Consider the following 288,358-nt stretch of genomic DNA (forward strand, 5'->3'; position numbering starts at 1 on the left):
ACAATTGTAGCTTTGCTACTTAACAACTATGAGACCACAGGCAATTGGTATAACCTCACTTATCCTCTTTCTCCTATCTTGTAAAATAGTGTGGTTGTGATTATTAAATGAGATAATGTTTCCAAAGCATTTAATGATCCCTGGATTATAGTGAATATTCAGTGAAAGGTATATACTACATTTATGACAGTGACGACGATAATGCTGCTACTGCTGATGACGGTAGTGATTAGAAAATAACTGAAGGCTTTCAGCTTAGAATACTTTGTGACATAGGGGGACAAAAATGGTCTGGAATTTTGGAGAAATGATTACTTTAATGTCTGTAGGACATCTGGATTAATCCAGAGGGGAAATTAAGGCTGGAGGTAAAAATTTAGGATGACTATTGAATAGGTGACATCTGGAGTTATGACTCAAGGTTAGTGTGTTAAGTTAGGTTTTAAAAATGACCAAGAACAGAATCTTAAGAATAATTGCATTTAAAAAAGGGAAAGAATTCTGATAGAGTCAGAAGAAAAATAGAAGACTATGTTATCAAAGAAGCCAAGGAAAAATAATTTCTTGATTAATGGAAGATCAAAATGCCAAGTGGTGAATGTCTTCAAGACATTCACTGAAGGGAGTGAAGACTGAGAGGAAATCTTTGGATTGGGCAGTTAAGATATCCTGTTCATCATCATAGGAGCCAATTTGGTTGTGTTGAGTTGAAGAAAAATATGGTAATTTGCTTGAGAATTGATTAAAAGTTACCAAAAAGAAGACACCAAACATAGGTTCATCTTCAAAACACCCTTCTTGTTAGCCCATTTTATATGTGAGAAAAACAGAAGTGCAGAGAGATTAATATACTTACCCAGGATCATAGTTCATAAGTACTAGTGAGTTTTGTTTGCTTTGTTTAAATTGTTTAACGTTCTTATTTCTTTATTCAGATTTCTACTTCAGTCTATGACGGAGCTACAATCACTGAACTTAACCTGCCAATATAAACAGAAAGCTGGAAAACATATATAAAATAACTGTCTGATAACAGTTATCAGACAGTTATTTTTTTTTTTTTTTTTTTTTTTGTGAGGAGATCAGCCCTGTGCTAACATCCGCCAATCCTCCTCTTTTTTTTTTTTTGCTGAGGAAGACGGCCCTGGGCTAACATCTGTGCCCATCTTCCTCCACTTTATATGGGACGCCGCCACAGCATGGCTTGCCAAGCAGTGCGTTGGTGCGCGCCCGGGATCCGAACCAGCGAACCCCGGGCCGCCGCAGCGGAGCGCGCGCACCCAACCGCTTGCGCCACCGGGCCGGCCCCTCAGACAGTTATTTTATATATGTCAGACAGTTTGCCCAATGGCAAAGGGAGTTCGTGACTGTGATCCTTGAGAGAAGTGAAACAAATGAGGTTAGTTACATGATTGTCCCAGCTTTATGCCTGGATGCAATTTCTAGACCACAGAATCAGAGAAGTGGAAGCCAAACAGAGCCAATGGGTTCTCTGTGAAGCATTATAATAAGAACATTTTGAATCAAAATGAGAATTTTTTTCCTCAAAGGGTCTATGTTCCTTATGTAAGATTTAGAAATTCTGTCTGTTTCACCAGGTTTGCTGATCTAAATGTGAAGTCTTTCAGATATAAACCGAAGGACTTTTCAATGTTCAAATCCACTTTTACTGTAAAAATTCAATGAGACCTCATTCATTTTGATTCCAAGTTTCAATTATTCTTCAAATGGTATTCCATAGGGGTTTTCTTCCTCCTCCTCCACATACGGTGACCTAAGGTAGAAAGGTAGCTTTTAGTGATGGAAATGTGTGTGAACATCCCAGCCACCCCAGCCTCTGTTGCACAACTTGAGATGGAGGCTGGAAAAATCTCCCACCTCCTATGCTAACATCTAAGGCAGCCACCGAGCACGTACATGGGAGCAAACAGAGGAAAAAAAATTTTATTTTCCATTCAGAGTTAATTCCTAGTACCTCAGAATAGTGCATAAAAGCTATGAAATATCTATTTCTTTCCAAGGTAAAGGTGAGGCCATACTTCTTTATAGAAATAGTGCTGAAATCATCCACTTTAAAGATTTCAGATTTGTCCCACAGAATGCAGTCTAGTATTTTTTAAACTATTTTATTATGTATTACCAATACGCAGTGATATTGGTAATTAGAAAAGTAATCCTTATATTATATGTGAATCATATTTTAATTAAAAAAAAGAAAAACTCTAAAATCCTTTAACTCTTGGTGCTATATCTTTTTTTTATACTTGAGATGTCAATCACATGCGGAAAATCAACCTTTATTGAGTGAGTCACATGTTATTAATATATAGCTTATTTTTCCCATTCAAAGTAATGTTTTTTTAAACTATCTTACATGTTAAGTTTATAATAACTAGTATTTGTTGAGGACTGAATTGATGTCAAACACTGTTCTAAACACTTTACATGGATCAAACTATTTAATCCTCACACCAACCCCAATTTGCTGAAAAGGAAACTGAGGCACAAAGAGGTTACATGATTTGCTCACAAAGCCAGCATTTAACAGCTAGCAGTCTAGCTCCAAAGCCAAGTCCCATCTGGTTCAGAAAAATATTTTTTAATAGAAAGAATAAAGAAACATACGATGTAATCTTAACATTCCTCATGTTGGTTACTAATGCACTTTTTTGTATTTATCATTATTGCTGACATGGTTTAAAAGAAAGACTGAACGGCATACAAGTAGATCAGGGCTACAATCGTACCTTAGAATAAACCAGCCACATTAATAGCAGAGACCTCTTATACTGTCAGTTTATGACAATGAAAAAATGTGTGTCAATTTATGTGCAAGTTGAGTCCAAAATCCTAGATCCTCTCTGTAAGTGATGCTGTTGACACTCATTCCAGAAAAAAACACTGGAGAACAGACCAACAAACTCTTATTTACAGCTGCATTTATATAAATTTGATGCTTTTGGCAATATCATGATCTCTGTATCACACGATAATTTCCTCATTCGTTGTGTGGGGATTGTTAATTTTTCCCCAGGGGAAAACTGTTCATGCAATGCTCATATTACCAGGGAAAATGGGTTGAAAATGAAGCATTCAGTCTTTTGAGAGTGTCAAGTAGTGAGCCTTCCAAAAATGGTTTCAAACTCCTAGTCCATCAACCAATTTTGTTGTAAACATGATGCAGAATGGTCACTGTGAATGGTTTTTTCAACAAAGACTGGAAAAATGGGCAAAGCAGCTAGGAATTCAAATAAATTAATATAGTCTGACATTTTAATTTATTCCATCTTAATGATTTTTATCAAATATTGTTTCTTCCTTTTTCTATTTTTCAAAGATTTTTTTACCTACTTCATAGGAAAATATTTTTGGAGACCTACTTATTTTTCCTTTAAATTTCATAGACATAACTGCTTAGAATTCCCCTCGTATCCCTAAGTCTTAATTAAAATTTACTCTTAAGGGAAAAAAGTCCAGATGGTCAATATATGTTATTTGATTTCCTGAGTGCCTCTTTTATTCTTCACTTTTATAAAACCCTGGCTATATTATATCTCGTTTGCAGTCTGCAGTCTTATTATCATTCATCAGAATTACCTGGAGAAGTCAACAAGATAAATCATTCCTCATTTCTTGGCTTGCTTTGTAAAATTCCTGCTTCCACTCATAGTATTTTTAAAGAACATAAAGCTTTTAAAAAGATTATTTTTCTTTTGTGAAATCCCATTATATCTGAAGTACTGTGAACCTAAAATTTTTTCAAGAGTTTTTGGGTTTCAAAGTACATAAGAAATGCCTTTTGCTCACATATTTGATTATTGGCTGTCTCACGGCATATCGTTAGATCATCTGAATGACCTCAAAGCGAGAGGGGACATTTTGAACATCAAATACCAGATGAGGAAATAAAAAAGCGATTGCTGAAAAATGAAGAACAAATCAATAGCAGTTTTCTAAAAGAAAGTATTGATTTGATCCTCATTGTAGAACTGAAGATGTTCTCTTGATTCACTTGATAGTTTTTCTAATGAAGGTTTTGTTACATAACCTATTAAGGCTCTCAAAAAGTACTTGGAAGTGATATTCAGCATAACGCAATAAATTTTTCTTTTTCAAATGCTACATTAAGAGAGAAGCTATGATTAGAGACTAGATTGAGTTTAAAAGGAATAAAAATTTGAATTAAAATAGTGTCTTTGTGAAATCCAGTTAGCATACATGTCCCAAGACACAGAGCTCAACATTTGAGAGTGAAATTTAAAAACAAATTAAAATAAATGCAATCTGAGTGTATACAATATAAATTACAAGGAAACTATTGTTAGTAAGGAGGAAATGATCAAAAGGGTTATACGACGTAGCAGAAACTTATGAAAATAAAACTGAATTTTAGAATTAAAATTCTCAAAGCAGTGGCATAAACCATTACAGATATTATAATAGCAATTGAACATGATACATTATCTGATCATGATAGCTTCCTCAGTGGCCTTAATGAAAGAACCACCTTAAGTGGTACTCCATTGGCATTTCTTGATTCTCGTCTCTCAAGTGGCTGGAAGTGCTGCCCTTGCCTTTTACCCAATTGATTCCATAGCAAATGCAGAGAGACCATGCAACTGTAGAGCTCTGATCATGGCACGCTGGCAGAGAGCCAGGGAATCAAAACAGTGATTAGACAAAACTGTACTTGGTGGACAATTATGAACTTTACAAATTTGAAGTATTTTAATTGTTTTAATTTTTAAGCAAGATAAGATAGAGATAAGGGAAATATGAAGCCAAAATGAAGAAGTTAGAAAAATTCCAAAAAATTAAACTTATACAAATCAACTCTAAGCGATCACTGGTAATGCTCTGAAATGCTTATTTCTAAACTTTAGTTTTCTTCTGTTTCTTTTAAAAGGAATCTTAATCTCAGTCAAATATACATAATTATTTATTATTTACTGTGATGATGATGACACAGTTTTACTAGAGTTGGTCTGTAACACTTTGTTCCTGTCATAATTAGACAACAGGACCATTTTTAGATAGATTCCATCTTTAGTGTGTGATAAGGGAATTAAATCGTCTTACAGTAAGCTTTCTGTTTCCTGTGTTAGTGGAGATGTACATCCATCTCATCAAAGGCAGTATCCCCTTTTTCCCCCACTAGACAGTTTTATATAATCTGCCTGGAGATATTTCTTGCCTACACTGATCTGTGGTGCCATTATGAGTTTGTATGTGGTTCAAAACATGGGGAAAGAAACCAATTACTAGAATTGTGTATAATGTGAACTCACGTATTCAGGAACAAGGCAAGAGTTTCAACGCCAGAGAAATACTGGTAACAAATGTGCTTTACTGCTAAGCCCAGATCTGGTATATCACCAGCGTTTAAACAAAATCCGGAAAGCTCAGAATTGCTCTTCTGTTGTAGAAAGAGTCATACAAGCAAGTAAAATGAGGAAATTATATGAAAAGTGAAGGTTTTTCATTAGCTTTCAAACTTTATGATTCTGAAATCCAAATAGAAAGGTATTGCAGTCAGTTTTGCCTTAATTTCTGTTTTGAATACATAGATTTATTCAAAAGTGTCTGATACATTAAGGAAAAATTTGAGCATAATGTGACTTTCATGCTTGCTTATGCATGATTTTATCTGCAAGAAACACTAGATAATCTGCCACCACTTCACAAAAATTCACAAGCTGTAACCCTTCTCACACCCACTTCCAGTCTTTTTCCAGGTAAAGGGTCATATTTATTATAGTATTTATATATTTTTTAACAATTGAATATGTAAAACTTCACTGTTATTAACTCCCATCTATTTTTTACATATCACAAAGTTTTTGAACGTTGTGCTTCAACCCCATTTTTCCTTACACTTCAAGTTTTGTTCGTTTGTTTGTTTTGTTTTTTTAATTTTTTGTTTATTGCAGTAACATTGGTTTATAACATTGTAAAAATTTCAGGTGTACATCATTATACTTCTATTTCTGCATAGATTACACTTCAAGTTTTATTATTGATTTTGGATTGGGCAGAAATCTTTAGGAATGCATGTCATATTACAGCAGAATTGACTATATTTTAACCTGAATATATTAATTAATACGTAAAAATTTTTTTTAAATTTAAAAAGATATTAAAAATAAATTTTAAACAAAACAAAAATTGAGACTTACTATAAGAAATTAGTAATTAGAAAGGATTACCAATTGAGATCACTATATGAAAACTTTTCTTACTTGTTAAATTTAGAAAGATATTAAAATAAACTTTAGTCTAAAACAATCGGAAAAAGTATCACTAGATAATGCATCCTAATTTTATTTTTTGAATACTTAGGAAAAATGTAAAAAATTACTGCAATTACAGTAAACTATTATAAAAACACATTAATCCCTAGAGTAATCATGTCTATGTTACTGCCATGAACATTTACCATAAAACCGAAGTCCTGTAGAATTTATGTAATATAGATTTTTACTTTAAATTCAAAAAGAAAAAATAAATTAGTCTAAACAGGGACAAATGCCATGCCGTTTTATTCTTCTGGTAAAATATTTGTTGAGTCACAGAAAATGCTGAAGAAGAAAACAGAACAGAAGATAAATTGAACTTGAAAGCTCCCAGTAACTCCCCAAATTAGTTGATTTGAATTTAGTTATCACTGGTATCTCTAAAATATCTCTTGCAGAGTTTAAAAAATGGTAGTGTTTTTATTTTAAGCTAGGAAACTACTTAATGTTGATCAAGTTAAAATTTACTAAGTTCTCAAATGTATATTAGCAACTCAACATTTTCCTCATGCAAACTTTAGATTTGATAGATAACTTTTATTAGAAAACTCAGATGTCTTAATTCTTATTTATTTTAATTTGCGGTTTTCCCACTTTTAAATAAATTCTTCTCTCCACCTAGCTTACTGTTAAAGTGCTTAAAAATATATCACTGATAATACTGTCAAAAATATAGCCTTGAGGGCTGGCCTGGTGGCGCAAGCGATTAAGTGCATGCGCTGCGCTGTGGCGGCCTGGGGTACGCCAATTTGGATCCCCGGCGCGCACCATGCACTGCTTGTCAAGCCATGCTGTAGCGGCCTCCCATATAAAGTAGAGGAAGATGGGCATGGATGTTAGCCCAGGGCCAGTCTTCCTCAGCAAAAAAAGAGGAGGATTGGCAGATGTTAGCTCAGGGCCAATCTTCCTCACACACACACAATATATATATATATATCTATATATCCTTGATAATATTGTCAGTCTTAACTGTTAAATTTTGAAAATATTGTTGATACTCTTCATCTAAAACCAGTAGGGAAATGCCTATAGTCAAATAAGGATGGATTTATTAGCTCATTTCAATGACGGAGAAAACATAGAATGTGGAACAGTGCAGTGTCTGGTATTAAGGTTGTTAGGAGGGGCTTGTGTTAGGTAATGGGGAGAAGAGTTCAAGGACCCATGACTTTCCTCTGAATTGCATGATATTAAAAGCAGGGAACAGAATAGAGAGTGCAGAAATAAACTCACACATCTATGGACAACTAATCTTTGACAAAGGAGCCAAGAACACACAATGGAGAGAGGAAAGTCTCTTCAATAAGTGGTGTTGGGAAAACGGGACAACCACATGCAAAAGAATGAAAGTAGACCATTATCTTACACCATGTACAAAAATTAACTGAAAGTGGGTTAAAGACTTGAATGTAAGACCTGAAACCATAAAACTTCAAGAAGAAGAGATAGGCAGTACATTCTTCGACATCAATCTTAGCAGCATTTTTTTGACTACCGTGTCTCAGCAGGCAAGGGAAACAGACAAAAAAATAAACAAATGGGACTACATTAAACTAAAAAGCTTCTGCACGGCAAAGGAAGCCATCAACAAAACGGAAAGACAACATATCTGGGTTGAATTTGAGAAGATATTTGCAAACCATGTATCTGATAAGAGGTTAATATCAAAAATATATAAAGAACTCATAGATCTCAACAACAAACAAACAAGACAATTAAAAATGAGCAAAAGATCTGAACAGATTTTTTCCAAAGAGGATATACAGATGGCCAATAAGCAGATGAAAAGATGTTCAATATCACTAATTATTAGAGAAATGCAAATCAAAACTATGATGAGATATCACCTCACTCCCATCAGAATGCTATAATTAACAAGACAAGAAATAACAAATGTTGGAGAAGATGTGGAAAAAAGGGAACTCTCATACACTGCTGGTGGGAATGTAAACTGGTGCAGCCACTATGGAAAACAGTATGCAGATTCCTCAAAAAATTAAAAATAGAACTACGATATGATCCAGATATTCCACAGCTGGGTATTTATCCACAGAACTTGAAAACACAAATGTGTAAAGATACATGCACCCCTATGTTCACTGCAGTGTTATTCACAATAGCCAAGACTTGGAAACAACCTAAGTGCCCATCAAGTGATGAATGGATAAAGAAGATGTAGTATATATACACAATGGCATACTACCCAGCCATAAGAAACGATGAAATCCAGCCATTTGTGACAATATGGATGGGCCTTGAGAATATTATGCTAAGTGAAATAAGTCAAATAGAGAAAGTCAAATACCGTATGGTCTCACTCATAAGTAGAAGATAAAAACATCAACATCAAACAAACACACAGATGCAGAAATTAATTTGGTGGTTATGAGAGGGGAAGCAGGGAGGGAGGAGGACGAAAGGGGTGACAGGGCACATGTGTATGGTGATGCATGGTAATTAGTCTTAGGGTGGTGAACTAGACATAGTTACACAGAAATGTAAATATAGTGATGTACACTTGAAATTTATATAGTGTTATAAACCAATGTTACCTCAATAAAAAAAAAGAATGATTATTTAAAAAAAAAAGAATGATTATTTTAAAAAAAAGTGGAGGCAGTTCTATGATTGGGTATCTTAAAAATTTTATCTAGAAGGCAGGAAGAATGGATTGGAACTAAACACTAACTGGTAAAGAAACAAGTCACTCATACCAGCTAGGAGAGGGGCATGTTTGATCAGTTTTGTGGTTGGCGCATTGTTGTGTTTATCCTCAAATATGATTATAAAAGTGGTCTTTCTTGCTTTTTTCTCACTCCATTGTGATCACAGAGACGTCTTGTCTTGTATCAGTGTTCTATGAAATTGTTTATGTTCAACACGAGAGCACTGTGGTCTAGATGTGTCAGGCCAGTACCCACGTGATAGTTTTCAGGACCTGATTTCTTGCATTCTCAATATATTAAAATCTCCCACATGTTATATTGATTAATTATTGCTTATATATTTCCTACATGATGTTATTTGCTCCTTTATTTTAACTTTTTAGTGGATTGCTCCTTTTATTATTATGTAGGGCCCATTTGATATAAATGCATTTTACCTAACATAATATCTGATAGGAATATTATATAGTATTTTATTTTGTTTAGTATTTTCTGGATATAATTGTGGACATGAGTTTTTCTTTCCTTATTTTCAACACTTCTGGTTTTTTTCAGAATGTGTCTTCTGTAAGCCCCATACAGCAAGATTCTAACATTTGTAGTGTGATTCTGCCTCTCTCAGTCTCTCTCATTCTCTCGCTCTGTGTATATATATTTATTTATATAGGTAAATGGATAAATAAATAGAAATAAATATACTAATGTAAATTTATGTCTATATAAAATTATATATAATTTATGTGTATATAATTTATATATATAAAGAGAGATATATATATCTTTCTCTCAGTAAATTAGCTTAAGTAACAATTACTATAGTGATTAAGAATATATTTGGGTTTTTTTCTGCCATTTTATTTGTGTTTTTAATTACCATGCTGGTATTAGTTACCTATTGCTAACAAATTATCTCAAAATTTAGCAGCTTATATAATTAACAAGACAGGAAACAACATGTGTTGGAGAGGATGTGGAGAGAAGGGAACTCTCATACACTGTTGGTGGGAGTGCAAACTGGTGCAGCCACTATGGAAAACAGTATGGAGATTCCTCAAAAAATCAAGGATAGAACTACCATATGATCCAGCTATTCCACTGCTGGGTATTTATCCAAAGAACTTGAAAACACCAATTTGCAAAGGTACATGCACCCCTGTGTTCATTGCAGCATTATTCACAATAGCCAAGACTTGGAAGCAACCTAAGTGCCCATCAAGGGACGAATGGATAAAGAAGCTGTGGTATATATACACAATGGAATACTACTCAGCCATAAGAAACGATGAAATCCAGCCATTTGTGACAACGTGGATGGACATTGAGGGTATAATGCAAAGTGAAATAAGTCAGAAGGAGAAGGTCAAATATGGTATGATTTCCTTCATTAAGTAGTAGATAATAACAACAATAAACAAACACATAGGGACAGAGATTGGATTGGTGGTTACCAGAGGGGAAGGGGGGAAGGAGGAGGGTGAAAGGGATAATTCGGTACATGTGTGTGGTGATGGGTTGTAATTAGTATTTTGGTGGTGAACATGATGTAATCTATGCAGAAATAGAAGTGTAATGATGTACACCTGAAATTTTTACAATGTTATAAACCAATGTTACTGCAATAAACAAAAGAAAAAAAAAAGAAAAAAATTTAGCAGCTTAAAACAGCATGTATTTATTATCTCTCAGTCTGTGGGGCATAAATCCGTGTACAACTTAGTTGAATAAGTCGTCTGCTTCAATATTTCTCTCAAGACTGAACCAGAGTGGTGGCTGGAGCTGTGGTCTCATCTGAAGGTTTGGCTGGGGAAAGATTTACTTCCAAGCTCACTCACATGGTTTTTGGTAGGATTAAGTTCTTCAATTGCTGCTGGACTTAGGGCCTCAGGACCTCATTGGCTGTTGGCCAGCGACCCCCTTCAGTTCCCTGCTATGTGGTCTCTTCCATAAAGCAGCTTATAATTTGACAATCTGCTTCATCAGAGTAAGTATGAAAGAAGACCCAGAAGAAGGTGCAAGCAAAATGGAAGTCCAAATCTTTTATTGCTTTGGAATATAACATCCCATTACTTTTGCTGTTAGAAGCAAACCACTGAGTGTCAGACAACTGGCAAATCAGTAGTAAGATCTTTGAGCCAAATCTGCTTGGCAGCATTTAAAATTTTACAAGTGGTTGGTTTTAAACTATTCTTTTAAAAATTGGATTTTGGATTACAATTAAAACAATAAATATCCATTGAGAATGAAAAATAAACTTAAACATGGATTACTCATTTAAATATTAAGATTTCATTTTACTTAAAAGAGTGCTTGCTATTCCTAAAGATTATTTTAAAGTATCAAGTTTATTCTTCATGTTGACTTTGGCAACTCAAACTGTCCTAACCGTAGTAGTTGACATTGAAATCATATGATACAGAGCTTTTAAAAATGTTTTAGGCCACTTACTTTTACTTAAAAATTGAATTAAAATAAGCAAAACAAAATCAAAGCTGGCTATAAAGTATAAAACCTGGCTATAAAGCTAACATTGTCACACTCACAATTCACCTAGAAGATATGTCTCAATAATAAGTACTGTTGAAATGATTCCTTTTGTTGCCAGATATATCAATCACAAAATAGCTGGGGCAAAAGTGATTATCTCTTTCATTTCTCTTGGATGAACAACTCTTCCTTATTCATATTCAGTTATTGAAAGTCTTTCCAATTTTTAAGAAACAAAATCATTGCTAGACACATTATTTTTAGCTGATAAACAATATAGAATGAACTCATTTTCATTTTATCTGGACTTCCTTTAATTAAGCACCTTTAAAATGAATGAGACAAAGAACTGTTCAAATACTTATAAAAATTAATCTTACTTTGCGTTATACTTTCAGTTTATAAAGTCTTTTTCACTTTTCAAAAATATAATCAGATGTTATCTTAATTGATTCTTTCAGTAGCCTTTTGAAGTAGATGAGGTAGCTATTATATTTAAACCCCAGGTCATCCTGTGAAATTAAGTTAAAATGGATTCATGCTTTTTGAAGGAAAGTAGTTCGAATTCCACTGAGTAAAATTTTCTTTCTTTAATTTAAGGAAATTCATTTTTAACTAATAACCTTTTTTGTTCAATCAGCCTGGAGAGTTCTATATTAGCATACAATCATCCCTTTGCAAGGTTTCCTATTTGTATCTGGACTCCTTAGTGATGATGACCATCAATGCTTCTTTCACATTCTCTAATGACATATGTTTGAGTCTAAAATCCTCTTGGAGGGTGAAGTCATGAGTATTACAATACTTATCTTCTATACAAACTATTCGTACCTATATGGTATACTTTTTTTTTTTTTGTGTGAGGAAGATTAGCCCTGAGCTAACCTCTTTGCCAATCCTCCTCTTTTTGCTGAGGAAGTCTGGCCTGGGCTAACACCCGTGCCCATCTTCCTCCACTTTATATGGGATGCCTCCAAAGCATGGCTTGACACGCGGTGTCTCGGTGAGCGCCCGGTCTGAACCCCGGGCCGCCGGAGCAGGGCGTGCGCACTTAACCACTATGCCACCGGGCTGGCCCCCCATATGGTATTCTTGTTGAAGGTATAACTTGATAAAATTGTGTTGGTCAGTTCCATCGATGATGATTTAAGTTGATAATCTTAAAAATCAGATCAGGCCTCAATGATAATTATTAATTCAACATATTCTACTATTTAAAGAGACTGAAGTAAAAGGAAAGTAAATATATTTGTAATAACTCATCATGAAATCCAAACCTGGCAGCATTTTAAATTTTAAGTCAGGCTTTGAAAACATGTGGCCAGTATTCCTTGCTGCTCTGATCCCCAAATAAAGCTAAATGACTTGTAAATTCAATAAATAAATAAAATCCTCTTCATCTTATATCATGTATTAGTATCTCCTCCTTATCTGCAAAATTTAATAGAAGAAAGTAATATATGCCTATGCTTTCTACAGCTACAGAGTAGAAACCTTAGCAATAGAGTTTAATAAACTTTTAATTTGGATTCATATTTCACTTTGCATTTTCTTCTATATATTACTAAATGATATGATATACTAAAACAACATACAAATAAATAAAACATCTAGGTGAGATGAGTTTTGCTAAGACATTTTGTTAACTAGTGAAGAAAACTGGGTTCAGAGAAGTCTTCCAAAGGCATATAGCTAAAAATTGTGTAACTCGTATATGAATCTATATTTTCCCGACCCCAAAGCTCTTACCTAGATCCTTGTGATTATGAATAAGGCAGTTTGGAAAATATTCCTAGAGCTTGAGGCAAAATTTTTAACACTCAATGAATCAGAATACCCATCTGGAAGAATAATTGATCTTTAGGGATCTTGGTAAAGTTGTCTGAATCCTTCTTATAAGTAGCCTATATTACCAGAAGGCATGATTGAAATATAATTGATATATAGGAACTTATAAAGATTTAATGTTAACTTAGAGGAGCTAATTTATAAAAGGAAAGCGTATATTGAGAGTCTATCTTTGTTTATTTCATCATATTTAGTCTTATTCAGTAAAGAGAGTGCACTAATAAGGTAACATGCTCATTCTTGAAAACTTGTCAAGTATATCCCTATAGGAGTAAGAAATACTTCTAGTTACTAAAACTTGAAATTCTTAGGTTTACTCAAATACCTTTGGTCTAAATCAAACCTCACCAAATGACATTATAGTTGTAATTTATGACCCCATGTGGCAATAGTCGAAGATATCTTAATGTATTTGCTTAATATAGTATAAATTCAAAATAAAAATTTCAAAATTTTTGGTGTAGCATACAATTCAAGATTGTGTACAAATTTCTTTTTTCTGTAGTAAAATTTTTATGTAAGTCACTTCTTAGAAAATAATTTAAATATTTTATCAATTTATTAATATTGTATATGAATCCTTTAAAATCTAAAACTTTATTAAAACACATTTTCAGTTTTTACTGGTATTATTATGTAATTATAAATATTACATTGAAGTTATTCTTTGTGCGTCTGCAAATTATTGGCAATTGCTAAAGGGTTTCAGTCATAGTTTTAATATGACCAATACAAATACAATTTGCTTTTCTATGAGAGAAGAGCAAAGGAAATAATCAGTTAACTTGATTATCTCTGCTTTGCAGTTTTCATTTTCACTGTATATTCATTAAATATTACTCTGGTTTATAATTTTGAGTCATCCAATTTATCAAATATTTCCTGAGCACTTATCCTATGCAAGGCAAATGCCAAATAATAAGTCATGCCATACAAGATTAACAAGATATCAACGCATATATTTTAGTGGAAATAAAGAGAATGGATAAGTGTGTTCAGGGAAAGTTTATTAAAATGAGGACAAAGGAAAAATTTTACGGAATATTCATGTTTGAAATTTAGTTATTGCAACTGTAACTAAATCCAACTCCATTGAATTGTGAATTATTTGTGAACTAATATAAATTACCTAAATTAATATATAGGTTTACTGTTTTAAGAACCAGTAGAAATGCAATAAAAGTATTCATCTAACTACTATACCTTTGCAATGAGATTTTCATATTAAAACCATTTCTTATCCGTGAAAATATAATACACAGTAAAATGGATATGGTTAATTAGGAGACAAGGACTCCTTAGTCATGGTATTATCAATGGTTTTTGGAAATGTAAGGCTCAAATAAACAGCTGAAATATTAAAATTAAAGCTATAACAGTGTATTATCCTTCAGTTTTTATTTAAATGTTTTGCAAGGTCCATTAGACTTTTGGGACCTTTAAGGCTACCTTTTAATTATACTATATTCAATTTAATCTTTGTGAGCTGTTATACTATAGAATCCCCCATGTAACTAAACTAAATGATAAATGCCAAGGAAACATGAAATCAAATAATTTAAAATTTCACAAAAGTCGATTTACCTTGAATTAATCTTTCACCATATAAATATTTTGTTGCAATTCTCCCTTATAAACACAGACATTAAAATGTTTTTCAAGGAGGACTTCTGGTTTCTGATTCCACATTTTAGGAGCTTGGAAGTCACCACTCCATCCTAACAAGTCAAAAGCTGAACAAACTGAAAAATCAACAACTCTTCTTAGATACATAAGAAAAGTGAGGTCACATGGCAAATTGCTGAACCAAAAATTGGAGAGACAGGTCAGCAGATACAGAGAAGCACAATATACCAGACCAGAAATGTCTGCGAGAACTAGTGCTGATGTAGGAAAAACTGAACTGTAGTTGATGGATTGCTGGACTTTAAGTATGGACAAGTCTGTGAGTTAAAAACTCCAGGGGGACCCAATTATAGGGAAGATCCCATACTTTTGGAAGTTTTGCCTATAGGAACTTGACCAGGATCTCACAGAAAATATCAGAGAGCAAATATCTTTCAGCACAGAGAGGGGAAAAGGAATCATTTTGAAACAGACCAGGACAATCTGTTCTTCTTAATAAGATCCACTCTCAAGAAACTAGTCAACTAATTGAGGGTATAATGCAAAGTGAAATAAGTCAGAGGGACAAGGTCAAATACCATATGATTTCCTTCATTAAGTAGTAGATAATAACAACAATAAACAAACACATAGAGACAGAGATTGGATTGGTGGTTACCAGAGGGGAAGGGGGGAGGAAGGAGGGTGAAAGGGATAATTTGGTACATGTGTGTGGTGATGGGTTGTAATTAGTATTTTGGTGGTGAACATGATGTAATCTATGCAGAAATAGAAGTATAATGATGTACACCTGAAATTTATACAATGTTATAAACCAATGTTACTGCAATAAACAAAAAATTAAAAAAAAAAAGAAACTAATCAACTAAAGCCTAAACTGCTAAAGTTTTATCAGAGCCTAATTGACCTGGGGAAAGGAAGTACCAAACTGCAGCCCACTCTAGCCATCCCATCCTACCTAAGGGTAGGATGCTTGTGAAAATGAAATGCTTGTGAAGTTCACAGTCTAGAAGCATAGGCTCACTTTTAAAAGACTAAGACATAAAAATAGGTTTATAGAATTCTTCCCCTTCCCCACATCTTACCACCACATTACAAGAGGCCTATTTGCTGCAGTTTCTTTTACCTAGTGCATCATGTTTAGCTATCAGGAAAAAATATTATGAGGCATACAAAAAACACAATTGGAAGATATAAAGTAAGCATCAGAACCAGGCAGAGCAGGGATGTTGGAATTATCACACAGGGAATTTGAAACAACTATGATTAACATGCTAAGAGCTCTAATGGAAAAAGTAGACAACATGCAAGAACATATGGCCAATGTAAGCAGAGACATGGAAAAACTAAGAAAGAACCAAAAGGAAATGCTAGAAATCAAAAACACTGTAACAGAAATGAAGACTGCCTTTGATGGGCTTATTGATAGACTGGACATGACAGAGGAAAGAATCTTTGGGCTTGAGAACATATCAACAGAAACTTCTAAAACTGAAAAACAAATACAACAAACACTGGAAAAAACATAATAGAATACCCAAGAACTATGACACAACTACAAAAGGTGTAACATATGCGTAATGGCAATAGCAGAAGTAGAAGAATGAGAGAAAGGAACAGAAGAAATATTCGAAATGACAATAAGCGAGAATTTCCCCCAAACTTTTGTCAGACAAGAAACCACCAGTCCAGGAAGCTCAGAGAACATCAAGGAGGATAAGTGCCAAAACAACTGTGTCTAGGCATAACAACATATTCAAACTACAGAAAATCAAAGATAAGGAAAAAATCCTGAAAGAAACCAGAGGAAAAAAATATCTTACCTAAGAAGGAACAAAGATAAGAATTACATCCAACTTCTCTCCAGAAATAATGCAAGTAAAAAGAGAATAGAATGAAATATTTAGTGCTGAGAGAAAAAGCCCACCAACCTAGAATTCTTTACCCTGCAAAATTATCCTTCAAAAGTGAAGAAGTAAAAACATTCTCAGACAAGCAAAAACTGAAATTTGTTGCCAGTAAACCTGCCTTGTAAGAAGTGCTAGTTAAAAAGATTTCTTGAGAGAGAAGGAAAATAATATAGGTCAGAAACTCATATCTACATAAAGTAAGAAAGAACATTGAAGAAGGAAAAAGTGAAGGTAAAATAAAAACTTTTATTTTAATTATTCTTAATTGATCTAATAGATATCAATTTGCTCACAGTAATAATAGCAACAATGTATTTTATTATGTATGCTTATGTACATATTGTAACAAAAATACATGCTTATGTATGCTTCTATATAGATGGAATAAATGACAGCAATGATACAAAGGGTGTGAAGGAGGAATTAGTATTATTTTGTTACTATCAGGTACTCACATTATCTGTGAAGTGATATAGTGTTATTTGAAAGTGGACTTGGGTTAACTGTAATGTATATTGAAAAGTCTAGGGTAATTGCTAAAAAAGATGTATATATATATACATATATATATAAAAGAAGTATAACTGATATGTCAAGAAAGGAGCAAAAATGGAATCATATAAAATGCTCAATTAAAGCCACAAAAGGCAGAAAAAGAGTGGAAGTCAAAAATAGGAACAAAGAACAAGGGCAACACATAGAAAACAGTAATAAATATGGCAGATATTAATCCAAATTTATCAATAATTAAAGCAATTAAAAGACAAAGATTATCACACTGAATCAGAAAACAAGACCCAACTATCTGTTTTCAATAAGAAACCGACACACATACATTAAAAGGAAATGAATGGAGAAAGATATACCATGCTAACACTAATTTATAAAATAACAAGAGTAGCTATATTAATTACAGACAGTGCAGACTTCAAAAGAAAAGTTATCAGGAATAAAGAGGGACATTACATAATGATAAAGGGGTCAATTCTCAAAGAAGACATAACAATCCTTAATGTGTATGTGCCTAACAACAGAACATAAAGATGCACAAGGTAAAAACCTATAGAACTACAAGGAGAAATAGAGGAATCCATAATTATAATTGGAGACTTCAACACCCCTCTATCAGAAATGGACAGATCCAGTAGACAGAAAATCAGTAAGGACATAGTTGAACTCAACAACACTATCAATCAACTAGATATAGAACTGACGTCTATAGATTATTTCATACAACAGCAGAGTACACATTCTTCTCAAGTTCACATGGAACATTCACCAATATAAAACACATTCTCGGCCACAAAACACCTTAACAAACGTAAAAGAATAAAAATCATATAATGTCTGCTCTCAGAGAATGGGATTAAACTACAAATCAATAACAGAAAAATAACTAGAAAATCTCAAAACACATGGAGACTAAACAACGAACTTCTAAATAACATATGGATCACAGAAGAAGTTTCAAGAGAGATTTATAATTTTATTTATTTTTTTTCCCCCAAAGCCCCAGTAGATAGTTGTATGTCATAGCTGCACATCCTTCTAGTTGCTGTATGTGGGACGAGGCCTCAGCATGGCCGGAGAAGCAGTGTGACGGTGTGCGCCTGGGATCCGAACCTGGGCCACCAGCAGCTGAGCGTGCGCACTTAACTGCTAAGCCATGGGGCCGGCCCATCAAGAGAGATTTAAAAATATTTGAACTCAGGGCGTCCCTGGTTGCATAGTCTTTAAGTTCGCATGCTCTGCTGCGGTGGCCCGCGGTTCGTGGATTTGGATCCTTGGCAAGGACCTACACACCACTCATCAAAACATGCTGTGGCAGTGTCTCATATGCAAAATAGAAGTCGATTGGTACAGACGTTAGGTTACAGACAATCTTCCTCAAGAAAAAAGAAGAGGATTGGTAACAGATGATGGCTCAGGGCCAATCTTCCTCACCAAAAATAAAATATATATATATATATTTGAACTGAATGAAAATAAAAACTCCATGTATCAAAATTGGCATAATGAAGTAAAAGCAGTATTTAGAGGGAAATTTATATCAGTGAAAGCATATATTAGAAAAGAAAAAAGATCTAAAATTAATAGTCTAAATTCCACTTCAGGAAGTTAGAAAAAGAAGAGCAAATTAAATCCAAAATAATCAACAGAAAAGAAAAAAATAATTAGAAGAAATCAATGAAATTGAAAATACAACATCAATAGAGAAGATAAATGAAACCAAAGACTGGTTCTCTGAAAAGATAAATAAAATCAATAAGATTCTAGTCAGCCTTATAAGAAAAAAAAAAGAGAGAGGACACAGTTACTAACACCAGAAATGAAAGAGGGGACATCATTAGATCTCATAGATCTCCTATCCTTTATTAAAAGGATAATAAAGGAACACTATGAACAACTCTATGCCCACAAATTTCATAACATAGACAAAATGGACCAATTCCTTGAAAGACACAATCTGCCAAAACTCACACAAGAAGAAATAGACAATCTGAATAGGCCTATTTCTAGTAAAGAAATTGAATCAATAATTAATAGCTGTCAAAACAGAAAGAATCATGTCCAGATAGGTTTACTAGTAATTGCTTCATTAAACGCTTAAGGAAAAAAAAATGTACTAATTCTCTACAATTGCTTTCAGAGGATAAAAATAGAAAGAATACTTACTAGCTCATTCTACGAGGCTGGCATTACTCTAATATCCAAACCAGATGAAGACATTACAAGAATAGAAAGCTACAAACGAATATCTCATCAACATAGATATAAAAATCCTCAACAAAATGTTAGCAAATGGAGTCCAACAATGTACAAAAAGAATTATACATCATGACCAAGTGGGATTTATTCCAGGCTTGCAAGGCTAGTTCAACATTCAAAAATCAATTAAGATTGTCCATCATATAGATAGGTTAAAGAAGAAAAATAACATGATCATATCAATGGATGAAGAAAGCATTAGACAAAATTTGACACCCATTCATAATAAAAATTCAGTAAACTAGGAATACAAGGGAACTTTCTCAACTTGATTAAGAACATCTACAAGAAACCTACAACTAGCATCACACTTAATTGTGAGAAACTCAAAGCTTTCCCACTAAGATCAGGAATAAGGCAAGGATGTTCCTATCACTACGCCTTTTCAATATCAATATGCCTTATAAATATTGTACTAGAAGTCTTAGCTAATGCAATAAGACAAGACAAGGAAATAAAAGGCATACAGATTGGAAGGAAGAAATGAAATTATCTTTGTTTGCAGATGACATGATTGTGTACGTAGAAAATTAGAAGAATCAACCAAAAAAAACGCCTGGAACTAATAAGCAATTATAGTAAGGTTGCATGATTTAAAGTTACTATACAAAAGTCAATTGCTTTACTATATACCAATAATGAACAAGTGGAATTTGAAATTTAAAACACAATACATTTACATTAGCACCCCACAAAATGAACTACTTAAGTATAAATATAACAAACTATGTATAAGATTTATATAAGAAAAACTAGAAAACTCTGAGGAAAGAAATAAAAAAGAACTAAATAAATGGAAAGATATTCCATGTTCATAGATATGAAGACTCAATATTGTCAAGATGTCAGTTCTTCCCAACTTAATCTATGTACATAGCGATTCCAATTAAAATTCCAAGAAGTTATCTTATAAATATCTACATTCTGATTTTGAAGTTTACATGGAGAGGTAAAAGATTCAGAATAGCCAATACAATATTGAAGGAGAAGAACAAAGTTGGAGGATTGACACTGCCTGACTTCAGGGCTTACTATAAAGTTATAGTAATCAAGATGGTGTGGTATTGGTAAAAGAAAAGATAAAAAGATCAATGGAACAGAATATAAAAACCAGAAATAGACCCATATAAATATAATCTACTGATCTTTAACAAAGGAGTAAAGGTAAGATAATGAAGCAAAGATAATCTTTTCAACAAATAGTCATGGAACAACTAGATATTCATGTGCAAAAAAAATGAATCTAGACATAGAACTTACACCCTTCAGGAGAATTAACTTAAAATGGATATCAGGCCTAAATTTAAACTTCAAAGCTATGAAACTCCTCAATAACATAAGAGAAAACATAGATGACATTTTTTGCTATGCAGATTACTTTTTAGATACAACTCCAAAGGCACAATCCATGAAAGAAATAATTGATATGCTGGACTTCATTAAATAAAAACTTCTGCTCTGTGAAAGTCAATGTAAGAGAATTTGAAGACAATCCACAGACTAGGAGAGGATTTTTAGGGCATTGAAACAACTCTTTATGATACTGTAGCTGTGGATACAGTCCTTATATATTTATCTAAACCCATAGCATATTCAACATGAGTAAGAGTAAACTCTACATGCTCAATAAGAGTAAATCCTAATGTGTACTATTGACTTTGCATGACTATAATATGTCAATGTAAGTTTATCAATTGTAATAAATGCACCACTCTGGTAGGAGATATTGAGGGAGCCTATGCATGTGTAGGGGAAGTGGATATACGGATATATCTGTACCTTCCTCTCAATTTTGCTGTGAACACAAAATTACTCTAAAGAAAAAAGTCTTAGAAATGTTTTAAATTGCTAAAGTATTAAGATTAAAGGTACTTGCACTGAGTATTAAAATTATTTTCAATTCAGTTATTTTTTAAGGATGGTCCTATGTGAGGAGTGACATCAGCAAGTTGGAATAGGAAACACAAGTCATTGTTCTCCCACAGAGATAACTACTTAGCAACAACATATGATGCAATCAGCCTTTATGAGAACTCCAGAAAACAGTTAAGAATTTGCAGTACTGCAAGCAAGCACAAAGACAAGAACATTCACACTGAAATGGATATATAAGCTGTTGCTATTTTGTATGTGATTAAATTTAAGTTATCAGCTTAAAATGGATTGTTAGAAGTATAAGGTGTTTTATCTAATCCCCATGGTAATCACAAAGAAAACAACTATAGAAGAAAAACAAAAGAAAATGAGAAAGGAATTAAAGCATATCTCTACAAAAACATAAATGGAACACAAAGGAAGGCATCAATAGAGGAAAAGAGGGGCAAAATAGCTACAAGATACACAGAAAACAATTAACGTAATGACAATAGTAATTGTCATTACTTTTCTATTAAACACTTACTGTAAATGCAAATGGATTAATCTCCCCAATCAAAAGACATGGAGTGGCTGAATGGATACAGAAAAAAGATCCAACTATATACTGTCTACAAAAGACTCCCTTTATATATAAGGACACATGTAAGCTAAAAGTGAAATGATGGAAAAAGATATTCCATGCAACTTATAACAAAAAAAGAGCATGGGTGACCATACTTATATCAGACAAAATAGACTTTAAGTCAAAAACTATGACAAGAGACAAAGAAGGACATTATATGACAAAAGAGTCAATTGACTAGGAAAACATAATAGTTATGAATAAATATACACCTAACATTGGAGCAGGCAAATATATGAATAAAATGTTGACAGAATTGAAAGGAGAAACACAATAATAGTAGGAGATTTCAATACCCCACTTTTAATAATAGAACATATATGCAGAAGATCAAAAAGGAAACAGATGACTTGAGCTATAGACCAATAGAGCACTACAGACCCATTGGACCTAAAAGACATATACAGAACACTCCACCCAACAACAGTAAGATACACATTTTTTTCTTAAGCATACACAGAGCATTCTTCAGGATAAATCAAATGTTAGGCCACAAAAAAAGTCTTAGCAAATTTAAGAAGATTTAAATGATACCAAGTATCATTTCTATCCAAAATGGAATAAAGCTAGAAATGAATAGCAGAAGGAAAACTGGAAAATCACAAATATGAGGGCATTAAACAACACATTCCTGAAAAACCAATGGATCAAAGAAGACATCACAAGGGAAATTGGAAAATATTTTCAGACAAATAAAACAAAAACACAACATACCAAAACTTACGAGGTGCAGCAAAAGCAGCATCAACAGCGATGTCTATATTAAAAAAGAAGAAAGGTCTCAAATAAACAAGCTTACTTTACATCTCAAGGAACAAGAAAAAATTAAACACAAAGTTAATAGAAGGAAGAAAATAATAAAGATTAGAGAAGCCCTAAACAAGACATTGGATAGAAAAACAATAGAAAAAATTTAATAAGATTAAGAGTTTTTATTTTTTAAAGATCAACAAAATTGACAAACTCTTAGCTAGAGTAAGAAAAAAAAAAGACTAATAACAACAAGAAGTGAAAGAGAAGATACTTATTTTAACTGAAGTGACAGAAATAATAGGGAGTATAAGAGATTACTATGAACAGTTATATGTCAACAAATTGGATAACCTAGAAGAAATGGAAAAATTCCTGGAAAAATAGAGCCCACAAACACTGATTCAAGAAGAAATAAAAAAATTGAACAGACTTACAACTAGTAAGGAGACTAAATCAGTAATAAAAATCCATCCAACAACAAAAAGCCCCAAACTAATTGGCTTCACTGGAGAAGTCTGCAAAAATTTAAAGAAGAATTAATGTTAATCCCCCTCAAAGTTTTCCACAAATTGAAGAGAAGAAAACATTTCAAAACTTATTTTATGAGGCCAGCATTACCCTGGTACCAAAGCCGGAAAAAGATATTAAAAGAAAACTACAGACCAATATCTCTGACATATATTACTTCAAAAATCATCAACAAAATACTAGCAAACCAAATTCAACAGCAGGTTAAAAGGATTATACAACTATGACCAAATGGAATTTATTCCTGGAATGCAAGGATGGTTGAACATATGAAAATCAATCAAGATAATATACCACATTAACAGAATAAAGGACAAAAACCAAATGGTCATCTCAATTGATGCAGAAAAAAGCATTTGACAAAATTTAACATCCTTTCATGGTAAAAATACTCGACAAACTAGGAATAGAAGGAAATTGCCTCAACATAATAAGGGCCAGATATGTAAAGCCAACAAATGGGGGCCAGAATAAAATCTCTGCTCCATAATGTAAATTGTGTACTCTAGTACTGGGATGAATCTACCTAAAGAGAGACTTTTCCAATTTGTACAAGGTAACTTTCACTTGCTAAGTGTGATTCCATAGTATTTTATCTACCTAAAGGAGATGCCTTTTCTAAATTTGCGCAGACATGCTGTATGCATTAGGAACAGTCTTATATCTAATTATTGAGAATTGGACTCCATTTGTATGCTTACATTCTGTGATCATAAAGCTATCCTAAATAGTTTTCGGTGCGAAAACAATAGATGTGTTTCACAGGAAACTTAAAAGTGCCCCCTGTATTTTATGTTGCCCAAATGAATAAATATAGACTCGACTATAACAGCTTCTTTCTTAGTGAAAAATATGGGTTTGCACATTTGCAAGAAAACATATGGGATATACATAGTTTTGGATTAAAACTTAATTCATTTTTAATGAAATTTTCTGTAGAATTAATGGAAACTGATTTTTTTCAACAAAACAAAATCACATAGTTGTTAAAAGTTAGGTTATTATCTTGCCTCAATTGATATAAAATTAATTGTATTGTGTTCTAAGCCCCAAGATTTTTATTTAGTTTAAGTAGTTCTATTCTTTCCATGATCTGGTTACATTGTGTGGGTCTTATGTTATGTTGGCAAAATGAAATGGAGATTTAATAATATGTCAAATTACTTCAAGCCAAGTGTATCAACTCATTGTTTATGAATTATAGGACTTAAGTGTTTCCTTACAGTATTTAAATGCCTCTTTAACTTATTTTCCTATGGTTTTATAATCACTATTCTAGTCACTCCTATAAACATATCCAAAGCTGAATAGTCATATTTTCATATCAACTCTGCTCATCCTTTTAATTACTTCTGTTAGAATGTTAACAGCATTGACCCAGTCACCAACACTGCCCATCATCTCCACCTCCCACACTCATGTGCTCATTATTCCTTTCAATTCTACTTTCTACATATTTCTGTAATCTTTCCCCAACTACTCAACTCTATTGTCATTTAATTTTCGTGAGAACTACTGGAATACTTTCTACTGTCTAACACTAATACAACAATAGTTCAGTGAGCAACAGCCAAGCAATGAATAAATAACGTGTGTGTGTGTGTAGTGTGTGTGTGTGTGTGTGTGTGTGTGTGTGTGTGTGTGTGTTGGTATATGTTTGTATCAGCAAAGGTAAGGATGTGGAATTACTTATGCCAATCTGTTAACATTCGATAACTCAGGGGGATGGGACTGGGAGAAAGGGTAAGATTTTATTTTATAACCCTTTGTAATATTTCACGGTTAAAAGAGAGCAAAAAACACACTTTTGAAAGATCTCCTGTTAACTAGCCTTCTGTGACACTTTTTTATCCTTTATCAAAACCACAGTATGGTGCCAACTTCTTAGACATGGTCTGTTCGGCAGTTAGTAGATAATTGCCACTTGAAAGCTGGACAAACTCAATTCGTGGTAGAGCTTTTTCTCTGGGCAAAAATACATCTTGAACTCTGCAGGCTGGATTAAAATTTAGAAGAGTAAGTGAAAAATCCAGGATGATTATGTAATTATTATATAAAATTATGTAAAAAATGTGTGCATACATATATATGTGTATGTGTATACACATTTGTATATATACAGGTATATAATATTTACATATTTGTGATAATCACGTAAATTGTTTTCTATACATTTTAAATAAAACGACACCTATAAACGCTTGTGTATACCTCTAAGGTCAAAAACCAATTCACAATTTTACTTCTCTTTGGCCTAAAAATTTCTAAAAGGAATTACCATTCAGTAATTATCAAACAGATACCTCAGTTAGCACTATTATCCTGTAGACACTGTCGGTGGAAGAATTGAGGATTGTACATATTGGAAGGAAAGGGCGAACACAACTTCCTCTGTCAAGGATAACTCTAGAATATACATTAAGTTAAATCTACTTCTGTGGGATAATTTTAGTATACTTATACATATTTAATTTGTTCAGAATAAAATTGCATTTCTTAGTCTAACCTGAAATGTTTAAGATAAAGTAATGAAATGCATATGTGTGCATTTGTGCATGAACACACATACATTTGTGACTAGTGTTAAAAAAAATTGTCCCAAATTCCCTTTTGTTTTCCTTTTGCTTTCCCCTGCAGAATATTTAGCAATGACTGATCAGTCTCACCGGCTTCCTTGAATCTTCTGTGGCCTCAATAACACTTTCCAACCAACTAGAATACAATTTTCTAAGAAATCAGTTAAGGAGAGTTGCAGTGAATCATGAAAATGTTGAGTTTTGCAAACTTAAAAAAGGTTTCCAGTTTATTAAAGTGAAAAAAAATCAATATCTGTGTGAAATGCTGCAGGGTGTCAAGTGTCTTTTAATTTCGAACCGCAAAGAATGCTTGGGTATTCAGAAGATAATCAGATTAGATGTCCATTATCCAGCTGAGCCAGTGCAAAGAATTGCTGAGGTCTTGAACCACTGACCAAATTGGACTCAAAATTAGCAGAACAGAATTTTGCCTATTGACTCTAGTTTTTCTTTTATGGCTCAGATTTATCTCTGGAAACAACCACTGAGTTCATTTGGAACAATCTTCTTGTTTTACAAATGAGGAAACTCAGCAAGCTTAATTGTCAAAAATGATAAAGTTATGTCATGGCACATCGCAGAATAGAACTCAGATCTCCAGATCTCCAAGTCAGAGCTCTCTTCATTTTGTCTTTGTCTTCTGCTCCTCCCTTTTGTTGAGTTGACCATAACATTTCAATCTCAGCGTTAAGAAGGTGAATGGGCAGAGGATGAGGATCGCTTGAATGGGAGGGACAGGAACGTTCTCTACATCCTGCCTAACAAAACACAGAGTGGCTGAAGCCCTGTCTTTGGAAACCCACCAACTGACAGAGACAAGCCAAGGACCTAGCGGAGATTTGCCTACAGTTCTTTCCTCCTGTGAAGCTTCAGCAATATAAAGTGACTCTAGACACTCACCAGGTAATTGCTTTCCCTTGCAAAGAAAGCTGATGAGATTTCCCAACTTCTGCTGATTAGAACATATTCTAAGACACAGGCTGACTGCTCATAAAATTTTATGGATTTATTGATTAAGAAGTTGTCAAACCGTTGTTAAGTATTTCCTCCAAATCTTAATTTTATAGTCTCTTGTTTTGCAGCCTCATTTTCAGTTTTTCAAAAAGAATATTTTTTAAAAAAATCAAGGATCTGACAAAAATTGCTAGCTGTCCAGCAAAAATTCATGCCCCTCCTTCCATAATGCATAGTTATTTCTGAGAAATAGCTACGTTCCAAGAACTTCACATGCCAGCCCCCTCAAGTTCAGTTTGAGTATGTGGCTTAGAGTCATGGAATGCAAGTAGGATGAAGTGCATCACATCAGGCCTGTTTCATACACACTTCCACGGAGAGTCTCCCACTGCTCTTTTCCCTTCTGGTTGCCTATCGTGGAGATGTACTCAGCGCAACCGTAGAACCCTCAAGTAGAAGATCGTACAGACTGAATCTGTGAAATATTGCATGAAGGAGCACCCCTAGCCCATCCCACCTCTGACTCCACGGATCTGTTTACCAGTTGGTATTACTTACTCCATGTTCGGGAAATAAACTTATACTGTGTTTGAGTCATTATACACTATAAAGTTCCTTTGTTACAACAGTTAGGCTACTTGAAAAAAGACAAAGTAAAAATCAAGGTGGATAGAGTTGCATTATATCCAGATCTTGTTTTTAACGATAAAATTTAATTATTCTTGTAACACTTCCCATTTATAATTACAAATACATGTAGGCACAAGCTAATTACTTTATAATCACTTTATAACTTCTTAGAATTGCTGTACATTTATTATACCCTCACAATTATAAAAATAGAGAATAAAAAAACACTAGAGATTATTTAATTTACTTCTTAATTTTATCAATCAAAAAATTAAATCCTCAAAATATGCAATAAATTATGGAAGTTCATGCTAATGAAATGATAGAATCATAAGTCTTTTCCCAACTTTTACTAAAGTGTTTATTGCAATAAACTGGGCTTTTCTGGAATAATAATTATACATTTTCCTCTCAACAATGCTTTGTGCAGTTCTCCTAACACAATGAGTGTTCAAAATATGTTGACTGGATGATTCAATGAGCTTAGGAAGTAAATAAAAATTAAAACTAAATTTGTATAGATTTATTATAGCAATGAATTGGGTTGGTGGAATAATATTCTCTAAGTAAACAAACTATTTCATCACAAAATGAAAATTAAATTGTTGTAACCACATAATACATTTTTAGGTAAAACATATTAAATGTTCGAAGCTATTCCTTGTAATTAAAGTCCAATGCAAACTGCATATCTTATTCATTCTTATGATAAATCAATATAAATATGATATATTTGCTAAGATGAAATGTATACTGTCTGGTCTGGACTTGACATATCTAAACAGTAATACATTTGAATGTAATTATAATGAGTACATTTTATCATTATCGAATTTTTCAATCATATTTCTGCACATGTGTTTAGAACTTATTTTCATGTTAATCAGGTCAATTATATAAATATAGACATAATATACTGAATTATATATTTCTGTGTAAATAAACACAGTTAGAGAAAGAGTAAACTTCCTTTTTAAGTCTGGTTTTCAGTTGTGCAACTCACGATTCCTGATCTGGTTGCAAAAGATAAAGTTATAGGGCCGGCCCCGTGGCTTAGCTGTTAAGTGCGCGCGCTCCGCTGCTGGCGGCCCGGGTTCGGATCCCCGGGTGCGCACTGACGGGTGCGCACTGACGCACAGCTTCTCCGGCCATGCTGAGGCCGCGTCCCACATACAGCAACTAGAAGGATGTGCAGCTATGGCATACAACTATCTACCGGGGCTTTGGGGGAAAAAAAATAAATAAATAAAATTAAAAAAAAAAAGATAAAATTATGGCAAATTTCCAGAAAATCTGGAAAATGTTGGTTAGGAAAAATGCCTACGTGATAACTACTTTTTTAAATAAAAACTTACATCTAACTATTTATTAATTTAAAGTGACATTTTTATTTTAGAATAATATTTTCATAGCTTTAGCATCTTGATAGATAAATAGAAAGATAGATAGACAGATGATAGATAATTTTTTTGATGGATATACACTTGTGAGTAAAAATTCTGTCTGCGTGCTAATTAAGAGTAGAGCAGACAGGCTTCAAAGAAGCAGCCACAAAAATCAAATTGCTTTTAGTAAACAATTAACATATGTGTTAAATATCTAAATATATGAAATCTTTATATATAAAACTTGTAGCTTCAGTATTAACTTTTAAATGTAAGCTACATTAATAATCTTATTCATATTTGTGGTAGAATGTGTATGTTTAATTTACCCATTGTGTTGTGATCTAATAGTACCACAATACTAGCAAAACATTTTTCCTGGTGGAGGTTTTGAGAAAGCTAAGTTGCACTTGACACTTCTATTTACCTTTTATAAGAAATATTACCCTACATAATAAGACTGAAAATCACAGTGACAGAATGTGAACACCTGCCCAAAACAAAATAACTAAAAACCCTGAAATTAAGGTTTATTTCCTTTTTTGTGTGTGTGAGGAAGATCAGCCCTGAGCTAAAATCCATGCAAATCCTCTTCTTTTTGCTGAGGAAGACCGGCCCTAAGCTAACATCTATTGCCAATCCTCCTCCTTTTTCTCCCCAAAGCCCCAGTAGATAGTTCTATGTCATAGTTGCACATCCTTCTAGTTGCTGTATGTGGGACGTGGCCTCAGCGTGGCTGGAGAAGCGGTGCGTCGGTGCGCGCCTGGGATCCGAACCCGGGCCGCCAGTAGTCGAGCATGTGCACTTAACTGCTAAGCCACGGGGCCGGCCCCTGAAATTAAGGTTTCTCCTTCTTGGTTGTGTTTCTCTGTCTTCAAGATACTAACAAGGGAAACCTCTTTAGGAGGCCTTTACAATCGCTATTATACTTGAACACATTTACGTGAAAGGTGAGCCCAGTCTTCCAGGTGTTGATTTTAAGGAAAGAGTTTACTTCCAGGGCCCAAGAGATGGACTAAAGAGCTAGTCTTCTTAGGTGACATGAGGATGTGATCATAATACTATTAAATTAGGTACAACTGAATTAGTCTTTGAAAGGAAACTGGACAACAATCTCATAAAAAATTCTTATGTTAACACACTATTTAGTAGTAAAATGAATGAACTACCACTTCAATAGGATTAACATTATAAATATAATGATGTGGGGTTGAGGGTGGGTTAAATGGGTGAATGTGGTCAAAAGGTAGAAACTTACAGTTGTAAGATAAATAAATTCTGAGGATGTAATGTTCAGCCTGGTGAATATAGTTAACAATATGTACTATGTATTTGAAAGTTACTAAGAGAGTAGAACATAAAAGTTCTCATCACAAGAAAAATAATTCGTAACTATGTGAGGTGATAGATGTTAATTGAAACTCATTGTAGTATTCATTAGTTGGTATATACCTATATCAAATCGTTATATTATACACCTAATACTAATACAATATTACATGTCAATTACATCTTAATAAAACAGGAAGAAAAAAACCTTAAAAATATATAACGTTGAGCAAAAGAAATGTCACTCAATTCAACTGAGAAAATAGTTGTTTTTAAGTGCAAAATCAAATGTGTAAAACTTTACACATTTAAATATAAGGCACACACACAGAGTAAAGCTAAATTTAAGTGAACGACGACACAACGTCATGATGGTGGCAATATCTGAGGGTAAGGAGGTTGGTGGCAGGAGCGATGAAATCACCAATTGTTCATCTGTGTCTTAATCTGTGATGAGCATGTTTTTGTATCCTGTTATTGATACTAGTTATATGAATAATCATATACATTATTTTATATGTATGAAAAGTTCAATTAACAGCAATAACACATTGGAAAATAAGTGGAAGAACTTACTCTTCAACAGAAAGTTAAAACAGCCACTAATGTACAAAGTATTAAAAATGCAGTTGTCCTTCTCCCTCTGACCTATTTCACTTTGCATAACAACCTCAATGTCCATCCATGTTGTCACCAATGGCTGGATTTCATCGTTTCTTATGGCTGGGTAGTATGCCATTGTGTATATATACCACATCTTCTCTATCCATTCATCCCTTGATGGGCACTTAGGTTGCTTCCAAGTCTTGGCTATTGTGAATAACGCTGCAATGAACACAGGGGTGCATGTATCTTTATGCAATGGTGTTTTCAAGTTCTTTGGATAAATACCCAGCAGTGGAATAGCTGGATCATATGTTAGTTCTATCCTTGATTTTCTGAGGAATCTCCATACTGTTTTCCATAGTGGGTGCACCAGTTTGCACTCCCACCAGCAGTGTATGAGAGTTCCCTTCTTTTCACAACCTCTCCAACACATGTTGTTTCCTGTCTTGTTAATTATAGCCTCCTTCATTAAGTGGTAGATAATAACAACAACAAACAAACACATAGAGACAGAGATTGGATTGGTGGTTACCAGAGGGGAAGGGGGGAGGGAGGAGGGCGAAAGGGATAATCAGGCACATGTGTGTGGTGAGGGGTTGTAATTAGTATTTGGGTGGTGAACATGATGCAATCTATGCAGAAATAGAAGTATAATGATGTACACCTGAAATTTATACAGTGTTATAAACCAATGTTACTGCAATAAACAAAAAATTAAAGTAAAAAAAATAAATAAAAATGCAGTTGTCCTAAAATGTCTTTTTTTCCTAAAGATAATCATTGGGGGAAAGATACAAACCTAGGTCTCTTTTTTACTCCTTTTATATCACAAGATTCCTGATGCACTAGAGAACTAAATGTAAAAATTAAAATCACAAAGCTACTAGAGAAAGTGATTAATTTTACAATTATGAGAGAGAAGGTCTTTCAAATCAAGACTGGGGTGAGCTGAAGGAGACAAATGCCTCACTCACCTCTTGTGCACAGTTAAAGAAGATAAAAAATTTGTAATCGAGATAATATTTAAAACATAATATTTAAATATTTTAATGCATTTAATTAAATGTTTTGAACATAAAAGCCAATGCAAAAATCCATGATGAATAAAATATCAAAATTTTAACAAAACATAGGATCATCATTGTTGATTTTTCAATTAAAACGTTGCTCTAAATCCAGAAGCCATGAAGAAACAATGAAAATGATAACATGAAAACTAAATAATGAACAGAGATGAACTACAGATGCCAAATTTCTATGAAAAAATTCAAAAGAGAAGAGAAAATTGGATATAAATTAATTATAACACATCTTACAAATGACCGATTCAATATAAGAAATTGACAAATAATACGAAAATCTCAAGAAAAAAGAATCCTAAATGTCCAGTTAGTATATATTTAGATTTACACACAATTAAGGACATCCATAGCAGATCATTCAATATAAATTATTATATAATAGAATAATAAATTATAACCTCTTATCACATATAACATTACATAACTAATGCATTCTGATAAGTAAAAGATATATATAAATAAAGTCAATATCTCAACATATGGACATTACCTATAAAATTATAGTGTAAAACTTGAACAAAATAGGCAAAAAGCGTGAATATGAAATTTGATTGGACAAAAAAGGAATAAAAAAGGATTTAAACTTTTTAGAAATCAAAGAATCCAAATTATCACAATAATGAGAAACTAATCTCATATTCTAGATTAGAAAAAAACAGAATTTAATGATGTATACTGTTGGTAATTCCTGATTCAAGGAAGGTTTGAGATACTTATGTTCAGTGTGTCATTTCAATTCTGGAACTTTCTCCAAAAACATTATTGGCTAAAAGGCATGATATAAAAGGAAGTTCATTGCAGTATAAACTATACTTGTGAAAATTGTGAAGCAACTAAAGGGGCATTGACCAAACAAAAATGATAAATACACAAATTTAGACACCATATTATACTGTATTCATATTTATCAATTTGGAAAGGTGTTTTCAGTATAATGTTATCTGAAAAATCAAATTACAAAATAGCACACACATTATGATCTGATTTTTATTTAAATATTATGTGTGTATTCATTTGTTCCTAGAAAATTTTGGGAAAATATTTATCAAAATGTTATTGCAAGTCGTCTATGTCTATTAAAGGTGATATTTGCTTCCTTAGTCACATCTTTTTATATTGTCTTTAAGATTAGTTTTGTAATTCCACAAAATTAAATAAATTAAAGTGTAATTTAGAAATGTAAAAGGGACTTTTTTGTTTGTTTGTGAGGAAGATCAGCCCTGAGCTAACATCTGTTGCCTATCCTCCTCTTTTTGCTGAGGAAGATTGGCCCTGGGCTGACATCCTGTGCTCATCCTCCTCTACTTTATATGGGATGCCGCCACAGCACGGCTTGACAAGTGGTGCGTCGGTGCGCGCCCGGGATCCGAACCTGCAAACCCAGGGCCCCCAAAGCAGAGCACGCACACTTAACCACTACACCACTGGGCTGGGCCCAAGAGGGACATTTTTTTTTTTTCTTTTTTTTTTTTTATTGATGTTTTAATGGTTTCTAACATTGTGAAATTTTGGGTTGTACATTTTTGTTTGTCCAGCACCACATATATGACTCCCTTCACCCCTTGTGCCCACCCCCCACCCCCACTGCCCTGGTAACCACAGTCCAGTTTTCTCTGTCCATGTGTTGGTTTATATTCCACATATGAGTGAGATCATACAGTGTTTATCTTTCTCTTTCTGGCTTATTTCACTTAACATAATACCATCCAGGCCCATCCATGTTGTTGCAAATGGGACGATTTTGTCTTTTTTTTATGGCTGAGTAGTATTCCATTGTATATATATACCACATTTTCTTAATCCAATCATCAGTTGAGGGACACTTAGGTTGCTTCCACTTCTTGGCTATGGTGAATAATGCTGCAATGAACATAGGGGTGCATAAGCCTCTTTGGATTGTTGATTTCAGGTGCGTTGGATAGATTCCCAGTAGTGGGATGGCTGGATCATAGGGCATCTCTATTTTTAATTCTTTGAGAAATCTCCATACCGTTTTCCATAGAGGCTGCACCAGTTTGCATTCCCACCAGCTGTGTATGAGGGTTCCTGTTTCTCCACATCCTCTCCAACATTTGTTGTTTTTTGTCTTGGTGATTATAGCCATTCTAACGGGCGTGAGGTGGTATCTTAGTGTTGTTTTGATTTGCATTTCCCTGATGATTAGTGATGTTGAGCATCTTTTCATGTGCCTATTGGCCATCTGTATATCTTCCTTGGAGAAGTGTCTGTTCATTTCCTCTGCCCATTTTTTGATCGGGTTGTTTGTTTTTTTGTTGTTCAATTGTGTGAGTTCTTTATATATTATGGAGATCAACCCCTTGTCAGATGTATGTTTTGCAAATATTCTCTCCCAGCTGGTTGGTTGGTTGTTCATCTTGATTCTGGTTTCATTTGTCTTATAAAAGCTCTTTAATCTGATAAAGTCCCACTTGTTTATTTTTTCTTTAGTTTCCCTAGTCTGGGTAGGCATGTCATCCGAAAAGATTCCTTTAAAACCAATGTCAAATAGTGTGTTACCTGTATTTTCTTCTATGAGTTTTATAGTTTCAGGTCTCACCTTCATGTCTTTGATCCATTTTGAGTTAATTTTTGTGAATGACGATAGCAGATGGTCCACTTTCATTCTTTTGCATGTGGCTGTCCAGTTTTCCCAACACCATTTATTGAAGAGACTTTCCTCTCTCCATTGTATGTTCTTAGCACCTTTGTCGAAAATTAGCTGTCCGTATATGTGTGGTTTTATTTCTGGGCTTTCAATTCTGTTCCATTGATCTGTGTGTCTGTTTTTGTACCAGTACCATGCTGTTTTGATTACTATTGCTTTGTAGTATGTTTTGAAGTCAGGGATTGTGATGCCTCCTGCTTTGTTCTTTTTCTTTAGGATTTCTTTAGCTATTCGGGGCCAAGAGGGACATTTTTATTAAGATACTTCTTAAAAGTAAAGCTGTCCGTGGAAAGTAATTAATTTGGTCAAAGTTTAGCGATACTTTATATGCCCTTGAAGCAGTAGCAACAGAAGTATACCCCTTCAGCGGGAAGTGGAATGATTTAGCCTGAATTCATTTGCCTCATGTATTTCTTTCCTGGGGTGAGAAGCTCTAGAGTGTGCTCTGCTTTGATTTCAGTAGGCTGAATGTATAGCATCACATATTGTCAGGAAGACGTAGTGCAAATTTATGGACCAAAGACAAATGCAAATATGACACTTTTTAAAAAATATGATAGCATGGACATATAAGCAACACATCTTAATATCCCAAGTGAAGATGCATACCAGTGAAATCCTGTGTCTAGATATTAAGGCCAAGCAAAGAAGCTCTATTTGCTTTCATGGGTAAAGTTTATAAAATTAAGTGTCGCAGAACTGTGAAAATACAATCAGATATGCTCCATAAAGGATCTTTCATGATAGCACCAAAAAACCCTTATTTTGAAGAATAAAGAAATGCAAGCACATTGGGAAGACAGCTCAGCCAACTTGAATTATTATGTTTTCAAATTATTATTATTGCTATTGTCATGATTGTTGTTATTTTAAATACGTAGTGCATCCATATGATGAACATTCAAAATTGCAAAAAGATTAAAAAACACCCTCTCACTATGTCCCCAGGGATTCTAGCTCCCTGGCTTGAAGGCCAGGACCCTTACAGAGACTCATGCTATGACTGAGGGAAGAGGGTGACTATCTCCATAATTTATTGCATAAGCTATATTTGATGTTTAAATATTTGAGTTTCATAATCTTATTTGGCACACTTTTATTATTTTCTTAAAATGTTGTGAGGAAAGAGAAGATATTTTTAAAGTGAATCATTAAATTCTAACTTTATTTATCATTTTATCCTTTAAATAAGGATGAGGACCTGGGCTATGTTGAAAAATACAGTTTATTATCATTAGTACTATTTTTTAAAATAATGCTTTCACTTAGTAAGTCCTTCTTTGGCTTCAGGTATGATAGCAAATGTTTACATACATTCAATCTTATTCAAGACCTTGCTGTGTAGCTTTATTATTTTTACCTTGTAGACAAGCAAGTTTAAACTAAAAGAGTTATAGAATTAGTCCCCATGATGTGACTAAGTGGCAGGTGCAGACTAGAGTAATCTCTGACAGTCCTACTCTCTGGCACCAAATTAAAAATAATCAAGTGCATATTCTTACTTAATTATCTGCTATGGACTGAATGCTTGGGTCCCCCCAAATTCGTGTGTGGACCTCACCCCAAAGATGATGGTATTAGGAAGTGGGGCCTTTGGAAAGTAATTAGTCAGGAGGGTGGAGCCCTCTTGAATGGAATTAGTGCCCTTATAACAGAGGCTCCAAAGCATACCTAGCCCCTTCCACCACCTGAGGTTACAGCTAATAAAGGGCCGTGTCCATGAACCAGGAAGCTTGTTCTTACCAGACACCAAATCTGCCCACACCTTGGTCTTGGATTTCCCAGCTTCCAGAACTGTGAGAAATAAATTTCTATTGTTTATAAGCTACCAAATTTATGGTATTTTGTTATAGCAGCCAAAATAGACTAAGACACTATCATTCTAAAATGGCAGACCATAAACAAAAAAATCAGTCAAAATTTGGAAATGAAATAGAAATAGTTAAACTCAAGAAATGGTCAGTTTAATTTTTTGATTGTGATAAGAATGCTTAATATGAGATCTATCCTCTTAACAAACTTTTAAGTGCATAATACAGTGTTGTTAACTATAAGCGTAATGAAATCTGTAAACTTAGTTACCATAGTCATGTAATTGGCCACATAAACTTCTCTATCGTGACATTTCAAATCATGAATTTTCATAGCTATGAACAAAGATTGTCTCCCAAGGAGAAAATATCACCTCTGCCTGCCACAGAGGGCCTTTTAATTTGCACACTGTCATTTTAGTCTCCTCTATCGCACTGTTTCTAATCATACTGTATGCTCATTTTGTCCTTAGTGTTGAGGTGTTTTATGAATAATTTAAACCCTCGTGTCTGATAAGTACAAAAAGCTCCGAGAGGGTTGAAGGTGCTAATAAGATCAGGCATACACTTAAAACGAAAATGGAAATAGAGATGATTTAAAAACTCAAAGGAGTGAGAAAAATCACACATGTTGACAGTTCTGATGGGAAACATCATTCCAGAGGAGGAATTATCCTGAAGAACATAGAGTAAATGATGCATTGTGTAAACAATGTAATCGACAATCATCAGTGAGGGTTAGGGAAAGTGATTCATTAAATACAACATTTCTGAGTGTGTGCCTAAAGGATCACCACCGTAGGCAGAAGCTTATTTGCAAAATGTCGATTCAGAGGAAGTTAAGGAAGTTAAACAATATTCATGTTGAAAATGCTACCAGTGGAAAATTCTGCTTAAGAGCATATGTCGTGTATGTTCAGGGTTCAATTCTGCAAATCAAAATGAGTAGCAAAGAAGGAAGTGTTAAGCAGTTTTCTGAAAGACCTACGGAATCGTCAGGAAAGATTCTTACTTGTCTCACTGGAACAGGTAGGGCAGAACACATTATTCTATCTTGGAAAAAGTTGTACCTTGCAACATATATCTATGAAGAAGGGAAGGATAAACTTAATTTGAAAGACTTGAAGGACAGATATATTTCTCTTTGGCCTTCAAACAAAGTTTGGGCTGCCTTTGGAACTCAACCTTTCTCAAATAATTAAAGACACAGGGACACGCCCGGTGGCGCAAGCGGTTAAGTGCGTGCACTCTGCTGTGGCGACCTGGGGTTCGCTGGTTCGGATCCTGGACACGCACCGACGCACCGCTTGGCGAGCCATACTGTGGCGGCGTCCCATATAAAGTAGAGGAAGATGGGCACGGATGTTAGCCCAGGGCCAGTCTTCCTCAGCAAAAAAGAGGAAGATTGGTATCGATGTTAGCTCAGGGCTGGTCTTCCTCACAAAAAAAAGATACAGACCTATCTATCTCAAGTATAGAGGCATTGCTATGCATAATTTATTTTTTTAAATAGTTATAATTTATAGATATATTTTTCAACTTTTGACAAAATAAATCAGGCAAACTTTCAGAATACGTCAGTTGAATGTAAAGCAAAACTGATACATGGAATTAAAAGCAATTAAAATGTAGTATATAGAGAGACAAGTAATTTATCAAGAGCAGCCCTGTCCAATAGAAATATAATGTGAGCTGAAAATGCAAACCACGTATGTAGTTTCTTTTTTTCTTTCTTCTTTTTTTAGATATTGTAGATTCACATGCAGTTACGAGAAATAATATTGAGAGAGATTTTGGATCCTTTACCCAGTTTCTCCCAATGTAACATCTTGCAAATGTTAGTACAATATCATAGCCAGGACATTGACAATGATACAGAACATTTCAATCACCACAAGCATCCTCATATTGCCCTTTTAGAGCCACATACACTTCTTCTTGCCTCCCCTGCTTTCTTAAGTTTAAACCCTGGCAACCACTAATCTGTTCTCCATTTCTGTAATTTTGTCATCTAAAAATTGTTGTATAAATGGAATCATGCCGTATGTAACCTTTGGTATTGGTTTTTTTTTTCCATTCACCATATTTCTCTAAAGATTCATCCTGATTGCTATGTATATCAATAGTTTGCCCTTTTCATTGCTGAATAGTATTCCATAGTATGAGTGTATCACAGTTCCTTTAACCACTCACCTGTGTCCTCTTCTGTGAATCTCCTATTCATAGATTTTACACATCTTTCTTTTCAATTATTTGTCTTTTTTCTTTGCATTTTGTGAGGTTTATATCTATTCAGGATATTGATTTTTATGAGTTATTTCTATTGCAAATGCTTATATTTATCTGCGGTTATTTCCATTTCATATACTTATTTATCTGTGGTTTATCTGTGGTTCACATACTTCATGACGTCTTTTCATTTACAAATTTTTTTTATTTTTGATATAATCAAATGATCAATATTGTTTGTGGCATGATTATTTTGTGGATTTGTTTCATAATCCTCCCTTTTTATAGGACATACTTTTACCTAACACCTTTAAAGAGCGTTTAAAAATATTTACTTCTTAATCTATAAATAATTTCTTGTTACATAAAGATAGAGATAGGGGTCATACTACATATATATTTTTTCCTACAGTTGACCAATTATTCCAATGGCATTTGTTGAAGAAAAATCATACTTCCTACACTAATATGCAATGCCAACTCTTGCACATATTAAACTTACAGTTAAACTTACAGTGGGATCATTTCTGGATTTTTTCATTCTGTTTCTATTTTAATTTCTCTGAAAATATCACAGTTTTCTTCATCACTATAGCCTTCTTTTCTTAATATACAATAAGAGAAAGTCCTTCCTCCATGTACTTCTTATTCAAAGTTATTTATGCTGTTTAATTATACATTTCTGAATCTATATATGTTCATGAGTTAGTCAGCAAACTTCACAAAGAAGTGTCTCCTCTTGGGATTTTAATTAGGCGTTTTATGTGGAACACTTTAGGGGAGATATATGTCATGTTAACAGAACTTTTAATTCAGGAGTCCAGTATATTTCATCATGTATCTAGGTATTCTTTAAACTAATTTAAAAAATTTATAACTTTGTTCCATACAGCTCGTGTATTTCTATTACTGAATTTCTTACTAGATGACATTTTATTACTATAAATACCCCTTCTGTAAATATTATATTCTCTCAGTATATGTTATGCAAAAACCCTATTTTTAAATATTGATGAATGATATACAGGGATATTGTTGAACTCTATTATTAAAGCTAATTAATTTCCATATATTCTATTTAGTCTCCTACATAGAAAATCATGTCTTTTTTGAATAATGATATTTCTATTCAAATTTATAAAGCTTGTACTTTTTCTCTTTTTACTGCTCTGGATAGTGCCTAAGTTTAATGTTTAATACACATAGTGGGGATGCATGTCTCATTTTAAGGAAAATTGTTCCAATAATTTAGTACTGAGTGCAATGTTTTTTATATGCTTTTTCAAATCAACTTCATTTAGATTTAATTTATATATAATAAAATTAATGTACCTGTTTTAGATGTCAGTGAGTTTTGGCAAATATAGTTAGCTGTGTAAAAAACATCCAAATCATAGTAAGAAAAATCCCCACTGTCCCCAAATTTCTCTAGTGCTCTTTCCTAGTTAAATCACCCAATCACTGACTCAGGTTAACACTGATCTAATATTATATTTTCTGTTCAAGAACTTCATATAAAGTGAATCATATGAGTGTGTATTTGTTTATGTCTGGCTCTTTCACTCAGCATAATGTTTGAGAGGTTCATTCATAATGCTATATGCGCCAATCCAATCTCTGTCTCTATGTGTTTGTTTATTGTTGTTATTATCTACTACTTAATGAAGGAAATCATATGGTATTTGACCTTCTCCCTCTGACTTATTTCACTTTGCATAATACCCTCAATGTCCATCCATGTTGTCACAAGTGGCTGGATTTCATCGTTTCTTATGGCTGAGTAGTATTCCATTGTGTATATAGACCACATCTTCTTTATCCATTCGTCCCTTGATGGGCACTTAGGTTGCTTCCAAGTCTTGGGTATTGTGAATAACGCTGCAATGAACACAGGGGTGCACGTATCTTTATGCATTGGTGTTTTCAAACAAAAAATTAGAAAAAAAAAAAGCCAACAGCAACAACAACATCATGTGTCGGAGAGGATGAGGAAACACTGGAATTCTTGTACATTGCTGGTAGTAAAATAAAATGGTAAAAATAAAAAATAAAAAATAAAAAAAACAAAATAAATCATGGCACATTTACAAAAAAAAAAATAATGCTATATGCACGATCATTGTTATTGCTGAATAGCTTCCCATTCTATGGATATACTACAATATATGCCTCATTCTACGTATATCCATTCACATGTGGTTGGATATTGGAATTTCAAGTTTGGGCTATTTTTAACAAAACAAAAACAAAAATAATTTTATGAAAAATCTGTACCAGTGATTTCACGAACATGTTTTTATTTCTCTTGGGTATGTAATTAGGAGTAAAATTGCTGGGACATGTAATTATTGCATGTCTGACTTTATAAGAAATTTCTAAACAAAGTGGTTGTGTTATTTTACATTCCAACCAGAAATGTTTGACAATTCAATTGTGCCACATTCTCAACAAACACTAGCTATTGTCAGTGTTTTTAATATTATTTTACAATTTAATTTTAGTCAGGTAGTGGTACCTCATTGAAATTTTTAAAAATGTTTTAATGCAATATTTAAAAATTAAAATTTATGCCAAGAACCCATAATAAAAAGATATAAAAACTTTAAATAACAAGATGAATCACAGTGCTGGGTAGAACTATAATAAAGTTTGAGGCAAAAGGAAAAATCAGTAATACTGATCACCTCTTCATTTAAAATTTAGATATGTTTTCCTCATTGGGATTTAATTTTCGTTTCTTTGATGACTAACCAAAACTTCTTAAAATTATGAATGGATATTGAATTTGATTGAATGATTATTCTACATCAATAAAAATGTTATATAATTTTCTCCTTCAATGTAGTGAATTAATGATAGCAATTTTCTAAAGTTGTTATCCTTTAATCCTTAATGTGACATTTGTTCATGATGTAAATTTGGAGAATTGCTGGATTTGATTGTTGATATTTTGTTTTCAGTTTTTACATCCAGGTGAATGAAAGCAATTTTTCTTTCTCAAACTCTGCTTTAATGGTTCAGGCTTTTTATCTTTTCAGTTTTCTGGAAGATGTTGTATAAGGCTATAATTATCTGTTCTTTAAATGTTTAGTAAAACTTGCTTATTATATGCACCTTGGTCTAGTGTTTTTTTTTTAATATCTGATTTTTGTTTATTTTAAAAGTACTCATTATATTTTTTGTTATTTTCTATTTAGATTTCCTGTATCTTTTTAAATTAATTTTAATAATTTGAAGTTTTAGAAAAAATGTCTTAGTTTACATCATAATTATATTTGAAGAAAGTAGTTCATAATATTTTACAATCATTACTTTTCATCTCTTTCTTATCTATACGTATGTTTCTTTTTAATTACTTATATCATATATTTGATATTTCTCCCTTTTTTCTTTAACATTGCCAGAAATTTACCTCATTCATTAGTCTGTTCAAAGAAACAAATTTTGGCTTTCGTGACCCTTTATATTGTATATTTATTTTCTCCTTCATTACTCCCATCCTTTCTCTGTGTAATGTCATTCCTTCTACTTTCTTGGATATATTTTACCTACTAAAGTCAGATTCTAATCTCATTAAATTTCTCTTTCTTACTAGTGCATTTAAGTTTCCAAATATGTAAAGATCGCTTTAGCTGCTTCCCACAAGTTTTGATATATGATATATTCACTTTTATCCCATTCTAATTATTTCCAAAATTTAATGATTGTTTCTTCATTGAGCAATTGCTTATTTAGAAGTAGGTTATGGTACCTTTCTAGTTTTTGTTTTTAAATATTTTCTAACTTAGTTACATTTAAAAAAGAGAATATTCTCAGGCTGAGGCTAACTCTTTGAAATTTGAGATTGGCTTTACAATGTTGCATATTATCAAATTTCATATATATTCCATGTCTGCTTGGGAAAAACGTATTTTGTAAATCATGAATTATAATCCCCTGGATAAGACTTTTAAATAAACTTTGTTAGTGTGTTGTTCAAATATTCCATAACCTTACTAATTATCTGACTAACCAGTTTAACAATTACTGAAAGAGGAAACACAAAATAACTTTCTACGTGCATTTGTCACTTGTTTCTTATAATTTTGTCAGTTCTTGCTTCTAGTACTTTGACACTTTTGTTAAGTGAATGCAAATTTAAAATTATGACACATTTCCTAATGTATTGAATTTTTCTATCTTTATATTATTGCTCTTTTATCTCTAATAACACTTTTTGGCTTATAGAGAGAAATTCTGCTTTCCAGATATGCTTCCTTTTGTTTAAATACACTGGGAATATAATTTTCCAACCTTTAAATTCAGGCTTTCTACATCTTCATATTATAGATGTGTACGTTTTGAATAGTAATATGGTAATTACAACAGGCATAGATATCTATTACATTAATTAGCAAGTTGAATCCATTTGCATTTATTGAGATTACACGTAACTGTAGATTTTTTCCTATCATTTTATATTGTGCATTTTATTTATCCTCCTTTGCCAAAGCATCTTGCTTTTCTCCTACTTACTTTTCTTGTTTTCTTGTTTTTTTTTTTTTTTTTGTCATTTGTTTACCTCTGATAATCTAAAGTTATATGCAGTTACTAGCTTTGGTCATTATGTTTTAGAAGTTAATAGGCATATTTAACCGCAATCTAATTTTTTTTTTTTGGTGAGGAAGATTGGCCCCTGAGCTCACGTCTGTTGCCAATCCTCCTCTTTTTGCTTGGGGAAGATTGTCACTGTGCTAACATCTGTGCCAATCTTCCTCTACTTTATATATGGGACACTGCCACAGCATGGCTTGATGAGATGAGTGGTGCATAGGTGTGTGCCCAGGATCCAAACCCGTGAACCTTGGGCTGCTGAAATGGAGCAAGTGAACTTAACCACTATGATACTGGGCCGGCACCAAAATTTTAATCAATATCTTTACTTTATTCCCAGTCATCATAGTGACTTTTCATTTTTTGCTGTAGTTATCTCTCTCCCATATAACAAATTATTTTCTAGCATTTTATTTTCACGTTACTTGTTCTCATTAAACTAAACATTGCTATTATTTATTTATTTTTTGTGAGGAAGATTAGCCTGGTGCTAACATCTGTTGCCAAACCTCCTCTTTTCACTGATGAAGATTGGCTCTGGGCTAACAACCATGCTCATCTTCCTCTACTTTATATGGGACACCCCCACAGCACGGCTTGACAAGCAATACATGTGTCTGCACCCGGGTCCGAACCTGCAAACTCTGGGCTGCTGAAGCAGATCTTGTGAACTTAACCACTACACCACCAGGCTGGCCCCAAACATTGTTATTGTTTTATATAATTGATATTTGTTTAGATTTACTTACATGTTTACCAATATTTTTGTTTAACCATTTCTTCTTGAATTGCTAAAGCTCATTCTGGTACTATTATCTTTCTTCCTCAAGTTTATTCTTTATTTTACAGAAGATATGTTGGTAGAAAAAACTAAATTTTAGTTTGTCTGAAAATACCTTGTTCTGAAAACATAGTTTTGCTAGGTATACAATTCTAGGTTGCCTATTTTCTCTTCACACTTTTTACATGTCATCCATTGTTTTTGACTTTCTCTCTTGCTGTTGAGAAAGCAGTTGTCAGTGAAATTTTTATTTTGTGCTATATTTTATCCTGCTGGCTGTCACCCAAGATAGCTTTGTCCATTTTGTTATTCACTTGTGGAAATAGGCTGAGTTCTGGAATGAGTGTCCTCCTAGAGAGGATTCATTTTTATAGGTTCTTGGTGGCTGATGCTGCCAAATTTTGACCAATTTAAGTTAATTTTGTAGCTTAGAATTTTATACACCAAGAAAATAGTAAACATTTGAAATAAACCTATGCAAATACAAGCCTAATGCTATGATTCCTAAGGGAAGACTTTTTTAAAATCCAGAAGTCTGAAACAGATTAAAAACAGTTAAAAACTGTTAAAAACAGTTATCTTGGGGAACATATTTTACCGAGAATACTTTTCTTTGTGGATCCTGGATTTACGTGAAGATTGCATCTCAGACTCACCTTGTTTGAGTTTCTCTTTCTGTCCCTTGGCTGGCCATTAAATGCAAGGCTTTTGCTTATGCAGATCCAAAATGCCAGGATGAAATTGCACTTTCTGCCTAAATCTATCACTCTGTTGTGCAGCTTTCTTGTTTTGTTTTCTACGTTTTTGTTTCTGACTTGTGTTTTTTTTTTTGCTTTTTGCTTTTGTTTTTGACCTGTAGAATTTGTTTATCTTCTTTTGAATCCTGTTATACATTTAAACGTACGTTCTTAGTAATTCATCCAGCATTTCTAAGTGTTCTGTAAATGGAAGTTTTTCTGGATGAACCTGCCTACAATATTACCAGCTAATGAAGTAAAAAACCTGCTTTTTCACTCAACAGCACATTAGTTATCTTTTTTTATTTTGATACATAAGAAATCTCCTTCATTTGTTTCTTGTCAGTAGAATCTCATAATATAAACATTGAGAGGTTTTTTTTCTTATCTTTTTTTTTGTGTGTGTGTGAGGAATATTGGCCCTGGGCTAACATCCATGTCCATCTTTCTCTACTTATATGGGACACTGCCACAGTATGGCTTGACAAGCAGTGCATTGGTCCACGCCCAGGATCCAAACCTGCAAACTCCGGGCTGCTGAAGCAGAGCACTCGAACTTAATCACTACACTGCGTGGCCTGCCCCTAAACACTGAGAGTTTTAATTATTCATTTCTCTAGTGATGGGCATCTAAGTTACCTTAACATTTACCATCACATACAAGACTGAAATGAACACCCTGATATGTGCCTTCTTGTATAAAAGTGGAAATATTTTTCTAGTGGAGAGAGAGGAATTTTGGAATCATAGAGTATGCTCATTTTCAATTTTAGTGAAATTTCATGTTGCTCTCAACAGTGGCTTTGCCTGTTTACGCTGAAGCCAATGTGAGTTCACCTGCAACCTGACCAATAGTCTCAAAGTTAAAGACTGTGCCTTATCAAATGGATGAAATATCACACCACATTTTTCCTTTAAATTTACCTGATTACTATTAGGTAGTATGCCTGCACATATCGCTTGGCCATTTAAATTACCATTTCTTTTGAATTACCTATTTTTATCATTTTTCTATTGAGTTCTGTGTTTTTTGTGATGATTTGACAAACATTTATATTTTCTTTATATCAGTCTTCTGTTTGTATTGTGCTGCAAGTGTGCACTCCCAGTTGTGTACTTAACCTGCATCAATTCATAATGTCTGTTTAAGAACTTACAATGAAGAGCAAAGATTACTTTGTACTGGGTTCACAATGGTTTTAGATTTCTTTATCCAGTAGTTGAACTGAAGCTACACTTACTTCTTCAGAGTAAAGACAGAACAAACAAAAAACTGAATAGATTTAATGGGTAATGATGAACATTCCCCCTCTTGTAATTTCTGAAAAGCTGTCAGCGTTCCTAGTATTTCTTTAAGCATTTCTGATGATGTTCACATAGTTAGATAGGCTGCTCTGAGAGAAAAATGAGGGTGGGTTTTCTTATTTGTTTGGCTTTTGTTCTTGTTCGCTGTCCCTTTGTGACAACATGCCACTCTTTTTGTCACTCCACTGCCAGGATTCTGGAGAAAGTTCATCTTGTAACATGACACATTAACCTTATAACTACAATCTGTTTGTTCCCTCTTGACAGTCCGCAAGACATTCTTTTGTTTCTTTCCATTAGAAGGATAGTTAATAGTCAAAAGCTTCCCTGGAGCTTTAAATCTTTTCAACAAATAAAAACACAGACACACAAAGTTACACAACTGTTATTTCAGTTACTGTCTGAAGCTGTAATCCTACATGGCATGCAGAAAGACTGGTCATAGGAATATATCGATTCCTCATGTAATATTACAAAAAGAATTGAGTCCATAATAGGTCTCCTTAGCCCCTTTCAAATAGAACTGTAAAGAAAAAGCAATGCTTAGGAAATAAACTCATCTTAATTAATTACATATGCAAAAATTCTATTTCCAAATAGGGTCATATTTTGAGGTACTGAAATTCAGACCTCAGCATATGAATGTGGGGGTTCACAATACAACACATAACAACTTACAAGAAAAGTGATGACACTATGGATTTGCTTTAGTTTATTATTCCCGAACTTAAGGCCATTGAATTTAAAGTTTACCTTATTCTGCAGATAAAATTTGAATTGTTTACTCTTTGACTTCCAGTTGGGATAACATCTATTAACCTATCCTCAAGTTTGCTGTGTCTTCCCTCAACTCTATCCCCTCTATTGTTAAGCATGTTGAAGGAATTATTCACTGGTGATATCTTTTTTCTTGTAGCATTTCCATTTGACTCTTACATTTCTGTCTCTCTGTTGAAATTCTCCAGCTGCTGTCTACTTTTTGAATTAGATGATTTATCATATTGATCATAGCTACTTTAATATTCCTAACTGATTATTCTAACATCTAGGTCTTCTCTGAGTCTGTTTCTGTTGATTACCTTGTTACTTGATACAGGTTTTATTTTTCTTTTCTTTTCTCCCCCTCAGCTTGATTGAAATATTGTTGATATATAATGGATGTAAGTTATACAATGTGATGATTTGATACACATATCTATTGGGAAATGATGACCACAAGAAGATGGGGTTTTATTTCTTGTTTTGTATCTGTGTTTCTCATAATTTTTGATTGAGTGTAGCTCATATGAGTCATGAATATTATTTATGCCTGAAAATGGGGTTGCCTCTTCTTTTGTCATGCTACTAGCATGAAGGGGGGTGGAAGATTAAATCAATCTAATCAAGAGTTGAGCTTGGCTTCAGTTTTATTGTTGATAATCTTATCTTCAGTGAATTATAGGTTTAGCGATGGGTTCTTACCTAGTGCTTCGAGTGAGGTCTGGAGGTTCCAGAAAGATTTCTCAATGTTCCAGCTCCTCTCTGCACTTTTGATGATCCCTATATGCCTGTGTCTCAGAGAATTTCTCTGTGATCTTGCCCCTCCCCCCACACCCCATCTCCACTGTCAATCACTGGTCCAGTCTCTCCTAGGCAGGCCCTGTGCCTTTTTTATCAGCATTCCTGCTTCTGTTTCCTTTGGCAGACAAACTCTGCTTTTATCTACAATTGATCTTGGGCAAGATTTTCTCGCTCCTCCCCCAGAAGTAGTAGACATTTGGTATTGGTGCAGAATTCTGAGTCTAAGAATTTTCATATGCTCCCTTCCCAGTGGTAGAGGGTTTTGCTTTTATTTCTCTATCACAGTGTGTTTTACCTGTGTTGACAAATCTTTGCCTAGAGGCAGAGACAGTTGTACTTCTACTCCTTCTGCAGACTTTGTGGGGTCAAGAAGCTGTTCCTTCATCAGAAAGAAGAAGGAAGGGTCTAAGGAAGCTGACACAGCTTTGTGCTTCTCCCAGATGCTGCCAATCACCTCCTGCTTTCCTGAGCCCCTAGGGGACCTCCCTTCACTCTTCTGCCTGCCCTCAAACTTTCTCATGGTGCCCTTGTGTAAATGAGCTTGTGACTGAATGTTAAATTCCTTGCGCCTGGGGAGCTATTTGAAACTGACATGCTAGCCCACACTTGGTCTAAGAATTCAGTAAATTGTAGCTGATTTCTTTTTACTCAGTTTTATGGAGGCCATCATTTTTCTCATGCTCTGCCAATGATGGCTCTCATTTCTCCTTGGATGAGATTTTCCCTCCTTAAAACTCAATTAACCTGTTGCCTTATTATCTCAACTCTCTGATGAGCTCAAAAAAGTTATTTTGTAGATATCTGGTTTTTTCTCATTGTTTGACAGGGTGTAACACTTTTACAGTTTTACATTTGCTAAGAGTAGGACCCTTAGTTTCCTTTTAATGTCTATAGTGATGTCTTCATTTTCTGTTTTTATATTGCTTAGTTGGGCTTTTTCTCCACTTGGCTTCACCAGTTTTGATAGGTGTTTTTTCTCCTTTTGTCTCGGTAGGTGTTTATCAATATTATTATTGACTTCAAAGAAGTAGTTTTGGCTTCATTGTTTTCCTCTATTTTTGAATATGCTTTGTTTTTCATTGATTTCTGTTCTTATCTTTTTTATATTTCCCTTGTATTTATTTCGTTCATTTTTCTCTTCTTTTTCTAGCTTTGAGAGTTGAAAGCTTAAGTTATTGATTTTAAAATTTTTTCCTCCAATAAAAGCATTGAAAGTTCAAAATTTCCCTCTAAGCATGGCTTTAGCTGCATTGTATAAATTGTGCTTCCATTACTATTGAGTTTGAAATACTTTCTTGTGGTTTCTTCTTTGACTCACAGATTTTATTTGAAGTATGTTTTTATTTCTAAAATCTGCGTATTTTTATTTATGTCTCATTTTTATTGTTTCATAATGTAATTCCACTGTGGTCTGAGAACATAGAATGATTTCGGTATTTTCAAATTTATTAATTTTTATCTTATGCATCAGCGTATGGTCTACCTTGGTGAACAATCCACCTGGACTTGAGATATACGTATTTGGCATTTGTAGGTGTGGAGTTCTGTAAATGTTATTTAGGTCGGTTTTGGTGATAGCATTTTCTTCCCCACTCTTTTTTTTAATCTGCTTTATCTATCCGTTACTGAAGGATAAGGGTTAAAAATATCCAAATGCATTCAGGATTATTTAAACTTCTCCTGTTAATTCTGTCAATTTTTGTTTCTATAATAGACATTTAGGAAACCGAGGAGGAGGATGAAGATGAAGAATTGACCCTTTCATAATTGTGACCTGTTCCACTTCATCACTAGTAACAGTTTTTGCCTCAAACTCTACTTATGGTTATTATTTGCATGCTGTATAGTTTTTTATCCTTTACTTTTTTTTAAATTAAGACTTCATTTTTTAGAGCAGTCTTAGTTTCACAGTAAAATTCTGCCCCTACATTTGCAGAGCCTTCCCCATTATCAACAACACCCACCAGAGTGGTGCATTTGTTGCAACTACATTGTGCAACCTACATTGACACATTGTTATCACTCCAAGACCATAGTTTACGTCAGGATTCACTATTGTGAATAACGCTGCAATGAATATCGGAGAGCAGATATCTCTTTGACATCTTATTTTCATCTCCTTTGGATATATACTCAGATGTGGAATTGCTGCATCATATGGTAGTTCTGTTTTTAATTTTTTGAGGAACCTCCATGTTGTTTCCCATAATGGCTATACCAATTTACATTCTTACCAACAGTGCACAAGGGTGCCTTTTTCTCCATATCCTTGCCAACACTTGTAATCTCTTGTCTTTTTGATAACAGCCATTCTAACAGGGGTGAGGCGATATCTCATTGTGGTTTCGATTTGCATTTCCCTGATGATTGCTGATGTTGAGCACATTTTCATGTACTTCTTGGTCATTTGTATGTCTTCTTTTGAAAAATATCTATTCAGGTCCTTTGCCCATTTTTAATTGGATTATTTCAGGGTTTTTTGTTATCTAGTTATATGAGCTCCCCCCCCCCCCCAAAGCCCTCAGCATGGCCGGAGAAGCAGTGCCTCGGTGCGCGCCTGGGATCCGAGCTCGGGCCACCAGCAGCGGAGCGCGCACACTTAACCGCTAAGCCACGGGACCAGCCCTGAGTTTTTTAATATATTTTGATATTAATCCCTTATCAGATGTATAGCCTGCAAATATTTTCTCCCATTCTGTAAGTTGTCTTTTCATTTTGTTTATTTTATTTCATTTTTGCTATGCCAAAGCTTTATTTTTTGATGAGGTGCCACTTTTGATTTTGGGATTTTTTGCTTGTGTGCAGATTTTTCTTACTGTGATCATTGAAGGAAAGGTCTTTCACACCCTTCTACACCATAACCCAAATTGGAAGTTCCTATTGTTTTTTATGGTGAATATTGTCTTTTATCGTGAATATTTTATATGTTGATAAATATATGACTATATCATATTTAAAATAACATCAGAGTAACCTATTACATTTTTATGCTGTACTTTGCTTAACATAGCCTCTGGTTAAGAATAGACTTTAGATAAATATTAACGTCCTTTTAGGTTATTTCTGATTTTTAAACATTTAACGTGTAACTCATAGATCGGCCTTTCACAACCACTTTTAGAGCTAAAGTTTTCCCAGGATAAAATGAGAAAGTAATAGGTTTTAGTTTTTATTTCTCTTCAATTTCCTTAACAGCAGCTCTAGAAGATTGTGTTATTTTTCCACAGTGGCAAACGTAACATCCAGGACACAAAAAATGTTTTAGAATTATTGGTTTAAAAAACAGTAGTTGGCCAACTATTGACTATGGTCCCAATCTAGCGTGTTGCCTGTTTTATAACTAAAGTTTTATTGGAATGCAGCCATATTCATTTGCTTCTGTATTGCTTATGACTGTTTTCGCATACAGCGGCAGAGTGGCATAGTTGTGACAGAGACTGACTGGCCCACGAAGCCTAAACTATTTACTACCTGTACCTTTACACAAAAAGTTTACTGACCTCTGTTCTACCACTTTGAAAAGAAAATGAACTGAAACTTACCACTTAACAGATGACAAAAATGACAAATGGATTAACATACATAGAAGTAAGCAAAGCAAATTCTAGAATTTTAAAATAAATACTGCTGTGATTCTGTGATAACAACCTACTCCTCTTTAGGACATACAAAATGAAGGAAGGTAGAAGTGATACATCAGTGCTGGATCTTGTTCTTCTCTTTTGGGCTGTGCCTTCTCCGTCTCTATCTGTATTGTATTATTTTACACCTGATGATGCTTAGCTTCATATGTGATGTTCACATGTGTAATGTATCTGTGCTGATATGCTCATGAAAAGGAATGATCTGTGTGCATTTTCTCAAATTTGAATCCTAAAATAGAAGATTTTCTGACTTGGATACATAGCTGTCTCAAACTCTTTTTCAACCCATTTGCCGCATCTGCTCGTAATTGCTAATGAGGCATTCTGGGAAATGGAGGAATGACATTCCCATAGGAATCATTCCTATGGGAGTGGACTTCCCTTTCAAGTGTGAGTGTACTTTACTTAGAAATACATTTCTGATAAACAGAGAGGAATTGGCTTAACTTTAAGCAAGGAAAATGTAATATTCTGAATAAAGCGTTACCTGAAATACTCCACTATTTTACTTAAATTTTGTTTAGCATATAGTTGTTTTATGTCTTTAATGCAAAAGCTCCCACTGCAATGGATCAGCCTATACCTGGAATTCAGCTGGAAAAAGCAAGAATTTGCTTTTTCATTCTTTTCACATTTTCTTTAGAAACATTATTTATTTATTTATTGCCAACAAAGTGACTAGATCTACAAAATTTTAAAGCCAAAACAACCGGTAAGTTAAATTTTAATACCAGCCATTCCAATCAAAAATATATCTCAAACACAACGATCAAAATATATTGCAATATAATTCCAAAATCAAAGTATAAGGTAGCCCATCACAATTTATTATGTTATGTGTCAGGTTTGAGATGGTACACATACTGAATGGGCTCTGGCTGGAGACCTCTGGAATAAGAACATCTTCTACCTGGAAAAGAGGCATTTAAATATAAGTGAGGCCACAGAAATTTTTACCAGCATTATAAAACAAAGCACTGAACTTAGACTATGTGGGGTGAAACTTTTATTATTCAAACTCATCAACAAATTTAAATTGCAACTGTGATCTTATTTTGGAATTAATATTGTTTCAGTTAAACACATGTATTTAGCAACTACTTTGTTCAAAGTTCTGTGTTAGCTGTTATGAGAGAAAAGAATGAGAGAGATTACCCCTGCCCATAGGAATTCAAAATTAAAAAAATAATATGGTATGAATATAAATGAATGAATATGAAATGAATGAATATGAAAATCATACAAGTATAAAAAATAGTCACATCTCTTAATATGCAAAGATATTTTAACAAATTAGCTCAAAATTAAGTCAAATTAGTAAGAAATCACTGCATGCTGATTTTTTAAAAACGCAAATGGCATGAAAACAAAGTTAAAAGAAAAAACGTATTGGTCAATAATATGTAAAATTATTTTCACTAGTTATAAAAGTATAAATTTGAGATATAAATTTTTACCTATAAAATTAGCATATATTAAGATAGATAATTCCCAAAGCTTGCCATGAGTGTGACAGGAAAGACCTAAAATTGGAACATTGTTATATAGGAGTTAAAAACTAAACAGATGTACAGATGTAAAGCCACTTTTCTACATCACTTTTAAAGACTCTTTATAAAAGAAAACCTGCCTCCTTTAATCATAGCTTTTGGTAAAATAGTATGTTCCAAAACCATCTATCTTGGTTATGAAATGATATAGTAAATTACATTTTGTATATCCATATAATAAAGAGATGCATTAATATAAACTATAAACTAATTGTCATGCTGCAACAAATATGCCAAATGATTAATATCCTTAACATATAAATCTCTCTTACAAATTAATTTTTTAAACACTAGGTTTGTATTAGTTTTATTTTGTCTACCTGATGTATCTTCTTTTGGGAAACTGATTCCGTTTCTATTTCTACTATTCTGGTAAGTTACCAGTCATAGTACCCCAACTTCTAATCAAAAAAGTGGGCAAAGGACCCATGTGAAGAAATTGGATTCTCTTCTGAGATTTGAAGGTACTTGGAAGACACACAGAGTTGTGTTGTATGATATTTCTGGTCTCTGGTTTTGAGATTCTCAAAGCTACCTTGATTCCCATCCATTAAGAACCCTGGTTATTCAGCTCGTCCTGAATCTGTGAATTACTCCATAAGCTATCAATGAGTTTCATTTGCATTTAAGCTTTAGTTACCCAGCATTGCTTTATGTTGTAGACAATGAAGAAATTTTACTCAAAGTCAACAAAATAAATAAAAGACTTCCATATATAATTCGTAAAACAGGAAAATAAATGGTATTTAAGAACAAAATAGCCAACTTCATTCGTCATCAAAGGTATGCAAGTAAAATCAGTGAGTTGAACCTTTGCTAAGAACCCTGCAATCATTCCCAACCTATTTCACACAAAGTAAAAGCCAAAGTCCTAACAGCATCTACAAAACTCTTCATAATCTGCCCCCATTAATATCCTGAGATGTACATGTCTCTCCTTTTCCCCTTTACCTGTCTCACACTGGCATCCTTGCTGTTTCTCAAACACACCAGGCATACTTCAGTCTTAGGACCTTACCTTGAGCTATTCCTCCTACTTCTAGCTACTTCCTTGGCCATCTCCTTCATGCCCCTCTTTGCTTAAAGCTTTTCTACTCTATGCTGATACTTCAACCCACCGTCCTTCTACGTCCTTATTCCCTCTACCCTATTCTAATGTTGCTTTTACAGATATCACTCAATGAATTTTAACCTAATGCAGGCATACCTCAGAGATATTGCAGGTTCCGTTCCAGACCACTGCAATAAAACGGGTATCGCGATAGAGTTGCATGTTATTTTTGGTCTCCCAGTGCATTTAAAAGTTATGTTTACACTATACTGCAATCTGTTAAGTGTGCAAGAACATTATGTCTAAAAAACAATGTACATACCTTAATTAAAAAATATTTTATTGCTAAAAAATGCTAACCATCATCCGAGCTTTCAGCAAGTTGTAATCTTGCTGCTGGTGGAGGGTCTTGTAAAAAACGCAGTATCTGCAAAGTGCAATAAAGCAAAGAGCAATAAGATGAAGTAATGTAATGTACTCATTTATCACGTAAATTGTATTTTCTATTCCTCCCCTAGAGTATAAGCTTTATGGAGGCAGAGATCTATGTCTGCTTGGTACATTGATGTATCATAAGCAATTAAAATAGTGTCTAGGACATAGTAATTATTTAGTAAATATTTATCAAATGAAGTATATGCTCTTTTAACTTATTCTATTAGCAAATCTGTAAATGATAAAGATGTGGTAAAATGTAAAGGAGAATAAAAAATTGTGGAGAAGCATCTAGAACTCGGAACCAAACTGCCTTATTTCAAACCTTAGCTCCACCACATGCCTTCCATCTAAACTTGAGCAATTTACCTTATGTATTTGTGCCACAGTTTCTTCATATCTACAATGGAAAGAATAACAAAGTCAACATTTTATGATTCCTGTGTGATCACATGTAAAGCACTTAAAAATAGTACCTAGCATATAGGAAACACTGAATAAATGTTACCTTTAATAGCATATAGCTCGTGTAAATGAAAAATTATTGAATTTATTCCTGAAAAACCAATGATACTCTTTGATTCAGTCAAATTTTAAAATATAATAATAAATGTGGATAAAACATATTGAAATATTGAAAATAACCTAGATATTTGATAATACAGGGTAGCTATATATATGATAAAATAATTCTACACCTTAAATTATATCTATAAAGATGTTGTAATAATGTCTGGATAAGATTCTGCTCTGATAATATGTGAAGGAAGTAAGACATATTTTGCAATCCTATTACTTAAAATATGTGAAGAGTGAATGGGAAACGTAAAAAATAGCAAAATATGGATAATTGTTTTTCTGTTATGTATTTGTAGGGAATCTGAAATATATTATTTTATAGTTTTCTTTGCTGTATTAGTTTTATAATCATAATAACTTGTTTTAAAATGTAATTCATCCAACAATGCAGCAAACAAATCCATTGCCCATATGCAATCTCAATCACATGAATGTACAGTTTAATACAATACTTCTAAGAGAAAGCATAAAATACAGTGTTTTATGGGACAACCATCCATCAAGCTTCCAGCAATATCCTTTCTTCTTTTTTAAATGTGATGCTGTAATAGGAAATTTCGTCACATTGTGTTGCATCTTACAGAGTGAAAAATAAAACAACACTTGCCTATACATTTTGGATAATACCATTATATGATTGAAATATTTTCCAATACCGTAAATATAATTGATAGTTAGAACTTATATTATTTAAGATCCTGTTAAGCCTCAAATCTATAAATTTATTTGGTAATGAATAGTTGAATCTTCTATAGGAAAAAAAAACATTTCCTAAATTTAAAAAGACAGCCATTGTCCTGTTTCATCTCTAACGTGTAAAGAGCTTAGGAGTCATTACTTCCGTCCCTCCAACAAATAAAACCTGGAAAAACTGAAAATCAATCACTTTTATTGAACCTATAGTAGAACTGAGGTTACAGGGCACATCACCATCCCAAATCTAAAGAGACAGGTGCATCTGGAGACATACAGCAACCAAGATCCACTGACCCAAAGCAGAAGCCCAATGGAACTATAAACTGGTAGCAAAACTCAAATGTGTGAATGCACAGGCTGAGTGATGGCCAGCATGAGAGCAGGAAATTCCTGGGAGCATAGTTTTAGGGGACTCCCACACTTTTATTGGTTTTATCACCAGGACTCTACTAGGCTTTCATGATGAGAATCCAATAATGATCCTCTTGTGGCTCTGACAGGGAGATGAAAAGAAGAACAACTTTGAAACATACTCAGAGCCTTCTCTTAATATAGACCTACTCCCCAGGGGCAAGGACCTTGCCAAAGTGCAGTTCTGAAAACTTATCTTGGCTGGAGGAAGGGGAATCCTCCCCTTTTGCCTCTACCAGCCTTTCTTTCTTACCTAAGGGGGTGAGAGAGACATAGTCAATGGAAGTCGGGCATTCAAGAAATGGATAGAGAATGCTACAGCCAAGGAAGGGAGTGAGGGGCAGGGCCAAAAAGAGCTATACTACTACAGGAAATATTAAACCCTTGTGAAGAATACAGCCTGAGTTATAGGCACACTAAACAACTGAGATTTAATTGGAAGACTAGAGAACACTCTCCACCTCCCACTCCTTACTACACTACCAACAGGATTCCAGAATAATAAACAGTGGATTATGGGTGTAAGAGCTGCAGATACAAACTCTCTGAGAAGTACTTAAGGAAGATGCAGGGCAAAGAGGAAAAATTAAAACAAAAACACTAGACAAAATGGTAGCCTCTGGTACATATAGGTATAACAATCAGTAACACAGGCCAACTTATAGTCAAATTAGCATAAATGTCCATACTAGAGGACCATTTGCCTCAGTCCTTTTTATCCAATAAGTCTGATTTTCAATAAAAAATGGTAAGGCATGCCAAAAAGGCAAGAAGGAAAACAATCTGAAGAGATAACCCAGTCATCACTTAAGATGCAGATGTTGGGATTATGAGACAATTTAAAAATGATTACGATTAATATGTTAAGGGCACTAATGGAAAACGTAGACAAGATGCAAGAGCAGCTGGGTAATGTAAGCAGAGAGGTGGAAACTCCAAGAAAGAATCAAAGGATATGTTAGAAATCAAAAACAAAGCAACAGAAGCGAAGAATTTCTTCAATGAGCTAATCAGTAGACTCTGTATAGAATAGAAAAGATTCAATGAGCTTGAAGATAGATCAATAGAAACTTTCCCAACTGAAATGCAAAGAAAAAAGAAAGAAAGAAACAGAACAGAGCATCCAAGAACTGAGGGACAATATCAAAATGTGTAACATACGTATAATTGAAATACCAGAATGAAAAGAAAGAGAGACTATAGCAGAAGAAATATTTGAAGTAATATTTCCAAAGTTAGTCACAGACATGAGACAACAGATCTAAGAAGCTTAGAGAACAGCAAGCAAGGTAAATAATAATAAAATAGAAACAAAAAACACACATATGTATATCATATTTAAACTGAAGAAAACCAGACAGGGAAAATCCTGAGGGAAACCAGAAGGGGAAAAATGCCTTACTTAGAGAGGAACAAGGGTAAGAATTTCAGGATATTTCTTATCAGAAATAATGCAAACAAAAAGAGAGGGGGTGAAATTTTGAAATATTGAAAGAAAAAATCCCACCAACATAGAATTCTATAACCAATAAAATTAGTCTTCAAAAGCTAAGGAGATATATTTTCTCAGACAAGCAAAACTGAGGAAATTCATCACCAACAGACCTACATTGTAAGAAACTTTTAAAGAAGTTCTTCACACATAAGGAAAATTACATAAACCAGAAATGTTTATCTATATAAAAAGAAAGAGCCTTTGGCAATATATAAATAAATGAAAAATAAAATATTTTATTTTTCTTGTTCTTAATTGTTCTAAATGATAACAATTTGTTTAAAGTAATAACAGTAAAAATATATTAAGTGATTATACATATAGATAAGTAAAATGAATGACAAAAATATGACAAGGGATGAAAGGGAGGAATGGGGAATAACCTGTTATAAGGTGCCTGTACTACATGTGAAATGGTATAGTGTTATTCGAAGGTTTACTTAGATTAATTAAAAATTTATATTGTATAATCTAGGCACACACTTAAACATCTTGTAGAAGTATAAATGATATGCTGAGAAAAGAGATGAAATGAAATCATATAAAATGCTCAACTCAAACCATAGAAGGCAGAAAAGAGGGGAAAATGGAACAAAATACAAACTCAATAGAAAGGAAACAGTCACAAAAAGGGTAGATATTAATCCAACTATATTAATAATCACTTTAAATGCTAATGGTCTGAAACACCAAGTAAAAGACAGAGATTGTCAGAGTGGACCAAAAAAAGACAACTATATGTTGTCTGTAAGAAATTCTCTTTAAATATAAAGACTCAGATAGGTTAAAAGTAAAGAGAGGGAGAAAAATATGTCATGCTGACACTAACCAAAAGAAAGCCACAGTAGTTACATTAGCTTCAGACAAGCACACTTCAAAACAAGGAAGATTATTAGGGTTAAAAGAAGTCATTACACAAATATAAAGGGATCAATTCTCCAAGAAGGCACAGCAATCATTAACCTATATACATTTAACAAGAGAGTGTCAAAATACTTGAGAGAAAAACTGATACAACTGAATGGAGAAAGAAAACTCCACTACTGTAGTTGGAGGATTCAAGACCTTTCTGTCAGTAACTGATGCAGAAAAATCAGTAAAGATATAAATGACCTGAATAACACTATCCATCAAATTGATCCATGTGACATTTAGGAAATATTCCATCTAAAACCAAAAGAATGCACATTCTTCTCAAGCTCGCATGGAACATTCAACAAGATATACAACATTCTGGCCCATAAACACACCTTAATGAATAAAAATCAACAAAAATCATGAAAGTATTTTTTCAGATCATCATGGAATTAAACTAGAAATCAATAACAGAAAGCTGGAAAATCTCCAAATATACACAAATTAAACAACAGTGCAAAATACAGACTGTAGCTAAAGCAGTGCTTACAGGGAAATTTATGGCATAAATTTATATATAGTCATGTGCTGCATAACGAGGTTTCGGTCAACAAAGGACCACATATATGATGGTGGTCCTATAAGATTAGTACCATGTTGTAGTAGGCTATACCATCTAGGTTTGTGTAAGTACATTCTATGATGTTTGCACAATGATGAAATCACCTAACAATGCATTTCTCAGAGCATATTCCCATCATTAAGCCACGCATGACCATATTAGAAAAGGAGAAAGATCTAAAAATCAATAACCTAAGATTTCACTTGAGGAAACTAAAAAATGAAAAGCAAATTAAACCTAAAACAATCAGAGGAAAGCAAGTTCAAAAAATTAGACCAACAAAATTGAAGGCAGAAAGAGTGGCAGAAATCAACAAAACCAAAAGCTAGTTCTTTGAAAAGATCCATAAGTGATAAACCCCTAGCCAGGCTAATCGAGAATTAGAGAGAGAAAAGATAAATTACAATATCAGAAATTAAGGAGAGATCATCATTACTGACCCTATGAACACTGAGAGGATAATTACGGAATACTATGAGCAACTCACTGAACACAAATTTGATAGGTGATATGGACAAATTCCTAGAAAGATACAATCCACCAAATTCGCTCAAGGAAAAATAGATACCTAAATAGCCATATGCCTATTAAAGACATTGAATTAATAATGAAAAACCTTCTGAAACACAAGGCAGCAGGCCCACCTAGTTTCAATGAATACTACTGAAAATTTAAAGAAGAAATAATGCCAATTCCCAACAATCTTTTTCAGAAAACAAAAGCAGAGGGAATTCATCTTTATGAGATCATCGTTATCCTAATATAAAAGCTATCACGAGACATTACAAGAGAGGAAAACTACACACCAATATTTGTCATTAACATGGATACAAAATTCCTTAACAAAATACGAGCAAATTGAACCCATCAATATATGTAAAGCATAACGCATCATCACCAGGTATCGTTCACTCCAGGAATGCAAAACTGGTTCAACACTGATAAACTAATCAATGGACTTCATTACATTAACAGACTGAATACGAAAAAGCATATGATCGTCGTAGATGCAATAAAAACATTTGATAAAATTCAACACCCACTCTATAAAAATTAGGAATAGAAAGGAATTTTCTTAACCTAATAAAGGAAATATATACAAAACAACAGTTAACATCATAGAAGATAAACAAGAAGATGAAGCAGAATGCAAATAGTTCTGGTAATCTCTTGGCGTATTGGGCAAATCCCAACTCTCTGGAATATACTAAAATGTGATAATATATACTGAAGAGAAAAGATTTCAATCATCTCAGTATAATGTTAATATTGAAAATTTGAAAACGCCTATAATGGAGGGCAAAAAGGAAAAATGGTGATCAGATTTAATGCATTATCAGCTAATAGCTTACTTCTTTTACATATTACACTTACAAAAATGTTCAGAGATGGCATGGAAAAGATACTCAGCAACTGGTACTTTTCATAGGACAGCTCCCCAGTCTCCCTTTGTCCTAGAAAGGTGCATTTTATGCACTTAAAGTAGCCAAATTGTCTATCTCCACCACAGCCATATATTCAACTTCTTATGTGCCACAAAAATAAGGACTTTTCTTGAGGAACAGTGTTTAGATAGCCAAACTGGGACATGAAAGTACTGTCATAGTAGTTTTCCTATAGACACCAAGCCTTATGATGACCGTATATTTTTTAATTCTGATTTTTCTTATCTATCATGACATAATTTACATATTCTGACCTGAAAAAGTCACTTAACTTCTTAAACTTCAGCTTTTCTTATTCTACAAAGCGAGAAGTCCATGTCATGTTAGGTTTCTTCCCCTTGCAGGTCATTTGGTCCTGTCCAAAACATCCGTAAGACATTTGGTCCGTGTCAAAAGGTCCTTTTGAACCTGAGTATCATTTCCTCCAAGTAATAGTAGTCTATGCTTTCATGTTTATCAGTCAGGGTACTTGATGTTAGCTAATATAATAATGAACCCCAGCATTTCAGTAATAAAATAAAGCTTTAGTTCTCATTCATATTACCATCCATTTGGTTATTTAATAACTTCTTCATGCAGTGATTCTGGGGTTCCAGATCCTTCTGTCTTTTGGGCCACCGTCTTCCCAGGCATCCTTTGGGTCCTCCACTGGTCTGTGTTCAGTAGACTAAGGAGTAAACGTAGAGAGCAAGGAAGATTGTTTGGGGTGTGTTAGGGGCCAGGTCTATAGGTGGCATTTGTCATTTGAGCTCATATTCTACTGGCCAAACTTCTGTAATCTAGCCCCAAACCAAAAAGATGGCAAAAGTAGTCGTCCTTTATTCCTAGGAAGAGAAAAGGGATCAGGAAATTTTTAGCTAGTATCTGCCAAACTAAAGGTTAAACTATTTAATAGGTTAAAAACATATACGTGGGAGCCAGATGGCCTAAGTTAGAATCCTTGTTTCACCACTTCCTTGTTGAGCCAATCGTGTAACCTCTTTGGGTGCTAATAGAACTCACAGGGTTGTTGTGAAAATTAAATGAGTTAATATATGTAGGGTTCTTTGAAAAGAGCTCTGTACTTGTAGGCACTGCAATGGGTGATGTATGCCCACAAAAGTTCATATGGTGAAGTTCTAACCCCAGTACCTCAAAATGTGACTGTATTTGGAGATAGGCCTTTAAAGAGGTAATTAAATTAAAACGAGGTCATTTGGGTGGATCCTAATCCAATATGACTAGTGTCCTTATATGAAGAAGAAATTTGGACAACAGACGCACACAGAGGGAAGACTATGTAAAGATAAATGAGAAGATGGCCATCTAGAAGTCAAGGAGAGAGGCCTGGAACAGATGTCTCTCTCAGGGCCCTCAGAAGGAACCATCCCTGATAACCTTGATCTCAGACTTCTAGCCTCCAGGGACTGAGAAAATAAATTTGTGTGTCTTAAGCCACCCAGTCTGTGGTACTTTGTTCTGGCAGCCCTAGCAAACTGATATGGGCACTATTGTGTGTTAGCTATGAATAGTCATTTCTTCTGGAAAACAGGCCATTTGCTCTCTCCATGTAAATTTAACCTTTATGTATAGGGTAATTGAGAAATATTACCCTTTCCTAGAAAGTAGATCTCATGTTACACTTTTATGAAACTAAAATTTTTCTCTCAGTAAAATCCCAAATAGCTAAAGCACATAATACAATGTGATTCGTACAGTGCACGGTCAATAATTCCCTTCCTCTTGCTGCTACAGTTACTGCGATGCCCACGTTTTATTCCCATTGCTCCAATTTGAGCTACATGCCCTTCCCTGAATCAATTATTGTGTGTTAGAAGCCAGAAAAGACCTTAATCTCCAGTTTAGGAAGCTCAAGCAATACTTTATAACAATTGCTAAGGCTACAGTTTCAGTTAGGAAATCATCTCTTTTCTCTGAATGCTTAAAAGTATCATACATTTTATAGCACAGTATTCTAAGTTTGAGGGATTATATACAGCTTACTTGCTAAAATACCTGATAGAAGTCACTGCATTGCTCTTAAATGATAACAATGGCAATGTTAATGGTCATAACATTATAGAGTTTTAGACTTTAACGCAGTTTTAGAAATCATCTAGTTCATTCTTGCACTCAACTGATGTGGTAACCAAGCCACAGAAATGGGAAATAAATGCCTTGCCTAGTTCTCACAGATGCGCGGGGGACTTAGTTCAGGCCCCCTGACTCTAGGCTCTGGCTCTTTCCACTCAACCACAACATCAATAATAAAAATGAAATGTATTTTCAGATGAGAGTGAGAATTTACTGGCATGAAACATTGAAATTGTTACATTTTTTCCCAGTTAAAAGATATCAGATTTAGTTTTGCTCTGCCTGTGTGTGACTAAACGTAATTCTTCCATGACTACAAATGATCTCTCTCTGAACACTTTGAGAAATTGAAACAGTGTAGTGGGAAAATATTCATGTCTGTGATTTTTTAAACTATCTAATCACTTGCAACGATGAAACAGCTAACCGACCCCAAAATGGTGACACTGACAAAAAAATAAATACGGTCTTCTTAACGGACTGGTCCTTAACATTTACTTTGTAAAAATGATTTTAAATACTCCTAGTTTTAGATTGATATCAAATTAAGACTCTGATGGTCTGGCCTAAACAGCAGGTTTCCATTTTCTTAAACTACTGCAATCACTTAACCACATTAGCAGACTAACAAAAAGTAAAATAACAGTGCTTATTCCTTCAGAAAGGAAAGGCATTCATGCTTCTGTTATGTTTGGTAACATAAATATGTCAAATTTTGTTTCCTCTCCTACAATAAATCAATTGAAATTTAAAGAGAACTATTCAAAATATTATGCTACTTTTAACAAGAAATCCTTAAGTGCATGAATCACATATGTATTTTGGATAAAATGTCCATATTGCACTAACGTCTTTCCAGAAAATTATTCAGCATAACAAAAATGCACGTGGTAAAAGTGGCTCTCAAGGGAAAATGGTGTATTATACATAAGCATCCTCCTGAATTGGGGAAGTGTTTCTTACTTCTGGTGTCTCCTGGGCAAAAAATATACTTTTTCTGATGTTAAGAGAAATATGAAACTGAATAAAATGTTTGCCATCCTGATATTTCAGGCCTCCTTTACTCTGTTGATAATATCCACATGAACGGTGCAATTTCAAAATTATTTGAACCTTCCTTTCCTCCCATGCAGTGGCATGCTGTGGATTCAGCAAGCTTTCTGGAACAGGAGAGTAACATTGTATTTTGTCTCATTCCTACAGGTTTACAGTACTTCTGGTGGCAAAGAGGGTAAATTTTATTGTTCAGTCAAGAAGATGTTATATTTAAAAATGTTTTCCTCTGATTTTTAAGCTGAGTGGTCTTTGGTGTTTCGTTAGAAAAAGCAATATTCCCCTTGTAGACCTTTCTACCATTCGAAAGGATGATCTGGCTAAATCTAAAAAATCTTTAGTGAAGTTGTAACTTGAAGCTCTGATCCAATGCATTTCCTTTAGAATGACAAATATTTCACAAATGGAGAGGACATGATTATTATCCTTATTTACAGGGAATCCTTTGGCAGCACAAAGAACCTCTCTCTCACCCACCGTGACTTTGAACAGGCAGATATTCAGTTCGGCAGGAAGAATAATCACTCTGACTGATCTGAACTACAGGCTCAGAGAAATCAATCACCAGGGAGAAGCAATTCTGCTTCAATTCTGACTCACATCTTGGAAAAAATAAAGGGAACCATTTCTTTCAATGGCTTTTCAAAGAGTCTGCACAACATTTGAAAAGACTTCCATTTAATCATGATTTCTGTATATTAGTTACTTGCCCGTTAATGCCACCAACATTTGCCGCACAGGAGCAAGGGGCAAAACTTCTGTAGAGATACCAATTAGAGCTGGTTAACTCTCAACTTCTAAGTAGACTAAATAAAAATGTCACAAATGAGGCACAAGAGGAAAGGCTTGTCTGGTTTTTCTGTTTATTAGCAGCTGACCTTTCTCCTTTCCATATCTTTGATGGAGGGGAGGTCCAACTGTGAAAAGCTTTTTTTTTTTTTTTTTTTTCCAATAATGGGAAAAGAATTGAAGGTCCAGAAAGTCTTTCTCTTTGGTTATCACGAACCTTATCCTGAAAACGGAAAGCAAACCTTTTGGTCATTTTATAGAAGGGTGTTAAGTTTTCCAAGTCTCCTGCCATCTGGAACTCTCTCCACGGACATGACCTTGTCCACCGTGCTCTCTTGTATCTTAGTTAACATCTCCTCATCTTTGAAGATTCAATTCAAAGTACATTTGCTATATGAAGCATTTGTTACACAGTGCTCTGCTCCCTCACTATCCCCACCACCCCCAAATCTGACCATTCCCTCCTATTTACCCTCCCTGTACATGCTTCAACTTCAACTCTTAAACTCTCTTCAGAATTCTCCCTCTGTGAGAAAGTAAATTATTTAATGGCAAGGAACCTGCAATAGCCAGCCCTGGTGGTTCAGTGGTTGAGATTCTGCCATGGCCCTGGTGCCTTTCCCGCTCAGGGAACCACACCACCCGTCTGTCAGTTGTCATACTGTGGCAGCTGCGTGTTGCTGTGATGCTGAAAGCTCTGCCACCAGTATTCCAAATACCAGCAGGGTCACCCGTGGTGGACAGGTTTCAGCAGAGCTTCCAGAGTAGACAGACTAGGAAGAAGGACCTGGCCACCCACTTCCAAAAACGTTGGCCAGCTAGGAGTTGGAATCCACTCCGCTACGCTATCAAAACAAACCTGCATTATTAGTATTTGATTCTCATTTTCTCATGTATTGTCTGGCACATTATCAATGCTAAACTCATATTTGTTGCCTGAATACATAGGTTAATGAACAAAAAAGTATAATTTTCTCCCTATATATTTATTTTTATATATGTCTGTGTATACACACAGATACACACACACATTAATATGTCCTCTATATTGTCACTTATAAAATGACAAAGGTTGTTTAGTAAGATTCTATGAAAAAAATAAAAACATTTGGCTAGGTTGTTATCTCTGCTATGATCTGGTCTGAATTTCTCTTCTTGTTTTGTCCAAATTTTTCCGTCTCTATTTGCTACATTCTGAAGCAATTGCTACATTCTACATTCACCCCCTCAACAATTGTATCATTTCCTGACACAGAGACCACATCTTCAGTCTTTCCAGTGAGCTCACACAAAGTCACCTGACATGCGGTCCACATCCATTGATCCTGTGAAGTTGTCTCTGTCAAGCCTTCTTGCTTTCCCTCTGATCCCAGAAATGACTAGGAGTTCTGTTTTTCTTTGCATGCTATTGTTCTGCTCCTAAAATTTTTAGGAGAAATACCTTCTATTCCTTTAAGCAAACACGTTTTCTTGTGAAAAGAACAGTTAAAAATGGTTTGCCCTCACGTGTAGAATACGCCTTAGAAAACTCCAGTGATCTTTTACTATTTCTTCACCAAAGGCAAATAACTAGGAAAGCAGAGAAAAATCTATCAGGTTCAAATGAAATCTTTAATTCTATAAGTAAATGTTCAGTAACCACAGTGATGACTGAATGATTCACTATGTAAATAGTATTAGTAAAAAAAAAAAGATTTCTTGGTGTTATTTCATCACAATGGCTTATTTCTCCATATACAAGCTTTGCACTTAGTATCTAAATGCACTCGCCTGCCTCAGATCCCAAGTCATTTTTATTAATTTCATTTGTCTAGAATAACTCTTAACACATTGAAGGCAGAGTCTACGTTTGCCTGGGTCTTGTGACTCAGGAACAGCATTTTTTTTCCTCAAAAATCTTAGATTCCATTTTCACATGTAATTTCCTCAAAGTTAGCTCTAGTTACAATCTATCGTAATTGATTTCTCTGGCATTTTCCTCTGAAACAGTTGCCTGATGCTCTGTCCATTCATCCAGAAATATCTGTGCTCTCAGTTGGCTGCATCCTGCTTCACGTTCTGGGAGGATCTTAAAAGAAAAAGACACTGATAAAGAAAGCAAGCACAAAAACGACTTCTGGTTATAATTCTTTTAATCCTCTGCTACCCTGAGTTCAATTGGTCTTTGAAAAATGATGTCATCTGATCGTTTCATCCTTGAAGATCAGAAACCTTTGAGAAATTGGGTTATATCAGTGGTTCTGAAATCTTGGATCACTTGGGTATTTTTTTAAGCCTTTATTTTTTTTTTAGAGCAGTTTTAGGTGTACAACAAAATTGAGAGGAAGGTATAGAGATTTCTCATATACCCTCTACCTCCACACAAACATAGCCTCCCCCATTATCAACATCACCCACCAGAGTGTTACATTTTTACCAAGGATGAACTGGCGTTGACACATCATAATCACCCAAAGTCAAGCATTAGGGCTCATTCTTGGTGGTGTATATTCCGTGGATTTGGACAAATATAAATGACATATATCCATCATTATAATATCATACAGAGTATTTTCACTGCCCTAAAAATCCTCTGTGCTCTGCCTATTCATCTCTCCCACTCACCCCACCCCTGGCCACCACTGGTCTTTTTTTTTTTTTTTTCCCACTGTTTCCCAGTATTGACTTTTGCAGGCTGTCATATAGTTGGAATCACACAGTATGCAGCCTTTTCAGACGGGCTTGTTTCACTTAGTAATATGCATTTAAAGTTTCTCCATGTCTTTTCTTGGCTTGATAGCTCCATTCTTTTTAGCACTGAATGTTATTCCATTTTTCTGGATGTACCACAGTTTATCGATCCATTCACCTACTGAAGGACATTTCTGTTGCTTCCAAGTTTTGGAAATTATGAATAAAGCTTACCTGGGTCTTTTGAAAACAAAACAAAACAAACAAAAAGGCCAGCATCCTAGACCACTGTTTCTCAAACTTTCATGTGCATATGAATTATCTGGGGATCTTTTAAAATGCAGGTCTGGGGTGGGATGGGGCCTGAGTTTCTGATTTCTTACAAGCTCTGAGGTGACATCCACACTGCATGCCCAGGGTGAGTATCAAGTTCTTAGGATCCACTTACAATTTATGAAAAAATGATGTCTTATAGTGAGACCAAGCGCTTCATGTTTTAAATAAGCTGCCCTGGTGGGATATATTTAACCTGTTAGACAGCTTCCATGGACCAGCATTCAGGAACAAATGGAATATATGATCCTACACTGACTTTCTGTTCTCTGTGATTGAATTTTTTTTGTTTTTATAGAGACAGAATTACAACAGGGCACTTTTAATACAATACCTCAGTTGCTATGAGTATTTTTTATGCATTGAAATGAAACTGAGAGACTTGTAATTGTATCCTAAGGTAACTTACATGTAATACTCATCATTTTTAAAATTGAAAACATGAAGAGCAGAAATAGATGGGCCTGTACTATTAACTATATGTGCTACAACCAACGTGTAAGTTGAAATGGTTAAGTATCTTTTCTCATATAGAGCTAAATTTTTAAAAAATGATGCAACAAAACATGCTGTCACTAGCATGTGGGATTATTCCTATGATATATCTCTGGCCTTATTAATATCTCAAAGCCAACATGCCACCATTCATCAGTTTTTATCATCTAATTTCAATTTGAGAAATTTCCCTTCTGCTCAGTATCAGAAATTATTAAAGGAAATTTTTGAAAGAAAGATAAGTTATATAAAGTTGCATAACTCTTTGATAAAAGATTATCTGCTACAGTGATAAAAAATTGCCAAACAAATGACTATTATTAAATCTTAGGTGATAAATATCCAGGGAGATTGACTAAAATGTGTATCTGATGTATACTTAACATACGGCAGGCTTAGAATCATGGTATTTTAAGCACTAGGAATTGAGCCTCTCTCAGTTTCACAGTGGCTGACTTTATTAGCAGGGTCTTTGACAATCATATGCTTTAACTTCAGGCTATAAATCCATCCACTTAGGGGACACACTAAACTCTAGCTGTGTACTAATTATACTAGGGACACAGGATTTGTCTTGCTCTTTGGTGGCTGCTGCAACACGTACTTATATTTTTTGTGGAGACCACTGTATTCACTTGTGTCTATCAGTTCAATAATCAGTATTTTGCTGTGTATGCAGGAATTCTTAGAGTCCTGCAGGGAACAGAGACAAGAGCCCAGAAGATTCTTTATATTCTATCTAGGGCCTTTCTAGATGAAAACCTTCAGAATGCATTTATCTAAATAAAAAAGGTTTTATTCTTTTAAATTTTTTGGCATTGATTGATCATATCTCTGAGGTATCTGACTGCTAAAGGAATACAGCATTATCGTTCTAGCTCAAATTTTATGGGAAAAGTTGATGGAATTGCAGAGCATAAGAAAATTTGATCTCTTGGCTTCAGTTATATAAATAGATACTAAAAATCTTGATTATACCCTTTCTACTTCTCATTTAAAATTGTGATGATGATTTCTGGAACTTTCTGTATTATTATAGTAATGTTAAATGCTTTCAAACTATATTTAAAGTGTCCCATATTTTTAACAATTAAAATATTTTTTGATTTTTTCTTTTATAAATCCTCACTGAATTCTTTTATAGCCTCCCTTAATTTAAATATTAACTCCCATCTCATTTGTGGTCATAAAGACAAAGGAACCAAAATAACTTAAAATCTTAGCAAGCTTCAGTAATTTTCTTCCTATTCTCCCTAAAAGGCTCCTATTTCCTCAGCCCATGCTTAAATTAAATGATAAACACTCCACACTTGGGGCACACTCCTAGAAACTGCACTATCTCCCTATTACACAGAATACAACTCTCTCAAATAATCTTACTCGCTCCCCATATCTATCTACTTTCTAGGTTAGTTAGGAGAATCATAGGTTTCACAATATATAGATAATAGCTAGAGAATTTGCAGATATGAAGAAAGACCTTGTGACACTTTATAAAAAGAAAATGAACATGCATGCATAAAGAATCTTAATCTTTTGAAAAGACCCATGAGGCTGTAAACATGCTTAAGCCTAGAATGTGTTAGATGATTAGCAGGAGCACTAAAGTATATAATGCATGATAAACTGAGAGAGGAGAAAGCAAAATGAGACTTATTTTTGGGAAATTATTTGCACCGAAACATGCAACATTTCATGAAACATGCAACATCCCTGCCATGCTATTTCTAAGCTTTAAATTGTTTCTAATCTTTACATAGTTAGATACAACAAACAAAATTCAAGAAAGAGGGTACGTGAATATATCTCCAGGGCCTCTTAGTTCTGGCCCAGTTTGGATCTTTTTCTGGGTGTACCTCTAAGTCAGGTACATTTGTTTCTAGTTTCAGCCCCATATTACTTATTTCTTATTAATTTCTGCTTTCCTGCTATTTTGAGTTTTAATTCATCAATTACTACAAACGTTTTGCTTTCCTCAAAAATGCTTTGCAAAATTATGTCTATGGAATTCTACAGCTCCCGGTCTCTCTAAATTGGATGTTATTGATCTGTAACAATCAGCAATTATTCTTCACACTGGGCTGCTGGCAGGTATGGTGTTTTTAAAGCCCTTTTGGCACGAAGAAAAATTTCTATTTGGAATCTAAATTAAAAAATAATTACTCATGTGTGCAGTCACTTCACTTGCCAATTCCTCTGCGACATTGTTTAACAGCCTCAGTCAACAGTAGTGCAGAATATAACTCTATAATCACTTATGGAAATGTTCTGGGGCTCTGAATTGGTAGGAGTTGGAAAATAATTAAAATTGTATATACACTTAAAAATGCACATGGAAATAATATGAGTGAACATGCTCTTAAAGCGTATAGCACTATAGAAAAGTGGGAGGTTATTTCTAGGCTAGTGAGATATCATTGTCAATAACCTTTGGGCAATGTAGAAGGGAGATCCAAAATACAGACAATAGCTAATGTACATTTCAGGAACTTTGGAAATGTTTTATTAAAGAGAGCAGGAGACAGAAGGAACTGGATGTTGTGCCCAATTACCTATATTTATAAAGTAATGATGATGAGACAGCGATTAGCATCACTATAGGGTACAGCAAATGAGATATTTGACCCGTATTTCTACCACCGATACAAGAGATAGTAGAAGAAGCAAACTTTAAAGCACAAGATACAATGTAAAGGAACTTGGGGGAAAACAATTGTCTGGAGTAACATTAACAAACTTGGAAAACTAGATTATTCTCCAAAGAATCTTGATGCAAACTTTACTTATTCTTAAGACACTTTGTTGTATTTTGTTTTGTTTTGTTTGCAGGATGGAAAGGAAAGCAAAGGTGTTAGCTCTGCAAAACTAGGTTTGCAATGATTAAATTTGACAAACGGAAAATATGAAAAATGACTAGCATTAGTCCTATCAACATAATAGGATGATGTAAAGTGACTTAAGAAGAGAGGATTATAGACAATACCATCTACTGTTATGTAATACCATGTTATTGGATACTAATTATGTGTCTGTCAAGTTACAGACATCATCTCTGCTTACCTGAAAATTGTCCTGGTAAGTATAGCTGTTATTTTCATTTTACAGTTGAGAAAACTAAAGCTCAGATATGATATGTGGCTCACCTAAAGACACCTCTCTATGAAACTTGAGCAATTTTTAGATCAGGTCTCTCTCACTCCGGATCTTTGCACTGGGCCATGTTATCTGGTGAATGAGGAGGGGGTGGACATATAGAAGTTACATCTAAAGTCAACTCACTGAATCCAAACAGAAAGTAAATGTAAAAATGAATCCAATGATTCCAACACTGCCTGGGATTTGCTGAATGCAATTGTCTTCAGTATCATTAAATAAAAGAAAAATGACTCATTTCTCTGAAATGTTTAAACAGCCCATTTAATGACCATATTTTAAATACATCATCTTAAAATTTAATAACCCATTTTAAACTAAGCAATAGAAGTACATTTCAATGTCTCATTACCATAAAAGAAGAAACACAGCTTGTTAGGGTACCCACAACTGTGTGAATTTTATATCCAGTACTTTACAATTTAGTTTTGGAGGCTCTGGGGACTAACAGCTCTTGGAATTTCCAAGGAAATATGGAGATTGACAACAGATCTCTTGGGATTCCCTAATGAAAATTATCATGCTAGCCGAAGGCATGCCTAAATTTTAAAAAGGCCTAAGTGTCTCTTCAGTATACGCCAGAATACACAATCATCTACACGGACCTCGCTTCAAGTCAATTCTAGATTGCTCAGGGTTTGATTAATTAGGCTATAAATTTTCCAATCCCCGTCTGCTCCTAAAGGACAATATATCTTGTAAAGTTCTCAACTCATGTTAGGTTTATAATTTACGATAAAGTTGAAAATTGCAATTTGCAGTTGAGTTATAAATAGTAAGGCATTTTTAATTATTAAGTTCTTATACTCAAGAATGAGAAAAGGCTGATTTCAAAACTTGGCTCTGCTACTTAATAAACATATGCCATCTTCTTCCTCTACTATAAGAATAATAAAAGCATATCTGTGGTTCTTGTTAAGAGAAAAATGAGAAAATGCTTATAAAGTGTTTAGTACCTTATTGGTCTAATGCTGATTTTTCTCCCCAGGCCATAGCTCGTCTTTCCTTCTCTTCTCATCGTCTCTTTCCAGATCATATTTTTCCTATTAGAAACCATGCAAGTGTTGAGCAATAGCACATGTTAAAACAGTATGTGATAAATGAATTAAGAGCAAATATATTAACATGCCTCCCAAACTCTGGACCCAACTTGTTACAAAGTTGCCCATGGAGGTAGTGGCACTGTGGTGTGTGGATCTTTCGTGAACTTCTCAGTGTTGACGTCCTGGGTACTAGTGATCACATTAGTACTTGTTGATTTACTGATTAAATAATACAGGGAAAAGCTAAATCATTTTAGAAAAGACTGTTTTCTCACTTGGACTTTTAAAAATGAGTGTGATTATCTTGGGTTTTGCATAGGTTCCTTAGTATATCCCTCTCTGCACCGATCGCATCTTCGTATAATTAACTGAGATTACATATTTTCTTAGGGTAACCAGACTGAATAATAAATAATTCCCCAACCATTACTACATATTTAAAAGAGATCTAGAAGTATACTGCAAGCACCTGTCTTTTCCCTCTTCCTATTTGTCCTGAAAATTTTCAATCCAGCAAACTTCGTTTTTGGTGTGTGTGTGTGTGCATATGTATGTGTGTATATGTTTAATATGATAGGTAATTACCTATGAGTATTTATTTTTTCTGGGCAAGGAGTTGAGTCACCCCATTAGTTTGACAATAGTTTGTGACATCCAAAATGAAGTCTGATTGGTGAGGAGGAATAAATAAATAAAACTGGTGTTAGGAGTAAAAAGGCAGACAGCTCAGCTAGGCTGCCTTCTTCTTAGACTGTTTGAAATCATATTTTCGGGCATTAGTGTTATTTTATTTGAATTAGAAATAGCAAAGCGCCAATAATTTGAAAGGGGTCATAGACACAAAGAGACTATGAACCATCAAGAGTAATTGGTCAATGAAAAAAATTCAGAAAAAGATATAAAACGGGGTTTTATTTTTTGGAGTCCCTTTGCGTATCAGTCAGCTGTGGCAATGCTTCAATAACTGGTTACTTAGTTGGGATTTAAGGCTAATAGGAACCTACTTATAAACAAAATATGGTCTCTGGTTCTTTTATTCAGCTGCTTGTATATCAAATATAGTAAATCAACTTTGCAAATAGCTACTTGCCAATAGCTAGAAATCCACTGGATTTGGCAGTATTGAGATTGTTTATTCTGTGAGGCATACAAAGTCTAGTAAAAATATGAATAGCTTACAAGTAGTAAAAAAATAAATAAATGAATTAAATCATGAAACTATGATGATGAGGAAGAAAGGGCAGATTAAAAGCATGTTTTAATTAGAAGATAACATGGTACTAGTGTGGAAGACTCTGGATGGCTCCCACTCACCAGGACTGGTCTAGCTTTTGTTGTTGCCAAATGTCCAGCCCGCCAGCGAAGTCTCCACTGCTGACCACTGTGATTCATCCCTCAAGAAGACAAACTAGCTACTTTGTAGCAACTTAATTACACTAGAAATGGCAGCAATTCATCTAGACTGGAATCAGCATATATTCTGCATTTTTATTTGCTTTTCCTGCCTTCAGTAACACCAGCATTCCTACTCAAGGGCATATTGAATGTTTGATTCAGCAATACAGGATCAAGCATAATATGACATCAGACCAAGGGACTTCTACCTTACATCCAAGGGCTTGCCAGGATGGGCACATGACCATGGGATCCACTGGTCACATCACATATTGCAAACTCCAGGAGCCCCCCTGTGACAGAGCAATGGAACAGCCTTCTGGAGGTGCTGGCTTGGAGTTGACACCTTGAAATGATGGGGCATCATCCTTTACAATGGAAAATGCACCCTAAATCAATAACCATCATATCATGCTATGTCCCCTATATGGCCAGGGAATTGAAGGATGGCAATAGGAATGCCCCCCTTTACCATCACTCACAGTGATCCACTTGCGGACTGTGTACTTCCTCTCCTCACATTTTTAGGTTCTGGGTGTCTAGATTTTCTAGTTCCCAGAAAGTTAATGTTTTCACCAGGAGGCACAGCAAGAGACTCATTAAACTTTAAGTCATGGTTGTAGCTGGTTCCCTATAGCAACTTGTCCAAGAGATCAGCAGGCAAGGAAAGAAGTCACCATGCTGGTTGGGGTAATGTACTCTGATTATTAGAAAGAGGTTCTATTTCTGGCAGGGTCTGTTCCTCCCCTTCCCAATTTTGATGGTCAAAGGACAAATACACCAGCCACGGCCTGAGAAGGGCATTGTGACAAGGTCTCAGCCTTCACGGGGGTGGTGCTGGGACCACCCTATGAGGTAAGTCACTGAGACCCAAAGAGGATGAGGGGAAGCTAGAATCTGTAGTAGAGAAGAAAAATGATGAGTACCCATTTGTGGCCCGGAGGTGGTGCTGTGGCAGGGCTGCAGTTTGTCATCCTAACCTTTCTCTTGCAAATTTATCCGTGAAAAGTGACCAATCAGAACCCTTGAGAAGCTGTGCAGACTTCTTATATGAAGCAATTCGATCCAAGCAGTGCAAGAGAAGAAGCACAGTATAAGCTGTGGTGTGCTGCTAAGAACTCTCCTTCAGGACTGACACTCTCCCGGATGCGGAGATGGCTCTCAGCCCAGTCCTTCTCGTGGGGCGTTCAGCTGAATAGATCCAAGGCATGGCCTCTCCCCTGGGTGCACGCACCTATAATGACTCTTCAAGGCCAGGCCCAATTCAGCTATTTTGGAGGGCAATCTCAGCTCCCAGGCCTCTGAGGCAACCTCACCACAGTTCAACTTCTACCTCCACACAGTCCTGATTTATTCTCATTGTATCTCATCATCTCATAGGTTTTGTTCCCCAAAACACCCTCCAATAAATCCTCCCTGCGTGCAAATCTCAGAGTTTCAATATTGTCTCAGGAAACCCAAACTATGACAATTGGAATGGAGTTGCAATGGTTGCGGCAGCTTGCTCCCTTAACTCCTGTCTCTTGCTACCAACACCACGGAATGTAAAATTCCTCCCATTCCCACCCACATCCCTTCCCCAAAGGGATCAGAGAGGAGTATGCCCACAGGTATCAGTACTTGATTAGAAAGCTCTATTAAGAACATAAAGTATCTTGAAAATTGATGTCTGATTTCCTCTGTTTCAAAGTGTAATTGGCTTGTGGTTTAAGAAATGACAATGATTATATAAAATAATGAAGGAAATAATAAGCTATCATAATAATCTGTGCACAGGATACATACACATAGATACATAGATGAGAATGAAAAGAAATAATAATTTAGACACTATTAGTCCAATTAACTGTGTAAATAAAACATTACTTTCCCAGTTTACTATTAAATCTATTTGATTTGAAAGAAAGAATATTATTTTTTAACTTTAACTTTGAAATAATTTTGGATTCACAGTAGAGTTGCAAAAGCAATACAAAGTGTTCCCATATGCCCTTCTGGCAGCATCTCCGAGTGTTAACATAACCACAGTATAATTATCGAAACCAGGGCAATAAAATTGTTACAATAATGGAAAGGGTATTATTTTTAATTTTTGGCTGGAGATAAATCTTGCTGGTAACTGTCTATTGCAGACTTGTAAAAGCAAATAAGATAGCTGCTTTATCCTCTCTCATTCTGAGCAAATAGGTCATTACATGGATAATCAAAGCAGAAATCTCAGAAGCTATTTTAAAGATTATGTAGCCTAAGCTGCCCCCTTATGTAGTAACTCTAAAAGTATTTGCGTATTAGTAAAATTAGTAAAGATTAGCATGTCATTACTTAAAAATCTTTAATTTTCAAGAAAGTACTAATTTTGAAGAGTTATTCAATAGTGACCGAATGTTTAAATTTCTCTTTTCCTCACCTATTATACTCAGAATTTAGTCTATTCCTCTTTGTTTAATCACTGTGCATGTGGCATGATTTGAAGACCATTTACTACCTATTTACTCTCCTCCATCTACAGTACATTTTTTTAATATCATTTTTTAATTATTTATTTATTTATTTTTTAATTTTTTGTTTATTGCAGTAACATTGGTTTATAACATTGTAAAAATTTCAGGTGTACATCATTGTACTTCTATTTCTGCATAGATTACATCATGTTCACCACCAAAATACTAATTACAACCCATCACCACACACATGTACTGAATTATCCCTTTCACCCTCCTCCCTCCCCCCTTCCCCTCTGGTAACCACCAATCCAATCTCTGTCCCTATGTGTTTCTTTATTGTTGTTATTATCTACTACTTAATGAAGGAAATCATACGGTATCTGACCTTCTCCCTCTGACTTATTTCACTTTGCATTATACCCTCAATGTCCATCCACGTTTTCACAAATGGCTGGATTTCATCGTTTCTTATGGCTGAGTAGTATTCCATTGTGTATATATACCACATCTTCTTTATCCATTCGTCCCTTGATGGGCACTTAGGTTGCTTCCAAGTCTTGGCTATTGTGAATAACGCTGCAATGAACACAGGGGTGCATGTACCTTCATTTTTAAAATGTGGTGCCCAGAACTTAAAATCCTATCCTTTCTCCAACCGGTGACTGAACAATGCAATATAAAGCAAGGGCACCATATCTTTTATCCTGAATACTGTACTTGCATTGATTCAGTCAATGTTTGCTTTGGCATTTTGTCATGCTTATCATACTGTTGACTTATATTTAACTTGATGTCACAAAAAACCACTAAGCCCTTCTTACACGTGGTGCTGTTAAACTAGCTACACACAGCCATGCAAATATTGAAAATCCTGGAAATCCATTTATGTCAGTAAATTGTAAAGATTTTCACCTGAGACTTTATTTTGGTAATGTAATCAGATATGCAAGATCTTTCATTATGTTACCTAGATATTCAGAAATATGTGACATAGAAAATATTGGGCTAAGCAATATATTCTCCCTGTCTCCCAAGAACAGTTCAAAATTATAAATATGTCAATTTTTTATTTTCATTACAGAAAATCTAACAGTAGACGGTTTTTCATTTAGATTCAAAAATCTATGTCGTCTGATCATTCAGTTTTTCCTGAGTGACTATCCAGATGGATTTTTACATTCTAAAGTACTGTTCTGCATTGAGAAAGTTCCCATAATCTTGGTTTTACATCCTGATGAGACTCTTAATTGTTTGTTTCCAAAATGCAAACTCATTTAGGAGAATTTATGGTAATATAATGATTAGTTGAGCTCTTGCTGAGAAATATCATCCTGGAACTATTGCCTAATCTTAACAAAGTTTAGGTGCAATAATAAAAATATTAAATATTATATATTCCCATTTGCATGGAATCTTACACATTAACTAATTGCTATTTTTTAACAGGAGTTCATGCTTATCGAGAAAAATATCACAGTTTTGTAAGAAAATTTGCCCATAATTTTGTCAGTACTATATGTGATATCACTTTACTAATAATGTGCAATTAATAATGCTACAGCCTATACAACAGACATTGACAATCATTTGTTTAAAAAGTATTAGAATTATTTAGTCCAATGATACAGTTATAACACAAACAAAAAAGTCTACCAAATTAAAAATAAAACCATATTTGTTTGTTTGTTTTGCTGAGGAAGATTCGCTCTGAGCTAATATCTGTTGCCAGTCTTCCCCTTTCTTCTTTTTGCTTGAAGAAGATTAGCCCTGAACTAACATCTGTGCCAATCTTCTTCTATTTTGTATGTAGGTTTCTGCCACAGCATGGCTGACGAGTGGTGTAGGTCTGCGCCCGGGATCTGAACCTGTGAACCCAGGCCATTAAAGCGGAGCATGCTGAACTTAACTACTAGGCTATGGGGCCGGCCCCCCCCAAACATGTTTTTTTTCTTAGTCAGACTTGAATGTTTCATGATTACCTTGTATGTTTTTATGTGTATGTTATTAATAACATTGATTCAAATTTCAATGTGGCATATGTGGTAGATTGGTTCACTATATTCCAGCATCTTTCTAGGATGTTCCTATGCATCAGAGGCTGTGAAATTCAAAACTACATTTCCCCAAAAATCTTGCAAAAGAGATCTCTACTTGTTTTGCATTCTGGTGACCCAATGCCCGTGCATGGTCCTTGAAGCAGAAGGCGTACTCCAGTGTGTAAGACAGCAGCTGTCCTGACCTAGCAGATGTCAGCAGTTCTGGTGGCTGCAAATTTATCTGGGGATCTCAGTTAAAGTGTTTTAATCTGGAGCCAACAAGCATGACAGCAGCTTCTTCACGGCCTAGCTTTCCGAGTGTGCGATTCTCTGGCTAGCTCAATTCCTAGGCATGTTCTGGGAATCCTTTCTGGAAATCCAACCTACACACTGCCCCCACGATTCTTCCAATAATTTTATAAACATGCCTTTCTCTTTAAAATAGCTAGAATATTTTCTATCATCTGCTTATAAACCCTTACTAATAGATTTGTAACTACATTTCAGTGGGATTTGAAAACTTCTATATCATTATTGCCTTGGCAACACTTCTTTGGGCACTATGCAAATTCAAATTTCTATCTAAGTGAATCCTCCTCCATATAGAATATGAGACCGCAACAGTAGTGAAAATGAGTTCCTGTCATTTATGCAAACCCATTAATTACCGCTGATTTTTTGTGGGTAATAAATGCAATAATTGTGTATCTCTTTGAAATGTACTGTTACAAACTGAATCAAATAAAAGAAAAAGTAAAATTTTATTTACCATTGTATCCTTCCTTTCTGAGTCAATTGAACAGAGCCTATAGCTACCTGCAACAGATTTATTTTAAATGCTTTAGCATATGCCAGTCAACCTTCTGCCATCAGTCGACAGCCTGAGTTTAAAAGTCATAAGATCAAACTGTTTTTGTTGCAGAGACATAACCTGTGTCTATCTTGTGGGTTTTATTTCCCAAGTGATATAAAAATGTGTCTAAATATCATGTTAATTTGGACCAATGATCACTTTATGTCAACACAGTGGCATAACCAAAATGATTATAACTTCTTTATCTCTGGAGAAAATTTTAAGGAAAGTCCAATAGAACTAATTTGACCAAATATGGTCAGAATTTTCCTCAATAATGTTTCACCTTGATCTACCAGGTGGATAGGAGCTGGGATTTAATATATAATATTATATAGCTCCTTTTGTATAATTTTACTGTTGGAAGGGAATGAACAGCTTCACCATCCAGTTCTTATATCTCAAATTTTAATGTCGTAGAGGGAGAAGGTCAAATACCGTATGATTTCCCTCATTAAGTAGTAGATAATAACAACAATAAACAAACACATAGAGACAGAGATTGGATTGGTGGTTACCAGAGGGGAAGGGGGGAGGGGGGAGGGCGAAAGGGATAATTTGGCATATGTGTGTGGTGATGGGTTGTAATTAGTATTTGGGTGGTGAACATGATGTAGTCTATGCAGAAATAGAAGTATAATGATGTACACCTGAAATTTATACGATGTTACAAACCAATGTTACTGCAATAAACAAAAAATTAAAAAAAAATTTTTAATGTCATAAAATGTTTGCTGAACACCATCTACTGTCCTAGACATGGACCCTGAATTTGAGGAGCTTCCCATTTCCAGAAGTAACAGGGGATCCCCTAACCCCCAGACTCCCAATGCAGAGTTCTCACGGTTATGCTGTACACAGCACATGTTCAGGAAATTCATACGTTCTTTCTATTCACAAGATCCTTTCTAAAGAATCTTTCCTCACCGTAAAACGGAAAATAAAACATAATAAGAACTGTCCACACTTGCCCACAAAACTTGCTCAAAGATATGTAATATATCCTAGCTATTTCTCTCAAATTGTAAGACCAAATTAGGCTCACTTCAAATCTTGTCTCAATATTAATCCAGTGGGATTCCATATAACAAGAGAGAGTTTAAAACAGAAGATTATTATCTGAGACTATCACTTCAAACTAGAAGAAATTACTATAGTTCATATTTGAAAAATGAGGAAGAGAATTAATTTTAATATAATTCGTTTTTCATCTAGTTCACTAAGAGGATAATTTAATTCAAAAAGATCAAATGCATTGATGAAAATATGTTTCCATATACTCAACAGGAGGGTATTGGTAATGAAAAGAACCTTGGCTTTCATCTTTATGATATATCACATGTTAACATTTTAATGAATAGAGCAATTTATATGGAGTCAACGACTTGACATTTGATATTAAGGTCATTCTTTTGAGAAGGTCAGGTTTTCTCAAACTATATTAAACTTTAGTATCTTATTGAATTTTATTTCTAGATTACTATCAGTTGTATATTACTATAATTGATAGTAGATGAGAAGCCAAAAAAAAAAATCAGGTTTCTTATAGTTTAGTTTTTAATAATTAGAAGCATCTCTACACAGGTACTAAAAATAGAGTCCCTCTTAAACACGATTACTGATAATCTTTCCTTGGTATCCTTTAACAGATACAAAGTAAACTTGGTTTTTCAGAGACATGATTTCAAATTGGTTGCTGAGAAGCTGAGAGAGTCCAATGAGGAGTTAACCTAGTCTGAGGGCAATTCTTTGAAAAGGTTCATTATAAGGGAATCCATCAGATCCTGGGCATTTTTCTTGGCTGACATTACAAGTATCTATAGGAAGACACAGTTCTCCTTGCACACTAAATACATGCACGTGTGTACACACAAGTATACTAAAAGCATTACATTACAAACATTATATTACAAGTTGTATTACTGTCTCTTTTGCAATGTAGTAGGGAAAAAAGCAGACCTATCAATCTGGATACATGAAATCTAGTCCAACATCTGCTATTTATTTTGCTAACTAGTGCCAGAGAAATAACTATGGCCTTCTCTTATTGGAAAATATACAATAACTAATAAGAGAAACAAAACAGAAGATAAGTCCAGTATTTGTAATTATGTATATTTAAAACATGAAAAACATTGATATTAAAATCATAACCAAAAGAATATTAGGGCTCTGGATTCACCATTCAAGAAGAGAACATTTCATTTGCATATTAATAACTCAGTGATTCACATTCAATCTAGTTGTCCTCTTTGAGCTTAGGAAAATTCTAATTCTGTGACTTGTTGAGCACAAAATGGAATTACATTTTTTGGCTTGCTTTCTGGATGCCCTTCTTTGCCATTCCATGTTTCATCCTCCAATGATTCTCAATGATGGATGCATATTAGAATTTACTGTGGATCTTTTAAAAATGGTGATACTAGGGTCCTGCTTCTAGGGATTCTCAATTAATTGGTCTTTGAGAGACTTGGAATTATATTTTAAAAATTATCCTAGAGTAACCTAATGCGTAGAAGAGTTTTCTTAGATGAAAGAAGCAGCAGCTATTGGCTTTCGTGAAAGTAGTCTACCTTCAATTGTCCTAACTTCTAGGTTCCAAATGAGATCTACATCCTAAATGGGATAGCTGATACCTGCTAAAACGGGATGTCGCAGAGTCAGTTTTGGGGACTATTGGTGAAAGACGGAAGTATGGAGAAGAAAGATGGGGAGGCAACCCTCTCTCAACTTATAATAAAGTCCCAAGTGATGAATATATAATTATTAAATTTTGCTTAATATCATCTTGAATAAATGTTTAACCTTTTCATTGCACTTTCACATACATTGGCTATTCTAATCTTCATTAGAAATTTCAATTATTCGAGATAAACTTTTATCTCTACTTTAGAGTTGGGGTAAACTCTAAAGTTTATGTCTCATGGTGATGAGGGTAGAAAGCAACATGAAAACTGTTTAAAGTCAAAAAGTGAGTTTATCTTGGAATATAAGTTTTTTGAAACTGAGATTATAATTTTTCCCGCCATACACCACATTCTCCCTATAAAAATAAGTATTCGTAGTCAACCACTATCCGTAGATTGATAAAGCACATATTCTTAACTAAATTTTACTAATGGTGATGGAATGATACCAATGCCATCCAAATATCTTTACAACCCATCTTGTTAACATTGACATACGTTTGGAATATGGGTTTCCAAGTTCAGGGTACAAGTAATACACAGTTTCAGCATATGACTCACTAGCCTTCAGAGAAAAGCAAATTTAGGACCTCAACTTTCTTAACAAAAGGCTACAAATAATTGAGAAAGTCGAACATGATATATGTGAATTCATGTAAAATAACATTGAATGGGCACCTATTCTGCATAAGTAATTTTGCCAGAAGATGTAAGAGTGCAATGAACAAAACAAGAAGGCTTGGTGTCTAAAAGGAGGAGATAGACGGGTGCTATACTGGCCACAAAATAATGTGCTAGGACAGTGTGGTAGCCTGCCTCCAACATCTCAAAATCCATACCTCCTGGTATTCATGCCTTGTATGGCCCCCTCCCACATCACACTGAGGCTGGTCTGTGTGACCAATAGCATATGGAAAAAGTGATGGTATGTCACTTCTGAGATTAGGTGATAAAAAGACTGTGGCTTCCATCTTGAGTGCTTATTGTTTCTTTCCCTTGGACCACTTGCTCTTGGATCACTTGCTCTGGGGAAATTCATGTCCCTCAGGAAGGACCCAGGTGAAGGCATGGAAGCCTCATGCCAGCAACCATGTGAGTGAAATTGGAAGCAGTATCTTCAGCCCCAGCTAAGCTTTGAGATGGCCGCAGCCCTGTCCAACTTCTTGACTGTAACTTCAGGAGACACCTTGAGCTAGAAGTAGCCACCTAAGGTGCTCCTCAATTCCTGACGCTCAGAAACTGTGTGAGACAATAAACGATTGCTATTTTAAGCTGCTGATTCTTGGAGTTATGTTTTACATACCAATAGATAATGAATACAAGGAATATTCAGAAGAAGGCGGTAGGGAAAGATCTGTTATAACTAGATAGCCAGGACAGAGCTTGGAGAAGGGATTTGAGCTTGGGGAGATTGGTTACCGGAACTTCCCATAAACACATATATGATAGGAATGGCTGGAAAATGTAAAAGTGGTGGGCTTGGAATGCCAGCCTGGGAGTTTGTATGTTGTCTGATAGAAATCTGTATTTGTAGAAAACAATTTCAGCCACGTCTGACAATGAATTGGAAGAAGAGAAACTACTGCCAGGAAGACCAGCCAGCAGCATTCGGAGAAATAATGAGGCCTGCAAAGGCTTTGGCTGGGCAGTAGAAAGAAGAGAGGGGAGAACAACTCGATGGATAGTGTTTAGGCCTAACTGAAAGGGGTGATGGCTGAACTGATGCAAGGGAGGAAGGAGAAGGAGGAGTGACAATGACTCATGTTTTCAGCCTGCAAGTCGGGGAAGGAGAGTGATGTCTTTAATCTAACAGAGGAAACATAGAAGGAGGGAAAGGTTGGGGGAAGATGACGAGAGCGAACCAGGCACATAAATAACAAGTCCTTACATTGGCGCAGCACTGTGGCATTTACAATGTAACCTGAAACCATTATATTTTTTGTTCCTCACAATGATTCTGTAGAGAAAGGGCAAACCTCATCTTCATTTGGGAGATGAAGAAAATTAAATGTAATTAAGTTGGCCAAGGTCACGGAACTGGTAAATAGCAGATCTGGAACTGTTATTCACATGTTCTTATTAATAGCTCTGTGCTTTTCCATTATATTCAACTAGTAATATAACTAGTATTATAGTTTTAATTAAAAAACCTCTTTAGCTATACACATCTGTGTATATTTGGGTCGGAGGGAGGTAGAGAGCGAAGTGAGGGCAGCAAAGCTTTCCTATAGAGTCCTCTACTATTGTCAACCTAGAAAATCAGTGAATCATCTCAGGTTTAACCATTTCAGGGACCTACCATCAGACTGAGTGTAAGCGAATTCATTCTTAGGAACGTTCATTTAAGGGGTGTAAATAAAGTTAATAATTAAAATACCAGTAGAACACTGAAAATCCAATCCAGCTCTTAGATTTATTTTAAACCAGAAGTAACTACTACAACTACACTGAAAATGTTTTAGAATAGTAATGCAAGCTGCTAACATTTTGTCCATTTCTTTTTTTTTTTGCTGGAGAAGATTAGCCCTGAGCTGCTGCCAGTCCTCCTCTTTTTGCTGAAGAATATTGGCCCTGAGCTAACATCTGTGCCCATCTTCCTCTACTTTATATATGGGACACATGCCACAGCATAGCTTGATAAGTTGTGCAGAGGTCCGCACCTGGGATCCGACCTATGAACCCTGGGCCGCTGAAGTGGAGTGTGAGAACTTAACCATTATGCCACCGGGCCGGCCCCATTTTGCCCACTTTTTTGAGGCAGATACTGTCTGGTAGATTAATCAGATAACTGAATAATTACAAGAAAATAAGAGTCCACATCTCAAGGTCCTTTAGGATTGTCATAAGCATGTATTTGTCTACAGGAAATTCAGAAAACATTGTCTATTGCTTTCTGGTAAATAATTATTATAATTGTTTTCTGTATAATTCCATTGTATTTTATTGCTAAATTTTCATAGGTTTTCTCATCATCTGCTGATATGTTCTTATAACATTGTACTATGTTTTTTTAAATCAGTTGTTCTCTTTATTAAAAGATCACCATCAGGGGCTGGCCCAGTGGCGTAGTGGTTGGGTTTGTGCACTCCACTTTGGTGCCCCGGGGTTCCCAGGTTCAGATCCCAGGCACAGACTTACACACCACTCATCGAGCCATGCTGTGGCAGGCGTCCAACATATAAAGTAGAGGAAGATGGGCACACATGTTAGCCCAGGGCCAATCTTCCTCAGCAAAAAGAGGAGGATTGGCAATGGATGTTAGCTCCGTGCTGATCTTCCTCAGCAAAATAAATAAATAAATAAAAGATGACCATCAGGATCTTCATGTATAAACTCCTGACTGAGTCAAGGTACACTGTTAAAACGATTGAACTCATACAGACGTTATAGAATTAACAGATAATTCCCAGGATATTGACCCAGAATTTGCCAAAGATAACTACTTTATATTTTTAAGTATGAAAACTGACGACTTACAGATAGAATATTTTTTAAAGAACACGTTATGTATTATTCAATAATATTTTTGTAAGAGGTCTTAAAGTAATGCATATTGAACAAACGCTAATAAACAACGCCTTGACAAAAATGTCCTTAGTTTTTCTTCCTATTAAGAGACTTTCCATTCTTTGTTTTGACTTTATATATTCATTTTTAAATTTTTTTCAGCTTTATTGAGGTATAATTGACAAATAAAATTGTATATGTTTAAAGTGTACAATGGTGGTTACCAGGCGCTTGGAGGGTGGGGGAGATGGAGAGATGCTGGTTAAAGGGTACAAGCCTCAGTTGTAAGATGAAAAAGCTCTGGGGCTCTAACGTACAGCATGGTGACTGTGGCTAAAAATACTCTGCTGTATATTTGAAATTTGCTGAGAGGAGACCTTAAGTGTTCTTAGCACACACACAAAAAAATGTACCTATGTGAGGTGATGGATGTGTTAATTAACCTGATTATGGTAATCATTTCTTCCATTAATTTTATGACATTATAAATTAGGTTAAAGAATTTTTGATCAGCCTGGTCTTTAACTTCCCTATTTGTTACAAGGTGTTTATTTTTATACCTACCTGAATTTTACTTGCTTTTTATCAGTTTATAAATTTTTTACCCATCATTTTAAGTGACATCAGCCTTTTTTTAAAATTCTTTCTTTGTCATATTTTATGTTAGATTTAAACTAGGTTGTGACATGAAGTGGGAAACTTTCTTTTTGCATCTAAGATCTGAAATAGTAAAAATAATCTTAACTGTCTATTTTTAACAGCTTTATTGAGATGTAATTCACATACTATACAATTCACCCATTTAAAGTGTAAACTTCAATGGCTTTCAGTATATTTAAATAGTTTTGTAACCATCACCACAATCAATTTTAGAATATTCTCATTATCCCTATAAGAAATACCCACATTCCTTAGCCATCACCCCAAACTCTCCATCCTCCCTCCCACAGCCTTAGGCAACTATTAATCCACTTTTTGTCTCTATAAATTTGCTTATTCTGGTGAGTTCTTAGAAGTAGAATCACACAATATATGCTCTTTTGTGACTGACTTCTTTCACTTAGCATAATATGTTTAAGATTCATCCATGTTGTAGCATGCTGCTGAATAATATTCCCTTAGATGGATATGCTACATTTTATTTATCCATTCATCAGGTGATGGGCATTGAGTTCTTTTCACTTTGGGGCTATTATGAATAATTCTGCTATAAACATTCATGTATAAGTTTTTTTGTGGACATGTTTCTACTTCTCTTGGGTATAAACTTAGAATTGCTAGATCCCATGATAACACTATATTTAACCATTTGAGGAGCTGCCAAACTCTTTTCCATAAAAACTGGTGCATTTTCATTCCCACTAGCAGTGTGTGAAGGTTCTGATTTCTCTGCATCCTCGCCAACAGTTGTTATTTCTGTCTTTTTATTACAGTTATCCTAATGTCAGTGAAGGGGTATCTCAGTGGCTTTGATTTGCATTTCCCTAATGGCGAATGATGTTGAGTATCTTTTCATGTATATATTGGTTATTTGTGTATCTTCATTGGAGAACTGTCTATTCAGATACCCAGCCCATTTTTAATTTTTTGTCAATCTTATTATTGAGCTGTAATAGCTCTTTATATATTACAGATACAAATCCGTGGTCAGATATAAGATTCACAAAATTTTTCTTCCACTCTATAAGTTGCTATTTCACTTTCTTGATGGAGTCCTTTGAAGTACAATTTTTAAAAATATTGATGACGTTCATTGTCTTTTCTTTAAAGTATCTGAATAAACATGCTGCAGAGCTTTCTGTTCCTGGTGACTTTTCGGCTCTAATCACTTTTCCAATTTTCCTTCTGATAATTTACCCAGTCAAACATCTCACTCCTTCTCAGGTTCATTTTTTAATTTGCATTTTGACAGGCAATCCGTATCCTCTATATTCTGAAGTTGGTTGTTACATGTACTAATCTCACATTATCCTATTAATTTGTCTTTTATCTCTAATTTTCTATCTTTTTGACTCATAATATTGTCTATCTATGCTTTCTCTTTTTTACTTGATCCAGCTAGCAAGTATTTTATTAGTATCTTTAAAGTACTATTTGATTTATATATTCTTTCAAATATTTTGTTTCTATTTCATTTATTTCAGCTTTTACCTTTATTAATTCTCTTATTTCTGATTTTTTTTTAATTTGGTGACTTTTTCCTACATTAAAGAAATATATGTACAGTACTTGTATTTTCATCTCTTTTTTCTTTAATAATGAGTATTTTTAAGACAATATCTTTGTCTCTGAATATTGTCACTCTTTTCCCAGTTTCACTAATCCAAGAAAGCCAAATTCTGAGAATCCTTTACCCCCTCTGTTGCTCCATTCTGCGCTCCTGGCCTCTCTCACAGCTCTTTGTTACATTTTCCAGACTACAGAGCAGAGAACCTCATGTCAGTTCCCTCTTCAAATTCTCAACGGAGCAGTCTGCCTCACTTACAAACAGTATCATGCAGGTTTCACAGCTTTCTGCCTCAAGGGGGGCAAGTAGTTTAGAGTTGGAAGTAGAGGAGAAAAAAGCAATGTTCAATTCTCTCTGCTTCCCGTAGTTTCCAAACTGTTCTTAATGCAAACAAGGTATCCACGATGAAGAATATAGCTCTCCGGCGGGCCCTGTGGCTTAGTGGTTAAGTGTGTGCACTCCGCTACTGGCGGCCTGGGTTCGGATCCTGGGCGTGCACTGATGCACCGTTTCTCCAGCCATGCTGAGGCCGCGTCCCACATACGGTAACTAGAAGGATGTACAACTATGACATACAACTATCTACTGGGGCTTTGGGGAGAAAAAGGAGGAAGATTGGCAATAGATGTTAGCTCAGAGCCAGTCTTCCTCAGCAAAAAGAGGAGGATTGGCATGGATGTTAGCTCAGGGCTGATGTTCCTCACACACACACAAAAAGAATATAGGTCTCACTTCACTTGTTGACTCTTTACTGCATGCCTCAATAATTATAGTATCCTAATATATCCATCTTCTGAATTTTCACTAGTTATTATACCCCTGCAATATTAAGTTTCAGAAATAAATGTGGATTTAATGATCTTTAAGAATATCAGTTAGGCATTCCATGTTTTTTGTGGATATTTTGGGTTTTTTCTTTTTTTTCTTATTTTATTGTGCAATACAATATACGAAAATGGAAGAATTGAAACATATATAAGCACATTTAAATTTGACAAAATCTGAATATGTTAAATTGTAAATACGTTGATGGCCATCTTTGGAATTACTTGATATTTAAATTGACAGTCTTGGAATCCATTACAACTGAATTCAGCCTAATGGTATTCAAATTCAATATAACATTCTATTTGATTGAGATTCAAATTAAAGGAGACATAATTCATATCAAAGTCAATTAGAAGCTTTGCAGAAACCAGTTCACAACATTCTGTCCCATGAAAATGAGCCCTGGCAGTCTACCTGGCAACGTGCCAAAGAGTAATTTAGAATGAGCACAATTGGGTGCTTACTATCTATTGTGCAAAGGACTTGTCAAAGACGGTATATTTAAACATTTCAAAGTGAATAAGTAAGTTTTTTTTTTTTTGTATTAGGCTGCACATAACATCATAAAAGCAAAAAGATGCCTTGAAATTTTCTGTTTTGAATTGTTAATTGTGTCTCATGCTCACTGCTCTTTAATGTTTATAATGGTAATTTATGTGGGTATAAGACTTTCCAATATGATGTCAATTATATAAGGTTTAATACACTCCCAGGCAACTGAACACTAATAAACAAAAATATGAAAAAAACAACCACAAACACTGATCCTACTTTTGGGGATGTGTTGTGAATGCAGAAAGAGGCAAGTAAGTTAGGGTTTGTGTGCACACACAGGAGTCTATTATCTTTAGGCTGGTGGCCAGTCACAGGATGCGAGGGAATGCAGACTTATTAATAAAATACTTACCAGAGTAGAAAGAGCCTTGATCCACTTGCCAGATAATCTTCTTTAAAAATTTATAGCTGACATAAAGTACGGCAGCTATTTTCATATCCAGAGATGCTGCTAAAATAAAATCTCTTGTCTAGTAGGATAGCCAGTAGACCACGGTTTGTTCACGGAGAACAAACCATCACTAAAATTGCTAGTCGGTACTGAAAATGTAATGTATCACCTTTTTTGTTTTTTATAAGTCAGAGGGAGAAGGTGAAATACCGTATGATCTCACTCATTAAGTAGTAGATAACAACAACAATAAACAAACACATAGAGACAGAGATTGGATTGGTGGTTACCAGAGGGGAGGTGGGGGAGGGAGGAGGGTGAAAGGGATAATGCAGAACATGTGTGTGGTGATGGGTTGTAATTAGTATTTGAGTGGTGAACATGATGTAATCTATGCAGAAATAGAAGTATAATGATGTACACCTGAAATTTATGCACTGTTATAAACCAATGTTACTGCAATAAACAAAAAATTAAAAAAATAATGTATCATCTTTAATGTTACACCTACATTTTGGCAGACTAGAACTAAAATAAGAATACCAATAATGAATGTATTTACTAACTTATTGGCAAGGAAAACTAAATTGATCCAAAGAGATGTCATTATACTCAAAATAAAATGGAGAGTGATATTGTCTACACATTTTACAATAACAGCTAGAAAATTTGTAAAGAACTTATTTTCAGAATACAATCCAAGGCAAAAGAGAAATAAAACAAAATACAGCAAAAAGACAAAACTAAACCCCACTGAATACAGCTATGATCATGTAGAATGTTCTATAAAGACGTCTCTCTGGACCAAAGTCATATATCTGACAACCTCTTATCTGGAACATGATGAGGAAGCAAGAAGAAATACTTAAAGACAAAAGAATCAAATAATTATAACAAGGACGTGTTCTAAAATGCATGCAACATACTCATAGGGAGCCCCTGACTTTCAGGCCCTCATTAGGACCTTATGTACTTTTATTTTATACACAGTTCTAACAAGCTTTGTTCTCTTACTGCCCCTAGACAATTAAAAGCAATAGATCATTGAAAGAGAAAGAGTGGGAGAGGGAGAAGAAAGGGAAGCCAGGAGAGATTGGTGCTTAGAAGAAGATTTACTGCTAAGAGTGAAAAATAACAGCTTGTTAGAGGAGGAGACAGAAAATGGACACAGAGGCCTGGGACCATTTGGTGAACTCTTGACAACACTGCTGCGTTATAGCACAGGAGAGCTAATGATGGCTCTATGTCTTCATGAAAAGACATTTCCTTATATTAAACCACCTCCAGTCCTTCCTGGAAGAAGGGTAGATAACCACTAACTAAATTCATAAATAAATAAGCAATCAAGCAACTTCGATTTGCTATATTCAATTATGAAGGGAGCAGTATATTACAGCTTTTAGATAAATGTCTATTAAAATGGTTAGACTTCTTTTGTAAGTTTTCTTGCTTAATGGAGTATATTTTAGTTCTCTGGAAAATGCACTTAAATATGAACAGCTGATTCACCAAGATTGCTGAAAAGGTAGCATGTCTGTATTTTGTTGTTGTTTTTCTTTTTTGGCCTGTTCTCATCAACTGACAAAAAATTAAGATGCTAGACAAATCTTTGGTAGATTATAGCTCCGTTTGTAACCAGATATTACAACATTTAAAGGTCATTATGTGAGGAAGTTATTGATTATTGTTGGAATAAGTTACATCTGTAATAAAGTAAACATCTAATGAATTAAACATATTATATAAAAAATATTTTTCTATTACTAAATAAACACAACTTTTTATCTGAAAAAAAATAAAACTAAATTGAGAATAAGTATTAAAGGAGAAAGAATCTTTATAAGCCTGATAGAGATTAATCTTTCTAACAAACTATTTAGTTAATAGTGACAGAGATGTCTGAAATTTCGATTTGCAAAATCTGGAGATTGCAAATCATGAAAACTCATCAAGCAGTGTGAATCTCAATTTGTGTTTTGAGAGCACTTGTTCTTTGAAATGCTCTTTGAGAAGAGATTGAGTAGATAAATAAGCTTGTGAGTCAAATTTACTGCCCACCTTCCTTGACATACATTTGTACACTGAAGACTTAAGAAGGCTTACAGAAAAAAAAAATTATTTAACTTTCTTCAATTAACTTTTAATCAATCAGTTTACATTTGATAGAACTAGTGTCATACAGAACACACTTTTGGAAATAAAAACATTCTATAGTTCTATTATTTTTCATGTTTTGATTTTATATGTTGAAAGAGAAGCTGAAAGACACAAATATTTAACCATGAAATTTACCATGAAATGGTAAATTGTGAGAAAAGAACACCAGAGAATCCATCTTGCATGATAAAATGTCACGTTATACATATCTTTTTACATAAAATTATTTAACCCAAACTCTTCTTATTTCAGGAAGGATCAGTTGTTTTATTCTAGAAGCTTCTAAAGCAGTTTGTATATGTTTATCATCATATGTAGCACAACTTAATTTAATGCTTTAATGTGAAAAATAAGATTTTGAAGTACATACAAACACACAACTTTTTAAAATTAATACATATAGATTCATCAATCAGGTTAATTAATACAATTTATCATAAGAATAACAAGTCCTCTGTCATCCCTCACTGAATGCATTCTCTTCTATTCTTCCTTTAGAGTTAATCATACAATGAATTTTGTTTCATCATTTACTGAACATTTTTTAATGAGATTTACCTCCTATATGTGTATCCCTGAATAATACGTTGCTTATTTTCATAGCCTTTTTGAGGTCTAATTTACATACTATGAAATTTACCTATTTATAGTGTACATTTCAGTGAGTTTTAGTAGATTCATGGAGTTATTCAACCATCACTAAATCCAGTTTTAGAACAGTTCTATCACTCTTCCAAAATTTCCCTCCTCATGGTTTATAATAAATTCCCCCATCTGCCTCTAGTCCCAAGCAACCACTAATCTGCAGTGTGGTCAGCTGATCTTTGACAAAAGAGCAAAGGCAATCCAATGGATAAAACATAGTTTTTTCAACCAAATGGTGCTGAAACAATTGGATATCCACATGCAAAAAGAAAAAAATATCTGGACACAGACCTTATACCTTTCACCATTATATACCTAAATTTAAAAGACAAACTATAAAACTTCTAGGAGGTAACAAAGAAGAAAATTTAGGTGGTTTTGGGTTTGGTGATGAGCTTTTAGATACAAAGCTAAAGGCATGGTCCATATAAGAAAAAATTGATGAGATGGATTTCATTAAAATTAAAGACATCTACACTGCACAGACACTGGTAGGAGTGAAAAGAGAAGCTACAAATTGAAGGAAAATATTTGCAAAACACGTGTATGATAAAGGATTTGTATCTAAAACATACAAAGAACTCTCAAAACTCAACAATAGGAAAATAAAAATCCAACCAAAAAATGGGCAAAACATCTGAACAGACATCTCAGCAAAGAAGATATACAGATGGCAAATAAGCATATGAAAACATGCTTAATGTAATATGTCATTAGGGAATTGCAAATTAAAATAGCAATGTGCTACCACTACACACCTGTTAGAATCGCTAAACTCCAAAACACTGACAATACCAAATGCCGACAAGGATGTAGGACCACAGAACTCTCATTCATTGCTGATGGGAATGTAAAGTGGTACAACCACTTTGGAAGACTGTTAGTGTTTTACAAAAGATTGTGTTTTACTAAACATAATCTCACCATATGATCCAGCAATCATGATCCTTGGTGTTTATTCAAGTTGAAAATATATTTCCACACAAAAACCTGCACGTAAAGATTTATAGAAGCTTTAGTTATAATTGTCAAAAATTGGAAGCAACCAGGATGTCTTTTATAGATGAACAGATAAACTGCAGTACATCCATACAATAGAGTAATGTTCAGCAATAAAAAGAAATGAGCTGTCAAGCAGTGAAAAGACATGCAGGAACCTTGCATGCATATTGCTAAGTGAAAGAAGCCAGTCTGAAAACGCTACACACTCTAAGACCTTCTGGAAAAGATAAAACTATTGAGATAGTAAAAAGATCAATGGTTGGTGCGGGGAGAGGGAAGGAAAGATGAATAGATTGGAGCACAGGAGATTCTTAGAGCATTGAAACTGTTCTGTATGATATTGTAATGATGGATACACGACATTATGCATTTGGCAAAACCCATAAAATTGCACAACAAAAAAGAATGAATCCTAATGTAGCTTATGGACTAAAGTTAATAATAATGTGTCAATACTGGTCCACTAATTTTAACAAATATACTACACCAACGCAAAATGTTAAAAATAGGGAAATGGTGAGACAGGGAATAGTTGTATATGGGAACTCAACTCTCTACTCAATATTTCTGTAAGCCTAAAACTGTCTCAAAAAATAAACTATCAATCAAAAAAAAAAAAGACACACTGATTCAGGAAGAATTTAGGAGTGTATACATCTGGCATAAATTTAAAACGCTATGTTTTAATTAAAAATAGAACAGTCGCTATATATGCCAGGCTGAGATATTATCAAAGAATGACAATAGAGTAAATCAAATGAACTTCAAATTCCCATTTAATGTAATTTAAACTTTTTTGACTACTGTTAAAAACTCTAATATTAAGTTCTGAACCACCTGATTATGACTTATTAATGACTTCTAGAAGAACTAGAAATTCTGCTGATAAAGTTCTGGTTAATAAAAAGTTGGATAAGCAATAATTAAGAGTTCTTGGCAGATAGCAGATAAAAGTTTGGGGCATTGAACATTTTTAAACATATTTGTTCTCTCACTTTAGATTTGTGCTATGGGATAGAACTTTAATATTTTTGACAAAATATAGAAAAGCATTTTCCCAGGTGATTTATTAAAATTGTAAAAAATCTTTGGCAACTATTTTCACCAGAGCATTGAACTAGGTACTGGGGTTCCAGCAATCCTGCTTATAAGGGGTTTTGAGTCCTCAGATAACTCTAGAAATAAGGTAACATATGTGACTTGGCAAAGGGTTAATCCAGTCAGGGTGTCTTATAGAATTCACTTCCTTCAACTATTAGCCCAAATGTAACATTCTCAGTGAAGTATACTCTGATCCCTCTATTAAAATTGTGGATCCCTCTAACCACAGCATTCTGACAGCCTTTGCCCTACTCTGATGTCCCATAATGTTAGCCTTTCCCTACAAATGCACTATAGAATGTATCGATTTTAAAAGAACAGAATCTGAGTGTAGTGGAGAAGGGAAGAGAAGTAACTGTAGGCAAGGACATATTGTGAAGTGTCTTGAAAAAAGTAGTTGTTTCTTCCAGCATTTAGTTTAGCATGGTTTTTCTAGTAACATGATGATGAATTACCATGGATAGGCCATGCTATAGGCAATAAGCTCTGAGCAATTACAGCAATAACACTGGGTAACAGCGCACCGTTAGACTCACTAGAACAAAAAATAATTCTTTGAACCATCCGTAGGAAAAGAGAAGGTTTTTAAAAATCAGAACAAAACCTCTGGATATATGGTTTCTCTGTACTGTTCTTTTTGACTTTGAAATTGTCAACTCTATAGTGTTTTTTTAATCTATCGTTCTCTCTAAATTTCATTCCATCAAGGAAGATGAATGTGCTTTTTATGGCACAGCAAGTTTCGAGCCTACAAAATGCTAGAGTAAATCATTAGAAGGAAGCAGAAGTAGTTCTGGGTAAAAATATGTTCACCTCTTATCTTTAGCCACTTGTTCAGTGGGTTTGGTCCTTAAGAACCTATGTAATTTTTCTCAGGACATTGATTATCTATCATATTTTTATTTAGCATAAAGTTGAAAGTATAAAACACCTGGTTAATATGCAAAAGCCTTGCCATGTGGCAATGGAAAAGAGCTTTTCTGTCAAACATTATGGACACTGTGAAGGGAAGAAGCTCTGGCTGTGATTACAGTGGCAGTTCTGGGGTTGAGTTGGCCCAGTGGTACTTGAGTGTTGCAGACAGGCTTCCTCAAAGCTAGTACTGCTAAATCCTATATTAGCCTATCTGTTCTCCCAGTTGGAAAAGTTACCACGGAGATACTCTTTGAAATAAAGAAAGAAAAGGAGGAACTTTTCTTCTCATTTCCATCTGGCTATAAGATGTTCACCCTTGTGTAACAGTCAAGAGGATTAGCCTTGCCCAGTAGGTGAGGCTGCTGAAACTACGGACCACTGAACTGGATACATTAGGTGGGGAACACTATTGTCTTCATTCCAAGGCTTTGGACCAAATCGAGAGGTCAGTGTTTTGACCTAGAATAACCTGTGCTGTAACACATGTTTTTATATTTCTAAGTGCAACAGAAAATTAACATTCTCAAATGTGCTTCATACTATTGACAAACAATTTATCTCCTCTAGGATGTCCCTCTTAGAACATTTAATAAATTGACCTATGAACTCCATCAGCAGCAAGATACAGATTTATATGAGCTTAAAATTTTTTAAAGAAGTGCTGTATAAATGATTTTAGATATCAGTTAGGTGCATGTTTCCTTTGAAGGAAAAGCAATCTCTTCCTTCTCTGGTTCTTAATGTCCTCCTGCCCAAACACCCACCCCCTAATCTAGCTTAATAGTAACCTACTTTGTAAGTAAATTCATACAGTAAAAAACAGATTTTTTTAAATCTCAAAGTCAAAAGAGCATAACTACAAGTATTATTAATGGGAAAGAAAAAATTGTGAACCTGTTTTTGATTCTTCTGAGAAGCTCTATATTATAGAATGGTACATGGAAAGAACAGTGAATTAGAAGATACACTATTGTAACTAGAATCCAGGTCCTTCCACTAGTTAATTATACTTCTTTGGACAAGTCACATAATTTGAAAGAGCTTTAATTTTTTCATCAGAAAAAATGAAAGCAGTAGTAAAATATCCCCTTGATCTACCTATATCACAATTGTGTCATGATAACCTGAAAGATAATGAATTAGAGAGTGCTTTGTGAATACTCAAACACAATACAAGCTAGTCACTATTATTAATATCTGTTTGCATTGTGACAGAGAAAAGAAATATATTAGCTGCAAATCAGCCCATAATAAAATGAATTGTAACATATCTCAGAGAAGGCATGCCATTGACTCCAAGGGTCTCAGCAGAGTCATATTCATGAGTAGCTGTGGCTGGGGCCCACCAAAGCATTTGATTGTAATTAATTTTCTTCTAATTTAATTTGCTTTTAATTTTTAAGAAAAATTTGCTAAAGGCATAAGTGCATAAATTCTGGCATTAGGCATTATTTCAGATTCATTGTCAAATGCAGATAATTTAGGATCATACTTAAGCTCCTTTTTTATAATTATTTAAAAAATATAAAACCCTAAAAATGTTTTTCTAATCTTTAATAAGATAATCTCCTTTTAAAAATAATTTGATGACTGTCGAGATAGTTCAGCTAATTACTCCTAAATATTTTGCGATCTTCTATAAATTATTAATTTCAGATTTCTAGTTTTCCACTGCTGTGATTCCACTGCATACAAAGTAGACCAGTAGGCACAATATCCAGAGGCAATGTTCCCCAGGATATAGATAAATATATGAGCTAGTTCACAGATCTTTAATATATTCATAAGTCTAATCTATTATATTTCTATTTCTCACATATCCCAGCCTCTAATTGAAGCATTTGATATAGGCCATTCTATTTATATGTGTTTACTTTAGTCCACATGGGAGATAAATTTATTTTTTCTGAAGATAATTATAATAGAAAATTTTTCCTTCTCTACTCTGTCCTAAACATTACATCCTCTTTCCCTCTGTCAGAGTATTCTCAGTATTATAACATGATATTTCCTGGTTGCTTATTGGCAATAGATTCTCATTTGTTATCAGTGAAGAAACATGGATCATTTTATTATTCCATTTCCAAAGAAATCTTAATCTCTGTCTCAATTGTTTACATCAAAATTTGCCCCATCACTTTCATTTTTGGAGTATCTGACGCTTGTTTACAGAGTCTTTAAATATCTGATCCCATAATTGATTTTTCTCAGTTTTATTCAAATGAAATACATATACATAACCTTATGAGCCAACAATTATGATAAAATCATTTAAAGTATTATTTTTATTCTCCCAGGGGAATGTTAGTTCACTGACACAATATAATGTGAACTATCCTTTTTAATAAAAAATATTCAGAAGATAAATAATCATGAATTATGATGACAAAGCTTGAGACTTTAGTTCTTGTAGCCATTGAAACTGATCAGGTTCTCATAAAATTTCTCTACAGTGTCTGGAGTGATAGGATACTTCCAAGCGCTTTATGGTAATATTCTTTCTGTCTCTGTGAATGTGTACTAGATGATAGCTCCTCTTCCTAGTTCTTTAATCCTCAGAGCCAAGGCAATAAGCAAACAACTTTCGTATACTCTTCCCAGCTCCACTCTTGAATGAGGCAAAACCATATCTAGAGTTTCTCAGACTCAGAATGCTGTTTCTCAGACTCTCTTCTGCCAAACTAGAAATGTTCAAAGCAAGTGTCTAAGGAAGGGCATATTGGGCATCATAGCACTATGAACAGTGTCCCAGAGCCAACAAGCCACAAACCTCTTTCTCTGGGTAGAAGAGACAACCCTGAGAGTTTCCCCCAAATAGAGTCAGAGTGGACTCCAGAGGAGGTCAAGCCTGCAGAAGAGCGATGTTAGTTTCATACAGTAGTCTGCTTCGATATTCATCCAGTGAATTTGTATTGGAAATAACTTGAAAGCAAAGCAATGCCAACCTTCCATCTGTATTCCAATTGCATGCTCTCTAGAATACTTTCATGTTACAGGAGTGCAGTGTCTTCTAAGATATTGCATCTCAAATGATGTGTTTCACAAGTATACAATTTGCTGGTATTCAAATAATATTTCAGTTACTTTCGATCAGAGTTGATGTGACTATATGTTTGGAAATTACCCCAAAATGCGTGTGTACAGAACATAGATATATCTTAAATGACTCACAATTTGTCTACTTAGGCATGAGAGAGAATTCAATAAAACAGAAAGTTCAAGTTAAAAGAAGAGATACGTTAAGCAAGTAGGTGAATGTAAAACATTTTATTTGGACAAAATTTAAATTTTATTAAGCTTTACGGCCAAAGAGTTGCAATAAAAGTGAAATTGAAAATGTCTAGCACAAAAACGTTAGAGCTGATGAAGAAGGAGAAATCAAAATTAATCAAGTATCTTCAACTGAAAGGATGCAGGGAGTCGTGGACACGCATCAGGGTTTAATCATCTTCCCTCTAAGGATGTTTTGTTTTTATTCTGGCACCAAGTGTTGTGGCCTTGGTGTTTCTGCTAATTTCCCTGTTTGTCTTAATGACTAAGCTGTTTTTAAAGCTGAATGACTAACAATATAACGTGCCACCTTTGTTGTTTGTGTCAGAAACTGGCTTTAAATTCCTTGAGCTTTCTAACCTTGGTCAAACACAGTCCCTGAGGAATTTAGTGTCTTAAATTATGCATTTAGCTATTAGCAGACAAAAATAAACAATTTTATGTCCTTGGAGGACACCAGGTAGGTATAGAGAACTCTGTTACAAAACGTAAGACACTCAGAAGGAAAAAAAACGATGATATACTATACAGCTAACAGATTTAAGAGAAGGAGAGTGTTAAATATGAATTGGTTGAAATTTTTCTAGAATTGGTGACATACATGAATTTTCATATGCAGGGAACACAATAAATCTTAAGTACAATAAATAAATATAAAGCCACCCATGGGTTACATCATAACAACAAGGAGAAATAAGTTAAAAGCCAGAAATAAAAGGTAGATTAACCATAAAGTAAAGATAAGACTGCAGTGAATTTCTTAAAAGCAAGAATAGATGCAAAAATATGAGGGAATATGGAAATGGAAATGGTACAGATACTCTGGACAAGAGTATGCCAGTTTCTTGAAAAATTAAACGTGCACTTACCATATGATCCAGCAACTGCGCTCTTGGGCGTTTATCCCAGGGAAATGAAAACTTATGTTCACACAAATTTTGTTACACAAATGTTCATACCAACTTCACTTATAATAGCCAAAAACTGGAAACAACCAAAGTGTTCTTCATAGGGTGAATGGTTAAACTGTAGAACATCCACATCATGGAACGCTACTCACCTATAAAAAGGAGCAAATCATTGATAGACACAACCACTTGAAAAGATCTCAAGGAAAATATGCAGCGTAAAAAAAGTCAGTCTCAAAAGGTGTTATGCTGTGTGATTCTAGGATATACAACATTCTTGAAATGGCAAAATTATCAAGATTGAGAACCACTGATAGAGATTAGTTAGTTGCTGGGGGCGAGAAGGCTGTAGTTATAAAAAGGATTCTCGTGTTGGAACTGTTATGTGTTTTGACTATTGGTGGACATGACAGACACATATGTTACAATTGCGTAGAACAAATACACACACAAATAGATGCATGTAAAATGGCTGATTTCTGAATAAAGTTGATGAGTTGTATCAATGTTGATTTCCTGTTGTGATATTGCACTATAATTACGCAAAATGTCACCATTGGGGGAAACTAGGTGGGGGACATACGGGGATCACTCTGTATGATTTTTTACAGCAGCATGTAAATCTCAAAATAAAACATTTTTTAAAGTTACTTTAAAAATTGAAAATAAAACAAGAGATAAAAAAGCGGGAGGAGGATTGTCATTCACAAATTCACAGAGATTGTCAGTTGCCATATTTAATTCTAAAATGCAGTTAGTTTGTAAGAATCTAATTACAGATTTTTAGTGTTGAGAAAAAATAAACGTCAACCTAGAATGTTATATCTAACTCTATTTTTTGATTTTTAGAAAAGGGTAAATAAATACTTTTTTTTTCAGACAACTAAAACTGAGTGTGTTTCTACCACATCTCATTGTTTTGATTGAATTGTTTGCCTCTAAAACTCATATATCAAAACCCTAGCTCCCAATGTGACTGTATTTGGAGACAGGGCCTTTAGGGAGGTAATTGAAGTTAAATGATGTCATAAGGGTAGGGCCCTAATCTTATTGGACCTGTGTCCTTATTAGAAGAGGAAGAGACACCAGAGAGCTCTCACTCCCTCCACGGGCACACCGAGAGAAGAGGCCATGTAAGGACACAGCAAGAAGGTGGACACCTACAAGCCAGGAAGATCTCACCAGACACCAACCCTGATACCACCTCGATCTTGGACTTTCATCCTCCAGAACCATGAGAAAATAAATTTCTTTTGTGTAAGCTGCCCAATCTGTGGTATTCGGTGATGGCAACCCAAGCAGACTAATATACTTACTAAAGAAACTTCTAAAATGCATTTAAGGAAGAAGAAAATTGAAATCAGGAATGGAATGATGAACAAAGTCACAGGGATCAATATCAGAGAAAATCCAAATAAATAATGACTGCACAAAACAATATTAGAAGTAAAGGCTGATTTGAGGGATATATGAAACTGGAATGTAATTACTGAGCAATAATAATATATATACTTGAAAAGAATATTGAAGTTAAAGTACAGAAAAGATATATTATTTGGAGGGAGAGCAGAGATATTATTTTTGTCTTAAACTTAAGAAAATGTGTCAACACAACAACTTACCAGTAGCACATAATTTATATAACAGTGGAAATGAAAGATTTTATTTAGATATATGTAAACAATTCAAGAGAAATCAAGCAAAAAGAAAGGATAATTTCGTTTTAGAAGTCTTTATATAGTCTGGATACAAACATTTGTCAGGCATATATTTACTGTACATATGTATGTATATATATAGCAAATATATTCTCCCCTTGTATTCCTAATTGTGACTTTGAAAGAATGGAAATTTTTATGTTGAAGAAGTGTAATTTATTACATTTTTTTAAAATAATTAGTGCTTTTTTTATATCTTGAAATCTTTGACTCAACAAGCCTGCCAAGATACCCTGTCGTGTTTTGTTCTAAAATAATTATTAAACTTTTTAATGCTTATTAAGATTTTCATCCCTAAGGAGGACAGAAAAAACAGTCTGGGCAGTTTAAGCAGTGTCTGCCCCTTTCCTTCTCCAGTTGGTATTTGGAGGGGGATGGGGATGGGCAGTGGTAGACTGTCTCCATATCTTCCCCTTCTCCCTGTGAGAGCCTGTGCAAGAGGATGCAGACTCCCTACGTCTGCACACTCCCCCCTTCAGGGCTTCTCATTCTAGCCTTCACTTGCTTTTAGCAGTTTGTTAAACAATTGCAGGTGATACTCTTACCAGTTTATACAGCGTTCAGTGGCATCTGTCCTACATAAGCAAATGCTTGGGTCCAGTTGCTCCCTGAAGGTTCTTTTCTCTCATCAAATTTCCAGTTAGTTGTTTGCCCTGAGAACTTAGTTCTCTGATGAGTTCAAGAAAAGTCATTACTTTGCAGTTTTCCCAGTGTTTTTCCTGTCGTAAGGATGGAAGTCATGTTCTTTCCAGTTCTCTAACTCTCTGTATTGAAACTGTACCTTGTTCATTTTTTTATATTGTTATTTATTAAACATGATATTCACGGATATTTTATATTCAGTCATCAATAATTTCTGTTTCTAATGGGCTTAGGGATATACTGTTGATTCTTGCTTATTGTGTCTTGTTATCTTTTATGTTCATATTTTATTGATATTACACCAAGGGCCTAATTTGGGACTAAGCTCTCACAAAGAGGGTAATTTTGCTTATGGCATGAGCCAGGAGACCACTTTAGACCATTTCCAGTCTTACAGCAGCATTCTGAAATTCAGTTTTCTCATTTTGTGCGGGCCCAGTATTAGATCTCAAACTCAGAATTAGAACATCTTGTCCTCAGGGAAACTCCAAATTTTCTTACTTATAAGTCTTTTATTTATTTATTTATTTGTTTATTTGTTTATTTATTTATTTTCCTGTAGTTGTGTTCTTTATTTCTTGTGAATGTAGTAACATACCTGAAATATGTTTTATTGAAACCGAGTTCTACTATATTGAACTATATAAAATTGTCCGTATTCGACTATTGAACCACAAAAATGGCATTTTCACATGGTTCAACTTTATATTTTTAGTAATAATATCCTCCAGAATAACTCTTCCACTATTTTGCTAGAAAACTATATTGTTCTCCTTGCCTTTTTGTATATCTAAAATATTTCATGGTATTTTAAAGTATGAGAAACTTAGGTGATTACAGGAATTTTAAGTAATGGGACCTTAGTAAGCACTGCATGCAATTCAGAATGTTTATAATTTATTTAGAGTGAAATAATCAGTTCATTTTTATGGGAATTTATTCATAAGAAGAATATTTATAAAAGCAAGATGAGGCCATATTTTGAATGCCTTAACATTCCAGTTTAACGTCTTTGGTTATAGGACATGAGCAAATTAGGATCACCAAAGGATTACACATGAGGAAGAATCTCGATTAAAAGTGACATATTAATACAATTCATTTGACACCAGAGTAGAGACAGGACCTGAAGACGGAACCTAAAGGTTAAGGAGATGCCAAGAAGACTTTGTAATATTTTATGCACGAAGTGATCAGAATTAAAATCAGGAAAATAACAATAAGGATGAAAAAGAATGTGTTAGAAATGCCAGGATTCCACATTGAACTGGCTGGAAGGGGAACAGTGGACAAAGCAAGACTGTCTAATACTAAGGCAAATCACCCCAGAGAGGGAGGAAATGTTTTATAAATGAAAAGGAAACACCAACATAGAAAATCATTCATTCAACCTGATCTTGAGGTGTCTGGCAAACACGATCCCAATTTAAAGGAAAAGAATTCTCTTCTGGCATCAAACGAGTGACATGCGTAAACTGGGTTTAAATATAAACACCAAAATCATCTAAAGAATAAGACAGGTAAAATTAGAAGTTGAATTATGGTCCTTTTGGACTAGAATTTGTGTAGAGGCAAAGCTACAGATAAAATTATTTTCTTGTTTCAGTTTTAGTCAGAGAAAGCTCTATATGTCAAAGATTTTTGTTTTGTTTTGTTTATTTGTTTTATATAAGTGTGGAAATTTGGTATGTAGATGTTGGGGCCTGCAGGAAAGTTAGGAGGCTTCTCAATACTATGAGAATCCTTTGTACTTGTGAAATGAGCATCAAGAAATATACCCATACTAAGAATTTAAGTAAAATTAGTATGATACATTCTTGGTTGAGCTTTGATACATTCAGCTGGCATTCTGTTTTATTCTTTTTATTTACTGTATAGTCCGTGTAGTGCTTTTTGTTTCAAAATAGTCATAATGCATAATAAGAAATTCAAGATGGCATATTTCAACATTCTTCCACAAGAAGGACACATTCTTTCACACAATAAAATTTTTTCTTTAATTTTTAGAACAGCTTTGAAATTGGCCAATTGGAGCCCATCACTTTTATTAGCTAAGTGGGAATTCTTGAAAGTATTACAGACAGTGAATATTTAAAGAATCATTTGCTGTGTAATTGATTTTAATTTTAAGTTTTTATGATTTCTGAGTGCTGCCAACTGAAAATACAAGAGAAATAGAATATACTAGTCCATTTAATTAAATTTTAAAAGGTAAACTCAAATAGCGCTTCTGGATTAGCATCACTAGAGTACAGATAAAGTTCCAATCATCCACTAAAAATGAAGGAATAATTTATTATATTACTGTGACAATACCTATCCTATTCTATTTGTGTTCATTCTGTCTATGCTTAATGTCATGGGGCAGTAAATATATTTCAATATATTATCAATATTCTCTCATGACTTTCTTTGTTCAAATAAGTCAGGAAAATTCACAGAGCATCAATCACCACAATCATTCCCAAATAACATTAGTGTATGTTGCGTGTTGAATTGTGCAGCCCAGAAAGATATGCTGAAGTCCCCTGGTACCTATGAATGAAAACCTTTTTGGAATAGCGTCTTTGCAGATGTAATTAAGATGTAAATTAAGATGTGGTTATAGTGGTGTAGAGTGGGTCCTTAATCCAACATGACTGGTGTCCTTTTAAGAAGAGGGAAGTGACACAGAGGCACACAGGGAAAATACCACATGAAAACACAGGCAGATTGAAGTGATGTATCTACAAGCCAAGGATTTTTGGGACCAGCAGGAGCTAGGAGGTAGGCATGAAACAGATTCTCCTCTAGAGCCTCCAGAGAGAGCATGGCCCTGCTGACACCTTGATTTCAGACTTCTCAACCCCCAGCACTTTGAAAGAATCAATTTCCTTTGTTTTAAGCCACCAAGTTTGTGGCACTTTGCTTTGGCAGCCCAAGGAAACTAATACAGTGCAGCTGGAAAATAGATTATATTACAGACATCCAGAAAATATATATGCCAATCACTGACTGGGAGACTTGACTCAACTCTTTGTCTATTTTTCTTGCATTAGATAAGAAAATGTGATTCTAAGAGTTGAAGTAACATGCCTGAAATCATATATATAGAAAGTGGCAGAGCATAAATTTGAGTGTAGGTTGGAATACAGGTTTCATGTTCATTATATTACATTTTGTAGAAACAACTTTTGGACAAGATAAGTTGGAAAAAAGTGACAGATTAGTTCTTTTAGTTTCAGAACAAATGGTATTACCAATGACAGTTGGCACAATTTGATGGCAAGCACACAGGATTCAGAGTAAGGTGACATAGTTTTCAGCTCTGGTCTTGTTAGCTATTAATTATGTGAGCTTTTAAAAAAATCACTTCGATTTTCTCAGCTTCAGTATATTTTTCTAAAAGGAAGAGATTGAATGGGATGTTCTGTAAAATTTATTCCAGACCTGAGAAACTGTTATGGGCATTGTCTTGTATTAGATGTTAATATGCTTCTCTCTTTCATTAATAATTACTCATAAGTTATCATCATAAGTACTCAAAAAATAGCCCCAAATCACAGATTTTACCACTAATTAATCTATTCCAGTTATTCACATGAGCAATCAAATATTCTTGAAATTATTGACTCATGGACTGTTAAAAGATGCAAGTCTAAGACAAAATGTTAATTGAGATAGAAAAGATACATTTTCAAATTAATTTGGGAATCAGTCATCATTGAAAAAGGTTTCACTATTTTAAAAAATAAAGGTTATAGTAGAGTGTCTGGCACATGGTAAAAATACCATACTTTTTAATTACCTCTTTCTTCTTCTGACCTTATGAAAGGTCAGAAGATATAAAGATATAATTAGTCTAAATTGAGCAATTTCTGCCTTCATGTATCCAAAAGATATTCTGAAAAGGATAATAATTGAGAGTACTAGAGTTAAGATAAGAAAAATGAAAGTGAAATATTTCAAGACTCCATGCCCATGAAATTATGTGCCAGGATACTGAAAATATTTACAGATATCATCATATAATAAACCAATGGAAAACTGAGCAATCAAGAGGAAGAGAAGAGGCACCAGGAACCTAAATTCAAGCTGCGAAAGATCAAGCCTCCACTCAATGTCTAGAATAAAAAATTGAATTTATTGTTTGGTAAGCAAAGGTAGGCTACTTGAGAGAGACTATTACTGAACGGCTTACTTTCAAAAGTGTGTTCACTGAAGTGAGGCAGTTGATGATTGGCTGTTCAGAAGCACAACCTGTCACTGATTTGCTGGCCTTCTGAAGTGTGGTTATTGAGGGTATTGATCATATGGAATGGCTTTAAACCTTGTTCTGGAGGTAACTTGCTTTTATGGCCAAATAACAGTCAGTGTTTTCCTAGGAGAATGAGAATTTTTCTCAGTGCATATCCTTTTGCTACTTTGTTAATTTGCTAGCCAAGTAATAAATGCAGTTTAATTTGCTAGCACATTAGAAGATATATTTGTGCACTTTAGAAGATATATTTCAATAAGTTTGATATTTAATTCCAGAAAACTCAGGATATGTCATGAAAAAATGTGTGGGCGTTTAATCAAGAATTCTCTGGTACTATTTTGATATCACTAAAAATAGATTTTTGCCAGTAATAATCTTGTTTTCTTTATTGATAAGCTCACAAGATTTGACCAGGAATTGCTAAATAATGGAAACACCATGGTGCGGTTGAAAGATCAGAAGAATAGAGTTTGAATACCAACTCAGCTCCTCAGTGATGACAAGATTTTGAGTAGTTCAAATAATTTCTAAGCCGTATATCAAGAGGCATAGGTTCAGAGGATAATTTAGATACACGACCACTGTATAACTAACTAAATGATCTATGATGGTGAATTAGAACAGGAAATATATGAGCCTTAAGGAGTCTTGTTGCCCCATTTTCTTAAGACTTAGTCTAAAGTCATGTCTCAGGGGTCTGACCCATATACCAGTGCCTTGGTTTTCTCTCTGCTTTTCATAGTCTTACATATTACTTGGTCCTCTAGAAAGCAGAACCTGAGCCAGAGATTAAAGTTATGATATTCTATTTGGGAGAATCAAACCTAAGGCAGTGAGCATGATTAAGAAACATGAATTGAGGTAATTAAAAGCGCAAAGTAATGTGCTTTAAGATGAGATGCAAGATGAACAGGTTGCTCTGTGAGTATTTTTGCTTGCCGTGGTATCTGACATGTCTCTAGAAGAACTACGAGGAGAAAGTACCTTTAAGCACACAAGGAAGGGAGATTCAACTGCCTGGTTTCCTGTTTCCTGCTTCCCATCAGCTGTGGTTCACTCTACACTTCCGAGTTGCATATATGGTCCCTCTCAGATCTGCTCAGGAAGGCAGATCTCATGCAAACACAGGTTGGAATTTCATCTAATCTGGAATTAGATGGGTGACAAAGTACAGAGAGCCTCTACGTGGGACCACTGAGCTGTGTAGCTCTGCATCTTCATCTAGCTGGGTGAGCTCCAGCAAGGATGTGGAGAATCAGCAAGGGCTCTAGCTAATGCTGGGTCGCGTCCTCACACTGGGGCTGAGTCAGGGCTGATGGTGGTTTAGTGATAGCTTATAAAGGAAAAAGGTAATAGAGGAGATCCACAAAGCTCATAAGATTTGTTTCTGACCACTCCAATGGCCAGAGTACTAAGAGAAAAGAGAACTTCATCTGAATTTCCCATTTCGTGTTATTCGTTCCTTAAACCATAAGCTGAGTCCTACTTGGTCTACTAACGGCTGAGAACTCCCAAGCAAGACTCCATTTCCTGACTTGATCATACCTCACTTTCCACATACAGTAATGCAAGAAGAGGTCTTCATCTCGTCAATCCTCCAAAAGCATCCTCCCTACAAACATCCAAAGTAGTTGCTTCAATTCATTTCCTTGATGATTCCATTTTGTTCTTTAAGTACATACAATTTTCCAAAAGAGTGAAAGAAATGGTGACTTTGATCTCTTTAAAGTTTAGAATTTCTTATAAACCATGCCAACAAATGTCAATATTGAAATAATATTATGTTAATTTCTTACCACCTGCTGTATTGGTCTGCTAGGCCTGCCATAACAAAATAGCACAGACTTGGTGGCTTAAACAACAGACATTTATTTTGTCACAGATCTAGAGGCTGGGAAGTCCAAAATCAAGGTGTCGGCAGAGTTGGTTTCTGGTGGGACATCTTCCTGGCTTGAAGATGGCCACCTTCTCTCTGTGTCATCACATGGCCTTTCCTCTGTGTGCATGTAGAAAGATTTCTTTCTTTTCCTCTTCTTATAAGGACACCAGTTCTGTGGAATTAGGGCCCCACCACTATGACCTCATTTAACCTCAATTACCTCCCTAAAGGCCCCATCTCCAAATATAGTCATATTGGAAGTTAGAGATTCAACATATGAATTTTACAGGGATACAATTCAGTCTACTACACCTGCTTTTAGGTTTCTGATGATGATAATGATGATGATTATTATCTAAAAAAAGGTGAGGTGGGAAAATGAATACTTTTGGGAATACTAGGGACTTACAAAACAATGGAAATTTTAGTTACAGGTGTGTTTATTTTTTAAATCAGTTGTGTTATTTTAATGTTTAGACTCAGGAAATAATGCATTTACATAGAGGCAATAAAATTAGAGAAGACCACCGCCAACTGATGAGTTAAATGTTTTTGGTTGCATGTAACAAAAAGTAATGCTAATTGGCTTAATTAATGGAAGGAATTTGTTGGCTCATGTAATTGAAAACACTCCATCAGTAGAAGAATTGTAAGTCTTGTCCTACCCACACTTTGTTTTCAGACTGGCTTCACTCTCAGTGATGAGATAGCTGCCCCAGTTTCAGTTCTTTTGTGCAGGTATCATACCATTCAGAAAAAGACAGAGCTCCCAGAAAAAAGTTCCAAGATGCACTATGAAAAATGCATTTTATAAACACATTTACCTTTATAAAGGTAATCTGCCAACTACTACATTAATAAATGTGGGCAGGGATATGGAGCATGCTGATTGGCCTATTCTAGATCTTTCAATAGAAATAAAGAATCACTGGGAAAGAGTAAAGAAAGCACAGATGCTAGGGATACAATAAGAAATGTCTAATTCCCCCACTTAATCTGACACAAGAGTATATTCTTTAAGAAAAAATTTACAGAAACAGAAATGGTTCAGTCATTTTCAAAATGAGGTACAGAACTCAAGGAAGGCTATTCCTGGTTTATTACAATGCAAAAGTTTCCAATTTTCTTTCCATAAGTAAATTATTATAACAATTATTTGCAGTATGTTAATAAAGCCAGTGTCATTGTGATATACTACTTTTTCTATCTTTGAGAACCTGGTAGACGAACAGAATATAGGCTTCTAATAGCAAGTTAGGCATCGCCCTTAATTGTCAGCAAAATTATAACTACTGTTGGAACAACAGTCCGTTATAGACTAATCAGGCTATCTACCTCTGCTATTCCCTTAAATATGTTTATATAATACTTAAAATAGTTTATAAGTGCTTCTTAAAAAGTCTTCTCTATTATTTAAGTGACCTTTACTTTGGTTTCCCTACAACAGTCTATACAACAAAGAAGGTGTATTTTCTATGGCAATCTATGCAGATTAACCACTATAATCAACCAGAAAAATCAACAAAAATTAATGTATTTTAGAATATGAAAAACTAAATTTAATCCCTGTGAAATCTATATTTAAGATTTTTATTTTATGTATTTATAAAGTCACATGAAATTCCAAAATATTTATTATGTTTTACTGTATTTTACTAATTCTATTTGAAATTCACATGATTCTGAATCCCAGGAAGCCAAAAACAAATATGCATAATATTTTAAAATTAAAGGCTGTGTTTATTTCATTTCCAAAACCTTTCCATTAAAAGGGATTTAAAAACTACTTACGACCATTGAAGAATATTATTAGTCACCCATCAAATTAGTATGCAAAATGGCCATACAAGGGAAAATGATTTTGTTGTTTTTTTAAATCAGTAGCTTAAACTCTTCTCAAATTTCCTAGGGGAAAAACACAGTATTTGAATCTCCTAGTGAAGAAATTTCATAATCTTCACAGTGGCAATCCTCATAAACCGACTGTGAAAAATCCAATAATCAATGTTATAGTGAAGTTTTTTTGAAAACACCAAAAAGAAAAAATTAAGGAAAAATAATAAGTAAATATAAAACAGTATTTACAGGATAGCAGTTTTAAAGTTAAAACAAAACTCATCAGTCTCTGCCTGTTCATTAACCAATTATTTTAGCGGGAGTCCTGAAATCTCATATAAATTAGAAAAAAAAAATTTTAGGAATGGCTTATGATCATGACCTTGAGAAAAATGGCATATTTTTCTTGTTTCTTTTCTCCCCTAAAATTGAGTCATCTTTTCCCACATTTTCTCACTCATTTGTTAGAAAGTGGTATGATCTGACTACTGATGTTTGGTATTGAACACATTCAGTAATATAGCACTTCATGCTTAACCAAGACCATTAACAAACTGACTCATTTAATGATAGAACCTGACTTTCAGAGGCAGATATTATTCCCATGATTCCTGCAGAAAAAAACAACTACTGTTTGGCTGAGTGAGCCCATAGCTAGGATGGACTTAAATGAATAAAGTTTACTTTGATTTATAAATTCCCAGATGCACTTAATTGGTGTGAGTATAATATATTGAACCATGCTCTCATTCAGGAGTAAGCGCATATGGATTCTAATTCCACTTGCGCTAGCTTGGCTGTGTGATCTCTGCATGCCACTTACTCACCGTGTTTCTTTTCTCCTGGAGAGGCAGGATTGCTAGCTATAACAGCCCAAGCCCTGAGGCCAGACTGTCTAAATTTGAACCCCAGTTCTATTGCCTTTTGCTAGGATGACTTGGTGACGTTTACTTAACGTCTCTGCATCAATTTTCTCACCTGTAAAACGAAGTAAATAAAAGTAGTAACTCACCGGGCTATTACAAGGATTAAAATGAATAAATATAAAGTGCTTAAAACATTGCCTGGGTCTCTGTAAGCCCTGTATTAGCCTTGCTAAATAAATAGGCTTTTATGTAAACACATTCTTTAATTCTTATGACATTCTTAAGGAGGCAGTAGAATTTTTTCCAAATAAGAAACCAAAGCTTGGAGAGCTTCAAGAATTTACTAAAGGGTATTCATTTAGCGAGTGGCAGAGCTGGTTATGCTCCAAAGCCAAAGATCTTTCCATTATATGATCCATAGCCTCAAGAAGTTCACTTTCTAGTGGGAGAAACAGAGATAGGCCAAATAAAATATGATACAATGTGTATCTGAATCTGCTGTCTCCGATATTAACGCTACAAAGTGTCATGGGAATATCGAGGAAGAAGTAATCAATGAACAAATGAGATAATATTCAAGTTGTTTGTGGAAAAATAAAGAGTATTTAATCAGTGGAGATGTGGCAGCTAGACCATGTCATTACGGAATTGCTTGAAAACTATTTTTCCACTGACTCGTAATCTCAGAGGTGAGCAGAATCCGGGTCACCTCTTCACAGAGTGTCTGGCGGTCCAGCATGGAAGAAGTCCAGGGTATATGGAAAGTGATGACTTTTCTGTTTACCTCACAAATTTGTTACGTGGTGTATTCTATTTGAAAGTGCTTTCCAAGCTTCCAACTGCATAAAGTGACATTTTAAATTAGGGAAAACTAGTAGTTCTAGATGCTAAATCAGTGTTTCCATTTTCACCAGGCTGTGTTTGAAAGCTAACATTTGGAGCTGCATTTGTGGTAAAACATTAACTGTTAAAGACACATCTGATTAGCACTGTCAGTTTCTTATTCCAAAAATCATATGGCTAAGTTGCGCTATCAACCCACGGAAAGTGAAGTCCTATTACACTTTTCCAAATTCTAAGAAATTGCATTGGATAATTGTGTATTCTATGATACCATACCAGTTATACCGTAACATGAATAATGTGCTTTCTCTTGGGCAATTTTACAAAATTTTATAATAGTATGTTGGTTTAAATTCTGGTTTTCTAGCCTTTAATCTTTTTAAGGTCAAGTTTACGTTAAGATTAAAACAATTGTCAGCCTATTCATTCTTTTACTTATTCATCAAATACTTATTAGGTTCTTGGGACTGTTCTGGGGCTTAGGATACCAGAGAACAAAACTGACAAGCTTACTCTTTTGGAGTTTTCAATATAACAAAACAAGAGAGAGGGCTGGCCTCGTGGCATGGTGGTTAAGTTTGGCACGTTCTGCTTCGGTGGCCCAGGTTCGGATCCGGGGTGTGGACCTACACCACTTGTCAGCCATGCTGTGGCGGTCACCCACATACAAAATAGAAGAAGATTGGCACAGATGATAGCTCAGGGCTAATCTTCCTCAGCAAAAAAATAAATAAATAAATAAGATAGAAAATAAACAACAGATACAATAAATAGATAAATGTTAGAAGATGATATAAACTGTGAAAAAATAAAGGTACATGAGAGGAATTAGAAGTGCCATTTGGGGGAGAGATACAGGTTGTAGTTTGAAATATGGTGGTCAGGATAAGATTCATTGGAAAGGTGATATCTGAAGTAAAATGTGAGGAAAGTTAGCCATGTGACTATTTGGTAGAAGGCTTTCAGGAAGAAGCAACTAACCATGAAAGGTCAAAAGTCACGTTGGAAGAACAGCTAGAAGTTAAATATAGCTGAAGGAACATGAGCATTGGTTATAAGAACGGGGGATGCTGGAGGAGGAAAAGAGGCCTTGATTATGTGGGGACTTAGAGGCATTTTAAGACTTTGGCTTTTAGGCTGATATGTGGAGCCATTTTCAGGGGATCACCAGAAAAGTGACATGATCTGATTTACATTTTAAAGAGGTGGTCCTGGCTACTGTGTCGAGAATACTCTATAGAGGCCAGGGGCGGAAGCAGAGGTAGCTGTCAGGAAGTTATATTCTAAAGAGAAACACTGGCTTTTAGCTTTCCTGTATCTTTTTCTTGACTCTTTCCCTGGTTATCAATGTGACCTTGAGCAAATCATCGCGTTTCTCTGGGCATACATTTCCTTATTTATAAAAGGAGAAAATTAGTTCACAGAGGTTCTCACTCTCCTTCTAGCTCTGGAAATATGGGAACCATGAATTGCACATTTTGTTAAAAGCAGCAATACTCAATAAAGTACTGATGATTTTGAAGATCATTGTTTAATTTCCTAGTTTTTTGGCAGGCAATCGTTGATTTTCTAACAACAGGGACTTGAAAATTTGCTGGGAACTTAGTTTTAATTTGACAAATACTTGCTGAGTTGAAATAATTTATCTGCTAAAAGCTAGGCTCATCTTTGTGGCTATTTTGCCAAAGGAAGAGAGGCACGAGAACATGAATTTAATGGTTGTAGAGAACCTTGAAAGAGATGGGAAGAAAGTTATATAATGAACCAAAAGTCAAAGTGGTAAATTCATTCATATTTAAAAAAAGACTAGAGTAGCTTCAGAAAAAAAGGAAATGTTGAAGATCGACATTTTAAAGGATTCAGGCCCAATATAAATATTTGGGTATTAGAAATGATTTTCCAAATATGAGAGGCTATTGGCTCTTTATTATAACATTACACACTTTGTAAAGTAATGGAAGGTGTTCATATTTGTTTTATAGCTTCTTAATTAATGTTAGGATATTCAGTAAATCTTTGATGGTGATTTTTTCAACAGGGACTATATGAAAAATGTTAAGGTGCTATCCATCTTTTAATTTAAAAAAATCCTATTATGTAAATTAAGTAAAATTTCAAATGTACAAATTGTGGATTCTTTGGATATCTTCTCAGCAATCCCCTGAAATCAAATAGTTATCTGGGTAAAAAAATACATTTGGAAGAAATAATAGGCATTAGCTCAGGATCTGGCCTGACAGATTTTAGCTTAAATTATGATTCTGAGACTTACTCACTCTGTGACCTTGAGAAAACTTCTTACTTTTCTTTGAGCCTCAATTTCCCTCTAAGACATATATAATGGGATTAAATGACATAATGTGTTAAAGTGCTTAACAAAGTAGCCAAAAAATACTCAAAATGCTTCCTATTATACTCATTATTAATTCATTGAGAATCTTTCTTGACTTTCACTGTTGTCTGTATTTCCATGGCAACTGGAGCCTGGAAGAGGTAAAAGAAAATGAATTTTACAGTTTTTCTTTCTTACATGGTCTCAACTATTGTGTGTGTGTGTGTTTTTAAGGCTGGTTGCAAAATGCAAAGACAAATAAAAGATAGCTATTTTTAAGACTAGCATTTTATTTCATGTTTATTTTCACAACTATCAGTAACATAGACAGAGGGAAGAGAAGAGTTGAAGATAGAAAATGTAGCAGTTTACCCTCTTTAACATGTGAGATTAGTCCTTTGATGTGTTTTCAGTACACAGGACATTATATACAATCATGTTCATTTTCTATTCATCTACTTTTCTTGATTTTCTGTATGTCTATTTCTCCCCATCTGTCTCACCTCCAACATCTATAAGATTGTATTCACAAACAAAGCCTTGAAAACATATTTTTAAACAAATACAAATATCACAATAAATGTAGCTGTGTTGGTAGACAATATAATACATCACGATACTCAACAAAGGGTCATGGACATGTGCAATAGAAAAATTTGAATAAATATAATATAATATTACATACGAGTAATAAATAAATATATTTTAGTGTATATAAATATACATAAAATAAATGGGAGAGGATGATGTTATTGGAGAAATGATAATTACAAAAGAGGTCATATAAAGTAAAATAAAGGAATCAAAACAGAGGTAGCATTTATTTATTAATTCAGCAATTGTTTATTAAGCATCTAATATATGCTGAACGAATTGCTAAATGCTAGGAATATAGTAATGAATAAAACAGACAAAAATGAAAATCTCTTTCTTATGGAGCTTATATTCCATGGAGAAAGAAAGACAATAAATAAGAATTTATTTATTCCTATTTGTGCTATATATTCTTATGTTATTTATTCAAGAAATAAATAGCATAAAATACATGTTAGATAGATAATAACAAATGCCAAGAATGGGAGAATAAAAAAGCTAAAGCAGTTAACAGGCTAAAAGTCATCAGAGGAGAAGCCTGATGGATTTTCAAGAAGGTAGCCAGGAAACGTCTAACGGAGACGCGGATTGCAGAGAAAAGACTAGGAAGTGGAGAACTGGCCATGTAGTTATGTGGGGTAGGAGTGGCCGAGGGGAGGGCACAGTGACTCCAATGTCCCTGACATACCTGGCATGTTCAAGGAACAGTGTGGCCTTAGTGGGACATTGTGGAGAGAACGGAAGGGAGAGGAACAGGAGATGCATTGGGTGGGTATCTACAACCACATGTTGAGGCTTTTAGGTGCAATCGTTAGATTGACTTTCAGTTCGCTTACAGCCTTTCTTGGCTCCCTTTGTGGCTATCAGTGTGACCTTGAGAAAATCACGAAGTCTTTTGGGCCTAATTTGTTTACTTGTTAAATGAGTAAATTGCATCAGAGACTTAAACTTCATCTAACTCTGGTGATTTATGATTCCCAGAACCTGAACAAATTTTAAAAAACTTGCTTTTGCTAAACAGTCAGGCTGAAGGTGGCCAGGAGCAAAAGGAAGTAGACTAGTTGGAGGACTAATGCAATAATTTATATGAGATATGAAAGTCTGGAACAGAGCAGTAGCAGTGGGGAGTGAGAATTTTTTGGATTCTTGGTATATTTTAAAGGCAGAGCCGATATCGATTGCTGCTCGATCAGGTGTGTGGTATAAGAGAAAGAGCGCACCAAGGAACGACACTAAGATTTCAACCTGAACTGGAGGAAGAATAGAGTGATCACTAACTGTGATTAAAACAAAAAAAAGCTACTAAAGAATCTTGGTGGTAGGGTTGGATTCTAGGCACAGAGTTTTAAATACTCACTTTGAGATGACTATTAGACACCCATATGTAAATTTCGGTGAGCACAAATTTGTTAAGCATGTAATGTTACAATATAAAACAGGTGACCTTTCACACTCTTGACATCTTTCCTAATACCAAAATATTTAAATTGAGCCCAAAATCTTTAAAATGTAGAGTTCAGAGGATAGGACTCAATTGAAGATATAAATTGCAAGTCATTACAATACAGGTGATATTGTTCAAAACAAGACTGGATGAGATCACCTTGCAACACAAAATGATGGTATGCAAAGAAGAGAAAGGAGTCAAGGACTGAGTTCTGGGCACACAAAGAGTGGATATTTAAATAGATAAAAAGAAAAAGTTAACCAGATGCCTCAAAATTATTTGTTCTTTTCATTACTGATTACTTCTAAATATGATATTTTCCAAACTTAAAAGACAAAAACACTGACTGAAATGGAATATATCATTCAATTGCTATTTTTCATACTTAGACAAATACAGAACCCACGTGGATACTTTTTGCACCTCTTTTAAAATTTTCACCTAGATGTTTGTCATTGTATTGACAAAGCAATGATTTCCTATTGATTTTTCTTTCAGTATAGACCATAAAATGACAGAAATTAGCATTACTCTGATGAAACTTAAACCTAATGCTTTCCTACCTAGGCTGGTAGGAAATTTGAAATATTAGAACACTACTATTCAAAGAAAAAGAGACAATGATTTCAGTGGCTACACAAATGTAAACTATTTCTACAAAGCTCTCAAAGAATCTAAATGGACTCTCAGACTGGTGAGAACTTAGATTTACATTTGAAAGATAACATTCTCCTCTTGATACATCGTGGAGGATTGATGAATTCCGTTAGGTGAAACTTTCAACTAAAATGGCTCACATCAGTCTTCTCTTGGGTGGATTTGACCTCGCATTTTACTCTTTGAGTCTTTCTTTTCCGAGAATATTTTTCATCGTATTTGGTGAACGCTTCTCGTCCAAGTTGAGTAAGAGTATACCCATATTAGATGTTAAGGCATGTATCGGTCATTGATTTAACAAGAAGATAGAAACCACATGTTAATTTGAACAGGTACAGTTTAATATAAAGAATTATTGACTGTTATAGGAGATTGAAGTAATGGGGGGGGTGAGCTACTCAGAAATAAAGAGAACTCTAAAGAATACAGGAAGAGCGGAAATAGGAAGTAGCTACTAACTCCATGGAAGGAAAAAATGTTGAAGAGGGCACCCCATCCCAGTACTGGGATCCATACTTGTTGGAGAAGGTATGGCCTGGCCCATTGGATGGCTGAAAATTTCACTGGAGTGCCTTTTGGAAATGGATCTGGAAAGCCATGAGAGGTAGTGATGTGGAGAGCTGGCAGCAGGTAGATGCCAAACCACAGAACTCACTCTGATTCCTTGACAGGGAGTGCTGGGGAAGTCGTTCACAGGGGGATGTTGCACTTGATTAGCTGCCGTGTGCAATAGAAAACAAAAGTACACCAGGACCAGGAAGAAAGCTTCTTTCTCCTCCAGTGCCTTGTCCTGCCCCTCTGCCAGCACCTTCTACTGCCAACTCTTCCCATCTTGCCAGCTGCCAAAGGAGAAATCACAAGCAGAGTAATGAAGGGCAGATTTAGAGCTGAGAGGCAAGAGATTGATAACTGACACAAGGCACTTCTTCAAAAGGGCTCTGTCATTCATACCATCAGAACCCCTTCGTAGTGATGACAGCAATACCTTTCTAACTTTAGTGTTATATAGCATTCAAAACTCTTATTTTTCTTTGAAATTTTATGTGCACGCAAATCATTTCTGTGGTACTATATCCAGGAATTTCTGCAGCCTGAAACTATTTGTAGAAAGTACTATTGCCAGAAAGTTCTCATGGGTTGAGACCTACGAAATGAAATGATCATTGCAGCAATAAGATGTTTTACTTTTTGGAGAATGTTAAGCTGACACCTAAAAAAAAATTTATAGCATTCTGAAAAACACTTCCTTGGACATTTAAGATTGTCCCATTCTTCATAGACCTTTCATGGTCTTCAGCATTGAGAGAAGTTGAAAAGCACCTGACATTCATTCATTCATTCATTCAACAATCCATTCATAGACTATTTAGCAGGTGCTTGCACAGACACAATGTCATTATGTCACAGCCTGAACCCTATGTGTTAGTTTTTATTTTCCACTGTATAGATGACAACAGTGAGACCAAAAGAGATGTTGAAAACATACAGAAGCCACATATCCAATAAGTGCTGAGCAGAGATTTGAGCTCAGGTTTGTCATATTCTACGCGATTTCTACTTCACCTTTGCTAGTCTAAGTGTGGTCCGTGGAACAGCAGCATTGGTATCACTTGAGAACTTGGGAGAAATGCAGAATCTCAGGTATTAACTGAGACCTATTGAATCAGAACCTGCATTTGTGTGCATGTTAAATTTTGAAAAGCACTGCGCTATGTCTCATGGCTTTTTATCACTACTGAGAGTATTGGTATATTTCAAGTCCTATGCTGGGCACTGCTGAGATCTGCTGAAATTTGCAATAAACTCCAAAATCAAGCTATAAAATTCACCAGAAGACTTGATTATGATATTGAGTACATACATACATAGTCCCATATGTACACACACACACACACACACACACACCTTCCTGAGAGAGAGAGAGACAAACAGATAGAGACAGAGAGAAGACCTTACTGGAAACTGCAGCAAAAAATATAGATAGATAGTTACCTAAAAGGTTGATTTAATAATTTTTACAGAATTAAGATATGCAATTCATTGTGTTCAGCAGAGCAACCTGCAAACCACTTCCTGACACTCTTTCATGTGAGAAATTCAAGACCTACATGCCATAAGAAGAGAAAATACAATAAATTGTGGGTGTAGACGCCTCACTTATTCCCAGATTACTGGTTGCCAGACTCTTTGTTATTAAAACTACAAAAATATTGGAAGGCCTCCAGGCATCATTTACTCTGCATCTGGAAAGAGCCTCCAGTGTCAAAATATTAAACATATTTATCACTTCAAAGTCATTGCTCTGTGATGTCTGCATGTTTTTAATAAAGCAAGAAGCACTGTAGAAATGATGAGAAAAGTTTCTGTGCCAGGACGTAGGAAGCATTAAACTAAACTCTAGGATCTCAGACCTAAAGAGAGTGTTTTGATCATAGAAACAATCCAGTCTGGCACCGATGCAGTAGGTTTTCTGGGACAGATTTCTTGTTCTTTGAGTTGTTTTTTTCACTTCCTCCTATTCTAAAATATTTTATACCTTAGGATTTTTTAAACATATTCTTATGTATCATCTTTGGAAAATATACAAAAGTTGGAGTCGATAATCCTGACACACTGTATATTCTGGCGTATTGATGTGCCAGGCACTGGGCATGAAGCCATTGACAACTCAGTTCTCCTTAAGTTTACACGTAAGGCAGGGAGGGTGACTGGTGGAGGTTAAGCTGACACTCGGGTGATGTAACTGAAACTGACTAGGCTACTGGGCATTGGTAGTCAGGGGGTACCTCTTGAAAAAAAATTTGGGCTTTATTTTGTTTACAGTCTGATATAGCTTGTTGACTGACAGCTTGCTATAGAATCAACCCTCTTAATTCTGGCTGTGTGGCTCTGAGCAAGTGAGTTGACTTTTCTGTGGCTTGGTTCCTTCATGATTCAAGTGGAAATAAAAAATATATATCTCCCTAATAATGTTATGAGCATAAAAAGAAGTAGCAATACTTTTAAAAATGTTGGCAAGTACTCATTAAAGTTAGTTATAATGATTCTACTCTTTTAGTGAAACATTTTATTGATAGTATTTCTCCATATACCTGATTAAACATTCTTTGCAGGTATGGTTTTTAATAGTTGTATAAAATTCCATGGTTTGTTTATGCCATAATTTACATATCTATTCCTTGAGTTTGATGGACATCCAAGGACTGTCTAGATTTTCGCTATTTTTTTTTTTTTTTTTTTTTTTTTTGTGAGGAGATCAGCCCTGAGCTAACATCCGCCAATCCTCCTCCTTTTTTGCTGAGAAAGACGGCCCTGGGCTAACATCGGTGCCCATCTTCCTCCACTTTATATGGGACGCCGCCACAGCATGGCTTACCAAGCAGTGCGTCGGTGCGCGCCCGGGATCCGAACCAGTGAACCCCGGGCCGCCGCAGCGGAGCCCGCGCACTTAACCGCTTGCGCCACCGGGCCGGCCCCTAGATTTTCGCTATTTTAAGTTAAATCTGGCTACTATTCTTACATACAAATCCTTGTTCAAATGTCTGATTGTTTTCCTAGAAAAAATTCTTATTAGTTGAAGGAGACAGATGTTAAATGCATTATTGTAAAAATTTACAAATAAATACCAGCTATGTACGAGAGCACCACTCACAGCCCTGTCTCCGAAGTTCTCTTGCACTTTAAATATATGAATCACTGACTAGTAGCCTACAACTGCCTTAGATTCCCAAAGGGTAATCTGTAAAGTGGGCATGAAAGATTCTGGCTTTTATAGTATATATCTAAACAGGATTAGCTTAGAACATAAAAGATTACTTTTAGCTAAATTGAGGTAAACTCAACAATCTTCATCTATCTGTCTTTTTCCTGAGTACTTTCTGTTACATCTTATGCCATCTATGTGGAAGCTTTTCTGCTTTAGGAAATTTTTCTATATATAAAACAGAAATATAGGAATCCGACCATCTAGAGATAATCACTTTCACATTAACATGAAACCATTTATTTGAATTTTTGAAATTTTGGGGTTAAAATGATGTCCCTTTTTAACATACATTTTTATACTACTAATGCAGTAGAAATTTTTTGATGTTTATTGCCTACTTGCATTAGTTTCCTGTGGCTGCTATTACAGATTACCACAAAGTTGGTGACATGAAACAATAGAAATTTATTCTCTCACAGTTCTGCTGGCCAGATCAGTGGCCTCTAGGAGGCCAGACTGAAATTAGTCTCACTGAGCCAAAATCAAGGTGTTGGCAGAGCCACATTCCCTCCAGGCTCTAGAGGAGAATCTGTCCCTTGCCTTTCCAGCTTCTGGTGGCCGCCAGCATTCTTGGCTTGTGGCTGCATCACTCTAACTTCTTACCCAAGTACTGTGATGGCATTAACGACTCACCTGGTTAATTCAGGATAATCTCATCTTAAAATCCTCAACTTAATCACATCTGCAAAACTTTACCATATAAAATAACATTCACAGTTTCCATGGGTTAGGACTGGATATAGGGCCACCATTAAGTCCATTTAAAGTTTTGCTTTTGAAAATGAACTGTTAATATAGTTTGTCCTTTTCTCTAGAAGCTTTTAATTTTCCCTATAGCATTAGGTAGTATCCTCTTGTCTATAACCAGTGATACAGGTTTCAAAAATTTCTTCCCACTTACCTGTTTTTTTTTGAATATTTCTGATTTTAAAGATGGAATTATAAGGCAGCTCTGATGATCTAGTGGTTACAGTTCTGGGCGCTCCGCTCCAGGGGCCTGGGTTCACTCTTCGGTCGCAGAACCACACCACCCATCTGTTCAGTTGCTGTGATGTGGTGGTGGCTGACATAGAAGAACTAGAAGGACTTACAACTAGGATACACAACCCATGTACTAGGGCTTTGCGGAGAAGAAAAAAAAAGGGGGATGATTGACAACAGACATTAGCTCAGGGCGAATCCTTCCTTGCAAGAAAAGATAAATAAATAAAGATAGAGTTATTATGCAGGAGAGAAATAAAACATAGCTTGTTCTTAGATAAGAAGACACAATATTATAGAAATATCAATTCTTATTAAGCTACCATATCCATATATCAATAGTATTTCTTTTGTTTGATGGTGAATTTAATGCATTATTGTAATGTCTGGAGCATGAAACCTAAAGACCTTGAGACCAGTGCTGTTTTACTTGACAACTTTGAATTATAATTTATATCCAAAAAATCCACTCACTTTAAGTGGAGAGTTCAAAGAGTTTTTTCTTTTTAATTTTTTTATTGACATGTATCTAAAGTGTACATTTTTGTAAGATTTGACATATGTGAACATGTGAAAGCACCGCCACAGTTAAAATAGTGAACATATCCAAAATTATCTGGATAATTTTATATGGATAATATTATATGGATAATATTATAATATGATCCGTTATCTCAAAAATGTCCCTGGACACCTTTGGAACCACTTCCTCTGTCATTTCTCATTCCCTACACCCCTGTTTGTGCCCCGGGCAATCGCTGATCTGCTTTCTGCCACTGTACATTAATTTACATTTTCTAGAATTAGTATTTTGTCTACTTTTTTCCCTCGGCATAATTATTTCCAGATGCATTCATATCAATTAGTTTTTAATTGCTGAATAGCATCCCATAATATATGAGTATATCACAATATTTTTATCCATTCATTTTGTTGACATTTTAATTTACTCCAGCTTTTGACTATTACTAATAAAGCTGCTTTGGAAATCTGTGTACAAGTCTTTCTAGGGACCCATACCATTTCTCTTGGATAAACACCTAGACTAGATAATATTGTAGGTATACGTTTAACTTTTTAAGAAACTACCACATTGTTTTCCAAAGTGGCATACTATATTATATTCCCACAAGCAGTGTAGAAAGCTCCAGTCGGTCGACGTCCTCACCAGCTTTGCTATTGTCAGCCTTTATAAATTGGAGCCATTCTAATAGGCATTTAGTGGTATCTCATTGTGGTTTTCATTTGCATTTCCTTCATGACTACCGGTGTCGACCATTTTTCATGTGCGTATTTGCCATTTGGATATCTCCACTTGTAAAGGGTCTTTCTAAATCTTTTGCCTGCTTTTAAAAAATTAGATGTTTATTTTCTTATTGTGAAGTTTTGAGGGTTCTTACATGGCTTGGAAACAAGTCCTTTATCAGATATGTGATTTGCAAATATTTTTTCCAGCTTGTAACTGGACATTTTCATTCTCCTAATAGTGTCATTTGAAGAAAAGACTTTTTTAATTTTGATGAAGTCCACATTAATTTTGTCTTTCATGAATCTTGTTCTTGGTGTCATATGTAAGAAATATTTGCATAAACTAAGGTAAAACAGATTTTCTGTTGTGATTCTTGTAGAAGTTTTTATTGATTTGAGACTTTCTAATATAGACTTTTAATGCTATAAATTTTCCTCTAAGCACAGTTTCAGCACTGTAGCACAAATTTTGATAAATTGTGTTTCCATTTTCATTCAGTTAAAAACACTTCCTGATTTCCCTTTTGATTTCTTCTTACACCTATGGGTAATTTAGACTCATGGAGGTTTTTTCTAAACATTTGAGAATTTTCCAGAGTTCCCTGCTATTGATTTCCAGTGTAATTCCACAGTGATCGTAGAATATACTTTGTGTGACTTGAATTCCTTTACATTGCTTGAGGTTTATTCTATGGCCCAGACTATGGCTATATTAGCTATATACTGGTAAACGTTCCATGTGCACTTGGAAAGAATGTGGATTCTGTCATCACTGCTTTGACTGCTCTGCAAAACCATACCTGCAGTTAGGTCTGGTTATTTGACAGTGTTGCTGGAGTCCTCTGTTTCTTACTGATTTTTAGCCTATTGCTTCTATAAATAATTGAAAAAGAAGCATTAAAATCTGACTACAACTGTGAATTTGTTCTTGTCGTTCTCTACTTTTGCTTTTTGTATTCTGAAGTTCTGTTTTTAGACAAATAAACATTTAGAATTGCTATGTCTTCTTGATGAATTGACCTGCATTGTCATTATATAATTACCTTCTTTATCCCTAGAAGTATTCCTTGCTCTGAAAACTAATTGGCTTTATAATAATTTAGCCATTAGCTCTCTTTGTTTAGTCTTTTGCTTAGTGTGGGGTATATTTTTTTATCCTTTTACTTGTAACCTATTTGGTCTCCATATTTAAAGTGTGATTCTTATAGGCAGCATGCAACTGGTTCTTGCTCATTTAAAAAAATACAATCTAAAAATCATTGACTTTTAATTGGAGTCTTTAGAGGATTTACATTTAATGTGATTATTGATGTGGGTGGGGGTAAGTCTGTAACCATTCTATTTGTTTTTTATTTTTCCTATCCATTCTACTTTCTTTTAGATTAGGTATTTTTATTATTCTATTTATCTCATTTGTTGATTTATTAGTTAAAACACTTTTTTAATTTTAGGTATTGCTTTAGGGTTTATAATTTTTACATTATCTTAGAACAGTTTACTTTCGGATGATTTGATTTTATTTCATTTATATGATAAGGACCTTTGACTAGCATACTTCTCTTTTTCCCTGCAAACTTTATGCCATTTTATCACACATTTTACTTTTACATATATTATAAACCCCATACTAAATTGTTATTATTTTTGTTTAAATAATTTTAATATCTTGCATATTTACTCATGCAGTTACCATTTCCAGTGCTCTGCCTTGGTTTGTATAGATCCATACTTATATCTGTTATCATTTAACTTTGGCCTGAACGTCTGCCAGTGATTAATTCTTTCAGGTTTTGTATATCTGAAAAGTCTTCTTTTTGCCTTCATTTTCTGATAAATATTTTCAGTCATTATAGAATTCTATGATGATAGTTATATTTTTTCAGTACCTTAAAGAATGTATATATATATAGTCCAACTTTCTTCCTACTGGCATTGTTTCTGTGTGGAAATTTGCTATAATTCTTATCCTCATTCCCCTGTACATAACATGTCATTTGGAAAATTTGACCGATTATCTCTCCAAAATTTTTTTGCCACCCCCTCCTTCACTTTTTCTTCTCCTTTATGGACTCCAATTACACATACATTAGGCCTCCTAAAATTGTCCACACCTCACTACTGTTTTTTCCTCTCATTTTTTTTCAGTCTTCTTACTCTCTGTATTTCATTTTAGATAATTTCTATTGCTATGTCTTCAAATCTACTAATTATTTCTTCTGTGATGTCTCGTCTGTTAATCCCACCCAGTGTATTTTTTCTCTCAGATATTTTAGTTTTCATCTCTAGAAGCTGAATTTGGTACTTTTTTATATCTACCATAGCTCAACTTAACATTTTGAATATATGGAATACAATTATAATAACTCTGTCCATATCTTTGTGTGCTAATCTAACATACTTATCAATTCTGAGTCAGCATCAATTGACTGATTTTTCTCCGCATTATGGGTCATATTTCCCTGCTTTTCCCCATGCCTTTTGATTGGGTACTAGACATTGTGGATTTTCCTTTGGGTGCTGTAGATGTTTGTATTCCTACAGATATTCTTGAGCTGTATTTTGAGATGCATTTAAGTTAACAGGAAATGTCCTGAACTTCTAGTCTTGTTTTTAGACTTACTAGATGGGACCAGGTACATGTTTAGTCTAAGCCTTATTAGTTCTCACTACTGAGATAAGACCCTTCTGAGTATTCTACCCAATGATTGAGAAAGGGGGTATGTTTTCTGTAGACCAAATGTGGTCCTTCTGAAGGGATATAGACCTAATTCTGCTTGAAAGGGAATCCATTTATGAGGAATGATTGAAAGAAAATGGTGAACTCGACCGACGAAGACTGCGTAAGATGGACTGCTGGAAGTCAGAGGTTTAGAAAGGGACTTCGTAAGGAACGCTGCTTATGTCATGACTCTATGATTGGTAGTCCCCCAAAGAAGTTATGAAAGCTGTCCTCATGAGAAGGACTCAGCCAGCTTTTGAATATCTGACACACAGAGTCATGCTTGTTTACAGCCTCAAAAGCTACTTAGGATTTTTGTCTTTTCTTCTAACTCTCCCCACATCTCCCACAACCCAACTGTGGAGTTTCCTAAGAATAGCAGGAATGGAGGAGGCAGTAAAAAAATGAAAAGGGAAGAAACGTACAGCTACCATCATACTCACTCCTCTTTGGTATGATTCTTTGCCTGAGTTAAGTCTGAGCTAGGGTAGGAGATAAACCTTATACTGATTTTTTTATATTAGTTCACACTGAAATTTTTATACCTTAGCATTACCAGAAAATATATGAAATCTACCTGAGATTTCAGTCAAGGGAAGGAAAGTCGTTTTCTACAAGGAGAGTTTAAATGATCATGATGACAAATATTAAAGTCATTTCAGCTTGTGCCCTGCCAGGTACAGCTCATTTAATAAACTAGTTACACTTTCAGTGTGTCATCTAATGAATATTTTGTTTTAAAAATAAAGAGCATGTATATCAAGGAAAAATAAAATTAGAAACCACATTAAAAGGGAAATGACAGGACATTTATAACATATATAACAGCAAAAATTGGTCTTAAGAATATGTGAATCATTTGCAAAGTAATTTTTAAAAAGCAGACAATCCAATAAAAAATGGACAAAGAATTTGTATAAGCACTTCACATAAAAAAAGAAAACTAAAAGGTTTCAGTTTTCCCTGCAGTGTCCTTCCAGTGCCCTCTACTGAGAAAACTAAAAGGTAAATAAATATACAGAAATACTGAACCTCCTTAGTAATCAGTGAAATGCAAATTAAAATATCTATGATATACAATTACTTCAATCAGATTATCAAAATTAAGTCCTTGGCAACACTGTAGGTTGCTATAAACTCTCACACATTCTACTGAAAGATCTACAACTACATGGAGAACAATTTGATATCATGTAATAAATTGAAGATGTTCAATTTCACTTCCTATTATTTAAGTTAGAGATAAATGTCACCAGTGTGAAGTATACTTGTTAATTACACCATTGTTCATCAACAGAAGATTTTTCTTCTAATTTTAAATCATCATACTTTCATCCATCAAAATATTATGCAAATGTGTCAGTCTGGATTCAGTCATGAGACAGAAGCAACACAATGGGTTAAACAAGGGAAGTTTAATGTAAATAATTATTAATCTGTGACTTAAAAAGTAACCATAAGATATAAGGAATCTCTCAATGGTACCCAAGGGGTGAAGGAGAGTTCCAAATGAAGTATAAACTTGGAACTTCAGACCTTGGAGAAGTGTAGCTCATCCCACTGGATAACAGAGCTCCCTGGTTGCTCAAGCTGGAAGTGGTCTGCAATCACTAGGCAAGCAAGCAGGAAGCCTCCAGAGTTAGCAGTTGGCACGTGTGGCAGAGGGAGTGGGAACCCTGTGGGCTACAAGTGAGCCTCATGGGGCCTGGAGAGGGAATCAGAACGCCAGACAGGAGGACTTCAAGTACCTATGCGGATAGGAATCTTTCAAGGCACCAGTTTTTGTGTATCAGGAGGACCACGGGAAGGTTATCATCAGGCCAAAGCTGCAAAATCACTGGGGGGCCATGTATTCTGGGTGTGTGGGCGGGGCAGAGCTCCATCAGAGGTCCTTCCACCCACACGGCCGACCCACGATGCAGTGTAAACTGCAGGAGAGCCCCTTCTCCCTGCAGTGTCCTTCCAGTGCCCTCTACTGAGAAAGCTTAATATCGTGCTCACTTGAAAGGAGAAATACGTAAAGGGATTCTGTCTATTATCACAGCATATATCGAAAGGGACATTTGGAACAGAGAGGCAATAAATTAACAACTGGAATGACAAAGTAGTGAAATGAATCAGCATGAATAAATCCCCAAGAGCCTGAACTTTGCTACACCTTGGATGTGTCCACTTGGTCCACGATCTTTAGAAGCTCAAAGTCCAGGGTAAGAAGACAACAAACAAATAATAAATAAAACTCATAACTGAAATTGAAATATTTTGGCAAGACCCAAAGAGTTTTTTTTTTTTTCCGGTGGGAGAAGAGCAGGGTTCCTATTTCAGATGGAATAAGAAATAAGCCTTTATCTCTCTGAAATGGTAACATTGAAAGTGGAGACATGAAAATAAAAAGAAGAGGCTTTTTCGGGAAGGATAAAATGATCAGTGTTGTATAATCTGCTGAAAAGATGAGTAAAATGAGGAATGTTAAACGTTCATTCATTTTGGCAAGATGGCAGTCATTAGCGTTCTTGCCAAGAACAATTTCAGTGGGAAGAAGCTGGATTGGAAAGCCTTTCTACTCCCACTCTCCTGTCGTAGACACCCACAAACCAGATCTGATGTCTTCATCTTCCCCCGACCTCTTGCTATTCTGCTCAGCCCTGTTATACTTCTCACTAGACTCACACAGACCAGCTACTGGGAAATGGTTTGTTTTAACTTCAATGCAATGGATTTTGCATTTTTTTTGTTCAGGCTAAAGAAAATGAGATGTTTGCCTAAACCTGGAGGAGCTAACTCTATTTTCAATTGTATACAGCAAAATTTAATATTGATTTGAAAGTATGGTTTTAAAACTTCTCCAATATATTTCACACATATTAATATTGACCAGATTTGTTTGGCTGCAAAAGTGAGAAAAATTCTTTACCAACCCTAAATAATATTAAGTTAAAGTTTTCAAAACTAATTAAAGATTTTGTCAGGTGGAATATTTTCAGTTTCTTAGGAAAATAACATTACTATTCTTGCTGTCATGCTTAAACTCTTAGTAGAGAAGAAAGAAGCCATGGTTTTATAGAAGTAATAAAATTATTTTAATAGACTTATGAATCTAGATGTTACTCTTTTCAGCTCTTGATCTTCTATAAAATTAAATGTATCTTTCAGGATGACATAAAAGGCAAAATTTTATCATAATATTTGCTGACGTAGTGAAATGGCATAAAGATATTTACCCAATATAATCGCATATACTCTACTTACCTGTGATTTAATTACTATTACTTATAACTGTAATGAGACGAGGAAGAAATATTCACATTTTTGTTGGTGTTAGTCTACGGCATTTTCCCAAATCATGTAATTACTTGGATACGTGGTAGCTTATCACTGTCTCTCAGCATGAAACTATGATCTGATAAACAGTTGAAGCATATTCTGGTTGTCATGGATGCCAATGCAAGGATTTGGATAAAGAAAGCTGAGGACATTTTGTGCAGAACAGTTATAGGAAATCTACATCGGTATGTAAGGATAACTCTCTCTCACTGAGCGCTCTTAAAAATGTATTTAAAAAATGAAGATTTAAGAAAATTGCTATGAAATATGTTTCTCTAAGAGTGCCTGAAGTAGTAGCAAAGTATATTTCACCTGGAAATATTCCCCTCAACCCCTGGCTCAAACCATAAATATATCCACATTGTGATTTTCTTGCTCATTTAAAAACAATAAAAATGTATTGCTTAAATATTGTGAGTGTATAGAACACATAAGTAGGGTTTATAAGATACAAGTAAATGTGTATGTAATCACCACAGGGCTTAAGAAATAATAGTTTATGCTTCAGAGTCTTCCTGGGTGTCCAAACCAATAAAATATACTTATCTTGCCCACAGAGGAAAGTGCTACTCCAAATATTATGTTAAGCATTCTCTACTCTGCTTTATAGTATTACCATCAATGTATATATTGGTAAATAATAAAATTTTTATTATTACCTATATTTTGCACGCTTTTAATCTTATGCTCTGAATTATTAGTTGAGAATTATCTATATTAGCGATATGGGAGTAGTTCATTTGTTTTCATGGTGGCACAGTATTCCATTGTTTAAACAATCACAGTTTACTTATCCATTCTTCTGTTGATAGACATCTGGACCATTTTAGTTTTCTGCTCTTACAAACAATATTGTCATGGGCATTTTTATATATGAACCATGATGTAGTGCACATGTACAAAGATGTTTATAGTTGCATGAACCTGAGACTTCTAGGATATAGGTCCAGGGTTGGAACTGCTGGTATGTGACTTTACCTAGGTAAATTTACTAGATTTCACCGGTTTTTCCAAGTGGCTACACCAATTTGTACTATGATCAATAGTGAGTGAGAATTTACCTTGCCTCATATCAAATTTGCTATAGACAGACAATTTTGGCAGTCTGAAGGGTCTGATAGTATATTTAATTATGGTTATAATAATGTATCTCTCTGATTAATAATGAAGTTGTAACTATTTTTCATTTATTTATGAGCCTTTTGTGTTTCCCCTTCTGGACATGTCTGTTCTTGTCTCTGGCCTATTCTCCCATAGGGTTGTCTTTTTCACAGACTAGTAGGATATGTTACATATGGAAGATACTAATCTTTGTTGTTTTACAAGTGTTTCAAGCGTCTTCTGTAGAGTTCTGTCTTACTTTACACTCTCCGAAGTTGTCTTATGATAAAAAGTTCTTACTTTTAATCAACTGGAAATGATAGATCATTTAGTTTATTTTAAAAATGTTTGGGGCCGGCCCGCTGGTGTAGTGGTTGGGTTCTCGTGCTCCACTTTGGCAGCCCGGGGTTCGCAGGTTGGGATCCCGGGCTTGGACATACACACCGCTCATCAAGCCAGGCTGTGGAGGCATCTCATATGCAAAATAGAGGAAGATGGGCACAGATGTTGGCTCAGGGCCAATCTTCCTCAGCAAAAAGGGGAAGATTGGCAATGCATGTTAGCTCATGGCCAAGCTTCCTCACACACACACACACAAAAACAATGCTTGGGTCTTGTTTAAGTATCTTTGCCAGGGTTTATGAAGATATTCTCCTAACTTGGCTTCCAACAACTTTTAGAGAACTGTCTTTCATATTTGTGACTTTTGTCTTTGTTCCTTTTGAGTAGTGCCTCAAAAGGAAATCCAGCTTCATTTTTTTTCTTACATAGATAACTGACTTTTCTACCCCATCATTTCACCACTAATCTGCAGGATATACGCTCAGATCTCTTACGTTCATGCTTTTGCTTCTAACTCTTACTTTGTTCTAGGCTTCTATGTGTCCTGTATCCTTCTAAAATGTATTGCCTTATAATAAGTATCAAGAACAACAAGTGAAAGTTCTTCTATCTGCTTCTTCTATTTCAAGGATAACTTACTCATGTTTGACTTTTGCCTTTCTCTGCATATTTTTAAATCAATGTTGTCAAGTTCCATTAAGAGATCCTGTGCAAATTTTAACTGGAATTTCATTGACGCTACAGAGTAATTTATGATGAATTGACATCTTTACACTAGACTTCCTTTCCAAGAAAATAATATATTTCTCCATTTTTATAGGACATTTTGATGTCTTTAAATTATGTTTTATAGTTTTTCATTACAATGTTTTTCACACCCCTGATTAGATTGTTAGGTACTTTATATATTTGTTACTATTATAAATGTCATACTTATTTAAATTGCATTTTCTTTCTTTTTGTTGTTGTTATAAATAAAAGCTATTGTTTTTATTTTATATTTCTTGGTCTAGCAAACTTGATAAATTATTTGGTTAATTCTAATTATGGTTTTTGTAGGTTTGGAGAGGTTTATACACGATAATTACACTATTATAACATTTTTATATCTTCCTTTCCTAATCTTTTTTAAAAATAACAGTTTTGTTGTGATGTAATTCACATATCATAAAATGCATCCTTTTAAAATATATAATTCGTGTTTTCGGTATACTCCCACAGTTGTGTAACCATTGCCACTACCTAATTTTAGAACATTTCCATTATTCTAAAAAGAACGTGCCTATTAGCAGTTACTCCCATTCCTCCCACCTTCCAGCCCTAAGCAACCACATAGCTATTTTCTATCCTATGGATTTACCTATTCTGGACATTTTATTTAAGTAAATCATGCAATTGTTTTTTTTGTGCCTGGCTTCTTTCACTTAGCATAATAGTTTCAAGATTCATCTCTGTTGATGCATATATCAGAACTTCATTTTTTTTTTTTAATGCCATTGCATGGATATACCACATGTTGTTTATTCATTCAACAGTCCGTGGATATTCGGGTTGTTTCCACTTTTTGTTTCTTATGAATAATACTGCTCTTAACATTCATGTACAAATATTTGTGTAGACATATATTATCATTTCTCTTGTGTGTACCCCAAAGAGTGGAATTGCTCGGTCATGTGATAACTCTATGTTCAACATTTTAAAGAACTGCCAGAATATTTTCAAAAGCAGCTATGCCATTTTAGAAAGCTGTTGGCCATAGTGACTTCAAATACGTCTTCTACTTCATTCTCTTTTTCTTCTCTTTCTGGTATTCCAATTACATCTATGTTACATATTTTGAAATTGTCCCACAGTTCTTTGAGGTTCTGTTCTGTGTATTTTTCATTCTATTTTCTCTTTGGATTTCAGCCTGGAAAGTTTCCGTTGACAAATCTTCAAGGTCGCTGATTCTTTTCTTGTTTGTGTCTAGTCCGCTGATGAGTCCATCAAGGCTGTTCATTTCTATTACAGTGTTTTTAATGGATGTCTTATATTTCCTTTTGATTTTTTCTTGAGTTTCCACCTTTGTGCTTCTGTTACTTGTCTCTTCTTGCATGATCTCCGCTCTCTCCATTAGAGCCCTCAGCATGTTAATCATATTTATTTTAAATTCGCTGTCTGAAGAATCTAAAATCTGTGTTATATCTCAATCTGCTTCTCACGCTTGCTTAGTCTCCTCACACTTTTTTTTTTTCTTGCTTTCTTTCACGACTTAGAATTTTTGTTGATAGCTGAACATGTATCTGGTAATAGGAAGTGAGGTAAATAAACCTTATGTGAGGATTATGTTAATATGGCTAGGGGTCAGGCTGTATTTAATGTTCCTTATCGCTTTATGTACCATAGGCTTGAAATGCCTCCCGTGCCCTTGCTCTTGTCTCCCTTCTGAGTTTTGGGATTTGCTAAGCACTCCTCCTCACAGAGAGTCTGTGTCTTTTAACTCTTTCAGCTATAATCCACTGTTATCATGCTGGAGCCTTGCTGTGTGGTAGTGTGTGAGAGAGAAAGAATATTCTATAATTTTCTAATTAAATCATCAGTTTTTTAACTGGCCTGTGTCTCTGGGCTGTGACCTTCACAAGCGTTTCCCCAGTGGAAGGTTTTTTTCCCCTCAGTCTCGCTACTCTCTTCCTTGACTGCAACATTCCAACCTATTTTCTTGAAACTCTGAGCCCTGTTGACTCTTTTTTTCTCCTTTACGTGAGGAATAAAAGCTAGAGGGAGAGAGAGTGGGAAGAATTCTCTTCTCTCAGCTGGGATAAGGCTCTGACCTTACTCTGGAGAGTAGGCCTTTGTTATGGAGAAAACTCTGGGCGTATTTCAGGAAGATCACTCTTCAGTTCTTTCTGCCTGAGCCACCAGGGGATCCTCATCCAATCTTCACGATGAGAACCTGGTGAGTTTTCTGAAGGTAAAGCATGCCAAAGTATGGAGGGCTCCCCTAAGACTGCAACCCCCAGGAGTTTCTCAGTCTCATGCTAGTTCACACCCAGTCTCTAGCAATTCATAAAAATTACCATTTATTAACATCTAAAAACCAAACAACCCAGTTAAAAAATGAGCAAAGAACCTAAATAGACATTTCTCCAGAGAAGATATACAGATAGCCAGTAAGCAATAAAAAGATACTCAACTTCACTAATGATCAGGGAAATGAAAATCAAAACTACAATGAAATATCATTACACACCCATTAGGATGACTATTATAAAACAAACAAACCAAAAAACAGAAAATAGTGAGTGTTGGTGAGGTTGTGATGAAATTAGAACCTGTGGGCATTGCTGGTGGGGATGTAAAACGGTGCAGTCGCTGTGGAAAATAGTATGTCTGTTCCTCAAAAAGTTAAAAATAGCATTACTGTAATTTAGCAATTCTGCACATATATTCAAAAGAATTGAAAGCAAGGACTCAAACAAGTTATTCGTACACCAACACACATAGCAGCATTACAGTCATGTGCGCATAATGACGTTTCAGTCAGTGACGGATCGTATATACATAGGTGGTCCTACAAAATTCATACGATATAGCCTAGATATGTAGTAGGCTATGCCATCTAGGTTTGTGTAAGTACACTCTATGATGCTATCACAATGACAAAATCCCCTAATAACACATTTCTCAGAACTTATCCTCATGGTTAAGTGACGGATGACGTATTCACAATAGCCAAAAGGTGGAAGCAACCCAAATGTTCATAGATGGATGAATGGATAAACAAATGTGGTATATACACACAATGGGATTTATTCAGCATTAAAAAGGAAGGAAATTCTGACACACGCTACAACATGGTTGAACCTTGAAGACATGGTAAGCAAAATAAACCAGAATCAAAAAGGACAAAATATTGTATGACTCCACCTACATGAGATACCTAGAGTCATCAAAATTATAGAGACAAAAAGTAGAGTGGTGGTTGCTAGGGGCTAGGATGAGTAGCAAATTGGGAGTTATTGTTTAATGGCTACATAGTTTCAGTTTGGCAGGACTAAAATGTTCTACAAATGGATGGTGGTGTTGATTGTACAACAATGTGAACGTACTTAATGCCAATAACTGTATACTTAGAAAAGATTAAAAATGGTAAATTTTATGGTATTTATATTTTACCACAATTGTTAAAAATTACCAGTTAAGTGTTCCTACCAGTTTATGGCCACAGTGGCTTTTGTTCCAGATTAGCAGATCTCAGCTGTTTCTCTCTGAATTTACCTTTCTTTCCAAATTTCAGGGTAGTGGTTTGCCCCGGGACCTAAGTTCTCTGAAGGGTCCAAAAAAAAAAGTTGTTGATTTTTAATTGGTCCAAATTCTTCTTGTACACACAGAAATGACAACTTCCACAGTACTTTACATGTCAGAGCTGAAATTTTACATTTGCATCAGCAGTGTATAAGAATTCCAATTTTTCCACGTTCTGGCCCTTCCAGAATCTTAAACCATTTTTCCCCTCATGTCTTACTTCAATAGCTAAAATCTCCATTGTAATAGAAATATAAATGATGTAGCAGCATTGACCTATTAGTGATCTAAAGAAAATGTGTTCAACACTTCACCATTATGTATAGTTCTCGTAGATATTTTTGGGAAAGCATCACACTTAATGTAATAGTTTTAAAATGGTAAATTTCATGGAAAAATTTATCAACTAATTTATCCCAAACATTCATCATTCTATGGTTGATTAAAAAATGAGAATTTGAATTTTATACTAAAATTTTATGAAATTGGGGAAGTTTTTTACAAGTTTAATTGCCCCATTTTCCCAAAGAAAGGGTAGAATAAATAGCTTTAAGACATTTTCTGCTCTAATACTTTTTAAGTAATTCTTACTAACAGTATAGAAATTTTAGGACATGAGAATCTTCCCTCATTTAACTAATCCCTTAATACCCACGGAAGAATGTATCAAAAGTTCTTATAACCATGATTATTTCAAAAATTCCAGTAAAGGGGAAAATAGAAAAGTGCCTCCATTGATTCATTTTTTTTTAGTGATTTTTTTTTAATAATTTTTGTTTATTTATTTTTTGCCCGAAAGCCCCAGTAGATAGTTGTATGTCATAGCTGCACATCCTTCTAGTTGCTTTTTATGTGAGACGCCTCAGCATGGCCGGAGAAGCGGTGCGTCGGTGCGCACCCGGGGTTCCGAACCCCGGGCCGCCAGCATCGAAGCGCACGCACTTAACCGCTAAGCCACGGGGCCGGCCCTCCATTGATTCTTTTAGAAAAAAAAAAAACTGATTCCCAAAACAGGGCATATACGAAAGATTAAAATAATGGCTAGACAATAACTAAGTCTTGATTTATTGCGGCATTTGAGAGGATGCTTTTATAACTGTGGTCATTATCAGGATAATGACAATAATCTTTTTAGCAGCATAAATTTTAATTTATGAAAATGTAGTCCTCTGACTAAAACTACTATACTTTTTTTAAAAAGATGATTGTGAAACTACACAACTAAGCTAGAAGCAATATAAACCAAATTGTTTTTATTAAATTGACTTTCTAGTTCATAATAATCTGGCAAATTACTAGCTTATTAGATCATTTTGTTGTAGTGCACAATTCACTACTATAATTTACTCGTTCTACTTCCTGTGCTCTGGAGCACTTTCATCTTTTCAGCTTAATGGCTTTAGCTTTAAGGTAAATTGAACTCCTAATCAAATCTCCTTCTTTTTAAAACAGTTTTCTCTTCAACTTCATTTTACACCCTTTCACAATCTTCAGTGAAAGTTTACATTTTATATTTGTAGGAAGAATATGACTAATAAAGTCGATAATCAGATTGACACATTATTTTCTTTTTTCTGTGGATGGTTAAATAACAAGAAATTGTAATTTATACTGTGCCCATCTAATTAACAGTATCTGAGAGGAGAGAGAGAAAAAATTCAAGTACAGGATGACACAGTTTTATTTAATTGATAAACATATATTGGGTACATACTATGTTCCAGAATATATTGGCTCTAAAAATTCAATAGTAGATACGATGGACACAGATTACAACTTTAATAACACAATTTATATCCTATATCATATTGATTTAGATTAGTTCTGTATATGTTTGTGTTAGAAAATTCATTTTTAATTCAATATTTCAAAGTGAAAGAATTTTATATGTTACCAATAGAAAAATGCGTATTTTTTCTAGAGAATGATAATATCTAAAAAGGAAAAATTAAACAAAACATACTTGAACAAAATTTTTCTCTAAGTTTTTTAGTTTTGTTTTTGTCTTCTGGACCTAGTGAAGTTGGCAATGAGGGAAAAATATACGGAAAAAATAAGCGTGTGAGAATAGTTGAAAATAAAGAGCTGTCAAAGAGAATATTATATCTTTAATGTGTCAAATATATATTAAACATTTAATACATAATATTAAATCAATATTAAAATGTTATATTATGCCTCTGTACTTAAAACTGTATGGTAACATAAATAGGAAAGCAAGCTTTTGGAATGAATAAGAGAACAGAGATAGAAATAGACATAAGAACATATAGAAGTTTAGTATATGATAAAGTTGGCATATTAAATCATAGGGGCAAAGTTAAATTTTCATAAAATATGTTGGGGCAACTGGAAGGTCATTTTTAAAAAGACAAATTTAAACCATTTCTCCTGCCATACACAAGAATAAACTCCAAATAGATTATAGATCTAAATGTAAAAAATGGTCTACAAGTGGTAGAGGAAAGTGAGTGAAAGACTCTAACATGGTTATTGGGAAAGATTTCCTATGGCTCAAAATCTAGACTCAATAAAATAAAAGATTAATAAATCCCCTCATATTGACAACAAATTTTACATGGAATAAAAAACAAGAGCACCATGAGAAAGTTCAAAAGGTAAATAACAAGCAGGGAGAAAATATTTGTGACATATCACAGAAAAAGGGCTCTTGGCACTCGTATCTTTTTCTAAATGCCATGTACCACTAAAAGGAACCAGGAATCCTTGAAAAAATGGCTTAATCCAGAGCTAGAGGAAAATAAAATGTACACTTTGAATCTCAACATCATGTTGTGCCAGAGTTAGGAAGTACCCCCAAAATAATAAGAACAAGTCAAAATGACATAAGAGTCAGCTGAAAGGAATTCCCACAGCCAAATCTGGGACAACTGAGAATCAATATGAATAAAGACAGTAATGGATTATAACCCCATTAAACAGGAATTAATAAATCCATACTTAAATCAAATACATACACATGTGTGCATACAGATATATGTATACACACAGTATACATATACACACACAGGAGAGGGGAAAGCTCATTCTTACAGAGATATACCAAGTAATAAATGTAAATAGAATGACGGAGTTTGAAAATCATTATTTTCAACATTATGGTAATAAATGATTCAGGCAGGAATCACCAAAGAATATTAAAGCAATCGGATGAAAGTTTGAACTGACTCTAAGTATCTCTCCTCAGATTAATTATTAATTGCAGAGGAAAAGTGGTAACTTGACAATGGAGAAATCTGGCAGATGCCACCAAATCAAGTGAGACAAAGTTAACTAGAGTAGTGGGATAAATTGACATCATATGCTTCCTGATAGGATGCACAGGTCAATTCTACTGTTTTAGCTGGCCTGAAAAATGTGATAATAAATATTCTGTAGAATATAATCATAGATATATGTCATTATGCATTCATCCAAACCCATAGAATATACAACACCAAAAGTGAACCCTAAGGTAAACTATGGCCTTTGGGTGATTATGATGTGTCAATGTAGGTTCATCCTTGGTAAAAAAAAAATGTACCATTCTGAACCAAACCTGATGGCCAAGTGGTTAAAGTTTGGCGCACTCGACTTCAGCGGCTGGGGTTCAATTCCTGGGCACAGAACCACACCACCCATCTGTCAGTAGCCATGCTGTGGCAGTGGCTCACATAAAAGAACTAGAAGGACCTACAACTAGAATATACAACTATATACTTGGACTTTAGGGAGAAAAAAAAAAAAAGAGGAAGATTGGCAACAGATGTTAGCTCAGGGAAAATCTTTCCCAGGAAAAAAGAAGAAAAAAAGTACCGTTCTGGTGAGTGGTGTTGATAATGGGGGAGGCTATGCATGTGTAGGGGGAGGGGATATATGGTAAATTTGTATCTCCTTCTCAATTTTGTTGTAAACCTAAAACTGCTCTAGAAAAAATAAAGTCTTAAATCCATTGCCACATTTCATTAATTTTTTTTTTTTTTTTTGGTCAGAGGCAATGCTGCTGGAATACCATGTTGGCATATATGGCTCCCTATATAGCCATGGATGGCAGCTTTGTAGAAGCGTTCTGTGGGTGTGTTTTGCATCTCCTCATGGTCACACTTGCATACTTTGTACTTGTCTTCTGGGGTCTGATGAACTTGGGGCTGTTTACCAGTCTAGAAGCAATGACAGGTGGTAGGAGCAGGTCCTGAGAGGGATCAGCAGTCCCCTTGAAGACAGCTATCTCAGGGGAGGCCATTAGAGTTTCCTCAGGCAAGGAACATCCTCAAGTCACTGTTTCTTGCAGAATTTAGAGGTTTGAGGTCTCTGGCTTTCTCAGATGCATATGCCTCCATCCTAGTTTTCAAGATCCCCCTCCTTCCCAGTCAATGCTCTAACCTTAACACATGGGACCTTGTGTGATTGTGAATCAATCTGCATAATGATTCAGCCACTTATAGGTTTAGACTTTGGGTTTAGTATCAGCAATTTCAGGCTTGTGACTACAAAAGATAAGAGTTTCTTTCACGGTAGTAATATAAGCTTTCTGATATTTTCCTTTTTACTTGGGCCTTGAGGTGAGATTTTACATCCTATGCTCAATATTTTCTTCCCCATTTCTTCAGACATTTAGAAACAATCAACTAGTTTCATTACTTTTGTTATTTTCAATAAAAACGTTCTTTGGCAGCAATGACTTGGTTATCCAAAGCATTGTCATTTATAGATATTTGTTACAGGTGTTTACAGGATATCATGTAAGCAACACTTTTTCCAATCCATGCCATGGACTACCAGTGTCCCCTTTTTCACTGGAAAAAGAGTCATTAATGCCTTTAAATCAAACCAAATCAGAAAACCAATTCCAAATAACTCAGATCTAAATCAAAGAACCCATCTTTAAGGTTCTGTTCCCCTAAAACCACTTCTGGTATTAATTTTTATGTCAGAGTTTGATCAGGGAGGCAGCGTCACTGTGAGTGGTATGGAATAATGGATTTATTATAGGGATGAGACCTTCCACAGTTGTGGAAGCAACGGAAGAAGCCCATGGAAGGTTCTTTCTTCTGTGTCTGGTGAAGGGCCTGGAGTCTCTGAGGCAGCTGAGCTGGCAGGTGGGAAGTATTAGGAGTGAAGCAGGAGGAAAGTGAGGACGCCCTGGAATCCATCAGTTCCAACTGGCTCCCATGAGGACAAAGTGAAACCCACATGGGCCTCTCATGGCCCCCAACCTTAACAGTGCGGTTGACCTGCAGAAAGACCTACAACCCTTTGCCGCGGAGTTGCACGCACATAGTGCAGGACTGGAAACACTGAAGGAGGAGTTCCATGGTTGCTGGAGGAGCTGTGGCCCTGTCTGTTGCCTCTGCCGAAAGGTGCAGCAACAAATTAGGGACAATGTGCATGAGCTGCAACCCATACTGACCTTCATGTTAGCCGCCACTGCTTCACTTTTACCCTCCAAATCTCATGCAGATTTTCTCTTGTGGCCAACTTAACTCAGAATCATTCAGGGAAAGGAATTCTGGGGAAAAAACCCCTGCAGTTCTAGTACAGATAAGCTGATCCAGTACAATATCATCACGGTGTTTTACTCAGAAAAATGAATGAGTTAGAGGGAGGGAAAAGGTGGAACGTTTAGATCGTTTGGCCTCAAAGGCATTTCTTCACTAAATTTAGTTGCCAATCAATAAGTAAAATTACACGGTGTGCACAAATAAATAATAACTGTATCTATTTCATTTTCTTCGCTTTCTCTCTACAGTGTTGATGAGCTTATTGATTCTTTTGAAGCACACACAGAGAAGGACAGTTTTTTCCAGAACCTTCTCTTGATTCTTGAAATTAAATAATGATTCCATTCTTTACAGAATGCAGTAATGTATAATGGGGAAGGGCGTGGTCCTTTGAGCCGAATTGTCTTAGGATGAAACTCAGCTGCCCTGCCTATTAGGTGTATGATCTTGGACAAGTCATTTAATCTGTCTATGCCCTAGCTTTCTCTTCTGTAATACAGAGATAACACACTCACCTATCTCAGAGCTGTTGTAAGGATTAAATATATACGTGTGTCTGAATATTCACACATATTCATGTATGTATATTCATATATGTGTATTATATTAAGTGCTATAAGTAGTAGTTATTATAAATTAAAGCATTATTCTTTTCAAATATCTCTCTTAAATTTAAAAAATAGAAAAAGTAGAGTAAATTTTTCTTATTACCATTTTTCATGATGAAGTGAAACTTCTCTACATGATTCGTGTGGAAAGGCATACGAATATTGACATATACGCACTAATTAATCATTCTCTTCCATGCCTTTGGATTTTATGACAGCAAATATAGGGTATTCTTGATAGCACTGAGACCACCATTTTAGTACAACACTACACATGTACATGTATTTCTTAAAAAATTATTAAGATCTATGATATTGCACATTGGGAAATAAAGAATCAATATTTTATGTTTATCTTCTATTTACATATAAAGTTTTTTGTATTTGAAAACTTCAATTTCAACATCAATTGGTTATTTTTTAAATTTACATTCAGATCAAAATTATGAAGTGAAATTTTATCATTTACCATTATAATTTTGTCATACTAACAAACTACTGAAAAATATTAGTAAATAGCCATTTTTAGACATCAAGTATATGATTTTAGAATTTTACATGTTTAATCACAATTTTGTTTGCTAAATTAATGTCATATGTTAGTATATGCAGCTAGAATGTATTCCATTCATATCACATTATACATGTTTGTATTTTTTGTTTTTGTTTTTTTGTCTCTCTATGCCAAGAACATTTCAAAAAGGTAAATAATTACATGGGGATATGTTTCAGCTAATCTGAACGATATAATAATTATATCTTTGGATACCTTTTTCTTATAAGAATCTGAACACTCTTCTTTTAAAATAATGGCAAATAATGGTGCACAATATATTAATAATAGCATTTACTCAAGAGGGAAAGGCAGAAAGTGGGAAGTGGGGATTGATGTGGAACTTCCAATTTTACACAACAATATATTTGTGTAATATGTATATAGTCATAAATATGAAATCAAATTGTGGAATGGGGAAGCATATGAGGAAGGGCAGATACAAGAAAACCAAAAATTTTCATTGAAGTTTTAAAAAAATCTGTATCAAGTATTTTGACATCGAATTTCCTTATATTTTGATTTGATTTCCTAATTATGACAATAGCTTTCACTGGAAAACCTGTAGATTCCTTTATAGTTCCCCTTGAGTCTTATGACACAAACTTACAAGGACCAGTTAAAAAAAAAGTGAAAATGAAATTGAATTAATCTTTTCTGTGCAAAACAAACTACAATTAAACTTCTATCATTGGCCTTATGAGCATAATACAGTCAAGTGTTGCTTAATGACGGGATACATTCCGAGAAATGCGTCATTAGGCAATTTTGTTATTGCGTGAACATCATATAGAGTGTACTAGCGCAAACCTAGATGGTACAGCCTACTAAACACCTAGGCTGTATGGTACTAATTTTATGGGACCACCATCATATAGTGGTCCATCATGAACTGAAATGTCATTATGTAGTGCATGACTGTAATCTAACCATAGTCACCTTTTGGTACTTTGTGTGCTGATGCTTTGTCCTCCCCCCATTCTTCTCCTTGTCTAGTCCATTAATTGTCAAAAATATGTTGCCTCTATGGCCATTCATCCTTTATTTTCCATGTATTCCTAGACTTTCAAGAATCAGAGTATTCTGATTAAAGTGGCCTTAATACTGGCATCAATCTGTTATTTGTTACATTGATGCCTTATCAATTTATCTTATTATTTATTTACAGATCTTTTCTCTACTTCTGCCCTCAACAGCTTGCTTTCACTTATCCCTTACTTTTAAACTCGTCATAAATATAAAGCCATTTTGCAGAGCTTGCTCTTATAAACTCTTGTTGCCTCAAAATATAATATGCACCTCTTCTCTCACACGACTCTGTCTTCCTCTCTGTTTCAGCAGGTTACCTTCCTCGCTTGCCTAGGCATTTCCTCTCTAAATAGTATCTACATTGGTGATTCTCAGTATTTAATTCTCCATTGCTCTTACATGGTATCTTCAATCACTTAACTTGGCCTATATCTGCTTTAAAATCTGTATAATCCCTTTTTTCCACTTTGTCTAGCAAGTTCTCTGACATTGAGTTACATACTTGTCACTCTTCTTTTTAAATTTAAAACTGTTATTTATAGTAGGAGTTCAAAAATATTTAATGAGGGGTCAGCCTGGTGGCATAGTGGTCAAGTGCATGTGCTCCACTTCAGCAGCCCGGGGTTCACAGGTTCAGATCCCAGGCACAGACCTACACACCGCTTATCAAGCCATGCTGTGGCAGGCATCCCACATATAAAATGGAGGAAGATGGGCACAGGTGTTAGCCCAGGGCCAATCTTCCTCAGCAAAAAGAGGAGGATTGGCAACAGATGTTAGCTCAGAGTTAATCATCCTCACCAAAAAAAAAAAAAACAAAAAACAAAAACAATGAGTAAATAATTAGGATTATCTTCAACTGAGATCTCTTTTCTTATTTGCAAGTTCACATATCTGTTGCCAGTTTAACATCTCAAATTGTCTCACATCTTAAACTTAGGGTATACAAACAGAAATATTGATTTATGTTCACAAATCTGTAAATCTTGGTAAATGGTGCCATCGTGACTAGAATCACTCCAACCAAAACAGATAGTTTAGTTTTCCTAATCCCTTACCTTCTGTTATCTAACTCAATCCTGTTGGTTTTATCTTCACATACATATCACCACTTTGCTCTCTGGTTATTCTCTCAACTACCATCCGTTGAGTGGATTCAGACTTAAGGTTTAACACTTACATTCAGAAGTATACACCTAAATTCCACCAAACTTTAAACCTGATATGCTCAATCTCACTAATTACCTCTCCTACATTCCTATGTGATACAATTTGCAAACATCCAACATTCTCTTACTGATAAAATACTAGCCAACATGATAGAATGGTAAAACAATTTGAAGGAAGCTCAGATAAGGCAATAGCAGAGCTGGAGGGGTGTTTTCAAGGATATAGTATATGCATTGAACTGATGAATAATCTATGGCCCTGTGTCTCCAATACCTAGGGTGCATCAAATGTGAATGAAGAAATGACAATGGTAGTAGCCCCTCTCACTCACACTCTGTTGTTCATTTGCAGAGTATTTCCCATTCCCGCAAACTTGGCATCTGCTGGCTTCTTGTGATCTGTGGTAGTTCCCAGGTGGGGAAACTTCCTTCCAGGGGACAAAGTTAGGCTAATGTTGAACTGGAAGCTGTGACTAGCAGTTGACTCTTTGGGTTCCTCTTGCCAAGTCAACATGGTCTGGTATCGCAGAAAGTGACATTGATTAAAATGCGTTTGAATCAAGTCCACAAGCTTAGAGACTAGGTAAATTCTAGGATGAGAGAGTTTCTCATCTTAATTGCTTTTATGGCCTTTAACTAAATGAGTATGAGTTTGCCTTAGGTTAACAAGCTTTCCTGATTCGTTATTTTGATTCTGACCTCCTGAGGCACTTGGACTGCTCCTGAGTCAGGGCAGCATTCTGGATATGAAGGGAGAGATTCCCACAGCAAGAAAACTGAGATTATGTAGCTGTAGGAAATCTTCCCAACACTTTGGTGCTATGTGTACAGGACTTTGTGGAATCCTGCTGAGCTCTCAAAGTATCTACTCTGCACAAGGCCACAACTAGGAGAAATACCCTGTTATAGAATGTCTTCAGAGTGTTACTTCACTACTGAATTGATCTATAGCCATGGAATTTCTTGAAGAGATTGTGAACCCAGAAAAATGAACATGTGCCCAGGTCCAGAATATGATAACTTGAAATTATGTCTTCTACTGGTTTATAAATGGGTCATTTCAAGAAGAAAGAATAATGGTTACCTCGACAGGGATGATGGACTCATATAAGTTGTGCCAAAAATCATTACATCAAAAGAAGAAATGCTTTGTACCAGCAGAGGGAGAAAGAGGAGAAAATTAGGAAAGAGAGGAAGAGCTCAGGAAGCTTGGCGAGGATGCCAAGAATTGCAAAAGATTGCGTGGGGGAGGAAGACAAATCCTCTACCCACTCTGGGTCCTTCTGGATGGGCTACAAAATAAATTGACATGAGACAAAATAACAGGATAAAATCTAACAAAGCTTAATAACATGTATACATGGGAGAGACCCAGGAAAACTGAGTAACTCGCCAAAATGGTGGAAGCTATCATCTTAAATACCATATTCAGCTAAAGACAAAGGAGGATGGTGGGGGTAGGGGGTATCAGTTATAGGAGATGACCAGAAAAGCACAGTAAACAATAGTAAGGTTATTATGTAGATTTCAGTCCTCGCCTTCCACGCTGATAAGAGTTTATACAGATAAGGTCATCCCCGCTTCTTCCTGATACAAAGAGGAAGATATCTTTACAAATGGAGATTTCCCTTACAAATGTAAATATCTCTTACAAAGGATAACTTTTATTTTTACTTAGTTTTCAGAGCTTTTCCTGTGTCTGCAGTTTTTAAAAGTAACCAGCCCAAAATAATCCTCATGCCAGAGACACATTTTGGGATGGCCAATTCTGATGCCTCACAATTGGAAAAGATGAAAATTCTTATAGTTGAAATATACCACCCTATAGTACAAATATACCACATATATACCACTAAAATTCTTATAGTACAAATATACCATTTCTCATGGACTGAAATATTTGCAGGTAAACAAGAAGGCAATTGGTAGATTCTTAAGGTCTATAACTAAGAAGGGAATGGAAACACACACTAATCACAGCTATCTATTTGGGGTGTTTTAAGGCAAAAAAGAGATCCTGGCTAGTATCATTCACCTGCCCCCACCTGGCTCCCATCATGAGGGCAACTACACAACAGCTATCATGGAAGTCAAAGTGTAAGTGAGCATAAGTGAGGCCATCTTGTTACACTAAATGACCCCAGCCCCTCCTCTGTGTGACTACTCACTGCTCTGCACGTACTCCAAAAATTCACGTGCTCTCCTGATTTATGGCTTCTGCTTACATATGTACTTCCCAATAGCTTGATAAATTAAAAAACTTTGTTCTGTGAGTTCCTCTCCAGGAATGGGCTGACCACTGGCAGGAAATGCACCTACAAGGTATCCATCACAGCTGACAGAAGAATGGAACAATGGGATGCCTGGAGCCCATCACACCTGGAGACCAACGTCCCTGGACCTCCTCCTTACTGCCCATTTTCCCTATATAACTGCCTCAAGATTCTGTAATCTTTGAAGATGGTTTTTTGAGACATTTGTCTGCCGTCTTCCAGTTATGCCAGCTAATCAAATTAAAATTTTGTTTCTCAATCCCTAACTCATTGTGATTAATTGGCTCTGATCATGGCGAGCAGAGTGAGCCCATTGCTCAGTAACAAACTCTGGTGACCCAGATGGGACCATAGCATCTGCCCATGGCTAGTCGACTTAGAGGAAGCTGTTTTGGGATTTTCCCTGCAGCTGCAGGGCAGCTGGGGAATTCTCCTTGTGGCTTCCTCACTTGCTGACTGCCTCTAATACTCCAGTGACCAAGAAACGAAGGACTGGATCCTAAGCTGATGAGCTTGTGTCTGCAGCTAGGTGAGTCATCTGGAGTGCACCTTCTGGGTACTATATTCCTTTTTCCTTGTCTGGAGGCCTTGGTTAGGCCAAGATCCCTCTGGTTTATGTGCTGCTGTTCAGGGATAAAGGAAAGTACAGACTGCCTAGCATATTATCTGGAAGACTAGCATCTGGTTTTTCTGTGGCACGCATGCCTGTATGGTCTGTTCTCCTGAGTATGTTTGTTGTTCCACTAGTCTGTGTGCCAGTTTTTCTCTGTGTCAGAATCCCACAGCATACTTCCAGTGCTTGTAACATCATCCATAGGGATGTAAAGTTTGCAATCTTTTCTGTCAAGTGTCAAGCCAGAATTGTACTCCTCAGTGTGGGCACTACTGTTTGTGTGTTAACCCTTAGGTGGAAGCCATGAGAGCACACCCGACCACCTTTTCCCCCTCTTTGTCTCTCTTGCCTGGCATCTTCTTTGTTGTCATTGTGTGGAAGGTAAGTTTGAACTTAAAGTAAGCTGGACTTGGACTTCGTGCAAAATAGAAACTTTCAGCCAGGCACCTGACCTCCTACGCTGGTATTGGGAAATTAGATCTTACTTCTTGCCTCTTTGGCTTGCTTAGCACTGGTGTGAGAACTATATGCTTGGGTGGAGGGGAATTTGATAAGTCCCATAGTTATCTGGACGCCTGGAGTCAAGCCCTGCACCCTTTTCCCAGTCTATTCATTGTCAGACAAAAACTGTATTGCCATGGGCAGCCCTCCATCTGTTCCAAAGAAAGGGCTCGCTAGGATGCATGCTGGTCAGTTGGGCTGATTTCAGTTATAAACCCATGACAAAGAAAAGGATGTTCTTTTACCGGAATGTAGCCTGGCCCCAATATACACTAGGCTCAGGTAAAAAGTGGCCCCCAAACAGATTACTCAATTATGATATGATCTTGCAGCTAGAATTGTTATACAAGAAGGAAGGAAAGGAAAATAAAAGTGTCTATGTTTAAGCCTTTATGCTGCTGTATCTAGATCAGGGAAGAGAGGACAATGGATCGAGGAGTCCTCTGGCTCTTCCTCCTCCTCCTCCTCCCCTTTTTCCCAGGCCTATGGCTTATCCAGGGGAAAATGCCTGAAGGATTGCCAGGTCTAAGAGAGGGACTCTCTCCTTCTCAAATCCAGCAAGGGACACAATGCGGTCATGGGGCCCTTCCTGGAGTGGGGCAATTTCCACTGTGAAAATATCCCATATGCATAAGTGGACAAGGGCTACTGGCTGGCTTCATTTGGATGCACTCTCCTTTCTCTCCCTCGGACATTTTTAATTGGAAAAATTTTATATGCCTGAATGCCCTGTTCTCCTCCTGGGATGAAACCTTCTATGTAAACTGAATGCTCAGTGACTTTTGCTTCAGGCCAGCTAGAGGAGCAAATGCCACCAGAAAAATCATCCTTACAGTTCCAGATGGCCCTTCTAGGTGTTGGAACACCACCGCCAGACCCGCTGCCTCCCGAGATCTTCAAGGAGGTAAGACGGGACATGTGGGCAGATGGGAAGCCTGGGAAAGCAGAGAATGTCCAGCCAAAACATAGATCCTTGAAAACCCAAAAGATAAAGCCTAGCCTGAAACAATATCTGCCAAAACAGGAGGCTCAGATGGCATTCAGTCAGTGCTGCAAAAATTCCTGGCAGCAAAATTAATCAGACCTGGCCAGTCACCATATAATACTCCTATTCTCCCGGTCAAAAAAAAAAAAAAAAACAAACACCATTCAGAGGAATATCAGTTTGTCAGGACCTTTGTGCTATAAATGAGGTGGGTCAGGACCTGCACCCTGTGGTGCCCAGCCCTTACACCTTGCTAACCAACATTCCAGTGAATACACCAGGTTTTGAGTTTTGGACTTAAAAGATGCATTCTTCTGCATACTGCTCGCAGAATAATCATAACTCTTTGCCTTTGAGTGGTGTGACCCAGACGCTCCGACCACTCAACAATATTGTTGGACAGTTGCTCCCCCAGGGCTTCAAAAACTCCCTATGCTATTTGAGGAGGCCCTAGCTAAAGACACAAGCCACTTACCATTACAAAAAGGATTGCTGTTACAGTATGTGGATGACCTGTTGATAGTGAGCCCCACTTATGAGCAGTGTTTGGCCAACACAATCAAGACCTTAAATCGTTTGGCTGAATGTGGGTACAAGGTCTCACAAAAGAAAGCACAGATATGCAAACAAAAAGTTACATACTTAGGATTTACAGTATCAAAAGGCCAGAAGGAACTGCTGCCAGACTGAAAAAAGGACTATAGCACGCCTGAGCCCTGCCACCACCCTGCAACAGCTACGAGGATTCTTGGGCATGGTTGGTTTCTTCCGGGTCTGGATTCCTAACTATGGTCTCATAGTAAAACTCCTCTAAAGGGCTCTAAAAGGGCTAGACTGGGAGCCACCGAAATGGACAAAGGAGTGTCAGGTAGCCTTGAGACCATTAAGACAAAATTAATTTCAGCCCCAGCCTTTGGGCTTCCTAACATGGACAAGACCTTCAGCCTATCTGTACATGAAAGGCAGGGAATAAGCTTGGGGGTTTTAATTCAAAAACTGGGCATGAGCCCCCAGCCAATGGCTTATTTTTCCAAGCAATTGGATCAGACTGTCAAAGCCTGGCCCTCTTGCCTCAGGGCAGTGGCTGCTACCTCTGACATCCTGCAGGAAGCTGAAAAATTCTCCCTGGGCCAACCCACCATGGTATATGTGCCACATCAACTACTCACATTATTGGAGCAAAAAAGAGGATACTGCCTCACTTCAGGATGGATGGACAAATACGAAGGTCATCCTTTTGGACAATCCAAATGTACAGACGCAAGTATCGTCCTCCCTAAACCCAGCCACTTTAGTCACCAATGAGGCCTCAGAAGCCTTAGAATATGACTGCTTACAAGTTATGGAGACAGTGTATTCTAGCCAAGTTGATTTGTTGGACTGTCCACTGGAAGAACCGGACTTGGAACTCCTCACAGTTGGCAACAGCTTCATGGATCAAGGTAAGAGATGCGTGTGGTACATGGTCATAACTACAAGAGACTTTAGAGGCTAAAGCCCTACCCACAGGGACATCGGCTCAAAAGGCAGAAATCATTGCCCTAACTCAGGCTCTCCATCTAACTCAAGGGAAAACAGTAAAAATATACACAGATTCCCATTATGCCTTTGCTGTAATTCATGCTCATGGGACAATCTGGAAGGAAAAGGGACTCTTAACAGCAGGAAAAAAGGAACTCAGACAGGGCCCTAAAATCTTAAAACTGCTTGGTGCTATGAATGATTTTGTTCAGGTAGCTATCATGCATTGCCCTGGCCACCAGAGGGAGAATCTAATGGGTCCAGAAGTACATCATAGGGCCCCATCTACAAAAGACTATAGAACAGATGACCAAAATTGCACAATTTGTGCAAAGAACAATCCCAAGATTGCTTTTGGCCCCCCACATCTAGGCACCCAACATAAGGAAAATTGGCCTACTGAAGACCGACCAATAGACTTTACCCAGATGCTCCAGGCAACTGGGAATTTCAGGTTTTTGTTAGTGTTTGTGGACACCTTCACCGGGTGGGTAACAGCCTTTCCCACTACAACTGAGAAAGCATCAGAAGTCACTTGCATGTTGCTAAAAAAATCATCACTAGGTTTGGTCTGCCTAATATCTTACAGAATGATAATGGACTAAATTTTGTCTCCCAAATAACCCACAAGTGTCCAGTAGCTTAGGCATCTGATGGATACTACATTCAGCTTGGAAACCTCAATCAACTGGAAAAATGGGGATAAAATGAATTACACCTTAAAGAAAACCATTGCCAAAATCTGTCAGGAAACACAACTAACTTGGAATAAGGCACTGCCCCTTGCCCTTCTACAAGTTAGAGTAGCTCCCTGAAGTAGATTTAAATTGAGTCCTTTTGAAATTCTATATGGGAGACCCTTTCAGGCATCTTCCACTGGGACTGAATCTTTGGACGTTTTAAGAAATGTTATGATTACTAATTATGTTAAATCATTAAGCTCTGTATTAACTTCTGTCCATGAGTTTGTTTCTCATAGGTCTGCATATCCATCTGAATTCCCTTGTGGGGACGCATTGCTGGTGATCATGTTTTGCTGAAAACTTGGAAAGATCAGGGGCCCGAAAACCAGTTGTCACCCAAACGGATGGGCCCCTTTAAGATTCTTCTCACCACTCACTCATCCTTAAAACTTGTAGTCATGAAACCCTGGACACATCACTCCCAGATCAAGGCAGCCCCCAAATCACAGGAAAGTCTCCCACCTGTATCGGTGGGTGGCAGAACCCCTTGGAGAGCTAAAATATGTCTTTAAAAAAAACCTTTCATTTCTTCTATCTAACCCTTCTTCTCACAGTTTTATTTACTGGGGTCTAAAGAAAAATAACTCTTTTCCACTCTATGGGCCCCTATGATGTCCTGACTAAGCAGAAAGTAGCTAGAGGAGTTATGATGCTCTGTCCCCCCCTTGACCATAAGATTATGAGTTACTACTGACAGTGGGGAGAAATTGTAAGTGAGCATAAGTGAGGCCATCTTGTTACACTAAATGGCCCCAGCTCCTCCTCTGTGTGACGACTCGCTTCTCTGCATGTACTCCAAAAAATTCACATTCTCTCCTGATTTATGGCCCCCTCTTACAAACGTACTCCCCAATAGCTTGATAAATCAAAAACTTTGTTCTATGAGTTTCTCTCTGGGAACAGGCTGACCACGGGTGGGAAACACACCTTGAAGATATCCATCAGAGCTGAAGGAGAATAGAACAATGTGATGCCTGGAGTCCATCACGCCTGGATACCAACCCCTGGACCGCCTCCTTACTGCCCATTTTCCCTATATAACTACCTCAATATTCTGTAATCTTTGAAGATGGTTTTTTGAGACATTAGTCTACCATCTTCCTGGTCATGCCAGCTAATTGAATTAACACTTCGTTTCTCAATCCCTAACTCGTGATTAATTGGCTCTGATCACAGTGAGCAGAGTGAGCCCATTGCTCAGTAACAAAAGTAGAAAAACATTTGCTAGGCAGGGGAATAGTGTGCCAGGGGTAGAGAAAGAGCCTGCTTGGGTCAGCTAGAAAATTGCTGTGACAATTACCTAAGCTTGAGCAGAAACTGCAAAAAAACAAAATAAATAAACAAAAAAAATATCTGGGGAACATGAAAGGAGCCAGCCTGATAGAAGCTCTTTGCATCAAACAGACTGTTCCCTTTCATCACAAGTGCTTCTGTATAGCCGGGGCCACAGGTCTCAAGGTATCAAACTGGGCATGCCCTAAAATGTTCAGACAATGTAATTTACTAGTATGCAGCTCTGTTAGAGTCTCTAAATCAATAGTCTCACCCAAGGGTTCATAGCTGGCAGCCCTTAATCAAAAGATTGAAGAAGATGGAGAAAGGAACAGGACCACAGTGACAGCAGTTCCTCTGATATCTGAAAGAGCTATGAGAAAGGAAACAATGTGTGACTAAGAGCCCGAGCATTATTAATAACAGTGCAAGTTAAAGTTGTAATTCTTAATAACACTACTAGAATAACGTTTGTTTTTTAACTGCCTCTTTGTAGGAAAAATAAAATAAAAATAAACCAATAACCCATTTCCAATGGGCACTGTAAATTCAGAATTTAAAGTTGTGCTATATAAGGTTTATAGTGTACAAGGAGTTAAAATTCAGCTTATAGAGTTTTCAGATCTCACAAAATAATAAGTAAATAAATAATGTTACTTTTGTATGTCCCTTTTAATGGAATGTAAGCTTTAGAAGACAAGGGACTGTATGTGGCTTCTTCAGAGCAGTACAGCAGGAGATCATGAAACCAGCATGAGAACCTTGACACTGTTACCCCACAAAGCGCACGATCTTCTCACCGCAAGACAAAAGCCAATCGTCAAGAGGCAAGATGGTGGAAGAGAAAGGGCGGTTTATTACAGCTTGCTAGCAAGGGAGAAGATGGCTGACTAATGTCTGAAAGAACCATCTTAAGGGGGCACAAAATCTTACAGCAGTTATATAGGTCAGTGGGTTATAGGGGAGGGGGTTAGAAATGTTGACCCTTTGGTGTTACAGACTGGGAGTGCCACACCAGATCTTTCCATTTTCATTGATGGTGGCTATTAGCATAGACTCTCTGTTTGGGGGTCATCACATTCCTAAGGAACTCAAAAGAACAAAGTTATCATCTTATCACAGCTGGGAGGTACATGCACTAGCAGGGGTTGTAAAATCTACAGAGCAATTAGATCTCCTGGAGGGTGTACATCCAGCTGGGTTAGTTTGTCAGAGGTCATTCAAAGTTACAAAGGATTTCTTTTCTACAATATGGCTTCCCTCATGTCAACCTTGTCTTGAGCTGGTATCAACACCATAGACTGGACCTCATTACCACCCAGTAGTGATCAAAGTCCTGGCTCCTTGCTGGGCCCTCTCTGACATCACTCTGTAGGGGAGGAAAAATAATTTTCCCTCTACCATTCTAGGTTCTTAGCTGAGACCCAACTGTAATAAAAAACAGATTAACAGGAGAAAATCAAACAGAAGTTTAATAACATGTATTCCTCCTGTATACATGGGAGGTACCCAGGAAATCTGAGCAACTCCCCGAAATGGCCCAAGCCACCGCCTTAAAACCATCTCTAGCTAAAGACGAAGATGTTGGTCGGGGGGCAGTTATGGGAGGTTATCAGGAAAAGCACAGTAAATAGGGGTAAGGTTGTTATGCAGATTTAAGTCCTTGACTTCTCCGTTGATGAGAGTCTCTAGAGATTTAGTAATCCTCGCCTTCCTGGTACAGAGAGGGAGACACCCTTACAAATGGAAATTTCCCTTATAAATGTAAATGTCTCTTGCAGAAAACTAACTTCTGCTTGGTTTTCAGAGCTTCTCTCATGTCTGCTGTTTTTTTTTAAATAACCATCTCAAAATAATCCTTATGCCAAAGAGGACTACATTGGGGTGGCATATTCTGCTTCTCTTCAACTCCTGCAGGTGGTTGATAACCTCGTTATAGCCTGTCCTGGGTAGAAGTTGTGGCTCCCATCTAGGCCTCTGCAGGTAGAAGTAGGGATGGGACTGATGCCAGCTCAAGACAAGGTTGACATAAGGGAAGCCATATTGTAGAAAAGAAACCCTGTTGTAACTTTGAATGACCTCTGACTAACTAAGCCAGCTGGAGATGCACCCTCCAGGAGATCTAACTGCTCTGTAGATTTTACAACCCCTGCTTGTGCATATACCTCCCAGCTGCGACAAGATGATAACTTTGTTCTTTTGAGTTCCTTAGGAAGTGATGACCCCAAACAGAGAGTCTATGCTGATAGCCATCATCAATGAAAATGGAAAGATCTGGTGTGGCTACTCTCAGTCTGTAACACCAGAGGGTCAACATTCCTAATGACCTCCCCTATAACCCACTGGCTTATATAACTGCTGTAAGATTTTGTGACCCTTTAGGATGGTTCTTTTGGACATTAGTCAGCCATCTTCCCTCTTGCTAGCAAGTTGTAATAAAATGCCCTTTCTCTGCCTCCATCTTGCCTCTTGACAACTGGCTTTTGTCTCACGGAAAGCAGATCCCGCCCTTTGTGCAGTAGCAGTCTCAAGGCTGGGATATATGAGGCAAAAAGGAAACCCACGCATCCCACCACCATGCTATTCCTCGGGTCTCAAGGTTCCCAGCTGGCCTGCCTTCTTCTCTCCACCAGTCAGAGACATTTTATGTACAATAACCAGGGTGGTAGTTATACTTAGCAGGAGGAATAGGTAAAAGTATATCTACTTCATATTCCCAGAAGCAGAAGTTTCTCCAGACACCTATATTTTTCATTCTTAGATGTAACACTTCCTTGCCTTATAGTGGAAGGCAATCTGTACAGTGTTATGTTTTTGCTTTGTTTTATTTTGTTTTTCTTGTGATTTGGAGATATAATTAAGAGAATAAGCTCTGCTTTGAAACACTGACATAAATCCTTACAGCACTGCACTACTTTTTCTTCTGTTAAAGGAAAACCACAGGCCCAAAATGGCATCACTTGTGCTAAAGCCCAGGATTCCATAGATTTAATACCTAACCTGGTTGTAGCATCGAACTTCCCCAGAAATGTAATTTTCGTCAACCAGTCTGGAATTTTCTGGTCAGTACCAAGAAGGTAATCTGCCACGTGGGCCCTCTCCATCCCCATCCCCAAGAGGAAGAAGAGGCAATCTGCTTGATAAAACCCTTGCCATTCCCTTCCCTCCCAAAGGAAGATGTCCTAGCCTAAAAATAATCCTTTCTTCTCTCTTTTTTTTTTTTTGTGAGGAAGATCAGCCCTGTGCTAACATCTGCCAATCCTCCTCTTTTTTTGCTGAGGAAGACTGGCCCTAGGCTAACATCCGTGCCTCATCTTCCTGCATTTTATATGGGACGCCGCCACAGCATGGCTTGCCAAGCGGTGCATCAGTGCACGCCGGGGATCTGAACCAGTGAACCCCGGGTCGCCAAAGTGGAACGCGCACACTTAACCACTTGCGCCACTGGGCCGGCCCCCCTTTCTTCTCTTTTGCTAATATCTTCTTGTCCCACTCTCCTTCTGCCCATAAAAACCTTCCATTTTGTAAAGCCCCTGAGAGCACCATTCTATTTGCTAGACGGGACGCTGCCCAACTAGTAAATCATTTAATAAAGCCAATTAGATCTCCAAATTTACTCAGTTGAATTTTGTTTTCTAACACTACAATGCTAAGAAATTTATGCAAATAAAAAGTCATCTAGTTTAAAAAGAAATGATGATTTTGTAAGATATGCTAAATAAGTAAGAAAGTGATGGAAGCTTACTTTTTATAATCTAAGACCATTTTTTTCATTGCTCCTGCTACATTAGAGTTTTAGAATAAATTGTAAAGACTAAGAAGCTCTTTGTAGTTACTTGAAAATGTTCATTTGCCCTGTAAAGTTAAGAGACCTCATAAGAGAGAGAAAGAAACTCAATTCCATTTCAAAGAAATACATTTTGTCTTAATTTTATGTAGATTACAGGATGTTTCCCACAGTATAGCTCAGCAGGTGAGATAATTTGTGGTCTTCTGTTCCCGAATCATGTCATCATTATCTTATTTATTAGAAACGGTTCCACACTGTGATTTCCTGAAAACTCTTAGAATTTCAGAACATAAAATTGGCTTCTTAGTTTGGATAACCCCAAGTGTTCAAGTGTTTACATTTGGGGTGGTGAAGCTCTAGATCTCAGGCTGTTCATAAAATATAGTAGGAAAAACAAAAAAAAAACAGTCTTAAAGGTGAATGATAAACATTCTAAAGGAATTTCTCAAACCTGAGCAATGTAATAAGTATTTTACTGAAAAAAGGATTTGTCTGGCTTCAATGATAAGCAAAAGTGATCATCAGAATGCTATTTAGGTATGCACTTACATGAAGTTACACATAAAGTTCTTCAATTTAAAGCATTTAGACAGCCCCAAAACCAAGATATATTTATGAATTGCATTAAAAATGTCCTAAAGCAATAATATTAAAGTTGACATTCATGCGATATGATACATTATTATTTTGCTGAAACCAATTTAGCTATTTGGGATGAATATATTGTCACTTTTATTTTATTATGCTTTTTGATTTTGAGCAGATGTCATATAATTTGAGTCATAGATGTTACCACTGTCCTTGTTTTCTTTAAAATGATGTGCTCATTTTAAACTGACAATTCACTCTTTTGATTAGCCTGTTGATTTAATCAACGCTGAGAAGGAACATCCGTTCAATGAAACATTCTTCTACTGTATAGAAGAATTTCAGCTACTTAACTGTTGGAATTAGGAATATACTACATCAGTATGCACAGGCTCGCTGACAATATGAATATGTTACTGACAGCTACTGTGCGGTACTTGTATTATTTTCTCCAGTTTGTATATTGGAAATGACTCATCAGGCTCCACAGAGCATATAGTCACATAAAGCTTTTATTTAAAGGCAAAGAATGCGGTGAAGCAAGAGAAGGAGAGTGCAGGCAAGCATTGATAGTAAAACACATCCCACAACACAAGCTCCCTGTGGACCAATGGCACTTTGGTACTGTGCCGAATCTCTGGCTTTTGAGAGGCCTGTGAAGGGAGTTTCTGCTTCACAGAGCTCAGGGAAGCTGCCAGCGGGGGATCCTTATAAATCTGCTGGGTCATTTAATCAAACTGGGCTTGTCAAAGCAGTTAGGTCAGATGCAAACCTTAAATAAAAAACTAACCTTGGGAGTCACCAGCGTAATTGGAAACTTAATCAGCACATCATAAATTCCCCTGCCCTTATCTTGGCCAAGTGTCAAAAGCCAGGCATCCAGGCATCCCCTGAACCAGAGATAAAGCCTTTCTAGTCCAACTGTAGATCAATTCTGTCTCCTTTTCAGTTAACCACGACTATACTACTTTTTGTGATGTAGTCGGGTATGATCTCCTTCGACCGTGTCCCTGATAATGTGATAAATGATAAACACAAACAAAAACAAAGTTTGTGTGCTACTCAGTTACATGGTAGTCATCTAGATAGACTCTCCATTAAAAATATATCTTTTGAAATAGTTTTTAATAAATGAATAAGCTGACAACATTAACATACTGGTGTATTTATTTTGTTTTGGTCTATTTTTAACTGCAGGCTTTTTTCTTTTCCTTTGTTTTCCCTCTATTATCTCCTTACTCATTCTTTCCTCTCCACATATACTTATATCACAATATTTCATAGTAATAATACGGGTAAAGTATTTTGTTTTGTTTTATTTTTGTTTTATAAATGCCTTTTATCAGGTTAAGAAAATTTCCTCAAATTTTTAGTTTTTATGCTGAATGAATATTAAATTTTTTTGAACTGGTTTTTTCTTCATATATGAGATAAATATACTGTTTTCCTCTTTAATTTATCAAAGTCATGAATTACATTAAATATATTTAATATTTCAATTAAACATGCATGCTTGGGATAAACTACAATTTTACACTATATATTTTATTTTGTATATTATTGGACTTGTGCTAATATTTTATTTATTTATTTTTAATTTATGTTATGACTTTCCTTTCTAATATTGTACTAATCTTGTTTTGGGGCCAAAGCTATGCTAGCCTTACAATATGAGTTAGGACATCTTCACTGTTTTTCCTATCTTTTAAAAGATTTTTTGTATTATTGGAATTTTCTGTTCCTTGAATGATTGGTAGAACTGAGTATAAATCTTTCTAAGTTTTGTGTTTTCTCTATGAAAATTTTCGAATAATGATTTAATTCCTTTTACAGTTACACTATAATTCAGATTTTGTATTTCTTCTTGATTTTGTTTTGGAAAGCTATGTATTACTAGAGCTATACCAGCATTTCAGGGGTTACTGTTTGCCTTGGTGAACTTTCCCCGTGCTTTGACTTTCAGTTGCATAAGAGCTTATCTTTTAGTTGGATCTGTTGCTAATAGACTATAACTGAGTTTTATATTTCTGAACAAAATGGTGATTTCTATTTTCTTAACTTGAGAATTTAATTTATATTCATAGTAATTGTTGTTTATATATTTAGGTTTATTTGAATCATCCATGTTAGTGTTTTCTATTTTTTATCACATTTTAGGCCCTTCTTTCTTGCTTCTTCTGGATTAATGTCATTTTCTTTTTTTCTAGGTCGGTTATTTTTATAACTTTTTTTTTTTTTTTTTGATGAGGAAGATCAGTTCTGTGCTAACATCTGCCAATCCTCCTCTCTTTTTGCTGAGGAAGACTGGCCCTAGGCTAACATCTATGCCCATCTTCCTCCACTTTATATGGGACGCCGCCACAGCATGGCTTGCCAATCGGCGTGTCGGTGTGCGCCCGGGATCCGAACCGGTGAACCCTGGGCCGCCACAGCAGAGCGAGTGCACTTAACCGCTTGCACCACCGGGCCGGCCCCTATTTTTATAACTTTTCATTTGTTTGGAAGTCCTATACTCTGTTTCTTCTTTTAGTTATTTACTCCAACATGGTAAGCATGTATAATTAAGTTAAGATGTTTACCCTTCTTTCAAATAACACAAATGCCTTAGACTTCTTTAACTCTGATCCATCTCCTTTCAAATCTATACTTTTCTAATAATCTATTTCCAGACTGTTTCTCCCTAATATTATTCATGATTACTCTTGTACTGTACAATACAATTCTAATGACTGGATTTACTCACAAATTTACTGTTTTTACTCACCACTCCTTTCTATAGTTTACATGTTCAAGCTAGGAAATTTCCCTTCTGCCTGAAAGCATCTCCTACTGAGATATCTGTTAGTGGCAACTTATCTAAGATTTTGTTTTTCTGAAAATTTCATGCTAATTCTCAAAAGTATTTTAACAGGAATAAATTCTAGGTTGAGAGTTATACCCTCTCAGCTTCTAAAATATATCAGATCACTGTGTTTTGGTTTGCATTATTATATTGAGAATTTAGCAGTCAGTCTAATTTCCATTCTCTTACAGATAATTTGTTTTTTCTCTCTGCCATCTTTTTGTTTCAGTTCCTTGTGTTTTCTGCTCTAGGCTTTCACTATTATGTGTCGAGCATCTATTTTATCCCTCCTGCATGATAATTTTCTACATTTGTGGTAAATTCTCACAAATAATTCCTTCAAGTGTTACATCTTCCCAGTGTTCTCTCTTACATCCTTCTGAAACTCCAATGGAGAGAAAATATTATCTTTCTATTCTATGCACAATAAATCTCTTTTTTCTCTCTCATTTTCAAAAGTTTTTTCTCTCTGGACTCTATTATGCATAATTTCTTTGAAGCCTTACTTCCGGAGTATCAATTCTCTTTTGCATGTATTTAGTCTGCATTTTAATCTACCCAGTAACTTTCTAATGTAAGTAATATATATGAAAATCTACAGGTTATATATTTTTATGGCTGCATGTTACCTGCTGATATTTAAAGGTTTCTATTGTATTTCTTAAACTTATAATCATAATAAAGAAGAGTAAATACTTAAGAATAAACTTACAATAAAAATATGAAAACTCTACATGAGGAAAACTTTAAAACAATCTTAAATGAGACAAAATTATAATTTCGATGCATGGAAAGTTACTCCCCCTTTTTTAATAGCATGACTCAACATCATAAAATGTCATTTTCTTTAATAATTTAAAATTTTAGCACAATTACAATTTTTAAAAAAAACTTTTTAAAAAAAATTATTTTATTGAGATCACATTGAATTGAGTCAAACAAGTTAATGCTAAAGTTTATATAGAAAAGTAAACATGTAAGAATACTTAGGAAATAAAAAAAGAAAAGCTATAAAGGCAGACTAGACCTTCTATACCAGACATCAAAACATATTATAAAGCCTCATAATTAAAAGAGTTTAGTGCTGGCCCATGAATTGATAAGCAGAGCCTCGGAGAGGAATAGAAACTCCAGAAATAGACCCAGGTACAAAAGGTTGTTTGGTGTATGATAAAGTGAGCATCACAAATCAGTTTCACAAAGATGACTACTTAATAAATTTTGCTCAGACAATGGATTAGTCATTTACAAAAATCCAAAATTAGATCCATTATTTAAACCATATAAAATAATAATCTTCAAATTAATTGGGGATCTAAATGCAAAACAAAAAAATAAATAAACCATACAAGCTTTAGTGGGAAATAATGAGTGAATTCTTTTATAACTTGGGTTTAGGAATAGGTTTTCTAATCATGACTAAAAATTCAGATAAACTGAAGATCTATAAATTTGACGACATAAAAGAAGAACTTTTGCATGGCAACAAAGACTGTAAACAAAATCAAAGACAAGTCACAAACTGGGAAAAAAATACCTATGACATACATTATGGCTATACGACTAATATTCCAAATATGTGTAGAACTCATTTTAAAAACAAGAAAGTACGAATAAAAACCTGATTAAAAAATGGGCTAAGCACGTGAGTAGATAATACACAAGAAGAGAGATTAAAATGGCTGTTAAGCCCATGAAAAGATATTAGCCTCACTTATACCTGGAGAAATGCTTATTAAAAATATGTTGAGATACCATTTCTCACTTATCAAACTCATAAAAATTCATAAATATGACAACAGAGGTTGGTGAGGCTGCGGAAAAGCAGGCACTCTTAAAGGTTGCTAATAGAACAACCACTTTGGAGTGGTATTTTGGAATACTTGACAAAACTACATATGCATTTACTCTTTGACCAATCCCACCTCTAAGAAGTTACATTGGAGATACATATCCAACAATACAGAGTAACATGTACACAAGGTTATTTCCTGCAACACTGTTTGTTTTACAAAAATATTGGAAGCAACCTAAATGTCCATATGTAGGAGACGGGTTAAATAAACATAGACATATTATGCAGCTTATAAAACGACCTAGGAAAATCTCTATGAATTGATATGCCATGATTTCCATGATATATCATTTGGTAAAAATAGCAAAGTGTCAAAGATTACCTATCATATGCTACCTTTTGTGTAAGAAAAAGGGGAAAATGAATATAGCTGAAAATGCTCCTTTGTACAAAAAGAACTATAGAAAGATAAGGCAGAAACTAACAGGATTGGTAAACTACAAGGATATTTGTGAATGGGGTAAAGAGTGGGGAATGGTAATGGGTAGAGAGATGCAGTGAGAGTCACATGTCTATGACTATAACTTTTTATAAGTTTGGCTTTTAGAACCATGCTACCATTCACATAGCCAAACCTGTAAGTAAAATCAGCAAGGAGAGGGAAATAGCCTAAAGTTCAATGCAAACCAAACCAAACAACAAAACCAAAAAAACCAGCTGTATTTCAAATAAATGGCATAACCACTCTAATGGAGGAAGGACTAAAGCATCTATTGAATCTAGTATTTTGACTACATACTCTCAGTACCAATAAAAAGAAGTGTACGTAAATATGGAACTCCAATTAGTAGGTTTGTTTTTGGTCTTCACAATGGTATAAGTTAGCAACTCTTAAACCAGCCAAAGTATATTCTGGTTTAAGGTAAACAAGTAAATATACAGTAGCTAAAGAGAGCTTTTCACTGTTGTGAAAAAATTGTAGATCTAAAAAAATAGAAGACCATAATGAGCTGAGGTATTGGACTGGAATCAATGTTATCAATACGTACTCATGATTTGTAATAAATAGCTAGAAAGAGAGATAAAGAGACATGGAGTTATTTTCAAGCTCTGTAAACTGAGGCTCAAGGTAGACTAGCTTGAGAGTTAAAAAGTCTGAATGGGCCTAGTTTTAGGGGGCATTATAATCTCCTGAATTTTACCTCCAGGAACCCTATCAGGCTCTCATCGTGAAGATCAGAGAAAAATCTCATGCTTCCAGCAGAAGGAGGTGAAAAGTAACCATTTTGAAACACATCCAGAGCTTCCTGCTCTCCTTAATAAGTTCTTCCCTCGAAGGAAAATATTTTTCAAAGGAAAATATTTTAGTACCTAAGTGATGGGAGTTTTAACAAAGCCTAACCAACCTGGGAGATGGGAAAGACCTAACTCCAGCCCTCCAGACTTCAACATGAGGAAGAGAAATATCACCTCAGGCTCACTAAAGGACTGAGACCAGATCATAGGACTATAGGATGCTTCCCCTCATTCCACACCTTACGAACACATCGATAGATAGCTCCTGTATAATAACGGGATTATAGATAAAAGAACTGAAAGCCTCAGGTCCTATTTAAGAACTCTCTAGGGAAACCCAAAGACCAGGGAGACAAAAACAAGGACATTAGAGGAAATTTAAGCCTCTCACACCGGAGCTACAGTAAACAATAAACACAGCCTAACTCCTAGCCAGGTAAACATAAAACTTCAATAAAGCCTATCTAGGTTAATTCCTTTTACCCAACATATCATGTGTGGATTTCAACAAAAATTACATGGCATGCCAAAAGGCAAAAACACAGTCTAAAGAGAGAAAATAAGCCTTAGAACCAGACTCAGATATGGCAAGTTTTTGAATTATGAGACCAGGAATTTAAAAACAATTATGATTATAGAGCTAAGGGCTCTGAAAGAAAGAGTGGATAACATATAAGAACAGATATGTAATATAAGCACAGAAATTGAAACTCTAAGAAAGAATCAAAAGGAAGCCCTAGAAATCACTAGCAACAGAAATGAAGAAACTTTTTGATTGGCTCATCAATGGACTGGACACAGCTGAAGAAAGAATCAGTGAGCTTGAGGAAATGTCAATAGAAACTTTCAACACTGCAATGCAAAGTGAAAAAGAATGCAAAGATAAGGTAGAACACCCAAGAACTATAGGAAAATTGCAAGTGATGTAACGTATGCATAATGGGAACGTATAGTATGCACAGTGTGAATATCAGAGGAAGAAGGAAGGAAGAGAAGAAATATTGGAAATAACCATGACTGAGAATTTTTCAAAATTAATAACAGATACCAGATCACATATCTGGAAGCTTAGGGAATACAAACTTGGATAAATACCAAAAAATCTACACCTAAACATATCATATTCAAACTACAGAACATGAAAGACAAAGAGAAAATCTTGAAAGAAGCCAGAGGGGTGGAAAAAATACCTATCTACAGGGGAACCAAAGTAAGAATTATATCAGACTTATCTTCAGAAACCGTGCAAGAAAAAGAGATTGGGGTAAAATATTTGAAGTGTTGAAAGAAAAAAATCACCAACTACAATTCCGTACCCTGGAAATTATCCTTTGAAAGTGAAGGAGAAATAAAAAATTTTCTCATACAAACAAAAATTGAGAGAATGTGTCACCAGAGGACTCATCTTGCAAGAAATGTTAAAAGACATTCTTCAAAGAGAAAGAAAATAACATAAGTCAGAAACTCAGACCTACATAAGGAAAGAAGTGTTTGAAAAGGAATAAAGGAAGGTAAAATAAACTTTTACTTTTCTTATTCTTAATTGATCTAATAAATAACAGTTTGTTCAAAATAATAATAGCAACAATGTATTTGGTATATAGCTTATGGGTAAGTGAAATTGCTGGCAGCAATTTTATAAGGGACAGGAAAGTGGAATTGGGGATACTCTGTCACAAGGTACTTGCATTACCTTATGAAGCAGTATAGTGTTATTTGAAATAAATTTTGTATTAGATATAAATGTGTGCTGCAAACTTGGGCAACCACTTAAAAACATTACAGAGACATATAATTGATATGCCAAGATTGGAAAGAAAATGGAATCATATTTAAAAAATCAATTGAAACCAGGACTGGAAGAGTGGAAGACAAAAAAAAGAAACAAAAGAACAATATTTGGTGAATGTTGAAGGAATTAATGTTCCTTTCTCTAGTGTTCAGATTCATCAGATCTTTAAAAATCTACAGTCAGAATTCTCTCATAGGGAAAATAAAACAGAAACAAAGAGTTTACTTCCTAATAAATTTGTCCAAGGATTGTAAAGGAAATTTTGGTCACTGGACTATAAAAGATATTGCTCATGATCCTGGGTATTTGCTGTCTTTTTAGGTAGCAGCTTCGTTCATTCATTCTTTTCATTATAGTTCCTAACTGAATAATGTCTATCCATTATAAGGTATTTGAGTGCATTAAACGTAGCTGGAGAGTCTTCTCTATTCACAGTTAGAAATACTTTTGTTTAATGTGACTGACAATTTTACCAAAAAATCAGAAAATGTGAATTTCTCAAATAGAATGTGAAAGGAAAAAAGTGCATGCTTTCCAAACAAGTAATCATTTGGCTGATTTATTATATCCTACAGGCAATCGAAGGAAGGAGCTATCTGATTGCTTTGGCTCACCTGGGAAATAAACGAGCCTCATAATTTTTAGCTGTTTACTGTTTTCTTCAGGGGGATTTAATTCAAATTCATTCCCTTTCAATAACTGCTCCTTTCTTAGCCATGGAAAAGAAAATGTCTCACAATCATTTTAAAGTCAGGTTTAAATAAGGGCATCAACATTTGTCAAAGTTGACATTAATAATTTCCTGTTATTGAAACTGCCCCGTATTAAGAGATTTATTAAATAATCCCTTATTTGCTTTGAGAAAAAAAATATTACATAAACACGTCATTGATCCTCCTCTCTAGCCGTGCTTTGGTTACAATTTGTTTTTGTCCATTGAAGGGCTTTCTAAATCAGTAATGTTGTCACCCATAGGTCACTAAAAGCAATCAGATTAATCACATTAAATATACTTATTCTATTTAATAATAATTATGAATAGAAAATTAATTCATTGACTTCCCAAGAGTTGGGCAGAATTGTTTGATTCTGTTGTGATCAAGCTAGAAATAGTCTGGTGAATTAATTATTCAGGAGAAAAACTAAAAGTGTCAATGTGCATGAAGCACAGGGGAAAAAAAGGGTGATAGAGAAAATTAGGATAGTCACCAAAGGGTATATCCAACCCAGTTATCAGCTGGAGGAGTTGTTTGACCATTATTACTTTTATCAATTCCATGAGAAAGTTATATCTCTAAGTTACAGGGGAGGAAGGGGCAAGGGATAAGTATTAATTCACAAAAGGTATTAAAAAACTAGTCATAATAATTGTCATTATGTTTACTGTGACAAAGGAGTAAGAAAACAACAATACAAAAGAATAATGTGGAAGTTGAACTCCGAATATTAGTTAATTGGAAAAGTTTTCACAGTTTTATTACCTGCAAATAGATGTAAAATGATAGCTTTGCCTTGCTTTAATTTGCATCTCTGATTTCGAATGAGTTTGAGCATCTCTTCCTAGATCTGTTAGCCTTTGATTGTCTTATTTTCTATTGATGTTGCTAACTTTTTCTTGATGTTTTGCTGGAGTTCCTTGTATATCTAGAAAATAATTCTTCGCTGGTTCTAGACATTGCCATCACCTTCTCCCAGTCTGTCATGTCTCTACTATCTTTGTCCACGGCATTCTTCATTCAATAGAAATCTGTAATGTTGTGTATTCAAATTCATCAATCTTTTACTTTACGTTTTGTGATTTCTAAGTTTTGTTTTATAAGTCCTCTGCTGTGCCTAGGAGATAAAGATAGTCTCTTACATTTTTCTTATGCTCTACACTTTAATTATTTTCCCATTTAATTCTGTCCTCTATTTTGAGTCCATCTTTTTGTTGAGGTCATTTTACTTTTTTACTTAAAGTGAACCAGTTTCCCAATTTTACAATCTGAACCTTTCCAATTAATTTGTGATAGTATCTTTTTATATAGCATGGGATTGGGAGTTTGCACACGCTCACGTGTGCATATCGGTCTAGTTTTCTTTTTGTGTGTGTGTATTGTGATAATATCTTTCTGCTTGCATTACCATGACTTTCTAAAATGTTGCTACTAAGGTAAATTATCCCTATCTCTAGTTGCTAAAATTTACTTAGCTATGTGTGGACCTTTATTCTTTCAAGTTGCATTTTATTATAGGTTTACTGAGTCCCTCAAAAAACCAACTGGAGTTTTGGTTTATAGATTATGACATTGCAGATTAAAGATTAATTTGAAGATACTTGGTATGTTTATAACACTAAGTCTTATTGTCCAAAAAGTGGAATTCCATTCCATCAGACTATCTTCTAAATTTTTTATTCAAAGTTTTAAAGTTTTATTAAGATAGTGTTAATATTTTCCTGGTTAAATTAATTATCATAGAACTTAGAGTTTTTGTTGTTGTTGGAATGGCATATGACTTTTTTATTTTATGGTTGGTTATTGTTGCCAAAACATTCTTTTCATTTTTTTGTAGTTTGATTTTATATCAGAAGACACTGTGAAACTCTCTTATCATTTAAATAGAATGTCAATTGCTTGGTTAGTTTTTGAGGTATATGACTGACACTTTCATTTTTTTCTTTCAAATCCTTATAACTCTTTTTTTTTTCTTTCCTCAAAGAAATAGTCAGAAATTCTGAAATTACGTTAAAGAGTAATGGTGATAGTGGACATCCCTGTCGCTTTCTTTACCTTAAAGGAAAGGAAATTAAATATTTTTGATTAAGTATAATGCTTGCTTGAGGACATTGTTGTGTAAGACTTACCAATTTCTAGGAGTTCCATTTTATTCCTAGTAGCTAGGAGTTTTTCATCTTTAAAACATAAATAGGTATTGAACTTTATCCAATACATATTTCTGCATATACTGGGATAGCCATTTCATGTTCTCCCTTTAGTTTAGTAATTTGGTATAGTGCAAAGATAAGTTACTTGATATTGGATTATTAATGAATTCTGGGAATAAATTTCTCCTTATTATGACATATGGTGTTTATACTTGTTTGATCTGATTAGCTATTATTTTATTTATATTTTTTGCATCATCCTTTATAAATGACATGAGTACATTATCTCTTTTTCTTGTACTGTTTTCCTGATTTTGGAATCCAGATTTCATTAACTTCATAAAATGATCTGTGTGGTAAGCAGAATGGCCCCCCCGAAGATATCCATGTCATAATTTCTAGAACCTGTTAATATGTTATATTACAGGGCAAAAGAGACTTTGCAGATTAAAATTATAGACCTGGATTATCGGGTAGGCGCAATCCAATCACATGAGCTCTGACAAGCAGAGAGTTTTATCTGAAATCAGAGAGATGTGGTGAAGGAGAAGACAAGAGAGATATGGCAGAAACGGAAGTCAGAGACATGCCATCTCCAGCTCCAAGATGTAGGGGACCACATGGAAGGAGCAGAGACATGCCAGTAGGATCTCAGGGTGCCCCTCAGCTGACAGTGAATGAGGACAGAGAGATTTTGTTCTGTAACTGCAAGGAGCTAGACTTGGCCAGCAAACTGAAAGAGCTTGGAAGTAGATTCTTTCCTCAGCCTCCTTGATAAGAGCTCAACCAGATTACTGACCTACAGAACTGTGAGGCAATAAATGTGTTCTTTTAAGGAACTACGTTCAGGGCAATTTTTACACACATTAGATAACTTACAAGGGGAATGCTGTATAAAAATATCTAAAAAACGTAGAAGTGGCTTTGGAATTGGGCAGTGGACAGAGGCTGGAAGAATTTGAGGAGCTTCATAGCAAAAACTTAGATTATCTTGAACAGCATACTAGTAGAAATATGGAGTTTGTGACTCTGCTAGTCAGGACTTGGAAAGGAATGAGACAGCATGGTAGAGAAATCTTAAATCGCCTTAGGGAAAACCTAAATCACCTTAGAGAATACCTAATCATTGGGACAGTTAATGGGGATATTAACTTTAAAAGTGTTGCTGCTGAGAGCTCAGAAGGAAGGGAGACACGTATTATAAGGGGGATTCTTGTTAGATAGTGGCAGAAACCTTAGCAGAATTTTATCCTGCAGTTATGTGGAAAGTTGTACTTGAAAATAATAAACCTGAATGCTTAACTGAGATTTCTCAGAGAAGTGTTAAAAGCGCAGCCTGGTTTCTTCTTGCTGCTTGTAGAAAAATGCAGGAGGAGAGAGAGAAATTGAGGGAAACACTGTTAAACAAACAGGAATCAGGACAAGATGATCTGGGTATTCTTAGTCTATCCGGATGGCAAAAAATTGTAAAATTAAGAAATTGTTTCAAAAAAGTGGCCAAGAGAAATATCTGAGGGTGTGGTTCTACAACTTTTTGCTAACACAGCAGAATAACAAAAGATTATTCAGTCACACAAAATTTTTGAGAAGATTAAGAATGTGACTTACCATTTTCCTCAATTGGACCAGAGAGCATCTAGGAATCTTAAGATCATTGTCCCTCATCCATCTCAGCAGAAGCTAAAAATTGAGAAGAAATCATCTAGGAAATATCTATAGACATGCCATGTAATTTTTTCCTCAAGTATTATTTATCATATAACAACTAAGGCAACTTTCCTTCCTCCCTCCCTTCCTTCTTTCCTTCCCTCCTTCCTTCCTTCCTTCCTTCCTTCCTTCCTTCCTTCCTTCCTTCCTTCCTTCCTTCTTTCCATTTCTTTAGTTGTACTGTTGAGGACAATACTACCCTAGACTCAGACAAGTAGACTCTCTCTCTTAGGCTCACGCCTGAGGGAGCCCAACATTTTGGAGTATCTTACTAAAATATTCTAAGTCTCGGGCTGGCCCTGTGGCCTAGTGGTTAAGTTTGTCATGCTCTGCTTCAGTGGCCTGGGTCTGGTTCCCAGGTGTGGACCTATACCACTCATCAGTGGCCATGCTGTGATAGTAACCCACACACACAATAGAGGAAGATTGGCACAGATATTAGCTCAGGGCAAATCTTCCTCAGCAAAAAAAAAAAACATATATATATATATTCTAAGTCCCCCATTCTAGTGCCGAAGTTCAGCCAGGACTGCAGTATCATCTGGGCAGTACTGTCTGGGCATTGAAACACCATCCCACACAGGGAGTCTTGTAGTACAGGTGTTCACTTCTCCCCTTTGTGAAGCTCTCCAAATCTCTACCCACATATACAGGTTGACAGTTTGCCCCAAGAAGCTCCAGGCCTTGTGCCTATGGGGCTGTTTTGGGTCCCTTTTGCTGGCCCTGGTTCCAGGAGGGCAGTTGGATAGTGGACCACTTCTGCTAGTTGGTTTGGTATTTCTTTCTCTTGAGTGGGAGATTAGGACACCTGAATGATGCTCACATCTTCACATTGGACACAGGATGAATTCGGGTGTCTGCACCAGCAACCCATTGCCAACCTTGGACTGGAGCCTCCTGTGTGGACCTGAGTCAGCTCCTGCTCAACTGAGTTTGACTATAATGGTGCCTTTGGTCTGTAGAACCTGAGGGCAATGAGGTGGCAACAAGTATCCTTTATTTTGTACATCAACCCTCACTGGCACCTGAAGTGACTACCCCATTCCTTCTGCAAGCTCCACACATTTGCCAGGATGACCTCTAGTGGTGGTTAAGCTTATCTCTTTCAAGGGCTTTCAGGGCCCTTCCCTACAACACTAATAGTTCTTCTAATCAGCGTCCTTTCTTCTTTCTGGTGGGCATGGTTGATGCTGTGCTCTCCCAGGTCAGTCTTAAGCAATGCCTAAGGAGGAACAAACATTTCATGCATGAATGGGACTGATCTTCTTGCTCTGACCATGGATCTCTTGTCTATCCACCCAACTGGTGGTGACATGTGGAAGGCAGGAGTAAGGTCAACATTGAAAGAGACTGCATCCTGGAAATGCAATGGTAATACCTAAAGAGTTCAGGGTAAAATGAGATTGGAAGATGTTTTGATCTATGTTTATGCTATACAATTGTGAATGATAAATTTACCCTGACCAGAAAATGAATTTTCATTCACATTTTTTTCTCCATACTTTAGTTGAGACTTGCATTTTTGATGATCATCATTGAAGCACAGTATCAGCCTTTGAGAGTCATTAGAAGCCAGCACTCACAGGCTTCCTGTGCATGATGCAGTGTCTTGAGTAACCAAGTACCCAGCACTAAATAAGTGGTATAAGGGAGCTGCAGAGGCAATAACATCTATGCTGTTTTAAATACAAACAGGTTCCAAAAAGCCATGACATTGCCAGTTCATTACATTTTATTCATGGTGAAAGATATTAAACTAGGCAAGAATGGTGCATTTTAAATAAAGAAGGAAGAATAGGTTCCTGGAAATGAACATGAAGAGGTGGTATCTAGAGACTATGAAAAATCTTCATGTGCACTCACTGAAAAATAAACAATTAGGTGAGGAACTCTTCTTTCCCCATTTTTCTAATCTTCAGGGATAAACCACTGAATCCTACATGGAGCCATGAATTTTACAATTTGAGTTTTTGAATCAAATTGTTTATGTAGAGAAGCCTCTCCCCACGAAATATTTGCCCAGGGCCCTGCACATGGAAAGAGCAGCACTGGTTGAGGATGGAGATTCTTTTCCTCTGAATTCAAAAAACATTATCATAACTGGAAGCTTTTACTATATATATCTCTTAAGTCTGATAATTTCCCTAATAAAAATAGAGTTCAAGTTTACTCTAAATAATTGCCATTGCATTTGGAAAATATTTTTACTTTAGATTGAAAGTTTTTTTCTGAAATGCATTTTAATGTATATCTTAAGAAACTACGAATATGCAATATCTTAATACTAATATTTACAGAAACTACTTTAAAATTATGAAAAAATTGTGGAGGGTATATTGTATTGGGTATACTACAGATAAATGAATGATGCAATTAATTATTTACAAGTACTAATTAGGTAGTAACATAGATCTATAGTAATTATCATTTATTTTCAATTTCAAATATAAATTAATAATTAATATTATGCAATGACATTTATTAAGTTTTGAAAACACGCTTACCTATTAGTTTTTTGATAAATACTCTCCTTGATGTTTTATTAAAGATATCTCTAGAAGTTTAAAATGTCAAAAGAGATAAAAATTTTATTTTCCTTAGATTTTTTTTTTCAAGATGTAATAGCCATGAAACAGCAATTGGCTTTCAAGAAAACATAAAATTAATAATAAATTTCAAGTTCCTTTTAGCTATTTGAGAAAAAACCATAAACGTGATTCATTTTGGTACTTTAGATATAAATTTGAAAGAGTTGAAAGCAAAAAGAAGATTTTCTATTTGGTGATGGTTTTTGTTTTGTTTTTCCTCTTTCTAAAGCTTTCTAAAGCTAATCTAAAACAGTTTCTAAAGATAATCACAGGCAAATTCAAGGGAAATCAATTCCAGAATTTTTTCAAGAATTTTCAAAATTGTTGTCTTTTTCATCTCAAAAACAAAATGGAATTATTTTTGTGTTTTCCTTACAACTTTGTATCCACTGCCAAAAAGAAAAAAAAGGAAAAATGTAAGGGAAAGCTTCCAAAAGATCAAAAGAATACAATAGAACATTTCTCTTTTATGTTTACTGACACATTTAGGAAGCCAATTCAGGCTGTGCAATGAACCACTCAAGGCGTAGGTAAATGCAGATGAAATGCAGACTACCCCAGGGAAATGCTGATAATTTTATCTCCACTGAAGAGCAGAGCTAGCAAATAGATAATGATCTGAAAGAGGGTCATAAATAATATGAATTCAAATCATATTGACATTTGTCAATGTCAAATCCTTATTTTCACAAGTTTCAGAGTGAGAAATGTCAGGCTCAGAAGAAAATAGTTATGTTAAAATATTGCTCTTAATATGTAAGTAATGATTTCTCTGATGTTGAAAAAATGTAAAGCCCAGTAATAAGAGTCAGGCACACATTGTAATTTACACTAGAAATAGTTATTATATTCAATGTTATAAAATAGTACCTCATAATTATTCTTTATTAGAAAATATTAGAGCATATCTTCATTTGGATAAGTAGGTCCTATCTACATATAAATTATACATATCTTACATGTATATATGTAATTACAATGTCATATTTTGCAGTATTTGCTACATGAAAAGCTATATTATATTGGAATTCACAAGATGTCTTGGCAAGCAGTCAGATAACATTCATTTTCAAGATCAATGTTTCCTTTTCTTTTAGTTGTATTTCACTTCACTTTGACTTATTTAAATTCTTCATCCTAATTTTCATCATTTCTTGCTAAAATATCTGTGTAGGTACTTTCCTATTCCTTCAGAATTTATTCTTTCCTGTTTGTTTCAACATGCAAATAGTTTCTGCGTTTCTGCTGGCTACATTAAGCCTTTTATGTCTATTTAATTATAACACATTTCATTATCAATTTAATTATAATACTGAATTTTTTTGCATTAACTATATGCCAGTCAATCTTTTGGGTGTTTTATGGATTAATTCATTTGACCTTCACAATTGGCCTAGGAGATACATGTACTTCTCACACCCATTTACAGATTAGAAGATTAAAGCCTCAAAAAAACTAAGTGCATCGTCCAAGGTTGCACAGCTCATGATAGAGATGCTGGGATTCAGACCCAGGCATTCTGTTTCCAGGACACATGTCTTTAACTATCACTGACACACTGGTCGGAAGAGGCATCAGGTCTTCTGCTGACTATTAGCCAGAGGGTTTTTAGTTGCTGGGTGAGGGCCCTCACCCAAGATTTAGTCTTTGACATTAAGTAAAGTCACATGGAGTACAGACAGAATCTTTCCAGGGGCAGTAGGTAAACATGACGTGATGTTAAACATGAGCCTTGTGATGATAAACATGAGCCTTACATTTGTCTTCTATATAAATGACCACGATGTGCAGAGGCTTATGCAGTCTGTCTTTTTCTTGTGGATGCCGCATGACATGCTGAAGAAGGCTATCAACAGTGGTCCTAGAATTGTAATATCAAATGCCTATTTCACAATGCAACATTCAGGCCTGAAGAGAAGTTTAGATGATGGATGGATCTTCTTACTCATGTAAGAACGTGTAAGATTGAACAAAACACCAATAATGCACTAACATTGGAAACTCCCTCAATCCCACTTCACTATTGAATGTCTTTCAAATATACCCAAGAAAATTGGGTAACTTTAAGTAAAATAAGTTATCTGGATTTCCTACCTCACATATTTAGGACAAAAAGAAAAAGGTCTATGACAATGCAATATTTTAACAAACGCAAGATAAGGGAAAACTCATCCAAGGAAAGCCACTTTTTTTTTTTTTTTTTTTTTTTGTGAGGAGGACCAGCCCTGAGCTGACATCCAATGCCAATCCTCCTCTTTTTGCTGAGGAAGACTGGCCCTGGGCTAACATCCATGCCCATCTTCCTCTACTTTATATGGGACACCGCCACAGCATGGCTTAACAAGTGGTGCGTCGGTGCGCACCCGGGATCCGAACCGGCGAACTCCGGGCCGCCGCAGCGGAATGTGCGCACTTAACCGCTTGCGCCACCGGGCTGGCCCCGCCACTTCTTTTTTATTCCGGTTTAAAGATTATTAATAAGTAGTTTAAGATGATTCTGATACAAATGGTCTGAGACAACACATTTGAAAACAGTGTTCTAGAAATGTTTTCTCCAATCTCGCTTCATTTGATTTTCTTAATATTTCTTGGGAAGGGCCAAATAATTTTCTATATTGCAAATGAATAAATTGACTTTCAGAAAATTTACCATAATCCTACAATATACGATAAGAATTAGAGTCTGGCCTGGTGGCATAGTGGTTAAGTTCGTGCGCTCCACTTCGGTGGCCTGGGGTTCACAGGTTCAGATCCTGGGCACGGACATACATACCGCTCATTAAGCTATGCTGGGAGGCGTCCCATATACAAAAAAGAGGAAGATTGGCACAGATGTTAGCTCAGAGAAAATCTTCTTCAAGCAAAAAGAGGAGGATTGGCAACAGATGTTAGCTCAGGGCCAATCTTCCTCACCAAAAAAAATAAAATAAAATAAAAAATAAATTAAAAAAAAAGAATTAGGATGAGAATTAGACACCAGTGCTAATATGTCGCCCAATTATTGTGTAGTCATGGCCTACCAAACCAAGTATTTGGGCAAGTTCCATGTAAATCATTGCTTTTTATTTAACTATGTTTTAGTGTTATAAAATATTTTATAAATGCCAAAATTTACACTCTGAAAATTTTAAGTCTCTCTCCCTCAATCTTTCTCTCTCTCTCCATATATATGGATACATGCATCCATATGTATTTATTATGTATGCGTATATACACACATATTAATTTATATATTTCTGATTATATTATATACATATGTGTTCATGTTATGTTATATATGTATATAATACACTGATTATATTATATGCATACATGCATTTTCTAAGTATAAAATATACTTACTATATACACTAATTGTATATATATAATATACTTATATGTGTATGTATATAATGTACAGATTATATTATATACATATATATAATTTTCTGATTACACACATACACATATGTGTATGTATACATATATATAAATATATATGTATGGTATGCACACAAACACGCACATATACCCCAAATCACTAATTACATTGCCTCAAATTTCTGATTTATCTTATTCTTACCCACTCACCCTTCTAGAACACAATCAGTAATACTTCAGACATAGTTACAGAGTCCACATATGTAAAAATGTTTGTATTTACTCATGTGTATATCATTGGCAGCATTCTTTGTAATAAAAAATGATTTGAAGCAAACAATCAATAGAGACTGGATAAATAAAATATGGTACATACTTATTTTAGATCACATGCATATCTAAGAAAGTAAACAGTCACTATTTGAACCAATATAAAATGATCATCAAGTTATTTTATTAAGTGAAAAAGTAACCCACAAAGAAGTATGCTATTGAAAGAATAAATTCTATATATTTCTAGAATGATCCCCAAAAAAGTGCATTAGTGGTTGACTCTAGGGAGGGAGCTTGGAGGACTTGTGTTCATATGTAGAAAGAGACTTATTGCTAACTAGCTACTTTTTCAAAACTTTTAAAGTCTATTACATAGGCATTTTTACCCATTTAAAGTAAATTAAATAGTTAAAAAATTAGATAATAAGCACAAAAGCTTCTAAATGACTAAAAGAGAACTCATAATGTTTATAACCAGTATTTCCAAAACCAGCATCCTTAGAATACTGGTCTTGAAAGATATTCTGGAGAAAAACAACACAAAAGTACATGATCAGATACATACGGAAATGCAAATGAAATATCCACCTCTTATTCATTATGAGCCCTATATGTTGCAGGTACTGATTAATCATTCCATAAAGGAGCTTCTTTAACTCTTTCCATCCCATAATTTTTAAAATGCATTTGACCTTTTTTTATTGAAATATAATTGACATATAACATCGTATTACTTTTAGGTGCAAAACATAATGATTTGATATATGTATGCATTACAAAGTGATTACCGCACTGTTCAGTTAATTTGCATTTGCTTTAAAGTTAAAAAACATTTGACCTTTTAATCCTTTTTTACAGAGCAGCTGCTAACATGCAAAGGTACCAGTTTTGCCAGAACTGGTACTATTGCAACTATTTTTGGTTTGATTAAAAAGCATGGGAATAATAATGAATTGTTGTATAGAGTAACTGATGACATAATGAAGTCACATTGATTGGTATGATTCATAAAATCAAGATATACCCTTAAGAAATAAGAAAAGACAAGAATATTCCTCGCACAAGGCAAGAAAATACTCCCAATTGTGTTGCGACTTTGATAATGCGTTGTCATAACAAAAGGATTACAGTCAGTGTGCAATTCACGCAGAAAACAGAAAGCCAACACCAAGGAGTTCCTAGGTTTTACTCATTAGCCTATTTAGAAGGAAAAGATATGCTGATTTTGACCCACTTACCAAAAGTTTTCCAAAAAGATTCATCTGTTATTGGGTGACATTATCCTGACAAAATAGTTCTTAAGAACATCCAGTTGTCTTTGTTTTAATTCTTTGTTCATTAGCCATCTTCTAATATTTCATTTGCTTTCTTCAATAGGTTTACCTCCCAAGAACATATACGTTTTTCAGATGAAGGAACGTAGCTTTCAAGCAGCTGAATCTCTTTGTTAATCAGAATACATAAGTAAGCAAGGATATTTTTGTGTTTGAGCCTTTTGCTGAAAGGCACTAAGGGAAAACAATGCATTTCAAAAGAACTACAAAAAATATATAACACTAAAATGTCATCCAACATCTCTTGATGTAATTTTTTCACTATTAGATGTAGTTTTTTAATCTCTTATGGAAGTTTTTATAGATGATCAATGGAAGAAAAAACATTAAGTAAAGAGAAAAGATACGTAGTAACACGTTTCCTGAGAGAGATACAACAGGGAAATTCACTTGGTCTGAAATATTCCAAATATTTGGGAACTGGAAATTTTTGAAATACCATGACTTAGGTACTTAAGGTTTATATTCAATCGCTGCCTAAATAGAAATGTAATAATGCAAATACATTGTTTTACTTGACATTGTTTAAGTGCTAATGTCAATTCAGATACATCTAGGAAAAGAACAGCCCCATTTTGAAGCCTTTAAATTTTTGATAAGCAAATTATAAACTTGCCCTTTTCTTTTTTATTTAAATGACTTTGTTCTTATTGCTTTTGTTTTGTTTTTACTTCTTATTCATTGAGTTCAACTACAAGAAGAAAGAAAAATAAGGTGGTTGGAAAGGAACATATTTTCTAAGCACAATTAGAGTTTTGTAGAGAAGGAAAAATAAGCAAAGAGAAAATTAAGTTTTCTGAGCCAAGTGCATTTACCGTTTAATAGAACAAGCCTCAAGTTCTTTCTTACCAAGTAATGATTTTAAACCATGAAAATTTTTTTTCTCTGAAAACAAAATACATCATGAAATCCAGAGCACTCTGCAGGGAACAAGATAACTAGAGAAGCAACAATACACTTTAGATACGAAAGTGGTAAATTAATCCACATTTTGTAGTAGTCTAGTCAACAGGAGACCAAAAAATTTGAATTTGCAGGCAATGACACTTCAGTATGGTCAGAAACAGAGAGAGTCCTGACATTTTCTCTGAAAAATTTTCAGGCATTACGTAGTCTTTTTGGCTGTAAGCAAGCAAAGATATCCAATTAGATTGGAGTCATCCATTTCCCATCACGGAACAGTTTTGGGCAGGAAGAAGGAAGGAAAGAACTACAATCAGATCTAAACATATAGACACATATATTCGTAAGCCATTAGAATTCATGTCTGAATACTGGGGCAGAGACCCATCCTCTGGCTGGATTTTAGGGTCAAGATCATGTCATTCTCAGAGGAAAAGAAAAACTACTGTTTGGTAGAAAGAAGTATTAGTAGGTTAATTCAGCACAGGGTTACAATATCGCCTGCAGTATGAATGGCAGATATAAGATATATATAAAATCAAATCCAGTCTTTGCCTCTAGGTAGCTTTGTAACTGAGTTACTAAGTCTCTCTGAGCCTCAGGCTTTTTTATGAAATGGGATGAATATCTATAATGTGAGGTTTTGTAAGAAGTATAAAGGGCCAACAGGGCACTTACATTTTTAGAAAGTAATGTTATTTATTACTCTTTCTTAATATACACATTTACAGGTATATATTTTCTTCTAAGTATATTTTTTGTTCCATTATCACTTGCTTTTATATATGATAGTTTGATTTATTTCAGGTCTGTATATTACATAATTATAATAATTTCTTTTATAACCCTCAATTTAAAATGTGATTTCTAATTTCTAAATATGTGGGAAACTTGAGGCTAACTTCGATTATATTATTTTCCATTTTTATTGCATTGTCAGGCTTATATATTTTGAGTTTGTTGGGATTTATTGAGACTTTTTGTGGCTAAGAACATGGTCAGATTTTCGTGTGTGTGTGTGTGTGTGTGTGTGTGTGTGTGTGTTTAAATGAACATTCAGTCTTCATGTTGATCTCAACTGGTGGCTCTTTTCTTTCCCAAATTCCCCTACACCTCATGCCTGGAGACGGGGTCTGGAGGTGAGGTTAATGTCCTCTTTGCTACTCATTGCCTCTTACTGTCCCTTTTTTCTTTCACTGCTATAAAAACACTAATCTTTGTAGCTCATGTCACTAGACTACACCATCTACCTCCCTACTTTGCTCCTTGAAAATGTTTAACTATTGTATCACTATCACACTTTCCAGCACAACTATTGTCATAGTTCTTAAAATGATTTCACTATCTATTTTTCTGATTCCTTCCAGTACTCTTGACCTTCAGCCCCATGTCTGCTCCAATGATCATCTCCTCCATTTCGCCTTAGTCATTCACTCCTATGGTTATACCTTTGACCTTGTCATTACACATATGTGCAACCCATCCATAGGACTGCAATAATCTCACAATTACCTTCAATGCATTGACCCTACCACATTTTCACTACTTCTCACACCTCCAATGTACGCTCTTGTCTTCTTTCTTAGCATAAACTCCATAGTCAGTCACGATAGTCACTCTCTTTCATGTATCCTCAAACTGATTTACTCATTTTTGCACTTAGTTGGTAAAAATGCATCTCTGATTAAAGCTGTCTCTTTATAAACTCCACACAGCTGAACATCTGTGGCCCACTCCATGTGGAGGAATATGGCAGGAGAAAACACTCAATTAACCTGCCTAGTTTCACTTTAAATTCATCATTACTAACCTTAAGTGAGCCTCTAAGCTACCCTCTATGAGCCTATTATATTTTCCTGGGCCATTATTTCTTCCACTCTAACTGATAACTTTTTCTTACTTTCTTTTCTCTCATTAAACCCAACACCTCTTCCCCGTTCTCATCCACAGCCGATGACCTTTCTTCCTATTTCACTGAGAAATATGAACTAACCAGAAGAAAATTTCCACAATCTATACCAACAGCTTTACGCAAACAACATCAACGACATTTCTCCAGTATATTTTTTACTGACTATCCTGTAACATCAATTTTTCTCTCTTTACTGGATAACACTATTAAGATACAGATATGCTGTTCTTTCTCTTATCAGGAAAACACACACACACACCTTTCTTAACTCCACTTTCCACTCTAGCTAAAATCCATATTTCTTTATCTCTTAAAGTAAAATACTATGAAAATGTTTTATATGTTTACATCCAATTTCTCTTTTCTAATTCTATTTGAAAAGAAGCAAGTAATATTTTTTTGATCACTCTTTCAAAATTGCTTATCAATAGATGTTGGCTCAGAGCTGGTCTTCCTCAGCAAAAAGAGGAGGATTAGCATGGATGTTAGCTCAGGGCTGATCTTCCTCACAAAAAAAAAAAAAAATTGCTTATCAGAGTCACCCATGACTCTACATTGTCACATGCAATGGTCAGTTCTAACTAGTGGTCACACTCTTCTTGTAACATTCCTTCTCATTGGTTTTATAGTTTCATTTTGATTTTTTTTTCTTAAACGTGTATTACATTTTGTTCTGGCTTCCAGTGCTGTGACCGATAAATGTATTATATATTTCATTGCCTTTCCCTTGTAAGTAATCAGTCTTTGTCTTTGTGATTGCTGTAATATCAATCAGGGAGAAAAATAGAAGAATTCTAAGTAGGCATCAATGTAAGTTATGGAAAAATTTTACTTGATTGTCTGAATAATTGCTTTATGTTTTTTTTTAACTAGTAAGCTTTTCAAGGGTTATTTTCAAACATTTGATTTTCATATAACTTTGTGGGAAGATATAATGCTCAAAATGAAGGAAAACTGTGCTAATATTGCCAATTCTTGAAAATGATAAAACTTATATGATGAAATAGAGACAAGTTTTAGGATAAAAAAATATTTTAATATTAAAAGTAAATCAAAAGAAATGTACAAGTAGTTGGCAGAGGTAAGTAAATATTTGATATGGCCTGAAGTCAAATTTAAATATAGTTTTTATTTTGTACAGAGATATGTTCCCCAAAAGCAATGTTAATAAGAAAAATGATAAAAATAATAAATGCTAACATTAATTGAATGCTGAAAAGTAACATACAGTGTGAATGATATCTCTGAGATTGTACAACAGGACATCCCTACTGACTATTTATAAAACACTATGCTAAGTGCAGCAATTATATTATTTAATTGAATAATTAAAACACTATGAAGCAAGTACTTTTATTATCCTCATTTTAGAAATAAGCAATATAAGGGATAGAGAGTTTGAACAATTCATATAATTTTCCAATTACTAAGTGAAAGAGCCAGATTCCAGTCACATCAATAAAGATTCAAACTCAGTTAACTACTACATTATACTGCTTTCATAAGCCCAAAGCAATAATTTCCCTTATCAAATTATTAATTCTATGTATAAAATACATAGAAAACTGAACCACATCTTAAAATCAAATTGAACACTAAAGCAATTAGAATAGAAATTGTAAAACTAAATCTTTTAAAATCTTGTCTTTCAAATACTGGTACTGAAATACTCAAGAGGCAGACATGAATAAATTTGTACACCAAATTTGAAAATATAACCTAAAAGGGACTCCAGAATATAAAAAAATTTTGAAAACATGTTTTCTGAAAAGAAATACAATTTTAGAATCTTTTTTTGACATTGATGAATCAACAGAGATAGATTTACTTTAATACCTTAGATAACTAGAAAAATGGAGAAAATGTTTGAAACAACTCTTTTCAGACACTGGGCAACAAGCAGCAAAGTACTGTGATATCTGAGAGAAGAGAAAAAAATGAAATGAACCTAAAATTGCCCATTTTTTGCCTGAAGTCCCAATTAGGACTACGGAGCATGGAAGAGAATGATAGGTGGAATATGATGGACTCATTGAGTTGAGGAGGGACATATCGGTACTCAGAAAGTCCAAGGCTGCTGGAAATTGCAGGACAAAGCTCCAGAGAGGAAGGATCTACGCAGAATAAAGTCTACATAAGGGCCTCTTGCATATTTGATAACTAGGAAGATGTGCATACATTGGGTGAAACTCCAGGAGATCAGGCAACTCCAGGATATGTGATCTGAACAGTTTCTAAATCTTAAACAGGACTATGAATTGTTTTTAATTCCTACCAGCTAGAAGAGAGAGTCCTCAACATTCACTTTAGGCATGCAGTAGAGACACTAGAAGGGCTACACCTTAGTAGTGACTAAAACTATCTCTAGAATAAAGGCTATTCTAGATCCACACTAATGAATATTTTTAAACAGCCTCAGAAGGAAAAAAAAATAAAAGCAATTCAACTAACTAGTGGAATAAAAACCAACACTTTTTGAAGGAAGACAATAAAATCCTCATAAAAATGCCAAAGATCTAGAAATTACAATGTGTAGCATCTCCTCAAAAATTATTAGACAGATCAAGAAGCAAAAAATGTAACAATGTTCAGGAAACAAATAAATTAAAAATAATGCATAAATGAGACAGATGATGGGATTAGTGAACAAAATGTTAAAACAGCTATTATAAATATGTTCAAGTGTTTAAAAGAAAACATGTACATAGTGAAGAAGGAAACAGAAGATAAAATGATAGAGGATAAAAATTAAATGTAATGAAAAATTCAATGGATGAGAAAAATAGCAGATGAGACAAAATAAAAGAAAATTCAGTGAACTTGAAGATATGGAAATAAAAATAAAGCTTAGTGGGGGCCAGCACGGTGGCATAGTGGTTAAGTTCATGCGCTCCACTTCAGCTGCCCAGGGTTCGCAGGTTCAGATTCCAGGCACAGACCTACGCACTGCTCTTGAAGCTATGCAGTGGCAGGTGTCCCACATATAAAGTAGAGGAAGATGGGCAGAGAGGTTAGCCCAGGGCCAGTCTTCCTCAGCAAAAAGTGGAGGATTGGCAACAGATGTTAGCTCAGCACCAATCTACCTCACGAAGAAAAAAAAAAAAAGGCAGAGAATTCATCACTAGGAAACTTCCACAAAAATAAGTGTTAAAGTAAGTTTTTATAAAGAAAAATAATAGCAGATGGAAACAAAGTGGTAAAGTATGGAATAATGCTAAAATCATGGTTAAATGTGAAATTTTTCAATTTCTTTTGAGACTGACTGCTTAAAATTTAATAACAATATATTATTTGAGTGTACATATATAGAAGTAGAATCTACAATAAAAATACCATAAAAGATGGGAGGATAGAGACAAAAGCATATTGGGGTAAGATATTACACTGCATGTTAATGGCATAGAATCACTTGAAGTATATTGTAACAAATTAAAGACATATAATGTAAAACGTAGAACAACTAAAAAATTTAAATGAATAACTAATAAGCCACTGTAGTGACAAAAATGAAATCATGAAAAAAAAAAAATCCTCAATCTAAAAGAGGCAGGAAAAGCAGAAAAAAAATAATAGAAACCAAGGACTCATTAAAAAAATAGAAAAAAATTACAAAGTAGCAAAATGGTATATTTAAACCCAAATATATCAATAATTTTAAATTAAGCAATTTATATTAGCTCCAAAAAATGAATTACTTAGGTATAAATTGAACAAATATGTACAGGATCGCTATGCTGAAAACTACAAAACCCTGATGAAAGAAATTAAGGAAAGCCTGAAGAAATGGAAAGACTTATTATGTCCATGGATTGGAATACCTTACATAGTCAAAGTATGAATTCTTCCCAAATTTATCTATAGATTTACCACTTTACCATCAAAATACAAGCAAAGGTTTTTTTATGTACAGACAAGCTGATTTATAATTTCTGTGGAAGAGCAAAGAAACTAGAATAGCTAAAAAAAATGTCAAAAAAGAAAGTTGAAATAATCCGGGCCAGCCCCGTGGCTTGGCGGTTAAGTGTGCGCGCTCCGCTGCTGGCCGCCCGGGTTCGGATCCCGGGCGCGAATCGACGCATCACTTTTCCGGCCATGCTGAGACCGCGTCTCACATACAGCAACTAGAAGGACGTGCAACTATGATATACAACTATCTACTGGGGCTTTGGGGGGAAGAAAAAAAAAAGGAGGAGGATTGGCAATAGATGTTAGCTCAGAGCCGGTCTTCCTCAGCAAAAAGAGGAGGATTAGCATGGATGTTAGCTCAGGGCTGACCATCCTCACACACACACAAAAAAAGAAATAATCCAAGTTTAAGACATAATATGCCTTACGGTAGTATGGTATACTATAAAGCTGTAGTAATCAAGAAAGTGTGGTTTTGGCCAAGGGACAATAGACACACAGATTTTGAAACAGAAGATGGAGTTCAGAAATAGACACATGGTAATTATCAAATGTTATTTTAAAAAATTTAAAGTGGCAATTCATTGGAGAAAATGTAGTTATTTCAACACACGGAGCTGGAACAATTGAATATCCTTATGCAAAAAAATAAAAAAATAAAAATAGACCTTGACCTACAATTCACACTTTATGGTGAAGTTAATTAAAATGGTTCATAGTCCTAAATGTAAATTTTAAAACTATAAAAATTCTATTATGTAGCATAAAGAAAATAATTTTCTGACTTTGGTTTAGGCAAAGAGTTCTTAGGAATAACATCAAATGATTTATCTAAAAACAAATAAATAAATTGGAGTTCATCAGAATTAAAACTTTTGCTCTGTGAAAGCCACTGTATCCATTAAACAATAACTCCCCATTCTCTCCTCCTTCCTCAGCCCCTGGTAACCCCCATTCTACTTTCTGTTTCTTTGAGTATTAGTCCTCTAGATACCTCATATGGTTGGTGTCACCCAGGTAGGCAGGAACCTTTACTCGGCTAAAAGAATTATTAACCTTTTGTCTATTGTCTCCTATTCTAGATAAAGTCAAATGTTCGGGTTGCTGACTCATGATCAGTCTTTTGGAAACAGGACAGCAATCAAGAGGGAAGAAAGTTGAGACATTATCAGGAACTGTGGTCAGCCACATGGAGACAGATGTCTGGAGGAACTGCGTTCCCAGAATAACTTTGTGCAAGACTGCACCTCCGCTCACCTATATAACTGCTCTGTGATTTTTGTTCTGGGAAGATGGGCTTTGAGGACATTAGTCCTCCGTCTTCTGTCTTTGCTAGCAAACACGAATAAACCAGCTCTATTCCGCCGACTTGCCTCCTAACTTCTTGGCTCATCTGTCAGCAAGCAGAACAAGCCCCTTGCTCGGTAACAATATGAGTGGAATCATACACATACATTTGTCTATTTGTGATTGGCTTCTTTCATGTTTTGTTTATTCCACATTTTGTTTATCCATTCATCCATCAATAGACATTTGGGAAGCTTCCACCTTTTGGCTCATGTGAATAATGATTCTATGAACATGGGAGTACAGATTACCTCCTTGAGACTCAGCTTTCAATTATTTTGGATATATACTCAGAAATGGAATTTCTGGGTAATATGATAATTCTATTTTTAATTCTTTTGAGGAACTGCCATACTACTTTCCAAATGGCTGCACCATTTTACATTCCAACCAGCAGTGCACGAGGGTTCCAATTGCTCCACATCATCACCAACTCTTGTTATTTTCTGGCTTTCTGATTTTGTTTTTTTAATAGTAGCTATCCTAATGGATGTGATGAGTTACTTTTTAACAAGACTACTCTAGCTGCTCTGGGCGAGTCAAGGAAAGAAGGAATGTGTATATATAATAATACATTTACACACATACAGCTGAAAGAAAATAACATATACCCTTTCTACATGAAGTTTGCTCTGATTTATTTCATTTTATTGTTGTTCGTTGTATTTTCTTTAAAAGAATTAGAAATGATTTATTGACCTACAAAAGATCTCCACCTGCTACTGTAAAATTACTGTTTAGCTTTTAAGAGCAGTTCAGCATGGTGTTGAAGAGTATCAACTCTGGAGGCAGATTACCAGTATTGACTTTGGGCTTCTCCATTTATCCGTGATGGAGGTACGTGCCCTTCAACAAGTTATTTAAACTTACTGTGCCTCAGTTTCCTCATCTGTATAGCAGGACTAATAATAGTACTTGCCTCATAGAGATTTTTAAAGGATTAATTAACAAAGGAAATCACTTAGGACATTGTTTGGCATATAATAAGAACATAGTGGTTGCTTTATTGATAAATTATTATTATTATTATTATTATTATTAATGAACATTATCCTTTGCCTTCGGAGAAGCATTCAGAAACAAATGCTGGTAGAGAAAATACAATGATCATAAACATGAGAACTATAGTGTATATATGACAATAAAAATTGAGGTGCTGGTATTGTGACTTTCATAATTCCTTGCTGTCTAAAACACTGTGCTGGGCCTAACAATATAGCAAAAAAAAAAAAAAGTGTCTAAGAGTCATTGCTGCCATTAGACACCAACTGATTACTCTTGGCATAGATATAATCATTAATTTAGGACGGCAGATAAATCAGCCTAACAAATGTAGCTCTGACGCAAGTCAGAGTTTTAATTCTGTTAACTAAACACTTATGGCATGTCCACATTAAAATTAACTTTATGATTTGAAATCTCATTATTAAGATTTAAGACAAATCAGCAATGGAGTGTGTGTATGTGTGTGTATCCATATACATATATACAATATATGCATATATATTATGTATACATATACACATATATATTTTAAACCATCTTTGCATGTATATATTTGTATACACATATATATATTTTAAATGATGTTTGCAGTTGCAATAATTCACTCATGGATATGCAACAGTACTTCTTTTCTTTGAAAGATTGATGAGAATACTATTTTTTTCTTTAAAAATCAGTATTTAATAGACTGTTCTGATATCTAATTAACTGGTATACTTTAGGTACAGAGTGCTTTACCTTGTCACACTGTTTTGTACTTGAGAGAGTTTCTACGTTAGAAGCTTTCCAGAAGAATCTTAATGAATAGGCAATTCTATTGAAATTCTTCAGCCTACAGTTTGACACATAGACCTACTCTTTCACTGTTGATTTAGTAACAAAATAATTTTATAAATTTTATTATAAATAAAATATAATATAAATGTTAATAATATAAATTTTATTATAAATAACTGTAATAATTGTTACTGAATTTCTATTTCTTTAAAGTGTCTTGAATATTATAATGACGATTTTCTGTTTCTTATTTACCAAAACTATAGCAATTTTTAACAATAATAAACACTGTTTAGTTAATTTTATAACACCCTATACTATTATATTTCGGCCACTATGCTATCTATTTGGAGTAAGGGAGGAGTTAGAAAATAGTATTGGAAAAGAAAAGTAACAAGAGATGTGATGGTGTTTTGGTATGTCAACTTGACTAATCAAATGCTAATCTAGGTATTGCTGTGAAGGAATTTTGTAGATTAAAGTCCATAAGCAATTGACTTTTAGTAAAGGAGATTATCCTAGATAAGCAATTCTAGATAATTTGAGTGGGCCTGAATCAATTAGTTGAAAGGCTTTAAGAGAAGGGCTGATTCTTCCCTGATGAAGATGAAATTCCACCTGTGGACAGCAATTTCCACCTATGCCCAAGAGTTCTAGCCTACCCCTCCTGATGGCATGCTTTATGTATCCCAGACTTGCCTATCCAGCCCTCCGGCTCATATTAGCCAATTCCTATGGTAAATGTCTTCATATGTATCTCCTACTGGTTCTGCCTCTCTGGTTAAACTCTGATGATACAAGGTCACTTGTCACTTGCTTTGCCAGATATCTTAAAGTTACAATTATAAAAATGATATGTTACCAGTACGAGAATTAATAGATGGATCAATGGAGGATAGTAAGTGATGTATAAATACAAAAAATCAAAAGTGGAATTCTGAATCAGCAGAACTTATAAGGAAATACAACAAAATGCTATTTTTATCTGTTGGAAACACTAAAAAGTTATAAAATAGTGTAATAGTATAAAAGAGGAAGAAAAATACCAACAGGAAAAAGTTTTCAACTTTATTATTTTTATTATTAAGAAAATTTAGTAGCAAAAAGTTTTCTTCACGAAAAGTTACAGAAAATCCACTGGGAATAATAGATGAAGTTCAGCTATTTTTTGAAGCCAACTTGTCAACCCTCAAAACCCACTGCCTGCTAGGTGAGGAGATGCCAATGAAACCTAGTCTTCATCAGGGACAGTTGGACAGACAATGAAAAGTGACTGTAGGTTAATAAAGCCCTTCATTACATCTGTACTGTCTCTAGATATTTCCATTCTGTCAAAAATTCTTTACCTTACACCCATTAGAATGGCTATAATCACCAAGACAAAAAATAGCAAATGTTGGAGAGGATGTGGAGAAAAGGGAATCCTCATTCACTGCTGGTAGGAATGCAAATTGGTGCAGTCTCCATGGAAAACAGTATGGAGATTCCTCAAAAAATTAAAAATAGAAGTACCCTATGATCCAGCTATCCCACCACTGGATATTTACTCAAAGAACTTGAAATCAACAAGGCTTATGCATCCCCTATGTTCATTGCAGCATTATTCACAATAGCCAAGACGTGGAAGCAACTCAAGTGTCCCTTGACTGATGATTGCATAAAGATGTGGTATATATACAATGGAATACTACTCAGCCATAAAAAAAGACAAAATTATCCCATTTGCAACAACACAGATTGACCTGGAGGGTATTACGTTAAGCGAAATAAGCCAAAAAGTAAAAGACAAACACTGCATGATTTCACTTGTATGTGGAAGATAAACTAACACTCAGATAGAGAGCACAGTTTGCTGGGTGAAGGGGGGTGCACGAAGGGTGCAGGGATGCGTTTATATGGTGATTCACAAACAATAATGTACAACTAAAATTTCACAATGTTATAGACTATTATGACATCAATTAAAAAAATTAAAGCTTATAAAAAATATTCTTTACCTTGATGTAAATGTTGAGATATTCACTTGGCTTATTTCTTTTACATTATCCCATTTATGTCATTTAAAATGAATACTCACCTTGTATTGAGCTCAAATCTCTGAATCCTTTAAGTTAATAAACATATCTTACTTTTCCATTGGTTCGTTAAATCCAACTATTTTTCTTTCCTCGACAATAACTGTATAAACAGCAGTTGCCTATAGGAGAAAAAAAATACCTGGATGAGAAGTGGTGATAAGATAAGTATCACACACTAATAAATGAGTTGCCTGACTTCCTAAGCACTGCCCAAATAATAGCAAATAAACAATACTAAAGAAAATGTAGTGCTGTCCACCTTTCTACAAAGATTATTCCAAATAATTATGTGATTTGTTTTAAGTTGAAGAATACATAATTTAGACAGTTAGTATTTAAACTCACAGAAACTGACAATTCAGAAGTAGCAGCATGATAATGTAAGTTTAATTTTCAAATATTGTTTCCATCAAATATTTAAAATTTATGTCAAAAAGAATGTACATATACACTTAAAGCTTCATAAAATATTTTCACATCTATAGTTATTAATATTAAATCTAATAAATATTAATGTAGGTGATACTTAAAATAAAATTTCTTAGCAGAAATTTCCTTTATATATTAGTATGTACTATCTAAAGGGAAGCAGATCTGCGTGACACGCATGTCTTTATATTCAGTGCCTTAAATTTGCTTGTTTAGGAATCTGTCTTTTGTTGTGAATTGTTTTAATCAATATTAAAATGGCTTGAATTAATACATTAGACTTAACTGCCTAACAATTTTTAAAAATTTTCCTTTGACCTTACTAAACTCAATCACTGAAACCATTGTTGTCAAGGTTACCAATGACCTACTCTCTGTTGTTAAATAAGAAGTAAATAAAATAAATCAGCACTTAATCTTAACTTCCCAGCAGCATTTGATCTCGCTCACGGCTTCTTTTTTACCTTTTTTTTAACTGCAAAATATGTCAAAATTGAGAAGGATTCAAATAACGTAGACGTGTCTGAACTATTAACCGAGAGGCATCGCCCCATTGCTCCCACTCTGCAGAGGTGACTACAATGAACAATGCGATTGTTCTACAACCTTTCAGATGTGTGTTCATGCTCATCCAAATGCACCGTCAACAGAAATGTTAAGAATATTTAAAATAAATTAATAAACACATCACCATTATTAAGAAGAATAAAACAGGAAATTATCTTGACGGACAAGATAATCTGGTGATGACCCCTAAAAGATGACTCAATGTTTAACTCTTCCATTTTTGGTTTGTTGTTGACTTAATCAGCTACTCCAACACATGGCAGCTCAGCTGAGCTCCTGACAAATGGTAATTTAAGGCTGAGGCAGGAATCTGCGTATAGCATCTAAAGAAGCCACCGAAGTCCTGTGGCATTCTGCTACTCTGGGCCTGCAACGTATAGGAGAATAAATTTTGCCACTAAAGGTAAGAACAAATGAAGAATCAACAAATGTTTGAAGAAAGCAGCAGCGTAAAATTAAAAAAGAACTTGCATGGAAGGGGCCAGGCAGGTGGTTAAGTTCACACACTCCGCTTCACTGACCTGGGGTTCGCAGGTTCGGATCGCAGGCCTGGACCTATGCACCGCTTATCAAGCCATGTTGTGGCAGGCGTCCCACCTATAAAGCAGAGGAAGATGGGCACAGATGTTAGCCCAGGGCCAATGTTTCTCAGCAAAAAGAGGAGGATTGGCAACAGATGTTAGCTCAGGGCTAATCTTCCTCACCAAAAAAAAAAAAAAAAGCGTGAAAAGATTTATGAGAAAAAATTATTAAAACAGAAACTGACATTGATACATGTATTTAATATTCTCAGAAATATACATAGAGAGGGATACGAGAGAAACACATGGGCAAATAACTCACACAGGACAAATAAAAGGAAAATAAGGAAGATAAATTGATAGATAAGGAAAGATATATACAAACTCTCAACACATTTGGTAAAAATTCCTGCAGGAGAAAACAAAAGAAATAGACAAAATAATGGAGGAAACAATAAAAGAATGTTTTGATGAAGTGAAAACTTTTTTTTTATGGCCCGAGCTTTCCAGGTCTTTTCTAAAAAATCTTGGTCTAATCCACTATCACAAAGGTTTTCTTCTATGCCTCTTTCTAGATGTTTTGTGGTTTTAGCCCTTATATTTGAGTCTTTGATTCATTTAAATTGTTTATGGTGTGAGGTTAGGGATTATGTTTTCTTTTTTGCCTAGAGATGCCCAATTGTTCCGGCATCATTTGTTGAAAAGACTATGCTTTTCCCATTGAGTTAATTTTGCATATATGTCAAAAATTAATTGGCCACATACATGTGGTCTATTTCTGGTCTGTATTGTCTTTCGTTCTTCTACATGTCTATTTTTCATGCCAATACCAGATTGTCTTGATTACAATAGGAAACTATTTTTTTTTTCATGCTCGTGATTAATTATTTGCCCACATTTTTCCTCATACTCATTGGCTCTTTGTATTTCCTTTTCTATGTATTTTTTAAAATTTTTATCCATTTCATTTTGGATTGTTAATGTTTTTCTTCTTAATATGTAAAAACATTCTTCATCCTTTTTTCTACATTTCCTACGTTTTGCAATTGCATTTAATTTTGTTTCTGGTTTTCTATTATTAATTTTGAAGTTTTAAAAACACTGTTTTTATGATTTTTTCCTTTATGATTTTTTTCCAGTGTTGATGTGCTTAAACAGTTCTTCTCAGCCGCTAACCCGTTTACTATGCATCTACATTTTTCTAGTGTTTTAAGTTTTTATTTTTTTCTTTATGTTTCACTATTTTTAAATTTTTAGTCAATTTTGTTTGCAATCAGTCTTGTTCATCAAAGTTCTTCCCTGAGATTTTTTCCAAATTGAACTGTAAAGGAATCTCTTTTTTCTCTTTGATCTCAGTGCTGTAGGGTTGTGATCACATAGGTGGCAATAATTTTTTCCCATTACCTGGCAAAAATCCACTAGAGAAGCATGCCAGCACACAGATGGGAGATAGTTCTGATTATCTTAGTCCTGTAACAATGAGTGCAAATTATAGCTTGTCATTCTACACATATATGTCTAGGAGTGCCCCTATAAAAACTTATTTATCTTCCTTTCTAAATTTCAATGTCCCACAAGTCAGGAAACATATCTATTGTATTCTCTGGACAGTCCTGGAATAGAGAAGTTATACACAAATATTTGTTGAATGGAAAAAAAATGTCTACAATTTGGATACACGGACCAATATCTTTCTTCTTATTGTTTAAATTGTGTTTTTGTCACTGTCAACTAAAGCATGCTTGTGGTATGCTCTTCCTCTGTTTCTTCAGGATAATAACATTTTTTTTTGTTTGCAATTATTTGGTGTAAATACAATGATTTTACTTTGTTTTTTGGTTTTGTTTCAGCTTACCATTGCTTAGATGAAGAGAGCTCTATCTAAACACGGAATGCTTCAGGAGCCAGAGTGTGTGCGTAGTCCTACTCTGTACTCTTTGAACCTCAGAGAGATGTGTTATCTTCTGGCATCTATTGTGTGTGTATCTGTTGTGATTGTACTGGAATAAAATAAATCCATTTCTTTTTCTAATGCATGGTTCTCCATCTGAACCATCGAAGTTCATGAAAAACAGTAATTTCCACACGTGTTGCTATCAAGGCTCTTCTTTGCTAGCCCACTGCAGCAAGTGCTTTTTATTTATGGACTGCATTTTCTAGAACATGAAGCTATATGCTGTCACTGATTTCTTCCTTGTCTTGTTTCCTGTCTTCCTTTTGTTTTCTGATAATGAAGTCTATAAACTGATGTTAAAAGAGGTTCACTGGGATGATGAAGACACATTCAAAGCATATTCCTTAGGTAGAGGCGTAGTCAGAACACCCCCTAGGGTTCTCAGTGCCAAGGCTTGATGAACAGCTTAAGCTAGCGGATCCATGTCAGGCAATTCTGGTTACTGAATTTCAGTCAGGACACAAGATCTCTCACTGTCAGAAATCATTTCTGCCCTGCATCCTGCCCAGCTGCCCATAATATAAAATATTCTAAGTACACCACTGAGGACAAGAGGAAACAACTACGTGTGGATGGTTTCCCGACGTTCGTTGTCTAATGACTAGGATATTATGGAGAGAGGTGAGACACTTGAGTCAAGAAGGAAAAACGGAAACAATTTTCCCAAAGGGGAAAACATCCACAGTGGAAAACAGATGAAAAAGCTCCACTGCTGTGTAATTTCATCTGGGAGAGCCATGGGAGGCTGCTCGCTGATCTCTGAGGGATACACACATTGTTTTTCTTGTGTTGGCACCTCCATTTACAATTCCTTTAAAATTTTCCAGAACTTAATCTTTCAATGTATTATTTTCTATTCCATCCTTGTTTTTAATTTAAAAATGTTAATGTGAGGGTTTTGAAGGAAATGTGATTTATAAATCTTATAAATATTCGTATAATTCACAGTCCAGGATACTATATGACGTTGCTTTGAGATGATTAAATACTTCCCGTCATTAAATGCTCCAAAGAGCAAAGTCCATGGAAATGAAGTTCTTATATTAAATAGTGTATTAAGCAACACAATAATAATTAATCCCCCTGTGTTCAAAACAGTAAGCTGTTAATAGGTACATTAAATATAATTATTACACACCATTCTTGACATAAGATTTATAATAGTTTAATTATTTTGTCTTTTGAATTCCTCCAATAAAAACTTATGGAATTTATTGGCTCCTGAAAGGTAAGAGCTTATATAACAGAATCATTTTTATTCTAACATGTACATTTCAAAGGCAATTGAGAAAAAATAGTTTTATTTCAGTTATTATTATTATTGTTATATTTTAAAAGATTGTAAAGCTTTATTCAGAAGTTCTTCATTTTCTGATAGGTAGATGAAATCTGATACAGTATGCCTTTCTCACTAAAAAATACCTTTCTTATTTTTAAAAAATATTGATTTTTCAGAATTTAAGTGCAGAGATCCTGTCTCTTCGTCAGGGTCGGGTCTAACTCCACTCCTTTCTTTCATGGAAGGCATATGGAAAATAGAATTTATATTCTTTAATTCCACTTTTATTCAACATTCAGAAAATCAACATTCCTTGAATGGTTACATTGTAGGAATACATGGTTGCTTTAGATATGTTATTTACCTTGTCTAACGTGTAAACAAATGATAATGATACATTGCCTTACAGGTCCTTAGGGTGGTGATTATTATCCCTCACCCCTCAATCCATTGGTATGTGATGATTTTATTCCACTCCATTGCAGAACAAGCTCATGTAACGATCACAAATATTTTACAATTAATAGGATCCAGTGGTATCTTCTTAATCTTCCTCCTTTCTGGGTTTTCTACATAGCACTTGACAAGTATTAACTCTCAAGTTCAGCATTTAAGATGAGTAGCATGGCTGGAAAGTTTCATTCAACTCCCTTTAAAAGGATCCTTGTAACAGTAGTACTTTGTTCTTCAGAATTAAACAGGGTTGCTCACATCTCCATATACTCTGCCTCCCGTGTCCTGTGGCCTGTTTCTCCTCTGCATGTCCGTGATACGGCTCTTGATCATGACTTTCACTCTTACATGTGAATTCCTAGGTTTTTCCTATTTGGTCAGTCTCTTGCGGTGTCTGTTGCTGTACCACTTCCTTGAATGCTGCTGACTCAAATGTCTCCATCTCCTTCCAGCCAATTTCACTGGATGAGTCCAAGATTCAATTTATATTGACTCCTAAATCTGAATCTCTAGCCACAACTTCTCCTTTATATATTCTAAATATGTTTTTTCCAACTGTCTGTAATTTGTTTCACCCTGAAAGAGTTTGCAGTCATTTTAATGTTAAGAGTAAATGTATTTCTTCTACATGTATGAATTCATCATGCATTCCATTTTGTGGCTTTGAGAAAGTCAATTAAACTTTTTCTCATCTCCGGTTGCTTAATTTGAAGAAACATAAATATCCTCACAGTCTGGCCATTTTTAAAGGTCCATTCACATATTTCTCCCTCAGACTAATATATCCCCAATCTTCCATTTTGTGTTTGAGGTCAATTTCCTGGGGCGTGGATTGTAGTAGGAAAGAGTTAAGAACCGATATAAAGGAGAAACTGATGATAGCTACATTTTTCTCTTGACCAACACTTTCAGTTTAGTTTTTTTTTTATTATTATTACTATACCTCACTTTAAAAAGGAATATATAACACAACTAAAACAGAATCCTGATTTGAAATTCGAAGACTTCATCTTAAATAGAGCTCTCATAAAACACCTTCATGCATAATACGTTCCATTTTGTTAACAACACATCTTTTTTCCAGCTTATATGTGATAAGGACTAAGGAAATAGAATAAGTAAGAAACGAAGATACCGTGGCGCAGGCGGTTAAGTGCACATGCTCCGCTGCGGCGGCCCGGGGTTCGCCTGTTCGGATCCCGGGCACGCACCGATGCACCGCTTGTTAAGCCATGCTGTGGCGGCGTCCCATATAAAGTAGAGGAAGATGGGCACGGATGTTAGCCCAGGGCCAGTCTTCCTCAGCAAAAAAGAGGAGGATTGGCATCGGATGTTAGCTCGGGGCTGGTCTTCCTCATAAAAAAAATTCAGGGGAAATACCACAGTTTTCCTGGAAGAAATGAAATGACTGCTAAAGAGTCAAAGAAACTTTAAGAAATAAAATGACTTTCTATTTCATAAGTCAGATTGGAAACTCACTGACAGATTTATTTATTCATTTATTTGAAAACAACATTTGTTAAATAGCTACTGTGTTTCAGGAAGACAGAGCATTTGTAACTAACAGAAAGTGCAAACTTTAGGGAAAAACTTACTAAATGTTTTGTTAATAGCTAGTATTGAGAACCATTGTACAGAATGCTAGGTTTTTCCCCTTGCATACTCTATATTTTGGGACATAAAGCGACATCATGGGCCAGAAAGAATAGTGGAATAGAGACTAGGAGTTTCTTCTTTGTTGTTGTTAGCCCCGTGGAGTCTTTTCTGACTCCTAGTGACCCTGTGGACAGCAGAGCGGAACCCCGTTCAATCTTTTTCACCATCCTCTCACCCTCTGGCACTGTGTCAGACAAACACTCCACTGCTATTCACAGAGTTTTCATGGCCAATTTTGTGAGGGTGGCCAGGTCCTTCTTCCCAGTCTGTCTTAGTCTGGAAGCTGCTGAAAACTGTGCACCATGGGTGACCCTGCTGGTATTTGAAATACCAGTGGCATAACTTTCAACACACAGCCACCACAGTATGACAACCAACAGACGGGTGGTGTGGTTCCCTGAGCAGGAAGTGAACCCCAGGTGGTGGCGGTGAGATCCCTGAATCTTAACCACTAGACCCCCAAGTTTCCTTCTTAGGGTAGCAGACACGTACAAAGGATTAAACATCACACATTTGACTAGGGGGGAGCTGACTATCGACTCGTTCAGCTTGTGATCTGAAAAGGAGCAATTCAATAACAATCATGAGACCATTAGAGTGCACCAATAGGAATTTATTTTGGAAAACAGAAGAATGATTAAAAAAGAAAAGTTTGTGTTCTCAGTCTAAACTAAGGGAGAATAAAAGTTAGAAATAAAATGTTGGAATAACATACTGAGCAAAAGAAAGCATAGATGTATAATTAAAAAGAAAATCTACAACTGAGGGTTTAAAACTCTATAAAACTGGCTTATAGAAAATTGGTTCAATGATGTTGAGAAATTATAAAAGAAATTCACTCAGGATGCAGATTAAAATGTGACCAATGAAGAGACAACAACTAGTGAGAAAGAGAATAAAAATTCAACATAAATATATTTGAATTTCTTTAAGAAGAGAGCAGAAGTAATGGCTTAGAAATAATAACTGAAGAAATAACAGAGGAATATTTTCCTGAGATGAAGAAAAATCAGGAACTACGTAATGAAAGAACTCACTATACACCTAGAAACCAAGAATATCCCAAATCTTTAAGGAAGATTGCAGCTGACTGCAATTGCTTCAGACATACAGCCCCATACCCCAGCAGCATGCAACAGTGAGAAATTTTTTCTTATGCCTCTGCAGATCCACTTGTACAGCTCTGTGATCTCAACTGGAGTTACTCACACGTCTGGGAGTCATCTGGGAGGTGGCTGATCCAGGCAGGGGTTGGCAGGGTGGCTCTGCTTCAAGCTGAAGGCCTAGCCACTGCAGGTCTGATCCACATTTTTTTTGTAATTGAGGTTACAATGGTTTATAATATGTAAATTTCAAGTGTACATCATTATATTGCATCTTCTGTATAGACTACATTGTTTACCAAAAGTCTAGTTTCCATCAATCACAAAACATATATGTGCTCCTTTATCCCTTTCACACTCCCCCCACACACTTCACCTCTGGTAACCACCAATCTGTTCTCCATATCTATGTGTTTGTTTGCTTTTTTTTTCTTCCACATACGAGTGAAATCATATGGTGTTTGTTTGTCTCCATCTGACTTATTTCACTTAGTGTAATACCCTCAAGGTTCATCCATGTTGTCACAAATGGCACGATTTGGTGTTTTTTTATGGCTGAGCAGTAATATTCACCTCTATGTTCATTGCAGCAATATTCACAATAGCCAAGACTTGGAAGCAACCTAAGTGCCCATCAATGGATGAATGGATAAAGAAGATGTGGTATATCTATCTATCTAACTATCTATCTATCTATCTATCTATCTATCTATCTATCTATCTATCTATCTATATGTCTGCCTCTGTCTCTCTGTCTATTTATCTACCTATCTTTGAATACTGCTCCACATCTTTATCTGAGACCCAGGCTGAAGGACAGCAGCTCCTGGGATGGCCCTTCTCATGGCAACAGTGAAGACACCAAGGGCAAGTCCAAACATACAAGCACACATCAAAGTCTCTCTTGCATAATACCTCTTAACATCCCACCACTAAAGCAAATCGCATGGCTGAGCTCCTTCAAGGAAATTTTGTAAGCAAACCAGGTCTATCTAGTGAAGCCAAAAAGAACAGCCATTTGTCATAAGAGCTCTAATTAAAGAAAATTATCAGTAGCAATTCAAAGCGAATGCCTATGCTCTTGTTTGCTGTGATGAAAGATATGCATTCATGGATTTATGCATTCTATCAAGCTAATTTTCATGTACTTCCTTTATAATCCTACTTCTAAATTAAATGTAATCTATAAATTTTATTTGCAAAGGATATAGTTTGGATTTTTATCCTCATTGAACAAGAGGAAAAACTTTAGTTCTGTGGTCTTTTTTTTCTAATAACATATTATTTCTCCTTTTCCTAGTGATTCATTTATTTCTAAATATAAAAGTATGCAGTTTTACTTTGGTGAGATTTAGAATTATATCACTTCTATGATTCATCACTCATCTCCAGAAGAAGATAGGCAATTTTGGTTAAATCACTCCCCAAGTAATAAACCTAAAGGCTTCTTTTCCGGCTTTCAGAAAATCTAAAGAGAGCTGACCTGCTAATGAAATAGCATTTATGTAACAATGCCTGGGTCTCTTATCAGTGTTTCCAATAAATCAAATTCAATGGCATTACAAAATGAAAAGTACTATTGGAAAAAGTTTGTTAAGAATTCCAAATGTGATATTATGTGTGTTTGTGTGTGTGTGTGTCTTGCGTTTGCTTACAATAATTATTGGGGCTGGGTAGACAATTTTACATATTTAAAAAAGCAATAACAAGAAATATGGATCAGAAGAGGAGATGTAGGAAAATAGACACTTTTGTGCACTGTTCATGAAAGTTTCAACTGGTGCAGCCCCTCTGGAGAGAAATCTAACAGTGCTTAGTAAGATTAAGTATGAATTGTCTTTGTTTGAATATAAAGTTACAAAATTTAAAAAGACATACATGTGAGGGAAGGTTGGGTTTTATTGATCATAAATAAAATACATGACACTAAATAAGCAAAATTATTATATTCTAAAATAAATACATTATTCCCAGCAATTCTAGTTACTATAACCACTCTTTATGTGTACAATATATAGTAGTAAAAAATGTTTGCAAATGAAATAAATAATGTTTAAGGCCAAAAGAGAGGTTCTCTTATGAACTCTGAATTGGAGGCAGTATTAAAGTGGATAATAAGATTGTAGGCTAAGGGCTTTGATAGTAAATAAAAAGAATTTACTGAGCATGAATGCACAAGAGTACCTTGAATATGATATATTCTGGTCAAGATCAAACAGTTTATTGATCTATATTGCCTCAGCTGTTCTGCTAGACATCTTGAAATACATTCACAAGCTCAAATTCCTACATGGATCAAGCTGATACCTGAGCTGATTGAAGCCTCTTTGAATGTTACAACAAGAACACAAGCCCCTTCTCGAAAATGCAGCTGCTACTCAGAGCAGCATTTTTGTTGCCACAAAGGAAGAAAGATCCAGTGTGTCAGGTTTAGAGTTTTTCAAGAACAGATAGAAACAAAAATGTTTGCATGAATCTCCTGTTTTTACATTTATTTGGTTTTATCTTCAGAATTCAGGAGCATAGGGTTAAATTAATAATATTACTCAGTACATGATACACAGTTTTAATTAATTCTGTAAATTCAAGATCTTGTTTCGTTTATCAGTTTTATTTTTATATTTCATTATATTTCATTTTAGTCTAGCTTAATTATTTCATTTCATTTTATTATCCCCTTCACTCTTATTCTGGGCACACATTCCTTTCCATTTCTTATGTATTTCTCTAACGTTTTGATATATGGTTGTGGTGTGTGTTGTTATAAAATACATGAATATTTATAAAATATGTAATGTGGTTTTTGTGTATTTTTTAAAAATTACTGTAAGTGGTATTGAGCTAATGATAATTTTTAGCATTTTAAGCTCAATTTATGTGTTTATTCCACATTAGTACTCCTTTGGAGCATCCTCTATGTTTTAGTCACTTGTATCTCTATCAGTAGCAATATGGATTAAATGATCTCCCCCAAAAGAAGATATGTTGAAGTCCTAACCCCCACTACCTCAGAATGTGGTTTCATTTGGAAATAGGGTGGTTGTAGATTTAACCAAGTTGAGATGAGATCGTTAGGGTGGGCTCTAATCCAATATGTTTGACACCCATATAAAAAGTGGAAATTGGGACACAGAGACAGATATGCACATGGGAGAACACCATGTGAAGATAAAGGAGAAGATTGGGGCAATGCTTTTATAAGCCAAGGAATGCCACAACTTACCGGCAACCACCAGACGTTAGAAGAGAGGCATGGAACAGATTCTCCATCACAATCCTCATAAGGAACCAACCTTGCTGACACTTCATTTCAGACTTCTGGCCTCCAGAACTGTGAGACAATACATTTCTGTTATTTAAAGCCACCCAATTTGTGGTACGTTGTTACAGTAGCCCTCACAAACTAGAACAGGAAGCCATTTAGATAGTCCGCTGATCCCAATATGATCAATAATGCTCTGATAGATACACTCATGTATGTTCCTCTAGGGATGCGTGACAGTTTTCCTGAGTTAGATGACATAGGACAGCTGCATCGTATGGTATAAACATGATTAATTTCATTAAATACTCCCAGATTTCTCTCCAGAATTACCCCACCAGTTTACACTACCACTACAGTGCAGAAAAGTGTCCACTGCTCACTCCCTAAGTATTTTTTAGATGTGTCAGTCTTTTGTCATGTGCTCTTAATCTGCACCGCATTTCCCCCTTTCGGGGAATTATCTATTCATAACATTGAGTCTTTTTCTAATTAAAGAGTAGGATGATTCTTTTCTTTTAATATTCAGAAACTGCGTTGAAAGTACTTTCTCCCACTCTTTTTAATTTTTTATGTCATCTTTGATGAACAGAAACTTTTATGAATATTTTCCTTTAGAAAAAATGCATTAATTTTTTCCTTTATGGCTTGTGCATAAAAATATATAGTTTAAGAATTTTCTCCCTACCCTGAAATCATAGCCTTACTCCCCCAAAATTTGCTTCAAAATTTTTAAGGTTGGCTTTACACATTAAAGTCTCTGATTCACATGGAATTGGTTTTTCTGGATGGTGTGAGGCAAGAGCATTTATTTTCCCATGTCTCTGAAATATTTATTGTCTGATCCATTCTTTCTCACTGGTATACAATGCCAGCTCAGTCATACATCATAGTTCCACATATTCGTATTTCTATTTCTAGGCTCTTGATTCTGTTTCATTCATCTATTTTTCTATCTATGAATGAATGTCATATAGACTTAAGCACATTATATCTGCAATAGTATGGTAGAATAACTTTTTAGCATTCTATATAAATTTAAAAAGCAGTTTAAGTTCCTCAAAAATTCCTATAGGAATTCTGATTGGAATTGTGGCGAATTATAGATTTATTTCAGAAGAACTGATATCATCAAATAACCATAAAGTCCCTCATCCAAACAAGGACATATTGGAGAGTTGCCAAAAATTTTATTATTGCCCAACAATGTTTATACGGTTGTTTTAAAATACTGTTCAAAAACTCTTTTGAAAAATAAAATCCTTTTCAAAACAAAAATAACACATATCGTTTACTTCAAAAATTTTTATAACCATTTTATATGATAATTTGGGCATTAAGTATATTATAAACAAATTATGTTTGGGACATATAAACATATTTTGGTGTTTGTTTTTCATATCTGCCTTTGATACTATATCCCTTTAATGCCTTTAATACTATATATTTCATACATGCATTTAACACTGTATAAAACTACATAGGAATATAGTTATTTCTAAAGATGTTTTTACCATGCTCTTATTATTTCGTAATTGTTCAAAAACTGTATATACATTTATTTGAAGTCACATTTTATGGTTATTAAATTTGGAATTGTCAGCCTCAATCAAGTTATCTCAGTGGACCATAATATGCTTCATAAAAATATTATCACTGCACATGTTAGTAGACTTGTAAAGTGAAGAACAATTTCTGTTAGAAGATATTCTTGGTTATAAATTTCTCACATGAAATATAGTAACATTACAGCTCAATTAATTCCACAAACACTGTCTTTTGGCCTCCTTTCCGGAGACCCTTTCTTTAGCAACTTTCTTTTCTTGAGAAAGATTGGCCCTGAGCTAACATCTATGCTGATCTTCCTTTATTTTGTATGTAGGTCGCCGCCACAGCATCGCTTGATGAGTGGTGCAAGTCCGTGCCTGGGATCTGAACCTGCGAACTCCGGGCCACCGAAGTGGAGCATGCAAACTCAACTACTACGCCACTGGGTCAGCCCCAGCAAATATTTTTAACAGAGAATTCATCAAATAATAATTTATATTTATGTTTATTTTTGACTGTTTTGTCAAATTTAGGTGCTACAAAATAGAAGGACTTCTTATATTCATTTGATTCTAGTATAGGGTATAAGGTGATTTTATCAAATATAGGAATCTATCCAATAATTCTTTCCAAAAGTCAAGATACTGACTGCACAAGTGCAGAATTTAAATATTAAAACATGTACATCTTTTTTTAGATAATTACTAAATCATTTTCTAAAATTTTGCTTAATATATAAGGACATTATTTTTTGAAAAATATTTTTTAAATTTTTGTTTGCATAAAACTATTTTATAGGTCCACTAATATAATAAAACCAAATTTTTAATCAAGCAATAAATATGTGTTTAAATTATATAGTTTTAATTATTCTTTAATATCCCCTTTTACTCTCCAGAGTGACCTAATAGGATGATAATATACAGTCAGCCTATATATTGCTAAACTCTGTACAGTCTGGGTTCCTAAAATATATATATATATTTATTTTCTTGATTCGTTCCAGTGATATTATTTAAATGAATAAATATCTCATCATTATTTAAATATTTCTTGCTGCTGGTTGATTTTGTTTCCCCACATATCTACTTTATAGTCTCCAATTCCAACTTGTCTTAATTTTTTTAATCTTAAATTGTTATTTCATCACAAAAAAATCCCACATTTTTGTAACGCCCCAGGGCCAAAATTCTCTAAAGATGGTAACACCCTTATCATCTTCTTAGCACCTTTTCACCTTATCACCCTATTATCATTCTAAAGGGTAGCTTTAGACTAGCTAAAATAGAAGAGACTGACAAAATCAAGTATTTACAAGGATATAGAACAATTGAGATACTCATATATTGAGAAAGAGAGTGTAAAATAGTACTTTCACTTTGGACAACTGTTTTTTCAGTTTCTTATTAAATGAAATTAATGTCCACAGAAAGACTTTAGGAAAAAATGTTTAAAACAGCTTTATTGATGATAACCAAAAAGTGGAAATAATGGCCCAAAATTGGAACCCAAACGTCCATCAACAAGTAACTAAACAATTTTGTTATATTCTTACAACAGAAGACTACTCAACAAGAATGAATGTACCAGTGATATATATAACAATATGGATAAATCTCAGATCGTTTATTGAGTGGAAGAAGCCAGATACTAAAGCATACACACTGTATGCTTTGACGTGATAAAAATCAGAAGAGTGGCTTCCTGGGTAGGGAGGTGTGACATGGGGCAAATGGATAATGAATATATAGGGATATGAGGATATCTTGATTGAGGTGTTGTTTACACAGGTGTCACACTCGTCAAACTATATTTTAAATCAGTATATTTTATTTTATGTAAATTATAACTTAATTAAGATGGTCAGAAATTCCATTGCTTTTTTAACATTTATAAAATCACATAAAATAAGATCAGAAACTCTAAGCAATTCTATACCTATGCATAATCAATTTAAATCTATTTTTTCTGTGTAACTAAAGGAATTTTTAAAAACTCTTGATAGAGTTTTAAGAATAAAAATATAACAGCATCAATAAAAGCTCTCCTCGTTAAAAACAATAATTTGTTGGAGTATTTACATTTTATTCAATTTTATTTCCCAGATATTATTTTACCATTGTAAAAACTGAGTGAAATAAATAGATTTGATGCTATTATATCCATGTTCTGTTAAGGAAACTAAGTTAAATAACTTTCTTATATGTGAAAAATATGTACATAAAAAGAGCATATAGTCTACATTTTTTATTACCAGCCAATAGGCTTTTCATTGGACTAATATTTCCCAAACTATGTTTCATGAAATAATAATTCCCCATAATATGTGTTTCAAGAAAAATACATATGTTTGTGATATGTTTTTTAAAAATTATTTTGAACGAATGAATATAAAAACTTTTATGATAATTTAAGAAGTTGTGCATTATGCTTTGGAAAATTGGAGAGTTGTTTACAAGATAATCTGATGTGTAAATGCGTTAGGTATTTAGACAAGGTGGCATTTTTCTTAAGAAATCCTCTGGTAGACATGTCCTTTGTAGTCAATAATCACATAGAATGTGTTTCTTTTTGTGATACGGCCTTTTAAAATTCTTAATAAAATAAAAAAAGTAACATATCTTTTCTATTTCTTATGTGTTAAGAAGCTTAAAATTCCATGTTGATATTATGATAATTTCATGCATCGATTAATTAACCAGGGAGATGTTTTATTGTTTTCTTTAATCTAAGCATGCATTTTGGTGTTCATGTTAATGTTCTGTCAGCTGATTTTAATTAAAGAAGTGTTCATGGGCAAAAGAAGGAAATATTTATAATTCATAATCTAACTCACTGTTACTTTAAGCATTTATTTTCTTGAGGGTAGAAATATTTTTGATACATAGATCAACAATGATTCCTTACTAAAATTGATGCATATTCTATACATGGAATAGTCACTAAGCCTGCAGCTTTTGGGGGCAGTAACACTCACTATCCAAGGGCTCACAGAATATCTGATTTATGTGTATGAAATCCCACAGATTATTACCTCAATGTAAGGGACTCACTTTTCGGTAAAAGAAGTTGCAAAAATGGAGGGATGGCAATGGGATCCATTCATGTATCACATCAACCAGAACCTGTTTGCCTGCAAACATAGCGGATTTGTCTCTTAAAAGCAGAGCTATGGTGTCAGCTTGGGGATGAAATCTGTATTAGCCAGGGTTCTCCAGAGAAACAAAACCAATAGGATACATATATGAAAATAGATAAATGAGAGGAGATTTATTACAGGAATTGGCTCACATGATTATGGAGGCTGAGATATGCCTCAATTTGCCACCTGAAAGCTGGACAACCGGGAAAGCCAGTGGTGTAATTCAGTCCAAGTCCCAGCTGCTGAGAACCAGGGGGCTGCTGGTGTAAGTCCTGGAGTGTGAAGGCCTGAGAACCAAGAGCTCCAATGTCTGAGAGCAGGAGACGATGGACTCAAAGAGAGAGAATCTGCACTTCCTCCACCTTTTTGTCCTATTCAGGCCCCCAGTGGATTGGATGATGTCCACCCGCACTGGTGAGGGCACTCTTCTTTACTCAGCCTACCAATTCAAATACTAATCTTAATCTCTTCTGGAAGCAACCTCACAGAAACATCCAGAAATAATGTTTTATCAGCTATCTGGGCATCCCTTAGCCCAGTTGAGTTGACGTAAAATTAACCATCACATCACCTTTCAAGATTTGAGCTCTATGCTCAAAGATGCATTTTTATACTTTGAATGAATAGCCATTATATGGTGCTTTGGTCCCATTTCTAGCATACATGGATAAGAGACTGGATACGCAAACAGACAATGGCCAGGCCATATATAAAAATAGAACTCTGACTCACAATCAGCAGCAAACAGCCCAGGAAGCCAAATAACAGTCTCTGTAATAATCAGCCCCAAACAGTCAGGACTTAATCAATAACTGCCAGATTCCTTAATTTGAGCCCCTTTCCAATTTAGGACCAATCAGAGAAGGCCAAATATGCTGCCCTACCCAATCTCATAGGATTTTAGTTAGCCCACCTCCAGCTCCCATGTCCCAAAACCTCTAATCAAGGCACACCTGGAGCCTTTCCCATTTTCCACCATAAAACTTTCCTGCTCTCTGCCTGCCTTTGAGTCTCTGCCGAACACAAGTGACAGTGGCTAACTCCTGTGCTATAGCAATCTTTAGCCTTTGCTTGCTCTCATTTGGGTGGCCTTTGTTTATTTCCATATGGACCAGGAACCAAAGGATAGAAGAAAGAACGGCTCCTTTCACTATACTTCCAGTGACCCACTTCAGGAAATTGTTTCCTGTCTCAACACATTTAGGCTCTGTTGAATTAGTGGTCTTGGTCCCTAGGAGTGGGACATTTATGCCAGGTAGTAACTACGTTGTTACATGGTTACTTTGGACTACCCATCCTGTTTCTTTGCCTACTATTCAGCAGACAAAGAAAGGAGCCAATATATGAGCAGGGGTAATTTGTCCTTATTCACATGAGAAGAGAGGTACAATTGTATAGTGGAGGAATGGGAGAGTTTGTCTAGTACTCCAGCTATTTACTGGATGCCTCCTGCTAGTTTTCTGCCTGGTGATAACCAGAATGAGCAACTGAAACAGCCATGATATGATAGGGGCATGGTAATCGGTAACTCAGACCCCTTATGGTGCAGGTTGGTTTACTCATGTGCAAGAAAGCTACACCAGCAGAACTGTTGGATGAGGGTGAGGAGAACTAGAAGGGTATAGAGGAGGGAGGTCACAAATATGAACCGTAGGTTCAAGACCAAATGCAGAAGTAGAGAATGTTGCTTGTTCCACTAACCTTCTCTTAGAAGTCTCGGGAATTGTGAGAAGCCGCCATCTTGAAAATCAATTTCAGGGGACAGTGAACTTCAAAGGGGGCACAGGTGGCTCTGAGTGGTGCATGGGGAGACTCTAATTGACCCCAGCAGGGCCTCAGCCATTCCCGTACATGCTAGTGCTTCTTACTGTAAGAGACTGTAAGGCTGAGAAATACAGTGCTGAAAGGAGCTATGGGAGCTTGCAGCTATAGGTTGTGCTATAGGAGCATGTGTATTAGTCAGCGAGGGCTGCCATAACAAAATACCACAGACTGGGTGGCTTAAACAACTGAGATTTATTTTCCCACAATTCTGGAGGCTGGAAGTCCAAGACTAAGGTGTCACCAGGGTTGGTTTCTTCTGCGGACTCTCTCCTTGGCTTGCAGAAGCCACCTTCTCACCATGTCTTCCCACGACATTTTCTCTGTGTGCACACATCCCTGGTGTTTCTTCCTCTTCTTACATGAACACCAGTTATATGGGATTAGGGCCTCACCCTTATGACTTCGTTTAACCTCAATTACTTCTTCGTAGGTCCTACATCCAAATACAGCCACATTGAGGGTTAGGGCTTCAACATACGAATTTTGAGGGGAAACAATTCAGCCCATAACAGCATGCTTGGGGCAAGTGTGTGCAGTCTGAAGGGCCAATGGGTTGATGTCTCTAAAAGAAGCCTTCATTCAGTGACACAGCTTTTTTGCCTGCTGAGTGAAATATCTCAGAAATGTATTCCACACTATCCTAGAAATCACCAGAAGGATTAAACCTAGGTTGACTAAAGCAGTAACCTTATTAATACACACTGAATTGTCTTCTTTCCCTTCATATTCATCCTATAATAACTTCTCACATAATGAGAAAAATGCATTCAAATTATTTTCTTGGGGTCGGCTTCTCAGATAACCAAACCTAAGACAAAATACAACAAAGATATTTGTGTTAAAGTAGTACCAGCTACTGGAATAGTCAATCCCCCATGTCTCAGTGACTTAACAAATAAAAGTTTATTTGCTACTTATGTAAGACTAATTGGCATGAAGGGATGGGTATTGCTCAAGCAATTCCAGAAGCCAAGCTGATGGAGGCTTGAAGAATTTTCAAAAGCATGTTTAGCACTGACATTCAAGATGCAGATGGAAAATGAGAAAGAAAATCATGCAAGTGATTTTTATTATCTAGACATGGATATGGCCAGAATTTAGTCATGTGGGTATACTTAACTGCAAATGAGGCTGGAAAATGAATTCTAGCTGTGTGCCCAGGAGGAAAGAATTGGGTGAAAAACCAATGAGACTCTGCCATGGAGAGTATTGCCAGTTGCCACATACTTGTTTTGTTCCTCTTCTGATCAAACACAGTCACCTACTTCCCAAGGGAGAAAGCCTCAGCTACATCTCCCGAGGTGTACAGGACTAGGATTTCCACATAATGCATTATCCTTTTCTCATATCTAGATGTGACCCATGTTATGACAATCTCTATAAAAACAAAAACACTGTCCCACTCCTACCCACCCATATAAGAACAAACACAGGGCTGGCCCCGTAGCTTAGCAGTTAAGTGCACGCGCTCCGCTACTGGCAGCCCTGGTTCGGATCCCGGGCGCGCACCGACGCACCGCTTCTCCGGCCTCGGCCGCGTCCCACATACAACAACCAGAAGGATGTGCAGCTAAGACATATGGCTATCTACTGGGGCTTTGGGCAAAAAAAAGGAGGAGGATTGGCAATGGATGTTAGCTCAGAGCCAGTCTTCCTCAGCAAAAAGAGGAGGATTAGCATGGATGTTAGCTCGGGGCTGATCTTCCTCACAAAAAAGAATAGTAACAAGAAAAAAAAAAAAAGAACAAACGCAGCAATAGAAATTCACAATCAATGGGAAGCAATGGACACACACAGTAGTCTCAGGACACAGTAATTTGGAAATCCTGCAGCAAGCCTTGTGAAGGCCCCAGAGGCAGGCAGAGTTCATTAAATGACTCTATTTCTGCTCTCTGAAAGAAATAACATCCGTGTCCACTGTTCTCTGCGGCTGCTGGATCTGCCTTCCGTGAGCTTCTTTGCGTCCATTTTCCTCCACGGACACATCTGAAGTTGGTGTCGATGACTTTGCCCTGCTTGTGAGGTTTAAAGCTTTCATGGCCTACTTCCTACTGGTGCATATTTGACAGGCTAAGTTATTTTAGAACTTGAATGGTTAAAGCCTTTTAAAAATTGGTCTCATTTCTTCAATTGCTTAATAGGCTTCTTACGTGTATATTTTTAATCGATTTCATTTGTCAATAACCATACTCAAAGATATTTTTCCTAGAAATAATTGTCAAGCCCGAATTGGTTTTTGCCACCTTGTCCTATTCTATCCTCTTGAACTTTATAGCAGCAATCTTGATAACTTCAAGCTTGGGTGGCAAGATCTTTGTCACTCAAAGCCATTTCAATCTTATTTCCTAAGGTTTGTGGTTTTTCCAACTCTTTGAAGCCCCATATTTCTGGATTTACTCTATTTACATTCTTTCTGCCTACAACAACCAATTGTTAGTTCAGCCCATCTTTTTCTTTATATTCCTTGTTCCACTCAGATAATATTATCCCAAATACCTGACTAATATTCCATTTCAATGTGTTCCCCTACAATTCTAGGTTTAATAAGTGTTGTGGGTTGAATTGTGTTCCTACAAAATTCATACATCAAAAGCTTAATGCCCAGTACCTCAGAATGTGACCTTATTTGGAAATAGGGTCATTGCAGATGTAATTAGTTAAGTTGAGGGCTTACTGTAATAGGCTGGGCCCCTAATCCAATAAAACTAGTGTTCCTATAAAAAGTGGAAATTCAGACACAGATACACACATACGAGGAGAACACCACGTGAACACGAAAACAGAGATCAGATGGTCTTCCATAAGCTGCAAAACAGCAAAGATGGCCAGCAAACCACCAGAAGCTCGAGCAAAGGCTTGGAACAGATTATTCCTCATAGCACTCAGAAGTAACCAACTCTAGCAACACCTCGATCTCGGACTTCTAGCCTCCAGAACTGTGAGACAACAAATTCCTGTTATTTAAGCCATGAATTTCTGGTACTTTGTTATGGTACTATGTTATGTCTTAGCAATTAATACAGTAATAGTTGGTATTCTACATTATCACAAGCAACAATTTTCTCTTTTGCCACTGAATAATACGACTTTCCATAATTCTACCTTTTTAAAAAATATATATACATTATTTTTTAGAGCAGTTGTAGGTCCAAAGCAAGATTGAGCAGAAAGTACAAAGAGTTCCCACATACCTCCTGCCTGCTTCACATACACAACACCCCCCACTATCAATATTCCACACCTAGTGGTACATTTGTTACAATCAATGAACCCACATTGACACAATCTTGTCACCCAAAGTCCATAGTTCACATTAGAGTTCATTCTTGGTGTTGTACATTCTGTGGGTTTTGACAAATGTATAACGGTATGTATCTACCATTAGAGCATCATACAGAATAGTTTCACTGCCCTAAATATCCTCTGCACTCTGCCACCTTATTCCTCTCTCGCCTCCAATCCCTAGCAACCACTGATCTTTTTACTGTCTCCATATTTTTGCTTCTTCTAGAATGTCACATAGGTGGAATCATAAAGTATATAGCCTTTTCAGATTAGCTTCTTCCACTTACTAATATGCATTTAAGTTTCCTCTATGTCTTTTTATGGCTTGATAGCTCATTTCTTTTTAGCATTGAATAATATCCCATCATCTGGATTTGTCACAGTTTATTTATCCATTCTCCTACTGAAGGACATCTTGGTTGCTTCCAAGTACAAAGCTGTTATAAACATCCATGTGCCAGTTTTTGTGTGGACATAAGTTTTCAACTCATTTGAGTAGATACCAAGGAGCACGACTGCTGAATCACATGGTAAGAGTTTGTTTAGTTTTGTAATAAGCAGCCAAACTGTCCTCCAAAGTAGGTGTACCGTTTTATGTTCCTACCAGCAATGCCATCTACCTTTTTACATCACTTTGATTACTTCCTGCCACCATGACCAAGACAATGGGATACATTTAGATTTTTGTCATGGCAACACTCTACTTTAAGATAATGTTTTCGTGTTAATTAGGATAATTCCTGCTGTTATAAATAACACCACCAAACCTCAGTAGTATAGCACAATAGGTATTTATTTCTCACTCACACAAAGCCTAAGTAGAAGTGGTAGGTGGATAAGGACTGTTTACTCCATGAAGCCATTCAGGGTCTCCAGGTAATAATGTAATCTCTGCCATCTTCAACATGTGGTTCTCACAGTCACGTAGGCATTTATATCAATACAGCTTACAGAGAAGAAAGAGATCAGAAGAATATATAACCAGGCATGGAAGTGGCATTCATTAGTTCTACTTGTATTTCATTGGCCATAGATGAAACATATAACCACATCTAACTGTAAGAGAGACTGAGAAAGGTAGTCTAGCTATGAACTCAGGAGGAAAGATAAATGGAGTTAATGCCAATCAAACAATTTCTGCATTTGATTAGCATAAAACTGTTCCATAAAATTTTAAGTAATTTCTCCTTTGGTGAAATAACTATACACAAAATTACTAAAATCTTGAACATTAGAAATGAATTAGGGTGGAATTCATTCATTTATTCCACAAATTCTTATCTTCCAATGTACCAGGCACTTAAGTAAGTGCTTGGCATATAGGAATAGATAAAACAAACAAATATCCCATTTTAAATGGAACTCACATTAATAGTAACAATTTAATTGACTCTTTAAGATAAAAAATTTAATGCAAAAATTGTTGATTTCTAAGTTTCACTCAATTGTAAAGTCCATTGTCTTCCTACTAGAATAAAATTAGTTTGGGTGAAAATCATAGTTGCTATATTGGACATTCTCACTAATGTATTCCTTTCAGGACAGATCCCTGAAGATATCCAAGTGGCAAACATAATTTTAACATCAAAGAAATGACTAGAGAGGCAAAGCAGGAAAATTCATACTTAGCCAACTTAATTTAAATTATAAGATGAAGGAGGAAAATTAGTTTTAAAAAATCAAATGTTCTCACCACAAAAAAGAAATGATAATTATGTGATGTGATGTGATAGAGGTGTTCCCTAATCCTATGGTTGTAATCATATTGCCTTATATAAATGTATCAAATCAACACATTGTACACCTTAAACTTACACAATGTTATATGTCAATTATACTTCAATAAAAAAAAATAACAGATAGACAAACACATGGAGACAGCTAGTTCCAAGGTGATTGCCAATATTAAAGAAACAAACAAAAACATTAACAAAAACCACAATTTGCTCCTATCTCATTTACTTGGGCTTTTTGTAAACAACACCATGAAAGCCATAGATATGAGGTCATTGAAAATTGACACAACTTGTAAGAATCAAAGATTAATAATTATGTGGAATGTTTTAGGATAAATATATATAATTATTTACAATACCATTACATTGTTTATTTAAATCTGTATAGAGATAATTTAAATGTTATTGTGCATTTGTAGAATTTGACATGCTGATTTTAAAGTTTAAATACAAATGCAAATCACCTAGAATGGCCAAGATGTTGAAAAAGAAAAAACAAAATTGGAAATCTCAAACGGCATGGTTTCAAGATTTACTATAAGGCTGTAGTATTTAGGACAACATAAATTGGAATAAGGTTTGAAAAAGTAGAGAAATAAAACAGAACAATGCCTCTAGATATAGACCCACATACATACGATAAATGAAATTTTGATCAAGATGAGGTAATTTGATAAGAATGAAAAGATTTTTCAATAAATGTTACTGGAAAAAGCGAATATCCAAATGAGAAAAAAAAATAAACCTTACCCATTTCCTCAAAACATACACAAAAAATTATTTCAAGATAGATCATAAGCTTAAATTTATAAGCTAAAACAATAGTTTCTAAAAGAAAACATAAGAGAATAACTCTCCTTCCCTCTTTCTCTCTCCCTCTATACCCACTCTCTCTCTTTCTCTCCCTACATCAGCTCTGCCTTTAAGACCTCCTAATTGATTCAGTCACACCCATCTAGATTTTCCAGAATAATCTCCTTTACTTACACCTGCAAAATATCTTCATAGTGATACTTAGATTAGTGTTTGATTAAAAAAAATAAAAACTTATCTCCTAGTGAAATTGACACAACAAAAACTTATTTTAAGGAAACAAATTCACAAAAGGAATTTCATCAAAATTAAATTTTTTGCTCATTGAGAATCATAGGTAAGAAAATGAAAAGTTAATTCATATGCAGGGGGAATATAATGCCTATGCTTAAATCTGACTAAGGACTTATATTGAGCACGTATAAAGAATTTCCACAAACATAAAAAACAAAACAATAAAAATGGGCAAAAACTTTAATGGACAGTTTTTTAAGTGGGATAAATGCCCAATAGGCACCTAAAAAGGGATTCTACGTCTTTACGTATCAGGTAAGTGCAAATGAAGGGAAAACAAAATATTTTTGCAGCTCACTAGAATAGCTAAAATTAATTAGACTGACAACACCAAGGGGGAAAGGTGTGGAGCAATATCGCTTGTGGGAGTGAAAAATGGTACAACCACTTTGGAATATTCTTTGATAGTTTTTAATAAAATGAAGGGTACACCTACCCGGGCCCAACAATTCTATGTTAGGAATTTACCCAAGAAAATGGACACATATATCTACGAAAAGTCTTGTAAATGAATGGTACAAATTTTGTCATTAAATTAATCAGCTTGTTGGATTTTTAAGCTTGTTCTTTTGAACAATTAAAAAATTGTTTATAAATCTGTTTCATTTTTATAATAAAAAAATCCACTTAAATTCCAAGCCCCAGACATCACGACTGCCATATTCTGTTCATGATTCTGCTAGAGATACATACAACACATACACATGATTCTATAAAAATAGGGATTTGAAACAAAATAAACCAAAAACTTCTTATTATAAAGCAAAACAACATAGAAACACTATGAATTAAGAAGTGATTGATTTGGTGCTAGATAAATCTACATGACTCAGAAAATACTTTGCAAATTGTAGTTTATCACAGAATTTTCTAAAGGCTCAAATAGTTGGAAATTTTCATTTTGTCTCCTCCAATTCCACCTTTTTGCCTTTCTGCATTTACAGAGTACATACTTTGGGCAAAATACACTGTGGTCATTTTGAGATAGTTTATCAACTTTGCTATCACAGAACCGAGAACAAAAGCCAAGAAAGCTAGTCTTTTACCAATACTGAATGAAGCAAATGAAGAGTGACAGAAACTGAATTCAAAACTGAGACTTGCACATAGATCGGAACACAGGAATGAGAAAACGTGGCATTTTTCCAGGAACTATGAGATCATCATATTACCAGGCTTTAGGGCAAGTGGTTGGATAAGCAGTCAATATAAGATTACATTCATAGGCCAAACTTCTAAAATTTCAAGGAAAAATATTTCTCATGGATTTTAAATGCTTTAGACTCCAGAGCACAGAGAACAGAAGAAAACTTGAACATAACATTAATACAGACCTTAAAAAAAAATGTTATGTAAAAAAAAAACCACAGACCAATGGAAAATACATGCAAAATGCCATATAACATATTAGCAAACAGAGTCTGGTGTTTGTTAAAAGTATAATACAAAAAGACCAAATGAGATTTTTCCCAGGAGTGTAATAGTAATAAATGTATTTATTAATAAATTTTAAAATGAGCGTACAAATAGATGTCTAAATGCTATTTATTAAAATTCAACAAGGAACCAAGCAAAGGTTAGTTCTACTCGCCACAACCCTGAAGCCAAACAATTGAGAATGAGTTGGTGGTTGAAAAAGGGATTTATTTGATTAGCTAGCAAAATCTGAAGATGGTGGACTCATGTCCCAAAGACCATCTTAAACAGGCACATAATCTGGAAGCAGTTATATAGGGACTACTGGGCTATGAAGGAAGGGCTGAGGAACATTGACCCTCTGGCATCTGTGACTAGAGACAGCACACCAGGTCTTTTAGTTGTCATCAATGACGGATGCCAGCTTAGATGTTCTTCTCGGAGGAGGTTACCATGTTCCTAAGAAACTCAAAAGAACAACATTATCATCTATCACTATTGAGAGGTACATGTGTCAGCCAGGATTATTTCCCAGAGGGTAGCTATTTATCTTCTAGGCTACATGCAAGGTAAAACATAGACAGCTCGGGTGAGTTAGTCAGAGGTTATTCTAAACTACAACGTGGCTTCCCTCATGTTAACCTTGCTTCAGGCCAGTATCAAAGATATACTCTTGACGAAACAAATACTATGAAAAATAAGAATATGTGGCTATTACCAAAACCAAAAGAAGTTCACAATTTCACACACACACACACAAAAGAATTATAGGCCAGAAACAATAAAGACATGATGGTCTAAGAGGGTTAGGAGCATCCAGGCTGGAGTGGACTGCTTGGGGGTACTTCCTGGCTCTTTGCACTTTGATTGTGATCTTGGGCAAGTTATGTAACTCTCTGTGCCCGAAGCCTTTGTATACAAAATGGGAGTAAAAATAGTCCATACGCTATAGGATCGTGGTGAACATAAGTGAGTTAATGTATATTAAACCGACAAGTGTCTGACTTTCAGTAAACACTATGTTAGAATTTATTATTGTTACTATCATTATTATTATTCATACCAAGTTGAAAGAAGGTACTAAGAACACGTGAAACTCCTCTTCTAAAGCCCACCACTGATTTCGTTAAAAATAATTTGAAGAAAGTGACATTGCTCAGATTAACTCCTCTTTGGAGTAGACAGTGGCAGAAGTTGGGTTGGGTGATAGGAAAGATAAAGGTCAACAGCAAAGCCAGTACTCCTTTCCCTCTACCCCAGATTAATCAGCCTCTGAGATGGTGACTGGAATAGCTAATAGGTCTGGATATGTTTCCTTGCTGAAAATAAATCTAAGCATTCCCTAAACACATGCAATAGTCAATAGCAGAGACAAAAATGTAAAACATCAATACGAAGTCCCATCTGGAAAGGGAGAGAGAGGGAAACCACATACAGTACAAAATATTTTGTCTCTTAGCAACAGATCTTAGTTGCTATGCCACCTTCACTTTGCACTCTCTCTGAGACCCTGAAACAAAGCTCAATTTTCCCAGATCCTGGGAATTGCCCAAATTAGGAACTGTTCTCGGTGCCAGAGTTACCACACTGAACAAATGGACAAAAATCTCAGCCTTCATAAAACTTACGTTATGCTCTATGTGACAAAAAATTTAAGTGTAGAGAATGCTATATAAGTCCTAAGTATGAAAATGAAAGCAAGAAGAGTGGTGGGAAGTGTTGGTTTGGGGGTGTTGCAATTGTGGAAAGGGTCGTGCAGCAAGGCTTCTCTAAGAAGCAAGATTTGAATAACGACCTGAAGGAAGTGAGAGGAGAGCACGCAGGATATCAGTGGGAAAGGACATTAGAGACTGAGAAAATAGCCACGCAGGGACCCTGAGGTGGGAGTGTATGCAATATGCCCAAGTGGGGAAGCCAGCGTGGCTGGAGCAAAGTTGAGCAGAGAGACAGCGACCGGTAGGGGGTCAGATGTGAGGTGGGGCCAGACCAGGATGAGCTAGAGCATTGAGAGGAATTTAGAACTCAGTATGTTTAAGGCATGATCTTACTTGTTTCAAAAAGATCTCTCTTGGGGCTGGCCCGGTGACATTAGCAGCTAAGTGTGCATGGTCTGCCTCGGGGGCCCCAGGTTCACAGGTTCATATCCTGGGCGCACACCTATGCACAGCTTGTCAAGCCATGCTGTGGCAGGGTCCCATATAAAGTAGAGGAGGGTGGACACGGATGTTAGGTCAGGGCCAATCTTCCTCAGCAAAAAAAGAGGAGGATTGGCAATGGATGTTAGCTCAGGGCTAATCTTCCTCACACACACACACACACACACACACACACACACACAAAAGATCACTCTTGTTGTTTAATTGAGAATAAGGTAAAATCAAAGTGATTTATTGATCAATGATATTGTGGGTGGATATTATTTTATTATGGGAGGCAGGGATTACCCAAATGGAGGTGTTTGAGGGAAGCTTAGGGCATTATCCTCCTTCTTTTTCCCAAACTCTTCTTGTTTCCCAATATTATTTCATTGCCTGTTTTTTTGTGTGGGATAAAGAGATTTTTGAAATTTCACATTACATAATCCACAGGAGCAATATCTGATCCTAAATTACCTAGGATTTTTAGGTAGAGGCAAAAAAGGTCGCTTTTAATTAAAAAAAAAAAAGAAATCCAACACATATGTTACATCAGAAAGAGAATCTGGGCCTCAATGACAGCGTGGAGTTGTTAGTCCAGCCTTGTGGTTTCCTGCCTTCAATACTCATGAAGAGAAAAAAAATCACTATCCTCATGGTTTCAACCCCTTGTAGTTGAGTTTTGTGTTAGTCACGGAGATATATCCTTCTCTACTGTTTGATCTTTGGCCATGTGCATTTAATACTTTTATTAAAAGTTTAAATATTAAAGCAAAAAAGTATAAATTCAATAATCTGGAGAGTCCTTGCCTATGGAAAGTTTATAGCCTAAAGAAGAATCTCAAAAGTCCCTTTTCAGTTACATAGAGCCAAACGAGACCATAGAATATCAGTAGAAAAGCTCATTATAAGAATTAAAAATGGTTCAGATAAAATATAAAGGTTTTATTTTTTGGTTGTGTCCAGTGATACCAGCTCGAAGAAAGTAATTCCACTCAATTGTATTCATTGCTAAAGAGAGGACTTGGTGTTATTTTACACGAACAATTTCGTGAGGGTTTTGCATTTTTCTTCAATGTCTTCCTTGTGTTGAAGAGAAAACCAGAGGCACAAAATGGCATCACTTGTGCTAAAGCCCGTGATTCTCTAGGGGAGGAAGAACTATTCCAGGTTCTTCTGGCTGGTCTAAGAATTAAACTGACATGAGAGAGAACAATAGGAGAAAATCAAATAAAGTTTAATAACATGTATACATGGGAGAAACCCAGGAAAACTGAGTAACTCGCCAAAATGGTCAAAGCCTCCACCTTAAACACTATCTTTAGCTAAAGACAAAGGATGATGTTATGGGTAGTGATGTGGGACTTCGAAGAGGAGGAAGGCAATTCACATGGTGGTGGAAAAGCAAATGTTTGGTAAACAAATGTCTGCCATACCTTGGGAAGACAATGGGACATGGGGAGGACTTTGAGTAGGTGAGACTTGCTAGGTACCTCCCTGTTTGTCATACCTAGTTTATGTTATACTATAGTTATCTTCTGATATTAGCTCCTTCCTGGAACAGGCATTCTATTCTATTAAGCAGTTATGGGGAAAGTCAAAGTTTCCTTCTGAGTCTTTTGTTCTTAAAAATAGTCAAGCCAGAGAGATGCATTTTGAGGTGGCAAATTCTAATCCCCCACAATTCCAATCCCAGATTTAACACCTAACCTAACTGCTGTTTCGACTTTCCCCAGGAATGTAATCTGAATCAACCAGTCTGGAATTTTCTGGTCAGTACCAATAAGGTAATCTGTCATGTGGGCCCTCTCCATCCCCCTAGAAGAGAAAGAAGCAATCTGCATGATAAAACCCTTGCCACTCTCCCCCCAAAGAGAAAAAGTCCTGGCCCCAAATAATCCTTTCTTTTCTTTTGCTAATAACTTCCTCGCTCCACCCTCCTTCCTATGAAAACCTTCCATTTTGTGCAATTCCTCAGAGCACCCCTCTACTTACTAGAAGAGATGCTGACCCATTCATGAATCACCAAATAAAACCAATTAGATCTTCAAATTTACTCAGTTGAATTTTGTTTTTTGAACACTTGCTATATCAGAACACTAGCTATATGAAAACGCAATAATACATTAATTTGAAAGAACCTGCAATTATAGTCTAGGATGAATAGAGATAAAAAGACAGGGCAAAATTACTGTCATTAAGAAAAATAAACTAAAGGTGAAGAGGTGATTTCTGGGGAGAAAATGGGTTCCAGATAATTTAGTTTCTTTTGTCTCTGAATGTTTCCTTAAAGAGTAGTTGATAAATTAGGGCATATTTAGATATTATTGAATGTCCATTGTTAATATATTCTTCTCCTTGGGAGTATTTCCATGGAACACGTGGAAAATTCTTTTAACTTAAATACACTCGCTAAAGTGAAACTTATGGCAGACAAACTCCAGACCTAATTGGGAGATGTTAGGATTTCCTATATTTTCCGATTCTTTCAAATAATACCACAGAGGTGGTCAAATTACTTCAACCACACATAAGACCTGAGCTTTAGGATAATAGTAGTAGAATTTACTGAAGGAGCCTGCAATTCAGCAGTTTAAAGACCAATGTAAAGATGGCATATCATTTGAAAAATCCAACCAGTAAAGAAAAACTATCAGCTTCCCATTAAATCTGAAATGCTTTTGGACTCAGCAGTGCGCTATAATGTTTGTCAACTTGACTTGAATGTTTTCTGTCAAACTGAATTTTAGGCTTTTTCAAAGTGTTGATATTCAAGATTCCGAAAAAAAAAAAGGCTGGTGTAAGTCGAATCCAACAATGTCCTCTGCAACCTTGAAGAAATAGTATACTCCTCTCCTTCCTCCTGCTTTCATTATTTTTTTTCTAAAATAACTTATTTCCCCCTATGAATCACTTACTTTTGCACTTCACAAGGTTTAAATATCTGCTTTCCACTTTGGGATTATTTGAATTCCCTACTGCACTTCAAACCTGCGAATTGTTTCAGACATTCTTCCAGTGTCCTGGTTTTATCTTCTTTCCGAGGGAACGAATCACACACAATAGCTGATAACAGTTAATTGCACAATATTTGAAACACTTCATCTCAAAGAAGGGCAGGGTGCTTGACAAAGAGTATTATGTAAATGATTGCCTCACTTCTGAAAAATAGCCCCGTCTGCACTCCGGGACATCACCACCCATCATACCACAACAAAAAGCAGAGCCTCCTCGTCTTATCACAGGCATAGCTGAAGCATGAAATTTAAAACTCAGGAGTTTAAAATCCATGCTGACTTTTCCAAGTGCTTTATAGAATTAGCGGCCACCCACACTTGCTCTACTTTTTCATTTTGTGGCTCAAAACTATAGTAGTTCTCAGAGAACCTTATGTCTGTATACATTCTGATAATCATCAGCTGGTGTGTGTCTGAGTACTGATTCCACAAAGAGTAAATCAAATAACACATTAGGGATTTGTGTGAGGATGATGGCTGAGCTGCACGCTTTAACTCAGTAGGGTGACTCCTGCATACTCCTCACTGCAGAAGAACACTGGTCTAGGAAGCAGGGATCTGAGATTTTGTCAGGGCTGCTGTGTGGCATCTCAGAGGATGCGTCGCACATCCAATGGTGCCAATGAAATTATGCAACGTGGAGGCACCGGCTCTAGTCCCAGGAACGCTATAAACTAATTCTCACCTTCAAAGTCTCTTATCTCTTGAGGCTTCAATATACTCCTCCCTAAAAATTATAAATGTGCCTTTGGTGATCTTTAAAAAAACTTCTAACTATAGAAATCCATGGTTTAAAGAAATCATTCTCAAATGATTAGTCTCTGAGTCAAAATTCACCTATTCTGAATCATGTGAATATTTATTTAAAGCCATAATATATAACCAAGAATTTCAGAAAGAAAAAAATAATAAGGTGTTGGAGAAGATATTTGCTTTACTGAAAAAAACAGTCAAGAAGCAAGAAATAATGTGGATATAATATCCTAAAACAGAATATTTAACCAGCAATTGCTGCTGGCTCCAAAGATTAGGAAAACAAATTAAAAATTTTACAACTTTTTAAATTAAAAAACTGCTTGCATTTAATTACAGTCTATCCATGAAAGGAAACTAATTTTTTTTTATGCCATGAGATCATGATTGCTTATTCTCTGATGGATTATCCCTCATTTCTCTCCTGGAAAAAGAAAAATGGGCTCTTACTTTCTGAATTTAAAGTGGATTTTTCACCGAATGGGATTAAAACATGAAAAGTCATTTGGCTTTGTTTATTTTTCTCTTCTCGTTCATGTGGTTAGAGTAGCCTGACATTTTGTCACTTTATAGTCTAACTGTTAAGTTAGCTACTGGCCTTCTTTTGTGCTTAGCCACTGTAAGTCCAGACACATAAAATGTACCATCTAGATCTTTCTAAGTAATTTCAGGGAAATGCTTTTTAATTACTAATTAACTTAGATGGCCTTAAATATAGGCTTAATCTCTCCTCTTCTCTCCATTTCTTCTGCCACCACTATAATCTAATTTATCATTTCTGAGTTATCTTTGTTGGATAATTTCTTTTTCAAAAATAAAAACTGTGTCATTGCCACCATCTGCCCCTTTCAATGGCATCCTAGTATTTAGAGTTAGGATCTATAGGATCTTTTGCATAGTCTTGATCTTGCTTGATGATTATGGTTCAATGCTGAGCTCCAGCTATACTGGTTTCTTTCAGGTCCTAGAATGAACCATGCTATCTCACCAAAAGGCCTGTTCCACGGGTCTGGGTCGATATATTCACTCTCATTTAATCTTATTGAAACCTACTCTTCTTTTAATTTTACCTTTAATAACACAACACATCCATAGGAATGTCTTCCCTGACCATCCACCTCAACACTATATCTACCCTTTCCACGTACAAAAAAATATACACTTACCTAATAGCAACTGCCTCTCCTGCATAGCACTTACCTAAATTGTAATTTTATATGTAAAGTTGATTCTTGTTATCTGTGGTAGTTATGATCTATAGAGTTGCCGTGGACACTGAATTAGTGAATACTGAACCATTGCTCCTAAAAAAAATACAGGGTTAGGTTTTTTGGGAGCCTCTAGTGACACCATTTTCATCACCTGATCAATATATAACCTTGTTTTTTGTGTGTTTCTGTTTAAAGACACCTTATTTAACATATATTGCTTATTCATTAACATTGAACTCACAGCCAACAGCATTGTAAGTCATGCCTGAACCAAACTTATCTGGCGCACGTATTTTCTCCATAAGGCCCATGACAGCCTTCTTGTGCTTAGGAACACTACATAGCACTTCAGCACCACATATGGGGGCTGTTTAAACAGTAAAATCACCAACAAAAAACATGGCATTAAAAAGACCACGAAACGGACATGTTTACAGTAGGAGAGCTGAAACATGAAGACAGAGAGTCAACTTGTTCTACTTTAGCCCAGAATATATGCATCAGAAGACTAAAATATTTTACTCTTCTTTACATGCAAGTCTGTGAATAATTGCAAAAGTACAGCGAGTATTGATTCTGTGGTTACAAATAAATTTAGCAAGTAGGCAAATTTGTAAATATAGAATCCTTAAATAATAAGTATAGACTGTATTTATATAAGCATGTGGTTAATGTGTATTTCTTCCCCTATACTATAAGCTCCATAAAAACAAGAATCATTTCTTACCACTGTGACACCTGCCCCCAAATCAGTCACACATACACATCCTGCTTAACACATATTTACATTAATGAATCAGTCCTAGATTCCTAGATATTATGTGAAAAATACTGTTTGCCGCCTTGAAAACCTTTCGCTTGGTTTTAACCACCATCAATGAAAATTCAAATAGCTCATGTTTTAATTCAAATCCTTCCAACAACTTTTTTTGTGTGTGAGGAAGATCAACCCTGAGCTAACATCTGATGCCAATCCTCCTCTTTTTGCTGAGGAAGATTGGCCCTGGACTAACATCTGTGCCCATGTTCCTCCACTTTATATGGGACGCCGCCACAGCATGGCCCGACAAGCGGTGCGTTGGTTGGTGCGTGCCCTGGATCTGAACCTGCGAACCCCAGGCTACCAAAGCAGAGCACACGCACTTAACCACTGAGCCATTGGGCCGGCCCCCCAACAACTTTTTTTCTAGGAAAGAATGATATGGCAAAACCTAAAAGACCAATGTGTCACAGGCAAGTTAAGAGAGGAGAATAATGAGGTCAGTCCTACTTGAAAAGAAGAGAAAAAAATTATTCAGGAAACTTTATGTTCCATCTAGAGAAATCCTCAGAACACAAGGCTACTTTTTATCTCAAATTAAACAACCTTAAATCCAACATCTTTCCTCCCAAACCATCCCAGCTATCTACATCAGAAACCCACAAGTAAACACCGGCTCTTTTCTATCTTAATTTTGGTGATTGGTTGATCTCAAATTACAATCTAGGTTATTTTAACTTTCTATTGCTTAAGATAAAGTCAAAATTCTTCGAATACCATTTATATGTGAGCTTGGTTTATCTCATCCATCTTATCTCCTGGCAAAGCCTTCTCACTCTGTTCCTGAGGTGCGCCACGCGCTCTCGTGTGTCCCTGATCTTATAAAACAAGCTGCCTTCCCAAAGAAAGAGCCACTGACTGTCATCAGACAAATTAGTCACCAGACTAATTTCTTTCTTGTCTATCAAGACTGCTCAAGCATCATCTCTTATTTCCAATCCTGCTTCCGATTTCCGTGGGATTAACTTTGCCTGTATATGTTCCCATGGCACCATAAACAACTCTCTGCCGTTGCAGTTTTAATCACCAGTGCCTTGTCTGTCTCTTCTCTGGGGATGGGATTGTGTTTAACTTCCCTTCGTATTTCTAGTATCTATCGTGGTTTCAGACATACAGTGAGAGATTTGTTAGTGTTTGCAAAATAAATGCCTGCCTCTTTGATGAACTTGCTAAATGAATGACTGAATGAAATGAAATCACACTGGGCTAGAATTGTAGTGAATGTTAGACAAATTTCGAGCAGCAAGGATATATGGATGAGGCTAATAAAGCTTGGTTAACCTTTTTATTTTTTATATGGAGGATTTGCCACATGTAGACCCTGGAACATCATAATTCTGCTATGCCAATTTGTAGAGATTTAGATCCTAATTAAATTATTAAAATGACCTTCTTAATCACAACTTATTCCATCTATTGTTCATCTCACAATGAACCCACAGTAAAGATATTCTTCACAAATATAAGAGGATATATAAAGCAGTTGGCACATTCTGGAAGAGATGCATTGTACTCTTGCTCCTAGGTCAGAATAATTCTTTAAAAACACACTTGGTTTCTGATAATCATATCAATGTAAAGCAGGTCAATGGCAAAAGGAAAGTTCTAGCAGAAATAAGTGTCTAAGAAAGTCATAGAAAAAAAATCTGACAGTTGAAATAATAAACAGAAACCCAGTCAGAGATATCTTTGTGGTAGATAAGCTGACAGGAGATTAAAACATACTCTAAATCTGAAACAATCTGCAGTCACATTCTATGTGTTTTTTTTTTAATAATCAAGACCATTTTATTTGCAGTGTTTTAATATTTTGAAAAGGTCTTCAGTTCTCCAGAGGATGTGAAGGCAGAATCAATGATCATTCTTACCCAGATCCAACTGGCCCTTTTCTGTACATCAGTTAAGACGGACCTGATGATGCTGGTGTCGTGGAGTAGACCCAGACTGGGAGTCAGGAAATCTGGGTCCTAATATCTGTACTGCCAGCAAATAGCTATGTGCCTCGAGCGTATCATTTAATCTGCATCTTAGATTCATCATTTGTGTAATCTACTATATAACTCCTGATGTTAGAAATGATAAAATAAAGCATACCATAGAATACAAATAGTAATGTAAGACATAGTAGCACAAGAAGTGTGCATAGTAATATGATGAATAATACTAAGATACGAAAATTCTTTCAAGTAAAGTTATCCATTGATCATTTGAAGGCACTCATGTTTGGTGAAGTTCCAGAAGACTGATTTTGCCTCTTGAAAAATATATTTGATTTGGCTGAATGAAGGCATAGTTTAAATCAACTTTCCTGAAGAATTACAGAGAACACATAGATTGGGTCCATACCATTCTGATAGCCATGTTTTGTTAAAATATAGGAGGATGTAGTTTCTACATATAGGCAGGATTTTAAAAAAGCCAATATTTTAACACAAGTTATGTTTGTTACAATTAAGGGCTTATTCTTGGACTATAAATTTGGGAACAAGGAAAAGATCTTAATACATGCTACATTATAGATTTATTATTATGATTGACATCCTGTTAAGTATTGATGGATGGGTCCCTGTTAGGAAATAAAAAGCATTTAATAATAATGAAATAATTCTTACTAAGAAATAAATGTTCGAGCTTCAAGAGAAGCTGGAGCTTATGGGGGCCAAAATTGCAGAAGATTTTGGGACCTAAACAAATAGAACGAAATACCGATTTGACAGTCTAATCTTGGGGATCTGGGAAGAAGAGTATAAGTTATGACAATGATATGTACTGTTAGATCAGGGTCTGAGGATTAGATAAAGCAAATTACCTGAAGTAACAAGGATGCAGTTGGGGATGAGGGGATAATTGAGGAGAGAATTAATCAACTGAAGTGACCAAACAAGTAAAGACCTCTTTTTGCTTAATTAGACGATAATCCTGGTTTCTGATGTTCATTCTAGTTTAGCGTTTGTCCAGAATTTTTTGATTTTTTTTAGCAAAGTATTATTATTAATGGTTGCACTAGAACAAACCAGGAATAGAGATGGAAGAGATATTCATAAAGGACATAATCAGATGACTGGTGAAATCTGAGTATAGATTATAAATTGTATAATTATTATATATTATAAATAATGTTATATCTATGTAAATGTTCCCAAATATATATGTATATAATAGCTGTGTAAGAGAATTACTTGTTCTTAGGAGATATGTATTAAAGTATTTAAAAGTCAAGTCATGATGTCAGCAGCTTATTCTCAAATATTTTAGTAGAAATAGCATTAATAATATATACTGTTTAGGGTAGAGAGATAAAATTTTAAAAAATTATTAACAATCATTGAATATAGGTAAAAGGTACATGGGTCTTTATTATGCTATTCTCGCAACTCTTTATAATAAGAAGCTATAAAAGTACATTGTGTGCCCTTCCCCAAAATAACCCAAATGGAATGGGTAGCCCTCCACTTTGAACTTCCAGCTTCAGATGTGGTTTTGTCTAATTGTGTGTGAGATCCATGTGCAGTGGACAGAGTTCTCATTTTAATACATAAACAATTCTGAAAGATGATTTACAAAAGCTGAACTCTCTCTTTCCTACCCTTTCCCAAATCCTGTATATAAACTCTGACTAATGCTCTGGCTGACTCCTGAATCATGATGTATGAGGCAGCCTGCAAGAAGTCTAAATTGAAGTTAGAGCCGCCTTGCACCAAAGACAAAACGTTTTCAGTTTAAGTTAATTGCCTGCTAAAAGTCATCAACATTTTTGTAGCAACATAGCAGAGCCCAGAATCTCCAAAACATAGCATTCACAATACCTATGATTACAGTGCAAAGTTATTTAACATAGCAAGAAGAAAGACTATGTAACCTTTCCTCAAGGAAACAAAAATCAACAAATGCCAAGCCTAAGATGAACAGACACTGAATTTACCAATCACAGACTTTAAAAGCAGCTATTCTAATTATGTTAAGCAAGTAAGAAAAAATATTCTATAATGAGTGAAAAGATAACAAACCTCACCAGAGAAATAGAATACACAATAAAGAAGTGAATGGAAATTTTAGTATCAAAAAATATATTATCTGAAATAAAAATTTACTTGATGGGCCTATTAGCAAAATGGAGATACCAGAGGGAAGAGTTAGTTAGCTTAAAGAGTAATAGAAATTCAATACAAAGAAGAAACAGTTAAAAGTTTGAAAACAATAGAACAAAGTCTGTGAGCAAGATGAAAATTTTTAACCTTGGAGCATTGTAGGCTCAGAGAGAGATATCAGAGAGAAAGGGGCAGAAAAACCATTTGAAGAAATAATGACTGAATCATTCCCTAATTAGTGGAAAGGTATAGGTTAACAGATTCAAGAAGCTAAGCACAAGCCTAACAGTATATTGCTCATAAAGATTAAGGGAATATATTCAAGAAATGCAGAGAAAAAATGATATATTACATAAAGGCAACATCAATTCAAATGATCATAGAAAATGATTTTATCAGAAACTTATGAGAAACTTAGAGTCTTATCAGAAACTATGAAAATGAAAAGACAGTGGAAGAACATCTTTATAGTACCAAAGGAAAAAAAAAAAAACTACACAGAATTCTATAGTCAGCAAAAATATCCTCTAAAATCAAAGGGAAATAAACACATTTTCAGAAGAACATTAGAAGAATTCTTTCACATAGTACAAAAGAATGCTTAAGGACAGTCTTAAGGCTGAGAAAAATGATACCAGAGAAAAACTTGAATCTTCATAAATTCATGAAGACCATTGGAAATGGTAAAAATCTGGGAAAACATAAAAGACTACATTGCTGTTTTAATTTATTTAAAATACATATGAGTGTTAAAATAGGAGTAAAATAGCAGTCTTGTGGGTTTTTTAATATATGTAGTTGAACTCCATACGACAAAAATAGCATAAAGATGCTAAGGTTCTAAATATGTTAACTCTGTTACCGAGCCCTACGGGACCAGTGGCCTGCAAATGGGTCCTTTTGCTGAAAGCCGTTCACGCCAACAGAACGAGACTGGGTTCAGAATAGCAGAGCAGAAAGTTTATTCACTGATCAGTAAATGGAAGTAGCAGAGCTCATGCTCTAAAACACCTTCTCCTCAAAGGGAAGGTGAGTAGGGGTCTTATGGGATGTGAAAGGGGTGGGGTCTCCACATCATCGCTCAGGGCATCTTCCCTTCTTGCACATGGCACCTTTTGCACATGGCACCTTTTGCACATGGAGCCCCAACACCATTTTGGACCTTTCTGGTTTGGACCAGTTCTGCTGTTTGACCATCTGGCAATATTCTGCCTTTGTTCCTATAAGTAAGCGCAACTTAAAAGCAAAACATTATGACACAATATGGAATAAATTTTGAACTACAAATAACTGGAAAATATCTAATAACGTCCCCACTTTAATATTATTTCTAATTTATAGTTTTGAATTAGTCCATTATATATTATTTCAATAAAGATATTATTGTAAATGTGAAAAAAAAAAAGCAAAACATTAGACATGGAAAACATTTTTAGGGACTACTCTGCGTGACAGACTGTGAAAACTATACTGTAGTTCCTAGAGTAACCCCCAAAACAATGTAAAACTGTAAAGATAATAAGCAAATAGGTAGATTCTGCTGCTGCTAAGAAGCTGGATAAACTCCAATCATAATTTTCTTGAACTCTCTAGAAAACTGAGATTATTAGGCAGCCAGATATATTGAATTCTAAGCGGTGCCAGGCCCCCAGAAGAGAAATGGGGCACATGAACTTTTCACTTTTTTCAGAGTGCAGAAGGAAGATGAGCTGTCATAAAAGCTGGTAGGAAGAAGACAGCTAAACTTGAATGAATACTTAAAGACCAAATGTGAGCTGGCGTAGTTTAGTATTCCCTGAGTTCTATGATCCATGGTAGTTCTAACTCACTCACCAGCTCCTTTCCATGTGTCTTCTACTCAGTACTTACAAGAAAAATTGGAGGTACAATAGGAGACTTAAGAGAACCTTATTCAGTGACACATAGGCAAGAAACCTTGTTTGGTTCCCAGACCCTTCCTTCATTGGAAGCTAAGCTATTAGCCCCTAATGAAAGGGGAGAAAACACTCCTGACTCCTGGCACAAAGCAAATATTCAGTGACTCTGAAAAACGGCTAAAAGCAAAAGCTGCCACCGGTGGGTAGGGGTGGGGAGAAGGAAGCCAGCTTGAGCCCATGACCTTGCATTGACATCAAGCAGAGATATACTATCATAGAGAGAGCACCAGGAACCTTACTTCTATCCAAGACCTCTCAACGATACAAAGCTCAATTTTATTGACACAAAAAGGAAAGAGAAGAAGGCCCAGACAACCTTATGGCAAAGGTCCATGGGCACAATGACTCCCTAAAACTCAGGCTAGAGTAGAATAAAGGAGAATCACTATCCCCACCACTACCCTTGAACCGAGTAACCAGCAACAGCGTTCTATTGTGTGATGAGGCGAAAGAACGCGAAAACAAAGCTCCTCAGGCGGAAGGCATGTAAGGGCTGTTGAAAGTTAAAGGTGGAGCAGGAACATGGAGGGAAATAATCTGTCCCTCCCGCCTCAAACCAAGCACATGGCAGCAGCGCTCCAATGTTGAAGGAATTTGTAGTTCGTGGTGCACTGAAGGCAATTACAACAAAAACAAAACCTAAACCCAGACGGACAACGGACCAGATTGACTCAAAGCCTCACACTGAAGACCTTTCAGAAAAAGAGACATGTCCCTTTCTAAGCATGAATATTAACGATTTTAATGTTTACTGTCCTTATATCCAACATTAAATAAAAAAGTATGAGACACAAAAGAGTAAGAACAAAGTAAGGAAAGAATCCATTGTCAAGATAAAAATCTGGTATATAGAATCAGACCCAGACACGACACACATGTTGGAATTATAGGACAGGTAATGTAAAATAACTAAGACATTTTTGGTTTACATCAATTACCTACAGTAATAATTAACAGAACTCCCTTTCACCTTCAACAATGTCCTGGTTTGGGCAGTAATTTACATGATCATCCTACTTGTAAAGATTTCACATATTTTATTTCTTCAAATTTCACCAAGTGTTGTGAACCAGAAATTACTATCTCTATTTTACAGATGATAAAACTAGCCTCAGTAGGCTTAAAATCTTGCCCAAATCACATATCTAGAGAGAGACTGTGTTGCTATTAAAATATAGAGCATTTGGCTTAAAGTCCCAACTTTACTCATTTGAAGCATCACGAAGTCATATAATTCTTAGATTTTCATACATTTCTCCTATTTTAGCATAGAGTTTAAATAAACAAGTGATGAAATTTACTGAAAGTCTCATTTCCAATGATTTTCTCTGCCAACTTAGATTCACTTGGGCAGAGACTAGATTCTTCTAATCTACATCCATATATTTTCAGCTGTTTTTCAGACCCAATCATTGATCTTTCTTATTGTTTCTGAGTTTAACATCAAATGCAAAGAATTATCTTTTGAGTGAACTAGATGAGAGTCACCATCAAAGCAGAAATACTCTCACCTTCTGAATCAAAGCTATTTCCCAACCAAGTTTTAAACTCAAAAGCAACAAAAAATTAAACATCCTGCTATAGTGGCAACAAGATAAAAAGAATATTAAAAATATATCAATGGAAACAACTTGAAATAAACAAAATAAAATATTTTTCTCTTCTTTCTTTTTAATTCATAGTCACAGGAATGAACATTTTTTACTTTTATTGATATTTATGCAATTTATTGATATTATGCTTTTTTTTACTTTTATTGATATTATGTCTAGTTTACCCTCAAAAGTCTAAGGATTTGGTATATTGTAATCAGGAATTAGATGGGGATAAAAATATTGTTTAAAAAACTCAGCAAGCCATGCTGTGGCCGCATCCCATATAAAGTAGAGGAAGATAGGCACAGATGTTAGCCCAGGGCCAGTCTTCCTCAGCAAAAAGAGGAGGATAGGCAAGGGATATTAGCTCAGGGCTAATCTTCCTCTCCAAAAAAAAAAAAAAAAAGAAAATCCAACAGATGTGTCTTTGAGGAAGCATTCAATTTGCTGTGATGATGGCAATGAATTCACTGAACAATAAGATGAAATTCATCAAATGGCTTCTGCTTTTCTACTAAACTCCTCTAGGAGGCATTAGATTGAGTAGATTGGACAAGAAATCAATTCTAAGTAGATTTCTAAAAGTATTATAATTTCTACTGTCAGTATAATTTGGTGATCTGTATAAAACCGGGGAATGAGAAACTCACATATGATGTGAATTGTCCCTATGGCTGAAGATTAATTACCAGCAATGATTTTGGGCAGGCTAAAAGCTTTTTCTTGCTTGCTTGCATCCCTATCATAACTATATTTTATTGAAAACCCTTTTGAGTTTAGCTATGCTTTTTGAAGAGAGTACGTAGAACAAACTCCTTTGTTTTCTGCTGGCTATTGAAGTGGGCTTTTGTTGTTATCATTTGTTGCTGTTTCCCTTCCTGTTTCTTCAATATCACACTGTGAATTGCCAGGTTTTGTCTTTGATAATGTTACTTCTTCTGGCAAAATATTTCTTAATCTTTATTTAAGAAACATCTGGGGCTGGCCTGGTGGCATAGTGGTTAAAAGTTCTGCTCTCCACTTCCACTGCCCACGGTTCGCAGGTTCAGATCCTGGGCACAGACCTATGCACCGTTTATCAAGCCATGCTGTGGTGGCGTCCCACATATAAAGTAGAGGAAAGTGGGCATGGATGTTAGCCCATGGCCAAGCTTCGTCAGCAAAATGAGGAAGATTGACGATGGAGGTTAGCTTACAACTAAGCTTCCTCATCAAAAAAAAAAAAAAAAAAAGAGTAAAAAATAAAGAAACATCCTATTAGTTATTCTTCCTCTAATTTCTGATAATAAGATTCATTTCTAATTTAAAATGAATCATGTATTTGGTGTTGAATCTGAAAACTAAAAGTCAAACCCAAGGTCACATAGATTTTTTCCTATATTTTCTTTTGGACATTTTGTAGTTTTACATTTTACTTTAGGTCTATAATCCATTTGGAGTATATTTTTGTATATCATACGAGGTATGTGTCATGGTTTTGTTTTGTTTTGTATATGAATGTCTGTTACAGCACTTCAAAACTATCTTGTCTCCACCAAATTGCCTTTGAGTCTTTGTTAAAAATCAGTTGACAATATTTGTGAGTCTATTTCTGATCTCTCTATTCTCATCTACTGCTGTACACATTTATTAACTCCAATTTCTCTAACACCACACTGTCGCAATTAGTGCGGGTTTATAATAAGTGCTTAAATCAGGTAATGTGAGTTCTGCTTGAGTGCTGGAATCAGTACATGTGAGTTCAGAATTATTTTGGCTATTCATTTATTTTGCCTTTCCAATGTACTTTACAATCACCTTGTCAATATCTACAACAAAGATTGCTCTGATTTTATAGGTCAAATTGGGGGAAAATGAATTTTAATAATAGAAAGTCTTCCAATCCATAACCCAATATATCTCTCCATTTATTTATATCTTTGATTTCTTTCATCAGTATATTGTAGTTTATGCATACAGATCCTGCACATAATTTGTTAAATTTATAGTTAACTATTTCAATTTTTGTGTTATTGTAAATGGCATTGATTTTTAAATTTTAGATTTCAATTGTTCATTGCTAATATATAGGAATACAAATAACTGGCTTTTTAATATTGATTTTGTACTCTGGGACCCTGCTAAGCTCACTTGGCAGTTCCAGGATTTTTTTTTTTTTTGTAGATTCTTTTGGATTTTCTACGTATACAAATATCTTTTCTGTGACTAAAGATAGTTTTATTTCTTTCTTTCCAAACTATATGCCTTTTATTTTTCTTGCCTTAGTGCACTAGCTGGGATTTCCAATGCAGTTTTGAATAGGAGAGATGAGAGATGACACCTTCGCCTGTTCCACATCTTAGTAGGAAAGCATTCAGTCTCTTACCATTAAGTGTGATGTTAGCTATACATTTTTCATAAATGTCATCTGTTAGGTTAGGAAAGTTCTTTAGGCAGAATGATTATGATATAGGTCAGAAACTTATTATCTCAGATATAGATTTTTGAAGTCTACTTTGCCCAAAATTAATTTATACAATCTATCTTTTTTTTGGGTTAATGTTTGTATGGTGTATCTTTCTCCATCCCTTTACTTCAAATGTGTCTAAATCTTTATTTTCAAGTGCATTCTTGTAGACAACCTGCAGTTGAATCTTGCTTTTATATCTGATCTGATAATCTCTGTCTTTTAACTGATGTGTTTAGACTATTTGCATTTAAAACGATTATAGATAGAGTTGAATTAAAATCTACCATCTGGCTGTTTTTTTTGTTGTTGTTATTGGTGTTTTGATTTTCCAGATTTTTAAAGATACATTATCACTTTGTACTGTTATAAATGTTGAGCTTGTAATTTTTTTTGTTTGTTTGCTTGCTATTTTCATTGCCCTGTTTTTAAATAGAAGATATTTAAGGTAATTTCAAACTATGCTGTTGTCTCTGCCGCTTTGCTGCCAGCTGAGCCAGTATATCTATATGAGAAGAATTCTATTTATGAATCACACTAATAAGAAAAATATACATTGTGCATCAGTTTAGTTCTTCTAATCTAACTGTTGATATGATTTTATTACCACCTTATCTTTCTCAAAATGTAAGGTACTTTCCCTTATGTTTTCCTATTCAGAAGATAATTTAAGCAGTCAAAGAATATTGTTTCAATTTTGAAGATTGTAACCCCATTATAGAGCCCACAGTCAGAGCTCATGGAAAAGCATAATCATGTAAAGCACAGAATCTGGAGATAGATTGCTGCATTCACATTTGGGTTCAGTCAAATTGTTAGCAGTGTGACCTACTGCAAATTGCTCTATCTTTATATCTTACCTTTCTCATCTGTAAAATAGAATGATATTAGTACCATAGAGTTTTGTGAGTATAAAATCAGTTTTCTGTTTTTTGTGGGGTTTTTTGGTGAGGAAGATTAGCCCTGAGCTAACGTCTGTGCCAATCTTCGTCTATTTTGTATGTGGGTTGCCGTCACAGCATGGCTTGGCAAGTGGTATAGATCCGCGCCTGGGATCCAAACCTGTGAACCCGGGCCCCCGAAGTGGATTGCACTAGACTTAACCATTACGCCACAGGGCCAGTTTCTTTATGTAGCTCTTATATAGAACCCAATATGTGATTGCTAAAAAAAGTGTTATCACTTCTGTCATCCTCTTACCAATCTCATGAGACAGACAGTTTTGCACTTAATTATATTTTACAAATGAGAATGCATAGACTCAGTATACTTAACATTCCTGAGGTTGAACAGCTTTGGGTGCCAAAGACATTACATTAATTCAAGCTGCAAAGAAGAATACTTTAAGCGGAGATTTTGATGTTGTCACATCATTTGCTATCATTGATACTTTCACTGGCAAACATTTTTATTTCACAGATAATGAAATTGAGCCACTGGAAGAAAAAAGAAGAAAGCTCTGAGTTTCTGGCTTAATTTTTACCTTTATACTTATGTAACACAGAATCTACTTTTGTTGCCTATAATGGGATGTTTGTTATAAAAGAGAATATTATTAAAATGCACATAAGCCCAAATATCCTAATCCTGGTGAATTATAGACAGGACTAGAAAATTTACAACTGCTTCATGAATAACAAGTAGAACAATTATTTTGAATCTCCATTATTCGTGTTTTGCAAGAAAAGTCTCATGGAATTTCATTATATAAAACTTTCTTTAAAAAAGGGTAAGGAAAAGTTGAACTTTATCTACTTACATTAAAACCTAGTGAAGCATCATTTTATTAGAGTATTAAATCCAAAGTTTTCATTGCAACTGTATTCTTTAATTTTGGAAAGTGTAATGAGAGCAGAAATCCTTGAAAAGAAATCAATTTCTCTGTTAAGGTATCATTATTTACACTTTAGGCAATTTAAAGTGTATGAGAAAATCACAGAACTCTGTAATTTGGTCCCTTGTTTCTCTAACCTCCAACTAAAGTTTGAAAAGCTTTGTACATTTTGGGATAGTTTTACTCTTCTATTGTTTAGAAATTCTTCCTCTGTTCTTCTCAAATTCCTTATCCATCACTGTTCAATGGACTCACAGATGTTCATTCAGAGAAACATTTATGATTTCTACTATATGCTAGACATACTTTTGGCATTAGAGATGCTGTGGAGAAAAACCCAGATAAAATCCCACCCTCATAAATCTTTATCCTAGGGGGTGGGAGGTGCAGAGCGTAAGCAATTTAATCACTAAACATAATATTACAGAAGATTTCCTGTGCTTCACCTGAAACAGAGAAGGCATCAGAAAAGAATATCCAACTTCTCTTTACATCCATCCATTCCTCTTTCCTGTTCTAAAGAAACTGGTGCCCTTCCTATTGTTTGAGGCTTATCTCATCTTGTGTTTTCTCAAGCAACTCCCTCTCTTCATTCTTTGTCCAATCTATGTCCTATCACTTTTAAACGCTTTCTCTCTATTGGCTGCTTTCTAGCAGAACACCAATTAACTTAAGTTCTCTCCCATCTCATCCCCCCTTTCACATCCAAACGTGTGTGTGTGTGTGCGAGTGTGTGACACACACACAAATACACTCAGTATCTCCACTTCCTCACCTTCCACTAACTCCTCAATGTTTAGTCTTTAAAATGTTCTCAGGATTAAAATGTTCTCACCAAGTCACCAATTATTTATGAAGTGGAAAATCTAAAGGGCACTTAAGATTTTTTCTTGTTTCTTCCCTTAACGGCATCTGAAATAGTTGATTGTTCCTTCTTTCTCAAGCCACGGTCATCCCTTGGTTTCCATAATACCACACACTTAGATTTAGCCTGCATTTCCGGCTATTTTTATTCAGTACCAGTGCTGGCTGTTTCTCTCCACTCGATTGTCTTTCAGACACCTCAACAACTACCGCAAACTGTATAAAAACTGATTTCTTCTTGATTTCACCCTGTAGTATATTCTCTGCCATTTGGTAGCATATCTAGCAAATTGCCCAAGCCCCAAATTAAGAAATTGCATTTAAACTCTTTTCTCTTGAAAAACTCCTACCCCCAATCAATTGCAAAGTGCTATCAATTTTTAGACTTAATTATCTACCAACCTCATTCTCTTCTGTCCATTTTCATTGGTAGAATCATAGTAAAAGCCAATATGATATTTGATCTATAGTAGTTAACATTCATTCAAAAATCGTAGCATGTTCTAGGGTTCAGGCATTGTTCTAGGTGCTGAGGACACAAAAGAGATCACACCCAGACCAAATCCCTGCCCTCAGCATGCTGAACTCCAGTGGGAAAGAGATTATTGCAACTTAACTAGTTTCTGTTTCTCAAACATGCATTAGTCATGTAAATTGTTGACATGGCAGCCAAAGCAATTTTTTAAAGACAGGAATATGCTCAAATGACTTCTACATTAATGACCTTTCAAAGAATTTGCAATTTCCTTAACAAAAATTATACACTTCTTGCCAATCATTTCACTGCTTATCTGTTCAACTTCCTCAGGTACTTTGGTATTTACACTGTACACTCTAACTACACTGAGCATCTTTACATAAATAACTGGGGAAAAGAGAAAGCTTTATAAAAATGAGGAGGAGCAGGGGCCGGCCCGGTGGCGCAAGCGGTTAAGTGCGCGCGCTCCGCTGCGGCGGCCCGGGGTTCGCTGGTTCGGATCCCGGGCGCGCACCGACGCACTGCTTGGCAAGCCATGCTGTGACAGCGTCCCATATAAGGTAGAGGAAGATGGTCACGGATGTTAGCTCAGGGCCGTCTTCCTCGGCAAAAAAAAGAGGAGGATTGGCGGATGTTAGCTCAGGGCTGATCTCCTCACAAAAAAAAAAAAAAAAAAAAAAAAAAAAATGAGGAGGAGCAGGCAGCAAGTGGAGGCTGGATGGAGAAGAGCAAGCCCTTAAATTTCCTTCTGAATGCACAACCTATCAGAGTAAGCAACCACATAAAAAACTACAACACAAGGCAAAGATTTATTAATACCATGAAATCATGCAAAACTGTTGTATGGTGTTTCAGAGAAAGAGAATATTACTTCCCCTTGAAATATTCAGGAAAATCATGGAAGTGGGAGAGTAATGGCATATGAGCCAACCCGAGGGAGAATGTCAATGTAAGAGCTTCCTTAGCAAAGGAAATAGCATAGACAGAAGAACAGAGGAAAAGAGCCTGAGGGTTATTGGGGGATAAGGAATGATGTAGTTTAGGTAAAATAATCATAGATTAGAATAATGAGAGACAGAGTTTGAAAGAGAGGTCATAATATTGAGTGCTTCCAGGACTAGAAACAAGGAATTTAGAATTAATTGTATATGAAAAGGTGAGCAACTAAAATTTTCTAAGTAGGAAAGTAACATTATCTAAGCAGTATTTAATAAGCTCATTCTATGTTGACCCATTATTGGACTTCCGGATCAGGATGCTTGATGAAATACAAGTTGAAATCTACATTTCTTTCCCAAACATACCTGCATGCACACGCACACACACACTTTATATACCTTTGCTCAAAAACAAGAAAAAGAAAATATCCGCAGGCAAGAAATAAAAACAAAATCCCTGTAGTAGGGAGGAAGTGAAGTAACACACAGGGCGTCGCAGTTGGATATGGATAATCACTAAAAGAACAGGAAAAATATTCAAAATCAGTAGCGGGAAAATAAAGGTAGAAAAGAAGACTTGAAGAGTACCTTGTACATACGAGTACTATATAGATACCCAATAAACACTATCTGAAGGAAGAGGATTTAACACACATATTAATTTTTTATGCATCCTTTTAAAAGTCTTCATGGTAATTAACTAAAGCAAGAACTACTTTATACACATTCATTAATAATGTATCATAAGTGCCTTATCTCAGTTTAGTTCACAGAATTGTAGGCAACTGGAACCTCTGTCTTCTGACTCCCCACTTGCCTCTCTTCCTTCCACATGATAACAGACTTGGGAGTTCTCTGAATGTAGGAAGCTATTCACCTATTCCTGATTTTTTAATGTGAGATTGTAATCTTTATTGCAGTTGATAACCAGCTGCATTCTGGCTCACAGCGCCCATTAGCATTTTTTAACCTTAAGGCTTTGTGAAAAGTTTTCTGTGTCAAATGCCTAAAGTAGATTAAACTAAATTTAATAAGTCCAAATTCTAACAACTGAGATAAAATTATGGCAAATCAAATTTTTTTGAACTATTGTTAAGTGACAAAGCAGAGAAAAATGGAAAATAGTGTTCATTAAAAATAAATTCATTTCCATAACTTCAAACCAAGATACTGGGTAATAGTCTGAAATATATAAAGAAAGGTAATGAAATTTAGCACATTAGAGATTATGCTTTTATTGTCATGGAAGAAAAATTAAACATAACACTGCTTTGAATTGGAGTCTAGTAGCAGAGAAATCATTCTTTCTAAAGTTTTTTCAGATATTTGTTTAGGCTCCAACGTTGAAATATTTTGTCAGTATTTTAATACGCTTTGTTGGTATAAGCCACTCATGTTAAAGTTAAATTGGGATAGTAAATAAATTTGATTCAAAATTTTTCTTCCTTAGGTTTTCTCATTGTACACCGGGTAAAGAAAGAATATAGCATAATCTTTAACTGGATCCCTGAGGTATGTGAAGTACTAAAGTACCTGAAGAAAAGATAATATATTTAAGAGCTAGTTTTCAAAAAGAATCATTGAAATTATTAAACCACCAGCTAGCCTAGGGTAAAAAGAGGAAAAGTGCATGTTCACAAATTTAGGATTAACAGGGGGAAATTAGTTACAGACATAAGGGGTAGAAGTATGAGAGAATACTTTGTACACCCATAAATGCCTGAATTAATCAAAAAATTAATTAGTAAAAATGACCAAAGCAGACTTATGAAGACACACATATGCATGAGAAACACGCCATTATTTGTTCAACTACCCTTTAGAGAACTCCCATACCCAGTCTCAAAATAAACTCTTTCTAACTTTAAGGAACAGATCATTTGACCTTCCTTAAGCTACCAAACCCTGTACTGCTTCTCTAAACATGGTCTGTGGACCGCTCGCATTAAATTTCTCAGGTTGCTGATTACAACGCAGACTGCCATGACCGAGGTAAGACCTACCAACATAAACCCTCTGGGTGTTGAACCAGGAAATTCACAAGCATCTCAGGTGACAAGCATCTCGGGTGAATCTGATGCACATTAAAATTTGGCCAAGAGAACAAATTAAAAATAGCCAATTGTTTTTATATAGCCATCATAGTAGTGATAGTGAAATATGAAAAATATAGTTTAAAAAATATATTTAAAAATATAGCTGAAGAAAATTTCAACCCACTCTTATTTATGAATTTTGATGCAAAATTCCAAATCACACAGTAGTAACTGGAGCCAGTAGTACATTTAATATTTATTTAATTTATTAAATTTATTTAATTAATAAATTTATTTAATTTATTCCAAATTAAGCTTATTCTAGGAATTCACAGATGGATCGACATATGGTATTTATAAAAACTAATAAAAATTCAAAGGAGAACAAATATATTATCACATTTGATCAACTCAATACATACCAAAATGCTATTTATTAATGTTTAATATCCACCCCTGATTAAAAAATATAAAACAAGCAATTGTAGAAAGTTACAACAGATTATAGACCCACGATAATTCTAACAAATATGTTTATTTGAATTGAGATGATCTGAATTTGAGAAATAACTGTGATAAAAATAAAAATTTTATAAAGGGCAAATATATATTATCTGGCTACCTTCCTAAACCTTCTAATTGTGTCTACCAGTTAATTCTCTTGCATATTTCAAGTAGATAATCACATCATCTTCAAATAATAATAATTATACTTCTCTCACCTATTCCCCCTCCTATTATTTAAAAGACATAGCTATACCTGTTTTAATTTGTATTTCTAATTTTATTGACTAGCATCTCCAGAAAAACATTAATCAATAACGACAATCAAACATAACCTTGTGTCACTTTTTGCTATAATGGGCAAAATTGTAAGAATTTTAGTTTTTCACTGTTAGCAAGATGAAGTTTAGTTTGTTAATGAAATATCCATCTTCTCAGCTATTGCTCATTTTTATGGTCAAGGACTTCTTTGATACAATCGCTTGAAAGGTATGGACCCTCATTGCTTAACCCTCTCAAGTGTGCATTGATGTATAATATTTGAATAAAATTAAACAATAGTTTAGAGATGCCCTGAAGCCCATCCGTGAAGCTTCTCGGAGTCTAAGAACCAGAACCTACAAATTGACCATCTTCAGCCTCCTGCTTCTCCATTCTTCCTTGTTAACTGCCCATCTCTCCTGCCCCTAAGAACACAGTTCTCTATTTACCACCTGCACAATCCCCTGTGGGTTAAACCCCTTGGCTGCGCCTCCAAGTTTGCCAGTCATTGTGGTAATAGGACCCCTTGGCTTCTGACAGTCAAGTAGTACCGCCACCTGGGCCTCTATTTCTTTGAGACTTCACCCTCCCTGTGGACATTAATGAGCCCAGCTCTGTGATGACCTCATCTGCTGTCATCTTTGGCTTGCAGAGGACAGCTCCCACTGAATCAGTGTAGCTGGTTCCCCTCCTCCCAGTGCACTCCTGATGACCTTGGTGAATGGTGTGTCTTCCAGGCCTTTCCTTTGAACATAAGCCTCTGCTGAGCCTCCAGACCCTATATAATATATCCATTCCAGCATGCCCATTTTCCTCTGCTTCTCCACTCTTCCTCTACTCTTGGGGCAACTCAAGCATTTCCTCTTCATTGAGAATTGGCCATCATTTATTCCAGACTTCTGTAGGTTACTCCAGCAGTGAGTTTGTTCCATCCTCTGGGGTTCTTATCAGGGTATTAAATCATGTGTTCCAAGAAAGTACCTCAAAGCCAATGAATTCTTGCTTATCTGGTCTTATATTCTGGCCTCTTGATCAAGCATGCCCAAACTCCAATCACAGGAGTTTGGCTCCTGTCAGTACACGCTGGATAATTCTTGCAGCCCTTGGAGTGTATAGTTTCTTTCCTCTTTATAAAGTTCAGAATATTCTTCACTTAGTTATGTTGGGATTTAACCCAGTTATTGGTCTGGTAGTGGTTGGTCTCGAGGAGAGGAGATAGGGACAGTTCCTCAGGGAGGTACCTGTTGTCTTGCAGAGGGGGAGGCCTCTGCAGTGCCTTTCCCCACAGCTGAAATGCCATCATTTAGTAGAGAAGTGTGGGCCACGTTGCAAGTCCACAGGTTCAGGGAGCCTGCAGAGTCAATGTCCTCAAAGGCATCTATTCAGATATTCCCATAGTAGGTTTTCCAAATCAAGTTCTGACCTTTGCATAACAGGCCTTCCCTAGCTGAGTATTCAAACAACTCTGCAGTTCTGTTACACCTTCACTCATTTATTCAATATTTATAAATGTTTTCCAGACAAGCTGTCCTGGGTGGCTGGATGTTTAGTGCTGAACAAAAAAGACAGGACTTCTGCTCTCATGATTACACTTACACAACGTGTAATGGTGAATATCACTATGTGTGAGTGTGTAAAACCTTGCAATGTGCTTCTACAGATTATAATTATTTCCACAATTTATTTTTATTTATTTTTTATATTTTTATTTTATTTTATTTTTTTTTTTTAAATTTTTTGTTTATTGCAGTAACATTGGTTTATAACATTGTAAAAATTTCAGGTGTACATCATTATACTTCTATTTCTGCATAGATTACATCATGTTCACCACCCAAATACTAATAACAACCCATCACCACACACATGTACCGAATTATCCCTTTCACAATTTATTTTTAAATATATTAATTAATTGATGATTTGGCCTATTGTACAGATATATTGTAATTTAATAATTTAATTCTACTTTTGTTGCGACGTTTAGGTTTTATTTCTAATTTTTCACGATCATAACAAACATTATAATGAGGATTATATCAGCATACTTTTGCTTCAAGAAGCAGATAGCCAACTGAAAGTGTCTAGAGCTCATGGACATTTATTATTTTACATATTAAGAGATCACAACATAGCTGTGCTTTGCATGGGATAACTTAAAAATACTATTTTTAATCAATGTCTTATGAGCAGCTGGTAACTGATTATTAAATAATAAAAATAGTACTTAATACTATTGAAGAAGGGACAGGAGTAAAAAAATAATCAGATATCCAGTAGAATGATTCGATTTCAAGGAGGCAATCTTGCAATTGCAATGTGACAAACGCTACTTAATATATGAATGTTCTGTTTATTTATTAGAGGAGGTAGTAGCTATATATAATTGTATGTACTGTAGGTAATACAAATGCAAAAAATACTTTTCAACCTAGAGTTACCAATGTAAATATAAAATATAAATCATTTTTCTACGAAGAGTTTTTAAGACTTAGTGATTTCAAAAAGGAAAACATATGGGAAACAAATATCCAAGTAAATACGATAACTACTCTGTGGTTTAAGCAGCTAAATCATTCCACGGTTTTATAATTTTAAGATTTAAAAAAATATGCTGGACTTCCTGATTTTGTTTATGATATAGTATTTTGTATTAAATGAGCCTTCTAGCTGGAACCAACTATAAAATCTGGACAAAATTTGAGGGAAAAGAATAGCTATTTGAAAATATCAGAGAGCAAACTAGGTATGTGTCATTCAGGAATATGTTGTTTACATTATAAATATTTGCAGATTTTCTAGATATCTTACTGCTACAGATTAATATTTTAAGTTGTGATTGATGAACATTTTTGCATAAAATACCATTTTGCTATGTATTGAGACGTTTTATGAATCAGCATACAATCTATTTTGGTGATGTTTTTCACGTGCACACGAAGAGAATACGTATACTTCAGTTGTTTTGAATAATCTTTGTATCTGCAAGTTAAATCAAGTTAGTTAATAGCACTGTTCAAATCTTTTATACGCTTGTTGATTTATTTTTCTACATGTTCTAGCAATTACAGAAATGAGAATATTAAAATCTCCATGAGGGATTTCTTCCTTTTATTCTGTTTCTTTTCTTTATATTCTGCAATACTGCTGCTATGTTCACATACATTACAAATTCTTATGATATCCTGACAAATTGACATTTTTATCTTGATGAAACATTCCATTTTATCCATGGTATTATTCTTTGTCTTGTAGACTATTTTGTCTGATATTAGTATGTCCATTACAACTTTCTTATAATTAGTGTTTAAAAGGTATATCGTTATCCATCTCTTTACTTACAACATATTTGAGTCCCTATATTTAGGGTGTCTGTCTGTTAGATTCTATGCAGCCAGGTCTCAATTTTTATCCAGTTAGACAATCTGCTTTCATTTTTAGTCTTCAGTCTGTTTGCATTTGACGTAATAAATTGTATCTGGTTAAGTTTAAATTTACTACTTGCTGTTTGTTTCCTGTACACCTCATCTGTTTTTTTCTTTACCTTGCCTTTCCTTGTCTGTAGTGCCTTTGGTTAATTGAATATATTTTTATGTTTCATTTTATTTCCTATATTGCTTCCAAGCTTTTAAACTCTGCTATAATTGCTGTTCTAAGGATTACAAAATGCATTATTAACTCATTATAAACTACTTAGAATTAATATTGTACAACTTTGTATAAATCTTAAAAAGCATACCTTAGTAAAGTCCTTTCACACGTACACTGTGGTTTGTGCTATTATTGTCATATATTTTAGATCTACATGTGTTATAAATTCCACAATAAAACGACAAATTGTTTTAAACGGCTAATTGACAATTAAAGAAATAAAAAGGAGACAAAAAAGTAGTCTTTTACATTTATCCATGTATTTGCTTATTCTGCTGTTCTTCGTTCCTTCCTATAGACCTGAGTTTCTGTCTGGTATCGTTTCATCTCAGCCAGAACTCCACTACATTTCCTATGGTGCAGCTCAGTTGTCAAGAAGAGCTTTCTGCTTTAGTTTCTTTCATGATTTTTGAAGAGTTCTTTTACTGGATACAGAATATTAGATTTACAGTTTTTGTCCTTTTAACACTTTAAAGATATTATTCCATTTTCTTCTGGCTTCCTTTGTTTCCGAAGCCACATCAATCATACCAGTTCTCCTGTATGAAAAGTGTCTTTGTACTCTGATTGCTTTTAAGATTTGCTCTTTTGTTTTGTATGTATGTAGTACATATATATAACATAAATACGTTTAAGTCCATGAACATATTTACATTATATAATATTATTTAATATGAGATACGTGTATATAATTGCATAATTTCTGTCACTGATAATTTCAATATGTGGGCTGTGTGGCCTCTATTGACTACTATATTTCTGAATTATGGGTCATATTTTCACCCTTGTTTAAAGGTTTAGAACTTCTATGACTGCCTGCTAGAAATTGTGAATGATATATTCCACAAGTTTTGGATTATATTTACTTCTTTTTAAAGGTTTCTTTTTTTTCCTGGAAATTAGTTAAATTACAGATGATCCACTTGGTCCTGTTAGGCTTAGATTTACTCTTTTTTGGTCTAGTCTATTTAAATTTAGTCTTTATTCCTAGGGTTTTCGTTTATTGTAGGGCATGGTCCTGACCCCTAAGGTGGGAACATTCTGCCATCTTATTGGCGTATCCCAAGTGGTGAGTGAGCTGTCTTCACTGGGGCTAAGCCAGAACCCCAACATTTCCTGGCCTGGAGGACCTCGGCTAGCTCCATGCAGCTTTCAGCTCTGCAGCACTCCGTTTTAGGCCTCACGGAGTCACACGCTACAAATGTGCAGCACAGCCCTTGGCAAATGAATCTAAGGGCACCTGCTTAGAGTCCTCTGGACACTGCCTCCGTACAGCTGCACTGTTTCTGGCAAATCCCAACAGATTAAGCAGCCAGAAATTCTGATCTTCCTCTCATTAGCTCAATGAGATTGTTCTGTTCTGCTTGGACATTTTCTTCCTGTGTTCTGGTTTAAAAGTGCTCCTCATCCACAGCTGGGGTGATTATGTATCTTACTAAGTGTTTCCTTTATCTGAGTGGTCACAGTGTGCCTCAAAAGAGCTTCTTCAAATATTTTGTTTTGTTTTATTTTTGTTCATGCCGTAAATTGAAGATAATCAGTCAACCTAATCCATGGAACATAGTTTTCAGAATTAAAGGCATCTTCCAGATAAGATGTAGATGACTGAATTACTTTCAAGACAACAAGTTGGATGAGTGGGGAGGAATTACCAAATTTATATATATTTTAAAGACATCAGAGAATTTTGGAATGCATGATAATTCTATAAAATAAATTTCTGAGAAGTAAGGACCCTTCTTAAGTAAGCCAAGGATGCCTAGCTCTTGTTTTCTTTGACACACAAATTCTGGGTGCAAGCTGAGGACTGAGGATGGCCTAGATGGAAAGATTCTACCGGGGAGAAGAGAAACCAGGAGAGCTTTAGAAAGTCATATATGTTGATACACAGATTAGAATTTTAGTCTCAAATGCATGGGTAGATTTCCAAAATCCAATGCTACCTAATATCAGCATCACTGATTTTGGCATTAATAATATACTCACTTAATAGTTATTACATATTTAAAACCATATGTCTTTGTCAGCTCATTAGCAGGTACACATGTGTCAATAATTTTTTAACTCCTAAAGACCCAGCACATTGCTTATCTCAGGAGCCATCTTTTATCTTCATATCTTCTTTTGATATTTTACCTGTTCCTATATTCTAAAATATTTCCACTACATGTATGGACCCCACACGTTTCTCCAGTCAAATCTTGTCTCCAGATAAGGTATGCTATTCCAAATATCTGCTAGACATGTTGAGTGAAATAACCTGCCAAATATCAAACTTAATATATTCAAAGTAAACTTCTATGTACCTTTCATCTGTCAAGTCAATTAATGACATCATCATTCCACAAATCATCTAGTTTCACCATTTGTGAGTAGACTTTGATTCTTCCTAAATGCAATTATCAGGCAAATTTTTCCCTCCTGTTTGCATTGATGCTGTTGTTACTCTGCTTGTCAATAATTCTCATCCTCTTTGTTATAATAGTCTTGCAATTGTTCCACTCACCTCTAGTATCTTCATTCAATTGATGCTTCCAGATAATTCTTTGCAAAGAACTTTTATTTTGTAGTTTCCTTTTTCTTTTGCATTAAAAAATCTTGTTCTCAAAACAGAGCATAGAATTCATGGGGTAATATCCTCTCTATCACCGGGAATTTAAGCATTAGAGGTTTTGGAAATAGAGCTTAATAAGTCAATGGTGGTCATCCTGTCTCTATGTAATTCCCCAAGTCATCATTAATATTTCAGTAACAATTTTAAATAAACCTTCTACTTTTACTTTCACGTCTTACACTAACAGATCTCATCAAATGCAAACAGCTATTAACTGACAGAAGATGCTTCACTTCATGTCAGAGAGCATTAACATTGGAAAGCGAAATTTTAAACTTTCATGCACATAGTGAAATATTCAAGGGGATATATTAAGGGAATATATATATATCTTGTTATTCTAGATAAAATGAATATATTCTACATCTAGTTTAGTATTCAGTTCAACATTTGAATTTAGGTAATGAAAATAATGAGGAAAATGTATAGATTTTGCAACAAAGTAAAATAAATATATAACTTTAAGATATGCCCTAAGCTTTCTTAGTTATGTAGTCTGAAGAGCTTCCTAATAGCATGAGAATTCATATATTACTTGTAGTCAATACATGGGATTTTAATATAAGAACCTATAAGGACAATAAGAAACAGTTATATTGGTATAAGCACACCTCCTCAATTTTAATACCTCTTTTTTCATTTTTATGTGATACAATTTATAAATTATACAGTATTTTGAAATCTACATCCACTGATTGTATCAAATATTTTTAATCTTGAGACCTCCAAAGTTTGTTTCTAAAAGTGGTGATAAAGACAGATTGCTATTTCTTAAGATAGTTTGTTTTAATGATGGCGTGTCAACTAATAACGCTTGGTAACGAATAGTAAAGAGAAAGTGGTGCAAAAGAGGAGATCTGATTTAGATTGGTGTCTGATTAGCAGTTCTTGAGACAGCCTCTGAAGTCATATCCAGGTCTTAAGAAATAACTTCCATGGGCCTCTTTCTATATCATTTTCATCTAAATAGCTTTACTATGGGGACCAATTCTCTATTTCTGGTGCACCAATTCCTTGACTTCCTACTGGAGCTGCAATCATTTATTGCATGCCAAAAACGAATTGATTAGAGGCCTGGTCAAGAAGTGGGGAGCCAAATTATGGCCACTTCATAAAGCAATACCGCAGGTGGGCATTCATGTCCTTTAGCTCTCTAAGCCATTAGGCAAACAGTGGGGGAAATACCCTGCTGTTTCCTGATCTTTTTCAAACTGTGAAGCCTGTTCTGCTGAAGAGATAAAAAGCACTTGTGATCCATCAAGTGTATTTCTTGGTCTATCTCTACTGGCTATTTTCTCCCAGATGTTGGCAAAAATTTGCTGGCTAATCTTTATTTGGGCACTGTTGTTGAGTCTTCATTTTTACTCATTATTGTGTTTATTAGCATATGTTTTCTTGGACCTTTGTTGGTATATTAATGAGATCATAGAAACTACAGTAGAGATTGTTAGTATTCACTATTTTTTTTCCAACAATTAGCAAAAAGGATTTTGAAAATCTGACAATAATGAGAGGATACTAACACTATTAAATATTAAAATATTCTATTATAATGGCATAGCAAATTTATAAACTAGACAACAGAAAAATATAGAGTTTTCAGTCTTATTGACTCTACTGGATTGAGTAAGATATAACTAAGTTTTTGCCTTAATTTGTCTTCAAACCTTGTCTGTCAGATTTACTTTCCCTGCACCTAGATGATAACACAAGTAGATTTCATAGCCTGCAAGTTATTTTCAGATATTGATGAACAATCCCACTTTCATATATTAGAAAGTCCAGGCTGATCTTCATCAAATCTCTCAATCAGCTCAAAGCTTATCTGAAATAAACCTCAAGTGGGAAAAGGGATGCTGCTGTTGCTATTTTTCTCCATTGATTTTCTGTTACTTCTCTCCTAATAATTTTGGTGTTTGTAACTCCCATGGGGTTAGTAGAGAAAGAGAATGAAGAGATGAAAGATTGAGTTGCAATCTGGTATTTCTCTGTGCCATTTGGTGTAAGGTGACCAACTGTTAGATCTTTCTCTCATGGGCAACTTTTGCATAGTTGGGGATATGCCTATCACTTAATCACCTCTAGTAATTCATAGTTTCGTGATGCAAGTTATAATCTCTGGGTAACTACCTTTTGCATCCTCTAAGGCTCTGGTTCCAAAAGTAAACTCCATGCAGCTTCTTTCTGCTGATATAACTCAGGGAGGCATTAAAAGCTGATGAGTAAGGATTACTCAATATACCATCTTTAAAATATTTGTTTAATCCGAAAAAACTCATGTTCCATCTTCATCATGTATGTACAGTTTTAAAAATAAATTATGGACAATCAACTAAAAATTAAAATTTTAAAAAGTAGAATAATACAATGAAACATTTTTAAATCAGAGGAGGTGTTTCAAAATATACAAAGGAAAGATCTGTAGATTTGCTAGTAAAACTTTAAAATATTTGAACAAAATGTTGCAAAGGAAGGGTAAACAGAAAGTATAAAGTTTTGAAATAATTCAACAGATATAAAACATTTGTTCGATCTTGAAAAAGAAACTACTTGAGGACTCTGAAAAGTGAATAATAGTAGGGGGTTTGAGAACTGAAGTCAAAACTTATAATGATCCACAGTGGGGATGGCCTCAGTTGCAAGGAATTGCATGAGAGTATGGAAGACTAAAACTCTGGAAAAATAAAACAAACTGGAATTCTGGCCTGAAGAATGAAGAAAAAACCCTTTAGGAGCCAAAGAATGTAGGGCAAATCCCAGAAAAGTGAAAGCTAGAGAAAGGGATTTCTTAGTTCTACATATGAACTGACACAAGTCCTTAGCTTACTACTGAGCCATTAGCGTACTGAGCAAAGCCAAAGAAGGATAACAAGGCATCCTGAACTGAGCTATGACATAAACCACTGCCCAAGTTCAAGATTAACCTCTGAGTGGTGCATATGCTGGGTAGACCCAAACAATACAGCAAGGGCTTTGAAAACTGAATTGAGCCACTGAAAGAAAACATAATGTGCTGTCTGAACCTTACCAGGTTGATTACCTACTGAGCAAAACAAACGAACAAAAAAATTCAACATTTTTCAAAGAATTTTAACAGGACCGAGAATATTAATGTATTATTCAAAATGTCCTGGTTGTAATCCAAAATTACTTGACATACAAAAAAAAAAAAAAAAGGAAAATCTGACCATTTCTCAAGGAAAAAGACAATCAATACATGCCAACCCTGAGATAACTCAGATACTGGAATCTTCATGTAAAGAATTTAAAGTGGTTGTTATGTTGGAGACCAGGGCAGCACACACTAAAATATCCCACTATAGCATACTGATTGCTTTGAACTAAAGTTACGTGAGAAGCAAAGAGGGCATTCTGACCTCCTGTCTCTGTTCTCCTGAAAGCAGGAAATAAATCTCCCATGTGAAAGCTGCCCTCCCTGCATCCTTATCACCAGAGCTAGGGAAGTCAGGGTTGAGAAGTCTGCATAAACAAACCTTGCTAATTTACTACCTCAAGCTTAAACTCTGCTCAAATTCCTCACTAATTACATAACCCAAATCTAAGTTTCTTTGTCCTGTCGTCCCTCACAAATCTATTGTTTCTTCATTTAAAAGATATATACTATCTGCTTTGTTCACTCTCCGAGTATCATTTCTCTTTTATTACCAATGCATACATATCAAACTGGGTTTTTCTCCTGTTAATCTGGTGTTGTTATTAGTCCAACCATAAAAACACAAGAAAGGTAGAATGAGGATCTTCCCCTTCTCCAACAGTTTTAACCATCTTCCTTAAGTGAAAGGTTAACATCCCTGAAATGAAAGAAAGATATAAGTTCTCAATAGAGAAATAGATGGTTAAAAAAATGGAAATTTTAGAAAGGAAAAATTACAATATCTGAAATAAAAATGTTCACTGAACTCAATAGCAGAATGAGATGATAGAGGAAAGAGTTATGAAATTGAAGATAGATCAACAGAACCTATACAATCTGAAGGAAAAAAAAATCATAAAAATTATGAGCAGACTTTTAAGGACCTGTGGGACAATATCAAAATATCTAACACTGCTACAGAAGTAGAAGAAAAATAGATTGATACAGAAAATATATATTTAAAGAAATAATGGCTTCCTAAACTTCTTAAATTTGATGAAAGATATAAAGTTACATAAAGATTTAAGAAGCACAGTGAACTCCAAACAGGATAGAGTCAAAGAAAACCATGCTCAGGCATGTCGTAATCAAACTTCTGAAAACCAAAGATGAAGAAAGAAACACTGAAAATAACCATAGAAATATCATTACATATGAGGGAGTCACATTTGAGATGACTGTTGGAATTGTGAATTGTGGAGGCCAGAAGAGAGTGGAACAATAGCTTTGAAGTGCTAAAAGAAAATAACCATTAACACAGAATGGTATATCCTGCAAAAAATATACTTTAGGAATGAAGGCAAAATAAGGACATTCTTAGATAAAAGAACTAAGAAAATATGTCACCAGAAAACATTTTCTAAAACAAAATGCTAAAGAACATTTTTCAGGTTGAAAAGAAATTTACTAGAGTGAAATTTGGAACATCAGGATGAAGAAAGACTAACAGAAGTAAATAAGTGGATAAATATAATAAATTGTATTTCTTCTCTTAAAAATGTGTATAGTAGTTGAAAACAAAAAATTATATGATTGCCTTGGGTAAGGTCAATGTATAAAGATGTAACACATGAAAATTTAATATAAAGGGTAATTGACCTATTTGATTATAGGATTCCTAGGTTTTTCTTAAAGTGATAAAATATAAACTCTTATTAGACTGCAAAAAGGTAGGATTATATATTGTAATCCCTAAAGCAAACAATAAAAGTAATTTGAAGAGATTTAGGTAAAAAATGATAAATATCAAAATGGTATACTAGAATATATTCAATAATCCAATAGATTGGGGAAACAGAACAGAAAAACAGAGAAGATGAACAGGAAACAAATAATAAAATGATAGACACAAATCTGACCAAATCAACAATAACAGCAATTAAAATACACAAATTGTCAAATTGTGAAAAAAATCAATTCTATGCTTCCTCCAATATAATAACTTTAAATATAATGATTTGGATAATTTAAAAGTAAAGTGATATAAAAAGTTATACTATGCAAGCATGAATTATAAGAAAGCTGCTACAGTGATTTTAATATAAGTAAAGTTTAGAATAAAGAAAATTGTCTAGGGTACAGAGAGACATTACAAAATGATAAAGGATACGTTCAACAAAAGAACATAAATAAAAGGACAAGTTCACCAAAAGAACATAAACATCTTTAGTGCATGCCCCTAAAAACAGAAGTTCAAAATACATAAAGTAAAGTTGATAGAACTAAAGGAGAAATACTCAAAAGCACAATTATACTTGAAGACTCTTTCTCAGTGCTTGAATACTGAGAACAAGAATACAGAAGATTAGCAAGTATTTAGAAGTCCTGAACATCATCAACCAACTTGATCTAACTGACTGTGATGGTTAATGTTATGTGTCAACTTGGCTAGGTGATGGTGCTCAGATATTTCATCAAACACCAGTCTAGATGTTGCTGTGAAGGTGTTTTTCAGATGTGATCAACCTTTAAATCAGTAGATTTAAGAGAAGCAAATTACGTAGTGTGGATGGGCCTCATACAATGCATTGAAGGTATTAAGAGCAAAGACTGAGGTTCCCTGAAGAGGAAGGAATTCTACATCCAGACTGCCTTTAGGCTCAAGACTGAAATGCAGACTCTTGTCTGAATTTTCAGCCTGCTGGCCTGCACTGTGAATTTCAGATTTGCCAGCTCACAACTGGGTGAGTCAATTCCTTGATAGAGAGATAGATGATAGAGAGAGAGATAGAGAGATAGAGAGATAGAGAGATAGAGAGATAGATAGATGATAGATAGATAGATAGATAGATAGATAGATAGATAGATAGATAGATAGATAGGTGGGTGGATAGATAGGTACATAGGTAGATAGGTAGGTAGATAGATCTGAGTAGAACCAATATTTCTTATTGGTTCTCTTTCTCTCAAAAACCCCGACTGATACATTGGCATTTATACAACATTCCAGACTACAACAGCAGAATATACATTCCTTTCTTTTTTATTTTTTTAAATTTTTTGTTTATTGCAGTAACATTGGTTTATAAAATTGTATAAATTTCAGAGGCACATCATTATACTTGTATTTCTGCATAGATTACATCATGTTCACCACCCAAATACTAATTACAACCCATCACCACACACATGTGCCCAATTATCCCTTTCGCCCTCCTCCCTCCCCCCTTCCCCTCTGGTAACCACCAATCCAATCTCTGTCCCTATGTGTTTGTTTATTGTTGTTATTATCTACTACTTAATGAAGGAAATCATACAGTATTTGACCTTCTCCCTCTGACTTATTTCACCTTGCATTATACCCTCAATGTCCATCCATGTTGTCACAAATGGCTGGATTTCATCGTTTCTTATGGCTGAGTAGTACTCCACTGTGTATATACACCACATCTTCTTTATCCATTCGTCCCTTGATGGGCACTTAGGTTGCTTCCAAGTCTTTGCTATTGTGAATAACGCTGCAATGAACACAGGGTGCATGTATCTTTATGCATCGGTGTTTTCAAGTTCTTTGGATAAATATCCAGCAGTGGAATAGCTGGATCATATGGTAGTTTTATCCTTGATTTTTTGAGGAATCTCCATACTGTTTTCCATAGTGGCTGCACCAGTTTGCACTCCCACCAGCAGTGTATGACAGTTCCCTTCTCTCCACATCCTCTCCAACACATGTTGTTTCCTGTCTTGTTAATTATAGCCATTCTGACGGGCGAGAGGTGATATCTCATTGTAGTTTTGATTTGCATTTCCCTGATAGTTAATGATTTTGAACATCTTTTCATGTGTCTGTTGGCTATCTGTATATCTTCTTTGGAGAAATATCTGTTCAGGTCTTTTGCCCATTTTTTAATTGAGTTGGTAGTTTTTTTGTTGTTGAGATGCATGAGTTCTTTATATATTTTGGAGATTAAGCCCTTATCAGATGTATGGTTTGCAAATATCTTCTCCCAATTGTTAGGTTGTCTTTTCATCTTGTTGATGGTTTCCTTTGCTGTACACACTCTTTTTAGTTTGATGTAGTCCCATTTGTTTATTTTTTCTATTGTTTCTCTTGCCCGGTCAGACATGGTGCTTTAAAATATGTTGCTAAGACTGATGTCGTAGAGCGTACAGCCTATGTTTTCTTCTAGAAGTTTCACAGTTTCGGGTCTTACATTCAAGTCTTTAATCCATTTGGAGTTAATTTTTGTGTATGGTGTAAGGTAAGGGTCTACTTTCATTTTTTTGCATATGGCTATCCAGTTTTCCCAACACCGTTCGTTGAAGAGACTTTCTTTTCCCCATTGTATGTTCTTGGCTCCTTTGTCAAAGATTAGCTGTCCATAGATGTGTGGGTTCATTTCTGGGCTTTTGATTCTATTCCATTGATCTGTGTGTCTGTTTTTGTGCCAGTACCATGCTGTTTTGGTTACTATAGCTTTGTAGTATATTTTGAAATCAGGGAGTGTGATACCTCCAGCTTTGTTCTTTTTTCTCAGGATTCCTTTAGCTATTTGGGGTCTTTTGTTGTTCCATATAAATTTTAGGATTCTTTGCTCTATTTCTGTGAAAAATGTTGTTGGAACTTTGATAGGGATTGCATTGAATCTATAGATGGCTTTAGGAAGTATGGACATCTTAACTATGTTAATTCTTCCAATCCAAGAGCACGGAATATCTTTCCATTTCTTTGTGTCTTCTTCAATTTCTTTCAGCAATGTTTTATAGTTTTCCGTGTACAGCTCTTTCACCTCTTTGGTTAAGTTTATTCCTAGGTATTTTATTCTTTTTGTTGCAATTGTAAATGGGATGGTATTCTTAATTTCTCTTTCTGCTACTTCATTGTTAATGTATAGAAATGCAACTGATTTTTTATGTTGATTTTGTATCCTGTAACTTTACCATATTCGTTTATTACTTCTAAAAGTTTTCTGGGGGATTCTTTAGGGTTATCTATATATAAAATCATGTCATCTGCAAATAGTGACAGTTTCATTTCTTCCTTTCCAATTTGGATCCCCTTTATTTCTTTCTCTTGCCTGATTGCTCTGGCTAGGACTTCCAGTACTATCTTGAATAGGAGTGGTGACAGTGGGCATCCTTGTCTGGTTCTTGTTCTTAGAGGGATAGCTTTCAGTTTTTCACCATTGAGGATGATATTAGCTGTGGGTTTCTCATATATGGTCATTATTATGTTCAGGTACTTTCCTTCTATACCCGTTTTATTCAGAGTTTTTATCATAAATGGATGCTGTATCTTGTCAAATGCTTTCTCTGCATCTATTGAGATGATCATATGATTTTTATTCTTCATTTTATTAATGTGGTGTATCACGTTGATTGATTTGCGAATGTTAAACCACCGCTGCATACCTGGAATAAATCCCACTTGATCATGTTGTATAATCTTTTTAATGTATTGTTGTATGTGATTTGCTAGTATTTTGTTGAGGATTTTTGCATCGATATTCATCAGTGATATTGGCCTGTAGTTTTCTTTTTTTGTGTTGTCCTTGTCTTGTTTTGGTATCAGGGTAATGTTGGCTTCATAGAATGAGTTAGGGAGCTTCCCCCTGTCCTCAATTTTTTGGAAGAGTTTGAGAAGGATAGGTATTAAGTCTTCTTTGAATGTTTGGTAGAATTCACCAGGGAAGCCGTCTGGTCCTGGACTTTTATTTTTGGGGAGGTTTGTGATTACTGTTTCGATCTCCTTACTGGTGATTGGTCTATTCAAATCCTCTACTTCTTCTTGATCCAGTATTGGAAGGTTGTGTGATTCTGAGAATTTATCCACTTCTTCAAGATTGTTGAATTGGTTGGCATATAGCTTTTCATAGTATTCTCTTATAATCTTTTGTATTTCTGAGGTGTCTGTTGTAACCTCTCCTCTTTCATTTCTGATTTTACTTATTTGTGCCTTCTCTCTTTTTTTCTTGGTGAGTCTAGCTAAAGGTTTGTCAATTTTGTTGATCTTTTCAAAGAACAAGCTCTTGGTTTTATTAATTTTTTCTATTGTTTTTTGGTCTCTATTTCATTTATTTCTGTTCTGATTTTTATTATTTCCCTTCTTCTACTGATTTTGGGCTTGGCTTGTTCTTCTTTTTCCAGTTCCTTTAGGTGCATTGTTAGATTGTTTATTTGAGATTTTTCTTGTTTGCTGAGATAGGCCTGTATTGCTATAAACCTCCCTCTTAGAACCGCTTTTGCTGTATCCCATAAATTCTGGTATGTCGTATTTTCATTTTCATTTGTCTCCAGGTATTTTTTGATTTCTTGTTTGATTTCTTCATTGACCCAGTCGTTATTCAGTAGCATTTTGTTTAATCTCCACGTATTTGTGGCTTTTCTGATTTTCTTCCTATAGTTGATTTCTAGTTTCATACCGTTGTGGTCAGAAAAGATGCTTGGTATTATTTCAATCTTCTTAAATTTATGGAGACTTGTTTAGTGGCCTAATATGTGATCAGTCCTGGAGAATGTTCCATGTGCATTTGAAGAGAACGTGCGTTCTTCGGTTTTTGGATGGAATGCTCTGTATATATCTACTAGGTCCATCTGTTCTAGTGTGTTGTTTAAGGTCAATGTTTCCTTATTGATCTTCTGTTTGGATGATCTATCCGTTGGTGTAAGCAGAGTGTTAAAGTCCCCTACTATTATTGTGTTACTGTCTATTTCTGTTTTTATGTCCGTTAATAATTGCTTTATATATTTAGGTGCACCTACATTGGGTGCGTAGATATTTACAAGTGTTATATCCTCTTGTTGGATTGTTCCCTTGATCATTATGTAATGCCCTTCTTTGTCTCTTTTTACAGTTTTTGTTTTAAAGTCTATTTTGTCTGATATGAGTACTGCTACCCCAGCTTTCTTTTCATTGCCATTTGCGTGGAGTATCTTTTTCCACCCCTTCACCTTCAGATTGTGAGTGTCTTTAGGTCTGAAGTGTGTCTCTTGTATGCAGCATATATATGGGTCTTGTTTTTTTATCCAGTCAGCCACCCTATGCCTTTTAATTGGAGCATTTAGTCCATTGATGTTTAAAGTAGCTATTGATAAGTATGTACCTACTGCCATTTTTTAACTTTTTTTTCTCAGTGCTTTAGTAGTCCTTCTCTGTTCCTTTCTTCTTCTATACAGAATTGATGGTCTCTTTCGTTTGACCTCTGTCTGAAAGCTCTACTCGTTGACTCCTCTCCTCTCTCCTTTTATGTTTTTGATATCATATCTAACCTCATTTTTGTGCATTTGTAACCATTACTCTCTTATCATGGAAATAGATAATTTTTCCTATTTGTAGTCTTCTCTTTTACCCTTAAATTAGTCCCTTTAACATTTCTTGTAGCACTGGTTTCTTGGTGACAAACTCCTTTAATTGTTGCTTTTCTGGGAAATTTTTTATCTCTCCTTCCATTTTGAATGATAACCTTGCTGGGTACAGTATTCTTGGCTGTAAGTTTTTTCCTTTTAGCACTTTAAATATATTGTGCCATTCTCTTCTAGCCTGTAAGGTTTCTGCTGAGAAGTCAGCTGATAGCCTTATGGGCTTTCCTTTGTATGTAACTTGACATTCTCTCGCGGCTTTTAGGATTCTCTCTTCATCTTTAATTCTGGACGTTTTGATTATGATGTGTCTTGGTGTGGGCCTCTTTGGGTTTATCTTGTTTGGGGCTCTCTGTGCTTCCTGTACCTGGATGTCTGTTTCCTTCCTTAGGTTAGGGAAGTTTTCATCTATTATTTCTTGAAATAGATTCTCTGCCCCTTTGTCTCACTCTTCTCCTTCCAGGACACCTATAACACGGATGTTAGTGTGCTTGATGTTGTCCCAGAGGTCCCTTAGACTGTCCTCACTCTTTGTAATTCTTTTCTCTTTTACCTGTTCAGCTTGGGTAATTTCTTCTAGTCTTTCGTCCAGCTCACAGATCCGTTCTTCTGTATCCTCTACTCTGCTTTTGAGTCCCTCTAATGAATTTTTCATTTCCAGTATTGTATTCTTCATTTCTTATTGGTTCTTTTTTATATCTTCCATTTCTTTGTTGACATTCTCACTGAGTTCATCTATTCTTCTCCCCAGATCAGTGAGCATCCTTAACACTCTTTGTTTAACTCTCTGTCGGGTAGGTTGCTCATTTCTGTTTCACTTAGGTCCTTTTCTGGGGTTTTGTCCTGTTCTCTTAGTTGGAATGTATTCCTTTGCCTCCTCATTTTGCCTCTTTCCCTGTGCTTGTGTCTACATGTTAGGTAGGTCAACTATGTCTCCTGCACTTGGATAGGTGACCTTATGTAAGTGATGGCTTAGGAGGCCTGCAGTGTGCTTCCTTCATTTCTCAATGTTCCAGGAGTGACCCCTATGTGGGCTACTTGTGTCCTTCTGTTGTGGCCTGTTTGCTCTCCCTGTAGGCGCCCAGAGAGGCCGAGTTATGCTCCTGGCCAGCTGTTGTAATGCTCAGCTGCTTGTAGTTGTTGTGGGCCCTTCAGTCTCTTTATCAGGTGTGGGGAGCCCCAGCACAATTGGCTGCAAGTTCTAATACCACATTTGTGTTGCAGTATTTCTTTTAAGTGAGTAGGCCCCCAGCGTGGCAGCTTGTTAGGCTCAGGGCCTTACAATTGCTATAAGCCTCCAGCCTTTAGGTCTCTTGTCAGTTCTCTGAGGATTGCAGCTGGGTGGGGCTGGCCTCAGGCATGGGAGCACCCAATTGTTTCAGGCTTTGGAAGGTGGGGCAAACCCCCTATGTGGGTCTTTGAGAAGCATAAGTCTTCTGCAGCTGACAAGCCCTGCCGCCCACAGGTCCACACACACACAGTCAACACAGTCCTGCCCGGTGTGCGCGCCCCAACCTCCCGATGTGGACCCAGTCTCTCCACGGTGGGAGCCCCACACACTCCACCACCGCCCCGCACTCTCCACCCGCTCCTTGTGCACACCCTGCCCCACTGAAGTTGCTCAGTTGCCAGGCTACAGAGAATCCAGTCACCAATCTATGCAGGCCCACAGGTTGCCTGAGGGCTTGTTGTTGCGTGGGGCCAGTCTCTAGGGTGGGCTGCCTGCCCTGGCTGAGCTGGATTAAATCGGTGCTCTAGCGGGTGGGGCAGACCCTGGGCTAGCAGGCCTCAGGGAGAACTCCAATGGCGTCTGTGTCAGCATGCCCACACCAGGCCACAACAATGGCCGCCGCCAATGTCCCAGTCCCTGGAGAAGTCTCACCTCTCACCGAGATGCACACAGGGCCTATTAGGTGAGTCTCTTTTCACCAAAGCACTGTGCACCTTTCTTTCTGGTGATTTTAGGTTGCTTTCTGAAACGGGTGAGTTTGCGTGTGGGCCCTTTAAGAGCCGGTTTTGATTTCTTTGTGAACCAGGTTTTCTGGGGGTCTCCCCAATGTATTAGTAACAGGCAAAGTCAGATATTATGCCGCTGGTCTCGATTGTGCTGGGTCCACAAAATGCCCCCAGGGTGGGCGCTCCCCGGCTCAGGGCCCCGTTCCTCCAGGGAGGCTACGTACCTGTGGGTTGTTCCCCGGCGGCCATGAGGCTGGCAGCTTGTGAAGGCGGCATTTTTTCCTCACCAGAAGGGAGTTTCTGCCTCTTCTACCTCAGTTAGGATTGTCTGTTGTTGCAGGAGTTCCTCTTATCCAGTTTTCAGTTCTGTCTCAGGGGTAATTTTTCCATGAGTTCTTGTAAATTGGCTGTGTCCGTGGGAGCAGTTGAGTTCAGAGTCTGCCTACGCCGCCATCTTGACTTCCTTTCCCTATACATTCCTTTCAATGCACATGGAACATTCACCAAGATAGAGCATGTTCCACATTCTGGGCCATAAAAAACCATAAAAACTTAAAATAAATGAAATCATAGCAGATGTCCAGAGATCAAAAAGTAATTAAATTAGAAACCAATAACAGAAAGATATCTGAAAAATTCCATATATTTGGAAATTAACACACTTCTAGATAAACCATGGAGACTTCTCTTCTGAGATGGAGTAACAGGGACCAACTTACCCTTCTATCTGAAAGAACTGAAAAAAAAAAGCAACAAAATATATGAAACAGGTTGTAAGACATTGGACATCTACGAAGGAATGGGATCTCTTAGAATGGGAAACAAATGAGGTGAGTGAGCTCTTTGAGTGCCCTAGTTTATTGCTTTGAGGGAGTTTCCAAGCATCAGTGCAGGGAGGGGGAACCAAGTCAGAGCCCCGTGGACTCTCTGAGTGAAGGAGATAGAGACATTGTAGGCAGTCTGGGGAGACCAAGGCAGAGAACAAGAGAGGAGAGAGCTGCACAAACCTGAAGAAGGTCCCTCTTATTATTCAGCAGAATACTGTTCTGTACATATGTATGAGGAAGCTACCTGAGGCTGGGGAGAGAAACAGCTAAAAGGATTTGAGACAACAGTATCCAGATTAGTTCCTGTTCCCATGAGCCAGAGGGGAAACCTCACAATTCACAGGACGTTTAGTAGACTACTCGAAAGCATCCCATCTGTTTTGGAACCAGAGAGCTTATTAAAAATAGCATTATCTCCCTTTTGCATTCCCATTAGAAAAAGAATGTGTTTCCTTTACCAAACAGCAAAGTATTTCCTAAATTTTTGGCAAGAAGAAGTTCTTTTGGCCCCTCTCAATGGACATAATTAGGAGATGCACGCCGTGCTTCAGTATCCCCATCCCTTGAGCTCTTTGAATTCCTGCCTCTGTTTTATACCAGTGATCTCTGGTTGACAATCTCCTTTCACATGAGCTAATGATAGATTCAATTTTGCTTAACAACTCAGAAAAATTGTTAGACTCTATGCCCATTTGAACTAACACATCAAATGTAGCCTCTCTGCCTGGAACACTTATTATCAAGAAATTTACTCTCATCTAAAATATATTTAAATTTCCTTAGGTGAGCCACTTCAAAACTTATTTCCATAAATATCCTGAGATATGGTCTAATATGAATTACCAAATCACTGCCATTCTCTGAGTGTATTAGCTTTTTCTTCTCTATTCCAATTCAGTATTTAATTCCCAGGGAGAGCTAAGATCGGGTCTAGTGACTTCGACAGGATAGAATTATTAGTTTCTCCTACAAAAGAGCTCTGTCCAGTGGGAGATTAAAAGTTTAACAGACCTGGAGTGAACGAGATAAAAAGGAGTCCCAGCCCAAGGGAAAGGAGGCTCAATGGGGTGCTACGGAAGGCTTTGGGGGTTAAGCGTTCTGCAAATTATTCTAATCCTTCCAACAGCGCCATTATGATTGTTGGCATACCTCTCTTTCCTGCTTGAAGCCACAGTCTCACATACAGAAATTGAATCTGAAAGTGATATTGTGGTTATGTTTTCAAAATGGTCCTAGTCTTTTGGAGGGACATAAAAATACACAAATGAAATGATTTGATTTTTTGGAATAAATTCAAAATAACAGAAAAAGGAAGTGCATGGGTGTGAGTGTAGCTGAAAAGTAATTAGCCACGAGGCACTAATTATCGAGGCGTATGTTAACATGTGTACTATATATTTCTCTATATTTTCATGTTTGAAATATCTCACTGGAAAAATAAGACTGAATGGGGAGTTAGAAAATTAATATGGTACGTATAAACAAATCAATTCGGAAGCTTATCTGTGGTTCTGAGAAGAATGGGGGTTAGCAAATGAGAAATATGGGCCAAGCATTTTTAACTATTTAATACTTATGGGAATGACTTCTCAGAGAGAGAGAAGTTGAAGACACAGGAGCAAGTGGGCATAACCAAGGATATGAAACATTTTATAACATGAAAGAGAGTGATAGATACAATATGGAGAGGGATTAGTCTTTTATAGAAAAGAAGACACACATGTCAATGTAAATAAGAGGAAAAGAAACAAAATGAAGACAGATAAAGGAGGATGTGGAGATTTAGGAGATGAGAAAACACAGAAGATATTGTTTAATTGATCCTATTTTGTTCTATGAAGTATGAGACAGGATTGATGCCAGCTCAAGACAAGGTTAACATGAGGCAAGCCACGTTGCAGAAAAGAAACCCTATTGTAACTTTGAATGACCTCTGACTAACTAACCCAGTTGGATACGCTCCCTCTGGAGATCTAATTGCTCTGTAGATTTTACAACCCCTGCTTGTGCATGTACCTCCCAGCTGTGATAAGACGATAACTTTGTTCTTTTGAGTTCCTTAGGAATGTGATGACCCCCGAAAAGAGAGTCTATGCTGATAACCATCATCAAGGAAAACTGAAAGATCTGGTGTGGCACCCCCAGTCTGTAACACCAGAACGTCAGCATTCCTAACCCCCTCCCCTATAACGCACTGGCCTATATAACTGCTGTAAGATTTTATGCCCTCTTAAGATGGTTCTTTGAGACATTAGTCTGCCCTCTTCCCCCTTGCTAGCAAGCTGTAATAAACCGCCCTTTCTTTTCCACCATCTTGCCTCTTGACGATTGGCTTTTGTCTCGCGGGGAGCAGATAGTGCCCTTTGTGCGGTGACAGGATCATCAGATGATATTGTGTGTGGAAGGCTGAAGAGAAGTCTGGGAAGGTGAAAAAGTATAATATTGCAAGATTTCTAGGCAAAACTGAGTGCCATTAACAAATGTAGCCAGTTTGCATAATTGTTCCTCAGCCTGTACCCAATGTCAGGACTCTACCAGGTCTCTCTGGGGGCTGCTTAGCAGAGAGTTGCTGCCCATCTCCAAGCTTCTGAAAGCAGGCAGACCCACCAGGTCTGTCCCTTCTTTCTGTTTTATGCTAACCCCTTCTTCTGAGGCAGGGCCTGGTTCTGGGAATTCTTCAAAATCATCTGCCTCACCCCATCAAACACAGGTTTAAGACAATGTGCACTTAGGTGAGGAAGACTATTCCTCTACCCTCTAGGTTCTTCGGGCTGGTCTAAGAATTAAATTGATGTGAGACAGAATAAGAGGAGAAAATCAAAGTTTTATAACATGTATACATGGGAGAAACCCAGGAAAACTGAGTAACTCTCCAGAATGGCCAAAACTGCCACCTGGTATATACATCTTCAGCTACAGACAAAGGAGGATGTTGAGGGTAGTGGTTTGGGGCTTCAAAGCAATTTACATGGAGATGGAAATCCAAATATTTGTTAAACAAGTGTTTGCTATGACCTAGAGACACATTCTACAATACACTACAGTTATCTTATGATATTAGCTTCTTCCTTGAACAGGCCTTCTATCTTAAATTCTTTTAGGCAGTTAGGGGGAAGGTCAAAGTTTCTTTCAGAGTCTTTTGTTCTTAAAAATAATCAAGGCAAAGAGATACATTTTGGGGTGATCAATTCTGATCCCCCACAGCACACACCTAATTTTACGAATTGCAGCTCAGTAATCATTTTTCCTAACTCAGCTGCTTAATAAGGCATATGAAAATACTTGCCCAAGAAAATGGTAATTTATTAAAATAATGCACATCAATTTTCTCTGAAACCCACTTTTTTCCCAAACTCATACTTCATCATTATACAGTTCATTTGCATTTTCTAAATTTGTAGTCTAACAATTTAAAAGTTATCTCACAATAGTTAAATTATATCAAAACTTTTTTGTGCAATATGCCAACACTTCCAATTAACTAGTTCTATTTTCTTAGATGCATAAATCAATTATAATTAACTATTAATTAATGAGGTCTTTCAAAGGAAATAACTAATGAAAAACTTTATTGTAGACATACTATTGCATTATCTGGGGGACATAATAGAATGAAAAAATATTTATGTACAGTTCTATTTTCTAACTCAGTGACAGACAGTAGAAAAGAATAATAAAATGAAATTCTATAAGAAAAAACTTTATGATGGCCATACTATGCTAGCTCAGCTTAAGTTTCTTTGCTGAGAATCTCTCAAAAAAAGTCAGTTCATCCGTAGTGTGATTTAATTGGGTTGTTTACTTTAAACAATGAGACAAATTTTTCAAGTTTAGAAAATTTAATAAACTATGGTTCTCCTCATTTGTACTTTGCTGCAGATGATTCAGCCTTCAATTCCAAGGACATATTTAATCATATTTCACTCAAGTGACTTTTTGTTAGCAGAAAAATATCGTTTATATGCTTTTATCCCAGGGACAAGGCTTGTTCAGTATTTGAAAATCAATCAATGTATTTCACCATATCGAGTCTAAATTAGAAAAACATATATAGTCATATAAATAGATTCAGATTTGATCCTTGTGGTCTTGGGTTAAGCAAATATTTCTTATATGAGCCATTAAAATTATTACTGCACAAAGGGCATGATCTGCTCACCATGAGACAAAAGCCAATTGTCAAGAGGCAAGATGGTGGAAAAGAAAGGGCAGTTTATTACAGCTTGTTAGCAAGAGAGAAGACGGCCAACTAATGTGTGAAACAACCATCTTAAGGGGGCACAAAATCTTACAGCAGTTGTATAGGCCAGTGGGTTATAGGAGAAGGGGTTAGGAATGCTGACGTTCTGGTGTTACAGACTGGGAGTGCCACACCAGATCTTTCAGTTTCTGTTGATGATGGCTATCAGCATGGACTGTCTGTTTGGGGGTCATCACAGGAACGCAAAAGAACAAAGTTATCATGTTATCACAGCTGGGAGGTACATGTACACGCAGGGGTCGTAAAATCTACCGAGCAATTAGATCTCCTGGAGGGTGCATATCCAGCTGGGTTAGTTTGTCAGAGGTCATTCAAAGTTACCATAGAGTTTCTTTTCTACACGTGGCTTCCCTCATGTCAACCTTGTGTTGAGCTGCTATCAAAATCACAAGCTATAAAATAAAAAATTGTTAAATTAGACTTCATCAAAATTGAACACCTCTGCTCTTTGAAACATACTGTTAAGAGACACAGAATGGTAGAAATATTTGCAAACTACATATCTGAAAAAATGTCTTATATCCAGTATATATATAGAATTCTCAAAACTCTATAAAAAGAAAAAGAAAATATCCAATTAAAAATGAGCAAAATCTTTTAATGGGCACTTGACTGAAGAAAATATACTTTTGGCAAATAAGGACATGAAAAAATGTTCAACATCATTAATCATTGGGGAAATGCATATTAAAAATACAGTGAGATATCACCACACATACATCAGAATGTCTAAAATTGAAAAGATTGACTATACCACATGTTGACGAGGATGAACTTCTCATAAACAGAAGATGGAAAAGCAAAATGGTGCAACCACTTCAGCAAAAAGTGTGATGGTTTCTTATAAAGTTAAGCGTACACTTAACTTATGACCCAGCAATCTCACTCTTAGATGTTTAACCAAGAGAAGACAGCTGTCTATGAACCAGGAAAGGAGATTTCTCCAGACACTGAATCTGTTGGTACCTTGATCGTGGACTTCCCAGCCTCCATAACTGTGAGAAATAAATGTCTGTTGCAAGCCACCTAGTCTATGGTACTTTTGTTATAGTGGCTCAAATTGATTAAGACAGTGATGAATTACATCCCCCAAGATTCATATGTTGAAGCCCTAACCTCTAGTACCTCGGTTGTGACTAGTTTTGGAGAAAGGACCTTAAAGAGGAGATTAAGTTAAAATGAGATCATTAGGATGGGCCCTAATCAAATCTGACTGATGTGCTTATAAAAAGAAGAAATCTGGAGGTCGGCCCAGTGGTGTAGCAGTTCAGTGCCCTCGCTCTGCTTGGTGGCCTGGGGTTCGCAGGTTCGGATCCCAGGCGTGCACTGAAGCACCACTTGTCAAGCCAAGCTGTGGCAGTATCCCACACAAAGTAGAGGAAGACGGGCACGGATGTTAGCCCAGGGCCAATCTTCCTCAGCAAAAAGAGGAGGATTGGCAACAGATGTTAGCTCAGGGCTAATCTTCCTCACAAAAAAAAAAAAAAGAAGAAGAAGAAGAAGAAGAAATCTGAACACAAAGATACCAGGGATGTGCAGACACAGAGGGAAGACCATGCAAGGACACAGCCAGAAAGTGACCGTCTGAAAGCCAAAGAGAGAGGCCTCAGGAGAAACCACCCCTGCACACACCTTGATCTTGAACTTCCAGCCTCTAGAACTGTGAGCAAATAAATCTCTGTTGTTTAAGCCACCCACTCTGTGGTATTTTGTTATGGTATCCCTAGCAATTAATTCGATATCCCGAGACAGGATTAAGCCTGACTATTAAAACAATAAAGAAACTGAAAAGTTTAACAAGAGTGTTAAAATATAACCATTAAACCAATCTCAGAGAAATATGTGACATGATCTACCAATAAGTTTATCATTAGGTGATCTATTAGCTTTTCTCTGAAGAAGTTAGGTTATACAATTCTGATCAAAACGGAATCTCTGAATTTTAGAACTGGAAGTTCCTGTGTCCTTTTTGTAGGTTAGGACACTGAGATGCAGAGGTTTCAGAGAACTTGTTAAGACTTACAGTTAGACTTGAGCAAAAATACAGTCAATAAGTCTTTAGACAATCTCTGTTGTTCCCTTAAGAAAAAAAGCAATCTGTCTCTGACAGTCCCTTTAACCAACAAGATTTCACTCCTTGTACAGTCTGCTCATTACTCACCTTAATTCAGTTGCTTTTTCTTAGCCCATTATCAGGAGTGTGAATCACTTCTTAAATTTCCATTTTCTGTCTCCTTGGCAATAGGAAGATCAATTTAATTGTAATTTTTTTTCCTTAGCAGTTCAAATACCCTCTGGCTTTTATGTAATATCTTCTTCTTTAATGTTTGCTACTTTTTGCTCCTGATTCATTGAGGCTAGTGGTTTAGCAATTTTGAAAAAGACAGTGCTTCTCTTCAGCACTGATATTTTTTCGTTTGCTTTTAGCAACAATGTTTAGCTCAAATTTGTGTACCCTTAGATTTTTGCCAAGTAAGCTTGTTCTTTGACCATTAAATATTAAAAAGGAAAAGTTCTGAATTCTTCAGTAATTCAACAATATTTCAACATCAAGTCATAATTGGAATTTCTCACATGTAGCTTTGCTTATATTACTTTCTTAAGAGATTCGTTGAGTAGCTATAGTGACCTCTTCCTATATAAAGTATGTAAAATTTGCCTGTGTATCTCATAATGCAGTTCTCAATTTTAGCTCTGCATGTTGAAAATACTCGATTCAATGATTTTATCTGTTCTAAATGACAACTAAAATGCAGTGCATGCCATAAAAACTGGGCTAAATCTTAATAAAAGAACTTTATTATAATAATAATCACATTTGTTAAATATTATAGCTTGCCAATATCGTTATTTCCCCATTTTTCTTCAGAGCAGAATTTGAGTCCCGGCTGACACTTTAAATTTTTTTCTTTCACTTTTGAATTAGAAAAATCTCTTCTCTTCAAATTAATCAATTTCTCCAAATTAATTTTCAATAAGCCCAATCTTTCCCATTCCAAATTCTCATCCGTGAGTCAAACTTTGAATAAATGCAATAGGTTCTTTTTTACTTTCTCCATCTTTACTTGCTCATCTGAATCACAAGACTAAAACTGTGATTAGAAAACAGCATTATATGATAGATGACTGGTGTTTAAGTCCCAGAAATTCCATTTGGTAGCTGTAACAAAATATATCCTATTCCTACCTAATTCACAGGCTTAGTGAGTCTTAGATAATGTATATAGAAGCCCTTTGAATACTAAAATCTAATATAGTAACAAATGAAAAGAATATCTTTGAACAGGTTTCATCTCCTTCACCATTTTCTCCTGTAATAACTCAACCTTCATGATTCCAGTTTCAAAGTTCTCCCTCCATCATTTAATTTATTTCTCAAAGCGTAGTCGCTAGAACATCTCTGTTAGTATCATTGGGGAATGAGATGATTTTATTTGATTAAAGATTTCTAGGCCAAATCCTAGACCTAGATTCATAATATCACGGGATATGGCCCAGGGATTTGCATTTTAATGAATATCCAAGACAATTCTTTTTCATATTAAAGTTTGAGAAACATTTATCAATGTGTTTTTCATCTCTTTCTCACATTTTCCTTTAAGAGTATCTTAATGCAGTAGGTTGACTATAAAAACGGCCAAATTTTTCATCCCTGTTTATATCCATGCTCTTTGAAATGTGACTTTGCAGCTCCTCCCACCAATAGGTAGACTCTGTTTCCCCATCACTTGAATTGGACTTGCTCTGGCTAGTCAAATGCCATGGAAGTGGCAGTGTGCCAGTCTCAAGCCTAGGTCTTAGAAGGACTTAGGTACTTCCTCTCAGTATCCTGGAACTCTGCCACTACCACCAAGAGAACAAATTTAGGCTGGCCTGCTGGAGAATGAAAAACCACATGGAGAGACCTAATTGTCCCAGCTGTCCCAATTGAGGGCACCCAAAACCAGCCACCCATCAGCAGCCTGAATAACCAACTGCAGGTATATGAGTGAGATCAACCAAGACAAGTATCCAGCTGACCAATAGACCCATAAGCAACAATATATGCTTACTGTTTAAGCCACTGAATTTTGGGTGGTTTGTTATACAGGAGTAGCTAACTAATACACTTCACAGATCAAGAAACTAAGGCTTAGGTAATTTGAGTGGTTTTCCAAAGTCTTCATAACCAAAGTCTACCCTTTCATCTTTAACTTAAACATACATATTGTGTATGCAATTTCATAATTTGAAATTCTCCTCTGACTCTTTCTAGGCTTGCAACTTTTTATGTCATAAGTATCATCATGTTATTATTTAAAATATATATGTTAAATATAACTATGTCTTTAAAACTCATCTGAAATTGTACCTCAATTCTTATTTTTTCTAAATAAACAAAAAAGGGGCATATGAGTGATTTTAATTTAATTTCACTAAGCAAAACATAGATCCAAGTAAATATACTTCATCATTGCCTAACTTAGAATTGCCTTCAATCTATTTGTTGCACCTTTATATGACTATATAGTCCACATGATCTTAGACAGTTTGTTTGCTTTACCTCCAAACCTCATTTGAAGAAACAGAATAATAATTACTTGATTAATTGAGTATGTTTAAGTATGTAAGATATTGTAACTATACAATATCTGGAAAGGGAAAAATAACAATGGAAATTTTCTCTTTGGCTGTAGACTTTCCTATACTTTTTGCCTTGACAAATTCAGTCACTTATTGACTCAGTTAATAATTCTCCACAGATAACTCCAAAATATCTATGTCCAGCCATGGCTTCAGCTTGAAGCATCAGATACGCTGTATCAACTACATGTTAGATAATTAGACTTGGCATCCTGCAGGCACCTATCAAAACATAGAAAAAGTTCAAGGTTATGTTTGGCTTAATAAACTTAGCTTTACTTTTTCAAGGGTTTGTTTAAACTTTTGTGAAAATCATATGTTATGGTTCAATACAATTTTTTCCCAAACAAAGCAAATGTCCGTTGGAATTGTTACAACTCTAAAGGTTAAACTTGTATGTCAGAAATAAAGCAATTTGACAGCAAGAGAATGCTTAGGGGTTTTTTTCAAGCATTGAATTTCCAATATAAACAACCTAGTATTCAATCTATTAGAGGTAAATTTAACACTTAAGAGGTTACTTCAACCCTTTTATTTAAAAGACATCCTCTGCCTAGTAACGTGACATTTAATTTGTGATCATTTGTTTGAATATAAGTAATGTGCAACATGATGTCTGGAATACATAAAAAATGTTTTAGGGTCACAGGATTTGTTTCAAATTTTCCTTTTAATGAAATCTGTTTCTCTACTTAACAGCTGACTAACGTTTAAGATTTCATATTTTCCTTTTTCAGAGAAGGATTCACTTAGTCATTTCCACACTCACAAAACAGATGTGTTTAAAACTTAATTCTTCATTTTCTTCAGAAAATCCCAGATAGAACTTTTTGTTGCTGTTTTTATCAATGTCAAAAATCATCTCTTTTTTATTTTATTTTATTTTTTTAATTTTTTTTACTGGGAATTCCCTTACATTTTTATTTCTTTCTTTTTTTTTTAATCTCTTTTAAGGACCACTAAACTTTCAGGTTTTTCTATTCACATATTGTATCTGTAAATATTTGCTGAAGGTATGAAGAACAAATACTTAGTTCTACAAATAGACACACTGTTTTTATAATATTCTTATAAATGACCATTAAATGCAAATAATAATAATAGCAATGCCAGGAAGAAAGGGTGTGAATAGCTTGTAGGTTTCCAGCCACTAACTCCTAGTTGGAAACTTGATAATGCAGCAAAGAATATCCTTATACTGTCTGCATAATAATTTATTTTAATAATTTGCTTAATAGTCTATTTCACAAAGTATAAAGTGCTTCTTTGTAATGGTGCGAGGTGATTTTTAGGCAGGCTGAAAATGCTACCTACAAATGGATATCAACTGCCAAGAAACCTTCTCCCTTTCATCACTTACTGCAGCAAAGGAGGAAACATTCAGGATAGTGAGAATCCTGCAGATTTCACAGATATATGTAAAAGGCACCTGCGCTCTAGGTCCTCACTAAATCAGATTTCGTGTAATCTGAAAATATCAGGTTGTCAAAATAGAACCCAAATTTTGAGCATTCTGTAAGCAACATGAGAGCAAAAATGAAGGAGCTATCATTCTAATTTTCATATCAGCCCTGATAACCAGTCTCTCTTTGTTCACGGATTAAAGTAGGATGCAGAAAAGGATAGGAGAAAAATAGCAATAATAAAAGAGAATATCTCTATATCATTTGTGTAATAGTTTATTTTAATGATAAATCTGGATAAACGGTTTGATGTTTGCCTTTAAATATGAGTTAATATTTGAAAAAACCCAATCAGGAATTCCAAGAGGGGATTTAAATAGCATAAAATTTTCTTTCAACACATTAACACCATCATTAACACATTTGATAAAATTCAAATTTTATTTGTAATAGGCGTGATTAGTTTTCACTCATGGAATGAAATAAAAGAATCCAATAAGCACGGAAGTTTTACCCCTCAGAGTAGCCCATTGTCCTCTGTGTTCAGAGTCCCTGTATCTGTCCATTTCATGGAGGTCCTGTCATCAGATTCCGTCATGTCTGGCCAGTCCTGCCATTGGAATATGGTCATTTGCCTTCGTGAGCTTTCTGTTCCAAGTGTTGGAGTGCCTGGGGTGTAGGGAGTGTCTTCCCTGTACTTCAGTGTAAGGCTGTCCTTGTACCCACTTCTATTAACACATAGTTTGGGTCTGGCAGAATTTGGTTTAGGGCTTGCTCTCATTATAATTTATCACCTGGGAACAAGGTTGTGGGGGAAGGACTTACATAATTCCCAACCAGTTCTAACCCTTGAAAAGCATCAATATTTAAACAAGCAACCTGACATTTGCCATTTAATGTACGATATTAGCAAATGAAATCCAGAAACGCATTCAAATTAATGAATCATTGTCAAGTTCAATTTATTCCAGGAATGCAAAATTGATTCATCATTTGAAAATTTATGACTATAATTCACCATATTAATACATAATTATATACTTATATATATGATCATCTTATTGCAGAAAAAACACATTTGATAAAATTCAAATTTAATTTGTAATAGAAATTCTTAAATTAAGAATAGAACATGGTGTATTACTGCATCATACCATATTGTCTTAATCACTATAGATTTACAATATATCTTGTATTTGTGAAGACTAGTACTTCTAACTTTCCCTTCTTCTTCTGAGGCAATCCATCAGTATTCTCGGACCTTTGTTCTTTTAATTAAACTTCTTAAATTCTATTAAAACCATGGTGGAATTCTTAATCTAAGTGGATTAGATTCAATTTCCAATCAGCTTTATTATTTAAAGTTTATGGTTTTATTATTTAAAGTGAATATATGTGTTCATATGTATGCTGTTGTATGTATGACACATTCCATTAATTGAAAAAAGCAAAGGTTTCTTGAAAACATGCATGGTAGATTAACAGATGCAAATCAATAGGTCAAATAGAACATAGAGAAACAATCATAACACCAGTGCCTGATAGGATGGTTGTTTATACAAAAGTTTACAGTACTTAGTTTTACCCACTAGGCACAGATGATAAGCTAAGTCCATATGGTATGAAAAGTTTAATTGTTCCATTTCCAGACAAGGTTATATTTGAATTTTAACTGGGGATTAAAAAGGTATATATTATGTTTAATATCCTTCCAGTTTAGTCATCTACAGCAAAATAATCATTCAGAAGTGTTTACAGAACTCTGTTTTTGAATTCAATGTGACTCAAAATTTATATATAACAAATTATGAATTTTTCCGCAAAGTCGTTTTGCAATTGTGATAGATAAAAAATAATGACCTAATAATGGTGAAAAATCAAAAATGACTACTTGGGCCCAATAAACTTTGGTGTTGTATTAGTAACCCACATCTAGGATATGATACTATATTTCAACACACAATTCAACGAATTATGAATGATGCTGTAGTTTTTCTCTTATTTCAGATTTTTAAAATACATTTTAAAGCACATAATTGAAAAAAGTCTCATATTCTATTGAGGTTTTTTTTTTAATGTGTCAGAAGCAGTCTCACAATAGTCATCACGTAGTCATTAAACGAGGCCCATAGAAAAGGCACTAAACATATTTTTAAAAGGAAAATGTCACTCTTTGATACAAAAGTCAAATGTGTTTATATCCACCCTCTACTTAGATTTCACATGTTGTCATGCCATGGGACACAGAAATGGAAGACTAACCCTAGCCTACATGAGAAGAGCCTCCAGAAACACCAACTAAGCATCCTTAGCTGAAATAAAATTTATGAAAAAAAGACAGTATTTTTAGAAAAATAATTTATGTTGATTACTTGTATTTTATTTTAGAACGTCTCTACCTAAGTCCAAGCGACAATCAAAGAAAAGTTAAATTCAACTGAATGCAACAAATGTTCTTTAGTTCTGAAGTATAATAAATGAAGAAGAAAGGCTTAAACACATTTAAATTTCATTTCCATGACACCAATCCAAACTGCCTTCTTATCCCATTACCTTCCACTGCAACTAAAGTGCAAACTGCTGGCTCTTGCTTTTTCTTTGCTTTGTTTCTTTCTTTATTTTTGAAATATGGAAATCAGAAATAGGATGAATAATTGAAATCCATTAAAGTTTTATTTGTCTGCATATCATTGTTTTTTAATTCTTCACCCATGTAGAAAGCACAGTAACAAAAGTGAATGATTGAAATTATTGCTGCTTCTTGGTCCCAGGTATCAACTGCGACAGGGCACACAACCAAAAGTGTGGACACAGAGAGAGAGACAGAGACAGAGACAAAGAGACAGAGAGAGAGAGACAGACTATATAAACCACTAACAAGCTAAGTAGCACTAGAACAACCAAGTGGTCATCAAGGCACATCTTACGCATTGAGAACATCAGTAATAGCCTATTTCATGTTTTCTAAAAGGCACTAAAAACATCTATCTAAATGCCACTTAGGTCCTATCATGCCTAAAACTCTGTAATTATAAATCTAGTCCATTATTTTAATAAAATTGTTTTCCTCCTGACTCAAATTTATCCATTTCTCTCCTTCTTCACTGCCACTATCCATCAACTTTCCTCTGGAAAGTTCTGCCCCTTGCCCATTTGCTTGCCTATCCGTTCTCTTCCATTTTATTATCCTTGCTAAGAGTAATTTTTATAAAACCTAAGTCAAACCATGCCATTATTTGCCTAAAAACCTTCAGCAGCTTCACAACGCACTTGAATAAATTCTAATTTTCTCGTCTTGCTCTACTAGGTCTTACACTATTGAAACCATGTCCACTCTAAACCTCAACACGTGTCACTGTTCCTCTTTCTCACCAGGCACTAGTCACACTCTCTCTTCCTAGAATGTGACACTTTCCACTATAAGTCATTTATACTTGTTTTTTTTTTTTTTTGTAAGCCCCGGATGCTATTTTCTCCAGATCTACCCCTGACTGGCTTCTAATCCTTCATCTCCAGGTTGCAATGTTGCCTCCACTGAAACTACATTCCCTTTCCACCATAATTCAAGTGGGCCCTCTCTATAGTTCTTTATCACAAAGCATTTTATTTTTTTCCTGGTTCTAATCACAATATATATGTGTTTATGTATACACGTTATCATTGTTTAACTCTTTTAATTGAACAGCAGCGTCATGAGGACAGGGACTATGTGTGTGTCTTGTTCACCATCATATACCCATCACTTTGGACAGTGTCTACTACACTGTGGACAAAAAACTTGTTGAATGAATGACTAAAAGAAGAATTGAGTAATTTCAATTACATCTGTATACATACAAACATAGAGTCCAAAATTTCAATTGAAGAGTATATTCTCATACCTTTGTTTCTATTGCCCATTTCATTTTTCATCCCCTTACTGAACAGACTCTTAAACTCTAGTCTAAGACATTAAGTATCTGTGAGCCATACAAACGCAATGTGTTTACTCTCTAAAAGTATTTTTTTTTTGAGTGGCAATAAGCTATTGCCAAAATAAAAGTTCACTCTTTTATTTAGTTGTGCAGTAGACATGTTTAGTAAAAATATTGAAAAATAAGTACATAAATCCTCAGCTCCCTAGAGGGAAAGATTTTACAGAAAGTCAAGACTTGAAGAAACCTGCAAGTAAACTTTTATACTAAACCTCATTTTTCTGTATTGAGACTGTATTCCCAGCCTTCAGGGAACTGAAAGAAACAGGAGTGAAGAAAAATAAAACATGGAGAAGGAAAATATTTGGTTTATATATAATGGAAGAATATTTATTATTTCTATTACTGAATTTACCAATTATTTATCACAAATATTTTTATAGTTTTTGCATAGATATTGCTTTAAGAAGTTGTTTCAAAATGTGTAGTGAGATGTTCAATTAAGGGGACTTTGGTGTTAGACCATGATCTGAACCCCAACCCTACATTTCCTAGTGGCGTGGATTCAAGCAAATGTCATTCCTAGGATGTGGGTGCAAATATCAAAGTCAACGGGTTATTGTTGAATTAGATCAAATAAAATATGCAAAATAACTACCACAATTCCTGACACGGAAGTCATACTAAAATATTGTGTTGTTGGCATTGGGATTGGGATTGTTTTTGATACAGGTATAAGGAGATGATGGGCTTCCAAAACCACACAGGCTTTGTTTCTGCCTTTTCTTGCCTACTCCAACCCAAGACCACAGACTCTGAGCTGTTAGCAAAAAAGATCTGCAACTTTAATTTAAGCCACATTGTATTTCCTAGAGTACCTCGTCTCCTGAACATTGAACAACATTCTCAAAGAATCTGGGGAAACAGAATGTTAGATATAGTGTAAAAAAAGGTATAAATACAGTCATAAATGCTGGATAAAGAATAAACAATGAAGACCGCAAAGCACCTTGGGGCCCGAATTCTAAAAGCATAAGTGGCATCACCATAACATACACAAAAGGAAACAAAGACAACTGGATCATTGTGTTGATCATGTTGTTCCATTATATTGTGTTGTTACACAACAAAAGTTTATTGGAGAAATAATAGGCATCCTAAAAGGTGTAAGATGGTATCTAATTGTGGTTTTGATACAGTGGTCTTGTGCAAGAGTTGAACTGCATCAATCAGCCCAGCCTGAGCTCCGGGTTGTCTCTCAAACATTATTGATCGTCCAAGCCACCGTCTTTACTCTTAGCGGCTCCCAGTATTGAGGGTGTGCCAAGACCCACCACTGTCCCAAAGAGGAGGACTGGAGTTAACACCTGGATGCAGGCTGAGTAGAAGTTGGACCCTCAGGTAGCACGTGGGAAAGTATGTAGTTAGGCCCCTTCCAGGGGGGAAATGAGAAATGGCTGTTTTTGCTTATTACCTCTGTGCAGAGCCCGGGTGTACAGCGGTGAGGGTGTGCTTCTATGTTCATTTAAAAACTGCCTCTTTGTTTGCTATAGTCCTGTGGGACACATGAATACAAGCCCTGTTAATTTTCAGAGGTAGATGATTGGGCGGGCCTGTCCCGCGGGTGGCAGCCATAAAAGTTGGTATGATAGATATGTGTACAAGCTCCTTCCAGAGAGATGCTGGCGACCTGGTTTTGTCATTGGAGCTAGTTGGAGGGTGAAGGTAGGAGAAGTGCCCACCAGCTGCCCCACGCTCCAGGGAGGATTGCAGCCAGCCTCTAGATGCATGTTAACTAGAAGCCAGACCCTCAGGCAACAGCTTGTAGATATACAGTCAAACCCCTTCCAGGGAAAGACTGGGAGATGGGCATTTTTGCTGCTCCCTCTGTGCTAAGCCCTGAGGGGGATAAAAGCCAGGGCTCGGCTGGTGCTCAGGCAGCTGCTGAGAACTGCTTCTTTGTTTGCTCTAGTCCTGGGGTCACAAGGACGCAAACCTCACTGGCTTTCAGAGCTAGGTGTTTTGGGGCTCTGTCCCTCAGATGAGAGCCTTAAATGTTGAAGCACTAGATGTGAGGTCCCAATCCTCTGCTCTTCAGAGTTCTCTCCCAATTGTTTGGCACTGTGCTGGCGATGGGGTTGGTGGCCATAGTGTGTCTCAGCCTTTCCTACCCTTTTTGGTGTGAGTGTTTTCTCATTCACCTGATGTGTAGGAGTCACTCAGCTAGTTTCTGGTTTTTCGCTCAGAGGGAATTGCTCTGTGTGTAGCTGCACATTCAGTGCATCCATGCGAGGGAACTTCAGGAGCCTCCTATGTTGTCATCTTGGTCCTTCCAATAAAGCAGTTTCATAAACAGATATAAACCTGCCTTCATGGAGTTTGCAGTTCAGACACGCAGAAAGAAGTTAATCAAATAATATCAACTGTATTATAAAACATTATTAATTGAGATAAATGCCGTTGAATAAAAGAAAAGGGTTCTCAAAGTCACGTAAAACACACAGAATTATGAACTCATGGAAGAAAGAAACCTGAACTGGTTTTACAAGAAGTTGAAAGATAGGAGTCATGTGTTTCATTACTAACGATGGTGCAAGGGTAAAGAACAGGAGCTAAGTAGCAAAAAATATTCACAGAAGTTCTAAAAGATCATGACAGACTAGATGGGATGTCATATTAGCAATGGAAGGGAACAAGACACCTCAAATGTGAAGACATTTCTGGAAACTTACAATGGGCAATTCAGTAATACACATTTGAAGGAAAAAATTACTAAGAAAATGTTGGAGTGATACAAGACCTATGACTAAAACGTGATCAATCATTCAATCTAACATAACAAACAAACAATCAGACACCAATCTCTTAATTATTTTTGGAAAGGAACCAATTCTAGGGACGACGATACTAGGGCTCTATTCCCAGCTCTGTCACTAAATAATTGTGTGAATTTGGGCACACAACTTAACCCCCATTGGTTTCAGCTTACTCATCTGAAAATTCTTACCAGTGAAATAGCCAATTTACTAGTAAAGTTAATTATCTCTGTTGTAGAGTAAAGGGTCTTGAAATTTTATAACACTTCATTTTTGAGTGACAATTGTCAACATTGTTTGTTCTTTCCCTTCAGACAGGAAATCAAGGAGCTCCATTCTGCAATAAACTCCGACTACGTGGAGTTAAGGGAGTCTTCCTTCATTTCTATATGGTCCTTTGACTGATCAAAAATCCTGGGGAGAATCATCCCCACCGAGTCTGTCAGCAGTACAGAGAAGCCGGCTGGACTTAATTGGGAACTGGTAAGAGCTCTCACCTGAAATGACACAGCAACTGAAGCCCATAAGTATGCGAACTGCATTTTTGACAAAACGATAGACGGCAACCTAAATCTAAGTGGAATCTTCTCGTAATAAGCTTCAGGCCAAGCTCTAAATTATGTAGCTCATATTAACTGTATTACTTTAGGGACAAATTAGAAACGGTAAGGACATACTTTCTAAAATATTAGTGTGGTGGTTCCTTGGGCCTTCTCATTTTTAAATTGAATATGGATATAATAAATATTTCCCCCTGGCTACCAAAATAGGTGTGTAGTCAGGACGTAATTAAGTAGCAGAATAGTGTTCCTCTGTGCCTTTCGCTTTGAATCTATTCCTCTATCTAATAAGTGTGTGTGTGTGTGTGTGTGTATGCACGCACACGTGAAGCCTTAGCCACAGGCTAAGGAGGAAAGAGTTTCTAGGGTGTTGTGTCATAGCCTGCCTCAGCTCCATGTGTCAGAGTGACAGACTTTTCTCTGTCACTGTAGCAATTTTCCTAGAAAGGCCTTCTGGACAGGAACCTAGATCTGGAAGGAATGAAATAAAAGCTAGAACAACATGTGTTAGAAATAGGAACAGTGTGTTTCACCCTGCCTTAATCAGAATGCTACTTCAGATTTCAGGTTAATAAAGTAGACTGAACACATGTGTTTACTTCTGTTTACTAAACACACCCCTCTAAAATTACATTTAAGAGGTTTTTTTAAGGAATAAACCCACAAAAACAAAGAGAATGGTAGAGGAGAAGTACAGACAAAACTTTAGAAACTAAAAGTGAAATAGTTAGATGAATAGAAAAGTGATTTACTGACAGCACAACAGGACAAGCTGAGGCTGTGTGGTGGACGCTCTGATGCGCCATTCAGAAGAACATGTTGATCCAACTGGGAGGGCTGAGGATAAACAACCCTCCACTCACACTGCTTTGGGAATAGCCTCCGCTGAAGAAAGCCATCAAGTCCAAGGGTGTGCCCCCTCCCCGGTATCCTGCCTCCAATGACTCACAGACACTGATATAAACACCCTGGCCCTCACTCATTTCTGAAGGGCAATTCCAACTTAAGCTGAGGACAACTGGAGTCTTCATTGGAACTCTATTGGAACCGAACTTCCTCTCTTCACTCTTACTTCCTTCCCTTCTACAAGGGATGATCTTAAAAGTATCCCCTCGTAAATTTCCTGCATGCTTAGGGGGGAAATCAACTTGTGGCAGTTTGTTCCAGAAGAGATTTGAGAAAGTCGATGGTAAATATGGAATTTAGGTTTGGATCACTTGTCATCCAGAAGGTAATGAAGATCTATCACTGATAGAAGCTAAAATACATTTAGCACCTGACATAAGGTAGCAATGCAAGTGTTAAAACTTTCGTGGGCAGTGAATGTGGATGGAATTCGGGTACAAGGTACAGCATCAGCAGGTACACTGTATCTGGTAAATGACACATATGGCATAAATTGTGACTATAAAGCAATGGAATTGGATAGCTATTGATAAATGCAAGTGATGCTGTGGGGGAAAAAGATAACTAAAGATTGAGAATAATTTGTAGGCAAAATGAAGGGTGAAAGATAGAAGGTCTTCTTTTAGCACATAAAGAAGCTCTCACCTCCTGCACCTGATAGGCAGAAAAAGCTGAGGGGTAGATATAGCATTAATGTTAGAGTGGAAGATCTCCAACGCTCTTAAACATAGCAGGTCTATATGCTGAGGTCAGGACCCTGGCTGGGAAAGAATGGGACCCTGACCCATGAAATGGGAACACTTGGGTTGATGCTCTTGAAAATCTTCAATTCCAAGATTCCCCTAATGCTCTGTGCCAGCAGAAATGAGCCCCACTCCCCACTGAAGCTTAGTGCTCCCCTCTTGCTTGAACATGAAGAAGATCCTTACCTCCTGCAAGAAAGCATGCACCCCTACCCCAAGGTTCTGCCCGCCGCCGCCAGTCACTATGTCAATAAATGTCATGTCACACCATAACCAGTCAGAGGTTTGCTGCACCTGCTAAGAGAGAAATCAGACTATATGGAAGAAACTTCAGGAATTAGGTAGCATGTTCATTTAGGAGCCAGGAGAATATGCGTGGGACTGGATTCTGAGTGTGCAGGATTAAGAAGCACAAAACATGAATTTAGGTAAAGGAGAGTTTATCCATATGGGAGCATTTTCCCAGAAAATAGGATTTAACAGTCCTGCAAGGACCCTGGGAAATGGTACATCAAGTTATAGGATAGTTCCAAGAAGCATGCCCACTTATAGTAAGGTGGAAATGCCAGAATGACAGTGGCAGAGAGTAGCAAAATGTGATGGATTTATTCTAAATTCTGATACTTGTACAGCAAAAAATTAATTTTATAGTATGTCATTTGATACTGTCATACCTAACATATAGTCAGTTCACAGGAGAGGAAATGCAGAGGTCAACGAGTATCCCCAAATGCCCTATCACATGAGATATGAGAGAAATGAGAATCCAAACCATAAGGAAACAAGAGTTTGCTCCCATCAAATTGGCAAAAAATAAAAATCAGCAGCAATACCAAATCTTGGCATAGCTGAGGAGCAGCAGGATTCCTCATACGAGATGGATTTAGAGAGAAAATAGACAATATCTAGTAAATATGATGATGTATGTACATTCAGGCAAAGCAATTCAAACCTTAAATGTATACACCATAGCAGAAGTTATCAGACTAGCTTTATATTAGGACTTCTTTACAGTCTGAACATTTATTAAGGATCGTGGGCATGTAAAATTTTGTTTATAAAGATTATATTTACCAAAATGTAATTTACTCAAAATCAAAACAGAAAATTTTAAAGTATTTATTGTTTAAAAAATAAAGCAATTATATATTAATATACAGAACACATTTTTAATAAAATAACTACGTTTTTTAAAACAAAAAAAATAGTGAAAAGAAAGGATTGTTTTAAATTTTTGCAAATCTCTTCACTGTGTGTCTTAAGAGAAGACAATTGGAGTTCTCATATCCACTTCCACACCCAATCTGTTGTGATAGTGTGTGTCGGTTCTCCTCCGGGAAACTTCACTCTGCACCCATGAAAGAATGAGAGTGAAAAATACAAATAATATTTCTTATTTTATAAAAATAAATTCGGCCTCACAAGCCCCAAGCCACACTTTGAGAACTGCTGCCCTAGAGAAACACCCTACTTGTTAATAAGGAGACATTCAAGAATATTCATTGCAACATTATTTGAATGAAAGAAAAATGGAAACAACACAAATATCCATTCATTTGGAATTCAATACTATTAGTGGCATATCCACATAATAAATATTATTTAGCAGTAAAAATGAATAACTAGAGATATATGTGTACCTGCCTGGATAAATCTCACTAATAAACTTGAGAGAAAAGAAAATGAGTTGCAGAAGAATGCACACAGTATGATAAAGTTAATATAAAATGTTTAAACATGCAAAGCAAAATCACATATTTTCTTGGCATACATACATGTGTGCTGGGCAGAGACATTGAAGATGTTAACTGTCTGGCCTATGATGAAGCCATCATGGCTCAGCAGGAGAGAATTCAGCAAGAGACTAGAGACTGCTGTGCAGAACCCTCTGGTCTCCGAGTGGCTGGAGCTCTCGGTCCTGCACGAGGAGTGTGCTGAGGATGAGAGCATCTATCAACAGAAGATCAGGGATCTCCACAAAAACTACTCTACTGGTACATCCGCAAGACCAGGCCTGATGGGAACTGCTTCTATGGAGCTGTGGGATTCTGCCACTTGGAGGCGCTGCGGAGTGACAGCAAGGAATTGCTGTGGTCCAAGGCTGTGTCTTCCAAGAGCAAAGAGGACCTGGTGCTCCAGGGTTTCACTGAGTTCACAGTTGAGGATTTCCACAACATGTTCATGGGCCTGATGGAGCAGGCGGAGAAGCAGACCTCCGTAGCCGATCTGCTGACTTCCTTCAATCATCAGAGCACCTCGGACTGCCTGGTGGTCTACCTGTGGCTGCTCACCTCAGGCTACCTGCATCCTGAGAGCAAGTTCTTTGAGCACTTCAGGGAGGGCGAGCAACTGTCAAGGAGTTCCGCCAGCAGGAGGTGGAGCCCACGTGCAAGGAGAGTGACCACATCCACATCATTGTGCTGGCCCAGCCCTCAGCATCTCCCTCCAGGTAGAATACATGGTCCACTGTGAGGGCAGCACCAGCAACCTGCACATCTTCCCCGAGGGCTCCAAGCCCAGGTCTACCTTCTCTACCAGCCTGGACACTAGGATATCCTTTACAAACAGGGCTGGCCCCAGCCTGCCACTGCCCTGCCCGCCCTCCCCTCTGCCAGGTGCTAGACTTGTGCAGAGCAGGTTTTGTGGCTGAAAGTGGTCATATTTCACTCCCCTCCCCCTTTATCCCACAACCGTCCATGTTTTACTAAAGCGGATGCTGGTGATGAGCGGAGTGTGTACGTGTCCCTGCTCGTCTGCTGTCTGCCCGCCTGCTATACATCTGTCTGTCCCCCTTCCCCTCAGGTGAGTTCCTCTCGGCCTTCTGCCTGTACACCCCTAAGCCTCCCCACCAGGAGCAGTTTTGAGGGGGCTGGGCCTCTTGGGGACCTCTCCTGGTTACTTGGAGTTCTGCCTCCTTCTCTTAAGGCCTCCCCTTCTTCCCTTTCTGGCTGGCACAGAGGCTTCCATGGGAATCTTGGAAGTTCCTTATGGATTTGCCCAGGGACCCAGCCGCTCCCTGATAGGCCCTGCCTCCACCCTGCTGTTCTGGCCAAGGGCCCCAGACCCTGGCTGTCTGCCCTCTATCAGGGGTCTGCATAGTGGAAGAGTCCCGGGTGGAGAGGGCCACCATGATGGTGGGGGCCCACTTGGGGAAGATGGAGGAGCTGGGGCACCCCCAGTGCATCCCAGGAGGTGCCAACCTGGCAGGGGAAGGGCAGCTTTCAAGCTTGCGCATGGTCCGTGGTCCCCAGGTCTAGGCAGGTCTTGCCAGGCTGCCATTGTTCCCCAGCCCACCCCTTGGCCCCTGCCTGGGCCTGCTTTGTACCCCGTTTGCTTGGGCTGTGGTGTCTCTGCATTGTCTTCACCCCTTTTCTTACCCCATCTCAGCATGTGTGGGGTGTTGACCCTGGCTATGAGCTCCTTGGAGGCAGACCCTCAAGAAATGTAAAGTGCTGCTGCCCCCTCAAAAAATAAAAAATATGTTTGAGATGGATAAACAATGAACTCAAAGGAGTTACCTGTTTTCTCTGGGTGTGGTAGAAGGAAATGCAAGTGAAGAGGGGTAGACAGATGATTTGGATTTAATTTGTTGTTGAATTTCTTAATTTTGGTGATTACTTCATGAGTTAATTTTATTGATTTCTACTATTTTGCATGTTTGAAGTAGTTTATACTTCTACTACTGATAATTATGATAACGGCTCCGATAATGATTAAAAATATGAATGAAAAAATGAAATAATGAGTGCAGATTCTTTCAAGAAACTTAGCTACAGAGGAAAAGGATATTGTGTAGGAATGAAAAAAAAAGTAGGGAGCTAGCCCGGTGGCTTACCGGTTAAGTGTGCGTGCGCGCTCCGCTACTGGCGACCAGGGTTCGGATCCCGGGCGCGCACCGACGCACCGCTTCTCCAGCCATGCTGAGGCCGCGTCCCACATACAGCAACTAGAAGGATTTGCAACTATGACCTACAGCTGTCTACTGGGGCTTTGGAGAGAAAAAGGGAAAAAAAAGGAGGAGGATTGGCAATAGATGTTAGCTCAGGGCCGGTCTTCCTCAGCAAATAAAAAAGAGGAGGATTGGCATGGATGTTAGCTCAGGGCTGATCTTCCTCACAAAAAAAAAAAAAAAGTAATATAGGATTAAAGAGGTTTCTATTTTTCTTTAGGTGGGAGTGACCAGAGCACAGGAGGGGCTTGAAGAAAAGGGGAGGATAAAGATACAGCTAAGAAACGGAATGATGGATGGAGCAAGGTGTGAGCATTGATGAAAGGAGACAGAATCCACAGCATAGACAGAAATGCTACCCGTGCTATGGAGGAAAGACAACCTTTTAGTGAGACTCTCTAAGAGGTAACGGAAGGATTACGGTTATTGCAAATAAGCTAGGTAAGAGATAGAAAGTTAAAAAAGAGTTCACATCTGATGAACTCTACTTTTTCTTTATTAATCAAGAAATTATACACTGTGTCAAATGGAGTATGAAGAAGGTGGATGGAGCATTTCAAAAAAAGCAGTTGACTTAAAATCTTCAACTTGGTAAATAAGATATATAGAAGGATATCTGGTCAGGATTGAGGATTTTGCCTCTTATTTTCTTTTCCTCGTTGTTACAACGAATGAATTGTCCGTGCTCCTTTATAAAGCCAAGTCTTCCACTGTACGGTCGCTCCCTATCTTCTTTCCCTTACTCATGTAGTTATGTTCTGTATCACACACATGACCAATTTTCCATTTTTTCCTAGAATATTCCCATAATTTCACAAATATAATACATTATCTCCCATCATTGAAGAAAAACTCTCCCTGGACCTCAAACCTCCTTTTAGTCGTCATTCCTTCCCTGCTATCCCTGCCGCAACAAAACTTTTATGTGGCATCTAATAAAGCCAAACCGTAGAACCAGAGTATAGAACATTGGTTGCCAGGGACTGGGAAGTGGGGGAAATGGGGAGATGTTGGTCAAAGGGTACAAACTTGCAGTTATAAATCCACTGGAGATCTGGATGATCCAATATACAGCATGGTGATTTCAGTTAATAATACTGTAGTCTACACTTGAAATTTGCCAAGAGAGTAGATCTTAAATGTTCTCACCACACTTATACAAAAAAATGCTAACTATGTGATGTGATGGAAGTGTTAACTTGATTGTGATAATCATTTTGCAATATATATGTATATTAAACCATTACATTGTAGCCCTTTAAAAAAATCACATTGTACAACCTAAAAAAAAAATCTTCTCAAAAGTGTTATCCAGACCTCTCTTCTTGTGTTCTCATTTTCTTTCACTCTACAATCCAGCTTTTGTCCCCAATACTCAACTGAGACAGCTCTTGTCAAGGTCATTGATGATCTCTCTCCTTTTAATTGTAATCTAAAGGGCATTTCTCAGATATTATCCACTCAACCTGTCTGCATCTTATGACAAAGTTAAACACTACCTCCTTCCTGGGCCTTCACCTGGCATTCAGAAACTCACTCAGTTGGATCTCTGGCCAACCCTTCCCATCCTCATTTCTTATTTCTTCCTCCTCTTTCTAAAAAAACATTTAAATGCCCCAGAGTTTAGTCTCTGGATTTATTCTCTATTCTATCTAAATTCATTCTCTAAGTAATCCCAACCAGTCCCATTGAAACATTTAAAATTTTGATACTTTTTCATTGTGGATTTTTACATTATTTTTTATTTTTAAAATATTGAGTTAAAATATCATTTATCTTGATCACTAAGATTTTGGTGCCTTTCTCTTAAATTCTGCACTGGAGGTGAGTGCCTTACTCACCCCCACGCTAGTCCCAGACAGATTAAATTCCATCTATATCCTAATAATCCACATATTTCTAACCTCTCTCCTCTGAATTCCAGTTTCTTATGTTGAATTATCCTCTTGGCATCTCGATTTGCCTGTCTAAATCACATATCAAACACTGAACATATCCAAAATTGACTCTTCATCTCCCTATGACCAACAGCTTGCACTAGTCTTCCCCATTTCATTAACTGTCCACGCTTGACCAGTTCCAGGAATAGCAGGATTCACTCACGATATCTGGGTACAGTCAACAGTGTGATACTGCATTGTCGTTTCTCTACATTGGCCAGCTTTCATCAGAAAGTACAGTTATTATTAGATCTCTTTATCTCTTTCAAGCAGGGTCTTAAATACCAGCAACCCCTTTCCTATTCTTAAATACTCATGATTACATTGTTACATCTCTTCTCATCTCCCAATATTTTTATATCTAGAGATTTGGGAGACTTAGAAATAACTGTCCCCAAATTCTAGGGATTCCAGGTCTATATTATATCATATATTACCATAATACTCGCATATGCTCTTCCTTAAAAACTTAAGTGCATTTCATTTTTACCCATTTTTGATAAAAGTAATTAATTCCATTAATATTTATCAATGACCTAGCACCTATAAATATATTATAATTTAAGTTCAAATTCAGGAAGAAAAGTATAATTTTAAAAAGATTATAAATCCTTCTGATTATGAAAGATGAATTGATTTTTGTAATTCTCTTTTACTCAAAATTTAATACAGCAATAGTGTTCTGATTGTGAACACCTTCCTTCCTCATGTCAACCATAGGAGTAATTTCACACTGCATTCATACATAAATAGACTCGTTTAAAAGGAAATGAAACTAAGCGATGTTATCAGATTCAATCCTTGCATGCCACATCTCTGGCATGTGTTATTTTTCTTGCAATGCTGTCATTTTCCTTGCGAGGCAGAGGTTAGCGAACACCTGATGATTGACTGAGCCTGCCCAAAACAAATCCACTATATGATTACTTATCCCTGTATAATACGAGTGTCGTGGGGAAAATAAGATAAATCAATAGTTCTTTTATCTGAGGATATGTTTCTTAAACCCACAGTGCATGGGTAAGAAGGTATGGTTTTTGTTTTTGTAATAAGAGCAGTGTTTTGTTGAACCAATTTTACTTAGCAATAGTCTAAATATTTTTTCCTTTCCAAGTATATTTTCTCTTAGAGTGTCTACCATACAGTGCGAACACCTTTATCTTCTCTTTAGCTATTCATTCATTCATTTACAATCTCAACTTTTTGTGCTCCCACTCCTTAAAACACCACCAATAGTTTCCATTTTACCTTATTTTTCTCCGTCTCTTTCTCTTCCATTTGTACCCACTGATCGTTTTTCTCCTTCCGTCTGAGCAGAGGTGATAAGAGCAAAGATGAGTGGTTAACAAAAAACATCCACTGTCCCGAGCAAAAGATAAACATTAATGTAGGTAAATGATACAATAGCAACAGCTGAAGACAGCTACATGGAGCAGTAGACAATGCATCACTGCCAAGCAGACAGGTGAGCCAGCAGCAAGTCAAAGGTGCTACCAAAACTCCCAGTTATTGATATCGTCATGAGAAAGCATTAGAAATTCCCTCAGGTCCTTTGTGAAACTACTAAATTCTGGCTCATGGGTCAGAGTACAACAAAATAGTGAGTAACCTCTTTCAATTTGTATTTTCAATGTCTCTATATCATCCACAGAAACTTGTGCCTATGGGTAGACAAAGGTAGCCTAGACTTTTGCAGACTTAAGATCATTTTTCCAAGCAAACTTCTAACAAAAATGTCCAGAATATTTTAAATGTGAACATGATTGTCAGACTCCCAGCAGCATCTAAATAAATGCCTGATGATGTTATGACCTATTGATTGATGATTGTTGGTTTTGACTATTGACTATTTAACTATTGATTATAAAGTTTTGACTACTGACTATTTGGCTATTGACTATATTGTAACGTATTGACTTAACCATTTCTGGCAGAAATAACTCTAATCTGGTCATCATGAGTTTCACGGGAGAGTTAAACTTCTTCAAGAGATTTTTGATTTCACTCTATTGATGTCTCTTTAGACCCTTCAACACCATTTGAAAGCTCTAAATGTTATTCTCTAAGCTGCTGAAACAATTCATTGAGGAATTCAATCACTTTAATAATTATGTCAGGTACTCTGCTAGGAACAAGGAATAAAATAACAATAAAATAATAAAACATTAATTTTCACGCAGGGATTCATAATGAAGAAGAAGATACAGACATTGAAGCCTGAAGAAATGTTCACAACTTCAAGGTAAAAGCACAAAGAAAAGCTAATGATGAGATATCCATGTCAACATACAACATGTATTTTGTTTTGTTTTTAAATTTATGGAATTAAGAAATATTTATACAACCATCCAAGTAATAACAAACACCTTATTATAAAGAAAAATAAAAAATTGGATTGGCCATCGGGTGACCCATCCACTATAACACATTTCAAGCAGACAATATTCATTATAAAAACTCAGTTTTAAATTGAGCTATTATTCATATGTAAGGACATTCTCACACAGAGTCAATGATGCATAAGGTTCCCAAGTATTCTCATAAATAAAAACTTGTCAATTAAATATTCCAGAGGAAACAAAAACTAATAAAAATGATGATCTAAACAGCAATGAAAATGTGAGATTAAAAAAAAGTGGGCAGTGAAATCAGTAAAAGTGATCTAAAGTCTAACAATTATATTTTAATGAATATGAAGCTCATTCAAATATTAATATAAATATTGGAGGAAATGTACACTACACAAAAAATAAATTAATAATAATATTGAGCTCATAACTATCTCATAGAGTTGTGTGTAAGGATTAAATTATTTAATACATTCAAAGTGCTTAGAGCTATGAATGGCAGATAGTAAATACTTAATAAGATAAACTACAGTGATTGCATAATGATGATGAGATGATATTATCATTCTTTAATAGCCCATATTATTTTAATAAATCCAGAGTATGAAATGAAGGCAGAGCATTTTACAATCTTATAGAAGAAGAGAGCCATTGTGTCCATCCTCAATTGGATCTCAATATTATCCAATCAACTTTTTCCTCTCCCTTGACAACTCTCTTTCTGAATCCTCAATGGGATAATTTCAAATATTTATCCAAGGATCTCAACACACGCTTCTTCACTCTGAAATAATATTACTTCTTTTAGCACAGAGAAAATCATGCAGCAACCACCATACTGAAACTTGCTTAAATTTTGACAAAAAATACTTGTTCATATGCTCAATCTTTTTTTCTTTCCTTCTTATTTAAAAAAAGAGGTGATTCTGTCACTATGTAAATAATTTCAATAATCTTAGGGTATCACTTTACCAACAGCTTAATCCTTTCAATCAGCATTGAAAATGATTGTCTTGCCTGTTTAAAGTAATAATAATTTAAAACATTTTCCGCTCTCACTCTATCTTTCCCCTGTCTGCCTTTCACAGTGAAAGTTCTTGAAAGAACTATTTTGGGATGATGTTAAGAGGGACCAATACATATTACTCCTTATACTCCAGAGTCCATAACAAATTTAGAAAACAAGACTGAGCAAACTTAGAATCAAAACATTACCTTCACTTATTTTTTGTTTTATCATTATTTTTTTTAAATTTTTTGTTATTGCAGTAACATTGGTTTATAACATTGTATAAATTTCAGGTGTACATCATTATACTTGTATTTCTGCATAGATTACATCATGTTCACCACCCAAATACTAATTACAACCCATCACCACACACACGTCCCGAATTATCCCTTTTGCCCTCCTCCCTCCCCCCTTCCCCTCTGGTAACCACCAATCCAATCTCTGTCTCTATGTGTTTGTTTGTTGTTGTTATTATCTACTACTTGATGAAGGAAATCATACGGTATTTGACCTTCTCCCTCTGACTTATTTCACTTTGCATAATACCCTCAATGTCCATCCATGTTGTCACAAATGGCTGGATTTCATCGTTTCTTATGGCTGAGTAGTATTCCATTGTGTATATATACCACATCTGCTTTATCCATTCGTCCCTTGATGGGCAGCTATTCCACTGCTGGGTATGTATTCTCCTTCACTTTTAACCACTGCTTATTGCTTCCGCACTCTACTGCCCTCCTATTGTTAAACATTCACTTTGTGTATGTTTATTTTATAAATGCATCACAAGATTTAAAAGAAATTAATACATTTCCTGCAATTTTGAAAATGCATTTAGTGGCTTGCATTACTAGGCTATCTTTTTATAATTACTCTTACAGATTTTCTGAAAGACATAGAGTATACTTTTAGTTTACTGAAAATGCTCTCTGGTTGAAATTAAACACACGCAGATGGCAGAGTTGATTTTACTCCCTGCAAAGACGCTAATGAACGTTTCTGAACTCAAAGAATAACACGATCTCCAACGAAACATATGTTTAAACATCACAGAAACATAAAAGAAAAAACAACAATATTTGGCATATACGAACCAAAGCTTTTTGATACAATTATGAAGGAACATTTTCATATTTAACAATTTGCATAAAATCTTAGAAATGAAAGGTTGATTTTTTTTTTTTTTAGTGTTATCTAAGAGAGTCATAAACACAGGAACATCCAATTTTGGCTTGCTTATTAACAATCATCTTAATGGTTTTCTAAGAGATTTATATCCATGCAACATGAATAGAAATCAAAGCACAAATATATATTAGCTGGGATAATGTCTGGAACTACAATTTCTGGTGTGTACTTTGAGTCAACTTAAGTGGGGCCTTTGCTTCCCACTAAAACCCACACATAATTCTTGAAACATTATTAATAGTCTTTGGTTGGCCGCATGTAATAAAGTCAAGTCAGGGGGAAAGAGAAAAGTCACACTAGCTAATTCACCACAAGCCCAGGCCATCTTAGCCTACATCTAACAAAATGCGATAAAGAAAGAACTAGACCCATCCTTTTGCACTGACCTCTCAGTGCACAAGGACCCTAAACACTAGAATATGCAACACAGGCAATGTTGTGTAATTCTGTGTCAAAGACTAGAATTCCCTCTGAATCAGAGGACAGAAGGACAATGAAGTAAGAAGCACTTGTGGCAGAGGCGGAAACACTATCCCCCTATGGAAAAATTGCATAATACAAAATGGTCCAGGAAAACAATTACTGCCATCCCCCTTTGTCCCACTGCTCCCATTCCATTAGCCCTTAGCTCAGTCTGTTATCGTAACAGGTTCCTCAGTTTATGCTTGTATCCAAGGCTTTATCAAGGTAATTAAGCCTGTATTTTTCTCCCCTATGTAAATATCTATAATCAAGAAGTTCCTGACTTGTATTCAGAGATTTCTTTCATCCCTAGACTCTTCCTTCCACTGAAGGTCAACAAACCTTTTTTCCCCCTCCTTTAACCACCTAATGGTGAGTTGGATCTAAGATTCAAGAGAGAATACTGAGCAGGGAAGGGAAGTGTGGTCAAGGTGGTCTTTGAGGTAGGGATAGGTGGGGAATAACTCAATGGGGAGAAGTCCAGGAAGTTTTGTGTACAAGAGTAACTCCTGGAGGGAAGGCTTATTGAAAAGCGGAGAGAAGACAGAAATAGGGGGAGAATAAGCGCAGACTTTTTCCAAAGGTTTTTTTTTTTTCCTCTCTAATTATTTTCAAATGTTTATGAATACAGATGGAACACCTGGTTTACCACTTCTGAATTTTGCTTCACCAAAACCTCATAAAAAGGGAGTGGACATGGATGTCCCAAGTCGCCATTTTACAGAGTGCTGAAATTACAGGAGGAGCTAAAGAAAACAAAGTGAGGGGCTGGCCTGGTGGCACAGTGGTTAAGTTCAGCGCCCTCCACTTTGGTGGCCCAGTTTTGCAGGTTTAGATCCCAGGCACGGACCTATCCCACTTATCAAGCCACGCTGTGGCATCGACCCACATACAAAATAGAGGAAGATTGGCACAGATGTTAGCTCAGGGCCAATCTTCCTCACTAAAAAAAAAAAGAAAACAAAACAAAACAAAGTGAAAAATTATCCAAATAAAAAGCATATTTAGAAGGTTGAAGGGCAACAAAGAAACCAATACACTATTCAGAAAACCAGCAATACTAAACAAAATCTTCAGACAAACCACAAACAAAAGGAAATCAGAGCTTCAACTGATATTAAGTGCTGCAAAAAGGATGTCAGCCTCAAATCAAGGAGCTGTCCCCAAAGGTAGACATTTCCATATAAAATTAAAAGAATCAACCAGTAGTTTTGACTGCACTCTCCTATATAAATGAAACCACAGGGGATTTACAAACCAAATACAGTAATAGATATACAATATAATATACATTATATTTAAAGTAGAGCATCAAACAATTCTAACAAGTGAAACAAAGAATTTAGAATAACAAATTTCACTAGGTAAAACAGTATCTTTAAAAATACGTCTTGAAATCTAGACCTGGTTTTAAATGCAACCTAACAGAAGCATTGAGTCATATTTAGAACTTGCTTACATCGTGGACTTAAAGACACCATATTTATCTCTGTTGTGCTATTCCATAGTAAACCTTAAACAATTAAGAAAATCTTAACCAGTTTAATATAACGTTGACCTGAGAGCATCTTATTAGAAAACATATTATTTAAATGTGCTTAACTATCTAAAATAATTGGAATGATGCAGTTTAGAAGTGTAAAGATTTGAGCTAATTTTCAGCAGGTGCGTTAGACTTATATTAATTTTTCTAAGTCACAGAAAAATAAAACCAAATGAGATCTCTATGAAATTTACCATTACTAATTTTAACTCACCCCTCTTTAATTTACAACAAAATTAAACATTATTCTGAACAGCTTTTTTAAAACTAATATGTGAATATTTATCTATTTATCTCAATCTGGTAGCAGG

General features: G+C 35.5%; 1 pseudogene; it reads left to right on the forward strand.

The window, feature by feature from the left end:
- Positions 1 to 277,342: 277,342 nt before the first annotated feature.
- LOC131399763 (ubiquitin thioesterase OTUB1-like) lies at positions 277,343 to 278,227 on the forward strand (annotated as a pseudogene).
- The last annotated feature ends 10,131 nt before the right edge of the window (positions 278,228 to 288,358 follow it).

The sequence above is a fragment of the Diceros bicornis genome, chromosome 39 (assembly GCF_020826845.1).
Source record: "Diceros bicornis minor isolate mBicDic1 chromosome 39, mDicBic1.mat.cur, whole genome shotgun sequence".
In the NCBI taxonomy this organism is placed as follows: domain Eukaryota; kingdom Metazoa; phylum Chordata; class Mammalia; order Perissodactyla; family Rhinocerotidae; genus Diceros; species Diceros bicornis.